General features: G+C 42.8%; 2 protein-coding genes, 1 long non-coding RNA gene and 1 other non-coding gene across 11 annotated transcripts; 2 read left to right on the forward strand and 2 right to left on the reverse strand.

Annotated features, from left to right (window-relative positions):
* Positions 1-8,642: 8,642 nt before the first annotated feature.
* LOC130285007 (multidrug resistance-associated protein 1-like) lies at positions 8,643-174,145 on the forward strand. 5 transcript variants are annotated; one of them, XM_056536050.1, is made up of 33 exons: positions 8,645-8,797; positions 13,744-13,973; positions 26,308-26,615; positions 43,113-43,289; positions 72,595-72,720; positions 73,800-73,937; positions 74,316-74,441; positions 74,810-74,871; positions 77,144-77,275; positions 82,488-82,715; positions 85,791-85,968; positions 86,643-86,804; positions 92,790-92,882; positions 95,301-95,504; positions 96,957-97,103; positions 97,180-97,267; positions 103,753-103,819; positions 105,315-105,441; positions 107,176-107,352; positions 107,549-107,716; positions 111,061-111,247; positions 119,516-119,576; positions 119,662-119,755; positions 130,655-130,862; positions 141,175-141,485; positions 143,334-143,533; positions 148,335-148,461; positions 148,686-148,787; positions 155,303-155,449; positions 155,924-156,082; positions 156,244-156,410; positions 168,683-168,877; positions 170,816-174,145. In XM_056536050.1, the coding sequence occupies exons 3-33, from the start codon at positions 26,574-26,576 to the stop codon at positions 170,922-170,924; spliced, it is 4,509 nt and encodes a 1,502-aa protein (XP_056392025.1). In that variant the 5' UTR covers positions 8,645-8,797; positions 13,744-13,973; positions 26,308-26,573; the 3' UTR covers positions 170,925-174,145. The 5 variants fall into 5 exon arrangements, with proteins under 5 accessions (XP_056392023.1, XP_056392025.1, XP_056392024.1 ...); XM_056536051.1 differs by having other exon boundaries at positions 8,657-8,793; XM_056536048.1 differs by lacking the exon at positions 13,744-13,973 and having other exon boundaries at positions 8,643-8,793.
* On the reverse strand, positions 72,687-94,973 carry LOC130285009 (uncharacterized). 4 transcript variants are annotated; one of them, XR_008847217.1, is made up of 4 exons: positions 94,711-94,973; positions 93,713-93,944; positions 90,378-90,462; positions 72,690-72,824 (listed from the first exon to the last, which is right to left on the reverse strand). It is a non-coding gene; the product is annotated as an uncharacterized LOC130285009 (long non-coding RNA). The 4 variants fall into 4 exon arrangements; XR_008847216.1 differs by lacking the exon at positions 72,690-72,824 and adding an exon at positions 85,117-85,913; XR_008847218.1 differs by lacking the exon at positions 72,690-72,824 and adding an exon at positions 89,874-90,274.
* A 31,526-nt stretch (positions 174,146-205,671) lies between the features above and the next one.
* NUBP1 (NUBP iron-sulfur cluster assembly factor 1, cytosolic) lies at positions 205,672-249,980 on the reverse strand. The gene is made up of 11 exons (XM_056536053.1): positions 249,880-249,980; positions 249,698-249,802; positions 237,104-237,237; positions 221,255-221,323; positions 219,344-219,376; positions 218,250-218,340; positions 217,852-218,006; positions 217,329-217,439; positions 211,731-211,833; positions 210,807-210,890; positions 205,672-205,826 (listed from the first exon to the last, which is right to left on the reverse strand). Exons 1-11 carry the CDS (start codon positions 249,908-249,910, stop codon positions 205,795-205,797), a joined length of 948 nt encoding a protein of 315 aa, XP_056392028.1. The 5' UTR covers positions 249,911-249,980; the 3' UTR covers positions 205,672-205,794.
* Positions 249,981-250,923: 943 nt separating this feature from the next.
* On the forward strand, positions 250,924-251,042 carry LOC130290138 (U5 spliceosomal RNA). The gene has a single exon (XR_008847515.1). It is a non-coding gene; the product is annotated as a U5 spliceosomal RNA (small nuclear RNA).
* The last annotated feature ends 37,316 nt before the right edge of the window (positions 251,043-288,358 follow it).

Consider the following 288,358-nt stretch of genomic DNA (forward strand, 5'->3'; position numbering starts at 1 on the left):
CCCTACAGGTGGTCTTTCCCGTTTGCCCTCCAGACACGCCGGGATGGACGCTCTGCTGTGCTGTACTCTCATGCTGACTTGCAGGGGTTCTGTGCCACCCTTGACCTCCAGACCCCGGCACTCTCCGACTGGGCACTAACCCCCCCCCCCCCCTTACCTTCTGTGTGGCAACCTGTCAGCCGTCGCAGAGCGGACCAGAATCATCCTGCCCTGACCCCTTCAGCTGACCCTCCCAGACCCCCCCCCCCCCCAAGCCTTTCACGCTGGACACCTTTCACGCTTAAAGCTCTTATTACACATTGCTCTGGCAGCCAAGACCCTCATTGCTAAGTTCTGGAAGTGGTCCCTCCCCCCGTCTCTAATAGCTAGGATACGCGAGATACGCTCCCTTGAGTTTTTAACGGCCTCTCTGAACAACACTGTCCCAAAGTTTCTGTCTACATGGGATCCCTGGGATAGGTTCTCTGACAGATGGCCTCCATGAACTACCCCCCTTATTCTTGACTCTCTCACTCTACTTCTTTCTTTTCCTTGTATCTCCTTGGTCTCTCCTTTCTTTTTTTTTTTAAACATATTTTTATTGATTTTCACAAGTACAAAGGAATATTTACCAGGACAATCCCCTGGGAAAATTACAAAAGTAGATATCTGGTGCAAAACCTTACACAACATTATAGCAAGGTTCGAAAAAGACTCCGAACAACCCCCTCCCCTATCCCAAGAAAAACCCCAAAACAACCCAATCCCCCTAATGGTAATTATTCGGTCCAATATGTGAGACATCCAGTAAAGGAAAATAAGGCGTGAGCCTATGATATAACAGTATCAGATATCAAGAGATAAGCGCAGCCTGGGTTCACCGGCACCTGACAGCCCTGGATCAGAAGAATGACCCTCCATCAAACAGTCTATAATTCTAACCTTCCCAAAGTCCCTGAAATAGAACGTGTGAGATACCACGATGTATCTCTAAACTGTTCCATCACCCTCCTAATTTCGTCATCTGTACAGAAGAAAGTCAAAAAAGACTTCCATTTCTAAAAAAAAAGGCCTTCGCCGATTTTTCTTTTGAGCGTCGGAGATCAGTGACATAAAAAAATAGGTATTTCTTCATTTGTAGAAAAATCTCCCCAATAGAAGGCAATGTGGGTTTCAGCCAATGCGCCAGAATACATCGTTAAGTTACTAAAATGAACATGTGTATCAAAAGGGTCAGGTCACTACCCTCCCGGAACACATGAAGAATCACCAGCGCCGGATCAACAGGCACTGAGATTCGTAATTTACTTCTCAGAATCTCAAAGAGCGACACCCACAGGGATTTGACAGCAGAACATCCCACCAGGCCATGCATTAAATCAGACCGATAGGTATGAAAATTTGGCAATTTTCAATATGGTCTGGACGATCGGGGGTCCTTGGGAAAGTGAACCCATACGTGGTGTGGTGCATGAGCTTAAACTGTGTTTCCCTCCAAACTTCATTAATGGCAGCCTTGCAAACCTTCGTCGAACCCTCTACTATGGGAAGTGCTAGGTCCCGCCTGTCTAACTTCTCCTCCCAATAACGAAACATGGACTGAAACGTTGTATCCTCCCCCCTCCTGTGTAAATGTCTATATAGTCCCGCCAGGGAGTGGAAACCTGTGTCTGATGTTATAAAAGGGTCAAATGAGTTGGGGGTGCTCTCTCTAGCAAGGTCCCTCAATCTAGGTTCCAGGAAGGCTTTTAATTGTAGGTATGGGAGAAAGTGTTCGGGGCCAAGAGAGTAGGCTGAGGATAATTCCTCAAAGGATAAGTATCTATTTTCCGTTGGGATCAACAAGTGCTGGACCTTCATAATACCAGCCTCTCTCCACACTCCGAACATGCTGTTGTCCCTACCCATGGGGAATTCAGCCATGGTCCATAGCGGCATATGCTTACTAAGTGAAAATGGCAATTGCATCAGCGAGCGACCCTTCTTCCACGCTGCCACTGTGTTCCTCACTATGCAAGAGCCCTTTATACCCTTAGGGATAGCACTTATTTTGGTATGTAATAAACCGGCCAATGACCATGGATGTACCAAATCCGATTCCAATGCAGTATTCGAGAACATTTCCCCACCCCTAAGCCAATCAATACAGTGTCTATAGAGGCAAGCCAGGTTGTAATGTTGTATATCAGGAAAGTTTAACCCTACTTTGTGTTTTGGGAGCATCAATTTCTGCAACGCTATAAGTGGTCTTTTATTATTCCACAAGAACTTCGTGAAGGCCGTTGTCAGGGTAGCAACGTCCGTCCTTTTCAAGAGCATGGGGATAGTCTGGAGAGGGTATAAGAGTTTTGAGAAACTGAGCATTTTCAATAAATGGCTACACGCCAAGAGGGGTAGTGGTAGACCTGCACTATTTTATGAATCAGCAGGGGGTAGTTAAGTGAGTAGATCGAAGTCTCTCCTTTCTTATCCTTGTCTCTCCTTATGTCTGTGGTTTGTCTTTTGTCCACCTCCCCTCCCCCCCCCCCCCCTCCTTGTCCATCCCTATTGCCTGCTGTACTATATCTCTTGGACTTATTTTGCCATATTTGCACTATGTATCTTTATTGTTCTGTGGGATTGCTATCCCCCATTGGCTGTTGGATTTAGTTTTTCCTACTTTTTGTGAAACTTTAATAAAAATTAACAGTTTGGAAAAAAAAATTTGGAATTTTTCACCAAGAAATGATGCTAGTATCGATTACATTTTACCACTAACATAGTAGAATATGTCACGAAAAAATCTCGGAATCAGAGTGAAAGGTAAAAGCATCCCAGAGTTATTAATGCTTTAAATGGGTACTCCCGTTGAAAACTCTTCTTTTTTTTTTTTAAATCAACTGGTGCCAGAAAGTTAAACAGATTTGTAAATTACTTCTATAAAAAAATCTTAATCCTTCCAGTACTTTTTAGGGGCTATATACTACAGAGGAAATGCTTTACTTTTTAGATTTCTCTGTCATGACCACAGTGCTCTCTGCTGACCTCTGCTGTCCATTTTAGGAACTGTCCAGAGCAGCATGTGTTTGCTATGGGGATTTTCTCCTTCTCTGGACAGTTCCTAAAATGGACAGCAGAGGTCAGCAGAGAGCACTGTGGTCATGACATCAGAGAAATCTAATAGTATATAGCCCCTAAAAAGTACTGGGAGGATTAAGATTTTTTGGAATAGAAGTAATTTACAAATCTGTTTAACTTTCTGGCACCAGTTTATTTAAAAAAAAAGTTTTCCATGGGAGTACCCCTTTGACCCCTTAAGGACGCAGGACGTAAATGTACGTCCTGGTGAGGTGGTACTTAAGGTACATTTACTTTTGTACTGCAGCACAGCATAACTGTCAGGATTACCTGACACTCAGCCTGTGCCATACAGCCTATGGTTGGACCTCAGATCAGCTGGCTTCCTGCTAACATGGCAACCAACAGGACCCAGCGATCGTATTGCATGGTCACTGCTAGGGAACAGGGGGAGCCCCCTGTCAATTCCATAGATGCCATGGAATCAGCAGCTGCAGCGGGATTCCGTCACAGCTGCTGAGGCTGGGATTATGCCAGTCTCGCATCGTGCTGTGCAGGATATTGCTAGGATGTATGCATACGTCCAGTTGTGCTGACTTGTCAGCAGCTGGTACATATGCAGGGGCGTAGCCATAGAGGTAGCAGTCGCACCGGGGCCCTGGTGCCTAAGGGGGCCCCAAAGCACATCTGCCCCATAAGAGACCAGTATTTTAATTGGCATATGGGGCCCTGTTGCAGAGTTTGCATCGGGGCCCAGAAGCAACAAGCTACGCCTCTGGACATATGCATAGGTCCTTGGGCGGAAAGGGTTTAATATGCCTTTGCATTCCTAAATTATGAGGGTTTATAGTTTGGTTGACAACAATGAGAATGAACTCATGTACAATCTGTGGGATGCTAGGCCATACCTATGCTCAGTGTCAACACTGCCCAGGAACAGGAGCACATTACGGTGTCCAGCAGCATGACCGATGCAGGGGGTCACTCTTCTCTACAGATAATGTATCAGGTCAGCATGTGGAACCCTCCACAGTCAAGAGTGGTGACTGTCCAGACTGGAAGACTATGCCACCTACCACTGCATATGATACTGTATAAAAGTCCCTAAATCTTACTAAACATTGTGGAACTGTAGGTTGTCAGCTAGGTCCAACCCTGTCTGGGAGACATGTACTATAAAATAGAGCAAGGTCTTTTGCTATACATGAAACTTACATTTTGCATCACTGGCAGATTTCTTGGCCATTCAAACAGTGTATGAATTGTTGACAGCACCAGCATGGCAACCTGTAGCGCTACAGAGGACTATAAGCACAGACAGCTAAAACATGTCCAATTGCCTACCTATAGAGTCCCTTCACAAGATCACCATTGCTGCTAGGCTACAGGAGCAGACCCTCACCAGGCAGGGGTAGCCATTTTCTCCAGGGCTCCTTGAGGTCGCTTAGCAGTTTTTCCAGCACAAAACTCTCGTCTTCATAGACTGGATTGGGACTGCATTAGTAGTACCAACGAGAGATGTAATTTTGGAAGTCAAGGTGAGTGGCACGCAGTTTAAACTGCACTGGCCCCCTTTCAGGCCTGGGTTGAATGCCTGACCTGTCAGTCTGCGCTGGAACAAGTGGTAAGTCTTTTTCAAAATGTTTTATTTTTGTACGGGAAAAGGGCTTGTTAACGTCTCTTTAATGAAAAAAAAAAACACTTTTTCATGAAAATAACAAAAAATGAACACTGGATACATCTTTAATATGGATACTCCTAGAAAGTTTCTGATAAAAGAAAAAAAAAAGTCACCAAAAAAAGGGGCATACATTATTTATTTTCTACATACTTACATCTAATTCGAACTAACAGCAAGCACATTTCAACTTTCTATCAATGGGATGATGCTTTGAAAGGTACTGTAGCTTAGAGTAAAGTTTAATATTCTAGCTATATTGCAGAAAACCCTACTGAATATATTGTTGCTAAATTCTGCTACCAATAATTTTTCCATTCAGCTTTGAGATTTTAAAGTGTTACTTTATAGTCATATCAAAACTTTTTAACAATGGGGATTAACTAATATGAATGAATAGGGATAAGTGCTCATTTGAATGCTGTTTCTCTCCATTGTCTCCACCATGATGTGTACCGGCTTCATAGACTTATTACAGTCCTTACACAGCAGAGAGAAATAGTTCTCACATGAGCCCTTCTTCCCATTATTTCTAGCAACCCCAACTGATGAAAGTTTTCTGACGTGACAATTACACTTAAGTTTTTTCCACTGTGGACCCTATTTGCAAACTAAAGACTATATAAACTCCAATAAAGCTGATGCCATAGCTTTCTTAGAAACACTTTGCCAGTCTAGGTCTTTGACTATTAAAGCATCATTATAATTTGAATACATTTTTGACATGTTATAAAGACATGTCAAACGTTAAGACAGCACCGAGTCACAGCTGGGTGAAGTGATAGCCTGGCCGTCTCTTAAAGGGGTACTCTGTCCCTAGACATCTTATCCCCTATCCAAAGGATAGGGGATAAGATGTCTGATTGCGGGGGTCCTGCTGCTGGGAACCCCCGCAATCTCTCCTGCAGCACCCCCTGTCATCTGGTGCATGGAGCGAACTTTGTTACGTGCCTGATCTCGGCCACGCCCCTTCGTGATATCACGGCCCGCCTCCTCAATTCAACTCTGGGAGGGGACTATAGACTTGCATTGAGGGGGCAGGGTGTGATGTCACAAGCCTCCGGCCCCTGCATCGCCAGTCATCAGGCACGGAGTGAAGTTCATCAGATGACAGGGGGTGCTGCAGAGAGATCGCAGGGGTCCACAAGGGCAGAGTACCCCTATAAATCTAATCCATTCACTGCCTAAGACTAGAGAAGTAAATAAAAAAAAATGTGAGCCGGTTAATGATGAGCATTGCAAAGAAAGCACTTCACAGGGTTATAACTTGCGATCACAGTGTGTGAGACACTGTGCAGTCTAAATTTTTAAATGTCTGCACAAAATGTCAAAAGTTTTTTAAAATAAAAAAGTGACTCTAGAGAGTAATGAGAAAACTATGTAACCATTGAGGAGAGTTATCAAAACCTGTGTAGAGGAAGAGTGGTGCAGTTACCCATAGCAACCAATCAGATCGCCGCTTTCATTTTTTAAAAGGTCTCTAAAAATTTAAAGAAGCAATCTGATTGGTTGCTATGGGGCAACAGGTCAACTTTTTTACTCTACGTACGTTTCAAAATATCTACTCCATGTCTTTCTTTTCTTATTCTTTCTAAAATGGTGTTTCCTTCTGCTTCATTGTCCTTAGAAAACATCAAAGGGTTTCTTTGTTGTCCTAAAGGAAATTGGTAGATAACTGTAAGTAGAAATACTGAGTTCCAATTTTGTGACACATATTTCCTGTAACATAAGTGAAGACATCTGTGTGTTTATACGCACAGTGAGGTGTAGTGTTTTAAATAAAAGTAAATGTTGTACACCGCTCAGCTCACCACCAGTGAATCCTACAGTAGTCAACATGCAAATGGTTCGATTAGGCTCTGGGGACGTCTAGCCCACAGGTGGTTAGTTACAACTCCATATCAATATGATACACTACTTTGATTGCATAATGCATAAATGCCAAAATATTAATGTGTACATACTGTTCAGCACTCATATTGGTTAACTTTTGCCATATGGAATTGTTACCAGATGTGTATGTTGCATTTATACAAGGAGGATCTATTCACAGGTATGGTAATACATATATGCACACACACGTGTTAACATTATTAGTGCCCCTAGGGTAAACGGAATAAATGACACCATACAGCGCATGGACTGTAGATTATGCTGATACATTGATTATGCAGATATCTAATGCAAGTATGCACTTTATATAATTAAAGGGGTACTCTGCACCCCTAGAAATCTTATCCCCTATCCAAAGGATAGGGGATAAGATGTCAGATCGCCGGGGTCCCGCTGCTGGGGACCCCCGGGATCTCGGCAGCAGCACCCACCTGTATGGCTTCCACCTCACACTGGCAACGCTGGAGGCTTCGGATCCCGACCACAATGGCGGACGAGCGTGATGTCACGACTCCCCCCGTGTGACGTCACGCCCAGCCCCCTCAATGCAAGTCTATGGGAGGGGGCATAACAGACCTCCCATAGACTTGCATTGAGGGGGCGGGATGTGACGTCACACGCGGCGGAGTCGTAACATCACGCTCGTCCGCCATTGTGGTCGGGATCCGAAGCCTCCAGCGTTGCCAGTGTGAGGTGGAAGCCATACAGGTGGGTGCTGCTGCTGAGATCCCGGGGGACCCCGGCCTTTCTATATTTGCGCAACATTTATCAAAAGGATGTGCGCAACCTTACACAAGAGTGTAAATTAGAGACGGAAAAGGGTATGTATAGCTCATTGGGGTATACTATTCCAAGGTTAAGTGGAATGGTCTAAATCCCAAAAAGACCTAGTAAAGTGAATAGGTATATATAATAAATGATATAAAACCAGTCCTCAAGGATAGGGAAATAAAGAGATGAAAAGGAGATAAAATGAGCGAGAAAAAGGTGATGTGGAGCCAAATAAATGTAAAATCAATAAGTTTAATGTCATAAAATAGATGCTGATTTTATATAATTTATTATATATATATATATATATATATATATATATATATATATACCTATTCAAGCGTGTAAATTAGACAGCGGTGTAAAGGGGTAGAACTGTGTCTACAATAGACAAATAATGAATCTCCCCCATTTAGCATATAAAACCCAGGAGAGCAGCACAACCACAAGAAGGAAACAAAGTAGATGGTGCCCGCTGTGTGGGAGCCTTGGTTGGATGATCCACTATTCTCACAGGAAACAGCAGAACACAAAAATTGGTGAAAAAATAGTGAAAATGTATTCCATCAATCCAGTGTTAGAAAAGGAACTCTGAATTGATGGAATACATTTTCACTATTTTTTCACCAATTTTTGTGTCCTGCTGTTTCCTGTGAGTGTGTATATATATATATATATATATATATATATATATATATATATATATATATATGTGTGTATATATATATATATATATATATATATATATATATATTTATTTATTGCAGGCTCAGGTCACTTTCACCTCATAAATGAACAATAGCTGAGCCTATAAAACTGTTTTCCAACCAGGGTGCGTCTAGCTGTTGCAAAACTACAACTCCCAGCTTGCCTCTGGCTTTCCGGACATGCTGGGAGTTGTAGTTTTGCAACAGCTAGTGGCACCCTGGTTGGAAAACAGTTTTATTGGCTCAGTTTTATAGGCTCAGCTATTGTTCCAACCAGGGTGCGTCTAGCTGTTGCAAAACTACAACTCCCAGCATGCCCGGACAGCCAAAGGCTGTCCGGGCACGCTGGGAGTTGTAGTTTTGCAACAGCTAGAGGCACCCTGCTTGGAAAACACTGTCCTATAACCTACACAGCCCGGCATACTGCTCCATACATGGGCTTCCCCTCCTTCATACCGGCCCATGTATAGAGCAGTACGGCGGGTCACGTGATGTGCGCCCTCCCTGTACAGTATGTGAAGTGTTGTTCTCGTCAGTCTCTCATGGAGGCTCCACCTCCTGCCGTGCAGTACAGTTCCCGCCCAGCCCACTACTTCCCCCGTCTTAGGTTTTCTGACCTGCTGATTTCTGCTGGCAGCGGCTCTATGAATTCTATAATTCTGTGGTGAATGCTGCCGCTGCCGGGATCCTGCCTGCACTGCGTATACTGTATGTATGTTCACTTCATTACTCTTCTATATTGTTGTTATACAGTGTGCAGGTGTATGTATGTCAGAATCTGTTCTATGGGTAATACTAATGAATGACAGATATCCGGAGCAGCATCCCAGCTCTGAGACACCTGCATGCAGATTAATATTAGTTATCTCACCTGTATACAACTTTACCTGTTAGTAAATGTCTCAGTACCTCGGTTACAAGTCACAAAGTACCGTATTTTTCGCCATATAAGACGCACCCAATTTTAAAGGTGCAAAATCTAGAAAAAAAAGATTCTGCACCCAACAGTGACCTTCAACCTGCGGACCTACAGATGTTGCAAAACTACAACTCCCAGCATGCCCGGACAGCCAATGGCTGTCCGGGCATGCTGGGAGTTGTAGTTTTGCAACATCTGGAGGTCCACAGGTTGAAGACCACTGGATAGGCGGTAATACTCATGTGTCCCCGCCGCTCCGGACCCGTCACCGCAGGTTGAAGACCACTGGATAGGCGGTAATACTCGTGTCCCCGCCGCTCCGGACCCTTCACCGCAGGTTGAAGACCACTGGATAGGCGGTAATACTCATGTGTCCCCGCCACTCCGGACCCGTCACCGCAGGTTGAAGACCACTGGATAGGCGGTAATACTCGTGTCCCCGCCGCTCCGGACCCGTCGCCGTGATTTCACCGCGGCGGTCCCGAACAGCCCAACTGAGCAGCCGGGTTAGTGTCCCTTTCCCTTCAGACGCGGCGATCAGCTTTGATCGCCACGTCTGAAGGGTTAAAGGGTACCTTTCATAAAAAAAACTTTTGATATATTATAGATTAATGTATGCAGGATAACTTTCCAATTGCATGTTATTAAAAAATATGCTTCTTTCTACTTCATTTTCCACTTTGTAAAAATGACCACTAGGGGTCTCCCTACCAGTCTTTTTTTTTTTTTTTTTTTATAGATTTCAGACTCATGCTGGAGTCCTAAATCTCAGACTGCAGCCGGGACACAGACAAACTCAGCACTGCTCCCTGCCAGGGAGTTTGTCTGTGTCCCGGCTGCAGTCTGAGATTTAGGACTCCAGCATGAGTCTGAAATCCATAAAAATGCACTGGTAGGGAGACACCTAGTGGTCATTTTTTCAAAGTGGAAAATTAAATAGAAAGAAGCATATTTTTTAATAACATGTTATTGGAAAGTTATTTTGCATACATTAATCTATAATATATCAAAAGTTTTTTTGATGAAAGGTACCCTTTAATACAGCGCATCACCGTGATCGGTGATGTCCTGTATTAGCCGCGGGCCCCGGCGGTTGATGGCCGCAGGGACCGCCGCGATAGCTGTGTATTCGCCATACAAAACGCACCAACTTTCTCCCCCCAGTTTTGGGGAAGAAAAAGTGCGTTTTATACGGCGAAAAATACGGTAACCATCATGTACCATTGGTGGCAAATGTTAAAGGACTTTTTTTTTTTTTAGGTTGGATTCAAGTGCGGCAGATTTAGTTGCAGAAACATTCTGCGACTGTCCCATTAATATAAATGCGAGTGTGTCTGCGGCATAGATTTCGGCAAGGTTAATTCCGATTCATTGGATAGTCGCAGAAATGTTTTACAACAAAATTAGCTGCATGTGAATCCATCTTTAGGATTAGGGTAGAGTCACATGTACAGTATCCTGTGCAGGATTTGATGCTGTGTTCAGTTATTTAGTTTACGTTGAAATCGGCAGCTTCGAATCCTGTGCATTAAATATGCGCAGGATACTGTACGTGTGAATACACCCTTAGGGTAGGGTCACGTGTGCCGTATTTTGCTGCATATTTTCTGCAGCTGATTTTGTCACCCATTGACTTCAAGGGGAAGCAAAATTAGCTGCAGGAAATGTGCAGCAGATACTGTACATGTGAACATACACTTATAGGTACCAAAGTAATGCTTCATCAGAAGAGTAGCTTGACGCTTCATGGGGCCCCGAGGCAAAATCTGCATCAGGGTCCCATATGCTCAATATTGTACTGCTCTCTTATGGGGCAGATGTGCTTTGGGGCCCCCTTAGGCACCAGTGCCCGGTGTGACTACTACCTCTGCTATGGCCCCTGAGTGTCATATAAGTGTAAAGTAATGCCTTCTATATCTCACAATGCCTATATGTTCTGCTGGGAACAGGAGCTTCTTCATGTGCCTCTCTGTGATTTACTGTCAGTTCAGGACACCGTGCCCTTCAGAATCACAAGATTTTTGTATAAACACAGTACAACCTAGGGCTGGGGATTAGTTCTAATGTCCGTTATATATCTTAGGCTGCATTCACAGCACGTTTATGCAATACAGTTCCTGTATCAGGTTTTTGATGATAAACGGATTCCTCAAAACCTGACTAAACTGTATCAAAACGTGTGTACAAATTTCAACCCATATACAGTTAAAAACCGTAAACGGTTTGCAAAATGATGTCCGGTTGCATCCGTTTTGTAAGAAGAAAAACCTATACTTAACTTTTCACTCCCTTTTGAATAAAGTTTCACTTGTTTGATTGCACAATTTTTTTCCTTGGAATTTCAAAGTCAAAAATCGTATGGTGAAAACCGGATGGAACCGTAAGCACATACAGTTCTGTACGGTTCCCATTGACTCCCATGTAAAAAAAATAAATAAAAAAGTACAGTGGTCCCTCAACATACGATGGTAATCCGTTCCAAATGGACCATCGTTTGTTGAAACCATCGCATGTTGAGGGATCCATGTAATGTGTAGGACAGTGGTCTACAACCTGCGGACCTCCAGATGTTGCAAAACTACAACACCCAGCATGCCCGGACAGGCATGCTGGTTGTTGTAGTTTTGCAACATCTGAAGGTCTGCAGGTTGAAGACCACTGTTAGAGGGTGTTGTACTCACCTGTCCTCGCCGCTCCGGACTGTCACCGCTGCCCGGGATGTCGCCGTTCATCGCTTTTCGCCTTGTCCCCGATGCTCCGGTAAGGCCTCTGCTTCTCCGGCATCCGCACGCTCCGTCGCCGCCATCACGTTGTTATGCACGCCGCTCCTATTGGATGATGGGACGGCGTGCGCAGCGACGTGATGGAGGGGAGCGCCGGCGATGCAGGGGATCCTGAAGCCGGAGCCCCGAGGACAGGTAAGAGACATCACCGGAGCTTACGCGGCACCATAAACGGCTGTACGGTGGCAGCTGAAGCAGTCTGCGCTGGCGGATAGCCGTTTATGCGATGGGCCCGACATGCAAAAGCATCGTATGTTGATGCTGCCTTCAACATGCGATGGCCTCTGAGAGGCCATCGCATGTTGAAATTATCATATGTCGGGGCCATCGTAGGTCGAGGGGTCACTGTATTCGGTTTAATACAGTTTTTCACCCGGACCAAAAAATGTGGTAGACTACAGTTTTGGGTACGGGAAAAAAACTGACAAAACCGTACAGGATGCAAAGCGGACATAACCTGATGCATCTTTTGGCATACTTGGCATACGGTTTTCAATACGGTTCCATGCGGTTTTCACATTGAAAACGTATACGGGAACTGTATTGCAAAAATGTGGTGTGAATGCACCCTTAGTCACAAACAAACTCATTGGAGGCCTTTTCCTGTCAGTAACAGCCGCATCGTGTGGGGGTCTGCATGGCCCGTTACCAGGGAGAGCCGAGGGCCCGCACAGGAGACCCTGGAGGGTCCCAGCAGTCAAACCCATGTGATCTAAAACTACGGATAGGGGATACGTTTTTTTGAATGACATATCTCCTTTAATAGGTGCATCTGCATGATGCCCCTACCCCTAAATGGTTATTGCCCTCCAACTAAAGTTTGGTTGTGCTAGAGGATGGGTAGCTGGTGGTTGCTGTAGCAAGTAAAGGTCTGTTCTACTAGAAGTGTTGATCTAATGACGCTGTCCAGATTCAGCAGACTAGTGCTGTTAGTTTACAGCATTCCCTATATAGGTCTTTCGGGTATATGTTAAAGGAGTTTTTCCATGAAGGGCACTGCTTACCTATCTATACAATAGTGATGAGTGTCTGATCAGTGGGGATTCAACAGCTGGGACCCCCAATCACAAAAACAGGGGTCCCATATAGAGATGGGAAGGCCTGTAGAAAAAAAAAACAGAAAAATTATAAAAAAAAAAAAAAAAGAATAAGGAATATGTTCTTTTATAATGATAAATAATCAGTTTAGAACATATTATTCAAACTATCCAACATTTAGACCTCCATGGAAGACATCTGAGAATCTTTGTAAGTTCTCCAGTCTCACTTGAAGACGAGCAGACATAATAAAGGAGTACTCCAGTTTAGTAACATTTGTAAGTGTCAGATCTCCTGACCGCAGGATAGGCGATGTGTAAGATCGCTGGGGGTCTGACTGCATGGATCCCCTGCGACCTCCTGTCGGGCTCCCTGGCTCTTCCCATGAAAGGAGCTGTGTCGAGCATAGCATGAAGTAGTGGCCAACACGCCCCTTCCATGCATCTCTATCTCCAGCTCTCTCATAGAGATTGATTGGGGTGGATGTGTCAGCCACCGCTTTGTACTGTGGTTAACACAGCTCCTATCTTGGGGAGAGCCAGGGCACCAGACAGGAGGTTGCAGGATGTCCAAGCAGTCAGAACCCCCCACGATCTTACACATCGCCTATCCTGCAGATAAGTGATATGTTTTACTAAGCTAGAGTACTCATTTAAAATACTGAGACTGCAAATTTTAAAGAAGAGCAATATGTCTACTGATATCTGTCTGTAGGAGTGCTGTGGGGTAAAAGATTACAGTTTAGTTTGGATGTTGCTGGGCTTCATCTTGTTGACATTACAGTTGTTGATTGTTTCTGTCCAATAGACCACAATCTATCTGATTGCTATTAAAGAGGTTGTCGGGTAGAATTTTTTATTTTACTGTCCCCAGCCTGCCTAATAAGGTAACAATAACTTTAACTCCTCTTCCTCATAGCCACGGTATCGGAGTGCCTGGTCATCGACCAGTGACTCTACTTTCTCCCAAGCTTCAGATTGTAGCGTCTACAGCCGGGAAAACTGACAGTGCCTCAGGCCAATCACTGGCCAAGGTGGGACATTGATATAACTTCTACAACTCCGTCTGGCTACGTGAAGCAGACTATCATCAGAGAACGGCCAGAGACAGGGCGTCCTGATCCTGGAACTAGGAAGAAGCGGAGGAAGGTAAGTTAAAGGTTTTTAATTATTAGGTAAATTAAAGTTAAATTATTAGGCAGGCTGGGGACAATAAGAACCTACATTCCACCACACAACCGCTTTAATATTCTACCCATCACAGATAATGTTTGCCTATTTTCTGAGTGTGCTGACTAGTAAGTTGGTTTAATTTTCTCCTTTCGGTAAAATGGTGAGATCAACATACAACATTGAAATGCTTTTAAATTTATTTATTTATCTAAGTTTTCCAAATATTTCCATTTGTTCTGGAATAAAACACCAGTGTTTTCATGGCTTCAAAATTTAATGCAATTTTACATCACTAGTCCAATATCTCTCCTTTTTGAATTAAGCAGTGGTCACAGGAAGCCACTAGCGGCAGAGGCGGAGCAGTGTTAAAGTCTGCGGCTATAGAGTACTGGTGGGTTGGGGAGAATTGCCTCTGATGTCGGTATCAGTTATATACATTACTACAATGCAAGAATACAGCTATTCAGGATGATTGTGGCATTGCAAAGTAGTAGTGTGTTGTCTCACTGGCGCAGCAGCATCATATTCCGTAAATATTGGCACCCCTGAAATTTTTCAAGAAAAGTATTTCTCACAGAAAAGGATTGCAGTAACACATGTTATGCTATACACATGTTTATTCCCTTTGTGTGTATTAGAACTAAACAAAAAAGAAGGAGAAAAAGCAAATTGGACATAATGTCACCAGACTCCAAAAATGGGCTGGACATAATTTTTGCATTCTGTGTCTGTGTGTGCCACACTAAGCATGGACAACATAAACAGGAGAAGAGAACTGTCTGAGGACTTGTAACCTTGAGATTGTTGATATTTTTCCACAATTTTGGTTCTCAAGTCCATCTCCTGAGATCTAGATTTGCCTTTGTCCACAGTGCGCAAAAGTTTGCAACCCATGGCACTGTAGCTAATCTCCCTGGGCATGGACTGAAGAGAAAAATTGATAAAAGGTGTGTCAAAGCAGGATAGACCTGATGGTGGGAAAGCAGCCCCAAACAAGTCCCAAAGATATTCAAGCTGTCCTGCAGGCTCAGGGAGCACCGGTGTCAGCGAGAACTATCCATCGACATTTAAATGAAATGAAACGCTATGGCAGGAGACCCAGTAGGACCCCACTGCTGACAGAGACATAAAAAAGCAAGACTACATTTTGCCAAAATGAACTTGAGTACGCCAAAATCCTTCTGGGAAAACGTCTTGCGGAAAGAGACCAAGATAGAGCTTTTTGGTAAAGCACAGCATTCTACTGTTTACCGAAAACAGAATGAACACAGTACCTACAGTGAAATATGGTGGAAGTTCAATGATGTTTTTTTTTTTGCTGCCTCTGGCACTGGGTGTCTTAAATGTTTGCAAGGCATCATGAAATCTGAGGATTACCAACGGATTTCGGGTGGCACTGTACAGCCCAGTGTCAGAAAGCTGGGTTTGTTTCCGCGATCTTGGGTCTTCCAGCAGGACAATGACCGCAAACCTACTTCAAAAAGCACCCAGAAATGGATGGCAACAAAGCGCTGGAGAGTTCTGCAGTGGGCAGCAATGAGTCCAGAATCCCATTGAACTCCTGTGGAGAGATCTTAAAATTGCTGTTGGGAAAAGGCGCCTTCCAATAAGAGAGACCTGGAGCAGATTGCAAAGGAAGAGTGATCCAACATTCCGCCTGAGAGGTGTAAGAAGGTTATTGATGGTTAAAGGAAGCGATTGATTTCAGTTATTTTTTCCAAAGGGTGTGCAACCAAATATTAAGTTAAGGGTGCCAATAATTTTGTCCAGACCATTTTTGGAGTTTGGTGTGACATTATGTACAATTTGCTTTTTTCTGCCTTTTTTGGTTTAGTTCCAATACACTTAAAGGGAATAAACATGTGTATAGCAAAACAGGTGCTACTGCAATCCTTTTCTGTGAGAAATACTTGAAAAATTTCAGGGGTGCCAACATTTACGGCCATGACTGTAAATAACAGTGTTCTCACAATGCTTCTGGGCAATGGCTGATGCTGTAAAAGTCCCAGTATAGCCCAGCCCTAGGGTACCTGAATAGTATTTGAATCCTCTATCCTGGTCCATTGCTCTAATAAATCCCATGACAAGGCTCACTGGATATAACCAATAAAGGTGTGGGTTGGGTGTCACCATAAATGAAAGCTATAATAACTGGTTAATATATAATATATTTTTAATATGATGGCTCATATAATCTGAGAATTATTGTGCTACTATTTATGTTGCAAGAATAATATATAATGCATCTGAAAAGTTCTCTGACCCTTTGGCTTTTTTCTCATTTTCTTGTGCATTGATTACAATCTGCACTTAGCACCCCATAATGACAAAACTAAAACAGAATTTTAGAAATGTATTTTTTTATTGAAAAAATGTTTTATTTTTTTTTGCATGTTCTTAAAGGGGTATTCCAGGAAAAAACTTTTTTATATATATCAACTGGCTCCAGAAAGTTAAACAGATTTGTAAATTACTTCTATAAAAAAATCTTAAACCTTGGGGGGGCGTGTCCTGCAGTGCATGGCGGCGGTCGCGTAATCCTTGTGCTCCGCTGCAGCCCAGGCCTTAAAGCGGCTACACAGCGCAGTTACAGAGGGTATTACCCCGGAATAAGTACCCACCGTTACCTAAACTGTCGGAGACCCGAATAATGACCCGGAGGCGAGGGAAAAAGAGCCCGCTGAAGCTCACTGCCTTCTTCCCGGCGGCGGAGGCCTCTCAAGATGGCGTGGCTCACCATGCGGCTCGGCGTCTCCGGCGACTGGAAGCGCATCGCCAGCTTCGTCCTCCTCCAAAGCGGGAAGTGAACATGGGAAGTCGCCGGTGCTCCCTCTGACTCTGCAGACTGGCTGGTCTCCCTCCGTACAGCGGACCCCGCAGGTACCACTCTCCCCTATCTCCCCAACGCCCCTGGGTTCTGGGAGTCAAGCTACTAAGAGCGCCGGGGGTCCCTCTGCTGCACCTCTCACTGAACACACCATGAGAGGGCTTCTCGCTGAACTACATACCTCCATACATGGCGACATCCAGGCTGCTGTGTCCAATATTCAGCATGAGATATCCTCCTTAGGCCACGCACTTCTCATATTGAAACTAAAATGGCGGCATTAACATCGTCCCACAACGAGGTTGTGGACCTCACTAACAGCCTGGAAGATGAGGTCTCCGCTCTCAGGCTAAAGATTGCTGACATGGAGCATAGATCCCACCGTAACAATTTAAGGGTGAGAGGAGTCCCGGAGACTATAAAAACAGAGGACCTTAACGGCTTTCTCACTGATTACTTTGCCCTACTGCTACCTCAGGCCTCTACATTGGATTTGCTTATGGACAGAGTTCATAGACTTCCAAAGCCCAAAGCCTTGCCTGTTTCTGTCCTCAGGGATGTGATCTTACGTTTGCACTTTTACCACATTAAAGAGCAATTGATGATGGCGGCACGCTCTGCACCCTCCCTTCCTGAGAGACACTCTGATTTGCAGTTATTTACTGATTTATCAGCAGCTACCTTAGCTAGACGCCGCGAATTCAGTACTGGAACCAAGGCTCTTAGAGACAAGGGGATTCCTTACAAGTGGGGATTCCCTGTCAGGCTCATTATCTCTAAGAATGGCACCAAGCATGTGGTCTCCTCCCCAGAGGCCTTTTTGCAGCTTTGTTCAGAGTCTGTGGACTCACCTGTGCAGCGATCCCCAACTATTTCCCGGTCTGCGAGGATAGAGGAAGAGTGGAATGTGGTCTCTCACCGCAAAAAGATCAAGCCGTAACTTTTCTGACTATATAGTCATTTGGCCTAACTGCAGCTAGTGGACCTTATTCAACCCCACACTAAGACTTACCACATGGTCTTTATTGCTCCCTACATATTTTTTTGTGCTCTTTGTTTTTGCATGTTCTCTGTTATTGTTGTCTGTCCTGTTGGTCCTCGTCTACTTGTCCTTTATGTTGCTTATATTTAGACTCTCCTACTCGGCAATACTGTCTGCGAAGGCGTATTTCCATGTCTACATATCTACACTTATTAAGGTACTTGTGTTACTGGTGTTACTAAGGATGTTCATGATACATATTTATGGCTATTAAGGTTGTGTCGCTGTTACGCCGAGCGCTCCGGGTCCCCGTTCCTCCCCGGAGCGCTCGCCTCATCTTCATTGTTGCAGCGCCCCGGTCAGATCCACTGACCGGGTGCGCTGCGGTCCCGCCTTCAGCCGGGATGCGATTCGCGATGCGGGTAGCGCCCGCTCGCGATGCGCACCCCGGTCCCCCTACCTGACTCGCTCCCCGTCTGTTCTGTCCCGGCGCGCGCGGCCCCGCTCCCTAGGGCGCGCGCGCGCCGGGTCTCTGCGATTTAAAGGGCCACTGCGCCGCTGATTGGCGCAGTGGTTCCAATTAGGGTAATCACCTGTGCACTTCCCTATATTACCTCACTTCCCTTGCACTCCCTGGCCGGATCTTGTTGCACTTGTGCCTAGTGAAAGCGTTCCCTTGTCTGTTCCTAGTCCGTGTTCCTGACCTCCTGCCGTTGCCCCTGACTACGATCCTTGCCGCCTGCCCCCGACCTTCTGCTACGTCCGACCTTGCTTCTGCCTACTCCCTTGTACCGCGCCTATCTTCAGCATCTTCAGCAGCCAGAGAGGTGAGCCGTTGCTAGTGGATACGACCTGGTCACTACCGCCGCAGCAAGACCATCCCGCTTTGCGGCGGGCTCTGGTGAAAACCTGTAGTGGCTTAGAACCGGTCCACTAGCGCGGTCCTCGCCATCCCTCTCTGGCACAGAGGATCCACTACCTGCCAGCCGGCATCGTGACAGTAGATCCGGCCATGGATCCCGCTGAAGTTCCTCTGCCAGTTGTCGCTGACCTCACCACGGTGGCCGCCCAGCAAGCCCGACAGATCGCCCTTCTAACCCGTCAGCTGTCGGAAATGTCCACCATTTCGCACCAACTTCAGTCGCAACTTCTCCAGCAATCTTCTCCTCCGCCAGCTCCTGCACCTCCTCCGCAGCGAGTGGCCACTCCTAGCCTCCGCCTGTCCTTGCCGGACAAATTTAATGGGGACTCTAAGTATTGCCGTGGCTTTCTTTCGCAATGTTCCCAGCACTTGGAGATGATGTCGGACCAGTTTCCTACTGAAAGGTCTAAGGTGGCTTTCGTGTTCTGCCTTCTGTCTGGAAAAGCCCTGTCATGGGCCGCACCGCTCTGGGACCGCAATGACCCCGTCACTGCCTCTGTACACTCCTTCTTCTCGGAAATTCGAAGTGTCTTTGAGGAACCTGCCCGAGCTTCTTCAGCCGAGATTGCCCTGCTGAACCTGGCCCAGGGTGTTTCTTCCGTTGGCGAGTACGCCATTCAGTTCCGTGCTCTTGCTTACGAGTTGTCCTGGAATAGTGAGATTCTCTGCGCGACCTTTAAAAAAGGCCTATCCAGCAACATTAAAGATGTTCTGGCCGCACGAGAGACTCCTGCTGACCTACATGAACTCATTCATCTAGCCACTCGCATTGACATGCGTTCTTCCGGATGGCGTCTGGAGCTCCGCCTGGATATGGACTTTGTTCGCACGAAGCGTTTTTTCTCTCCGGCTCCTCTCTCCTCTGGTCCTCTGCAATCTGTTCCTGTGCTTCCCGCCGCGGAGGCTATGCAAGTTGACCGGTCTTGCTTGACACCTCAAGAGAGGACACGACGCCGCATGGAGAATCTTTGCCTGTACTATGCCGGTACCGAACACTTCCTGAAGGATTGTCCTATCCGTCCTCCCCGCCTGGAAAGACGTACGCTGACTCCGCACAAAGGTGACACAGTTCTTGATGTCAACTCTGCTTCTCCACGCCTTACTGTGCCTGTGCGGATATCTGCCTCTACCTTCTCCTTCTCTACTATGCTCTTCTTGGATTCCGGATCTGCAGGAAAATTTTTTTTGGCCTCTCTCATCAACAGGTTCTACGTTCCTGTGACCAGTCTCGCCAGACCCCTCTACATCTATTGTTTTTTCAATAAAAGATTGGACTGTCTCGTACGTTTCCACACAGAACCCCTCCTATTGTGCATCGGACCTCATCACGGAAAAATTGAGTTTTTTTTCCTCAGGTTCTTTGGCCCCAAGAAGAGGGGGAGACCCAAGGGGGGGGGTACTGTTACGCCGAGCGCTCCGGGTCCCCGTTCCTCCCCGGAGCGCTCGCCTCATCTTCATTGTTGCAGCGCCCCGGTCAGATCCACTGACCGGGTGCGCTGCGGTCCCGCCTTCAGCCGGGATGCGATTCGCGATGCGGGTAGCGCCCGCTCGCGATGCGCACCCCGGTCCCCCTACCTGACTCGCTCCCCGTCTGTTCTGTCCCGGCGCGCGCGGCCCCGCTCCCTAGGGCGCGCGCGCGCCGGGTCTCTGCGATTTAAAGGGCCACTGCGCCGCTGATTGGCGCAGTGGTTCCAATTAGGGTAATCACCTGTGCACTTCCCTATATTACCTCACTTCCCTTGCACTCCCTGGCCGGATCTTGTTGCACTTGTGCCTAGTGAAAGCGTTCCCTTGTCTGTTCCTAGTCCGTGTTCCTGACCTCCTGCTGTTGCCCCTGACTACGATCCTTGCCGCCTGCCCCCGACCTTCTGCTACGTCCGACCTTGCTTCTGCCTACTCCCTTGTACCGCGCCTATCTTCAGCATCTTCAGCAGCCAGAGAGGTGAGCCGTTGCTAGTGGATACGACCTGGTCACTACCGCCGCAGCAAGACCATCCCGCTTTGCGGCGGGCTCTGGTGAAAACCTGTAGTGGCTTAGAACCGGTCCACTAGCGTGGTCCTCGCCATCCCTCTCTGGCACAGAGGATCCACTACCTGCCAGCCGGCATCGTGACAGTCGCTTAACGTGAATGGACTTAATTCTCCATACAAACGTTCATCGGTGTGGAGAGAGGCTAAACGCCTACATGCTGATCTTTTATGTATACAGGAGTCGCACTTAGTCGCCTGCGATGCAGATAGATTACAGAATAAACGATTCCCTCATATATATCAGGCACATGCTGTGCACAAGAAAGGTGGAGTAGCGATTGCATTTAAAAATACCTTGACACTTTCAGTTCAACATGCCGTGCTAGATGATAGAGGTCGATACATAATCTTGATATGTCTACTAAATAACGTTCAATACACTTTAGCTTCAGTTTATGCACCAAATGCTAAGCAGTGCACCTTTTTCAGGTCATTTTTGCGCAAACTAGATTCCTTGAAAAAGGGCCACTGTATGCCACTGGGGGACTTTAACATGACTATGTGGCCTAGTGTAGATTCCACTTCAGCCACCTCTCAAAAAGCGCTCACTGGATTTTTTAATTGTGTTTCCCAAAATGATTTCTATGATGTGTGGCGTATTTTCCATCCTACAGAACGAGACTTCACTTTCTTCTCACATGTGCACAAGACTTACACCCGTATAGACTATGCCCTTGTCTTGTGCTCTTTACTCCCATTAGTGTCTGAGGCTCAAATTATGCCTATAGAGTGGTCGGACTATTCCCCCATTAGTATAACTATTAGGCTTTCGTTTCCCGACCGACTTATGTGTGGAGGCTCAATCCTCTGATCCTACATGACCCTGAATACTCCGAGGCCACCAGATTAGCTGTGAATGCTTATTTCAGAGTTAATGACACAGGGAATGTTTCTGACCCCACACTCTGGTGTGCGTTTAAAGCGACCGTTAGAGGTCACTTTATTAGTCAAACTGCACATGATCGGATGGTTCGCCAGACTAAGACATTAGAACTACAGCAACAGCTAGCAGACTTGCACAGGTGCAATAAGGCCTCCTACTCTCCAGTGGTGGCTGAGGAAATCTCACTGATTAGTGCTAGATTACACTCCCTTTCCCTGCATAATTATGAGATGGCGTTGCGTAGGTTAAGAATGACATGGTACTGGCAGGGTAATAGATCCGGTTCCTTGCTGGCTAAGCAACTCAAAAAAAGCCAGGATAAGGGGAGAATTCCATTTCTTACTAAGGGTGATGGCTCTAGAGTTGCAGATCCGGAGGGAATCGCTAATTGATTTGCGGATTTCTGTAGTAAACTATACAACCTTAAGAACGACACTGATACTCCACAGCCTAACCGTACTGCTATTTCTACCTTTCTGTCCTCTGTGTCTCTCCCCTCTCTGTCTCAGGAGCAGGCCTCTGCCTTGTGTTCTCCTTTTACTTCTGATGAGATCCTTGATTGCATCCGCTCTCTCAAGTCCTCGAAGTCACCTGGTCCTGACGGCATCACTAATGAATTCTATAAGTGATTCGGCCCGTCAGTGGCCACTTTCTTAGCCAGAGCCTTCAACGATATTGTAGAAAGCGATTCACCTCCTGAGGAGATGTTGGAAGCTCTGGTTGTTACCATACCTAAACCGGGTAAGCCACTAGATATTACAGCGAATTATAGGCCAATATATCTTCTGAATAGTGATGTCAAATTGTATGCCCTGGCTCTTGCCGCTAGGTTGAATAGAGTGTTGCCGGAACTAATCCACAGGGACCAGGTCAGCTTCGTCAGGGGTTGACAGACAGTGGATGGTACGAGACGTTTCCTCGATATTATCACTGAAGCTCACTCTGGTCGGACGCCTTCTCTGCTCCTTTCCTTGGATGCGGAGAAGGCGTTCGATCGGGTACATTGTGAGTATCTGAGAAGTGTGCTGCGCAAATTCGGCTTTCCCCCACTCTTAGAGTCCGCGATAATGGCTCTTTATACTCGCCCATCGGCCAGAATTTATACCATGGGCGCTCTTTCTAATAGATTTTCCCTTAGCAATGGAACTAGGCAGGGGTGCCCCCTGTCCCCTCTCATCTTCACTTTAGTTATGGAGCCTTTTGCGCAGGCTATTCGAGCCTCCCCTGACATAGAGGGTGTTCGGATAGGGAATGCAGACCATAGAATCGGCTTGTTCGCCGATGACGTGGTTATCTGCCTCTCCAGTCCCCGAAGTTCCTTGGGCCCGGTGATGGAGATCATACACACCTTTGGCTTAGTTAGCTACTATAAAATTAACCCTACAAAGTCATGTATTCTACTGTTGCATATCCCCCCTGATGTGCAGAGATGGCTGCAATCTAGATTTCCCTTTAAATGGGTAGATGACCAGATTCCCTACTTGGGCATTGTTCTAACCGCATCGCCTGAAAAGACGATTGCTACTAATTTTGCTGTTCTGAAATCCCAACTGACTAAAGAAATTGATAACTACTCTTTGCTTCCGGTGTCCTGGGCTGGCCGTATTGCTGCTGCTAAGATGATGTTGCTTCCTAAGGCCCTGTATTTCTTTAGATGCCTGCCAGTGATCATACCTGCTTACTATCTTTCACAGCTACAAAAACTGTTCCTGAGATTCATTTGGGCGGGGAAGCATTCCAGGGTGAGTGCACATTTATTATACCGTCCGGTCCACAAGGGAGGTATGGGCGTTCCCAACCTTAAATTGTATTATCATGCAGTGCTACTTGACCAGATAAAAAAATGGTGGTGGCAAATTGAACCCCCACTGTGGGTAGACATAGAAGCTGCTATTCTCAATGTCTCCACTCTTCACAACTTTCTCTGGGCGCTACGCTTTAACCCTACTTTTGCTCCTTCCTCTATCTTTTCTACTATTGCGGCTGCTGTCAGGCTGTGGGGTAAATCGACACATGTCCGGAACCTGTGCCCTCCTAGAGTGAAAGATATCCCACTGACTGCTATAGGAGATTATCTCTCAGATATAGATTTTAGGCCCTGGACTGCTGCGGGTATTGTCAATGTAGCAATGATTAGTGATGTGAATGGCCTGCTGCCCTTCTCCAATATTGTACAACTGTTTTCGGTTCCACAAAGGGACTTCTATAAGTACCTCAGGCTTAGACATTTTCTTCAGTCTCTTGCCTGGGATGATTCATTGCCTTGCACTATATATGAGAAACATTTTCTGAACGATCAGTCCTTTGTGAGAGGCATTTCCCTGGCCTATGTGGCGTTGAATGAAGTGAAGGGTAGTGACACCTGTACGTTTATGTCCAGATGGGAGGAGGACTTGGCACAGAGTTTTTCGTCCGAGCAGTGGAGCTTTGTGTTCGATTTACATAAGAAACATTCTAAATGTACTAGTCATTTTGAAACTTCTAGGAACACTTCCCCAGTCTGTAGGCGCTGTAATTCTGAACAGGGTACTCTTCTCCATGTTTGGTGGACTTGTACTCTTATTAGGCCTCTCTGGTCTGAAATTAAAAGAATGTTGGACAAATTAATTGACTGCCCCTTTCCATGGGGACCAGAGAGTGCGCTTCTGTTCTTGTCCCGGGAAGTGGTGCCCCCATCCTTTATGATTCTAATATACCATATATTAACAGTGGTGCGGACCTCTATTGCTCGAAATTGGAGGTCAGCGGATGTGCCGAGTCTTCCTGCCATTATGGCAGAGGTCCATCGTAACTTTGTATTGGAGGGCCTGATAGCGAAAAGATGTGGAGCTTCTGATAGCCGTATTGCCCTGTTATCTAAATGGGCTGAAAGCTCGGGAAAGCACGGCTTTTCGAGACGTGGACTAACTACGTTCAAATTATACTTGTATTCTGATGCATGTATTAGGATTATGATTGTATTGGAGATGTCTTATTCCTTATTGCATGTTTTGATGAGGACCCTGTTGTTGTTCCTTTATGTTCGCTCCTATGTTGGGAGCTAGTGTGTACTGGTTTTGTACCATTTGGAAAAATCAATAAAGAAGGTTTAAAAAAAAATCTTAATCCTTTCAGTACTTATGAGCTTCTGAAGTTAAGGTTGTTCTTTTCTGTCTAAATCCTCTCTGATGACACCTGTCTCGGGAAACGCCCAGTTTAGAAGAGGTTTGCTATGGGGATTTGCTTCTAAACTGGGCGTTTCCCGAGACAGGTGTCATCAGAGAGGATTTAGACAGAAAATAACAACCTTAACTTCAGAAGCTCCTAAGTACTGAAAGGTATTTTAGGTATAAGATTTTTTAATATAAGTAATTTACAAATCTGTTTAACTTTCTGGAGCCAGTTGATATATAAAAAATTTTTTTTTCTGGAATACCCCTTTAAGTATTCAGACCCCTTTATAAGATACTTGAAATTTTGCTCTCTTGATCATTCCTTAGATGTTTCTACATCCTGATCGAGTCATTTGCGGTAAATTCATTTGATTGGACATGATTTTGAAAGAAATAATTAATTCTTACAAAGCATATCAGATCAGTAACCAAGCTGTAAGGTAGAAATAACTGCCTGTAGAGCTCAAAGACAGGATTGTGTGGAGCCACAGATGTGGAGAAGAGGGCAAAACAGATCTGCACTGAAAGTTCCCAGGAGCACATCGACTTCCATCATTCTTAAATGGAATAAGCCTGAAACAACCAGGACTCTTCCTAGAGCTGGCTGCTCCACTAAACAAAGTAATCAGTAAGGCTAGGTTCAGAATGCGGAAATTCCGCTTGCTAAAATATATAGTGTAGTGAATGGTTTTCCGTTCACAAATTCACACTTCGGAATTTGTGAAGCGGAATTTGTGAACGGAAAATTTGCTTGGAAATTTCCCCCTGAAGAATGGCGTTGCTCTTTCTTCAGGCAGAAATCCGCGCGGAACACATTGCAGTCTATTGGAGACTGCAGTGTCCTCGCGGTCTTAGCGCCGACTGATTCAGTCAGCGCTGGCCGCACTTGTAAATTTTCTGCCCGGAGATTCCGTATTATGAACCTAGCCTAAAAGCGGTAAAAATCCCCAAATCCAGGTGTACAAATTTGTGACATCATACTGAAGAAGACTGGAGGCTGTAATCGCTGCCAAAGGTTCTTCAACTAAGTACTGAGTAAAGGATCTGAATATTTTTGTTTTTTCTTTTTAATATATTTGCAAAAAGTGTAACATTCTGTCTTCACTTTCTTTTTATGGGGTATTGAGTGCAGGATGATGAAGGAAAAACTTGAATTTTGTTGACTTTAGCACAAGGCTGCAACATAACAAAATGTAAAAAAAGATCTGAATACTTTCCAAATGCACTGTAGTAAAGACTCTGATGTCATGTCAGGTTAAATGCAGATACAACAAATGGAGGTTGTACCAAATTACTTACTACTATTTTATTAATATAGTGGATGTACAAAGGAAAAAAGGGGAAAATGCAATGTAAGTATGAATCTAATTCTGTTGATTATGAGATTAGGCCGTCTGAATAATTGTATAGTTGAGTACAGTAAGGCATCCTTAGGGGTTTCATATCAACACATTTTACCCTCCTACATCTGGAACAGTGATTATTACAGTGAATAACTGCAAATCTTTTGCAGGGTTTGATTGGCATTGTCGGGCTGGTTAATGGAATTTCAAAGGAAGCTTTACAAATGGATTTGAACAATGAAAGGAAGATCTTGGAATGTTGGAAAGTCTGAAATAGATGGAGCGTTAATGACAATATCTCAGTTCACCAGAAAACGTTGGATTTCCTAGTCTGAAACTAGTTATTTGGTATCATGGCCAGTTCTCTCAGAGTTTGATCATTGTACCTTGTTGACTGTGGTCGTGTGGGTTGAGTGGCACCCTACCTCCTGCCACTATGAAGTGGATCTGCAAACTTGATGAGTCTGAGAGATTCTGGGTAAGTATTTTTTTTACATATAATTAGAGATGAGCGAATTTACAGTAAATTCGATTAGTCACGAACTTCTCGGCTCGGCAGTGGATGACTTATCCTACATAAATGAGTTCAGCTTTCAGGTGCTCCCGTGGGCTGGAAAAGGTGGATACAGTCCTAGGAGACTCTTTCCTAGGACTGTATCCACCTTTTCCAGCCCACCGGAGCACCTGAAAGCTGAACTAATTTATGCAGGATAAGCCATCAACTGCCGAGCCGAAAAGTTCGTGACAAATTGAATTTACTGTAAGTTCGCACATCTCTACATATAATATTTAATGCAAGAAATTCTTTAGTCTATAAATTCTATACAAGTATCTAGACATTAATACCATGTTCTTAAGAGGAGCAATGATTGTCTATAACTTCACTTAAAGTTCTACCTTTGCCAAATATTATCTGACAGAGCAGTTCTAAAATAGATTATTATTAGAACTATTAACTTTACTAGGGCCAATTACCTAACATATATTATTGCATTGAATTTGTTCATTGTGATACATTTGGCCATTGTGTAGATTGTGCTGACTGTCAGCAAGCACATTGATATATGTTCCCTCACCGATCTATACCGAGTTGTTGTTTTTTATGGGGGTATTCTGGAGTTCTTTCTTACTTGATTGTTTTGTGGTATTTACTATAACAAAGTTTTATATTGACATTAATTTAGTGTTTTTTGGGCAAGATACTATGGGTTTGTGTATAGAGTGGCTCTTTCCATAGCGGTTTTCAATGATTGATACAATATGAGTCCATTAATGTAGGTTGTTATGTTATAATACAGCAGAGTTTTATTAGGCTCCAAGCTATCACTATATAAAGGCAAACCCTGGTCATCACATCATCACAATGCCAGAGTAGGGAATCAAATAAAGGCCTCTACCTTTGCTGACACCTCGATAAACACTGATTGTGCTCAAGGGCTTGAAAGACTGAGATTTGTAGTTTCTCTGATCTCAGCAATTGCTGTTGGAGTACAGGTGTCAGTCAGTCATATGTCCAGTGCTGAATAGATTGCTCTTAGTTTATGGCTACCTGTATACAATCAAGAAATGCCATTTTGTAACAGGTTGTGGAAGACTGCAAAGTAAGTATAGCATTATATGTATTCCCCAAGCTATATTAGTTCTTATCATCAGTCAAAAGTTAAAACACCTGAATGCAACATTATTTTGTGAATATAAAATAATAAAAGTTATTTCTAAGGTGTAGCTTCACGATAAAGTTCACATAGATTGTGCATTGCTCTAGATTAAAAACAGCCTTGCTATTCTACTTTATTATGATGCATTAAAACTAGATTTAAAGGGGTACTCGGCTGAAAACATCTTATCCCCTATCCCAAGGATAGGGCATAAGATGTTAAATCGCAGATGCGATCTCCGGGCCAGCAGCGGCAGCATCTGGAACATGAAAGCTTGCAGCTTCTGCGTTTTTGACGTAACGCCACCCCCCCTCCATGTATGTCTATAGGAGGGACCGTGACGGCTAATGCATTGCCTTCACGCCTCCTCCCATAGACGTGAATGGAGAGGACGTAGCACCTGGCATCATCAGTCATCAGGCATGGCGCGAAGTTCGCGCCGTGCACCGAATGACAGGGGTGCTGCAGCGGAGATCTCAGGAGTCCCCAGCAGCGGCACCCCTGCAATCTTAAATCTTATCCCCTATCCTTTGGATAGGGGATAAAATGATTTCAGCAGAGTACCCCTTTCTGTCTGAGCACAGTGCTCTCTAGAGTAGCTGTCTAGAGTAGGAGAAAATCCCCATAGGAAACCTATCCTGCTCTGGACAGTTCCTAAAATGAACAGAGGTGTCAGCAGAGAGCACTGTGGTCAGACAGAAAGGCAATGCAAAAAGAAAATAACTTCCTCTTAAAAATACAGCAGCTGATAAGTACTGGAAGGGTCAATATTTTTAAATAGAAGTAATTTACAATTCTGTTTAAATTTCTGGCACCAGTTGATTAAATAAAAAGGGACTACCCCTTTAAAGGGAATCTGTCACCAGGATCCCATGTCCTTTCCCACCATTGGATAAACTTGATGGATATACACAGCATTTAGAAAAGTCTTTCACTTTTTTCACATTTAGTTATCTTGTGACCTTGGGCTAAAATCAACTAAATTCTAGTTATCTCCCTTTTATACCTCCTCAGGGTTTGATGGGTATGATGCAACAAGGTTTGCACACCTGGATTTGAAGATTTTCTGCCATTCTTCTCTGAAGATCCCCTCAAGCTCTGTCAGGTTGAAGGGGCTCCATCAGTGGTCAGCCATTTTCAGGTCTCTCCAGAGATGTTTAATTGGGTTTAAATTAGGGATCGACCGATATCGTTTTTTTAGTGCCGATAATCGGTGCCGATAGCTGATAACTTATACCGATATTCCGGTATAAGTTATCGGCTATTTAACCCCCTGCAACACCGCTGCAGATCATTGATTTAAAGCGGGCGCTTTAAATCAATAATCTGCAGTGGCTTTTGCGGGGCCATAGGCCGCCGCCGCCACCCGCTTCTCTCCCCTACCTGTCAGGGTGGTCCAGGCCATCCATCCTTCCTTCCTGTAGTGTCCGGGGGCATTCCGGGTGAGGAGTGAACCGGTCCGGGCTGTCCTTCTTCTCCGGCGGTCATCTTCTCCACTCCGGGCAGGCTCCGGCCTAGTACGCTGCATAGACGCCGCTGCGCTGTGATGCCCGTGCGCAGCGACGCACCTGACATCACGGCGTAGCGGCGTCTATGCAGTGTTCTAGGCCAGAGCCTGCCTGGAGTGAAAAAGATGACCGCCGGAGATGGACAGCCCGGACCGGTTCACTCTTCACCCGGAACGCCCCCGGACACTACAGGAAGGAAGGATGGATGACCCGGACCACCCCCATTACGGGTAAGTTTAATTTTTTTTATTGACTCGGAGGGTGTGGGAGGGGCCTGACCGGTATAGCGGTATGGGCAAAAATTCATACCGGTATACCGCCCAGCATCACGGTGGGGGGTGCGACGCGGTGGGTCGGGGGTGCGGTTCGGGGGGGTGGCGGTCGCGGTGCGGGGGGGCGGTGCATTATCGGCTTATCGGCAAGGTAATTGCCGATACCGATAATGCCCAAAATTGTGATTATCGGCCGATAATATCGGCCATACCGATACTCTGTCGATCCCTAGTTTAAATCAGTGCTCTGGCTCGGCCACTCAAGGACATTCAGGGAGTTGTCCCTAAGCCACTCCTGTATTGTCTTGGCTGTGGGCTTAGCATCATTGTCTTGTTGGAAGGTGACGCTTCAGCTCAGTCAGAGATCCAGACATTCTGGATTAAGTTTTAACCAGTTTTAATATTTTTTAAATATATCACTCAGTACCTAATCCTGACCATGTACATCAAATTTTTATGTGTCTAGTACCATTATTTTTTTATTACACTTTTAATTTAGCTTACTAGTCTGAATTCCTCCCAAAGGGAGGGGGCATGGCCTCACTGTGCAGGTCTCCGCCCACTCCCTCTGTATGCTATCTGCTCACATCTCCCCTAGTATTAGCAAAACTACAACTCCCAGCTTGTCCTCCAGCTGTGAGGCCTGTGCTCACAGCTGTCAATCAAGGTTGTGGGTCCATGACGCATGGACACAGCAAGACTAGTATGTGTCCAAGCAGGCAGGGGGGGGGCAGTTGTTTGACTGGCTTTCTCAGTATGAAATACTGAAAATTTTCTAATGAAAGCAATTGCTAAACTTATTGGTTTTGCATACTTTACAACATATCAAAAGTTTTTGTATCTGACAGTGCCCATTTAAGAACCAAGCCCATTTTAGCCTCAATGACTAGAGACAGTTTTAGTTTTTGCAAAAAAAAAAAAATGTTTATGCATCAAAATTAGTATGCTTAAAATTGTCCTCTTCTGACCCCTATAACTTTTTTATTTTTCCACATACAGTGATGCATGAGGGCTAATTTTTTGTGCTGTAGTCTTTAGTTTTTATCGGTACCATTTTTGTTTTGATGGGACTTTTTAATCGCTTTTTATAAAAAAAAAAATTTGATGGTATATGAAGCGACCAAAAATGTGCAATTTCAGGTTTTGGTATTTTTTTCCGTGTACACCATCGAACGTGCAATTTAATTAACATTATATTTGAATAGTTTGTACATTTACGCATGCGGCGATACCACATATGTTTATGCATATTTTTATTGACATTATTTTATTTAAAAAAAAATGGTAAATGGGCTGATTCAAACTTTTATTAGTAGAGGGGCTTATTCACATTTTATAAACTTTTTTTTTTTTTATACACTTTTTAATTTTTAGCCTTAGGGGGCTATTAATATGCAATCTTGCGATAGCATACAGTGTTCAGTGTTGTGCTTTCTCTCAGCATTGGTCACTGTTATCGGCGCTCTGCTGCTCTAGCCTGCAGAGACTGGCTGGAGAATCATAGCACTGATTGGACAGCAAGGAGGCAGGTAAGGGCCCTCCCGCCGTCCACTCAGCTGATCGGGACCTGTGATTTTGCTGCAGATATCCCGATCAGCTCCCTGAGCTAACCGGCAAATTAAATCCCGCATTTAGATGCCGTAATTGCAGTGTCTAAAGGGTTAATGCCGGGCATCTGCCCGTTCGGCGATATCCAGCATTAACTTAACCGTGGGTCCAGGCTGCCGGGACCCACTGGGTATGAAGCACGATCAGCTCGTAAGCGCTTTAAACTGCGGGAGTGGGACCAGGGTGTACAAGTACGCCCTTGGTCCTTAACCCTTTAACGGCATTGGATGTAAATGTACGTCATGGTGCGGTGGTTCTTAACGCACCATGACGTACATTTATGTCATGGACATGACCGCGAGCACCGAACCAGTGCTAGTGTCATGCGCAGCAGGTCCTGGCTGCTATCAGCAGTCGGGGACCCACCAGTAACGGCGGACATCAGCGAACGTGCCGATGTCCGCCTTTAACCCCTCAGATGCTGTGATCAATACATAGCACTGTAGCGCTGCCGCTGGGATCGGATCATCTGTAATGGCGGCCGGAGGTCCCCTCACCTTCTCCAGCCATCTCCTGGGGTCTTCTGCTCTGGTCTGAGATCGAGCAGACTAGAGCAGGAGATGACCAATAACACTGATCAGAGCTATGCCCTATGTATAGCACTGAACAGTATTAGCAATCAAATGATTGCAATACATTGTCCCATATGGGGATGTAAAAAGAGTAAAAAAAATAAAAATAAAGTTAAAAAATAAAGTTAAAAAAGATGTGAAAAATCCCCTCCCCAAATAAAAAGGTAAAACGTCTGTTTTTCTCATTTTACCCCTAAAAACCGTTAAAAAAATAAATAAACATATTTGGTATCGTCGTGTGCGTAAATGGCCGAACTATCAAAATATTATGTTAATTATCCCATATGGTGAACAACTTAACGTAAAAAAAAGTCCAAAATAGCTTTTTTGTCACATCATATTCCCAATTTTTTTTTTATAAAAAATGTATTTAAAGTTTTATATACGCAAATGTGGTATCAATAAAAAGTACAGATCACGGCGCAATACATGAGCCCTCATACCGCCGCTTATACCAAAAAAATGAAAAAGTTATAGGTCTTCAAAATAGAGGGATTTTAAACGTACTAATTTGGCTAAAAAGTTTGAGATTTTTTTTATGCAGTACAATAATAGAAAAGTATATAATTATGGGTATAATTTTATTCGTATTGACCCACAGAATAAAGAAAACATGTCATTTTTACCATAATGTGTACAGCGTGAAAACGAAACCTTTCAAAATTTGCAAAATTGTGGTTTTCTTTTCAATTTCTCCACACAAATAATATATTTTTGGTTGCGCCATACATTTTATGGTAAAATGAGTGATGTCAATACAAAGGACAACTGGTTGCGCAAAAAACAAGCCCTCATACTAGTCTGTCAATGAAAATATAAAAGAGTTATGATTTTTAGAAGGCGAGGAAGAAAAGACGAAATCGCAAAAATAAATTTAGCCTGATCCTTAACTTTTTAAGGATGCAGGGCGTACCTGTACGTCCTGCGCTCGATCCCGGAGGAAATTATTTTCTTTTGGAACTCAGAGTTCTCTGCTGACATCACGAGCACAGTGCTCTCTGCTGAAATCTCTGCCCATTTTAGGAACTGTCCAGAGCAGCATATGTGCTTCTACTCTGGACAGTTCTTAAAATCTGTTTTACCTTTCTGGCACCAGTTGATTTAAAAGAAAAAAAAAAGTTTTCCACCGGAGCACCCGGTTTCATCAGACCTGAGAATCTTTTTTTTTTTTTCCATACTTTTTCAGAGTCCTTTTGGTGCTTTTTTGCAATTTCCAAGCAGGCATAAATGTGTCTTTTACCAAGGAGAGGCTTCTTTTTGGCTGTTCTGCTATAAAAGCCAGATTGGTGGAGTGATGCAGTGGTGGTTGACCTTCTCGAAGTTTTACCTACCGGCACACAGAATTTTTGGAGCTCGTCCAGAGTGACCATTTGGTTCTTGGTCACCTTTCTTTCCAAGACGCTTTTCCCCGATTAGTTTGTTGGGGCAGCCGGCTCAAGGTTGTCCAAATGTCTTCCCTTTATAATTATCAAAGCAACTGTGCTCTAAGGAACTTTCAATATTTTTTGGTACTTCAGATCTGTGCCTCAAAAAATCCTGTCTCTGAGCTCTACATGCAATTCTTTCATCCTCATGGTTTGATTTTTTGTTCTGATATATATTTTCAGCTTTAAAGGGGATACTCCGGTGGAAGACTTTTTTTTTTTTTTTTTTTTTAATCATAGTTACATAGTTAGTACGGTCGAGAAAAGACATATGTCCATCAAGTTCAACCAGGGAATTGAAGGGTGGGGTGTGGCGCGATATTGGGGAAGGGATAGGGTTTTATATTTCTTCATAAGCATTAATGTTATTTTGTTTCAGGAATGTATCTAATCCTGTTTTAAAGCTGTAAATTTTTCCTGCTGTGACCAGTTCCTGAGGTAGACTGTTCCATAAGTTCACAGTTCTCATGGTAAAGAAGGCGTGTCGCCCCTTGAGACTAAACTTTTTCTTCTCCAGACGGAGGGAGTGCCCCCTCGTCCTTTGGGGAGGGTTTAACCTGGAACAGTTTTTCTCCATATTTTTTGTATGGGCCATTAATATACTTATATACATTTATCATATCTCCCCTTAAACGTCTCTTCTCAAGACTAAACAATTGTAACGCTCCTCATAGCTAAGATGTTCCATGCCCCATATTAGTTTAATCGCGCGTCTCTGCACCCTTTCCAGCTCCACAGTGTCCCTTTTATGGACTGGTGCCCAAAATTGAACAGCATATTACAGGTGAGGCCGTACCAATGCTTTATAAAGGGGGAGTATTAGGTCCCTGTCCCTCGAGTCCATGCCTCTTTTTATACATGACAATATCCTGCCGGCCTTGGAAGCAGCAGCCTGACATTGCATGCTATTCTGTAGTCTATCTACAAGTACACCCAGATCCTTCTCTACCAGTGACTCTGCCAGTTTAATCCCCACTAAGACATACGACGCATGCAGGTTATTAGTACCCAGAGGCATAACTTTACATTTATCCACATTGAACCTCATTTGCCAAGTGGATGCCCAGACACTTAGTCTATCCAAGTCATCTTGTAACCTATACACCTCCTCTATAGACTGTACCGTGCTACAAAGCTTGGTGTCATCTGCAAAGATAGAAACAGAGCTGTTAATGCCATCCTCTATATCATTGATAAATAAATTAAACAACAGCGGTCCCAGTACAGAACCTTGGGGTACACCACTAATTACCGGAGACCAATCAGAGTACGAATCATTGACCACCACTCTCTGGGTACGATCCATGAACCAGTGTTCAATCCAGTTACAAACTAAAATTTCCAAACCCAAAGACCTTACCTTACCTGTCAGACGTCTATGAGGGACAGTATCAAACGCTTTAGCAAAATCCAGAAACACTATATCCACAGCCATTCCTCTGTCAATGCTTCTACTCACCTCTTCATAATAGCAAGTTAGATTGGTTTGACTACTTCTATCCTTAGTAAACCCATGCTGGTTATCACTTATAATACAATTATCCCCTATGTATTCCTGTATGTAATCTCTTATAAGTCCTTCAAACAATTTACCCACAATGCACGTTAGACTTACCGGTCTATAGTTTCCTGGGGAAGACCTAGAGCCCTTTTTGAAGATTGGCACCACATTCGCCTTGCGCCAGTCCCTTGGCACAATACCAGACACCAGTGAATCTCTAAATATCATGAACAGGGGTACAGATATTACTGAACTTACCTCTCTAAGAACTCTTGGGTGTAGTCCATCCGGCCCTGGAGATTTGCTTACATTTACTTTACTTAAAGGGGTACTCCGGTGAAAAACTTTTTTTTTTTTTTAAATCAACTGGCGGCAGAAAGTTAAACATATTTGTAAATTACTTCTATTCAAAAATCTTAATCCTTCCAGTACTTATTAGCTGCTGAATGCTACAGAGGAAATTCCTATCTTTTTGGAACACTGATGACATCACGAGCACAGTGCTCTCTGCTGACATCTCTGTCCATTTTAGCAACAGTGCATAGCAGATGTAGGCTAAGGGCAGCATGGTGGCTCAGTGGTTAGCACTGCTGCCTTGCAGTGCTGGGGACTTGGGTTCAAATCCCACTAAGGACAACAATAAATAAAGCATTATTATTATTATAATAACGTCAGCAGAGGGAACTGTGCTCGTGATGTCATCAGAGAGCATTCCAAAAAGAAAAGAATTTCCTCTGCAGTATTCAGCAGCTAATAAGTACAGGAAGGATTAAGATTTTTTAATAGAAATAATTTACAAATATGTTTAACTTTCTGCCACCAGTTGATTTAAAAGAAAAAAGGTTTTCACCGGAGTACCCCTTTAAACTTACCTTGTACCATCTCTACATTAAGCCAGTTCAGTATATTACATGATGTGTTACCAGCACTGACCTGGCCAATGTCAGCTCCTCCTTCTTCTCTAGTATATACAGAACTAAAGAACCCATTCAGTAGCTCCGCCTTCTCTTTATTGCCTGTGACAACCTCCCCATTATCATTATTAAGGGGTCCTACATGCTCTGTCCTTGGTTTTTTTGCATTTATATATCTAAAAAAATATTTAGGATTAGTTTTGCTTTCTTTGGCCACCTGTCTCTCATTTTGAATTTTTGCTGTTTTTATTACATTTTTACAGATTTTATTAAGCTCTTTGTACTGTTTAAATGTTATAGCTGACCCATCAGATTTGTATTTTTTGAAGGCTATTTTTTTGTTGTTTATTGCTCTTTTAACATAATTTGTCAGCCATGTAGGATTTAGTTTTAATCGTTTATATTTGTTCCCCTTTGGTATATATTTAGCTGTATAGTTATTTAGAGTTGATTTAAAGATGTCCCATTTACCTTCTGTATCAGTATTTGAGAACACCTCCCCCCGGTCTATGTCCTGTAGTGCAGCTCTCAGCCCAGGGAAATTTGCCTTTTTAAAGTTATATGTTTTTGCCTTCCCCGCCTGTCTTTGTTTTCTACATTTTAAGTCAAAAGTAACTATATTGTGGTCGCTATTACCAAGGTTTTCCCGCACAGTTACATTACCAACCAGCTCTGCGTTGTTGGAAATGATCAGATCCAACAAGGCATCACTTCTTGTTGGGTCCTCCACAAACTGGCCCATAAAATTATCCTGCAATAAATTTAGGAATTGTCGCCCCTTTGTAGTTTTAGCCAACCCCGGACCTCATTCTACATTTGGATAGTTAAAATCTCCCATTATTACCACTGTACCTGCCCGGGCAGCCCTCTCTATTTGTTTATGCAGCCGACCTTCTATCTCTTCAGTGATATTAGGGGGTCTGTAGATTACACCAAGTATTATTTTTTCAGTATTTCCCTCCTTTTGTAATTCTACCCACAGTGATTCCACATCCTCAGAATCATCACACACTATGGCATCGTTCACACTGACTTTCATACCACTTCTTACATACAGACAGACTCCACCACCTTTTCTGTTCATTCTATCCTTGCGAAAAAATGTAAACCCCTGCAGATTAACAGCCCAGTCATGCGAGGAGTCCAGCCATGTCTCAGTGACCCCAACTATATCAATATGTTCCTCCAGTATCAAGGCCTCAAGCTCCCCAATTTTATTTGCTAGGCTTCTGGCATTTGTGAACATACACTTAACATTTCCATCCTTTATGTTATTAGGGTTAATGGGATTCAAGGGTGTAAGTTTTATTTTCCTATGAAGCCTATTCCTATTAACTATTCTAACCCCTCCCTCCGCTCCACCCCCAGGTACATTTATAATCAACTGGTGCCAGAAAGTTAAACAGATTTTTAAATTACTTCTATTAAAATTTTTGAACCCTTTCAGTACGTATTAGCTGCTGAATACTACAGAGGAAATTATTTTCTTTTTAGAACACAGAACTCTCTGCTGACATCATGACCACAGTGCTCTCTGCTAACACTTCTCATATCCATGGTAACTTATAGTTTTTCCTTTTTTAAGAAATTTGCAACAATTTTTTAAATTCAACATAACATAATGTGAAAAAGGGGAAAGGGTCTAAAAGCTTTTTGAATGTATTTTTTGTTTTGTACTTTCAACTAAACTGGCTATGTTGGCTAGGCTCCTTCTATATTAAGTAGGTATATTGTCAGCTACCTTGTATGGATGTTTTTGTAACATTTCTGGTAAATTTGATTGTTACAGTAACTTCAGGGAGTAGTTTCCCCTGGAGACATTATCCATTGTTGGCTATTCTGAATTTAACCAAAATTCTTAAGGAAATGTGTATTTGCTTACATAACTAACAAGTACAGTAAAATCAATGGCTTTTGCATATTGCAGTTAATTGTGGAAAAACAAGCATTGTGCTGCTCACCAACTTTAGAAAGTATTTCTCCATAAGAAAACCCCAGTTTAATATAAATCAAAATATATGGCTACATAATTTTTTAGCCATCTTATGCACTACAGCAAAAGCTAGAGCCCCAAAAATGTACAGTGGGGATCAAAAGTTTGAGCACCCCAGGTAAAACTTATTAATGTGCATAAAGAAGCCAAGGAAAGATGAAAAAAATCTCCAAAAGGCATCAAATTACAGATTAGACATTCTCATAATATGTCAACAAAAGTTAGATTTTATTTCCATCATTCAAAATAACAGAAAACAAAAAAATTGCATCTGCAAAAGTTTGGGCACCCTGCAGAGTTAATATCTTGTACCTCCCCCTTTGGCAAGTATCACAGCTTGTAAACACTTTTTGTAGCTAGCCAAGAGTCTTTTAATTCTTGTTTGAGGTATCTTTGCCAATTCTTCCTTACAAAAGTCTTCCAGTTCTTTGAGATTTCTGGGATGTCTGTCACGCACTGCTCTTTTTAGGTCTATCCATAGATTTTCAATTATGTTGAGGTAGGGAGATTGTGAAGGCCATGGCAAAACCTTCCGTTTACTTCTCTTGATGCAGGGATGTTAAAATCCTATTGCCCGACGCCCGAGACAAGTAGTTTTGGGCGCTGGGCAGGTGAATTTGTCATAGATTTAGCCCTGTATTGGGCAAGCAGGGACAGACCGACTTCCCCCTTATTTTTCTTTCATGCTGGTGTGAGGCGCAGGAGCCGATGCAAGTCTGCACCTCACACCGGCGCTCAGAGTGTATGGAGAGGGCGGCGGCACCCAGCTGATTTCAGTAGCCCCCCGCCCCGCCCCCAGGGGGGGGGGGGATGGAGCTGTGTGTGGGGGAGGAGCTGTGTACCGAGCTGTGTGCGGGAGATGGAGCTGTGTTCGTCCTCGCTCTCCCCCTGCTTCCTGTGTAATGTAGAGCGGGGGATGTGAAGCTCAGGTGAGGAGGCCGAGCATATGCAGGCGGCGGGAAGGGTGGTTGTATATGTATGTAATGTATAATTAGGGGGGGTGTATCAGCGGCGGGTGTATGTATGATGTGTGCATATGTATGGTGTGAGTGTATGTATGATGTCTGTGTATATATGATGTGTGTATGATGTCTGTGTATATATGATGTGTGTATGATGTCTGTGTATATATGATGTGTGTATGATGTCTGTGTGTGATGTGTGTATGATGTCTGTGTGTGATGTGTGTATGATGTCTGTGTATATATGATGTGTGTATGATGTCTGTGTATATATGATGTCTGTGTGTGTATGATGTCTGTGTATGATTGTGTATATATGATGTCTGTGTATATATGATGTCTGTGTGTGTATGATGTCTGTGTATGATTGTGTGTGTATGATGTCTGTGTATGATTGTGTATATATGATGTCTGTGTATGATGTCTGTGTATGATGTCTGTGTATGTAATGTATGATGGGGGGGGGCAGCGGCAGGTGTATGTATGATGTGTCCATATGTATGGTGTATATGTAGGATTTGAGTGTGTGTGTGATGTGTGTATGATGTCTGTGTGTGATGTGTGTATGATGTCTGTGTGTGTGTATGTAATGTATGATGGGGGGGCAGCGGCAGGTGTATGTATGTATGATGTGTATGTATGTAATGTATGATATAGGGGGCAGTGGCCTGTGTATGTATATGTGTATGCATATGGACTGACAAGTGCTGCTGCCACTTGTGCTAATTTTATAAAAATTTATTTTTAGTGGTTTGTGGCCACCTGCACTAAATTGCACCACTAGAATCCCGCCCCCTTAATACTCACCCGCCGACCAAGAGCCCCTCGGATGCACGCAAACACACCCGAACAAAAACTACAACTTCCAGCATGTTGCACCATAACCTAAACTGTAGAACTATAAAGTGCAACATGCTGGGAGTTGTTGTTTTGGTTCGGGTCAGCTGCAGAGCCATAGGCTGTATCAGGGCATGCTGGGTCTTGTAGTTACTAACTGCAATTCCCAGTATTCCTTGACACAGCCTATGGCTCTGTAGCTGACACAAACCAAAACTACAACTCCCAGCATGTTACACAATAACCTTAACTGTACTACTATACAGTGAAACATGCTGCAACACCCACACAACCATAGGCTGTATCAGGGCATGCTGGGTGTTGTAGTTATCTAGTAATTAAATGCAACTTCCAGCATTTTCTGACACATAAATTAGAGTAAATAAAATGCAGAACACCCCCCCCCCCCCAGTAACACAGTGTTGTTCAGTGGTTTCCAATCACAAGACTCCATATATAAGTCCCTATGAAGACTGAAAAATAGTGATTGAAATATTTTAAGAAGTGCGTATATATGTGAATAAGCCCCTTTCCTAATAAAAGTTCTGATAATAAATGGTTCCAATAAAAACTACAGATCACGGCACATAAGATTACCCTCATCCCTGTATATGGAAAAATTGGAGTTATAGGGGTCACATGGGGGGGGAGGGGCTTGCCTCGGGTGTAATAGGAGCTAGCTACAGCTCTCCCGCCGCTAATAGCCTGGCATGCTGCGATCACCGTGGCCGGCTATTAAACCATTAGATCACCGCTGTCTAAGTTGACAGCAGTGTCTAAAGGGATCTTATATCCATCCCTTGTGATCTAGTGGGGGGGATCGTACTATTTTGGTTGAAATTATTTCATCTACCAGGACAAGTGGATTTTCTTGAGGGACAAATAGATTGTGTTCCGCTTTAGTCCCTTGGACAAGTAGTTTTTTTTTTAATTTCCACACCCCTGTGATGTAATCCCCTGTGGATTTCATGGTGTGTTTAGGATCATTATCCATTTGTAGAAGCCATCCTCTCTTTAACTTCAGCTTTTTCACAGATGGCATCAAGTTATCATCCAAAATTTGCTTAAATTTTATTGAATCCATTTTTCCTTCTACTCGTGAGATGTTCCCTGTGCCACTGGCTGCAATACAACCCCAAAAGCATGATTAATCCACCCCCATGCTTAACAGTTGGACAGAGCTTCTTTTCGTAAAATTCTGTTCCCCTTCTTCTCCAAACGTACCTTTGCTTATTCCGACCAAAAAGTTAAATTTTAACCTCATCGGACCACAGAACTTGTTTCCAAAATGCATCAGGCTTGTCTATGTGTTCATTTGCAAAGTTCAAACGCTGATTTTTGTGGTGAGGACGTAGAAGAGGTTTTCTTCTGATGACTCTTCCATGAAGACCATATTTGTACAAGTATCTCTTTATAGTAGAATAGTGTACCACAACTCCAGTGTCTGCCAGATCTTTCTGGAGGGATTGTGCAGTCAAACGTGGGTTTTGAATTGTTTTTCTCACAATCCTGCGAGCTGTTCTGTCTGATATTTTTCTTGATCATCCAGATCTTGCTTTAACTTCCAATGTTCCTGATGACTGCCATTTCTTAATTACATTCCGAACAGAGGATACTGACATCTGAAAATGTTTTGCTATCTTCTTATAGCCTTCTCCAGCTTTGTGAGCGTCAACTATTTTCAGTTTCAGATTTCTAGACAACTGCTTAGAAGAACCCATGGTGCTGATTGTTGGGGCAAGGTCAGATGAGTCTGAGAATTTAAAACCTTTGAGATTGACATCACCTGGTCTTCCCAGATGATGATTGAGAACAATCCATGACACTGGCAGGACTCAGCTTTGCAAAGGGGGCAGTGCATGCTATAAATTCTTCAGGGTGCCCAAACTTTTGCAGACGCCATTTTTTTGTTTCTGTTTTTTTGAAAGTGTAAATGATGGAAATAAAATCTAACTTTTCTTTACATATTATAAGAATGTCTAATCTGTAACTTGATGCCTTTTGGAATTGTTTCCATCTTTCCTTGGCTTCTTTATGCACATTAAAGGGTACCTCTCATCAAAAAAACTTTTGATATATTATAGATTAATGTATGCAGAATAACTTTACAATTGCATGTTATTAAAAAATATGCTTCTTTCTATTTAATTTTTCACTTTGAAGAAATGACCACTAGGGGTCTCCCTACCAGTCCTGGCAGCAAGCATTTCAGACTCATGCTGGAGTCCTAAACACTAGGAGCTGCCAGTCTGCTTTGTTCACAAAGGAGAACACTCAGAGCTGCTAGCCTGCTTTGTTCACAGCCTGTTTGGCTGTGAACAAAGCAGGCTGGCAGCTCTGAGTGTTTAGGACTCCAGCATGAGTCAGAAATGCTTGCTGACAGGACTGATCGGGAAAAATACAATAGAAAGAAGCATATTTTTCATTAACATGCTATTGGAAAGTTATTCAACATTCATTAATCTAAAATATATCAAAAGTTTATTTGATGAGAGGTACCCTTTAATACAAATTTTTACCTGTGGGGCCCAAACTTTTGATCCCCACTGTATGCTATTAAACCATTTACATGCTAAAATACATCCCAAAAAAAGTCCCTGGTACTTTAATTTTGTGGCCATGATTTTATGGTCAGACAATTATTTGTGTGGGAATAAAGGGCCATTTTTGGGGTCATTGTTTTGGCCATAGAATTCCTGTTTTTATTCTTAAAAACATAGTTGGAACATTAAACCATAAAACAGAAGCAAGATAATGATGGAGCAGTAAGTGGAACAATCCTTCCCTGGATGCTATTTACCGTCTGTCATCACTATGGTAAATATTTAACTGATAAGTTATATTGTATATTTGTATATAATGGCCCTTATTTACTAAGAGTGTTGTGTAGGTTTCGTTGTGGGTTTTAATTCCCTACAATTTATTTTCCACGGTATTTACTAAGGTTTCCCTACAGTTTCCACTTTCCCTACATTTTGCTTTTTTTTTTTTACACATGCTCTGACCTGTAAGGTTTTCCTCAGCTGAAATCCACCACATTATTAGTGGAAACTTTAGTAAATATGTTGGGATTTTGTGAAAATGTCGGTAACATGCCCCTTTTTTGTGACTACGCCCCCTTTCCCCGACGGCCATGCCCCTTTTTCGGGTTTTCTTAGCAAAATGGAGAGTTAGTTGGGCTTTTTTCAATTTTAGGCGCACATTCAGGCGCAGACAGAATTTCAGGCGCAATGCGCCCGAAACTGGCGCACAACCCGACAAGACATGTCGGGTTTGCAATAGTAAATGAGGGCCAATATCTGCAGCAGGAGACGGTTATAAGTGCTGCTCTTGTATTCTGAGCCATTGCAGGCACTTTATGGAGGTTTTAAAGAGACTACCCCAGCGTTGGGAGCGGGCTGCAGGGTCATTATGTCACAGCCACAACCCTCATGACGTCACGCCACCCCCTCAATGCAAGTCTACGGGAGGGGGCGTGACGCCACCTCCCATAGACTTGCATTGAGGGGAGCGTGGCAGTGACGTCACAACCCACACCCATCGTTCTAAATGAACATCGGGTGCTCCACAGCAATCACGGGGGATAGGGGATAAGATGTCTAGGGGCGGAGTACCCCTTTAAACCATCAACCCTACAGAAACCTATGACAACACTAAATTACATTTATAAAAATTTTCTTTTTTATTTTGCTGTTTGGTTTAATAAACTATATGTTATTTTGGCAGGATCTAAACCAGACATGGCACACAGATAATCCCGACTTCTCATGGTGTTTCCATAATACCATTCTTTACTGGATACCCTGTTTTTACCTATTTGCCTGTTCACCATTTTACATCCTGTATCTAAGACGACATGGGCGAGGCTACATCATGTTGTCCCTGCTTAGCAAAGCAAAAACTGTAAGTATTCTATAATGTACCATTACTACATAGAGGCATGCCCTATTCATTATGCATTTTTGCATATAAGTATCAAAACTGACAAAATATGTGCAGCTAATACATTTATTAAAGGGGTATTCCAAGATATTTTTTTTATTTGACTATGCTGCAGGGCTGTAAAGTTGGTGTTGTTCATATTATAGTGTCTGTACCTGTGTGTGATGGTGGTCTTGAACTTCTTCTGTGATTTTTGCCCCAAAATAACTCGGGTCTCTGGTTGCAGTGCGGCTGAGACATTACATCACTAGTCAGGTTTGCAAAGGGAGCCTGTCCTGCTTTAATGGGTGGTGTGACCGCTGGGTGGGAGAGGGATCCTTTTGCAACAGCTGTAGGCACCCTGGTTAGAAAAAACTGCATGGCTTTGCTAGTGTTATGTGCAGGAGAGAGCACATAACAGAGGATCCTCACTGAAGAGGAGCCTCAAAAGGAGACAAGGGGACAAAGTCTGTGCCGAAACATGTGTTGGAGTAACATCATTCCTTCTCTTCCTCTGGCTTGTGCACCCTTGTTATTTAACTATTTAGATACTTTAGGCTTCCACGCTGTGTATCATCATATTTGGATGGAAAACCTTGGTTTACCTTTCAGGGACAGTGAGTATATACTTTTTTTTTTTTACATAGTAATTTGCAAAGCCAGTGCATCAGTACCTCTTATCACCACACATGCCAACTATAATATTGTACTGTAACTTATCCCCAAGCACAATGCAGTCTGTTTAGTCCAGTGCACATTTATCAGCACTATGGGATGGCATAGCTGTAAGGACAAAGTGCCGGTGCTGTATAAGGCCAGAACAGTGGAATAGAGAAAGAAAGGACTTGTATGTGTACTGCCTATGTGTATGTTTAAATTCTATCTCTGGTCATGCCCCTTGAAATGAAGAGAAGGAGAAATAGCTGTGCACCATGGAAGGGGCTCTCAGGGGCTCATTGGCAGCAGTGAGAACACTAAAATCACGTTATCATCACCTTGAAGGGTTAATCTCACAAAACCATGCATATAAAAAAATAAAAATAAAAAAAAAAAGTACGCTTTAAGTTTCAAATAGCTTACTTCATATTTTTTTGCAGTGGAAAAACCACCTTCTTATTTATGACCTTATAGGTTAACTATGAAAAATACCATCCCAGCGTTCTGTTATGTCAGTTGTTATCAGGGTGATCACCCACATGAAGTGCAGCCAGTTCATTCCTCTATTTAGTGGAAGTTTTTTGCAGATACACTATGGTAAGGATTTATCAAAACCTGTGCTGTGGAAGAGTAGAGCAGTTGCCTATAGCAATCAATCAGATCGCTTCTTTCATTTTTCAGAAGCCTTTTAACCGCTTAAGGAACCAGGGCGTACCTGTACATCCTGAGTCCGCACCCGTGGCTAATACTGCTCGGCACTGATCACGGTGCCACTCGCTATTAACCCTTTAGACGCGGCGTTCAAAGTTGATCGCCGCGTCTTAAGTGAAACTAAACTGCTGCCAGTTAGCTCTGGGGGGTATTCGTGACCGCCACGGTGAAATCGTGGCATCCCGAACAGCTGTAGGACACGAGGAGGGTCCCCTTACCTGCCTCCTGGTGTCCAATCCCCGAATGACTGCTCAGTGCCTGAGATCCAGGCATGAGCAGTCAAGCGGCAGAATCATTGATCAATGGTTTCCTATGAGAAACCATTGATCAATGTAAAAGATCAGTGTGTGTGCAGTGTTATAGCCCCATATGGGAGCTATAACACTGCAAAAAAAAGTGAATAAAGATAATTTAACCCCTTCCCTAATAAAAGTTCCTTTTCCCATTTAAAAAAAAATAACACTGTAAATAAAAATAAACATATGTGGTATCGTCGCGTGCGGAAATGTCAGAATTATAAAAATATATCATTAATAAATCCGCACGGTGAATGGCGTACACGCAAAAAATTCCAAAGTCCAAAATAGCGTATTTTTGGTCACTTTTTATATCATAAAAAAAAGAAAAAAATCTATAAGTCCGATCAATGCAAATATGGTACTGCTAAAAACTTCATATCACTGCGCAATAAACTAGCCTCATACCTCCCCATACTCGGAAAAATAAAAAAGTTATAGTGGGTCAGAAGATGACAATTTTAAACGTAGAAATTTTCCTGCATGTAGTTAGGATTTTTTTCAGAAGTACGACAAAATCAAACCTATATAAGTAGGGCATCATTTTAATCGTATGGGCCTACAGAATGAAGAAAAGGTGTCATTTTTACCGAAAAAATTTACTGTGTAAAAACGGAAGCCCCCTAAATTGCATCTTTTCTTCAATTTTGTCGCACAATGATTTTTTTTTCCATTTCACCGTAGATTTTTGGGTAAAATGACTGATGTCATTACAAAGTAGAATTGGTGGTGCAAAAAATAAGCCATCATATGGATTTTTTGTTGCAAAATTGAAAGAATTATGATTTTTTAAATGTAAGGAGGAGAAAACGAAAGTGCAACAACAGAAAATCCCCGGGTCCTTAAGGGGTTAAAAATTGAAAGAAGTGATCTCAATGGTTGTTATGGACAACTGGTCTACTTTTCCTCTGCACAGGTTTTGATAAATCTCCCAATATGTGTACCTTATTGTCACTGTGAGATACCACATTGGAGGAGATTTATCAAGACCTGTGCAAAGGAAAAGTTTAGCAGTTTCTCATAGTAACCAATCTGATTTTTTCTTTTATTTTTAGAGACATTTTTAACTGCTATGTGCTGTCGCTGCTCCAGGGGCTTCATGTTTCATATGGGACATACGCACTGTGGGCAGCTCTTTGCAGGGCACCCTGCCATATTTTCTCACAACATAAAAATTAACTATAAATAATTTTTTTTTTTAAAGAATATATATGTATTCCTTGGCCATCTTCTGGTGTGGTTTGGCATCCCCTTGAGGCCCACACTTGCTTGAGGTGTCCCTCTGGCTTCCCTAATCCTACCGTTATGGAGCATAGGCAAACCGCCGTGGTGGGTTGTTGCCTGATCTTCACGCTTCCTTGGAAACTGTTGGGGGATATATTCAAGCAGTCTGTCATACAATGTATGAGCCCTTTTTTGTTCCTGTGAGATGCTCAGGTTTCTTTTGAGATTCCGCATCTGTCAGGACTGACGGCCTACCATCCTCTGGGTGTTATTGGCATGTCATGCTCTATGATTCCCTTCTCCACAGGCTGCCGCATCCGCGGCTAGTGCTCTGGTTCCCCGGTAGGTCTCCATGGGAGTATTCCTGCGTGGCATGGATTGGTCATGATATCATTATGCCAGAAAGTAGTCTTGCATGTCACGGCTGCCGAGTCCATGGCTGGCACTCCAGTGCCCACTGCTGGTGTGAGGTGTCCGAAGGAGTGATCCGTTGTGTACTATGGACCCATGCCAGTAAGCCAGACAGTGGTCTGCATGGTTTCCTCTGCCGCCTGTCACACATCACACGGCTGATGTATGTGTGCCTGGATTTCGGGTACCTCACTACTCTGCAGGGTTTCCTCTGCCGCCTGTTTCTTCTCCAAGGACTGAAGTATCTGCGGCTGAAGTTTCGGGACCCCACTGCCAGTGCGAGGTGACCGCTGGAGTGCCCCATTGTCTATATGGACCCATACCAGTAAGCCAGACAGTGGTCTGCATAGTTTTCTCTGCCGCCTGTTACTTCTCCAAGGGCTGATGTATGTGCGGCTGGAGTTCCGGTATCTTACTACTGAGCAAGGTGTCTGATGGAGTGAACCGTTGTCTTCTATGGACCCATACCAGTAAGCCAGACAGTGATCTACATGGTCTCCTACATTGCCTATCACACGGTTGATATAGCTGCGTCTGGAGTTTCGGTACCTCATTACTGCGAGGTGCCCAACGGCATGACTTGCTGTCCACTATGCACCCAAACCAGTAAGCCAGACAATGGTCTGCATGGTTTCCTCTGCCGCTTGTCTCACATCACACGGCTGATGTATCTGCAGCTGGAGTTCCGGTAACTCACTTCTGTGCGACAGGTCCTATGGAGTTACCCGTTGTCCTCTCTGGTCCCATACTGGTAAGCCGGACAGCGGTCTGCATGGTTTCCTACACCGCTTGTCACACATCACATGGCTGATGCAGCTATGGCTGGACTTCCGGTACCTCACTACCATGTGAGGTGCCCATCGGAATGACTTGTTGTCTACTTTGGACCCGTACCAGTACGCCAGACAGTAGTCTGCATGGTTTCCTACACCGCCTTTCATCGGCTGATGTATCTGCGGCTGGAGTTCTGGTGCCCCACTGCCAGGCGCAGTATACGTAGAACTGACCAAACGTTTCCTGCGGACCCTATCGGATGACAGGGATGCATTCCACAGCTCCTCTGCCTTCCCCTATCTCTAAGGGGGGCGGGGTTTCTATCCATGTCTCCTGGTGGAGGTTCTGGAGAAGGTCCCTATAGATACATGGGATTCATGCTAGGGCTGGGCGGTATACCGGTTCATACCGAATATCAAAATTTTTGGCCTGCAGAATATGAATTTTTCCCATACTGCAATACCGTTTTGGCCCCTCCCCGTTGGGAATGAATTATCAGCCCAGCGCAGCGCTGTCCCCACATCAGGGAACTAATCATACGTGACCCGCCAGCACTGTTCTGCTCCCCCCTAATTATCAGCCCAGCGGGGTACTACTCACATATGTCACCCGAAAACACTGCCTTCATCCTCTTTTTTGGGGGCCGCCAGCGCTGGAACTCACTGTATGCCAGTGGTCTCCAACCTGCGGACCTCCAGATGTTGCAAAACTACAACTCCCAGCATGCCCGGACAGCCAACGGCTGTCCGGGCATGCTGGGAGTTGTAGTTTTGCAACAGCTGGAGGTCCGCAGGTTGAAGACCACTGCTGTACGCTGTATCCCTATGCCTGGGCTGCAAAAGATAAAGAAAATAAACTTTAACTTACCTACGTCGGCCTTACGCTGGGGATTGGAATGTCGGACAGCCGTCAGCCTATCACCGGCCGGAGCTATGTCCCGCCCCGGCCAGTGATAGGCTGAGCCCACTGTCATGTAAGAAGCCGGCTTCTTACATGACAGTGGGTTCAGCCTATCACTGGCCGGGGCGGGACATCGCTCTGGCCGGTGATAGGCTGACGGCTGTCCGACGTTCCAGTCCCCAGCGTAAGGCCGACGTAGGTAAGTTAAAGTTTATTTTCTTTATCTTTTGCAGCCCGGGCATAGGGATACAGCGTACAGCAGTGGTCTCTAACCTGCGGACCTCCAGCTGTTGCAAAACTACAACTCCCAGCCAACGGCTGTCCGGGCATGCTGGGTGTTGTAGTTTTGCAATATCTGGAGGTACGCAGGTTGGAGACCACTGGCGTACAGTGAGTTCCAGCGCGGGCGTCCCCCAACAAAGAGGAGGAGGGCAGTGTTTGCGGGTGACATATGTGAGTAGTACCCCGCTGGGCTGATAATTAATTGGGGGGGAGCAGAACAGCGCTGGCAGGTAACATGATTTTGGGGGGGGGGGGGAGCAGAAGAGTGCTCGCGGGTCACATGATTTGGGGTGGGGGTGAAAGAAATACTGTTATATACCGTGGAACCGCCATAAGTTACAAAAATACCGTGATACACATATTTGGTCATACCGCCCAGCTCTAATTCATGCCATTCAGACAGTCCTCGTCTGTTGGGTCTTCTACGCCACCAGGTCGCCCGTTGGATGAGCCGCACTCCAGTTCCCCGCTTTCTGTGGGAGGTTGCATGGAGTGACCCTGTGCACTCAGGAATTCTATTCCAGTCGGCCAGATGGTTTTCCGCATGGCCTACTACTATGTCGGGTCACCTGCCATACTCCTTCCACACCGTGGACGGTGGTTATGGTATAACCCACTGCCAAGGGGTAGTTCCGAGTGAGTCTCCTTGGGTGGCTCCATGGCCTTTCTACAATGCTCCACGTGCTGGTTTGTTCCCTATTTTACCAGATTCCTCTTGGCATGCCTGCTACTCTGTCTGAAGGCTGGGATCTCACTGCGCTGTATTTTTCCCGTATGCAGGACTTTTCTACCGGTAAGGTCAAACGGTGCCTGCATGTTTCCTGCTCCTCATACTTTTTTTTCTGCAGGCTCCAGGGACTTTCTCAGCCACAGCAGCATCCCTTTGTTCCTCTTCCTAAGGTTGCAATGTTGGTCTGCTGGAGGCATACCTCCCTTCCTGCAGGTCCCTTGGATGTCTGCGGTTTCTTTCCTGTCGGCTGTCTTGGTACCCCACTACTATCGTTAGGTACCCTTGTCTCTGTCCCTCCATATGATAAGGCTGCTCTGTCAGTGTAGAGCCCACCTTTCCTTCTGTCCGGTGTGGTGTGCCTCTGGGCTTCCTGGGATTTTGTTTTCGCAGTTCTGTTGAGCACTTCGGTTCTGGTATGGTGCCTGCTGGGGCGACACAGTCAATTCTGCCCCTCCCTATGCCTCCAGGTACCTCCGAGTTTTCAGTCCTGGGTGGCTCAGGCACCTACTCTGCTGCCTTAGTCATTGTCCAGACTGGCTCTCCATACGTTTTGTATCGTTGCCCAGCTCCAGTGTGCAGGATTCCTATCCCCCTGGGGACACGAGGTGGCTCCTCTATACAGCGATGGGTTGTTGCTGAAGCCTGGGGGCTACATTCTCCCAGTCTTGGTCCGTGGCTGTGGGGCAGCATTTCCCTGCTCCTACTGTACCTGGCGCACATGCCACTTCCCTTTCCACAGGGGGCACGGGTATCAGGGTGCTTGTCATGGTCAGTACTTGAGTTTCATCTTGGCCACCCTTGTTTTCCCTCCTCTAGGGGGACTATTTTTGTTGAGCTTTTTCTGACACCAAGATGATGCCATCTCTCTTCCCACTATATAGGTGGGGTATCTGGCTGGGCCCTTTTTTTTTTTTGCTGGGAGCGATCACCAGGGTCTTTTTTTTTTTTTAACTGTATAGGCTTTTGTGCTTCCTGCCACTTTTGCAGCCTGGCTCTTTTTTTGTTTTTGGTTATCTACTGCTGCTCCCGCAGCCTTGACTCTCTCCTCTGTTGGAGGAGTTTATGTTATCTCGTATGGCCGGCGACAGCTTGTCTAGCAACCGTCTGTTGTCCGGGTCCTGCCCTTCTCCTCCCTTCGCACAATCTCCTGGGAAGGGTGTGTTCTTCCTTCCCTTTTGTCATCATAATCTTCTGGAATGACTTTCCTGTGCCCAGACCCTGAGGGTCCTGGTTGGGTCCTCCTTTGTTTCCCCCTCTGTTCCCGCTCTGGCGGGATGTTTCTTCGGAGTGCTCTGGTCCACTTGGACCACTGGGATCCATGAACGGTTAGTCCATGGCTTGGTCTCTGTCCTAGGATGCTGTGGCGTGCCTTCCTTTCTGGCGGCTCTTTCGGTCCTTGGGCCTTGTTTATGGTTGAGGTCTCGGGCATGTGTAGTGATCCAGCCCAGGCTCCTCCACGATCCCTTTTGGCGGTGTGAGTGTTCTGTACTTCACTTCTTCACTTCTTCATTTTCCACAGGGAAGTTTGTCGTCCGGAGCGTTTTTCGCTGACGTCTGTTTTCCTTACTTTTCACGTATGAGTCTTCCAGGTGACTCAGGATCCTCCATTTCCCATGTCAGCCACTCCAGTGTTCTGGGATGTTCCCTTTCGGGGTGTTCCGCTTGTTCCTTGGCCGTTTGATTTGCGAGTTCGTCTTCCGGGTAAATCAAACCTCTCTAGTTTCCATGTCGGTCTCTCCGGTGCCCGGTACGCCCCTTTTCTGACCGCTCCTTTCTGCATTTGGGGTTCATTCCTCCCGAGTTTGAGGGTGTTCCAGTCATCCGGATTACACCAGCCCGGCTACTGTCGCCTTCCTGGTACTCATGGGGGGCCCCAGGGACAGGGATTTTTGAGTCTGCAGCTGTTTAGGTCTTTGTTCTCATGCACAAGACCTTTCTTGTGTCTCTTTATGGCCCGTGGATGGGGGATCTTCCGGGAGCCCAATTTCTGGGCCTAGTTTATCTCTGGCCTGGGGAGTGAGTTCAGTCTCGGGACTGATTCCTTTTCTCTGGTGGTTATTTTTCCCACCCTAGGGAACTGCTTTGGTACATCCCATCAGTAAGGTGTCCCCCAATGAAGAGTGACCAAGAAAAGGAGATTTTTTTTGTATTCACCGTAAAATCTCTTTCTCGTAGCCTTCATTGGGGTACACCGCACCCACCCATTTCTTCTCTTTTCGTCCGGATGATCCTATCCGGTTGTTGTTGTTTTTTTTATCCGGGATTCTTTTCTAGGGTCTTTCGGACATGTCCTTGGTTTGCTTCTCCTACTTCTTTGTGACAAAACTGGTTACCTCACTTCCAGTGGGCGGGTATATCCTGCCAGAGAGGAGCCAACTTTTTTTGTTCCTAGTGTCAGTGCCTCCTAGTGGCAAGAGCATATACCCATCAGTAAGGTGTCCCCCAATGAAGGTTACAAGGTTACGAGAAAGAGATTTTACGATGAGTACAAAAAAAATCTCCTTTTTGTGCTAAGTACTTGTGTCAGGAGAACTGACAGAGCAGGAAAGAGAATAGGAAAACCAACGAAGCATGCACTTTGTACAATTGGTGACACAACTCCTTTAAAGGGGTACTCCGCCCCTAGACATTTTACCCCTATCCAATTGCCAAATCCCCCACGATCAAATATCTTATCCCTCATCCTTTAGATAGGGGATAAGATGTCTGGGACAGATTATTGTGTATATATCCATAAGGCTTGCGTTAAAGCATATCACTATAAACATAAGAGGTGCATTACTGTATGTTGCTTGATCAGATGTTGCTGTGGTGAGCTGTGTTGTTGTGTGTTGCTGTGGTGAGCATATGATCACTTTACTGTAAAAGCTTCTTCCCTACCCATGTCTCCCTGACAGCTTGGGACATCTCTTCAAAGAGGCCACCACACAGTTTCTGGTATTTAGTAAATCTAGCTTTTGGTCAATGACCTGCTAGCTTTTTTTTTTATTTTTTTTTATTGCAGCCCTATATCTTTACAGTCATAAAGCAAAGCTCCATAAAACTGTTCAAACAATGTATTTACCAGGAACTGTCAAGGACAAAATTTCCTTCTTATAATGAAACATATATAACAACGGTCCAGCACCCAATAAAGAGTTACCTGTATGCTCGTTATTTTTATCTATTGTTGTAGTTTTTTTCTAGAAAGTGTAACACAATATAATATACTATTTAGAAGAGCAGTGAGTATAATGAACAACCTGGGAATAGAGGCTGAATTCTAACTCTCTGCTTCATGATATTGTACTCTCTTGGGCTCAGTCCACAAATAAGCCATGTTTACATGTTGCGTGCCAACAGCTGCAGGTCGTCCGTAGAGACCAGTTGTGATCTGAACACAGTTTCAGCAAGGGGAGCAACATGACACACACACTTACACCAAATACTCAGTCGATGCCATATTTGTAGTGGATTATAAACACTGTTATATACAGTTTTTAACCTAACCTCTAACTAAACCAGTTCAGCTGGATGGGGTAAGATGAGCCATGCAGGACACACATGACACTAATCTGAAGGAGCATCCTTAGTTGCTTCTGTGCGTAATGCATTCATACCTTTTGCTGGAGGTATACATTCCCAATTTAAACCTCCAATGGATGGCTTGGATGTATTCCACTGTATAGGCTTTTATAAAATAATTTGACGTTTTATTTTTTTGTAGTCACCTTCTGCATATGAAAGCAGTATGCTGAGCTTTCATGTATAGCTGAAAAATAGTACTCTGACAAAGGCCACAAGGACAGTCTTTTAGCCTTCAGTGGGTGAAATGAGCCCTGTTACACTTGAAGTATATAGTGGGAGCATATACACCAAATATAGGCCTCAAACACAGTGTGATTAAATGCAGTGACAACACTCTTCTGACTTGAATGGAGATTAGGAAATATTTATAAACACCTTAAAGGAAATCTGTCATCAGACTCACCCGCACTAAACCTGTTACACAGGCTTGTAGTGCGGATGATCCTGATTAAAACGCTTCTTACCTGGTTAAAAATGGTTCAGCGGTTCTTCAGATATCTTTATCTTTAGTTTTCTGTTATTCCCTGGCTTTGGAATCAGTGGGAGGTGTTATCATCTGGGACTCGGCCACACGTCATTCTAGCTGGGTGGAGCTGCCGCCCGGCTCATGAATATTCATGAACTTATCCTCGTGGTCTAACTCCTTTTTCTCGGTCTGGTGGGGAAGGCCGCGCATGCGCCTCGTTCCGTACACCCGGAAGCGGCGTTCTCCCCCCCGGCTTCACTCGAGCTGCGGCCCTATACAAGTAAGAAGACGGGCTGCATGAGTGAAAAGCCGGGGGTGGGAGGAAGGGAGGGACGGAGGGTGTTTTTATTCACAAACTGAAGGAACAAGCAGGTTATATATAGATATATTTGTGTGGATAACTTCATGAATATTCATGAGCCGGGCGGCAGCTGGAATGACGTATAGCCGAGTCCGAGATGATAAGACCTCCCACTGAGTCCCAAGCCAGGGAAAAGCAGAAAACTAAAAATATAGATATCTTAAGAAGCGCTGAACCATTTTTAACCAGGTAAGGAGCGTTTTAATCAGGATCACCCGCACTACAAGCCTGTGTAACAGGTTTAGTGCGGGTGATTCTGATGACAGATTTCCTTTAAGTCTTTGCAGTTTGGGAACTATATTTTATGAGGATTTTCCTAATCACAGCAAAACAGTAAAAAAGTATGAATACCCTGAAAACATATGATAAAACAATAAATAAGGCAAGCTCTTGTAAAAATACCCCAAGAGTACAGCATATTTATGTCTACTTTGTAGCTATCTTTAGTCCTTTTATCAATATATTTACCTAGTTTTGCAGCATTACTGATTGAATCACAGCATAACTGGGCAGTATCTTGTCAGAGGGGTTATCATGTTATTTAAAAAGTATTCACAGTTCTTTGGCTAGCTTATCAATAGGAGGGTCATTGGGAGTATGACTTTCTGCACCTCTATTGTTCAGCTTTTAAACTGGACTACTAGGCTCCAGTGGGCCCTGTGTATCCATCATTGTTTACACTGATTTCATTCCACAATACTGTCACATTTATAACAGCTGTGCACGGCATTACAACTTTGTCATATTTAACCCCTTGGGGACGGAGCCCATTATGACCCTAAGGACGGGAGCATTTTTTGCAAATCTGACCACTGTCACTTTAAGCATTAATAACTCTGGGATGCTTTTACTTATAAATTTGATTCCGAGATAGTTTTTTCGTGACATATTCTACTTTATGTTAGTGGTAAATTTTCGTTTAAAAGTGGTAACTTTCTTGGTGAAAAATTCAAAAAATTCATGAAAAATTTGAAAATTTAGCATTTTTCTAACTTTGAAGCTCTCTGCTTATAAGGAATATGGATATTCCAAATAAATTATATATTGATTCACATATACAATATGTCTACTTTATGTTTGCATCATAAAATTGATGAATTTTTACTTTTGGAAGATATCAGGGGGCTTCAAAGTTCAGCAGCAATTTTCCAATTTTTCGCAAAATTTTCAAAATCAGAATTTTTCAGGGACCAGTTCAGGTTTGAAGTGGATTTGAAGGGTCTTCTGGTTAGAAATACCCCATAAATGACCCCATTATAAAAACTGCACCCCTCAAAGTATTCAAAATGACATTCAGTAAGTGTGTTAACCCTTTAGGTGTTTCACAGGAATAGCAGCAAAGTGAAGGAGAAAATTCAAAATCTTCATTTTTTACACTCGCATGTTCTTGTAGACCCAATTTTTGAATTTTTGCAAGGGGTAAAAAGGAGAAAATTTTTACTTGTAATTGAAACCCAATTTCTCTCGAGTAAGCACATACCTCATATGTCTATGTTAATTGTTCGGCGGGCGCAGTAGAGGGCTCAGAAGGGAAGGAGCGTCAAATGGTTTTTGGGGGGCATGTCACCTTTAGGAAGCCCCTATGGTGCCAGAACAGCAAAAAAACACACATGGCATACCATTTTGGAAACTAGACCCCTCAGGGAACGTAACAAGGGGTAAAGTGAACCTTAATACCCCACAGGTGTTTCACGACTTTTGCATATGTAAAAAATGTTTTATTTTTTTTACCTAAAATGCTTGGTTTTCCAAAAATTTTACATTTTTAAAAAGTGTAATAGCAGAAAATACCCCCCAAAATTTGAAACCCAATTTCTCCCGATTCAGAAAACACCCCATATGGGGGTGAAAATTGCTCTGCTGGCGCACTACAGGTCTCAGAAGAGAAGGAGTCACATTTGGCTTTTTGAAAGCAAATTTTGCTCTGGGGGCATGCCGCATTTAGGAAGCCCCTATGGTGCCAGAACAGCAAAAAAAAAAAACACATGGCATACCATTTTGGAAACTAGACCCCTCGGGGAAAGTAACAAGGGGTAATGTGAATCTTAATACCCTACAGGTGTTTCACGACTTTTGCATATGTAAAAAAAAATTTTTATTTTTTACCTAATATGCTTGGTTTCCCAAAATTTTTACATTTTTAAAAAGGGTAATAGCAGGAAATACCCCCCAAAATTTGAAGCCCAATTTCTCCCGATTCAGAAAACACCCCATATGGGGGTGAAAAGTGCTCTGCTGGCGCACTACAGGTCTCAGAAGAGAAGGAGTCACATTTGGCTTTTTGAAAGCAAATTTTGCTCTGGGGGCATGCCGCATTTAGGAAGCCCCTATGGTGCCAGAACAGCAAAAAAAAAACTCATGGCATACCATTTTGGAAACTAGACCCCTCGGGGAACGTAACAAGGGATAATGTGAACCTTAATACCCTACAGGTGTTTCACGACTTTTGCATATGTGAACATTTTTTATTTTTTTTTACCTAAAATGCTTGGTTTCCCAAAATTTTTACATTTTTAAAAAGGGTAATAGCAGAAAACCCAGTAGACCCAGTTTTTGAAATAAAATCCTCTCAAAATTTGTAACCCAATTTCTCTCGAGTAAGGAAATACCTCATATGTGTATGTCAAGTGTTCGGCAGGCGCACTAGAGGGCTCAGAAGCGAAGGAGCAACAATGGGATTTAGGAGAGTGAGTTTTTCTGAAATGGTTTTTGGGGGGCATGTCCTATTTAGGAAGCCCCTATGGTGCCAGGACAGCAAAAAAAAAAACATTGCACACTATTATGGAAACGACACCCCTCAAGGAACGTAACAAGGGGTACGGTGAGCCTTAACACCCCACCGGTGTTTGACAACTTTTTGTTAAAGTCGGATGTGTAAATGAAAAAAAATTTTTTGCCACTAAAATGCAGTATTTTCCCCCAAATATTACTTTTTTACAAAGGGTAATAGGAAAAAATGCCCCCCAAAATTCGTAACCCAATTTCTTCTGAGTATGGAAATACCCCATGTTTGGATGTCAAGTGCACTGCGAGCGAACTACAATGCTCAGAAGAGAAGGAGCGCCATTGAGCTTTTAGAGAGATCATTTGTTTGGAATGGAAGTCGGGGGCCATGTGCATTTACAAAGCCCCCATGGTGCCAGAACAGTGGACGCCCCCACATGTGACCCCATTTTGGAAACTACACCCCTCACGGAATGTAATAAGTAGTACAGTGAGCATTTACACCCTACTGGCGTTTGACAGATCTTTGGAACAGTGGGCTGTGCAAACAAAAAAATAAAATTTTTCATTTTCACGGATCACTGTTCCAAAAATCTGTCAGACACTTGTGGGGCGTAAATGCTCACTGTACCCCTTATTACATTATGTGAGGGGTGTAGTTTCCAAAATGGGGTCACATGCGGGTATTTATTTTTTTGCGGCAGAACCGCTGTAAAATCAGCCACCCCTGTGCAAATCACCAATTTCGGCCTCAAATGTACATAGTGCGCTCTCACTCCTGAGCCTTGTTATGCGCCCGCAGAGCATTTTACGCCCACATATGGGGTATTTCCGTACTCAGGAGAAATTGCGTTACAAATTTTGGGGGTCTTTTTTTCCTTTTACCTCTTGTGAAAATAAAAAGTAAAGGGCAACACCAGCATGTTAGTGTAAAAAATTTTTTTTTACACTAACAGGCTGGTGTAGACCCCAACTTTTCCTTTTCATAAGGGGTAAAAGGAGAAAAAGCCCCCAAAATTATTAGTGCAATTTCTCCCGAGTACGGCGATACCTCATATGTGGCCCTAAACTGTTTCCTTGAAATATGACAGGGCTCCGAAGTGAGAGAGCGCCATGCGCATTTGAGGACTAAATTAGGGATTGCATAGGGGTATTCTATGCCAGTGATTCCCAAACAGGGTGCCTCCAGCTGTTGCCAAACTCCCAGCATGCCTGGACAGTCAGTGGCTGTCCGGAAATGCTGGGAGTTGTTTTTTTGCAACAGCTGGAGGCTCTGTTTTGGTAGCACTGCCGTACAATATGTTTTTCATTTTTATTTGGGGGGGGGGGGGGACAGTGTAAGGGGTGTATATGTAGTGTTTTACTCTTTATTATGTGTTAGTGTAGTGTAGTGTTTTTAGGGTACATTCACACTGGCGGGTCATGGTGAGTTTGCGGAGTTTGAGGAATTTGCGCTGCAGCGAAAAATTTGCCACAGCTCATACTTGAAGCAGGAAACTTGCTGTAAACCCGCCCGTGTGAATGTACCCTGTACGTTCACATGGGGGGGGGGCAACCTCCAGCTGTTTCAAAACTACAACTCCCAGCATGTACTGACAGACCGTGCATGCTGGGAGTTGTAGTTTTGCAACAGCTGGAGGCACACTGGTTGGAAAACCTTCAGTTTGGAAAATACTGAGTTAGGTAACAGAACCTAACTGAAGGTTTTCCAACCAGTGAGCCTCCAGCTGTTGCAAAATTACAACTCCCAGCATGCACGGTCTGTCAGTACATGCTGGGAGTTGTAGTTTTGCAACAGCTGGAGGCACACTGGTTGGAAAACCTTCAGTTAGGTTCTGTTACCTAACTCAGTATTTTCCAACCAGTGTGCCTCCAGCTGTTGCAAAACTACAATTCCCAGCATGTACTGATCACAGAAGGGCATACTGGGAGATGTAGTTATGCAACAGCTGGAGGTACGCAACTACAACTCCCAGCATGCCGAGACAGCTGTTTTCTGTGTGGGCATGCTGGAATTTGTAGTTTTGCAACATCTGGAGTGCTACAATTTAGAGACCACTGAACAGTGATCTCCAAACTGTGGACCTCCAGATGTTGCAAAACTACAACTCCCAGCATGCCCAGACAGCAAACAGCTTTGTGGGCATGCTAGGAGTTGTAGTTTTGCAAGATCTAGAGGGCAGTATAGAGATCACTGTGCAGTGGTCTCTAAACTGTAGACCTCCAGCTGTTGCAAAACTACAAATTCCAGCATGCCCACACAGCAAACAGCTGTCTGGGCTTGCTGGGAGTTGTAGTTTTGCAACATCTGGAGGGCTACAGTCTAGAGACCACTATAGTGGTCTCAGACTGTAGCCCTCTAGATGTTTCTAGGCAACTACTCACCGGCTTCCGTCGCATCCAGGGAGCCGTCCTCTTCTGCCGCACGCCGCCGCAGATCTCCGTCGCCGCCCGCCGATCGCCGTCGCTCCGCAGCCTCCGGAGGGGTAAGTGGACTCCGGTCTTAGACAGCCGCGATCCCCCTTCTATTCCGGGTCACCATAGACCCGTAATGACCCGGAATCGGCGCAAATCGCAAGTGTGAATTCACTTGCGATTTGCGCCGATCGCCGACATGGGGGGTTTTATGATATCAGCAGTCACCCCGGCCCGGTCCCCGCCCGGCGCGCGGCGGGGACCGAAATTCCCACGGGCGTATGGATACGCCCTTCGTCCTTAAGTACCAGGACGCAAGGACGTATGCATACGCCCTTCGTCCCCAACAAGTTAAAGGGGTACTTCGGTGGAAAACTTTTTTTTTTTTTTTAATTAACTGGTGCCAGAAAGTTAAACAGATTTGTAAATTACTTCTATTTAAAAATCTTAGTCCTTCCAGTACTTATTAGCAGCTGTATGCTACAGAGGAAATTATTTTCTTTTTGAATTTCTTTTTTGTCTTGTCCACAGTGCTCTCTGCTGACACTTTTTTATTATAAAAATACAAAACAATTCCAAAAACGAAAACACAAAACAAGCTTGACCAGCTACAACAGAAATGTAAAATAAAACAAAACCCTGCCTGATCGGCCAGCCCAGCTTTAATGAATTCTAAAATGTACCAAACTATACCTATACACCTAAGCAAACTATGAAATTCACACTCACACACACAATAAATAAAAAATAATAATAATTTAGCTCAACTTGGCTAATTAAATGAAATAAATAAACCAACATAAAATTCAGCACCACCTGGCTATAACTCAAAATCATCCATACTTGGGGGAAGAAAAAAAAAATTTAAACATTTTTTTGTACATACAAATACACACCGACATACTATAATATAATATAATAATAATACTACATTATAACAGCTGGTCCGACTGCCCTTTTCTTATGGCTAATGCTACATAATATAAAACAAAATACATAACACAATATACCAACAAATAAATAATATAAAACAATATACATAACACAGTATACATACAAATATAATAAATGTGCCTCGCAAAACTACATACTAAAACCCTAAAATAAATCCTACACTAAAACTGTGTCCTCTCCCACACCACCCCTACTGTACATGGGTCAGTCCATAACCATTCGTGCAGTTCTTAAGTCCAGTCCTTAACTGACCCATGTCAGGTCCCCTAAGAAACAAAACCCCACCACCCACAAATACACCCTCCTAGCACTCCACTATACGGCTCAGCCACAAGAGACCAGTGGGAGGGCCCGCGCCTCCACTCTCTTCTGGCTTTCACCAGAGAGGCTAGATCTGACAACCTCGTCTCCTGTAAAAAGAAAATATCGGCTTCAACACGGCCAAGAAAATCGAAGGCTGCGAATCTAGCCGTATCAGACTTTATACTGGCACAATTAATAGATGCCAGCGTCAGAGGGGTGAGTGCCGCCATCATGGGTGATTGAGTTAGACGGCCACACCTTTACTTCTGCTTCCCCTTCTTTTTCGCCCCCTCATACCCTGAAGAAGAGGAAAAGGCAGGACCACTTTTGGACCTTTTCTTAGACTCTTATTGGTCCATGTGGTCCCCGTCTCTGTCCAGCCCCAGTCTAGCCCTGCCCTCCGAGGAAGGTGCCTCCGCAGGACAGGGCCCAGTTCCCCCCAGAGGCTCTCTCACCCTAGGCACCCCACCCTCACCTTCCCCCTCCAAGGAGGGGGAGGAGATGGTATCGAGGACGAGGTACCGATTTGACAGGTCAATCAGAGGGGGGGGCAGTCAGGCTTCCGTTTTGGACCTGGTCCGAAGTACAAGGCTTAACAGAGGGCTCCGACCTCTTCTTTCTCCCTTTCCTTTTGCCCTTGTCTTTCTTTTTTGGCCTTTCCCCACTCTCCTCATCCACACTTTCATAGTGGGAGGAATCGGAAGGGTCGGCCATATTGCCTTCCTCTCTGCGCAGTCTCCTGATCTCCACATCCAGCATGTTCTCCCCAAGGGCTTCAGTGGTTACAGGGCCAGCTTCAAGAGCAGGGGCCGGAGCTACCCCAGTCACCTGGGCACTCTCCAGCTCCCTACTCCTCCTACGATTTTCCTCCCGCCTTAGTTTGGCGGGGCCCTTTTTCCTCGTCACTAGCCCTGTTATGCCCCCATCCTTGCTCGTACCCTCCCCAGCCGGGGCAACTTCACAGCTCTCCCCGGAAGGAGCGGCCGCAGCACGGGCGAAGGCGCTCGGACAACGGCTGAAAGGGTGCCCGAGGACACCTCACAGGTGGCACCGGATCTGTCTGCAGGATGCAGCCAGATGACCCACCCCACCACACAAAGCACAAACCTGTACAGTACAGGCTGTGCTAAAATGGGTGGGGCTACCGCACCTATGACAGACCTTAGGCTGCCCCTGGTAAAAGACCTGGATCCTGTCACGTCCAAGGAAGGCAGCTGACGGAATGTGGGCAACTGTACTACCTGAACGCTTGAGTTTGACGGAAAACGTCCAGGCCTCGGACCAGATCCTGTGCTCATCTAGATTTTTCTTGGGCATGTCCGTCACATCCCCATACCGTCCCAGCCAGGTCATGATGTCATAGCAGGAGAGTGACTCGTTACGAGTCAAAATGGTCACTTTCTTGACTGAGTTCTGATGGGAAATAGCCTTTACGGCAAAATCCCGCCAGCCGGGCTCATTCTTCTCCACTTTGTAGTTCGACCAGAAGAGTTCAAGACCCTCCGGTCGAACAAAACTGACGTCAAATTCGGACGAACCATAGGGGTGAATCAGGGCAAAGATGTCACTCGCCCTGAATTCCATCTGGAGGAGGAGCTCAACCACTTTAGCGCGAGGCGGGCACACATCCTTGCCCCTCCAAATCAGACGGACCACGTTCCTACGGTTATTGTCCTGCCCGGGTGTCGGGAGGGACCAGACCACCTCCCCATTCTGCTCTCGGAATGCCCCCAAACCGTGCCTCTCTATCCAGAAAGACAGGTTGACCTCACCTCTTCCCTTTACCTGGATTGACCTGTCGCCCCTACATAGAGCCTCCAGGAGGCGCTGCTGCAAGTGACCCCCGAGCCGGATGGAGAGGGGGACCCCCCGGCAGCGACATGAGCATAGCTTTTAGGAGCAGGCACTACCGGGGGGGCAGCCGAACCAGACTCAGACCCAGGACCACCATTCACACCACTACACCCACCAACATCCACACCACAATTCTCATCATCCATACCAGACTTTGTATTCATACCACTACTACTCCCACCATCATTCACCTCCACTAACACTCCCACATGCACTCTTCTCATTCACAACACTACCACACCCAGCATCCTCACATCCTACACTCGCGTCCTGCCTAATGTATCCTGGGCTGGCTGGGACTTGTAGTACTGCTGGTTTTAACAGAGTCTTTTTTGCTGGCTTAGCTGTTGCTGGGGTCGACACTGATGGCTCCTCCTCCATGGGCGATGTTACTGCCTGAGCCTGGGGCGGCCCCTCCGAGCGCACCCCAGCTCTTCCCACAACGCCATCACCATGTCTGCCCGACTGCACGGGCTCTGCAGCTGGCACTGGCGCTCGGACACTCCCCCCCCCCCCCCCCTCACAGGAGAGTGCCCCGCAGCACCCACAGACCGACCGTTTTCCGCTCCAAACGCCTGGATACTCCCCACCCTCACAGAGGAGTGCCCTGCAGCGCCGGTAATGTCCACGGCACTCGGGGGACCACCCCTCAAGCACACAGACATATCACTTATCTGGACACTCCCCCCTCCTCACAGGGAAGTGCCCCGCAGTGCCAGCAACACCCGGGGAACTGCTCCCCGAGCAAACAGTAGCACAGCTTGGCCCTGGTGCCTGGACATGCCCCCCCCACCACCCTGGGGCGGTCCCGCAGCACCAGGGCTGCCCACCTTAAGCCCAATAGGACTTGCTGGCTCTATAGCGTCCTCTGCCATCTTGGACGCCATGCTGTACCCCCCTTTCTGGCCCCGCTTCACCACAGAAACGGGGACTGGCAGCTTGGGGAGCCCAGCAATTTGAACCAACTTTACAGCTGGCTCAGACTGCTGGAAAGGACGAAACACAAAAGTCAGTCTCCTGAACCTTCTGCCTTTTCTTCCTTTTCTTTACCAGATCATCTTTACCGAGATCCTCACCAAAGGCAAAATCATCCATACGGGTAGGGGACTCCTGCTGTTTAATGGCTTGCAGCAAACCCCCAATGGCCAGCTCCTCCTCACCGCTCTCCTCTGTCTCCCCATCACTGGAGGGTAGCACCACCTGGGCAGGCTCAGGGTAGCTATTTTGGGGGGCTGGGGGCCACACACACTAGGGATGGCATCCATTTCACTTCCCACAGTCGACTCTCCGCCATCTTCCTCCCCTCCTTCTTTCTCCTCCTCACTGCTCTCCTGAGGGCGGCCTGCACCATATTTCCTTTCTTTGAATCTCTCCTCATTAATCAGTTTTTCTTTTAGGAATTCTGCCCCCTCAGAGATTTTTCTTTTGGCCTCTTCCACCTCTATCTTCAGAGCCCGCACATGGGCAGTGAACTTCTGCCTCTTACCTGTAGAGCCCTGGTCAGCCTGGTAGCGGGCAAATCTCAGGTCCTCTCTCAGGCTCCTCAGCTTCCTGCCCAACTCTTCGTACTCCGCCATCTTGGCTTGTATCCTTGAGCCATAGGTTGCCAATGACTCCCTTGGTCCCAGTGCCCCCCATTGCTGGGGTTCTGGGGTAGCAGAAGGACCGCTGGTCTTTGCTGTTGCCTTACGTCCCTCTGATCCGGTCGGGGGAGTGGGCACCCCATTTCTGCGGGCCCTGCTGGAACGCCTCACCCCGACCTTGGAACCGGCTGTAGATACTATCTTTCACCCTCTCGCCAGCCGGGAACAAGAGGTAGAAGCCCGAGACTCCCTTGGCTCCATGCACCCCTGGGAAGGGAACACTGCTTCTCTCTGTGTGGAAGTCTGGAGCTCAAAGGAGACACACCCGACAACTTCACACACTGAAACTCCTGTGTTCACAGGATGTGCTCTCTGCTGACACTCTTTTTTTTATTATAAAAGTACAAAACTTATACAAAAACACAAAACAAGCTTAACCAGCTATAACATCAATAAGAAATACACTGGTACCAAAACACAAAAACAAAACCCTGCCTAACCGGCCAGCCCAGCTTTACAAAAGCCTAAAATATGCCAACCCACCTAACTGAACCAAACAACACACTCACACACATACCAAAAATGAACATAAAAATAGCACAACTTGGCTTATCAAAATATGAAAATAAAATTTAGCACTACCTGGCTACAACTCAAAACCATCCATACTCGGGAAACACGACGCGAAAACAGAACAGAAAATATAACAAGCACACCGCTACAAATAAAATAAGATATAAAAGCATAACTTGGCTTAGCAATATAAACATAAAATTTTGCACTGCCTGGCTACAAAAAAAAAAACAAAAAAAAATTAATAACACATACACTATACCAAATAAACTGAAATAAATAAACCAAATAAACCACGTAACAACATAATAACTGGTCCGACTGCCATAACTACTGTAATGCTATAATATAAAAGAATATATATAAACAATGTACATACAAAATCACATGAACATAATAATATAGTATTTAACTAAAAATAAATATATACACTACAGAAAACCTACAAAAACAATAGAACACCCTACCAAAATCCCTACACTAAAACTGTACCCTCTCCCACACCACCCCTCTTGCACATGGGTCAGAGTCCATACCGTTCATACACAAAGTCCTGTCCCTAACTGACCCATGCCAGGTCCCCAAAAGAAAAGCAAAACACCACCACCCACAAATACGCCCTCCCCACCTAGCACTCCTCCCAACCAACTTACACACAAACTTATACATACTAACATATACACACTGAGCCAAAACCGTCTTAGGCCCAAGTTTGGTCACCTGTAAGCCCTTCTTACCATATCAGCTTAAAACAAAACAAAAAGCTAGCATGCACATGCATTAGCCCACCACCAGGGAGAAGGATGGCAGACTTGATACATGAAAATAATTTTAAACTCTTTCCCTAACTACAATTTTCCCTAATTATATCCCTCCATTAAAACTGCCCCTACTTTCACCCTATCACTATCCCTATAACACTGCCCCTAACCAAAATAAAAGTACTCTACCTAAAAGGTCTAGTACCTAGGGCACATTAAAAGAAAAACCTCTCCACAGGAGAGAAGCCCTACTGGTACCAAGACTGCCATACTCAAAAGACCTGATCTTCCCGAGGTCACCAGTGATATTCCTACAGACCTCCACCTCGGAGAGGATTTTCTGTTGGGTCGACACTAAACACCGTGCGTTCCACGTGTAGTACCTAACCACTAAGCTAACTAAGAATAAAGTGCCCCGGTCTCGGCCACCCAAGTTCCTAAATGCCCCATAAGCCCACTCTGGGTAGGTAAGGCCGGCAAGTTGACTCCAGCCGATGGAAGCACCCATCCGGTTGTAGACCCCTATATTAAAGGGACAATGAAGCAGGAAGTGGTCCATGCTTTCCAGCATCTCCCCACACTCTTCTCGGGGACATCCCCGATCATCAGAGTTCCAACACTTCAAATTGTCCCTCAGATATATATCTTCCACTGAAAGCAGCGCCAGGCCAAGTCCCAAAACTTCTGAGGGATCCTTTTCATGTTCAAAAGGTACAACCCCACCATCAGATCCCGACCTGGGCAGTCCCTGAGCGCCAGAGGCTTCTGGAAGTGGGTCAACAGAACCCGTTTGTTAAGGAACTGCCTTGACTGGGTCCTGATCTCCCACACTCCCAGACCCCACCGACGTATCGACTTCAAAGTCGGGGTAGCATAAGCCGGAAGATATCCATGGGGCATACGGAGGTCCTTCACTCGCCCTCCTCTCTCCCATTCCTGGAAGAAAGGCCGAAACCATTCCCTGCAGGAGAGTACCCACGGAGGAGCCCTCTCTTTCCAGAGGTTAGCGATGTTAGCTTTCAAGAAGGTGTTCGTAAAGGGTACGTAACCTCCCTCTTGACTAGGTTCATCCTGTTCCCCCATAACAGTTGGAAAAACAGGCTGTAGATCCTAGTATAGTAAGCCTCTGGCAAGATACACACGCTGCCCAGATAGATAAACAAGGGGAGCAGGTACGATTTGATCAGGTGTACCCTTTCCCTGAGGGTCATAGACCAACCCTTCCACTGGTCCACCTTCTGAGCGGCATCCTGGAGCTTACCATCCCAGTTTTTGGTGGGATAATCATCCTGGCCGAATGTGATGCCTAAGACTTTTGCTGATTCTTGGGGCCCTGGAAGGGTGTCCGGGAGATCAAACGTGGGATCCCCCCCTCCCAGCCAGAGACTCTCACACTTATCCCGGTTGATCTTAGACCCGGATGCCTCCAAGTAGCGGTCCACCTCTGACATCACCACATCGACCTCCTCTCTCTCGGAGACGAAAATAGTGACATCGTCAGCGTACGCCACCACTCTCTGGGTGACAGCCGGCTCTGCCAGACTTATCCTGACTCCCGCCAATGGTCCGCGACTCACCCTCCTAAGGAAGGGATAGATCGCGAACACATATAAGAGTGGGCTCAAAGGACAACCCTGACTGACTCTGGACCCCACCTCAAAAGAGCGGCCAGACCACCCGTTCACCAGCGGGAAACTCTCTGCCCCTGCATACAAGATCTTAAGCCAATTAACAAAACTACTCGGTAAGCCATATCTCAGGAGGACGGACCAGAGGTACTCGTAGTTCACCCGATCAAATGCTTTGGCCTGATCCAGAGGCAGCATGTACCCCTTCCAGAGACCTGCACTACTCTGCTCCACTGCCTCCCTGACACTAAGGACAGCACTGGAACAGAGCAGTGCTGAGCCCCCGAAAGGAACCGGGGTGCAAACTTCACCAACCGATTAAACAGTATCTTGGCCAGAAGCTTCCTGTCCCTATTGAGAAGAGCTATGGGCCTCCAATTCTCAATACGGCTGGGATCTTTACCCTTTGACAGAAGAATCAGGGCTGACCTCCTCATCGACTTCGGCAGAGTGCCCGAGGAGAGACACTCATTGAATACCTCAGTCAAGAGGGGAGCTAAAGACTCCTCAAAGGTCCTGTACCACTTGGATGTTAAGCCATCCGGACCTGGCGACTTCTTAGGGGCAAGCCCCTCGATCACCAGTCTCACTTTCTCTTCCCTGATCTCTTCTGCTAAAACGCCAAGAGAGGGGTCTACCCCTGGCTCAGGAATGGTTTCAGCCAGGAAACCCGACATCACATCCAGATCCTTCCTCCCCAAGAGGTGCGAGTAGAAGGATCTGATGACCTCCAAGATCCCTGATCTGGACCGATTCGGAGATCCTGTACTATCAATCAGTCCTGAAATGACTTTACTACTCACTGACATCTTGCAGTTTCTGTAAGGGTCGGGCGAGCGGTACTTCCCGTAATCCCTCTTAAAAACCAAAGATGCGTGCCTATCATACTGACACCTCATCAGCAAGGACTTCACTCTGGAGATATCCTCTCGGCTACCTCCAGTCGAGACGAGAAGTTCGAGTTTCCTTCTCAGACCCTGATACAGGCGATACCTGTTCAGGGACCTGAGGCTTGTACAAAGATCCAGTAAAGGTACCTGACTCTGAAGAAAATCCTCAAAGAACTGTCTTACCTCCGCTTCCTCCAGGAGGGACAAATTCAGCTTCCAATAACCTTTACCCTTTACATTCAGGGAAAACAAAATCATACAGTGATCGGAGAACTCCACCTCAACCACGGACACTGCGGAAGAGACGGCTTCCTCCTTTAAATAAAACCTATCTATCCTAGACCTGCGACTACCTTGATGATAGGTGAAGCACGTGTGGCCCGAGAGGCTCTGGATGTGGGCATCCTCTAGGCGAGCTTCTCTAGCTATGCTAATCAGTGCCACACTATCGCAAGTCAGCGGACCATTGGAGCCTCTCCTATCTTGGGACCTCGTGACATTATTGAAGTCCCCTCCAAAGATCACTTGCCGACTCGTAAAAAGAAAGGGCTTAATCCTCATAAAGAGATCTTTACGGCCCCGCTTAGTTTGTGGGGCGTAGATGTTAATGAGCCGGAGCTCCTGTCCCTTCATGAAGACATCTAAGATCAGGCACCTCCCCATTTCTAATTCCATAACCCGTCGGCATTCAAGAGGAGCGGTAAAAAGGACCGCTACCACCCCACTATACTGCTCAGCCGCAAGAGATCAGTGGGAGGGGCCATGCCTCCACTCTCTTCTGGCTTTTACCAGAGAGGCTAGATCTGACAACCTGGTCTCTTGTAAAAAGAAAATGTCGGCTTCAACACGGCCGAGAAAATCAAAGGCTGCAAATCTAGCCGTATCTGACTTTATGCTGGTACAATTAATAGATGCCAGCGTCAATGGGGTGAGTGCCGCCATACAGGGTGATTAAATTAGATGGCCACACCCTTTACTTTTGCTTCCCTTTCATTTTCGCCCCCTCAACCCCTGAAGAAGACGAGAGGGCAGGACCACACTTAGACCTTTTTTTGGACCACACTTAGACCTTTTTTTGGAGTGTAAAAAAGGAAAATTTTGAATTTTCTCCTTTACCTCGCTGCTATTCCTGTGAAACACCTAAAGGGTTAACACACTTTCTGAATGTCATTTTGAATAATTTGGGGGGTGCAGTTTTTATAATGGGGTCATTTATGGGGTATTTCTAATAAGAAGACCCCTCAAATCCACTTCAAAACTGAACTGGTCCCTGAAAAATTCCGATTTGGAAAATTTTGTGGAAAATTGCTGCTGAACTTTGAAGCCCTCTGATGTCTTCCAAAAGTAAAAACATGTCAACTTCATGATGCAAATATAAAGTAGACATATTGTATATGTGAATAAATATATAATTTATTTGCAATATCCATTTTCCTTACAAGCAGAGATTTTCAAAGTTAGAAAAATGCTACATTTTTTAAATTTTCATGAAATTTTGGGATTTTTCAAGTAACAATGAAAATTTACCACTAACATAAAGTAGAATATGTCACGAAAAAACTGTCTCATAATCATCGGTAAAAGCATCCCAGAGTTATTAAAGCATAAAGTGACAGTGGTCAGAATTGCAAAAAAGGGCTGAGTCCTTAAGGTGAAAAAGGGCTCAGTCCTTAAGTGGTTAAAGTCCCATGCAAATCAATGGGAAATGTATGTTCTCACATAACCTCTGTATGGCTGGAGATATTTCAATACCTGGTACACATATTACAGGTCGGGATATGAGGACGAGATAGGAGGACGGGATGGTCGGGATAGGAAGTCGAGATAGGAGGACGGGATAGGAGGTCGGAATAGGAGGACGGGATAGGTCATCGAGATAGGAGGTCGGGATAGGAGGTCGGGATAGGAGGTAGAGATAGGAGGACGGGATAGGAAGACGGGATAGGAGGAGGGGATAGGAGCACGGGATAGGAGGACTGGGTATGAGGACGGGATATGGGGTTGGGATATGACAACAATATATGGGGATGGGATATGAAGTCAAAAGCTTTGTTGATTTTCCTCCCCAACAAGGATGAGGAAGGAAAAACCGGGCAACGCCGGGTACTAGTTATATATAAAACTCAATGAACCTGATTTACTAAGAGTGTTGTGTAGTTTTCTTTTGTGGGTTTTAATTCCCTACAATTTTTTCCCCACAGTATTTACTAAGGTTTAACTACATTTTGCACTTTTCCCTATATTTTGCTTTTTTTACACCTGCACTGATCTGTCAGGTTTTACTCAGCTGAAATCCACCATATTTTCTGTGGAAACCTTAGTAAATATGCTGGGTTTTTGTGTGAAAATGACGGTGGCACACCCCTTTTAGGTGGTCACACCCACTTTCCCTGGCAGCCACGCCCCTTATTTGGGTTTTCTCAGTAAAATGGAGGGTTAGTCAGGTTTTTTTTCAATTCTGGCGCAAATTGTGGGGAAGACAGAATTCCTGACGCACAACCCGACCAAACATGTCGGGTTTACAATAGTAGATTAGGGCCAATGTGTGTATGTTCAGCATCACTTCCAAACGGCTAAAGATATTTTCATGAAACTTGGCACACGTTACTAATATATTAACTAAAAATATAGGATAGGTTAATTAACCTTTACCCATGCCTATTTGCGAGGGTCAGGTTTTTGTTTAAAGTCTCATACAAGTCTATGGGAAATATATCTTACTGCATAACCTCCACACGGCTGGAGATATTTCAATAATACTTGGTCACATATTTCTTATATGTCAAATAAAAATATAGGGTGGTTAAATTAACCCTAACCTACCCCCTTATGCGAAGGATGGGGTTTTTATTTCAAGTCCCATACAAGTTTTTGGAACTTCCAGTACCTTATGCCACAAGCTCCGCTCTGCACCGCCTGGTGAATGCATCAGTCCGGCTTGCAAGTCACACCCTCCATGCATGCCATGCCCCATCTCACAAAGCCACTCCCACACTTTATGCCACACCCCTTTTATTTTCTACCCTTTTTGTGCATCGGTCTGGCTTGCAAATCATGCCCACTCCCACAAAGCCACGTCCCCTTCTATTTTCAACTTACAATATCTTCATCCTTGGGTCCTATTCTATTTAATATATTCATTAATGACCTTGTAGAGAGGTTGAATAGTAAAGTAGCAATCTTTGCAGATGATACTAAACTCTGTAAAGTTGTCAACACAATAGAGGACAGAGAACTGTTACAAATAGATCTGGATAGGTTGGAGGTTTGGGCTGAGAAGTGGCAGATGAGGTTCTACACTGATAAATGTAAGGTTATGTACATGGGGAAGAAAAATCCGGGCTGGGATTATTTATTAAATGGGAGCACACTTGGGACGACTGATGTGGAAAAGAACTCAGGGGTCTTAGTTAACAGTAAATTTAGCTGTAGTGACCAGGGTCGGGCAGCTGCTGCCAAGGAAAATAAAATCATGTGGTGCATCAATAGGGGCATAGATGCCCACGACAAGGAAATAATTCTACTGCTGTACAAATCACTAGTCAGACCACACAAAGAATACTGTGTACAGTACTGGGCACCAGTGTACAAGAAAGATATAGTGGAGCTGGAGAGGATTCAAAGACGGGCAACCAGAGTAATACGGGGAATGGGAGGACTACAGTACCCAGAAAGATTATCAGAATTAAGGTTATTTAGTTAAGAAAAAAGAAGGCTTAGGGGCTTAACTATGTATAAATATACCAGGGGGCCATACAGAGATCTCTCCCATGATCTATTTATACCCAGGACTGTGTTCATAACAAGGGGGTATCCTCTACGTCTTGAGGAAAATAGGTTTCTACACCAGCACAGACGGGGGTTGTTTACTGTAAGAGCAGTGAGACTGTGGAATTCTCTGCTAGAGGAGGTGGTCATGGTGAACTCTGTAAAAGAGTTCAAAAGGGGTCTGGATGCATTTTTGGAGAATTATAACATCGCTGGTTATGTATACTAGATTTATAGGAAAAGAACGTATATCCAGGGATTTATTCTGACTGCCATATTTGGAGTCAGGAAGGAATTTTTACCTCTAGTATGAGGGTTTTTTGCCTTCCTCTGGATCAACTCAGTAGGGACTCATTAGTGATATAGGTTGAACTTGATGGAATCTGGTCTTTTTTCAACCTTATGAACTATGCTACTATGTTACTATCACAACTCAGCCCCACCTGAGGATGGGTTATAAGGATGGGATATGGGGACATGATATGAGAACAGGAGATGAGGACGTGATATAAGGTTGGGATATGAGGACTGGATATGAGGTCGAGAGATGAGGACGGGATATAAGGTCAGAATATGAGCAGGGGATATGTGTACAATATATGAGGATGGGATAAGAGGACAATATATGAGGACGGGATATGAGGTCAAAAGCTTCCTCCTTTATTGCTTTTCCTTCCCAACAAGGATTAGAAAGGAAAAACCAGGCAACGCCTTTATAGCTGGATGTCAATAAAAGTTTAAAAACATATGTTATGCTTAAGAACACTGAAATGGCAAACATTTTTTTCAGTCTTAAAACGTTTGACCAGGATTGTACGTATGTATGTATGTATGGTAGCATACCGCTGACTAGTTTTCTGACATACATTACAAGCATATGGTAGTTTTCTGATGTGACGTGGCCTAACTTATATCTCTTACAATTTAGCTCCTTATTCACACTAAAATAATTATGGAGATTTCACAGTAACCTCCATATATTAGCATTATTACATATTACACATAATTGTTCTGATTGTGCAGTATGCCTTATTTTTCCAGATATTTGATTTGGTAGAAGTGTTTAGCATTTTCTTTCCCATTTATATAGACATGTGTCTATGTATCTTATACTGTATCTGCTACTTCACTTTATGGCTTAATTGTAAAAGCTACATGATAAGCTCTAGTGACATGATATTACTTAACTAGATAAGACACCGGTAATAAACCTGCATGTCTAGGTACTGATTATTGTATTTAATGGATTTTACAGTAACGGCTTGATAACAACAAGGAAGCATTCCTTTGTTTAGGAAAAAATACATTTGTTCAACCATGTGTTGTGCAGTAGATGATAATGTCATACATCTGATCATTACAATACATTTTTGTCGTTATATATTACTCATGTTAGTCATTTTCTTTTCAGTGTGATAATTGATCCTGGAATTTGTCTTCTTTCTCTCGTTGCAGTGTCTTTCTGCTTTGTTGGCACTTGTGTGCTATACAGAACTTTTCTACACTGTGTGGAACATGACACACAGCATTGCTGAGCCGCCAGTTCTCCTCATTAGCCCACTCATAGTTGGAGCTGCTATGGTAATGGAAACATATGGCTTAATGAATAATCTGCACTCATTTGTGTTAAATGTCAACTTTAGTCATGACTTGCATTAACAGCGATGTCTGGTGCTTCTGAAGTCCTATGAAGAAAATGTAGAAAGAAGAAAAAAACTTCATACCCATTGATTTAGTGTTTCAAATGTTCCAGAATTCTGACGAAATTTTTACCAATAAAACTGACCTTGACCACATTTCTTATGAGTTTTAAAAATATAGTTTGCCTTGCCCAATAAGACTTGGCTTAGCGGGCTGTGGATTGCATGCAAATCCATGTACCATCAATTACACCAACACTGGTGTACCATTCTAGAGTAAAATAAGCCAACAAATGGACAGTCATAAGGTGCTTCAGACTTAACAAACAGCCTAAACCACTGTAATAAATCTGGCGCATTTTTAGACCTGAACAAAAATATTCTATTGAGCATGAATCCATCAGTGCTATGAAAATACTGACCATGAATCCAGCTCTATGATGACATTTCTAGAATATGTGCCAGATTTCAGACAATGCTTATTATCACCCTGCTCCTACCTAACGTGGCAACTACAATGTACACCAGTTTTTTTTGGGCTCAGTGTGCTCCAGAATTTGGGTGCATTTCCTGTAGTAAATCTGCACCCATTTTACAAAGAGGAATGAGGGAACATACCTGTTCAATACGTTTTATTTTATCAGTTGAAGAGTAGTGCTTCTTATTCAGAAGGAAAATAGATGCAACCTAGGCGATCCTCCGGCAAATGGAAAGTTTAAGTAAAATAACGGGGATGGACAATGGAAATAATAAACATTATTCACCACATGTTACAGTACAGAACGAACAGTGCCTTTTGAGGGGGAGGATCCCCTCTTTGTCAGGTCCTATCAGTTGTCTTATGTTGAATATCTTCACTACAAATGGAAAAAAAAGTTATCTTGCCCCCTAAAACTAGTCACCATTACCCATCCATCAGTGTAGTTTTGTTGTTTTTTTTTTTTTTTTTTAGTTTATGTCGGAATGGAAAAATGTTCAACCTGAAATTTATTAAAACATTGTTTTTTTTTACATTTTTAGCTCCTGGCCACATGTCTCATCCAATATGAGAGGATAAGAGGCGTACGATCATCAGCTCTCTTGTTGGTATTCTGGATCCTGACTTTAATATGTGCTGTCTTCCAGCTAAGAACCAAAATCACAATGGCCATTTCTCAGGTATGGATAAACAGCAGATCACTTATTTCAGAGTTGGACTAGAGATTGTTACAGGCTAAAGATTTCCAATCAGAATGGGTTTACAATCATGCTGGGAGTTGTAGTAGTAAGAAGAGAAGAAACTACTAAAGGGACGTGTTAAAAAAATATGCGAAAAATATGACCTTTCTGTTTTTTCTCCCTTCAGAAGGTTGTTATATTTGTAACACCCATGTTGGAGCACTTGCTTTGTGAAGTACAGATACATATATTGCAAATGCTTTGAAAATTAGAGAATGCAATGTATTATTAAGTTATTGTATCAGTTAATGTAAAAGAAAACCATGAATTGAATTAATATATTTTGACTCTTTAGTTGTTCTTTTTTCTGTTTCTAAGGGAGCAGAAATTAACAGACTTCGCTACACACTATTTATGATCTACTTCTTACTGGTCCTGTTCCAGTGCATTCTGTCATTTTTTAATGATCCCCCTCCTTTTTTCTCCAGTGTAAAAAATGACATGGTAAGTAGCTTTTTGTCTAGTTCGTTTCAATAATATGCTGAAAAAATATACCAATATGTATGCTTACCTGCTGAAAAGAGAGTGCTAGTGTTATGCATTTAATTTTTATACAACTGTCTAACTGTCTAAAAGTATACTGCTTAATATACATATTTATGGCAGTGACAGACTATTGCAGCTGTAAAGGCAGAGAGTTGTATACATCTGACCATATGTTTGGTTGGACTATTGCAAATGTCTACAAATTGTCTGTTCAGAATCATATTTTTTTTCCTGCTAAGACAACTTCCAATGTAAAAAACAGATGGAAATATAACTTCAGTATTTTGTTTGCATTGTGATTTGCACTGTGATTTCTTTTCCCTCAGAACCCTTGTCCTCTGTCAAGTGCTTCTTTCCTTTCTCAAGTCACGTTCAGTTGGTTTACAGAGTAAGTTACTCCAAAGGCATAATATTGTAGAGCCCTCCCCTATATATATATATATATATATATATATATATATGTAAAATACATAGTAATTGGCAGTGCTGAAAATTATGCATTATTAAAGGGGTTATCCAGGAATAGAAAAACAGAGCTTTCTTTCAAAAACAGCTCCAAGTGTGTCCCCAGGTTGTGTGGGGTATTACAACTTGGCTCCATTGACTTCAATGCAGCTGAGCTGCAGAACCACACTCAACCTAGAGACAGACGGGACCGTTTTTTTAAAAAGAAATTGACTCTGTTTTTCTATTCCTTTTAAGGGGTTTGCCAGGGGAACAGAAAAGGTCATATTTATTCTGCTCCCTGATGCTCGGTTTTGCCCTTTTCCTATTTCGGAAGTATACCTTCCAAAACAAGAGGGGGCAGGTGCCAGTCACGATCTTCCAGTGGCCAAAATGACACCTGTACACAATGATTTATAGCTGCAGGATGTTGCAGCGACATCCTACAGTTATTGGACTTCGTGCCCGCATGCCATGAACCTGACTGCCACCTTCTTCCGTCCTCTTCAGAAGCTATACTTTAGAGGCAGGCAAAGGGCTAAAGTAAGAACTGGGGAACAGAACAGGTAAGACTAGGGATGCACCGATATATCGGCGGCTGATACATATCGGTCGAAAATAGCTATTTTGGGGAAATGTCGAAACAACAAATAATTTGCCGATAATGACCCACCTCCCCTGCCCGCCCACAGCTCAAGTTACAAACACTGCCAGTGCCCACCAATCTGAAGCCCCCGCCACTTGCTGTCACTCTGCCAAGACCGCACTCAGACTGACCTTCTGTGCGAGCGGTGAAAATTCTCCCGTACAGTGCAGGTATAGATGGCCACATTGAAAATGAAGGAGGGAGTGGGGGGGGATCGGCACAGCTAAATACCTTCAGGCCCGCCCCGCACCTCTAATCCATTTATTTCCCGTGCTTACAATCAGCTCCCGGTGGTATAATCTTGCGGCCGGCAGCTGTCTTTTGACTTTATTCCAGCCTGGATGTCTGAGGAACTGCAGAGGTAACTCCGCTCCCCCACACCACTCCATTCCCAAGACCATCCCAACTCACCATCTCCTGCTGGCCGATCCGCTCCGGGGCCTCTGCAAGCTCCACTTCATGTAATACATACAATTATTTAAAAAAAAATTGAAATAGGAGGAAAAAAGAAGTCATTTTCGGTTTCGGACGGACATTTTTTTTTTTTTTTTCCGGTTTCATTTCGGTTCTGAAATTTCCATTTCGGTGCACCTCTAGGTAAGACCTTTTCTTCTCCCTGGACAATCCCTTCTGGTTTGGTTGTTGTGGTGGCCCAGTATGGGAGGTGTTACCCCGTGGTCCTGCTGTCCTGGCAGGCAGCCTCCTTCAGTTTCCCCAAGGCCCTTCACTTGTTTCCCCATTGTAAATATGTTTTACCATGTAAAGTGTTATAAAATATAATGTTGCTTTAAGAGTTATACCATGTGATATGTCATATGATTGTTACCCAGGAGGTACCAGTGACCAGGTGATCCCAAGAGTGACCTATGGGCTCCCTGCTAGTCTCCCCCATATAAGCCCTGGGTGGAGCTAGCTTTGCTCTTTTTGAGCTCTGCTCTTCTGCTAAGCTGAGGTCCAGTGCAGTCATACCTAGTGTGTTTGTCCAGAGTGTTGGAGACCTCAAAGTCAAGTCCTGCAGCCACCATCAAGTCAAGTAAGCTAAAGTCACAGCTTTATGAGTCAAGTTAAGTCAGTCCCTGTCATCTGTCAAGTCAGCATGGTCTGCATTCAATTGTCCAGTCCTACTACAAGTCCCAGAAAGCCCTTAAGGTCTCTGCGTCACTGGTCACCTACTTGGGCACTGGCTGAACTGTATAGACTTTACCAACTGTCTATCCTCAGTAAAGCTACCATTTTCCCTAACTTGGCATCAGTCTTTATTGCCCCCATGCCTAGCCCAGGATCATTCGGTATACCTTGGGGTGGTTATAGGCTAAACCACGCCCTGGCATCACGAATACAAGGGATTAATGCCATCTACCCCTAGGGTAACAACATCTGCCCTCATCACACCCCATTCTACTAATAAAATTAATCGTAGTGTTTTCTCCAGGAAGCTTGGATTGTACCTTTATCTCCTGAATGTAATAGCTGCTATTCATAGTGAAATACTGCAGTCACATGTGCTCACGGTTGCCAATGATTTAGTGTGTATCAATTCATTTGTTCTTATTGTTTATTTTCTTTTAAGAATAATGTTTAGGGGTTATAAACAACCATTAAAAGCAGATGATATTTGGTCCCTGAGAAAGTCAGACACAGCTGAAGACATTTTGTTAAAATTCTCTAAAGAAATTCAGAAAGAATGGCACAAAACTAAACCGTAAGTAATAACTGAAACTGAAATTTCTGTATTGGTACATTGAAATTAGCTTTTTCATTCCTTTGCCTAGAATCAGAAAAGATGTGTCTTGTAAAATCTGCAAGAATGCAAACTTTTTCAGCAGGCTTTCCATAACTCTTTCATGACAAGTGACTTAGACATGGTTGAAAAAATGAGAGAGCAGATGGCCCGATTACAGCAGAATATACATTAAATGCTTTTGCCTTTTTTGCTTCTTGTGTTAATGTATTTTCCCAGTTATTATTTTTTTATTATTCTACATAGCCTAGTGGGACATCTTTACTAATTGTCACACCAGTAAGTTTATTTTTGTGTTGCATGTGCTACATTCCGCAACACCGCTTTTTTATATGTTAGAAATAGTAGTAGTGGAATTGATAAATAGGAAACTTATCCTGAATACTATTTACTATTGTGCAAACTGGCTCATTTGCATTAATAAATATGCCTCATTGTCTATTACTATAGCTCTAAACATTGAGAGATATACTCATATATATTGAGAGATGTTGTCTTCCTTGCTTGATTTTAAATTAGGTTAGGTTGTCACAGTCATCAGCTAATACATTCATCAAAAACAAGTTAATCCCAATTTTATCTATTTGTCTTTAAATGGGCACTCTCATTAAAACTAATTTTTGCTATTGCACTCCTTATGGTAAATAAATAAGATTTCTAATATACTTTGGTTAAAAAAAATGAAGTTTTCTATGTTTTATTTGTGCTTAAAAAAGCTCAAGAGCACATTTTCCCCATCTTATACACAGACTTAGGACCGAGTGGCAGTTAAGTGTGAGAGGAGCTATGATTGGATGAGGCTGGACACACTCCCCTCAGCACTCCAGGCTGCACTTCCTGCGTTTGGACCTGTGTATAAGATGGGGGAAAATGTGCTCTTGAGCTTTTTTAAGCACAAATAAAACATAGTATATTAGAAATATTTTTTATTTACCATAAGGAGTGCAATAGCAAAAATGTATTTTAATGAGTTACCCTTTAACCCCTTAAGGACTCAGCCCAATTTTATTTTTACGTTTTCGTTTTTTCCTCCTCTCCTTCAAAAAATCATAACTCTTTTATATTTTCATCCACAGACTAGTATGAGGGCTTGTTTTTTGCGCAACCAGTTGTCCGTTGTAATGCCATCACTCACTTTACCATAAAATGTATGGCACAACCAAAACAATAATTTGTGTGGGGAAATTAAAAAGAAAACCGCAATTTTGCAAATTTTGGAAGGTTTCGTTTTCACGCCATACAATTTATGATAAAAATGACGTGTTCTTTATTCTTTGGGTCAATATGATTAAAATAATACCCATGATTACACACTTTTCTATTACTGTTGCGCGTTAAAAAAATCGCAAAATGTTTAACCAAATTAGTCCATTTAAAATCTCCCTAGTTTGAAGACCTATAACTTTTACATTTTTCTGTGTAAGCGGCGGTGTAAGGGCTAATTTTTTGCACCGTAATCTGTACTTTTTATTGATACCATATTTGCTTATATAAAACTTTTAATACATTTTTTATTAATTTATTTGGGAATAAAATGTTATAAAAAATAAAAAAAAGCAGCTATTTTGGACTTTTTTTTTTTTTTTTACATTCACGCCGTTCACCGTACAGTATCATTAACATTTTATTTTAATATTTGGGATATTTACACATGCGGCAATACCAAATATGTATATAAAATATATTTTTTACACTCTTTGGGGGTGAAATTGGGAAAATGGGACAATTTACTTTCTTATTGGGGGAGAAGGTTTTTCACATTTGTTTTTACTTTTTTTAAAACTTTTTTTACTTTTATTTTTACACTTGAATAGTCCCCATAGGGGGCTATTTATAGCAATCATTCGATTGCTAATACTGTTCAGTGCTATGTATAGGACATAGCACTGATCAGTATTATCGGTCATCTTCTGCTCTGGTCTGCTCGATCGCAGACCAGAGCAGAAGACCCGTGGAAAGCAGCGGAGCATGGTGAGGGGACCTCCGGCTGCCATCCTGGATGATCGGATCGCCGCGGCGGCGCTGCGGGCGATCCGATCATCCATTTTAGTGACCACGATGCTGCAGATGTCGTAATTTGTATTGATCACGGCATCTGAGGGGTTAATGTCGGACTTCTGCGCGATCGCGGATGTCCGCCATTTCCGGCGGGTCCCTGGCTGCTATCAGCAGCCGGGATCTGCCGCGTATGACCCGAGCATCGCTCCGATTCTCGCGGTTCTGTATAGGACGTAAATGTTAAGTACCAGCTCACCAGGACGTACATTTACGTCCGGCGTTGTTAAGGGGTTAAAAAACTATATAATACAAATGTCTGTAATAAAGTTTCAGATTGAGCTTTACAAGTTTCTTTTAGTAGAGTATTACATACATTTAAGGGAAGGGTGCCTGTTGACACTATTAGAGACCCATATTTCTGTCTGAGCTTCCAAAATATAGAAAAATGCTTCTTTTCTTTGATGCCAAGTTACATAGTTACATAGTTAGTACGGTCGAAAAAAGACATATGTCCATCAAGTTCAACCAGGGAATTAAGGGGTAGGGGTGTGGCGCGATATTGGGGAAGGGATGAGATTTTATATTTCTTCATAAGCATTAATCTTATTTTGTTCCAGGAATGTATCTAATCCTGTTTTAAAGCTGTTAATTGTTCCTGCTGTGACCAGTTCCTGAGGTAGACTGTTCCATAAGTTCACAGTTCTCATGGTAAAGAAGGCGTGTCGCCCCTTGAGACTAAACTTTTTCTTCTCCAGACGGAGGGAGTGCCCCCTCGTCCTTTGGGGGGGTTTAACCTGGAACAGTTTTTCTCCATATTTTTTGTATGGGCCATTAATATACTTATTAATTAGGTATCTCCTTGGCACCAGAAAATAAAAGTATTTTCTACATTATGGAAGCCCAGACAGGTATATCAAAGGTATCATGTGTCCTGACAGCACTTGAATTGCAGCTGATTCTCTTTAAGTGAAACAAGAATATTCATTTTGGGTTACAACAACGTGGCAGACCTGCAAGTCACTGTGACTTTATGTAATATTATAGACATCTGAGGGGTTTAGTTGGTTTGGGTTAAGAATTGTCTTGTCAACCCTTGAAAGAGAGGCTGTATTTTGCATTAGATGATTGTTATAGTTTTAACCCCTTAAGGACCAAGGACGTACCGGTACGTCCTTGGTCCTGCTCTCCTGATATAACGCGGGGTTACACAGTAACCCCGCGTCATATCACGGCGGGCCCGGCGTCTTAGTGAAGCCGGGACCCACCTCTAATAGCGCGCAGCGCCGATCGCGGCGCCACGCACTATTAACCCTTTAGCCGCGCGCTCAGAGCTGAGCCGCGCGGCTAAGAGCAAAACCGAAAGTGGCCGGCTAGCTCAGTCGGGCTGTTCGGGATAGCCGCGGCTAATCGCGGCATCCCGAACAGCTGACAGGACAGCCGGAGGGCCCCTACCTGCCTCCTCGCTGTCCGATCGCCGAATGACTGCTCAGTGCCTGAGATCCAGGCCTGAGCAGTCATGCGGCAGAATCGTTGATCACTGGTTTCTTATGAGAAACCAGTGATCAATGATGAAGATCAGTGTGTGCAGTGTTATAGGTCCCTATGGGAGCTATAACACTGCAAAAAAAAAGTGGAAAAAAAAAAGTGAATAAAGATCATTTAACTCCTATTAAAAGTTTGAATCACCCTCCTTTTCCAATAAAGAAAAAAACACAGTGTAAATAAAAAAAAAAAACTATATATATATATATATATATATATATATATATGGTATCACCGCGTGCGGAAATGTCCGAATTATAAAAATATATCATTAATTAAACCGCTCGGTCAATGGCGTGCGCGCAAAAAAATTCCAAAGTCCAAAATAGTGCATTTATAAGTCCTATCAATGCAAATATGGTACCGTTAAAAACTTCAGATCACGGCGCAAAAAATGAGCCCTCATACCGCCCCATACACGGAAAAATAAAAAAGTTATAGGGGTCAGAAGATGACAATTTTAAACGTATTAATTTTCCTGCATGTAGTTACGATTTTTTCCAGAAGTCCGACAAAATCAAACCTATATAAGTAGGGTATCATTTTAATCGTATGGACCTACAGAATGAAGATAATGTGTCATTTTTACCGAAAAATTTACTACGTAGAAACGGAAGCCCCCAAAAGTTACAAAACTGCGTTTTTTTTTCAATTTTGTCGCACAATGAAGTCATTACAAAGTAGAATTGGTGGCGCAAAAAATAAGCCATCATATGGATTTTTAGGTGCAAAATTGAAAGAGTTATGAATTTTTAAAGGCAAGGAGCAAAAAACGAAAAGGCAAAAACGGAAAAAACCCCGGTCCTTAAGGGGTTAAAGAACAAACATGTCGGGATGAGGGTTGCTATATTTTGACCTTTTATTATTTATCTTTTATCCATATTACTAAAAAATATAATTACATTGCTAAGTGCAGACTGTTTCCATCATTTCTGTTTAATGGAAGCAAAACAAACTATACTTTTAATTCTATTATGAAGACAGGCCTTCAGCCTGGCAAAGTGAATGCAACATCTTCATAGTTCTGGTGACACTGGTGTTGCCAGTTTTGTAATGGTAGCTTTTCTGATGTCCCCTTTATCTTATGTATAATATGCTGCAGCTGCCGTCATATACCTTATGATATCATTTTCTATTACATCTAATGAGTGCACAGGGGAATAAGGAAACAGAGAAAGATCCTTTCTTAGGTTAAGCACATCTAGGTAGTTGAGGTCACATAGTGTTTGTATTTATTAACTTGAATAACTAGAGTAGGTAAAGTGAAATTCTAACTCACCATATCTGATTTGTGCTTGAATACATAACATTATTTTCAGCGCTTAGGAGTTCCATCTCAGATATCTGGTTTCAACAGAAAGTTGCTGTAATCCACAGTGAGAACAAGTGGACCTGCCATGCTATTGGTATTATTACTGCCGTCTTGTGGCAGGGATGGTAATGAGGTGTTAGCAAAGAGACTAAACTAAAATATATGTATTTGTTATTGAACTTTACCATGGGCTTTCCTGTCCAAGGCTGCAGAAATCATAGATAAAGGACAGCAAAACACACGTTTTCATACTTTAAACAAGTGTGATTTTGCCTATTACATCTAAAGGATTATGTTTTTTTTTTTTTTGTATGATTACAGGTTAAAGGTTCACACAACAGTCTCTAATTCCAAGAAGGATACTGATATTCAGGTTTATGAAGAAGAACAGCATGAGACTGAAATTCTACTGAAAAACCCCAGCATGCAGATGAATAACCAGTCTCTCTTAAAGATCATCATTAATTCTTTTGGATACCACTACCTGCTTACTGCATTGTTAATGATTCTCTACACTGTGTTCCTCTTCATCAGTCCTTTGCTTATTAGGTACAGTCATAACTTAAATGAAGAAAACTTCAGGGCTCTTATGATTATACCTTTAAGTGGCTGTGACTTGTAGAGTATCTGTCATGATGATTTGCAGAATTGATGTTTTTGCTAGTAAGTGCATTGTTTGCAAATGTTTTTATAAGCTCAAAGTTACAAGGTTAGAGCTTTAAATGTGTCAGGTAATGTACAAGCCGTTCCATAAAGGAGAGGATTTCAAGAATGCAGAGTTGCATTCCTTTCCTTGGAAACTGTGAGAAAACCATGAAGCAATGTAAAAAAATATGTAGAATATTTTTGATAATAAGCAGACTTTTCATATTTCTTTAAGTATAAAACAAAATCCCTTAAAATATAAGAAAACAAATGATACTCGAGGTAAATCTAAATCTGACCTTGGTAGAATATTGTAACAGCAATTCTGACTCTTAAAGGGGCACTCCACTGGCCAGCGTTCGGAACTAAATGTTCTTAAAGGGGCACTCCACTGGCCAGCTGTAATCTAAAGCTAAATCCATTCAACAGTTTTACTACAACTTAATGCTAAGTAAAATCCACTGATTTACATTCATGCACTTTACTTATTTTTTTTTAATGAATTCTCTATTTTTATTTTTGTTTACATTTTGCAACAATATTTAAACATTTCTTAAAGGAGAACTCCGGGATAGCAAAACTGTACCCTAGCCTAAGGATAGGGTATAAGTGTCAGATCACTGGGACTCCCGCTATCTCCTGTACGGGGCCTCGGCTCTCCTCCTGATTGCAGCATTTCAACCACCGCACGAAGCAGTGGCCGACACACCCTCTCAATGCAGGTCTATGGGAGAGCCATAGATTTCCAAGTGCAGCGCTCGGACTCTCCCATAGAAATGCATTAAGGGGGCGTGTCGGCCGCCACTTTGTGCAGTGGTCGATACACCCCAGTCAGGAGGAGAGCCAGGGCCCCATACAAGAAATCGCAGAGGGTCCTCACGGTCGGATCCACCACAATCTGACACTTATCCCAGATCTTTAGGAAAGGGGATACGTTTTGCTATCCCGAAGTTCTCCACTGATTATATTTAATTCCACCTTACACACCTCATTCATTTCACTTTAGTTGAGGTCTCAGTCTCCATAGCTGCAGTCCTGTATTCATTCTTTGTTAAACAAAAGGACACACTTTCTATCTATATTTCTCCTTTCCCAAAGGAAAAAAATACAGAAAAGGATGCTGGGAAAACTAAACCACAAAAAAATATTAAATAACTTACATAATTTTATTTACAGTAGTACAATGAAAAAAAAATGAAAGTTTTCTTTTTCTCTTTTCTCTCTCCCTTCATCAAACCTTCCCCTCTCTGTTTCCTCCTTTCCCCTGAACCCCCCTCATTTTTACCATCTCCAAGGTTTGGCCTCTTACCCAACAACAACAACTCTTTAATTTCTCTGTTCGTTTAACCAGAAAGACTCCTACTTTTCACTTCAGGCTCCCTCTGTCTGCTCGACTCTCCCAAGTTCCCTAAAACAGAACATATAAGCTAATGCAGGGACCACTGGGTGTGAAGGGAGATCAAATTTTTTATTTATGCTTTTACTTTCTCTCTCTTCGTCTTAGTACATATCCTATTTTCTATTTGTATTGGGTACAGTTCACCTTTTTGGCCTACTTTGGGGTCTTCTTGGTGTTCTATCTCCTTTTTCATCAGTACTCCTTCCTTAAAGGGGTACCCCAGTGGAAAAGTGGAAAATATTTTTTAATCAATTGGTGTCAGAAAGTTAAACAGATTTGTAAATTACTTCTATTTCAAAATCTTAATTCTTCCTGTACTTATCAGCTGCTGTATGCTCCACAGGAAGTTCTTTTCTTTTTGAATTTCTTTTCAGTCTGACCACAGTGCTCTCTGCTGACACCTCTGTCCATGTCAGGAACTTTCCTGAGCAGAAGCAAATCCCCATAGCAAACCTCTGCTGCTCCGGGCAGTTCCTGACATAGACAGAGGGGTCAGCAGAGAGCACTGTGGTCAGGCAGAAAATAAATTAAAAAAGAAAAGAACTTCATCTGGAGCATACAGCTGCTGATAAGTACAGGAAGAATTAAGATTTTGAAATAGAAGTAATTTACAAATCTGTTTAACTTTCTGGCACCAATTGATTAAAAGGAAATTGTTTTCCACTGGAGTACCCCTTTAATTTAGGAAAGAAATGCCCATAAATAGTAGAAAGGAGGAGGGGAAGAAGAAAGAGATAAAAGAAAAAAAAACACCCCTGCCTTAATTCTTTTCCTATTTTCATCCGGAATTCCCATCTCCCCTCTTATTATTTACCCTGCATTTAATTTAAACCAAGACTATCAACCATCACAATACAATAATCCTCCATATCCCCCCTTACCCTTCCCTCAGAGCAGAAGGGGGGGGGGGGGGGGGGGGGGGGTGGACCCTCTATCAAACAACTACCCTCTTGCAATATCATTTATCTACACAGGCATCCCATATTTTGTGGATCTTATGGAGATTTCCAGTCTTTACAAAGTACCAATACTCAGCTTATGTCATCTTATATTAGACCATGTAATTCTTTCATAGAGGGATTTTTTTTTATTATTATTAACCTAATACTAATTTCTGATTCTAATTTCTTTGATTCTAGCTGTATTGATAAAAGATAGTGGTGAGAGTCTCTTTATAACAGTAGCCATACATACAGCCATATTAGATTCAGTGCCAGGAGATTGAACCTTTGGCTGACATTCTGGGAGACATTCTGCTTAGACGCCTTGTAAACATAATAAGATTACAAATACTTTATTAGGCATCAGGAACCTTATACTAAAATTATATGGAACCTGGTTATGTAAATGCATTGTCCCTAAAGCTTTAGAGTTGATGTACACTGTGTATGCTGAATCTATTTATTGAAGATGAAATTATAAGTAAGGGTGTAGTCTAACTTTAGTCTGATATGTTCATTATGTTTAATAGGCCAGAATGATTTATTACATTCTGTGAGATTAGGTTTTCAGTAATACAGTACAATTATTATGAATTGGTTCTAAAATAAACATAATTCATCTGGAAATATTTTCACCAGACTTCTGCTGGATCGTTTAAAGGATTCTTCGGTGCCAACTTGGCAAAGCTTTTTGATTGCCATACTCCTGCTCATTTGTCCTTGTTTTCAGTCCCTCTTCCTTCACCAACATGACTATCTGTGCTATGTTATTGGAATGAGACTTAGATCAGCAATAGTGGGCAGTGTCTATAAAAAGGTACAGTGTTTTATTTTATAATACATTTGGCAGATTTCCATTTCATATTAACTACCAATTGGCAGTTCATTCTTGTATGCGTACACTTAAGTTAACCGGTTCATAAAAAGTTTGTGTAGCTTTTTTTTTTTTTATAACTCATCTGCAAACCAATTTAAGATTAATCATGTAATTTCACCTTAAATGTATTTCTGATTAAGAAGCTAGGAATTATTTGCATGATTTATTGCAGAGCTTTTTCAATGCATACAGTTAATATCATATTGATTTGATATACCATAGATGACCAAATCTAAGAAGAGCAGTGCCCAGGTTTCTGGTTCTGTGTATATAGTTGGTGCCCATTCATGAGAGGTATGGAAACCTGCTAACTCTGCTGTTTCCACATCTCCGACACTTAAGTGGACATGCCGCCAAATCTTAGCACGGGATTAGAGATCAGACACTCCTTTCTTAAGATAGTCTTTGACTGCTCAGCTTTTCTATTTTAGCAAGCTCTGTTAAAATGAAAGCTGAGCTGTGATTGGTTACTTTGGGTAAAATCAGACAGTTTTGATTTCAGGCAGATTTATAATTTTGGGTTAATCTGGAAATATTTTCATTTCTTTAATCATGTATTTTATACTTTGGTTAATATAAAATGCATAATTATAATTTTTTGTTCCAAATAAAAGGCATTAGTCATATCCAATGCTGGACGAACGAATTCATCATCTGGAGAAATTGTAAATTTGATCTCTACGGATGTACAGAAGCTCATGGACTTGGCCACTTGCTTGAACTATCTTTGGTCGGCACCATTTACAATAATTTTTGCTATGTACTTCCTTTGGCAGGTCAGTGAATTCTTGTATATATTTTTTACAAATTAAAATACAGACTTATTTTAGTGTCTGTGTTGTCTTCACATCTTGCACTGCAGTACATTGCTGTTTTACTCTTGTTTTGGCCAAAGGTTATGATTTAGTGCTAAATGCCACCTCTGTATCTACTGTGCTTGTTTTTGAAGACTATAACAAATACTGTATACTTGCACTTAGCAAAAGGGGTATTCCTATCTCATAAAGTGATGAGATATCTCTAACATTTGCAATCGTTTTATGATCATGGGGGTGTAACCTCCGGAGAATGAAGGGGCTGCAGCCCTGGTGTAGTGCTGTGTCCCTTTCTATGTATTCCCTACACACTGATGCCCCACCATTCTGCTGTGTGCCCTTTATACTTAAATGGAGCCCGCTGCCATTCTCCTGCACAGAGGGTGAATGGAGGCATCGCTGTGCAGGTAAAAACAGTGAAAGGTATGCAGTGGTAAGTAAGTAATGCAGTGCCTTCATTCTTAAAATCAGTTGGGATCCAAAGGTCAGGTCATAAAGTGATGGCATATTCTATAGATATGCCATCACTGTATAATAAATAATACTTTAATATTTGTAGCAGTGCAGAAAAATTAGTTTGCAATAGCAGGGCAGAGCCTTGGAAAGAGTTAAAGGAGAGCTCCAGAATATAAAAATTGGCCCCCATACTGCCGGCAGTAAAAAAAAATAAAGATGTACATACCTTCCTCCGCTCCCCCAGGGCCTCCGGTAATCCACTCCGGCCTCCGCCGCGATCCTCTTCCTGGTTGCCGGTGGTCGGCGAGTCATACTGCACTCAGCCAATTACTGGCCGCAGTGAAGTCCCGACGATAGGCATTGCCTGCTTTTAAAAAAGTACCTTTTATTAGAATAAAATGTACCTGTCGTTAACAAAAACTTTTGATATAATGTAGATAATACTATTATACAGCATGTATATTTGTAATATACACTGATTGAAACATTTGTATATTTTGGGGTGAAAAAATGCTGTTCCTGCAGATATTGCCTGTGTGTCTCTATGAGGAGTCCAAATAAAGGAAGTGAGGGCAGGACAAGCAGGGCTCTGTGCAGGCTCCTTGCATGTAAATCATCCTGCTATGTCAGTCAGGAGCGTGTCAAAGAGCATCATTGCACAGAGCCCTGCTTGTCCTCAGTGTACAGAGCCCTGCTTGTTCTCACTGCACAGAGCCCTGCTTGTCCTCACTGCACAGAGCCCTGCTTGTCCTCAGTGTGCAGAGCCCTGCTTGTCCTCAGTGCGCAGAGCCCTGCTTGTCCTCAGTGCGCAGAGCCCTGTTTGTCCTCACTGTGCAGAGCCCTGCTTGTCCTCAGTGTGCAGAGCCCTGCTTGTCCTCAATGCGCAGAGACCTGCTTGTCCTCAGTGCGCAGAGCCCTGCTTGTCCTCAGTGCGCAGAGCCCTGCTTGTCCTCAGTCTGCAGAGCCCTGCTTGTCCTCAGTGTACAGAGCCCTGCTTGTCCACACTGTGCAGAGCCCTGCTTGTCCTCAGTGCGCAGAGCCCTGCTTGTCCTCAGTGCGCAGAGCCCTGCTTGTTCTAAGTTCACAGAGCCCTGCTTGTCCTCAGTGCGCAAAGCCCTGCTTGTCCTCAGTGCGCAGAGCCCTGCTTGTCCTCACTGCGCAGAGCCCTGCTTGTCCTCAGTGCGCAGAGCCCCGCTTGTCCTCAGTGCGCAGAGCCCCGCTTGTCCTCAGTGCGCAGAGCCCCGCTTGTCCTCACTGCGCAGAGCCCCGCTTATCCTCAGTGCGCAGAGCCCCGCTTATCCTCAGTGCGCAGAGCCCCGCTTGTCCTCAGTGCGCAGAGCCCCGCTTGTCCTCAGTGCGCAGAGCCCCGCTTGTCCTCAGTGCGCAGAGCCCTGCTTGTCATCAGTGCGCAGAGCCCTGCTTGTCCTCAGTACGCAGAGCCCTGCTTGTCCTCAGTACGCAGAGCCCTGCTTGACCTCAGTACGCAGAGCTCTGCTTGTCCTCAGTGCGCAGAGCCCTGCTTGTCCTCAGTGCGCAGAGCCCTGCTTGTCCTCAGTGCGCAGAGCCCTGCTTGTCCTCACTGCGCAGAGCCCTGCTTGTCCTCAGTCTGCAGAGCCCTGCTTGTCCTCACTGCGCAGAGCCCTGCTTGTCCTCACTGCGCAGAGCTCTGCTTGTCCTCAGTGTGCAGAGCCCTGCTTGTCCTCAGTGCGCAGAGCCCTGCTTGTCCTCAGTGCGCAGAGCCCTGCTTGTCCTCAGTGCGCAGAGCCCTGCTTGTCCTCAGTGCGCAGAGCCCTGATTGACCTCAGTACGCAGAGCCCTGCTTGTCCTCAGTACGCAGAGCCCTGCTTGTCCTCAGAACGCAGAGCCCTGCTTGTCCTCAGAACGCAGAGCCCTGCTTGTCCTCAGAACGCAGAGCCCTGCTTGTCCTCAGAACGCAGAGCCCTGCTTGTCCTCAGAACGCAGAGCCCTGCTTGTCCTCAGTGCGCAGAGCCCTGCTTGTCCTCAGTGTCCAGAGCCCTGCTTGTCCTCTGTCTACAGAGCCCTGCTTGTCCTCACTGCACAGAGCTCTGCTTGTCCTCAGTCTACAGAGCCCTGCTTGTCCTCAGTGCGCAGAGCCCTGCTTGTCCTCTGTGCGCAGAGCTCTGCTTGTCCTCTGTGCGCAGAGCTCTGCTTGTCCTCAGTACGCAGAGCTCTGCTTGTCCTCAGTACGCAGAGCCCTGATTGTCCTCAGTACGCAGAGCCCTGATTGTCCTCAGTACGCAGAGCCCTGATTGTCCTCAGTACGCAGAGCCCTGATTGTCCTCAGTACGCAGAGCCCTGATTGTCCTCAGTACGCAGAGCCCTGATTGTCCTCAGTACGCAGAGCCCTGATTGTCCTCAGTACGCAGAGCCCTGCTTGTCCTCAGTGTGCAGAGCCCTGCTTGTCCTCAGTGTGCAGAGCCCTGCTTGTCCTCAGTGCACAGAGCCCTGCTTGTCCACCAGGCATCCTGTATTTGGACTCCTCACAGCTACACACAGAAAATAGCTGTAGGGACAAAAATATACACATTTTTGAACGAATGTATGTTAAAAAGTATACATATAAGGGTATTATCTACATTATACAAAAAGTTTTTGTTAACGACAGTTACACTTTAATAATTAGATGACAACTGGTTGTCCTTCAGTCAGCTGTAGTTTTGGAGGATAATTTTCCTGCCACACCAAGGTAGGATGTTGAATGTTGACTTTAAAAGGGACCTCACTAAGGTTCATCTGATTTCTAAATGAAATGTCCATAATAACACTGTTCTGCTGATTCGAAACTTTGCTTGCAGTTTTAACCTGTAACTTATTTTTGTTACTTCACATGTTTGATGACCATCTCATTGCTCAGTGGTGGGGATAGGCTGTTCTCATTAGTCTTCATTTTGGATATTTTACTATTATAATAACCATCCACAGATAGACCACATGAGTCACTAGAGATTAAAGACCTTAAAAAAATAAAAATAAAATAAAACCATTGTATTCAAACTATATAACATTTAGACCTTCATGGAAGACATCTTAGAATCTTTGCAAGTTCTGTAGTCTTACCTGAAGACAGACAAATACTGGAATCCATTTCAAATACTGAGCAATGTTGAAAGAAGATTAATATGCATTTCTATCTCTAGGGGTGCTGCAGGGAAAATATTTCAGTTTAGTTTGGTTGTGGCTGGGCTCCATTTCAGTAGTTGATTTTTTCTGTTCTCTCAGATCAGCCTTAATTGACATTTATTGTTTTTGATTCCTATTAGTAACCCCTCCCCCCCCTCCATCACAGCAAATTTTTGCCTATGAGTCTAGTTGGCCAGTGAATTGTAATTTCTTTTTCTGCCATCAGTAAAATGCTGAGACCAACATCTAGCATTGAAAATATGGAACAAAAATGTTTAATGTGAATGTATCTATAGTGTTGTGTGTCTAAAAACAATAAAATAATAATCGTCAAGAAAAGCTTTAAAAACGGATGTTAAACGTCCGTTACAAAATCCCATTCAAGTCTATGGGATTTTTTTATTACCCGTTATAGCCCGTCATGAATAATGGACGTTAGTTGTGACGGAAGAAAAAACGGCACATGCAATAATTTTTCTTCCGTTACAAGAAACGGGTGAATTAACGGCCGTTATTTTTAACATTGAAGTCTATGACAAATGGATGAGCCTTTATGTCATCCGTTTGCACCTGTTTTATAATATCTATTATTACTTCTGAGCATGCTCAGAAGAGGTGTCATCAGCAGGCTCCTGCAGTGATTAGGGACTACTACTACTCCCATCATGGATCAGACTTGTTTCCATGATAGGAGTAGTAATTCCCTGGCTGCGGGAGTCTGCCGGTTGCTGGGGAGGCTACATTAGTGTTTGTACTACAACCACCATCATGGAACAGACTCTATTCCATGATGGGGGTTTTAGTACAGGGGCTAAGGGATTGATCGCACTGGGTCTCATTTTCATTCATAGCGCTGCCGGGGGCTTATGATAGCGCTGCGGGGGGAACATATATATGCGCTGCGGGGGGGGGGGGGGGAACATATATAAATGCGCTGCGGGGGACAAGATATATAGAAGCGCTGTGGGGGCCAGATATATTACCCCCCTCCCCAGTGATTCTATATATCTTTCCCCACCGCAGCGCTTCAATTTGAAAACCCCGCCGGGAGCCCTGAAGGGCTCCTCAGTACCGGCCATTCAGGGCTCCCGGCGGGGAATTTAAAAATGAAAGTAAATACATTGCACATCGCAGGGGAGTGGATCATGCCGCCCGCTCCCCTGTTTAGTAACTTCTAATCGCATCGGGTCTCAGAAATGAGACCAGGTGCGATCAATCCCTCAGTCGCTGTACTACAACCCCCATCATAGAACCGTCTGTTCCATGATGGGGGTTATAGCACAAACACTAATGTATCCTCCCCAGCCACCATCGGACTGCCGCAGCCGGGGAACTACTACTCCTATCTTGGAAACAAGTCTGTTGGAGTCTGTAGGCAGAGGTGTTAAAACGGCCGTACATGACGGATGTTATAACGGGTCTTAACGGATGATTATGCTCGTTATTTTGACAGACATTATTCAGCCGTTAGCACCCGTTATTTCATCCGTTATTATACATCCGTTTTTACACAAAGAAACGGATGTTTAATAACAGATGAATGCTCATAGTGTGAAAGGAGCCTAAGAAAGGAAGCACATACAAGAAGTTTTTAAATACAACCAAGGTTATATTGATGAAGTAGATTTTATAATAAGCTCTTCCCTTAAGTGTATAATGAAGCACAATAATATTAAACAATATTATGACAGCAAAAAAATTTCTGGAATGCAAGTAGCAGAACAGGTTGCACTTAGTTTTTTTTTTTTTTACATCCGGGTGTTGTTAGCTACTGACTTAAAGTGTGCATGAACTAATAAAATGTTCTCACGTCAGTAGTGCCTTTCAGTTATTATCTATTACCTGACAGAAAGAATTTAGTGAACAGTTGTTGAAGGCAAATACATATGGGCTACATATTTAGGGTGAGGCCAAACATGGGAAAATGTTTGCACTGCAGAATAAACAGCAATTTAGCAGTAAAATTCAGATGCAAAAAACAGTGCACAGGTAGCAGCTTCTCACATCCCTGGACACATTAGGTGGACATTCTTTGAGGAAGTGAAAAGAGTAGTAATATCTAGACACATGGGGGGAGATTTATCAAAACCTGTCCAGAGGAAAAACGGTTGAGTTGCCCATAGCAACCAATCAGATTGCTTCTTTTATTTTTAACAAGGCCTCTGCAAAATGAAAGAAGTGATCTGATTGGTTGCTATGGGCAACTGGGCAACTTTTCCTCTTGACAGATTTTGATAAATCCCCCCCCCCCCCCCCCCATGATCCTTTTGTAATTTTTTTCCAGTTGAACAAAAGCTTATAGCAATGTGTCAAACTCATTATCACTGACTGTTAATGTCTTCTTTTCAGACACTCGGTGTCGCTGTATTTGCAGGTGTTGGAGTATTTATTTTAAATCTTCCTTTTATGACTGTATTTGGAGCATTGATTAAAAAAATCCAGGTAGGCTTTCACTAATTTATTGTTTTGTTGACTTGCACTATGTAATTCAAGAGCATATTTTGTTACTTTTTACTCCTATTAACTTTAGTAAATGTTAGTTATGAGCAAAAGAATCTAAGGCCATTTTTACAGTACATTATTTTGTTCATTATTTTGCATTAGTAATTTTAAGCCCTAACCAGGCATGGAACCTACACAGAGAAAGTATAATGTAAAGATTTGCACGTCTTGGGCTGACTCTTAGTTTTCATTTACAACTACTGATGAAAAATACCACCATGTGTAATTCTTAAGGGCTGCCTGTCTGTAAATAAATATAAAGGTTGGCGCCTGTGTCATGTCTTCTGTGTAACACTCTTAGCGAATCACATTATGAAGTGCTTTACAAGATTTTCAGACTGATCTTTAGATAAAGGGTTACAGGGCAGTCTCCACATCATATATCATAGGTACAACAGTACTAACTGCTTTACTTGTATGTACACATTTTATGGAGTCTGGGTAAAAGTAGCCTTTATTAGACAGTGTCTGCATATCAATTCTCCTAATATAGAGAGAAAAAGGCAGATAGTGTGCAATACATAGTGGAATAGACTTGTGTTTACAGAAGTGATGCTAGGCAGTTGGATTACTATTCACACCTACTGTATTACACTGTTGAGATATTGTTGGTATTTACGGTACATTACATTTTGGTATTTTTTGTAAAAAAAATTATAAAAAAACAACAAAATAAAACAAAAAACTCATACATGGCATATGTTTTTTTTTTTTTTTTTTAAGTTGTCTGAAATAATGGAATATATTAATCAAGCTGGATTTGAACTCACTTTCTATAGTATAAAGGGTTTAAAGGGTAGGCTTGGATTTTTTGGCAAATCCCCTCCATCCACTGCTACTCCATCAATGCTGACATTACCGTGTTCCAGGTCAGGTCTCAGTTGATGATGTCATCAAATACACCATTCATGTGATGCTGGAGCCAATCACTGGTCTCAGTGGTCATATGCCAGGTTAATTCTTTGACTGCTGCTCCCTATAACAAGTCATGATTGTGAATTTCTGTGCCAAAAAAATAAATTCACAACAATTAACCTTACATGCACACATTATACAGGGATTCAGATTTTTTTTAATGTAAAACTTAATTGTAGGTTAAGATATGCTACAAAAGTCCAAAGCAACATAATTGTAAAATAAATCTGTTTTGGTGCCATCGAGTGTCCAACATATATAAAATTATTGTCACCAAAAAATAAACCACATGATATATATTAACGTCAATTAGGAATAACATTTATTGTTTAAAACCACAAACAAGAAATACAAAAAAAAATACAAAAATAGACATATATTCAGGTACGGCAATTGGCGCAAACAGAAAACACAGAGGGATGTCGCAAAAGTACATAGATGTAAGGTACAATATTATAAAGATATAGATGTAGGAACATACAGCATATTGAAAAGAGCAGTATAAATGCATAGAAAAAGGGGGAAAGGCTGATTACCTACAAGGTTTAATAAAAAAAAGGCAATGGAATGGACTGTGCACCTAATAGAGAGACATCTCACCTCCAGCCACAAACGCGCGTTTTCGCCCTGTGCTTCGTCAGGGGGCGTATGATTAGTAACAGACAGTAAGGGTATATATGGTCAAAGGTCACCAATCAGCTCCACAGTCATACTTGATGGACGTCCCATTCACTCAATCACAATCACACCTCATGTCTTATGGTTTAATAACCTTATTTGTAGCAGCTAAAATCATGCAGCTGCTTGCATGCTAAATCTCTAATTACAATGCCGGCGCTTGCACATCAGTTACCTGATTGTGGCCTCGTGAATGGTGTATAGGTGTGCCGCGCGATCGCCGCCATCTTTGTGTGGCCCAGGTTATATTATTTGTGCAGCACTTGCGCCACCATTGTTCTGTAGTTCTGTTATGTAAATCCAGCCTCCTATGTGCCAGCCGGAAGTGAAGTCACGTATTGAGGGCGAGGACTGCGATCATGTGACTGAAGCTGTCAATCAACAGCCGATCACGTGCCTCGCACGTCCCGGCCCTTCGGAAAGCCAGTCATGTGATCGGAAAAGCTTGGTGGTTACTAGGATACCAGGTAGGTGCGCAAACTCATTATAGTGTTAGCTCGTAGTGATAACATAAGTGTCAAAAGGAATGAAGAGTAAGTGAGAAGTGAAACAAAGCATTGTGTGATATAGGAATAACCACAGTGTATAGTGCAATGTAATGGTGACAAACTTACCCATCACCTGAATCATGCAAAATATATAGAATTATGCAGAATAAAATGAATCTAGGTAGAAAAAAAACATCTTACGGTTAATTGATGATTTGTTCACATCCATGTTGTCAGAGTAATTTTATGATGCTTTAATAACTCTTATGTATTTCAGGAGGAACAAATGAAACAGAAGGATGGTCGTATAAAGCTTATCTCTGAGATATTGCAAGGTATAAAGGTGCTGAAGCTATATGCCTGGGAAAATGCTTTCATGAAGAAAGTTATAAGCTTTAGGCTGCTTGAGTTGAAAGCAGTGAAAAAGAATGCGCTGTTGCTTTCCGGAGCACTGGCTCTGTTTGTGGCCTCCCCTTTTTGGGTAAGTATTGTAAGCTAGTTTGTATTTTATATTTGAATATCCATCAGCAGCCTATTCCATAGTTACAAAATAATGGTTTACTAAAATAATCATGTTATGAACTGACATTCATAGTGTAAATAAACATTACCCGTTTTTGGTAGATGAACCTAGTCTGTATTATTAGATAATATTTGATAATAAAGGGGTCAGGTCTAAGGCAATGCCTCTACAAGCTGCAGCCAGGGCATACACTGGGAGCATTGCTGCTAGGATCTATGCTCTGTTCTTTCTGGCACAATAAAAAGATGAAAAAAAGATAATTGATGTTTAATGTTCTGTTATCTAACTTGCCAAGAAACGTGGAGCATGCATTGTCAACCCTTTTGTTCACATAACAAAAATCAAAACATCACTTAGGCCCACATTGAGAATCTTAGCAAATAATAGCAAATTTCCATGGAGATAAATGCAATTTCCACCTAATTTCTGCTCTGTTTCTCATGGAGAATAATTAAGCTAGGACATTTCCCTTGCCTAATTCCGTAGTGGGAACATATCCTGATTTTCATGTTAATCATTGTAGAATGACAAGTTCTACAACATGCTTGTATACTTTGTGTTTAAATTTTTAACAGTTTCCATGACTGCTTGTTGGCACTGAATGTTGTGCTTCAGATATATATAGCACATTTCGGCCCTGTATCCGGTCACAAAACTGGATACGGGGCTGAAATGAGCCGACTGGAGTCACTGTTTGACTCAGGTCGGCTCATTAAAGTGAATGGATTTCAGGGACGGTCCGGCTGGGGTACGGGAGTGCCCTGTTTTCCCCTCTCCCAGCCGGATCGCGGCAACCGTAGGCTGCAATCGTGGTGTGAATGCAGCCTTAGGCAGATGCCTTAAAGAACAATATATTAATAGTTCTGCCATTGTTTTCTGGTGAAATAAACACTACAGCTTTTTTCACTTAAAGACATTATAAATGGTTATGTGTATTTTTTTTATGTATTAATATTGATTGTTTTTCTAACCATGTTTTTTCAACAAAATGTTTCACAGTAGTTAGAGAAACACAGATGAGGATGCTTGTGTACAAAATTTATAAAGGGGTTATCCCAAGATACAAAATTATAACCTTTCCATACTAAGGGTGATAAATAGCTGATCGTGGGGGTCCAACCACTGGGACTCCCACCAATTACAACATTAAAGGTCTTCTATGCCCCAAGTGAAAGAAGCGGCTGTGTGCATTCTCAGTTTCGCTCCATTAACTAACTAAAGATAGCTCTTCTGTGGATAAGTGATAACTTTTAATCTTGAAATAAACCTTTAAAGCCCAAAGTTAAGTGAAAATTAAACTTTTTGAAAACAAGCATTTTGATCTTAAGTAAAAAGTAATTGAAATTACATTCCAGTGCTGTTGATTGCCGAATTATTAACATGTTTTCCATGTTGTGATTGGATGACCAGGTTTCCCTAAGCATGTTTGGTGTGTTCTTGGCACTTGATGAAAAAAATGTTCTGGATGCTCAGAAAGCCTTTGTCACCATCATGTTACTTAATATTCTCAGGATCCCACTTCGTATGTTCCCAATGGCCATAACTCTTACTGTGCAGGTACTTATTACATATTAACAGAGTGTATGCCCATTAACTAAGACCTGCTCTTACATTACTTTTTTTTTATTTTTAGTCAACCGTATCTCTGAGACGCTTGGCAAAATTTTTCTCAGAAGAGGAGCTGGAACCTAATAACGTGCAGACATTAGACACTACTAGCAGTGCGTATTCTGACAAAAGTGTATTTTTCTACATCTTTACTTACTGTAGAGTTTGATTCAAATACATTTTCGTCTACTATCTATTTATTGTACTTTTTTATAATCCTACATTACACTACATCATTATACTATAGCAGGCCTGCACAACTTGTGGCAGTAGGTGGAGGCCAAAATTAAAAATAGGCTACACTTCTCAGGGCCACACACAGGTTTCTAGTGGGGCATTCCTATCTCAACACAAGTAGTTAAACTGTAGAGTACATCAATATAAATATTTATGCAAGTACATTCATTTAAAACATTCTTGCCTCCTTCTCCCTATATTCCCTCTTGCACTTGTATTCCCCTTATTTACAGCTTGTTGTAACCTCGACAAAGAGAATTATCAGGAGAAGGAGGGAAGTTTGCTTATTGAATCTAGTTGAAACAAAAAGGACATTTGCAAAAACTTTTAACTTGACGTGCCCTACATACAGGGTTGTTTTTACACATTGGTGGGCCAAGTGCAAAGTTACCATGAGTAGACTCCACAATTTTATTCAAATTTATTTGAAAATGACGTAGGCACAGAAGCACTCTATCACTTGTAGTGCAGTGTTTTGCAGTGTGTTATTACCCAGTAAAACATACTCGGATCAGTTATAGTAGTTAGCATTGTTTAAAAACATGTGTTTGAAAAAAAGTCCATGTTTTTACATAGGCCCTATGTGTAATAGCATTTCCAGTGGAAAATATTTTCTAATTTGAGTTGTTTTCTTTTGTTTTCTTCTCCATTTGGCCCAAACTGTCATGGAGATTTCTTCTAGCAGTGACTCTTCTCTGTAGAATTACCTGACAGATATCTCTGGCTCCTCACTATTCTAGCACCCTTAGCACCGCTATACAAACTCCCCATTTATAGGGCCCCAAATGGCAATTATTTCCCTTTTATTGCTTTGTGTCTACACACTACTTATGCCATCTCTTATTAAATAAAAGTTATTTGACCCTGTGCCACCATACAGTGGGTAGGTAGACACCTATATAGTATATAGACTCCCCATTAAGGAGCCAGGCAGGTAAAGCACCTATTATTGACACCTTTGCACCAATAGCACTCCTCCCTATTAGGTAGCTACTTCCTCCTCCTTTCCGCTCTAAGTTGATGTCCTGAGCCAAATTAGATAATACGTGCACGGAGAAAATAAGCTGACTCTGTCATTGGGTCAAACAGTTCTCTGATTTATTGTATAGTGCACACAAGATATATCCTTCAGTAGGGCGTATCACATCGTGTAGCCATTCTAATTGGTTAGCAGACTACTTTACGTAAGCATTGCATCATATTTTCTCTGTGCCAAAAGGGGATGGTCACACAGGGCGTGATACAGGATGTAACCTCCATTTTAGAAGAATGATCTTCATTTTATATCTATTATCCATAACACTCCCCCATTGGAGATCATTATTCATTCCCTATTCCTAACAAATCATCCAGTATACCCTTCACAATCCTCTTCTCCTGTGGTGGCAACGGCACATTCCTTAAGTATGTTCCCCTGGTCACATGATTTTGGTATACCAGAAGATTTACCTGTTCCCTACCTAAGTTTAAAGAACTGGAATTATAGGAAAGATGGTTGCAAACCCCACCTTCACCTGATCCCGGGCTTTAAACTTGTCGGGGACCCCCCTCGGGACTAGTATCGCATTTATCTATATATATATATACAGTCATGGCCATAAATGTTGGCGCCCCTGAAATTTTTCTAGAAAATGAAGTATTTCTCACAGAAAAGGATTGCAGTAACACATGTTTTGCTATACACATGTTTATTCCCTTTGTGTGTGTTGGAACTAAACCAAAAAAGGAAGGGAAAAAAAGCAAATTGGACATAATGTCACACCAAACTCCAAAAATCGGCTGGACAAAATTATTGGCACCCTTAACTCAATATTAAGTTGCACACTCTTTGGAAAAAATAACTGAAATCAGTCGCTTCCTATAACCATCAATAAGCTTCTTACACCTCTCAGCCGGAATGTTGGACGACTTCCTTTGCAAACTGCTCCAGGCCTCTCTTATTGGAAGGGCTCCTTTTCCCAACAACAATTTCAAGATCTCTCCACAGGTTTTCAATGGGATTTTGATCTGGACTTATTGCTGGCCACTGCAGAACTCTCCAGCGCTTTGTTGCCATCCATTTATGGGTGCTTTTTGATGTAGGTTTGGGGTCATTGTCCTGCTGGAAGACCCAAGATCACGGACGCAACCACAGCTTTCTGACACTGGCTTTCTGACAATCCTCAGATTTCATGATGCCTTGCTCACATTCAAGACACCCAGTGCCAGAGGCAGCAAAACAACCCAAAAGCATCATTGAGCCTCCACCATATTTCACTGTAGGTACCTTGTCCTTTTCTTTGTAGGCGTAGGCCTCATTCCGTTTTTGGCATACAGTAGAATGATGTGCTTTACCAAAAAGCTCTATCTTGGTCTCATCTGTCCACAAGACGTTTTTCCAGAAGGATTTTGGCTTACTCAAGTTCATTTTGGCTTAATGTAGTCTTGCTTTTTTATGTCTCTGTGTCAGCAGTGGGGTCCTCCTGCCATAGCATTTTATTTAAATGTTGACAGATAGTTCATGCTGACACTGATGCTCCCTGAGCCTGCAGGACAGCTTAAATATCTTTGTAACTTGTTTGGGGCTGCTCATCCACCATCCGGACTATCCTGCGTTGACACCTTTGGGTCGGTTGCAAACTTCTTGATAATGTTGCGCACTGTGGACAAAGGCAAATCTAGATGTCTGGAGAAGGACTTGTAACCTTGAGTGTTGATATTTCTCCACAATTTCGGTTCTCGAGTCCTCAGACGGTTCTCCTCTCCTCTATCTGTTGTCCATGCTTATTGTGGCACACACAGACACACAATGCAGAGACTTAGTGAACTTCTCTCCTTTTTATCTGCTTTCAGGTGTGATTTTTATATTGCCCACACCTGTTACTTGCCCCAGGTGAGTTTAAAGGAGCATCACTGAAACAATCTTATTTTTCCAAAATTTTGAAAGGGTGCCAATAACTTTGCCCAGCCCATTTTTGGAGTTTGGTGTGACATTACATCCAATTAGCTTTTTTCCCTCCTTTTTTGGTTTAGTTCCAATACACACAAAGGGAATAAACATGTGTATAGCAAAACATGTGTTACTGCAATTCTTTTCTGTGAGAAATACTTAATTTTCTAGAAGGGGGGGGGGGGGCAACATTTACGGCCAAGACTGTGTGTACATATATATATATACACACACACACACACACACACGTGTGTGTGTGTGGATTGGAAGAACCTAGAACTGACTCTTGGCCCACACATATAGTACACAGACCCCTTGTATATTGCGGTATCCTTAGGTCATGACCTTACATTCATCAAAATCCCAGATGGCCATGGAAGAGGAGGTATTTTTCCAGAACACATAGGGTGAGGACTGTACTATGGCTACCAGCTGTAACCCCAGTATCCACACATATAACATGGTGAATGTATTGTTTTGAAAACAGGCTACTCTTAAACTTCAATGAGATGCATGGATCCAGGTGGGCTTCCCTTCTAGCTTGACTGAGGTGGGCATGGTTAACAAAACCTGGTACCGACCATCATATCTGGGTTCAAGAGTGTTCCTGATGTGTTTCTTTGTCAAGACCCAGTCGACAGGCTTGAGGGAATAAGCCTTCGAAGAGGGTTCAGAATCTGGAAGGGAAACAAAGACTCGACCATGTATGTTAGACAGTTGTTTGTTAATTTCAGCAACATATTTGGCCATTGACATATATTTCAACAGTGAGGTGCCATGGTTGAGTCTGTTGGAGAATGGCTGAGATGTTATGAGGAGCCAGAACTGTAAGAGGGTCTCCAAGAACTATGTCAGAGGTGACATCCAGGAGGGAACTGGCTGCGTGCACAGCTCTAACACAAGAGGGGGCCGCTCGGGCAACAGGGTCCAGACGTTTGAAGTAGTATCCCAAAGGCCGATTGCGGCCTCCATGAGTTTGGGTGAGGATCCCAGTGACATGGCCTTGTCTTTCCATGGCATAGAGCCTGAGGGGAGGGCATAATTGGGAATGCCCAGTGCTGGTGCAGAGGAGATGGAAGGAGCGAACAGCATCTGTGGTGAGGAAGAAGGGTGTTCGAGGATCCCTGGGAATGCAGTCATACAATGGCTGCATGAGTAGTGAGGCATCCCGTATCCATCGACGACAGTAGGAATTGAGGCCCAAGAAAGTTTAAAGCTGGTGTGGAGTGTTCGATACCTGGATATCGGAGATGGCCTTACACCTTTAGTCCGTAAGGTGTTTTGCTCCTTGGCTGATGCAGTTGCCTAGGAAAACAAAGTTGGAGTTTCTGCTGCGATATCTTGCAACCGGAAAGTCATGAGTGAAGTAGTGGTGTTGAGGCAGGTCATCCACGTATTGTAGGACCTCCACGTGTTGGGCTTGCCATGGTTAAAGTACCGAGGCCATGGCCTTGCTGAAGGATGAAGGGCTATTTTGGGCCCCTTGTAGCATCACTGTCCAAGTGTATTGGCCTCCATCATGGGTAGAGGCAAACTCAAACTGTCTGTCTTTTTCCAGAGAGATTCGGAAGTAGGTCTTGGCCAAATCGAGCACAGTGGAGATAGGTGCAGTAGGAGGAATGCTTGCTAGCAAGGTATGAGGTTTGGGCATTATTAGGGTCCTATCAAAGTAACCTCATTTAATGCCCGTAAGTCTATTACATGGGGACATTGTCTGTATGATTGCTCCATTTTCAAGTAGAGACTTGATTAGAGTTGGCCGTAAGTTGTTGGACAGACAGCGGGTACTGTGGCTTGTACTTTTGGGTACTTGTGGCTACCCTAGAGGGTAGATGAAGCTGTGGCGATGTAACTGGGAGAGGGTGCGTAATAGAGTTGTGCTGAACAGTCCCCTCAAGCCCTCTACAAGGAAGCTGTATATCGGTAAGCCAGGAGTGAGGTATGGCCTGATCATGTAGAATGCTGCGGGCTGTACCAGTGTCTACCAGGAAGGGAAGTTCCCACCCTCCCACTGTGAGTGTTACTTGTGAGGTTGGGCCGGCAGGAGGAGTTTTTAGGGCCATTCACACAGTTTCCCTTCCTGTCACTGGCTTGCCGGCTTCCTGGCTTCCTATGCTGTTGTGGAGGGAGGTGTCTGTTTGTTGGACTAATCCTGTGCAGCTTTGTGGGCAGCCCATAGATGATGACAGCAGCAGTTCTCTTTATGTGGCAAGTTTTGCCGCACCCATAACAGCGTCTGGTGTGGAACGGATCCTCTGGACTTCCAGTCATGACTACCAGCACAGCTATCTTTTGCTTCTTAGTGGAGACTTCAAATCCCTTTGCTATCTGAACCAGGGCTTGCATATCTAGCATTTGGTGTTCAGGGCGGCAAGTGGTCAGGATTTATTACAGGGTAGAGAGAGTGGGTTTGGCCCTAGGGAGATTAAGGGACCAGCCTGGGTGTGTACAAGTGTGTAATATCCCTTCGGCTAGCCATAATATCCATAACACCTTAGGTAGGTAGTCCCCCCCTTAATTAGCAGACTTACACCCAATTAAGTAGATAGGTTAACTAACCCTCATTAAATAGAGGTTAGACTACCACCTGCCCAGATTAGGTAAATAGGCAAAACCCCTAAATAGCTAGGCAGACTTCTCCTATTATGTAATTAGAAAGACCCCCCTCCCCCCCCATCCTCCCAAGTAAATAGGTACATGGGCAGACTCCTCCCCTACCGCAATTAGGTAAATAAGCATACCCCCAAATAGGTAGCTAGTCCTTCCCCTTCCTCCAATAGTAGTGCTCCCTGTGCCAGAAAAACCCCTCAAAAACTATACTCCCCTGAAACCAATTAGCTTCCGGATCCTCCTCCTGTGGTGCAGCAGAGTGATTATGTCGTTACCAACTGCACCATGACACTGGACGAGGGAGCCAATAGACCTTCCTTAACATTGACAGTGGGGATATCATCCACTATCTCTTCCCTTCTGCACGGCCGCAGTGAAGCAATCCTGAATGGCGTGATGTCAAGAAAGGTCCTAGACTAGTTATTCTTAACATGATCGCAACTGCCAGGAATCCTTTTGTGGGCCGCATGTTTTGCCAGCCTGATATACATCAAGGGGGGGATTCATCAAAACTTGTGCAGAGGATAAGTTGACCAGTTGCTCATAGCAACCAATCAGATTGCTTCTTTCATTTTTGGAAAGGCCTCTGATAAATGAAAGAAGCGATCTGATTAGTTGTTATGGGCAAATGGTCAACTTTTCCTCTGCAGAGGTTTTGACGAATCTCCCCCAAACTCTATAATATAAAGTGATGCAGAAAAAATGGCCTGGTAACCAAATAAAGATACATAGCAAAAAAATGACATAATGTGTATTTTCTGAAAGGATAATAATTTGAAAATGAAGCTTAATGAAATTTAAAATGTTTTTTTTCTATTTAAGGGAACGACATTGTTGTATGTGATGGCACCTTTACCTGGAGTGCCACAAATGAACCATGCCTAAGGGGGTAAGAATGATAGATATTTTTGGCTTTGAATGGATGTTACCTGATCATGTTCAGTAACACAGAGAAAACTGTGTAAAAAGTCATCAATCCTTTAATCATGTTCTCTTATTAATTACTTCTGTATTTAAAGGGATATGTATTTTTTATGATGTAATAGACCCCTACTATCAGAAATTTATGACGTATCCTACAGATATACTCTAAACACCAGATGTCGAAATATTACTCTTAATGTGTTACTGTCATTTAGTAAAACATTTAATATGTCTTCCAGAAATGTCAAAAGCTTAGATTACACCAGGCTTCAGTCCTGAGACCCACTGCAGTTGTATTTTATAACCAAAAAAAGTGCACGACAGTGCACTTACTCCCTAGTCTGCTGCCCGGTCTGACTGATGTGCTTAATAGACTATGATGACCTGGCTGTCACCCAGCTATAACTCTAAGCCTGGTCAACATGACAAAAGTTTTAGTAAATGACAGTAAGACATTAAGAGCTATACTTCTAACTTTTAGGAAGCTTTGTAGTTGTCTTTTTGCTGTATATTTGTCACATAAATTGTCGTGGTGTTTTTGGGCAAAATTTGTGCAACTTTTTACAAAGTAATTTTTTACTTAAAGAACTTTAGTACACACAAAGCCCCCAGTTACACCATAAACATAAACCAGCCCAGGCCTGGCTTACAAAAACGGCTGTGGAGAGCATTAAAAAAAAAAAGCCACACATTTCTTGTGCAGTGGGTTAGAAAGTCGCAAAAAAAGTCACAGAGAAGGAAACATAGAAAGTTTTATTTCTTATTTTTTAAAGTTTTTTTTAGAAAAGAATACTAGCAGCATATTTATCACTTGCCCTGCACCCTTTAAAGGTGTACAAAAATAGTGTAGCTAAACCAACAAAGGTTAATTCTTACCCCCCCCCCCCCCCCAAGACTTTGTCACAACTATGTGTCTGTAATGTACAAGGAAGATGGTCATTGATTCAGAAAGTTACAGAAGCTCAGGGCAGGTGCACGGATTTTTGCCACCCTAGGCAAAAGCTAATTTTGCCACACCCTTGACTCCACCCATTGGCCCACCCTTTGACATGCCCAACCTTACTACCGGGATGACACATTTTAACAAGCCCCCTCCTCATGTAATTAGCTTTCTACTGGGGTGACACACTGTAACAAACCTCCTCCTGCTGCTGGCTGAGTGACTGGTATAACTTTCTTGCGGCAGGCAGAGCGGCGCCTCCCCCCCCCCATCAAAAGGACGCTCTAGGAGGCTGCCTATTTTGCCTATAGGAAGAGCCGGCCCTGCAAAGGATTTTACTGTTATTAGAGTAGATCATTAGACTATGTATGTTTACAGGGGGGATTAAGCATAGTTTATTTTCTAAAAGTACTAAACAGGCTTACACTGAGCCAACTGCAGGCTTTCCGTGAGGTCCCGCATAAAACACACATCATGCACTTCAATGAAATGTTTTTTTACAAGCTGTTTTATGTTGCAGCATTAATTTATCAATCCAGAAAGGATCCTTGGTGGCTGTTGTTGGGCAGGTTGGTTGTGGAAAAACCTCTCTTCTTTCTGCACTACTCGGAGAAATGGAGAAAGTTGAGGGGGAAGTCGCTCTAAAGGTACTGAAATATTTTCTTCTCTATGCACACTTTAACATGTTTGATCTTCCCGGTGATTGTCAGAATTAGATGACTCAGACATGGCCTCTCACAAGGACCATTTTCAAAATGTGTAAAATACATCATAAAAAAGAATAACGTTGGTATTTCTAAATTTATATTTTTATTTCATTATTTTATTTACATTATGATATGTGACATATACATGGTTGCCTGTCTCTAGCAGATAATCATGTACCGTATTTATCGGTGTATAACACGCACTGGTGTATAACACGTACCCCCATTTTAACAGGGAAATTTAAGTAAAAAAAATAAAATGTAAAATAAATGACTTGGACTAAATGGCACATCATCCCCCCAACTTCGTTTTCTTCTGCACCTCAGTTTGGTCCTGTCCCCTCCAGTGCCACATCATTCCTTCCCTTTTATCAGTCCCTGTGCCACATTTACCCCTCTCATCGCCACCCCCCCATGTCTCATCATCCCCCCATGTCTCATCATTTCCCCCTGTCATAGACCACCACTAGCCATACAGACATTAAGCATTTAGTGCCTCCCCCCACCATCATTTCTCCCTGTCTCATCATCCCCCCCATGATTCCCCCCTCATCATCCCCCCACCCTGTCTCATAATCCCCCCTCATTCCCCCCTCATCATTTCCCCCTGTCTCATCCCCCCCTCATCATTTCCCCCTGTCTCATCCCCCCATCATCCCCCCCTAATCATTTCCCCCTGTCTCATCCCCCCATCATGTTCCTCCTATGGCATCCAGTGATCTTCAACCTGCGGACCTCCAGATGTTGCAAAACTACAACTCCCGGCATGCTGGGAGTTGTAGTTTTGCAACATCTGGAGGTCCGCAGTTTGAAGACCACTCTTCCCCTTTCCTTACCTGGCTGCGCTTCAGCAGGTCAGGCGGCGGGTCTTGCGGGCTGCGGTCAGTGAAGCAGATGAGTGACGTCCTCTCCCGGCTTCTCTGTGCGGCATCAGGGATGTCACTTTTCTGCGGTGACTACAGGAAATGAAAAGTGACGTCAGTGATGTTGCGAAGAGAAGCCGGCAGAGGACGTCACTCATCTGCTTCACTGCCCGCAAGACCCGCTGCCTGACCTGACTTGCCGAAGTGCAGCCAGGTAGGGAAAATAAACCAAACTATAAAAAGCAGGGAAAAGGGGGAATGATGAGGGAGGGGAGGGGGTGAAAAGTAAAACTCACTTGTTTTCTCCCGCACTATCCACAGGTACTGGTGGATAGTGCGGGAGACGCTGATTAAAAGGTAGGGCAGATCCAGACAAGGTAGGGCTCATTTTAATCAGCGTCTCCCGCACTATCCACCAGTATCTGTGGATAGTGCGGGAGAAAACAATACGTTTCTGATTGCCGGGGGTCCCAGTGGTTGAATCCCCCGCGATCTCCTGCATGGCGCTTCGGATCTCCTCGTACACGGAATGGGGATCAGCACCTGCCCTCTGTGCATCTCTTAAGGAGAACCGAAGCACTTTGCTAGCGTATCTCCAGCTTTCTCATTGAGATGCATGGAGGGGGCTTGTCGCTTTGTGCAGTGGTTGACACAGCTCCTTGAATGGGGAGAGTAAGAGTGCCTGGCCGGAGATTACGGGAGGTCCCTTTGGATAGGGGATACATTTTCCTAAACTGGAGTACTCCTTTAAAGAAATGTACAAATCATAGAGGTAAAAGTCTTGTAATACTATATTTTTACTTTCTTCCAGGGTTCTGTAGCATTTGTTCCACAGCAAACTTGGATTCCAAACGCCACTTTTAAAGAGAATGTTCTTTTTGGAAGAATGTTGAACAAAGAATGGTATGATAATGTTATCCAATCTTGTGCACTACTACCTGACCTAAAAATTCTTTCTGGGGGAGAGAACACAGAAATTGGTGAAAAAGTGAGTATCCTTTAGGTGAACTAAAATATGTAAGAAAGTCTAAAATGTACTAAGACCCTAGATTTTAATATTACTTGTTTAGGCACAGGTTTCTATGTATTTTGTCACATCCTTGCAGTTGGTATGGTTGTTTAGGTTGCTGTTATCTGGAATATGGCTATTTTATTTTTATGTGATAATTTTTATTTGTTAAAAGGGTATAAACTTGTCTGGAGGACAGAAGCAACGAATAAGCATTGCTCGAGCAGTATACAGGAACTGTGATGTCTACTTGTTGGATGATCCCCTATCTGCAGTTGATGCCCATGTTGGACAACATTTATTTGAGCATGTCATTGGACCCAATGGTTTGCTTAAAGGAAAAGTAAGTTCAGTCACAAATTATATGTTCTGTACATTTAGGATTAGGCTGTGGGTATATGGTGACTTTTGTGTGTGACACGAAGATCACTATATCACATTGTACATAATATTAGTGGATGGTGTTGCACTGCAACATAGTGTTACTGCTGCAAATAATACATTTTGGTTGAATTTTTGGTTGCAAGTCCTCAATGCAAGTCACATGTGACTGAAATCTGCTTGCTACTTCTGTTTGATTTGACTATTTATCCTGAATTAAAATTGAAAATTTAATAAAGTGGAGCAACTTCAATTCGTAGGCAAATCACACAAATATTAGCCCTGATTTACTAATGTCAACCCAACTCTTTTTGTCGGGTTGTGCGACCAAATTTGTGTCGCATAGCCCATGCGGCACAAATTTGGTCACACAACCCGACAAAACATATAATCACTCCGAGTGTTTTTTAAACCCATCAAAATGGGCGTGGTTATCCCAAAAAGGGGCGTGTTCCCGACAAAAAAGAAAAAACACTCGGAGTATGATGAAAAACTCACAGGAAAATCTGTGAATTTTTCTTCACCAAAACCAGACAGCTCCGAGCTGTCGGGAAATTACTGAAAACCGAGTGAATCCTACCATCATCATGGAACAGGGTCTGTTTCATGTTGGGGGTAGTAGTACAAGGGCTGAGGGATTGATCGCATCGGGTCTCACTTTGAGACACGATCCGATCAAAAGTTATTAAGCAGGGGAGCGGGCGGCATGCTCCCTCCCCAGCGATGTATGATGTGTTTTACTTTCATTTTCAAATTCCCCGCCAGGATCCCTGAATGGCCAGTACTGAAGAGCCATTCAGGGATCCCGGCGGGGTTCTCAAATAGAAGAGCTGCTGTGGGGAAAGATATATAGAATCGCTGGGGTTTTTGTATATGTCTGGCTCCCCACAGCTTCTATATATCTTGCTCCCTGCTGCACTATATGTCTTGTCCTGGCGCAGCGCATGTGTAGATATATTTATATATATGCCCCCGCACAGCGCAATCATAAGCTCCCGGCAACACATGTAGATATATATATATATATATATATATATATATATATATATATATATGCTCCCGGTAGCGCATGAAGATATATATATGCCCCCCGCACAGCGCAATCATAAGCTCCTGGTAGCGCTATCATTCACAAGCATTCTATTAGCAGAGCATCTGGACAGGAAGCCGGCTGCCCGATGCTCTGCTTGTCAATCATAGCACTTCAGAAGCATATGTGTATAGATGTGCTGTGGGGACCAGATAACGCTATATGTCTGGTCCCCACAGCGCATTTATATACATATGCCTCAAGCGCTATGAATGACAAGTATTCTTTTAGCAGAGCATTGGGCAGCCGGTGTGCTCCGATACATGCGCTGCGGCAGGGGACAAGACATATAGCGCAGCAGGGGGCAAGATATATAGAAGTTGTGGGGAGCCAGACATATACAAAACCCCCAGCGATTCTATATATCTTTCCCCACCGCAGCTCTTCTATTTGAAAAAATATTAAAGTAAAAGTACACTGTATATGGCTGGGGAGGAGTATGCTGCCCGCTCCCCTGCTTAATAACTCTGTGATAAGGGCGACAGATAACTTCCCTGCGACAGAAAAAGAAATAGCGACAGGTGACAGATTAGTAAATCAGGGAGAAAAATACTCGGAGTAAACCTGAAATCACTCCAAGATAAACACTCCATTCTTAGTAAATCAGGGCTATTGTGTTTGCATGACTTAGATGTGATTTGCTGTTGTGTCATACATGTGACATTGTAGCCTGATCTGATGACCACAGGGAGCTTTAGTTTCTAGGATGATGGTGTCTTATTTCTTTGTGCATGGGAAATGAACAACAGCAATTTAAAGGGAACCTGTCAGGTCCATAAGCTCTATTGGCCCCTCCCAGTTTAGATGAAGGGCACAGCATTCGAACGCTGTGTTCATAAGCTTCCTCGGATGTTAAAAACAACTTAAATAGCCGCTGCTTATCGTCGGTTAAGTGGTCCCGGAGGAAGACCCGCTCCGCGTTTAGTCACGCTGCCTCTGTTCTGCTCCCAGCCTCTCTTGCTTGATTGACACTACAAGTGCCAGGAACTTAATGCAAAGCCCGGCACTTGGGAGTGTCAGTCAAGCAGGAGAGGTTGGGTGGAGTGTGGAAGCAGCATGACTAACCGCGCTGCGACTTTGCCTCCGGGGACTACTTACCTGGTGGTAAGCATCAGCTATTAAAGTTGTTCTTAACAACTTGTGGCATCCAAGGAAGCTTATGAGCACAGTGTCAAAACACTGTGTCCTTTATCTGAAAGATACTGGAAAGGGCCTATAGCATTTAGAGACCTGACAGGTTTCCTTTAAAAAACATGAGTGACCCTGTAATACTTGGCCGTCTTTCAGGGTTCTTTGACATGGGCTGATGGAAAGTAGCATAGAATTGGAAATTAACATGATCAGCACTCATTTACAGAACCTTTACAAGGCTTAAAACCTAAAAAACAAGCGACCTACATGTACATTTCTGTGCCCTGGTACTTAGCGCACAACAAAACCAACACGGTGATCCAAGCAAGATGGCTGCTGCATCTTGCTGATGTCTGCCATTAACATGAAAACCTAAATTACCTAAAGCATCAGAAATATATATTTTTTTTAAATATTGGTTTACTTAAAAACCTGATTTAAACAATAGGTCAGTTTTTGATGAAACATACTCTTTTATGAACATAAAAGGTTGTTCATAAAAGGGGCTTTCCAGGATAGGCCATCAATTGCTGATCGGTGTGGTGCTTACACCTGGCACCCCCACCCATCAGCTGTTTGAAGCCCCACACTAAACAATGAATGGGGCCAGAAGCCCTGCACCATTTTTTTGTATCGTGGTAGTGCTGGGTAACTGCAGCTCGGCCCCTATTAACTTCAAAGGTCCCAGTCCAAGTTGCCCGGCACCAACACTATATTATGAACAACACAAGGCTTCAGCCCTGGTCGTTGTATAGTGCAATGGACCAAGTAGCAAATTGGTGGGGGAAACGCGTGCCAGCAAAAAACAAACAAACACTTTAATCTTGTCTATTTTAAGCACCATTGTGTATTTTATGGGGTTGAGACATTAGCACATCATAAAGAATTGCATCTAAAGCAAGTATGTGCATTTTTAATAAAAAAAACTTGTTTCATTTCCTGCCACCAATTCTTTTTTCTATCACACTATAACAGAGGTTTATGTACTGTAAATACCTATAATTTCTTGAATATATTGTTAGACTACTGCTATTGACATGGCGTGTTTCTTGAATATTTATGAGTGACATTTCCCTGTATTCCAGACACGCATTCTTGTCACTCATGGAGTAAGTTTCCTCCCACAAGTGGAGAAGATAATAGTAATGTCTGACGGCCGAATCTCTGAGGTTGGCACATATTCTGAGCTTTTAGAAAACAATGGCGCCTTTGCAGATTTCCTTCAAACATATGCCCTGACAGCTCAACAAAAGGATGAGGCACACATAGAAAGTAAGCGTTTAGTACACATAATATGCTTTGGATATATGATAATAAATATACATAACTACTGAAATGAGTAATAAAATATGTGCAGAAGAATTTTCTCTGGTGTCTTATCCAAATGAGTTTAGGGCAGTGGTCCTCCAGCTGTTGTCAAACTCCCAGCATGTTTGGAGTTGTCTTTTTGCCACAGGTTGTGGACCACTGGAGGGAAGATGGTGCAGTCTGTGGACTGAATATATATTAATTCTTATTCTCCAATAGTTGTCCAGGCTGAAGGCCCTTTTGCACTGGGACTGATTATCGCATGAATGATTATCTATAATAATTAGCCCATGTAAAAGGGCCAGTGATCAACCGACGAAGGAGCAAACTCTCGTGTGAAGGCTCTGTAAACAACCACCAAACAGCAAGATTGAAGTTTGTTTTCTGTTGCCGTGTAAAAGACACCTTAGACATTTCTGCTTTTTCTATTATTTCTCACAGAAAAGGATTGCAATAACACATGTTTTGCTGTTCACATGTTTATTCCCTTTTTGTATATTGGAACTAAACCAAAAAGGGAGGAAATAAAGCAAATTGGACATAATGTCACACCAAACTCCAAAAATGGTCTGGACAAAATTATTGGCACCCTTTCAAAATTGTGGAAAAATAAGATTGTTTCAAGCATGTGATGCTCCTTTAAACTCACCACGGGCAAGTAGCAGGTGCGGGCAATATAAAAAGCAGACCTGAAAGCAGATAAAAAGGACAGAAGTTCACTTAGTCTTTGCATTGTGTGTCTGTGTGCCACACTAAGGCGGGGTTCAAATCACGTTTTATGCAATACGTATAATGCCGTATGAAATGTATTTCAATGAGCCTACCGGAGTGAAGCGGTTACTCCGGTCGGCTCATTTTTGTCCTGTATGTGGTTTTCCCACCGGACCTAAAACCATGGTGGACCTTATTGCATAAAACATGATGTAAGCATGGACAACAGAAAGAGAAGAAGAGAACTGTCTGAGCACTTGAGAACCAAAATTGTGGAATAATATCAACAATCTCATGGTTACAAGTCCATCTCCAGATATCTAGATTTGCCTTTGTCCACAGTGCGCAACATATAAGAAGTTTGCAGCCCATGGCACTGTAGCTAATCTCCCTGGGTGTGGACGGAAGAGAAAAATTTATGAAAGGTGTCAACGCAGGATAGTCCGGATGGTGGATAAGCAGCCCCAAACAAGTTCCAAAAATATTCAAGCTGTCCTGCAGGATCAGGGAGCATCAGGGTCAGTGCGAACTATCCGTCAACATTTAAATGAAATGCTATGGCAGTAGACCCAGGAGGACCCCACTGCTGACACAGAGACATAAAAATGCAAGACTACATTTTGCCAAAATGAACTTGAGTAAGCCAAAATCCTTCTGGGAAAATGTCTTGTGGACAGATGAGACCAAGATAGAGCTTTTTGGTAAAGCACATTATTCTACTGTTTACTGAAAACGGAATGAGGCCTAATAAGAAAAGAACACAGTACCTACAGTGAAATATGGTGGAGGTTCAATGAGGTTTTGGGGTTGTTTTGCTGCCTCTGGCACTGGGTGCCTTGAATGTGTGCAAGGCATCATGGAATCTGAGGATTTTGGGTCGTACTGTACAGCCCAGTGTCAGAAAGCTGGGTTTGCGTCCAAGATCTTGGGTCTTCCAGCAGAACAATGACCCCAAACATATGTCAGAAAGCACCCAGAAAAGGATGGCAACAAAGCGCTGGAGAGTTCTGCAGTGGGCAGCAATGAGTCCAGATCTAAATCCCATTGAACACCTGTGGAGAGATCATAAATTGCTTTTGGGAAAAGGCGACCTTCCAAAAAAAGAGACCTGGAGCAGTTTGCAAAGTAATAGTGGTCCAACATTCCGGCTGAGAGATGTAAGAAGCTTATTGATGGTTATAGGAAGCGTCTGATTTCAGTTATTTTTTCCAAAGGGTGTGCAACCAAATATTAAGTCAAGGGTGCTAATAATTTTGTCGAGCCCATTTTTGGAGTTTAGTGTGACATTATGTTCAATTAGCTTTTTTTCCTCCTTTTTATTTGTTTAGTTACAATACAAACAAAGGGAATAAACAGGTGTATAGCAAAACATGTATTACTGCAGTTCTTTTCTGTGAGAAATACTTAATTTTCTTGAAAGTTTTTAGGGGTGCCAACATTTACGGCCATGACTGTATGTGAAAAAGTTATTTGTTCACCAGCGCAGTGCAGCTGGCAATGTACTAATTGTGACAGAAATCAGAGCTTTACCTCAAGCGTTAATAGGGTATTCCAGGAATTTATTTTATTTGACTATGCTACAGGGGCTGTGAAGTTAGTGTAGTTCATAGTATAGTGTCTGTTCCTGTGTGTGACGGTTTTCTCACAATTCTTCTGTGATTTTCACCCCACTATTTATTTTTACCAGCATACAAAATGACTGTTGTCTCGGATTTTTCCCAGCTTGCAATGCGGCCGAGACCTGACTCACTAGTCAGCTGATGACAGGGAGCCTGTCTGCTTCAATGGGTGGAGGGATCAATCTGCAACTAATGCAACAGCTGTAGGCAGCCTGATTGAAATCCACAGGTCTTTTGTTTCAATGGGTGGGGTGGCTGATGTGTGAGAGGGAGGAAAATGGCACTGTGGGATTTGTAGTCAAAAAACATAAGTCAAACAGGAAATACAAGTTCACAAAAAGCTAGCCACAGTGTTATGGTAATCTCATGAAATAGCCATTTAGCCCCAAGACAAGCGCAGATCCTTCCTAAGCATGTCCATTACTGTCTGCCAGCCTGTGGATAACCCCTTTAAATTATAGAGACAACTGAGCTTTAAATCGTGCACAGCACCACTGCTGCTCACGGACTGCGTCTGCTCTGTTTAGAATGTGAGTGCACCATGATTTTTTCCTGTTAAGGAAAGCTAATCCATTCCAGAGCAGGGAGCAAATCATGAAAATTTTCTGCATTTGGCTGGGTTCACACACAGTATTTAGGTCAGTATTTTTAGTCCAAATCAGAAGTAGATTCACAGAAAAAGATGCAAAGCATTCTATTTTTGTTTTGCTCTTTGACTGATCCACTCCTGGTGTTGAGTAAAATACTAACCAAAGTACTATGTGTGAGCCCAGCCTACTATGCACATACACACAATACACTGCATTTAGTATTGTGCTTAAAGAGAATCTGCAGGTATCATGTTATAGAGCAGATTGAGCTTAGTGGACTGATACATAGTTATGTAAGAAAAGTTTCAGGATAATTTACCATTGATTCATATATAAATCTCTGCTTATTCTGGATCAAGAAGTCAAGTGGGCTGTCCTACTTAGTGATCGACAGCTATCTCTGTATTAGAGTGCATATAGAGAGCTGTCTATGACTAAGTAGGGCCGCCCACTTGACTACCTAGCTAAGAATAATGTGGTTTATATAAATAAATGACAAGTTATCCTGGAAATATTCCCATAAAACTATACATCAATCTACTCAATCTTTTCATGCTCTATATCAAAATGCATGCAGATTTGACTGTATTTTAACCCCTTCAGGACGGAGCCCATTTTGGCCTTAAGGACCGGAGCGTTTTTTGCACATCTGACCACTGTCACTTTAAACATTAATAACTCTGGAATGCTTTTAGTTATCATTCTGATTCCGAGATTGTTTTTCGTGACATATTCTACTTTAACATAGTGGTAAATTTTTGTCGATACTTGCATCCTTTCTTGGTGAAAAATCCGTAAATTTGATGAAAAATTAGAAAATTTAGCATTTTTCTAACTTTGAAGCTTTCTGCTTGTAAGGAAAATGGATATTACGAATAAATTTTTTTTTGGTTCACATATACAATATGTCTACTTTATGTTTGCATCATAAAATTGACGTGTTTTTACTTTTGGAAGACACCAGAGGGCTTCAACGGTCAGCAGCAATTTTCCGATTTTTCACAAAATTTTCAAACTCAGTATTTTTCAGGGACCAGTTCAGGTTTGAAGTGGATTTGAAGGGTCTTCATATTAGAAATACCCCATAAATGACCCCATTATAAAAACTACACCCCCCAAAGTATTCAAAATGACATTCAGTAAGTGTTTTAACCCTTTAGGTGTTTCACACGAATAGCAGCAAAGTGAAGGAGAAAATTCACAATCTTCATTTTTTACACTCACATGTTCTTGTAGACCCAATTTTTGAATTTTTACAAGGGGTAAAAGGACAAAATTTTTACTTGTATTTGTAGCCCAATTTCTCTCGAGTAAGCACATACCTCATATGTCTATGTAAAGTGTTCGGCGGGCGCAGTATAGCTCAGAAGGGAAGGAGCGACAAGGGGATTTTGGAGAGTACGTTTTTCTGAAATGGTTTTTGGGGGGCATGTTACCTTTAGGAAGCCCTTATGGTGCCAGAACAGCAAAAAAAAACCACATGGCATACCATTTTGGAAACTAGACCCCTCGGGGAATGTAACATGGGATAAAGTGAACCTTAATACCCCACAGGTGTTTCACGACTTTTGCAAATGTAAAAAAAAAATAAAAAATTTTACCTAAAATGCTTGTTTTCCCCAAAAATTTTTATTTTTAAAAAGGGTAATAGCAGAAAATACCCCTAAAAATTTGAAGCCCAATTTCTCCCGATTCAGAAAACACCCCATATGGGGGTGAAAAGTGCTCTGCTGGCGCACTACAGGTCTCAGAAGAGAAGGAGTCACATTTGGCTTTTTGAACGCAAATTTTGCTCTGGGGGCATGCCGCATTTAGGAAGCCCCTATGGTGCCAGGATAGCAAAAAAAACCCACATGGCATACCATTTTGGAAACTAGACCCCTCGGGGAACGTAACAAGGGGTTAAGTGAACCTTTATACCCCACAGGTGTTTAACGACTTTTGCATATGTAAAAAAATTTTTTTTTTTACCTAAAATGCTTGTTTTCCCAAAAATTTTACATTTTTAAAAAGGGTAAAAGCAGAAAATACCCCCCAAAATTTGTAACACAATTTCTCCCGAGTACGGCGATACCCCATATGTGACCCTAAACTGTTGCCTTGAAATACGACAGGGCTCCAAAGTGAGAGCGCCATGCGCATTTGAGGCCTAAATTAGGGATTGCATAGGGGTGGACATAGGGGTATTCTACGCCAGTGATTCCCAAACAGGGTGCCTCCAGCTGTTGCAAAACTCCCAGCATGCCTGGACAGTCAACGGCTGTCCGACAATACTGGGAGTTGTTTTGCAACAGCTGGAGGCTCCGTTCTGGAAACAGTGGCGTACCAGACGTTTTTCATTTTTATTGGGGAGGGGAGGGGGGCTGTGTAGGGGTATGTGTTTATGTAGTGTTTTTTACTTTTTATTTTATTTTGTGTTAGTGTAGTGTAGTGTTTTTAGGGTACAGTCGCACGGGCGGGGGTTCACAGTAGTTTCTCGCTGGCAATTTGAGCTGCAGCAGAAAGTTTGCGGCAGCTCAAATTTGCAGCCAGATACTTACTGTAATCCTCCGCCCATGTGAGTGTACCCTGTACGTTCACATTGGGGGGGGGGACATCCAGCTGTTGCATAACTACAACTCCCAGCATGCCCGTTGGCTGTCGGTGACTGCTGAGAGTTGCAGTTTTGCAACAACTGTAGGCACACTGGTTATGTATCACTGAGTTTGTGACCTAACTCAGTGTTTCACAACCAGTGTGCCTCCAGCTGTTGCAAAACTACAACTCCCAGCATGTACGGTGCATGGTGTACGGTGACTGCTGAGAGTTGTAGTTTGCAACAGCTGGAGGCACACCGGTCGTGAAACACTGAGTTAGGTAAAAAAAAACTCTGAGTTTCACAACCAGTGTGCCTTCAGCTGTTGCAAAACTACAACTCTCAGCAGTCACCGACAGCCAACGGGCATGCTGGGAGTTGTAGTTATGCAACCAGCAGATGCACCACTACAACTCCCAGCATGCACTTTAGCTGTTTGTGCAAGCTGGGGGGAGTTGTAGTTAGACAACAGCTGAAGGTACACTTTTCCATAGAAAGAATGTGCCTCCAGCTGTTGCAAAACCATAAGTCCCAGCATGCCCATAAGGGAATGCTGGGAGTTGTGGTGGTCTGCCTCCTGCTGTTGCATAACTACAGCTCCCAGCATGCCCTTTTTGCATGCTGGGAGCTGTTGCTAAGCAACAGCAGGAGGCTGTCACTCACCTCCAACGATCCAGACGCTGCAGGTCAGTCCCGCCGCCGCAGCTGCTCCTGGGGCCCCGATCCCAACAGGGGCGCCGGGGATCGGGGTCCCCAGCACCGGGGGTCGTCTTCCCGCACCCGCTCACGTCCTCCAGAAGAGGGGCGGAGCGGGTGCGGGAGTGACACCCGCAGCAGGCGCCCTGATTGGACGGCCGGTAATCCGGCCGACGAATCAGGGTGATCGTGAGGTGGCACCAGTGCCACCTCACCCCTGCAGGCTCTGGCTGTTCGGGTCCGTCAGAGACGGCCCCGAACAGCCAGTAATTCCGGGTCACCGGGTCACCGGAGACCCGATTGACCCGGAATCGCCGCAGATCGCTGGACTGAATTGTCCAGCGATCTGCGGCGATCGCCGACATGGGGGGGCATAATGACCCCCCTGGACGATATGCCGGGATGCCTGCTGAACGATTTCAGCAGGCATCCGGCTCCGGTCCCCAACCGGCTAGCGGTGGGGGCCGGAATTCCCACGGGCGTATGGATACGCCCTCGGTCCTTAAGGACTCGGGATTCAGGGCGTATCCATACGCCCTATGTCCTGAAGAGGTTAAAGGGGTTATCCAGGAAAAACTTTTTTTTTTATATAAACTGGCCCCAGAAAGTTAAACAGATTTGTAAATTACTTCTATTAAAAAATCTTAATCCTTCCAATTATTATCAGCTGCTGAAGTTGAGTTGTTCTTTTCTGTCTAAGTGCTCTCTGATGACACCTTTCTTGGGAACTATCCAGAGTAGAAGCAAATCCCCATAGCAAACCTCTTCTACTCTGTGAAGTTCCCGAGACAAGCAGAGATGTCAGCAGAGAGCACTGTTGCCAGACAGAAAAGAACAACTCAACTTCAGAAGCTAATAATTATTGGAAGATTAAGATTTTTTAATAGTAGTAGTTTACAAATCTGTTTATCTTTCTGGAGCCAGTTGATATAAAAAAAATCAATACAGATCACGGTATCTGTGGTAGTGAGGGCGTTTGAATGGATGATTGGTTTGCCCGCGGGGATCCGATCATCCAACATGGTGGCCGGAGGTCTCCTCACCTTCTCCGGCCGTCACCCCGGGTTCTTCTTCTTCTCTGGTCTGACAATGAGCAGACCAGAAAAGCAAATTGCTGATAATACTGATCAGTGCTATGCATAATACTGATCAGTGCTATGCAATCTAAGGATTGCTGTAAATAAGTGTAAAAAAAAAAAAAGTTTAAAAGTGGCCCCTTTTTCCCATTTTATCCCAAAAAGCTTTAGGAAAATTATTAATAAACATATCGCCGCATGCGTAAATGTCCAAAATATTAAAATATAATGTTAATTATCCCGTATGGTGAACACGGTAAACTTTCAGATTCCAAAAAAAAAAAGAAATAGTCATAAAAACTTACATATATATGCAAAAGTGGTACCAATAAAAACTACAGATCATGGCGCAAAAAATGAGTCCTCATACAGTTCCTTATGCGAATTTTTTTTTAAGTTATAGGTGGTCAAAAATGTTGTCAAAAAAGCAGTACAATAATAGAAAACATGGGTATTATTTTAATCGTATTGACCCACAGAATAAAGAAAACATGTCATTTTTACCGTAAAGTGTAAAAGCGAAACCTTATAAAATTTGCAGAATTGCGGTTTTCTTTTCAAGTTCCCCACACACAAATAATATTTTTTTCGTTGCGCCATACATTTTCTGGTAAAATGAGTGATGTCATTACAAAGAACAATTGGGCACACAAAAAACAAGCCCTCATATGGGTCTGTGGAAGGAAATATTAAAGAGTTATGGTTTTTAGAAGGCCATGAGGAAAAAACAAAAAATGCAAAAATAAAATTGGATATGTCCTTAAGGCTAAAATGGGCTGTGTTCTAAGGGGGTTAAATGTGACAGGTTCCTTTTAGCGAGCAGACCAACAAAGCTTTCATGGCTTTATTTATTATCCTAACAAGAGCTGACTCTGTTTTTTTGTTTATGTATTGAGCTTAATTATTATTATTTTAAACATAGCATTGGTATGTCTATAATGTGTCCATAATAATAATCTCTGCAGGCAAAGTGAAGGACAGTAAAGGAAAAGCCAGAGGGGACAAGATGACAAACAATCATATAAGGTAATATTTTTTATGAACTTTTTTTTCTATGCCATAATCCAGTGCTGTATTAACAGATACAATAATCTTGTTTTATAACTTGTAGGAAGGAAATTGCTTCTGATACAGCTGAGGAAACTACAGAGGGAGATGCAGATGCTGGGAAGCTTACAGAGGCTGATATTGCTCTCACAGGCAGGGTAAAGTATGCTGTATCATCAGGCCCAGACTGGCCTACCAGAATATCAGGAAATTTCCCGGTGGGCCGCCGGCCCTGGGGCTGCTTTGCAGGGCCGGATTAACGTAGGGGCTCCAGGCCCATACATAAAAATAGGCCGCCCGGCGCCCACGATAAATATGTCAACAGAAAAAGAGGGCCGGCCCTGCTTCTTACTTATGGTCCTGGGTGGTCAGTGTGGCTGCCTGGGAGAGGCACTTTGAACTCCGGCGTGGCGCGCTGCTGCGCTTAGACGTGAGGTCACATCACCGTGGGGGTGCAAAAGAAAGAAAAAAAGAAAGATGCCAAAAAGTGCACACCCAATCAGTAATACATATCAATACAAAAAAGTCTTTATTAGATACAAAAACACATAATGAATAAAGTAAGACAGAATGGACATTTAAAAACAATTAAAAATGCTCATCTTAGAGCAAAACCACAACATGGGAAGGGGCCATGAACCCCCTACCCAACCTGTCCTGCACAAATATCAAGTATAACGCTGCTACTCCAGGTTTGCACACTTAAGAGATACTAATACCCGACCAAATAATAAAAATGGCTACTCAAGTGAGTACACAATAATACAGTGAATAATCAAATTGGCAAACCACAGACGGAGGAGAAGCTGAATGCAGATGCAGGACAGGACAACCAGGACCCCACGCGTTACGTCACTCCATAGTGACTTCCTCAAGGGTGTGGGGGTGACATGACCTCGCGTCGGAGTTCATTGTGCCACCGATCAGTGCGCCCACCGCCCTGCTCTCTCTCTCGTACAGGCCCTGCTTGTCCTCAGGTACAAAACCCTGCTTGTTGTCAGTGCACATGGCCCTGCTTGTCCTCAGGTACAGAGCCCTGATTGTCCTCAGTGTACAGAGCCCTGATTGTCCTCAGGTACAGAGCCCTGCTTGTCCTTGGTGTACAGAGCCCTGCTTGTGCTCGGTGTACAGAGCCCTGCTTGTCCTCAGTGTACAGAGCCCTGCTTGTCCTCGGTATACAGAGCCCTGCTTGTCCTCTGTGTACACAGCCCTGCTTGTCCTCGGTGTACAGAGCCCTGCTTGTCCTCGGTGTACAGAGCCCTGCTTGTCCTCGGTGTACAGAGCCCTGCTTGTCCTCGGTGTACAGAGCCCTGCTTGTCCTCGGTGTACAGAGCCCTGCTTGTCCTCGGTGTACAGAGCCCTGCTTGTCCTCAGTCTACAGAGCCCTTCTTGTCCTCGGTGTGCAGAGCCCTGCTTGTCCTCGGTGTACAGAGCCCTGCTTGTCCTCAGTGTACAGAGCCCTGCTTGTCCTCGGTGTACAGAGCCCTGCTTGTCCTCGGTGTACAGAGCCCTGCTTGTCCTCGGTGTACAGAGCCCTGCTTGTCCTTGGTGTACAGAGCCCTGCTTGTCCTCGGTGTACAGAGCCCTGCTTGTCCTCGGTGTACAGAGGCCTGCTTGTCCTCGGTGTACAGAGGCCTGCTTGTCCTCGGTGTACAGAGCCCTTCTTCTCCTCGGTGTAAAGAGCCCTGCTTCTCCTCTGTGTACAGAGCCCTGCTTGTCCTCGGTGTACAGAGCCCTGCTTGTCCTCGGCGTACAGAGCACTGCTTGTGACTGCACCTAATGTGGGGAACTATACTGCACCTAATGTGGGGGAACTATACTGCAACTAATGTGGGGAACTGTACTGCACCTAATGTGGGGAACTGTACTGCACCTAATGTGGGGGAACTATACTGCACCTAATGTGGAGAACTATACTGCACCTAATGTGGGGGAACTATACTGCACCTAATGTGGGGAACTATACTGCACCTAATGTGGGGAAACTATACTGCACCTAATGTGGGGGAACTATACTGCACCTAATGGGGGGGGGACTATACTGCACCTAATGTGGGGGAACTATACTGCACCTAATGTGGGGGAACTATACTGCACCTAATGTGGGGGAACTATACTGCGCCTAATGTGGGGGAACTATACTGCACCTAATGTGGGGGAACTATACTGCACCTAATGTGGGGGAACTATACTGCACCTAATGTGGGGGAACTATACTGCACCTAATGTGGGGGAACTATACTGCACCTAATGTGGGTGACTATACTGCACCTAATGTGGGGGACTATACTGCACCTAATGTGGGGGAACTATACTGCACCTAATGTGGGGGAACTATACTGCCAACCTAATGTGGGGGAACTATACTGCCAACCTAATGTGAGGAACTATACTGCACCTAATGTGGGGGACTATACTGCACACAATGTGGGGGAACTATACTGCACCTAATGTGGGGAACTATATTGCACATAATGTGGGGGCTATACTGCACCTAAATGCTCTACTCTTCATGATTGCCCCACGTTTCCAAATTTTTTTGCTCTTTATATATGTCTTATCTATAAATAAGGCACTCTTCAAATATGCTTTAAAATGCATGATTTTACCTTTTATGAACAAGAAAATGACGACGTGCTGGTATAATGACGCAACACTATGGGGCTGGTATGTAATTTTTTCCAGGGCTGGTTTTCACACCCAGTCCGGCCCTGTGTATCATTGGATAAAAGTCTATGGACATTATCCTTATATTAAATAAAGTGAATTTTAATTTCCACAGATCCTTAGAATAGTTCCCAGTATGACTTTTGTTTCTGATAAGGATCCTTTATCTGAAGAAATTCAATTTAATGGGTGCTTTTTACATGAGAACAATTAATAAAGCTCAAGTACTCTGCAGTTTATTGGATGCTCCAGTTGATCATAGCAATTTAACTGAGTGCTATCAGATCTGTCTTCAGTGTAACCTCACTACCTGTTGGTGCAGACTGTTTTCGTGCGGATGACACTGATGGTTATGATAGTTACCTGCGTCCGATTCGTGACCCCGTTCGCCCATTCCTTGTCTGGGCAGCAGGCTTGGTGCACAGGCAGAGCTCCAGGAGCATGGTAACATCACGGCTGCAGCTTCCATGACATCAGCGCTCTTAGAGTTCCACCTGTGCACCAGGCCTGTCCCCCAAATAAGAAAGATAACAGGTGAAGGGGCCATGGATCTGGGATAGGTAAGTATCATTATCTTCAGTGTCTCCCACTTTATAAGCCTGTACCAACAGGTTAGTGCTGGTGACACTGATGACAGATTCCCATTAAAATTAATTTCCAACTAGAATATTCAAACATTCATATATTTAGTAAGTCAAAAGTTAAACTAATGGTAATTATGTCTGTTTTTCTTACAAAGCTATTGACATTTTCTCTTACAACAGGAAGTTCAGCCATATTTGTTATCTGTTTTTAATGACCTTTTTCTCAAAAACCTATAATTTGTCATTATTATTATTATTATTATTATTAATAATATTAATCATCATCATCATCATCCTAATAACAATCATAATAATGACCTTTATTTACTGTATATAGCACCAATATTATTCTGCAGTGATTATAATACAGAGGGTGCATGAACACACTAAATCAAATGCTATATAGTAACAGTGAGTGAGGGCCTTGGTCACAAGAACTTACAATCTATAAGGAAATGAGTTCTGTGTTCATACAAGTGTATTTTATGAGATCCAGTCTGTCTTTTTCTCCCATTAGCTCTTTTAAATAAGATACAGAAAGAGCAATGTCCGGTTTCATCTCATTGGACACACTAAAGAATCTGCACCCAGAAGTGTCAGGCAGTGTGAGTCATGGGAGTGTTATAGCTTTGCAGCTATTCAGTGTATATTTCTACTCTATTGGTCTCTTAGAGAGTTCTATCTTCAGAAGCATTCTTTGCATGGAGGAAATAGAGAAGAATGAGGAGGGCAGGGCTTTTTATATGGAATTTTTATTTATTTTTCTCTCATATGCATGAATGGTGTTTTCGTGTGTCTGGGAAATTTGGCAATGTACCAAAGTTGTCACGATGCCGGCTGGCAGGTAGTGGATCCTCTGTGCCAGAGAGGGATTGGCGTGGACCGTGCTAGAGGATCGGTTCTAAGTCACTACTGGTTTTCACCAGAGCCCGCCGCAAAGCGGGATGGTCTTGCTGCGGCGGTAGTGACCAGGTCGTATCCCCTAGCAACGGCTCAACCTCTCTGGCTGCTGAAGATAGGCGCGGTACAAGGGAGTAGACAGAAGCAAGGTCGGACGTAGCAGAAGGTCGGGGCAGGCAGCAAGGATCGTAGTCAGGGGCAACGGCAGGAGGTCTGGAACACAGGCTAGGAACACACAAGGAAACGCTTTCACTGGCACTAAGGCAACAAGATCCGGCGAGGGAGTGAAGGGGAAGTGAGGTGATATAGGGAAGTGCACAGGTGTAAACACTAATTGGAACCACTGCGCCAATCAGCGGCGCAGTGGCCCTTTAAATCGCAGAGACCCGGCGCGCGCGCGCCCTAGGGAGCGGGGCCGCGCGCGCCGGGACAGAACTGACGGAGAGCGAGTCAGGTACGGGAGCCGGGGTGCGCATCGCGAGCGGGCGCTACCCGCATCGCGAATCGCATCCCGGCCAGAGGCGGTATCGCAGCGCCCCGGGCCCGGAGCGCTGCAGTGAGAGGAGTGTAGCGAGCGCTCCGGGGAGGAGCGGGGACCCGGAGCGCTCGGCGTAACAGTACCCCCCCCCTTGGGTCTCCCCCTCTTCTTGGAGCCTGAGAACCTGAGGACCAGACTTTTGTCCAGGATATTGTCCTCAGGTTCCCAGGACCTCTCTTCAGGACCACAACCCTCCCAATCCACTAAAAAGAAGGTTTTCCCTCTGACCTTTTTAGATGCCAAAATTTCCTTGACGGAGAAGATGTCCGAGGAGCCGGAGACAGGAGTGGGGGGAACAGATTTGGGAGAGAAACGGTTAATGATAAGTGGTTTAAGAAGAGAAACATGAAAGGCATTAGGAATACGAAGAGAAGGAGGAAGAAGAAGTTTGTAAGAGACAGGATTAATCTGGCGCAAAATCTTGAAAGGACCAAGATAGCGTGGTCCCAACTTATAGCTAGGGACACGGAAGCGGACATATTTGGCGGAGAGCCATACCTTGTCTCCAGGGGAAAAAATGGGAGGAGCTCTTCTTTTCTTATCCGCGAATCTCTTCATGCGTGAAGAAGCCTGTAAGAGAGAATTTTGGGTCTCTCTCCATATGATGGAGAGATCACGAGAAATTTCATCTACAGCGGGCAGACCAGAGGGCAAGGGGGTAGGGAGGGGGGGAAGAGGGTGACGGCCGTACACCACGAAAAACGGGGATTTGGAGGAAGATTCAGAGATTCTGAAATTATACGAGAATTCGGCCCAAGGTAGAAGATCTGCCCAGTCATCCTGGCGGGAGGAAACAAAATGTCGTAAATAGTCACCCAAGATCTGGTTAATTCTTTCTACTTGTCCATTGGATTGAGGATGGTATGCAGAAGAAAAATTTAATTTAATCTTGAGTTGTTTACAGAGAGCCCTCCAGAATTTAGACACAAATTGGACGCCTCTATCCGAGACGATCTGCGTAGGCAAGCCGTGAAGACGAAAAATGTGTACAAAAAATTGTTTAGCCAACTGAGGCGCTGAAGGAAGACCAGGAAGAGGGATGAAATGTGCCATTTTGGAGAATCGATCAACGACCACCCAAATAACAGTGTTGCCATGGGATGGGGGTAAGTCAGTAATAAAATCCATACCAATCAGAGACCAAGGTTGTTCGGGAACAGGCAGAGGAAGAAGAAAACCAGCGGGCTTCTGGCGAGGAGTCTTATCCCGGGCACAGATAGTGCAGGCTCGCACAAAGTCCACCACATCAGTCTCTAGAGTCGGCCACCAATAGAAGCGAGAGATGAGTTGCACAGATTTCTTGATGCCCGCATGACCTGCGAGATGGGAGGAGTGACCCCATTTGAGGATTCCGAGGCGTTGGCGTGGAGAAACAAAGGTCTTTCCTGGTGGAGTTTGCCTGATGGAGGCTGGAGAAGTGGAAATCAGGCAGTCAGGAGGAATGATGTGTTGAGGAGAGAGTTCAATTTCAGAAGCATCTGAGGAACGAGAGAGAGCATCGGCCCTAATGTTCTTATCAGCAGGCCGAAAGTGAATTTCAAAATTAAATCGGGCAAAGAACAGAGACCACCTGGCCTGACGAGGATTCAGCCGTTGGGCAGACTCGAGGTATGAGAGGTTCTTGTGATCGGTGTAAATAATAACTGGAAATCTTGATCCCTCCAGCAGATGCCTCCATTCCTCAAGTGCTAATTTAATGGCTAGAAGCTCTCGATCCCCGATGGAGTAGTTCCTCTCCGCCGGAGAGAAGGTCCTAGAAAAAAACCCACAAGTAACAGCATGCCCGGAAGAGTTTTTTTGTAGAAGGACAGCTCCAGCTCCCACTGAGGAGGCATCAACCTCCAATAGGAAGGGTTTAGATGGGTCAGGTCTGGAGAGCACGGGAGCCGAAGAGAAGGCGGACTTGAGTCGTTTAAAGGCGTCTTCCGCTTGAGGAGGCCAAGACTTGGGATCGGCATTTTTTTTGGTTAAAGCCACAATAGGAGCCACAATGGTAGAAAAATGTGGAATAAATTGCCTGTAATAATTGGCGAACCCCAAAAAACGTTGGATGGCACGGAGTCCGGAGGGGCGTGGCCAATCTAAGACGGCAGAGAGTTTATCTGGATCCATTTGTAGTCCCTGGCCAGAGACCAAGTATCCTAGAAAAGGAAGAGATTGGCATTCAAACAGACATTTCTCAATTTTAGCATAGAGTTGATTGTCACGAAGTCTCTGAAGAACCATACGGACATGCTGGCGGTGTTCTTCTAGATTGGCCGAAAAAATTAGGATATCATCAAGATATACAACAACACAGGAGTATAACAGATCACGAAAAATTTCATTAACAAAGTCTTGGAAGACAGCAGGGGCGTTGCACAGGCCAAAGGGCATGACCAGATACTCAAAGTGTCCATCTCTGGTGTTAAATGCTGTTTTCCACTCATCCCCCTCTCTGATGCGGATGAGGTTATAGGCGCCTCTTAAGTCCAATTTAGTAAAGATGTGGGCACCTTGGAGGCGATCAAAGAGTTCAGAGATGAGGGGTAAGGGGTAGCGGTTCTTAACCGTGATTTTATTAAGTCCGCGGTAGTCAATGCAAGGACGTAGAGAGCCATCTTTTTTGGACACAAAGAAAAATCCGGCTCCGGCAGGAGAGGAGGATTTACGGATAAAGCCCTTTTTTAGATTCTCCTGGACGTATTCAGACATGGCAAGAGTCTCTGGGGCAGAGAGAGGATAAATTCTGCCCCGGGGTGGAGTAGTGCCCGGGAGGAGGTCGATAGGACAATCATAAGGCCTGTGAGGAGGTAGAGTCTCCGCTTGTTTTTTGCAGAAAACATCCGCGAAGTCCATATAGGCCTTAGGGAGACCGGTTACTGGAGGAAGCACAGAGTTACGGCAAGGGTTACTGGGAACCGGTTTTAGACAGTCCTTGGAACAAGAGGGCCCCCAACTCTTGATCTCCCCAGTGGACCAATCCAGGGTTGGGGAATGAAGTTGAAGCCAGGGAAGTCCAAGGAGAATTTCCGAGGTGCAATTGGGGAGGACCAAAAGTTCAATCCTCTCGTGATGAGATCCGATGCTCATTAGAAGGGGCTCCGTGCGGAAACGTATGGAACAGTCCAATCTTTCATTGTTTATACAATTGATGTAAAGGGGTCTGGTGAGACTGGTCACTGGGATGTTGAACCTGTTGACGAGAGAGGCCAAAATAAAATTTCCTGCAGATCCAGAGTCTAAGAAGGCCACAGAAGAGAAGGAGAAGGCAGAGGCAGACATCCGCACAGGCACAGTAAGACGTGGAGAAGCAGAGTGGACATCAAGGATTGTCTCACCTTTGTGCGGAGTCAGGGTACGTCTTTCCAGGCGGGGAGGGCGGATAGGACAATCCCTCAGGAAGTGTTCGGTACTAGCACAGTACAGGCAGAGGTTCTCCATGCGGCGTCGTGTCCTCTCTTGAGATGTCAGGCGAGACCGGTCGACCTGCATAGCCTCCACGGCGGGAGGCACAGGAACAGATTGCAGGGAACCAGAGGAGAGAGGAGCCGAGGAGAAGAAACGCCTCGTGCGAACAGAGTCCATATCTTGGCGGAGCTCCTGACGCCTTTCGGAAAAACGCATGTCAATGCGAGTGGCTAGGTGAATAAGTTCATGAAGATTAGCAGGCATTTCTCGTGCGGCCAGAACATCTTTAATGTTGCTGGATAGGCCTTTTTTAAAGGTCGCGCAGAGGGCCTCATTGTTCCAGGATAATTCAGAAGCAAGAGTACGGAATTGTACGGCATACTCGCCAACGGAAGAATTACCCTGGACCAGGTTCAACAGGGCAGTCTCAGCAGAAGAGGCTCGGGCAGGTTCCTCAAAGACACTTCGAATTTCCGAGAAGAAGGAGTGTACAGAGGCAGTGACGGGGTCATTGCGGTCCCAGAGCGGTGTGGCCCAAGCCAGGGCTTTTCCAGACAGCAGGCTGACTACGAAAGCCACCTTAGACCTTTCAGTGGGGAACTGGTCCGACATCATCTCCAAGTGTAATGAACATTGGGAAAGGAAGCCACGGCAAAGCTTAGAGTCCCCATCAAATTTATCCGGCAAGGATAGTCGTAGTCCAGAAGCGGCCACTCGCTGCGGAGGAGGTACAGGAGCTGGCGGAGGAGATGGTTGCTGGAGCTGTGGTAGTAACTGTTGTAGCATAACAGTCAGTTGAGACAGCTGTTGGCCTTGTTGCGCAATCTGTTGTGACTGCTGGGCGACCACCGTGGTGAGGTCAGCGACAACTGGCAGAGGAACTTCAGCGGGATCCATGGCCGGATCTACTGTCACGATGCCGGCTGGCAGGTAGTGGATCCTCTGTGCCAGAGAGGGATTGGCGTGGACCGTGCTAGAGGATCGGTTCTAAGTCACTACTGGTTTTCACCAGAGCCCGCCGCAAAGCGGGATGGTCTTGCTGCGGCGGTAGTGACCAGGTCGTATCCCCTAGCAACGGCTCAACCTCTCTGGCTGCTGAAGATAGGCGCGGTACAAGGGAGTAGACAGAAGCAAGGTCGGACGTAGCAGAAGGTCGGGGCAGGCAGCAAGGATCGTAGTCAGGGGCAACGGCAGGAGGTCTGGAACACAGGCTAGGAACACACAAGGAAACGCTTTCACTGGCACTAAGGCAACAAGATCCGGCGAGGGAGTGAAGGGGAAGTGAGGTGATATAGGGAAGTGCACAGGTGTAAACACTAATTGGAACCACTGCGCCAATCAGCGGCGCAGTGGCCCTTTAAATCGCAGAGACCCGGCGCGCGCGCGCCCTAGGGAGCGGGGCCGCGCGCGCCGGGACAGAACTGACGGAGAGCGAGTCAGGTACGGGAGCCGGGGTGCGCATCGCGAGCGGGCGCTACCCGCATCGCGAATCGCATCCCGGCCAGAGGCGGTATCGCAGCGCCCCGGGCCCGGAGCGCTGCAGTGAGAGGAGTGTAGCGAGCGCTCCGGGGAGGAGCGGGGACCCGGAGCGCTCGGCGTAACAAAAGTGCACAAAAGTTCTTAATTTATTTACCCTCTCTGTTAAAAGTGAATAATCAGAGCGTGAGAAGTTACCAAAAACAGGGCAAACTATTTCATAAATCTATTGGATTGTAAACAAATTAAAAATCACTGCCACTTTTTCAATAAATTAGCTGAAAGTGGTGGTGAACAGGGTAAAAGAAACATGTTTGGTGCATGACAATAATGAATTAAGTGAAATGTATTTTCCCATATTTTTTTCACCTAAATATACGCTAAACTCCAATAGTGCATGAGGCCCATAGTATGTGATTTCCTTACACGAGTTTGAGCTGTTTGCCATGGTTGCTGCTGCCTGAGTTGGCTTTGTCCACGGCACTTTTCAGATATGTGGAAGATAAGAAGTTGATGTTAGCGGCCAATGAAGGTATACCAGTGTTAGGAGGGTAGCTAATAGCAGGAGAAAGGAGAGAGACAAAGATGATTTAGTGATTCAGACTGAATTTTGTCAGACCAACAAAGTCAAATGAGATGTGTCAAGGCAATTCGAGAAAATAAAGTGGGTATGTGAGGTGTGCATGGAAGAGAGATGAAAATGGAGAGAAAGATTGATGTGGACACAATCCATTCTAGGGATGGTAGGTATGAAAGCAAACAATAGCTTGACAGCTACAATGAATGTGCATTGGGGATATTTTTGAGTAAAGGTAGAGAAACAATTAGCTATAGTAATGGAATTATTGACAAGTTTGTTTGAGTAGCTCACATAATCATACCTGTCACCTGCCCTATATTACTACCATACCATACTTCTGCTCTCATGCCACCCCTAGCATTTGTTTCTGATAGACTGAAATAGGAAAGTGATAGCACAGCAGTACATTCCTGGTTGAATATGGACACAGTTTAATATGTTTTCTCTGTGACTGGTTTTGTATAGTTCAGATTGCATGGTTTTGACACATGTAGCACAGGGCATGAGTAAGGTCAAGTGACTGTATATAAAATATATTGAGATTATAATACTAAGCATGCATTGCTAGTTGTCGAGTTATCTAGTTGTCTAAGTGCATAGCATTATTTTGTATAGCTGGGAAAGTTGGCAGTGTGAAAGTGTGACGATACAGGGCATTAGAAAGATATACCACCCACTTATGTAGTTTAGAACTACCGTATTAACATAAGATCTCCTAATTATAGTGATGTCAAAAAATTCTGTTTAAAGATATCAGCATATCACTCTGTATGTAAGAAATGCTTATATACAGACTGCTATAGATGTCCCTAGTTATGTAATAATTCATTTATATAGTTAGATATACATAATAAACTCATGAACTTCACTTATTCATGTCAATTTTCTTTGGTAATTTATGCTTGTGTCTGTGTTTTCTTAGGTTAAAATGTCAGTGTATTTGGAGTACTGCAAGATCATGGGAAAGTGGTATCTGCTCATGTGTGCTGTATTCTTCATCATTCAACAATTATCTGCTTTGGGACACAATTACTGGATCGGTTTATGGGCTGATGATCCCCCTGTGAATGGCACACAACAGAACACCAGCATGCGGCTAGCTGTATACAGCATTTTAGGCTTTGTGCAAGGTACAATATATAACAGTCCTCCTTTTTCTTCATAGTGTACTTTTTAAGCAAAGCACTGAAATCATATATAGGAATGCAGGTAAGTTGAGAAAAAGAAATATCCAAATATCCAGCCTGTCTATGTCAATAAAATTTCTTTATTGAAACCAGGAGTGTTGGGCATTTAAATTCGGGCTTGGACCCCGTTTCACAGGCACATTGCCCTGAACCTTCAGCCAGCAGGACAACAGTTATAATTGGATTTACATTGAACCAGGGGCGTAGGAACCCCCACAATTCGGGGGGGGGGGGGTTTGGATAGCATTGTAATTGGGTGTGACTTTGCAAAAGGTGGAGCCATAAAAGGGGAGGGACCAAAAGGGGGCGGAACCACTTAATTTTGCATGACAATACAGGCTCCTCATCACAGGTACCTTCAGGGAGGAGTGAATTCAAAAGATAGGGATTCGTCAGGACTGTGGGAGGTAGGCTGTGTGTGTGAGGTCAGGAGAAGGGGTTAGTGTAGTCACCATTAACACCTTGACGAAACATGGTGTATATGTATGCCATGGTAGCAGTCTGGGTGTATGAAGTGCACTTACTAGCTGAGTGCTCTCCATTTACTGCTAATGCCGCACATCAGTGATTATGTCCCTTCCCTAATAAAAGTGTAAACAAAAATAAACATATTTGGTATCGCCGAATGTGGAAATGTCCGAACTATTAAAATATGACATTAATGAAACTGCATGGTGAATGGTGTAAACTAAAAAAAAAAAAAAATACTAAGTCCAGAATTGCTGATTTCTGGTCATTTTATATACCAGAAAAAAAAAGTTTATCAAAAGTGATCAAAAAGTACAATCAAAACAAAAATGATACCGATAAAAACTACAGACCACGGAGCGAAAAATAAGTCCCATAAGTAAAAGTCTTATAGAAGAGGACAATTTTAAGCATCAAAACCAGTATACAAGGAGGAACAAAATACCATACATATTACCACCATACCATTACTGACCAAATCCTGAATACTGAGACCCATATTAACAATATCAGTATGCATGGAACAAATTATACCAGCACACAATTACTGGATAATACCACCATACTGAGTAAAAACCACTATAAACAGACTAACAATACCAATAATATCAGAATATATACAATACCAGGATCATATAATACTGCCTCATCAGGAACACACTTTACATCACACAGTGACTGACTAATGCATCATACTGTTACTGAATAAAACCACTGTATACAGACCTGTATCTTCCTGTACAGTGACTATAAAGAAGTAGATACCAGCTCTACACAGAATCAGTAGAAGACAGCACTGGATAAATCCATTGTCCCTGTAGTCATCCAGATAGCCAATCCGGATACCAAACATGCAAGAAAGTCCAAGACCACAGCACTAAAAATGGAAAAGAACTATCATTTATTGGTTCCTCAAAAAAAGCTTTTGGGGAACCAATAAACTACAGCTCTTTTGCACATATCAGTTTATAATTATTGGTGCTGTGGTCTTGGATTTTGTTGCAGGACCTGTATACCATATAAGTTGTTGTATCCAGGACCATATTAAGGTAGATACCAGCTGTACACAGGATCTGTATACCATATACTGTAAGTGATTATATTTACATCTAGGGACTCACAGGTAACATCATTTCTGATCAGCGATGTCCTCTTTCCTTTTCTTCTGCATCTGGATCAGACCGACATGTCAACTTCTTCTAGCCAAAAACCGTCTCTTAAGCATCTGCAGGAAAAACATGTTAGACTCTGCATTTTTCCAGTGCACTGCCCTCTCATAATAAGGATAGTAGGTCCCCCATTAAGTAGGCCTATCCCCACCACAGACCCCCCCCCAGTAGATAAATACATCAGAAATAAGGTAGGTTGTTAGCTAACTAGATAGGTAGGTAGGCAGGTAAGTAGGTAGCTAGCTACATGGGTAGGTTGCTAGCTACGTCGGTAGCTAAGTATGTTCATAGCTAGGATGGTTGTTAGATAGATAGGTCGGTAGGTAGGTGGATAGCTTGTTAGGTGTCTAGGTAGATTGTTAGCTAGCTAAGTAGATAGCCATACAGGTAGTTAGGATGCTAGGTAGGTAGCAAGGTTGGTTATTAGCAACATAGGTGGGTAGCTAGCTAGGTAGCCAGGTAGGCAACTAGCTAGGTAGGTTGTTAGCTAGCAACGTAGATAGCCAAGTAGTTAGGTTGCTAGATAGATGGATAGCTAGGTAGGTATTTAGGTTGCTAGATAGCCAGGTAGGTAGGCAGGCAGCATGCTACGTAGGTAGCCAGGTAGTTAGATAGCCTGGGCAGTAGGTAACCATGTAAGTAGGTTGTTAGCAAGCTTGGTAGGTAGGTATTAAAACTTATCAGGTTAAAATGTTGGGTCTCCCAGTACATTAATAATATAGACACTGATTTGAATAGGGACCTTCCATACGATAAAATATACCTTTTATTACGTTCCAATAAAATATCGATTTACACTACAAAATATACAGGCCGCCACCGGTCACCTATGGATTAGCACACATTTATCTTATTGCACTTGTGTATATGTAGTCTCTCAGGATAAACTCCATATAAAATGCAAAAACAAAAAGATATATACACAAAAAATTCCAACAGGAGGTATGGTCCAGGTTTATCTTCTGTTCTCAGTCAAATTTGAGTTTGTTACATGAATAAATTCCTTTATTTATCAATATGTTCTCATTTATGTCACTGTTCACATGTAACTCTGTTTATTCACTGTATCTGACTACATTTATTCTAGGGATGGTAACTAGCATTCACGTGTAGCAGTTAATTCTCCATGCCACTGTTCACACATATGTACGTTTTTTAGTTTGTGGATATTCTATTGCAAACAAACAATTACACTTTCCATAGTCACTGTGGCCAGTCCAATCTGTTAGCAGTCACCATGTTAGTTACCATTAAAGAACAATATAAATACTGGAATATCGGACCAACCACAGTGACTAAGGAGAGCATACTTGTTTGTTTGCAATAAAATATCTACGGACTAAAAGACTTGCATGTGTGTGAACAGTGACATGGAGAATTAACTGCTATATGTGAATGCTAGTTACTATCCCTAAAATGAATGTAGTAAGATACAGTGAGTAAACAGACTTACATGTGAACAGTGGCATAAATGAGAGCATATTGATACATAAAGGAATTTATGTGATGTAACAAAAAAAACCTCAGCTTTGACCGATAGTGAGAACAGAATAGAAGATAAAGCGGGACCATACCTCCTGTTGGAATTCTTTGTGTATATGTCTTGTGTGTTTTATACAATGTTTTTGAACTTTATATGGAGTTTATCCTGAGAGACTATTTATACTCAAGTGCAATATAATAAATGCGTGCTAAACCATAGGTGTATATTTTGTAGTGTAAGTCAATATTTAATTGGAACTTAATAAAAGGTATATTTTATCATATGGAAGGTCTCTATTTAAATCAGTGTCTATAAGATAGGTAGGTTGGTTTTTAGCTAGCTAGGTCAGTTGGTAGTTAGGTGGATAGGTAGTTGGTAGCTAGGTAGATAGTATGTAGGCAAAGTCAGATAGTTAGGTAGCTAGGTAGATAACCAAGTAGGTAGGTAGCTAGTTAAATAACCAGTTGAGTAGGTATCAAGGTAGGTAGCTAGGTTGCTACCCAGGTAGGTAGTTAGGTAAATAGCCAGGTAGCTTGTAGGTAGATAGGTAGCCAGTTAGGTAAGTAGCCAGGTAGTTTTAAATATATCCAGGTAAGTTGGAAGCTAGGTAGGTAGCCAGTATCAACTCTAAAGGATGCAACTGCACCACTTCTTATATGGGTCTCCCGTACTTAATAATTCAAAATAGAACACTTTGGGGACCTTAAAACTTCACTTTTATTATAAACTATTAAAATTATAGCACCTCCACAACATTCTATAAAAACTCTGAATGTGATGGCCGCCACCAGCTACCGCTCATACCCGCTTATTACTGGTCCTGCAATGCGGCTTTTGGTCACAATACACAGTGTTACCATTTTCACATAGACACACTAATATGCAATTACTTCTGTGAATGTTTATTACTGCTTTTTATTTTGCAGTCCAGTTATATGTAAGTTAATGTCCTTTGTATGTTTAGTTCACAAATAGAGCAACTGATTGAGTGCACTTCATACAATCATAGATGCATACGGGGAGATTTATCAAAACCTGTCCAGAGGAAAAGTTGCTGAGTTGCCTATAGCAACCAATCAGATCACTTCTTTCCTTTTAAACAAGGCCTCTGCAAAATGAAAGAAGCAATCTGATTGGTTGCTATGGGCAACTCAGCAACTTTTCCTCTGGACAGGTTTTGATAAATCTCCCCCATAGTCTCTAGTGTTATTCAAAGTGCATATATAATTGCACAAAATCCTGTGTATTACATCGGGTCCCTATATTAGCACCAGATAATGTATGCATTGTTCACTTTATTGCAAATGTCCCAACACTGCGCTATTGCACTAGTGCACGTCACTGGTCAACGTCAACGTGATCTCTGATGAATTGAAGTGGATGAAACACATAGGATCCCAAATACTTGAAACCAGCTACCACTACCTAGGAAACAGCGAAGTGCAATTACATAGTGTTATACAGGCTGCAGCCAATGCATAACAAAGGAAGCTGTGTATATATGTGGATTAGGAAATGGAGTGACGGGCACTAGTGCATTAACGCAGTGTTTGGACATTTGCAATAAAGTGAAAAGTGAATATATTACCTGGTGCTAATATAGGGACTCGATGTAATAGACAGGACTTTGTGCAATTATACAAGAAGGGTCCTGACATCAAGGCAAAGTTATGCAGCTTATGCTTATGTTTGTGTTTGCACAAAATGTGAAACAGTAACACCTAATTATATATGCACTTTGAATATCACTAGAGACTATGGCCGACATTTATCATAGTCTTTAGACTATGCGTCTAAAAAAGGTGCAAGCCGGGTTTATTTGCGCCTTTTGGTTTACACATTTCTATTGATTTTGAGTTGTAATACACTGATTTTGGCAAACACGTGATATGGAAGGGTTTTATGAACTGCGATTTTTTGTGAAAAGGCACAAAAAAGGCGCAAAGCCACTGAAAAGTCTCTAAAACTACACCAGCCCAGACTTAGCTTAGCTTTTTGGCATATGTGAAAAGAGAAATTCCAGAAAATGTGACCTACACAAAATGTATCAAATGCTCTGTGACCATTTAATAAATTTATACAAGGAGATAAAAAACGACAAGAGGTGCGCCCCTATTGAGGACCGTTTGGGTGGGTGATACCAAGTGGTAAGAAAGAGGGGTCCTTACCCTTAGGTGTTGCGCTTAGAGCACAACACCTACAGTAGCGTCTTGGAATGAATGGAAAGCCGGACAGCTGCCACGAGGAACTTCCCGGAGTGACGTCAGTCTCACCAGTAACGAAGCATCTGATGAAGACCCCTGTCGGAGTTTGAAACGCGTTGCTTTTAATGTCAAAATAAATGCATATACATCTATTCATGGACCAGCGCCGTTATTGAAGGGAACGAACACCTTTTCTACATTCCTATCCATTTAATAAATTTGGTGCTCCTACACATTACCAGCACACAAAAAAAAGGTGTAGCATAATGCTTCACTTACACATACAATGAGAAATGGCGGCCTAAGCATCTATGATTGTATGAAGTGCACTCCATCAGTTGCTCTATTTGTGAACTAAACATAGAAAGGACACTGGCCGCCATTAATCAATGTAGGTGTAAGTGAAGCATTTTTCTACACTTTTTTTTTTTGTGTGCTGTAATGTGTAGGAGCACCAAATTTATTAAATGGTCACAGAGCATTTGATAAATTTTGTGCAGGTCACATTTTCTTAAATTTCTCTCTTCACATACACCAAAAAGCTAAGTCTGGGCTGGTGTAGTTTTAGAGAATTTTCAGTGGCTTTGCGCCTTTTTTGTGCCTTTTCACAAAAAGTCGTAGCTCATAAAACCCTTCCATATCATGTCTATTGCCAAAATCTGTGGATTACAACTCCAAATCAGCAAAAATATGTAAACCAAAGGGCGCAAATAAACCCTGCTTGCGCCTTTTTTTTGCGCCCTTGTTAGACACAAAAAACAGTCCAAAGACTATAATAAATGTTGGCCATTAACTCACATATAATTGGACTGCAAAATAAAAAGCAGTAATAAACATTCACAGAAGTAATTACATAATAGTGTGTCTATGTGAAAATGGTCCAATAGAGTAAGTGTGAAATAACACTGTGTATTGTGACCAAAAGCCACATTGCAGGACCAGTAAAAAGCAGGTATGAGCGGTAGCTGGTGGCGGCCATCACATTCAGAGTTTTTATAGAATGTTGTGGAGGTGCTATAGTTTTAATAGTTAATAATAGAAGTGAAGTTTTAAGGTCCCCAAAGTGTTCTATTTTTGATTAGCAAAGCCACAAGCAAATTTGAAGGGTATATATAGTTAATTGTATTAAACTACCAAAGTGGTATAATGAATTATAAACCCAATAATAATATATGCACTAAAACAAACTGCCAATATATAGCATAATCCAAGAGAAACACTGGAGTCATTAATTAGAAAAATCATAAGAAATACTTAATACTGGAAAAAAATCACACGTCAATGTAGATTAAAAACATATATAAATATATAATATGTGCAGAGGAATCTAGCAGCAAGATAAGCAAGTAGGGTAAGCCCCAAATAGGATATATAATAAGGTGCAGTCAGGTAGTGACAAAAAAATATAATATACAATAGTTAATGCTGGCAACATGAATGATAGCAATACATAATTATAGAAGATGTCGCAACAATATCATACAAGTACCTAATAACGGGAACCAACAGTATAGTAATGTAAATAGTAATATCAGTTAATGGCAATAAATAATAATCCTGCACGTGCTATGAATAGTGATGTAGTGCATAATCACAAGCCCAAAATTACATAGTACATGTTCATAATGGCACGCTATATGGCACATGCAGGACAACAAATCATTACCCGTTACCAACAAGCGTGAAAAAAACAGGGGGCACCCACACTCCAACGTCCGTTTCGGCACACATGCCTTTTCCCTTCCCCACCCTAGAGCACACAAAAAAATGACATAAAACTCACTTAGTCCCACACAGCGATCTCCAGAAGAGCCGGGACGCGTTCTCTCTTCTCCACAGTGCAGGCGCTGATGATTGACGTCATCGGCGCCTGCGTCGGGGCAGAGGTCACGACCGTCTTTGAACTGTGTGCGCACGCAGTTCAAAAAGGCTCCGGCAGTGAGTGACCTGCTACAGATGCCTCCCTGGTTGAAATTGACGGGGAGCATATAATACAGCAAAGTAACTTGGGGGGGGGATTCCCCCATGATTCCACCCCCCCGGTTCCTACACCCATATATTGAATAAATGTAATGAAAAGCTGAGCCTTTTACAAAGCGCACCCAAGGCATTATGCTTGTCTTCGAACAGAGCAGCATAAAGGTGTGTGGGAACTATAGGTCATTTTCTACTGGGAATTCTGGGAAGAAGGATATGCTCTCATACAGATAGCACCCAACGCTCCCTTTACTCACTGGCACGTTACCACAGAGAAAGCAGGCAGAAGAATCACTACAGGGCATGCAGCGCAAGATTAAGCATTAGCTTCTGTAAATTGCTATCAGAATTGGTGACCTATAGGTTGCTTAGTACAAAGGAGACATTTGACCTTTTTTTCATCATTACAGACTGACTGGGCTGGAGAATCAGCAGGGGAATTTTGTAGACAACTATAACAGTGGTGTGTGTATGTGTGGGGCGGGGGGCTACATAGGATGTTAGAAGTGGCAACAAGTAATAAAGTCTCTGTTGTGCTTAAATGTGTTATGTATGAATTTAGAATTATATAATAATTTTGTTGGTGTGGCACTGCCAGAGTGTGATATAGCACTGTTTTTTTTGTCATTTCAATGCAGTTTTAACACCTTAAGGAACAAGGGCATACCGGTACACCCTTGGTCTTTGGTGCTTAAGGACAGAGGGCGTACCTGTACACCCTAGTCCTGTTACCGGTGTTTGAAGCATCAGTAGCTGAGCACGCTTCAAACCCAGCGCATAGCACAGATAACACTGATCAATGCTTTGCCAATTCATGCAATCGAAAGATTGCATGGTGTAGCCCCCTATGGGGACTATAAAATAAAAAATGAAGTAAAAAAAAAAAGTTAATAAAAGTGAATTAACCCCTTCCTAATAAAAGTTCAACCTCCCCCCCCCTTTCCCATTTTTAAAATAAAATAATGTAATAAAAAATAAAAATAATCATATGTGGTACCGCACGTGCGCAAATGTCTGAACATTAAAATATAAGGTTAGCTAAACTGCACAGTTGATGGCGTATACGTAAAAAAATACCAAAGTCCAAAATTGTGAATTTTGGGTCATTTCTACAGATGAACGAAATTACAGTGATTCGATTTGTCACAAACTTCTCGGCTCGGCAGTTGCTGATATTAGCCTGCATAAATTAGCTCAGCTTTCAGGTGCTCTCAGAGTGCTTTCAGACTCTCTCCTAGGACTGTATCCACCTTTTCCAGCCCACCGGAGCACCTGAAAGCTGAGCAAATTTATGCAGGCTAATATCAGCAACTGCCGAGCCGAGAATTTCGTGACAAATCGAATTACTGTAAGTTCGCTCATCTCTAGTCATTTCACATACCATAAAAAATTTATAAAAAGTGATCAAAAAGTCCCATCAAAATTAAAATGGTACTGATAAATACTACAGATCATGGCACAAAAAAACTGATCCCTCGTGTAGCCCTGTATGCGGAAAAATAAAAAAGTTATAGGGGTCAGAAGATGACAATTTTAAACATATATAACTTTATAATTTTTATAGTAGTAAAATAAAATAAAAACTACATATATTGGGTATCCTGGTAACCGCATGGACCTACAGAATAAAGATAAGGTGTCTTGAAACGGAAGCCCCAAAAATATTACAAAATTATTTTTTTCACCCCACAAATAATGTTTTTTTTTTATTTTTCTGCCGATTTTGGTATCAAATAAGTGATGTCATTACAAAGTACAGTTGGTGACACAAAAAACAAGCACTCATGTGGGTCTGTAGGTGCAAAATTGAAAGCGTCATGATTTTTAGAAGGGGAGAAGGAAAAAACGAAAATGCAAAAACAAAAATTGGCCTGGTCTTTAAGGCGAAAATGGGCTTTGTCCTTAAGGGGTTAATGCCATAGATGTGCTGGGTATATGGAACTTTTTTTTAATGCTTAGCAAATTAGTGCAGTCCCTTTATTCTGACATCCAAACCCACTGAGACTCCCACAACTTGCTAGATATCGCCAGAAGAAGTGCGTAGCTGAGCACTTCACTACCAGGCTCAGCAAGAGATGTTGTAATTCTTGTTGCAAGAGATGGGCTCCTAAGAATCACAATAGAGCCCGTCTCCTGCAAAAAGTCGGATTGAGCAGTGGGGCAGGGAGTAAAGTGCTCAGCCATGTGCTTCTCCTGGCTATAATTAGAGATTGGTGGGGGCCTGAGTCTGAGACCCCAACTGATCAAGACTTTTGACATGTCTGCGTAACATATCAAAAGTATTATTAAGTGACAACAATACTTTAAAGCTTGTTCAATGTCACATTCAGCTAGAATGGGGGGTAGAATATTGACTTATTGAGCTTTGTTTAGTAAGTTCACTCTTTCAGGAAGTCCCTTGTCTGTCTCTCATCTTAGGCCCCTTTCACACTATACATTCATCCGTTTTTAAAGATCCGATATATGTTCTGTTATGAAAACCCTGAAAATCGGCCATTAAACGGCATTTGTAAAAACCCCATAGACTATCATCCGTTTTAACCCGTCATAGCCCTTTATTAATAAAGGACATTATTTTGTGTTGGGAGAAAGTAATGGGAGAAATAGTGCATGCCCTATTTCTTCCGTCCTTTCTCCTGTCACAAAATAACATCCGTTATTAATAACGGGCTATGACGAGTTAAAACGTATAATGTAAAAATCCCATAGACCATAATGGAATTTTGTAACGCCCGTTTAATGGCCGATTTTGAGGGTTTTCTTAACGGAACATATAACGGATTTTTAAAAACGGATGAATGTATAGTGTGAAAGGGGCCTTATCGATGACATGGAGGGAATATGTCTGTCTTTTGCTAACCCACAAAATAAAAGCATCACCGAAGGGACAAAAACTTGACATAATGGTTGTTGTTAATACATTTTTAACTCATTTATTGTTTTCTATGCCACAGCTTTAGGTATCTTTATAGCATCTGCTACTATTATTGTTGGAGGTGTGTCAGTATCCCGGCAGCTTCACTCTAAACTCTTGTACAGCATCCTGAGGAGCCCATTGAGCTTTTTTGAACGAACCCCCAGTGGAAACTTGACTAACCGCTTTGCTAAGGAGATGGACACTATAGACAATATCATCCCTCAGATGTTAATGTTGATAATAATAATGACCCTGACTATATTGGAGATACTGCTGGTCATCGCAATAGCTACACCTCTTGCTGCCGTAGCCTTTGTACCCCTAGGAATACTCTATTTCTTCTTACAAGTAAGGAGCTCTTATATAGTCGACTGGGTTATTTTAGAGTTAAAATATTATTTTAGATGATTTTGTGTAAATTATCCACCATGATAATGTGTAATTGAATTAAAAAGTTTACACGAATAATCTTGTTTTTCAGTTCCAAACAGTCCACCATGTTACCAATTTTTATTTATACCAATTTACCAATTTATATACACACACACACACACACACACACATATATACACAGTCATGGCCGTCAATGGTGGCATTCCTGAATTTTTTCAAGAAAATGAAGTATTTCTCACAGAAAAAGATTGCAGTAACACATGTTTTGCTATACACATGTTTATTCCCTTTGTGTGGAAAAAAAGCAAATTGGACATAATGTCACACCAAACTCCAAAAATGGGCTGGACAAAATCATTGGCACGCTTTCAAAATTGTGGAAAAATAAGATTGTTTCAAGCATGTGATGCTTCTTTAAACTCACCTGGGGCAAGTAACAGGTGTGGGCAATATAAAAATCACACCTGAAAGCAGATAAAAAGGAGAGAAGTTCACTTAGTCTTTGCATTGTGTGTGAGCATGGACAACAGAAAGAGAACAGAACTGTCTGAGGACTTGAGAACCAAAATTGTGGAAAATATCAACAATCTCAAGGTTACAAGTCCATCTCCAGAGATCTAGATCTATCCGTCGACATTTAAATGAAATGAAACGCTATGGCAGGAGACCCAGGAGGACCCCACTGCTGACACAGAGACATAAAAAAGCAAGACTACATTTTGCCAAAATGAACTTGAGTAAGCTAAAATCCTTCTGGGAAAACGTCTTGTGGACAGATGAGACCAAGATAGAGCTTTTTGGTAAAGCACATCATTCTACTGTTTACCGAAAACGGAATGAGGCCTACAAAGAAAAGAACACAGCACTACAGTGAAATATGGTGGAGGTTCAATGATGTTTTGGGGTTGTTTTGCTGCCTCTGGCACTGGGTACCTTGAATGTGTACAAGTCATCATGAAATCTGAGGATTACCAACGGATTTTGGGTCACACTGTACAGCCCAGTGTCAGAAAGCTGGGTTTGCGTCCGAGACCTTGGGTCTTCCAGCAGGACAATGACCGAAACATACGTCAAAAAGCACCCAGAAATGAATGGCAACAAAGTGCTGGAGAGTTCTGAAGTGGCCAGCAATGAGTCCACAACTAAATCCCATTGAACACCCGTGGAGAGAGCTTAAAATTGCTGTTGGGAATAGAGAGACCTGGAGCAGTTTGCAAAGGAAGAGTGGGCCAATATTCCGACTGAGAGGGGTAAGAAGCTTATTGGTGGTTATAGGAAGCGACTGATTTCATAATTTCATTTCACCTTTTTTTCCAAAGGTTGTGCAACCAAATATTAAGTTAAGGGTGCCAATAATTTTGTCCAGCCCATTTTTGGAGTTTGGTGTGACATTATGTTGCTTTTTTTCCTCCCTTTTTTGGTTTAGTTCCAATACACACAAAGGGAATAAACATGTGTATAGCAAAACGTGTTACTGCAATCCTTTTCTGTGAGAAATACTTAATTTTCTTGAAAAATTTCAGGGTTGCCAACATTTACGGCCATGACTGGACATATATAACATTTTGTGAGAATTGTTTGTAGTCATGATTTGTACGCTATTTACACATTGTTTATAGTCCTTGGTAAAGTAGGTGAAATGACACAGTAGACATTGTGCAAGAGAACAACCCTGGAACTTAAATTTGAATGATAAAAAAACATTGTCACTATACTTAACATTATAAAATTAATTTTATGAATTTGTATTGCAAATACAAAATGTTTGCTTGAAGTTACTAACACAGCTTATCTTCATTCCAGAGATTTTATGTTGCCACTTCCAGACAGTTGAAACGTCTGGATGCAGTCAGTAAATCACCTCTGTACACTCACTTTAATGAAACGCTGCAAGGAGTAAATGTCATACGAGCCTTCAGAGAACAGGATCGGTTTATTCAAGACAACAATCTACGTCTAAACACTAATCAACAATTCTATTTCGCTAGCTTTGTTGCTAACAGGTAATAAAGTATAAAAGAAAATTTAAAGGTCATTATATAAAACTTTTGACATGTTGCCCACACATCTCAAAAGTCTTGATTACATTGGGTCTCACTCATGAGACCTGGTGCGATCACTAATTATCAGCCAGGGAATTGAGCAGCAGCAATCCGCTCACTCCCCAGCAGGACAGCAGATCTGATCTTTTTTCTGTAAAAGTCTGCAAAGAGACTTCTATTGTAACATAATGTATGTGTCCTTATTATAATTTGTTATTGCTGTGGGTGAACAGTTGTTTACCCTATATCTACCAGTCCAAGGTTACCCATTAACACACATACTTAACACATTCTTTTGGCTGAATGTTATTTCAGTACAGCTCTATGGAGAAAAAAATAAAGATATGTCAACATGTTATACATTGATTAAAAAGAAGATATGTGCAGCTCACAGCAGTAATGTGTGAGGTTAACTGGGATTTTCTCACACCCAGAGAGAAAGGAAAGGGAAAAAAATATATAAAAATAAAAAATATATAAAAATAGATTTCTCAGTCCTCAGCACACCAACCACTCATTTTGGATGTGCTTATTGGCTTACTCCAGGAAAAAATATAGAATTTTCAGACATTAACTTATGAAATTGACAGTTTAATCTAAAATATATCAAGCTAAAATATACAATTAAGCAACAGCCGCTGGGCCCTACGGCTGTGCATATAGTATAACACTGAACCCTAATGAGGGAATATATTAAAAATAATACCCTTATATCACACAATGGTAATACTAAATAGCCATATTCTGGGGAACAGAGAAAAATATTTGCATATCATCAAATGCCACAGTTTAGCATATATTGTCAGTCCTGAAATAAAAGTATATGCACAATCTCAAATGATGTACAAGTTCAAAACCTGTAAAAAGAAAGGGGACTAATGGATTGTGGCAATATGGTGGATTGCACTTGTGTCTCACCAGTCCTGTATATTAGTATATCGCCAGTAATGTCGGCATTAAGCTCCCTGCGAACATAAGATGCAGGCACAGCATGCCACTCACCCCACCACGTTAGTCCGGTTATCAGCGGTTTCCTGCTCTAACTGAAGGCGGTAGGAACGCACTGTGTGCGACCGCTCACTTCAGCAAGCTCCCGGTGGCGTGTGACGTGGATGGTCAGCTGACTGCTAGCCAGCTGATCGGGTCTGCTTGAGCACACTCCGCTGTATCTTTCAAAGTTGCTGTTCTATGTAGATGGTTCTTTCAAGCTCGCAGGTTTACCAATCTTTTTAAGTGGTTGTTTCTTGCGATCGCTTGCAAAGGCTTCAGCAGGCTTTGTATCAAGGATTGTACATTAATAAAATTTCCTCCAATACTTCAAATTCGGAAGTGTGAATAGGGTATAGGTAAAATAAATCAACCAAATGCGTTTCAGGGTGTATAGGTGAACATAAACCATTCAGTACCCCTTCCTCAGGGGGTACTAACATATACTGGAAAATGAAGGAGAAGTCCAGCACTGCAGTGAAGGCAGCTTTATTGAGTGAGAAGCACACAGTAAAAACACACTAGTCAGACATGTTTCAAGCGCGAACGCTCTTCCTTAGTGTGTTTTTACTGTGTGCTTCTCACTCAATAAAGCTGCCTTCACTGCAGTGCTGGACTTCTCCTTCATTTTCCAGTATCCAGGGTGCATAGCACGATACGGGAGGTGAGCTGGACTTTCTTTATTCTTTGCTGGGTACTAACATATACCACTGAGGAAGAGGTACTGAACAGTTTATGTTCTTGATTTTTAGGTGGCAGTGTCATTTAACCCACATACTGCCTCCTGCGCATAACACACAATGCCAAATACAGTACATGGGGGTATAATTGGTATTTATGTAATGCTTGATAGCAAAGCATTATGTTGTCACCATGGATTCAGAGTGTCTGGAAACAGTCTTGTGTGAATAGATAACACACTAATGTCTACATTTACACCTTCCTGTCACCGCCAGCCAAGTGTGACTATGTTCTCTAGGGTTAGACTCCCTTTTAAGTAAGCTGGAGTAGAAAAGAGAACACAAAGATGGATCCCTCCATGCAATATTTTAAAGAAGTATCATGGAAAAAAAGTTTTAGATAACGGGGGGGTCCGAGCGCTGGGGCACCTTACGATTTCCTGTTTGGAGCTCCGGCTCTCCTTCACAGCGGCGCATCACAACCCCCGCCCGAAGAGGGGGATGCCACACCCCCTCCATATAGCTCTATGGGAGAGCTGTTTGGCAATCTTCGGCTTGCACCGCTGTGAAGGAGAGCCGGGGCTAGGGCTGGGCGGTATGACCAAATATGTGTATCACGGTATTTTTGTAACTTATGGCGGTTCCACGGTATATATCGGTATTCCCCCCCAAATTAATTATTAGCCCATCACTGCGTTTTCCCCATCGGGGTACTACTCACGTCACCTGCAAGCGCTACCCTCCTTGTCCTCCTGTTTGTTGCGGGCCGCCGGCGCTGACACTCTATAGCTGTATCCCTATGCCCGGGCTGCAAAAGGTAAACAAAAATAAACTTTAACACATTATCCTACGTCGGTCTTACGCTCTTCCTGGGGACGTGAACGTCGGAGAGCCGTCAGCCTATCACCGGTCGCAGCGATGTTCCGCCTCGGCCAGTGATAGGCTGAGCCCACTGTCATGTAAGATGCCGGCTTCTTACATGACAGTGCGCTCAACCTATCACCGGCCGAGGCGGAACATCGCTGCGGCCGGTGATAGGCTGATGGCTGTCCGACGTTCCATTCCCTAGGAAGCGGGTCCGGAACGACGGGGAAGGTGAGTTAAAGTTTATTTTGTTTACCTTTTGCAGCCCGGGCATAGGGATACAGCTATAGAGTGTCAGCGCCGGCGGCCGCAACATACAGGAGGACAAGGAGGGCAGTGCTTGCGCGTGATATGTGAGTATTTACCCCGGTGGGGACAGCGCAGCGCTGGGCTGACAATTCATTCTTTCCCGAGGGGGAGGGGCCAAACCGGTATTGTGGTTTGGGGGAAAATTCATATCGTTCAGGACAAAAATATTGGTATTCGGTATGAACCAGCATACGCCCAGCCCTAGACGGGGCTCCAAACAGGAGATCGTGGGGGGGCCCAGCGCTCGGACCCCCTGCGATCTAAAACGGATACGTTTTTTTTTTTTACATGATACTGCTCCTTTAACCCCTTAAGGACGCAGCCCATTTGGGCCTTAAGGACGCTTAAGGAGACAATTAAATTTTTACGTTTTTGTTTTTTCCTCCTCGCCTTCAAAAAATTATAACTCTTTTATATTTTCATCCACAGACTAGTTATGAGGGCTTGTTTTTTGTGCGACCAGTTGTCCATTGTAAAAATACTAAAAAAAACAAAAAAATACTATTTGTGTGGTGCAATTAAAAAGAAAACCGCAATTTTGCTAATTTTGGAAGGTTTTGTTTTCACGCCGTACAATTTACAGTAAAAATGACATGTGTTCTTTATTCTTTGGGTCAAAACGATTAAAATGATACCCATGATAATATACTTTTCTATTACTGTTGCGCTTAAAAAAAATCGCAAACTTTTTAACCAAATTAGTATGTTTAAAATCCCCCTAACTTTTTAATTTTTCCGTCTAAGCGGCGGTATGAGGGCTCATTTTTTGCACCGTGATCTGTACTTTTTATTGATACCGTATTTGCTTATATAGAACTTTTAATCCACGGAGCCAGGTGAGGGGACCTCCGTCTGACGTGCTGGATGATCAGATCGCCGCGACAGCGCTGCGGGCGATCCGATCATCCATTTTAGTGACCGCGATGCTGCAGATGCCGTGATTTGTATTGATCACGGCATCAGAGGGGTTAATAGCGGACATCCGCGGGATCGCGGATGTCCGCCATTATGGGCGGGTCCCTGGCTGCCGGGACCTGCCGCGCATGATCTGGGCATCGCTCCGATGCTCGCGGTTATGCTTAGGACATAAATGTACGTCCTGGTGCGTTAAGTACCACCTCACCAGGAAGTACATTTATGGCGCTCGTCGTTAAGGGGTTAAATGTCATCAGCCACTATTTTCCCCGAGCTTGTACCTTGCTAAAGAATTGGAAAATAGCGTTAAATGACCTGTCTAATATGACTGAACTATAAGTAGTAAAAAATGCATGTAACCCAAAGCATTACCTATGGAGAGTAGCTTAAACGTAGATGCAACTGTTTAGTCTGAACACTTGGATCAGTGACTCTTACAAAGGGGTTACGCATCACACTTTTTGGACCAGGCTCAATCTAAGGCTTCTTCTGTGATCAGAGATCAGCAGGTTATAAGCGGTTGCCACACACCTCTAGCACGGTTTATCTCTGAAAGAAGAAAGTCTGCGTCGGCACTTCTGTTGGTGGTGGTGCACGTGGATAAGTCAAAACATAGTAAAACAATTATTCCCAGCACTCACCACAATTTTTTGCAAAAGTGGATTTTATTTCATATCCTTTAGTGAACCCTTCAGCGTTCCTAGGCAGTGGAATGCTGAAGGGCCGAAACGCATCCTGTTCACTCAAGGATATGAAATAAAATCCACTTTTGCATAGAATTGTGGTGAGTGCTGGGAATAATTCTTTTACTACCGTATGTCTCTGAAAGAAATGAGGATACTTAGCTAAACTCTTTGTAGTCTGATTTTTGTAAAAATATATATATTTTGTATGACTAAGTACTGTTGACTTTTGAATTGACATAAATAGATGCATTTCTTTCCCGTTCAATAAAATGTCTCAGCAGAATTTACATTATCTTATCACTAAATGTTCTTGTTTCCTAGGTGGCTGAGTGTGCGCTGTGATCTCCTCAGTAATTTCATAGTCTTTACAGTTGCTGTTGTGGGTGTACTTTTCAGGGAGCAAATTTCTCCTGGTCTAGTTGGCCTTGCTGTAGTGAACTCTCTGCGGGTAAGTACAAAATAATTTTAGTAATTTAATGCATATTAGATTATTGTAATAATGTGAATCTTAGCAGATTTTCTGACCATCTTACAGGCAACAGAAAGAGTTAGAAATAGGTATTAATAAAACAACAGCTTTAAGTCTTGTTACATTTCTGTTCGGGCAGCATAAACTAGGAAGAAAGGATTTCTAAATACTTGATAAGGTTAACAGAGAGATTTTTTTTTTAGTTGACAGGTGTTTTAAAAGAGGCAGTGCATACCGCTACAGACATGGAAACAAACTCAGTTTCTGTGGAGAGAGTGAAGGAGTATTGTGATGTGGAGCCTGAGGTAAGTACACTGTGGGAGATTTATTAAAACTTGTCCAGAGGAAAAGTTCCCCAGTTGCCCATAGCAACCAATCAGCTCGCGTCTTTCATTTTTAACAAGACCTCTGCAAAATGAAAGAAGCGATCGGATTGGTTGCTATGGGCAACTGGGCAACTTTTCCTTTGCACAAGTTTTGATAAATCTCCCCCACTATGTTTCAATGTTTCAGAGACGAGCTGAACTTAATAGAGCTCTTTCTAGTCTTATTTTTGAGTGACTGCTTACGTGTTTATGAACCCATTGTTATTAGCTCTATTCATCTCAGTTATACAGCATGTTTCAAAAAGAATGACATAATGTCAAACAGCTTTATTTGATAGGCCGCACTACGGGAGGATATATGAGAGGGAAACGATAATGTGGAGTCATTATGGGTAGAAATATATGGAGATAAAAATAAAAAATCCTCATAGGTGTTTGCTATAAGCCACCAAACATAATGGAAGAGGCAGAAGATCAATTATTGAGGCAAATAAACAAGGCAGCAAATCAAAATGATGTGATAATAAGGGGGACTTTAACTATCCTAATATAAATTGGGAGACTGAGCCCTGTGAATCTCAGAAAGGAAACAGGTTTCTGACTATAGCTAAAGACAATTATCTGTCCCAAATGGTGCAGTGCCCGACCAGAGGGGCTCCCTACTGGACTTAAACGGGTACTCCCGTGGAAAACTTTTTTTTTTTAAATCAACTGGTGCCAGAAAGTTAAACAGATTAAATTACTTCTATAAAAAATTCTTACTTCTAGTAAAAATCCAGTACTTTTTAGGGTCTGTATGCTATAGAGGAAATGGTTTTCTTTTTGGAACACAGAGCTCTCTGCTGACATCTCTGTCCATTATAGGAACTGTCCAGAGCATCTTATGTTTGCTATGGGGATTTTCTCTTGCTCTGGACAGTTCCTAAAATGGACAGAGATGTCAGCAGAGATCACTGTGGTCATGATGTCAGCAGAGAGCTCTGTGTTCCAAAAAGAAAACCATTTCCTCTGTAGTATTCAGCAGCTAATAAGTACTGGAAGGATTAAGATTTTTTAATAGAAGTAATTTACAAATCTGTTTAACTTTTTGGCACCAGTTAATTTAAAAAAAAAAAAAAGTTTTCCACAGTAGTACCTCTTTAATATTAACCAACAGACCTGACAGAGTAACTAATGTGCAAGTAGAAGGATACCTAGGAAATAGTGATCATAATATAATACATTATAACTTGTTCTTTAATAAGGGAATCTCTGGAGGTGCCACAAAAACAATGAACTTTAGGAAGGCAAAGTTCGATCCACTCAGAGAAGCCCTTAACAATATAAAATGGGATAATGTCCTCAAAAACAAGAATACTGACACTAAATGGGAGACTTTTAAAAATATCTTAAATTCTCACTGTAAGATGTATATACCTTATGGGAATAAAAGGGTCAGAAATAAAAGAAAACCAATATGGATGAACAAAAATGTTAAAGGGGCAATAAATGACAAAAATAATATGTAAAAACAGATAAAAAACACAAAAATAGAGACAGAAAGACTCATTGCCAAAGAGAGTAAAACTAACCCCAAAATGTTTAAAAAATTATGAGGAAGAAATTATAAACGGGGATCAGGAAAAAGTAAATATATAAAACAAATTATTCTCCACTGTATTGACCAAGGAAAATTAAATGCCAGGTGAAATACAGTGTGATAAGGTAAACTCCCCTTTACATGTCACCTGTCTAACCCAGGAAGAAGTACAGTGCCGCCTACAAAAAAATCAAAATAGACAAATCACTAGGTCCAGATGGCATTCCCCCCCGTGTTCTAAAGGAATTAAGTAATGTGATAGACAGACCCCTATTTTTAATATTCAGGGACTCTATAGTAACAGGGACTGTTCCCCAGGACTGGTGCATGGCAAATGTGGTACCAATATTTAAAAAGGGATCAAAAGGTGACCCCGGGAATTATAGATTATAGGCCTGTTAGTTTAATCTCCGTTGTATGTAAATCGTTTGAGGGTTTTCTAAGGGATGCAATTCTGGAGTATCTTAATAAAAATAAATGTATGACCTAATATCAGCATGGCTTTATGAGGCATCGGTCCTATCAAACTAACCTGATCAGCTTTTATGAGGAGGTGAGCTCCAGACTGGACCAGGGGCAATCGCTGGATGTCGTATATCTGGATTTTTCCAAAGCATTTGATACGGTGCTACATAAAAGGTTGGTGAGAAGGATGAGGCTGGGGGAGAATGTGTGTAAGTGGGTAAGTAACTCGCTCAATGATAGAAAACAGAGGGTGGTTATTAATGCTACTTATTCTGATTGGGTGACTGTTACTAGTGGGGTACCACAGGGGTCCTTCTTGGCTCCTGTTCTATTTAATATATTTATTAATGACCTTGTAGAGGGGTTGAATAGTAAAGTAGCAATCTTTGCAGATGATACTAAACTCTGTAAAGTGGTAAACACTATAGAGGACAGTGCACTGTTACAAATGGATTTGGATAGGTTGGAGGTTTGGGCTGGGAAGTGGCAGATAAGGTTCAACACTGATAAATGTAAGGTAATGCACATGGGGGAAAAAATCTAGGCTGGGATTATGTATTAAATGGGAGCTCACTTTGGACGACTGACATGGAAGCTACTGCTGCTGATATCCTGTTTCTCAGTCCATCTAGATCTTGAGCTAAAGGTGGAACAAAAACACATTCTTTAACATAACCCCATTAGAAAAAGTCACATGGTGCCATGTCCTATGATCTTGGGGGCCAAGAGTGTAAGGCATGGTCTTGAGGTTCCTGCGCAGCCTATTCAGAGTTGATGCAAATTGTTGTTGCGGTAACGCCACACGTTGTGTCACTGTGGCGGGGCTCCATCTAGCTATAAGATGAAGTTGTAAGAATCCTCATCAAGTAGTGGAAAGAGCCAGTTTTGCAGCATTTCAAGATAAGATGCTCCGTTCACTGTGAGTCCCTCTAAACAGTAGGGACCATAAATCTTGTGAGAAATCGCACAAAAGACATTCACTTTTGGGGAATCTCGTTCATGGTCTATGATTGCATGAGGATTCTGTAGCCTCCATATGTGCACATTATGGCGGTTAAATTTTACCGCTTGTAGGAAACATAGCTTTGTCACTAAAAATTAACTGGGGCAAAAAACTTCCATGTCACTTAACAAATCATTAATAAACTGTACATGTTTTCTTTTATCACCAACTCGAAGAGTTTGTAAAAGTTGTAATCTGTTTCAGTGCCAAACGTATGCATGCTTCGCTGAAACCACTCTCAAATTCTTTGCACATTTTCCTGAGAAGTGCGTGGTCGTCCTGGACTTTTCCCCTTGCACAAACATCCAGTCTCTTCAAACTAATGTGATAGCGGGGAATCAACACAGCGTGATATGCACGCTGAACTGCAATAACTGATTAATTCTTGCTAAACTATAGAACACAAAACTCCTTCTATTGAGCAGACGCCATGTTGTGACTGATTGACAATACATTCATGGTCAGCGCTTGGATTGACATCTGGCAGCAATTATCTAAAACTCTAGGTCATGCCCACTGCAGCATCACACCTGTAAGTTGCTGAATGTTTAAGGGTCATTCTTTTTGAAACACACTGTATTTACTTGGTCAGAGCAGATGTGGAAATCTTCCAGCATTACCTGCAAATCCCTCCTCAACCATCTTCTTTTGTGAGCTTTTGTGTGGTGTTGGTCTTACTCTGTCTAGGAACCTGCACAGGGAACAACTGCATACATGTGCAATTATTACCTGTGCAGGATGGGCTGCAGCCTATTGCAATACTGAATAATTCCATGCAGATAGCAGACAATAGGAATGAGCAAAGGGAACATTCATCCTATACATTTTAAAGTGTCTAATTGGAGCTGCAATTTTCTACCTCTGTCCCATTAAGGTTAAAAGAGTTAAACTGCAATACTAGTTACAGCTGCTACCAAATATGCACCACTGTCTGAACAATTACTAAACACTGCAGCATGTGCAAAAAAAAAACTCCTTTAAAGAAGGGGGAACATAAGGCTATCTCTTGCTGTATACCCATCATATATTGTACACTAGCTGAATACCTGGCGTTGCCCAGTTTTTCCTTCCTAATCCTTGTTGGGGAGGAAAATAAACAAAGGAGGAAGTTTTTGATTTCATATCCCGTCCTCATATATTGTTGTCATATCCCAACCCCATATCCCATCCTCCTATCACGACCTCCTATCCTGACCTCCTATCTCGACCTCCTATCTCGACCTCCTATCCCGTCCTCCTATCCCGTCCTCCTATCTCGACCTCCTATCCCGTCCTCCTATCCCGTCGTCCTATCTCGACCTATCCCGTCCTCCTATCTCGACCTCCTATCCCGTCCTCCTATCTCGACCTCCTATCCCGACCTCCTATCCCGTCCTCCTATCTCGACCTCCTATCCCCTTCTCCTATCCCGTCCTCCTAGCCCCTCCTCATATATCGACCTCCTATCCCGTCCTCATATCTCGGCCTCCTATCCCGACCTCGTCATCCTATCTTGTCCTCCTTTCCCATCCTCATATCTCGATCTCCTATCCCGACCTCCTATCCCGTCGTCCTATCTCAACCTCATATCCCGACCTCCTATCCCGACCCCTAATATGTGTACCAGGTATTGAAATATCTCCAGCCATACTGAAGTTATGTGGGAACATACATTTCCCATTGAATTGCATGGGACTTAAAACAAAAACCCCGACCCTAACAAATGGGGGTAGTTAAGGGTTAAATTAACTATCCTATATTTTAAGTGGACATATAAGTAACATGTGACCAAGTATTATCGAAATATCTCCAGCCGTTTGGAAGTTATGCAGTAACATATATTTCCCATAGACGTGTATGGGACTTTAAACAAAAACCCCGCCCCTGGCAAATGGGGGTTAGTAAGGGTTAAATTACCTATCCTATGTTTGTTGTTGACATATAAGTAACATGTGTGCCAAGTTTCATGTTAATATCTTCAGCCGTTTGGACGTGATGCTGGAACATACATACACACACATAGTATTTGCCATATAATATATACTGGATGGATGAATAGCTTAATTAGCCCCTTAATGCAGGTATAGTGTAAGCCAATGTATACTCCTAACAATAGAATATATACCAAGAGAAAAGATGGAGCTACTCAAAGAGTATAATAAATTACAATGTCTTTATTAAATTACAACATAGATAAAAGTCATTAAAAAGAAGGAAAACACGTGTTTCAGTCCAACGACCTTCGTCCGGGGGTCAAGGTCCAGACGAAGGTCGTTGGACCGAAACACGTGTTTGGATGGTGGCATCTTGGGACCATCTACCTCTCATTAATGTTATTGTGGTCTGTATTGCTGTTACAATTCCTTGTATTATCCTATATAGTATGCATTGTCTATATATGGTACTTTTTGCACTGTAACTTTAAGATCATACTGTATACTGGCCGGTCAATTATTAGTAACTTTGCACATGGCTCATTAAGTTTTGGCTACTGCACATGCACTTTACGCCATTTTATACTGCCCAGTACACGTATTTGTGACTCTGCATACTATGTACTTTCCCTCATGCACTTAGCTATCAGACCCATCATTGCATTTGCACTTTTTTACAATTTTTTTGTTGCTCTGTACATTATAGTCCCGGGTATGCTGCTTTTTTCTGATGTCCATTTTCCTCCTTTTTAATGACTTGTATCTATGTTGTAATCTAATAAAGACATTGTCATTTATTATACTCTTTGAGTAGCTCTGTCTTTTTCCTTGGTATATACACTGTCTGAAGAATGAATAGGACAAGAGTTCGTCGATGACCTGATATCAGTGACCTATATTAAACTAAAGATTAATGGCTTATGCTGTGTAGTTCTATTTTTTCATTCTGTGCTATCCCAACTCTGCAGTCTCTACTCACTTCCCAGAGAGCTTGGCTGGAATAGTGGTGGCTTCATCAAGCCAAGCCCCCTGAGTTGATGTAATGTATTGTTGATGTAATGTATTCCTGGAATACTCCTTTAAGGTAGGATCATGTGTGCTGTATTTTGCTGCACATTTTCTGCAGCTGATTTTGCTACTCATTAACTTCAATGGGTAGAAAAATATGCAGCACCAAATACGCAGCAAAATAAGGCACACATGACCCTACCCTAAAGATTGATTTTTTAAAACAAGAAAACTCCTTTTACAGTGTGACATGAACTGCAATACTTATAATCTTGAACATTGATACTAAGGCCAGTTCAAGAGACAAGCAGCTCTGTTATGTTAAACCGATATGAAAGCATTATAGGGATATATGCTGTTTTCAGTTTGGGTCATAAGACCCCTGGTCTGGCCATTGCTTGTGCCTGTTTTGAGCTTGCTTGACACTGGTGTAATAATGCGAGACCACAGTTTGTTTACTTTCACAATCAACTCAATTAGTTGTGATGATCTATTTAGATATGTCATACTTAAATTGTTTCCTTAGGCTCCATGGACATCAGAAAATGATTCAGCACTAACCGATTGGCCCCATGCTGGTAGAATAGAATTTCAGAATTATGGCTTAAGGTATAGAAAGGATTTAGAACTGGCATTAAAGAAAGTAACTGCAAGTTTCCAACCCGGAGAAAAGGTTTGTCTTTGTTCTGATACTCTAAGAGCATTGATAGAATTTCAATTTAAAAAAATGTCTCTAAAATTACCCAACATATATTAAATAACTCATGCGTTTTCCTTTGTAATCATCAAAAAAATTGGCACATTTTCTTTGCTGCCGTTTTTTTAATCCAATTATGGAAAATGCAAGCGCATAACAAAATACATTGGGAAATTTGAGTGTGGATATTTATTAAAACTCTTTGTGTCTGAATGTGGTTACAACCATATGAAAATGTTTATATTTAGATTGCACCAAAATGGTATGTATTTGCAGCATTTCTTTAATGCTGTAGTGATTATATTCATAACTGTGCATTTATGTTAACAAACCCTTACAGCTAGCAAGAAACATATGTTTTATAATTAATTATTGTTACAAAAACCGAAGCAAAAATTAAGACAAAAAGTTTTGTGACTTCTGTTTATAACACATGTATTATATGGACAGATTGGCATCGTAGGAAGAACTGGAGCTGGTAAATCATCTCTTACCTTAGGGTTGTTCAGAATTTTGGAGCCTGCGACTGGAGCAATACAGATAGATGGAATAGACATTTCAAAACTAGGCCTTCATGAACTGAGATCGAAGATAACAATCATCCCCCAGGTAAGGCCAACTAGTTATAAATTACACTATAAAAAAGAAAGTTTCTTATGCAGTTTTAAAATGCCTTTTTTTCTTTTTTAAGACAAAGAAACATTTTTTTAAGACGTATACAGTTGAATAATGCATTTCTGGAGCTAATATGCCTTTATTATTTTATGCAGGATCCGGTTTTGTTCTTTGGATCACTGAGAATGAATCTTGATCCATTTGATAATTATTCGGATGATGACATTTGGACTGCACTAGAACTGGCTCACTTAAAAAGCTTTGCTTCAGCCTTATCAGATGGCCTTAATCACACATGCTCTGAAGGAGGAGAAAATCTGAGGTATGGTTAAGAACATAAGTGTTTTTTTTTTATTGGTACGATGCGACCATTAAAATCTTTGTGCCCATTCTATGCTTTCCTGAGCATCAAATTGTATACTGTGTGCTCTGTTGGGGTGATCTACTCATGATGTAGTTTTTGCCTGTTCACTATTCTTTATCTAATATGTCACATAAAGTTGCCACTAACAACCAGTGAGATTCCAGCTTTCATTTTTCAGAGAACCTTTTTAAAAAGAAAGATGCAGTTGGATTGATGGAGGAATGCCTCCACTTCTCCTTTGCACCAGCTTTGATTTCTGTGCTTTGTTAAATGGGCACTGTCACCAACTTTATTTTTTGATATGTTGTAGTACTTATGTACTACAACATATCAGTAATATATTTTCATTATTTATTTTTTCATTTTGAGGGTGAATTTTACATATGAAAACCGGCCACTAGGGGTCACCCTCCTAGTGGCCGGCTGCAGCCTGGCGTGACTGAAAAAGGACTGATTATGGCCTGGCAATCAGTCCTTTGTCATTTAGGCTGCTTTCGCTCCCTGCCAGTCAATCAGACAGCCGGGAGCGAGCGCATTGGCTCCCTGGCCACTGGCTGGGAGGCCACTCCTCCCACACGTGTCGTTGCCGCCGCTGACCCTGCACGCCCGCTGCCGGTGTGAGGTGGTTTTTTGCACCCCCGTAGATCCATGCGTCCGCTCCTCCCCCAGCTCTCCGAACATTTCCGAAGCTAGACCTGGGGGAGGGCAGAGCAAGGCGAAGGAGAAAGTTCACGCACCCTCCCTCATCTCGGCTGGACGCAGATCTCTACGGCACGCCCCCTCCCTGAGGACGTAAATCTCCGGATCGTCAGTGCCATTTGTTCCCATTGCCTGTTTTGCCATTCTCGTGTATCCAGACCTTCCTGATATGTTTTTTGACTACGAACTTTGCCGCCTACCTTGACCTTCTGCTACGTTGACTACACTACAGCTTCATCCTACAGTGCCACGCCTTGCCCAGTTACCTGTGTGGTCGAGCCGTGTCGGGGTAGCGACCTGGGTGTCGCCTGTCGCAGCAAGCCCGTCATGCCTTAGACTCCACTCCCCGATACGGTCCGAGTCATCAGCCACACAGGTGGAGGATCCACTTCCAGCTTCGTGACAGCCTACATCCAGCTGCGTGACAGCAAGATCCGGCCATGGATCCAACTGGGGTTCCTCTGCCTGACAACCTGGATCTTGCTTCTATCGTGGCGCTCTAGTCCCAGCAGTTGGCCCTGCAGGCACAGCAGCTTAACCAACTGCCATGATGCAGCAGTTTCTATCTGCCCAGCAGCACCCGCCACAGCCTCCTCCAGCTCCAGTACAGCCTCCCGCAGCTGCAGTCTCCCCCGGAACCAAACTCCATTTGTCGCTTCCAGAGAAGTTTGAGGGGGATCCCAAGTCCTGTCGTGGTTTAGTGACGCAGTGCTCCATGCACATTGAACTTATGGCGGACCAGTTCTCCACGGAACGAGCAGGTAGCCTTGGTCATCAGTTTCCTGTCTAGTAGGGCCTTGGCCTGGGCAACTCAGTGATGCTATAACTACCAATCTCCAGGCATTCCTGATGGAATTTTGCACAGTCTTTGAAGAACCTGCCCGAGCTTCCTCTGCTGACATGGCTTTGCTGAGTCTTTTCCAGGGCAACTCCACTGTAGGCGAATATGCCATCTGGTTCCGGACCCTGGCGTTGGAGTTGTCTTGGAATAATGAAGCTCTCTGCGCTACTTTCAAGAGAGGACTATCAAGTCAAATTAAGGATGTCCTCACTGCCCGGGAATTGCCATCTAACCTGAATGAACTTTTAAAATTGGCATCCTGGATTGATATTTGTTTCTCTGAGCGATGAGAGGAACTGCGACAAGAAAGGGAATCTGCACGACCTAGGCGCTTTCCTCGTCTCTTCACACTCATCGTCTCCATCTCTGTCAAGTTTTACAGCGTCTCCGAGACAACCAACTCTATGCAAAACTTGAAAACTGTACTTTTGAAAAGACCAGTTCACCGTTTCTGGGGTACATTGTTACCAGTCAAGGACTTCAAATGGATCCTAACAAATTATCCGCTGTACTGGAGTGGCCTCAAACTTCTGGTCTGAAAGCAATTCAGTGCTTCTTTGGCTTTGCCAATTATTACCGGCAGTTTATTCCCCACTATTCCTCCTTGGTTGCCCCCATCGTGTCTCTTACCAAGAAAACAGCCAATATCAAGGCCTGGACTCCAGAGGCCGAGGAAGCCTTCAAGCACTTAAAGAGAAGCGATGTTCACACCGGACCGGTGTGAGCAAGACATAGGGATATTTCTCAGCACTGTCCACAGACCAAGGTAGGTTTAAAACTCTTTTATTAGACACATGTGACGCGTTTCAAGGACATCCCGTCCTTTTCTTCAGACATGTTAAACATAAGTAAAAGCAAGGTATTTATACTCTCATTCGGTCAAAACCGGGAACAGAAACGGAAGTGACCTCACAGTAAATTTACATAAAATGATGTCACTACATCGGTAAAAAAATATATATAACAAAATATATAATAAAAAATATAATGATGACAAAAATAATTAATACTGATGATAAAACAATAAATACCACTCCGAACTTATTATTGGGTAGTTTTTTTCTATAATTTCATTCAAACCTCTCGGCCATAACGTATTAAGTGAATAAATCCAGAATGATTCCCTGTTAATCAGCTTCTGAAAGCGGTCAGTTTGTTCCAAGGGGATACTTTCCAAGAGACAACGTTTCAGGCACCTATGGTCACTATGTGTAGAGCCATAGTGTGTCTTGACACACTGTGGAGGGCAAAATTATTTTTAATATTATACCTATGTTTATTTATGCGGGCACGTACAGTTTGTACCGTACTGCCCACATACTGTAGCCCACATTCACATGTGAGAAGATAAATAACAAAAGAATCAGAGCAATCCAATTTTTCTTTCAGAGTGACAGTTTCGCCCGTGGAAAAGGACGTTATGGAAACGCATGGTGGGGATGGAATCTATTCACAGCACATGCAGCATTTTTTACCGCAACGAAAAGTGCCGATAGTGGTATGTTTACTAGAACCCTGTTTATTAGTTTTATTTTTTAATTTGCTGGGGGCTAGATGGTTTTTAAAAGTTTTAGCCTGTCTGAAAGTTAAAAGGGGACGTTTGGGAAGAGTTGTTTTTAAAATAGGGTCCATCATAACTATTGGCCAATGTTTATTTAGTATACTCCTTATTTTATTTGTGCCATTATTAAAAGTGGTAATAAAATTTAGTTTCGATATATTATTTTCTTTTTGTTTCTCAGTATATTTAATTAAATCTGTCTTTTGTAGTATCTCTACTTTTTTGTAGGCGTAATTAAAAAATTTTTGGGGGTAATTTTTTTCCCTGAAACGTCTATATAAAACTTTCGATTGTTCTTTAAAATCATCCTGGAAGGTACAATTTTTTCGAATTCTTCGATACTGCCCATAAGGAATGTTTGTTAACCACTTAGAGTAATGGCAACTATCAAAGCCAAGGATGCTATTCACGTCCACTTTCTTAAAGTGTGTTTTCGTGCATATTTTTAAATCTGTATTTTTCACGTGTCCCCTTCCATAAAAAGAACAGATCATCTATAAATCTCCTAAAATATAAAATATTCCCATTAAAATACCAGGGGGATTGTGCGATGGACACACACTCGAACAAACCCATGTAAAGGTTTGCATAACTTGGTGCAAAGCGTGTTCCCATCGCACAGCCCCTTATCTGGCGATATACGACATTATTAAAAGAAAAAATTTTGTGATTTAAAATAAACTTAATGGAATCAAGTAAAAATAGCCCCTAATCCCTTCCAATTATTTTTGGATTAAAAATGACTATACCAGAAAACTTACCCTTGCGAGACACTTTTTCATCCAGAATAATAAATTCCCCAAAAACAATGATATTCAAAATAATGAAGACCTTAACATTAATGAGACCAATTCAGGGCTTAATTTTAAGCATGTTCCTGTAAAACCCAAGTCATCCTTGTATCCCTTAGTCTCTGTGGCAATTTTATGGAAACCTTTTATGCAATGGTCAGTGAGGATTTTCGTTAAATTAATGAAACTCCGTTTTCTAAAATAATTTTTTTCATAATTTAACTAAAAATGAAAAAACAGGTTTAAGTACATTAAAGAAAAATGACGAAATCATAATTAGACCTGCTGATAAAGGCGGAGGGACTGTGATTTTAGATAGAGATGACTACATACAGGAAGCCCTGAGAATTTGATCTGATTTAGAATATTACATGATTTTACCATCTGATCCCTCTGTGGAGTTTATTAAGGAATATAATAATTTAATAGAAAAAGCGAATTCCAATAATATTTTAAACAAAAAGGAAAAGGTTTTTTTTTACAAGTGAAACAATATTCTTTACCTGCATTTTATTATTTACCGAAGATCCATAAGGATACAAAAAAAATGCCGGGTCGCCCCATTATATTGGGCATGAATGCAATAACTTGTCACCTATCACATTATGTCGATTTGTTTTTACAAACTTATGTTTTAGAACTACTGGCATATTTAAAAGACTCCACACAACTTATTAATGAACTACTTTAAACACAGAAGGGGACTTTGCATTTTTAACCCTGGATGTCAGTGCTCTATACTCCAACATTCTTGAGGAAAAAGGTCTCAGTGCTATTAAATATTTTTTAGATAGTGATGAACTTTTATGTGACATCCAGTCCCAATTTTTACTTGATTCCATTGTTTATTTTAAATCACAACATTTTTTCTTTTAATAATGTCTTATATCGCCAGATAAGGGGCTGTGCGATGGGAACACGCTTTGCACCAAGTTATGCAAACCTTTACATGGGTTTGTTCGAGCGTGTGTCCATCGCACAATCCCCCTGGTATTTTAATGGGAATATTTTACATTTTAGGAGATTTATAGATGATCTGTTCTTTTTATGGAAGGGGACACGTGAAGAAGCTTTTAATTTTGTGGAATTTTTAAACAAGAATGACTGGGGGCTTCATTTTACCATGACTTTTTCTACTGATTTTATAGTTTTTCTTGATCTGGAAATTTTCAAAAATACAGATTTAAAAATATGCACGAAAACGCACTTTTTAGAAAGTGGACGTGAATAGCTTCCTTGGCTTTGATAGTTGCCATTACTCTAAGTGGTTAACAAACATTCCTTATGGGCAGTATCGAAGAATTTGAAAAAATTGTACCTTTCAGGATGATTTTAAAGAACAATCGAAAGTTTTCTATAGACTTTTCAGGGGAAAAAATTACCCCCCAAAATTTTTAAATAACGCCTACAAAAAAATAGAGATACTACAACAGACAGATTTAATTAAATATACTGAGAAACAAAAAGAAAATAATATATCAAAACTAAATTTTATTACCACTTTTAATAATGGCACAAATAAAATAAGGAGTATACTAAATAAACATTGGCCAATGGTTATGATGGACCCTATTTTAAAAACAACTGTTCCCAAACGTCCCCTTTTAACTTTCAGACCGGCTAAAACTTTAAAAAACCATCTAGCCCCCAGCAAATTAAAAAATAAAACTAATAAACAGGGTTCTAGTAAACATACCACTATCGGCACTTTTCGTTGCGGTAAAAAACGCTGCATGTGCTGTGAATGGATTCCATCCCCACCATGCGTTTCCATAACGTCCTTTTCCACGGGCGAAACTGTCACTCTGAAAGAAAAATTGGATTGCTCTGATTCTTTTGTCATTTATCTTCTCACATGTGAATGTGGGCTACAGTATGTGGGCCATATGGTACAAACTGTGCGTGCCCGCATAAATAAACATAGGCATAATATTAAAAATAATTTTGTCCTCCACAGTGTGTCAAGACACACTATGGCTCTACACAATAGTGACCATAGGTGCCTGAAACGTTGTCTCTTGGAAAGTATCCCCTTGGAACAAACTGACCGCTTTCAGAAGCTGATTAACAGGGAATCATTCTTGATTTATTCACTTAATACATTATGGCCGAGAGGTTTGAATGAAATTATAGAAAAAACAACCCAATAATAAGTTCGGAGTGGTATTTATTGTTTTATCATCAATATTAATTATTTTTGTCATCATTATATTTTTTATTATATATTTTGTTATATATTTTTTTCCGACATAGTGACGTCATTTTATGTAAATTTACTGTGAGGTCACTTCCGTTTCTGTTCCCGGTTTTGACCGAATGAGAGTATAAATACCATGCTTTTACTTATGTTTAAAGGGGTACTCCGCCCCTAGACATCTTATCCCCTATCCAAAGAATAGGGGATAAGATGTCAGACCGCCGGGGTCCCGCTGCTGGGGACCCCGGGGATCGCTGCTGCGGCACCCCGCTATCATTACTGAGCAGAGCGAGATCGCTCTGCCCGTAATGACGGGCAATACAGGGGCCGGAGCATCGTTACGTCACGGCTCCGCCCCTCGTGACGTCACGGTCCGCCGCCGTCAATACAAGTCTATGGGAAGGGGGCGTGGCGGTCGTCACGCCCCCTGCCATAGACTTGCATTAAGGGGACGGGCCGCGATGTCATGAGGGGCGGAGCCATGATGACACGCTGCTCCGGCCCCTGTATCGCCCGTCATTATGCACAGAGCGAACTCGCTCTGTGCAGTAATGATGGCGGGGTGCCGCAGCGGCGATCCCCGGGGTCCCCAGCAGCGGGACCGCGGCGATCTAACATCTTATCCCCTATCCTTTGGATAGGGGATAAGATGCCAGGGGCGGAGTACCCCTTTAACATGTCTGAAGAAAAGGACGGAACGTCCTTGAAACACGTCACATGTGTCTAATAAGAGTTTTAAACCTACCTTGGTCTGTGGACAGCGCTGAGAAATATCCCTATCTCTTGCTCACACCGCTCCGGTGTGAACATCGCTTCTCTGTATTTCCCACGCTGATGCCTGGGCGGGATAAGCTGCAGTCCACATTGGATCCACATCCAGTCCTCCGTAAGGAGATCACGCTTGTGAGTGTTGTGCCTTTCGTTTATCAACACCACTCCATCCGGTGAGTCCTTTCCTACATTTAGGGCTCATTGTGAAAGTTTGCTGATCCCACACATTGGAGCGCTCTTTTCTTTCTTTTCCTTTCAGGCACTTAAAGTCCACCTTCGCTTCTGCTCCGGTGTTGTCAAGACCGGATCCGGACAGGCGTTTACTTTGGAGGTGGATGCATCTTCAGTTGGTGAAGTAGCAGTCTTGACACAAAGATCTCCCAAGGGCAGGACTGTGATTTGCCGATTTCTCTCTAAGACTTTCTCTCCAGCGGAGAGAAATTATACTATAGGAGATCGTGAGCTCCTGGCTATTAAGTTGGCCTCCGAAGAATGGCAACATCTCTTAGAGGGCTCTGTGCATCCAATTACCATCTACACAGATCACAAGAATCTACTTTATATTTAGTCTGCTCAATGTCTCAACCCTCGTCAGGCTCGCTGGTTTCTTCTCCAGGTTTAACTTTTTTATTCATTTCCGTCCAGCAGAGAAGAATCTTCGAGCTAACGCTCTATCAAGATCTTCTGACGTACAAGACCTGGAATCACATCTTCAACATATTGTTCCTCCAGATCGTCTTATTTCCGCAGCACCAGTAAGTATTCAGCATCTGCCCCCTGGGAAGACTTATGTATCTCCTTGTCTGAGACCCCGAGTCTTGAAATGGGGTAATTCCTCTCTGTTGGTTGGTCATTCCGGTATCCGTAAATCCCAGCAACTAATATCCCGACAGTATTGGTGGCCCACTCTGAAACGGGATGGATGTCATAGACTTTGTTCGTTCCTGCCCAGTCTGTGCCCGGGACAAAACACCACGTGCCAAGCCAGCCGGTCTTCTACATCCTTTACCTGTTCCTGACTTGTCCTGGACTAACATTGCCATGGACTTTGTTATAGACCTTCCTTCTTCTGACGGCAATACGGTCATTTGGGTAGTTGTGGACCGATTTTCTAAAATGGCTCACTTGATGCCCTTGCCTGGTCTACCATCTGCTCCTCAACTCGCAAAACAGTTCCTTTCTCATATCTTCCATCTCCATGGACTACAGACACATGTTGTTTCTGACCGTGGAGTCCAGTTTGTTTCCAAATTCTGGAGGGCACCCTGCTCACATCTTCAAGTTAAACTGGATTTCTCCTCTACCTTTCATCCCCAATCTAATTGTCAAGTTGAGAGGGTGAATCAGGTCTTGGGAGATTACATTCGTCACTTTGTTTCTGCCTGCCAAGACGACTGGGCCGATCTACTACCTTGGGCAGAGTTTTCATACAACCATAAGGATACCGAATCCACAGGATCTTCACCTTTCTTAGTAATCTATGGACTCCATCCTCGTCCACCTTTGCCCTTGTCTTCTCCCTCCGATGTCCCCATGGTGGACGAACTTGTATGGAACTTCTCCTCCATCTGGAAGAAGACTTGTCTCTCCCTTCTTCGTGCCATGACTCGTATGAAGTTTCAAGCGGACAAGAAAAGGCGTCCTCCTCCCGAATACTAACACGGGGACAAGGTTTGGTAGTCATCTAAATATATCCGCTTCAAAGTAGCCTGTTACAAACTGGGTCCACGCTATTTGGGTCCTCACAAAGTCAAGAAATGCCTAAATCCAGTGGCGTATTCTCTTCATCTCCCTTCCTCCCTTTGGATCCCAAATTTTTTCATGTCTCCCTCTTGAAACCCGTCATCTAAAACCGCTTCTCAAAAAAGGATGTTCCACCTACTCCCATCTCGGGTACCTCGGATGTATATTTGGTCAAAGAAATTCTAGGCTCCAAATTCATCAGAGGAAAACGTTTCTTTCTAGTAGATTGGGAGGGGTTCGGACCGGAGGAGAGGTCTTGGGAACCACAGGATAACAACTTTGGATCTTCTCAAAAGGTTCTTGAGCCGTAAAAATAAGGGGAGACCAAAGGGGGGGGGGGTACTGTTACACACTGCACCCTGGCCGCAAGCATCGGCCGGGAGCGCAGTGTCCCCGACTGCTGTTGGGGCCGGGATTCGCATTGCGGGACGCGCCCGCATGCGAACCCTGGCCCATCACTCACCTATTCCCGCTCCTGCAGCTTCCTCCCTCTCTCAGCTCCGGTGCGCACGTCCCCGTCCCTTAGGGCACTCGCGCCGGAACTTTGAAATTTAAAGGGCCAGTACGCCCATAATTAGTAAATGCACCTGACAGCACATTATAAGTTGTTGCACCTCCCACACACCCCTGCCGGATCTTCAGTGCCATTTGCCTAAGAGAAAGCGTTCCCATTGCCTGTTTTGCCATTCCCGTGTATCCAGACCTTCCTGCTATGTTTTTTTGACTACGAACCTTTGCCGCCTGCCTTGACCTTGACGCTACGTTGACTATGCTACAGCTTCATCCTACGGTACCTCGCCTTGCCCAGTTACCTGTGTGGTCGAGCCGTGTTGGGGGTAACAACCTGGGTGTCGCCTGCTGCAGCACTAAAAACAACAAAGAACAAAGCGCTCCATGGTGTATAAAAAGAGTAACTAATCAGGCAACGTATGCACTGATAAAGAGGCTCACCTGGTAATGTTGTGTACCCACATACACAACAATGGTGAGCGCATATAGTGTCTGCAGCCAGCCGGCTGAGCAAGAGGTAATGTAAAGGCAGACTTCAGACAGAGGTGTTGGCTTTCAATTTTACTCATCCTTGCTTGTCCTGTGACCTGCGCCATTGAAAGCCGGCACCTCTGTCTCTGCCTTTACATTGCCTGCCGCAGCAAGCCCATCATGCCTTGCGGCGTGCTCTGGTGAAGACCAGCAGCACCTTAGACTCCGCTCCCCGATGCGGTCCAAGTCATCAGCCACAAAGGTGGAGGATCCACTTCCAGCTTTGTGACAACCTACATCCAGGTGCGTGAGTGCTATTATTGTAAATGTTATTGTAATAAACATTTTTCATTTAATGCTTTCTTCCCCCAGAGGCATTATTTAATTTTTTATATAGATCAATGTAATGCTATTGCCTTTTATTAAAGAGCACCTCTCATGAAATTTTTTAATTTCATAATCCTTCCAGTTCACTGCCCCCATCATGATAAACCACCCCCTGCCTTAATTTTGATTAGTTTTTCACCTTCATATTGTTCTGTATTCTCTGCCCAGTCTGTCAGATTCACAGACTGGGAAGGGACGTTACTCAGCAGGCGTGACATCATCTGAAGCCATACAGGGGAGAACTTCCTCCCTCACTCTGTTACACACAGCCCAGAGCAGTGCAGTGTGTGAGATGAGCTCTGATTGGCTAAGGCTGCACCCCCCCCCCCCCCAACTGCATTACTGCATTTCCTGATTTTGGACTTCTGCCCGGCCAGAGTGCTATAGCAAAAGTTAGTTTCAATGAGAGTGCCCATTTAATATATGAGATCAGCGCTCTATTGGTACAGTCTGTCATAGGCAGACTGTGTTAATTGTTGACTCACAGTATGCACCATGGCCTAGAAAAGGTTTCAGGCTGGCCTGAGAACTGATCGGCCAGTGATCTCTGATGTCCGTCATTACCAGCACTTCCAATAACTGTAGGCTGAACGTTAGATGGCTGGCTGTTATCTCTCTCAAAAGCTCCCCATACACATGCTCAGCTTAACATTTATGTTTTCTCAATGGGGAAAGGAAGGGTAAGCTTCAGCCAGACAGTTCTGGCCCTAACTTATCAACACCCCACCCCCACCACAAACAATAGTGTTGGGTGAAAATCCTACATAATCACAGAAATTGATGTGATCCAAGGTTGATACAAGGTGCCCAACCCCAAGTGCAGTTGTGCACCTACGTTGGAGTGGAGGACCCGCACCTATGGATCACAATGTGGTTTCACTGCTGTGGTTAATGTAAACAATGACATTAGCTATACCTCAAAACTGATGTAAAATTGAGACATTAGCCAGTATATCCTTATATGAAGGACACACTTGAGCCCGCATACCACGCCAAGGTTTCTCAAGTGATGCGGGTCCTATCAACTAACCTACCTGGCCAGATAAATAAAACCAGGAACCGATATACGGCAGCCATAGGCCTGACTTGCAGATTGCTCCTCAGTCACCTCCAGTATGAATCTAAGCACACATACAATGGGAGGGAGTAGACAAACTACAAGCCCCACCCCTGGTTGGTTCATTTGTAGCAGGCCTCACAGGTGAAACCCTAATGCTACCCAGCAAGATAAAAGGGTGCATTAGTATAAGCCTTAAGCAAAGACATGTCGGCTTATATTTGCATGAACATGGTTATAGCATGAAAACTCAACCCCAAGTGCAGTTGTGCACCTTTGCTGGGGCGGAGGTCCTGCTCTTGTGAACCGTTGCTAAGGGCGATCCCCAGCATAAATTTGCATACAATGGAGGATGCCTGCAAACGGTCACAAGTACCACAATAGCATCCTGACACCAGATAAATGTGTATGTGGATGTATTAAATATGACTAAACAATCACAGAAATTGATGTGATCCAAGGTTGATACAAGGTGCCCAACCCCAAGTGCAGTTGTGCACCTACATTGGAGTGGAGGACCCGCACCTATGGATCACAATGTGGTTTCACTGCTGTGGTTAATGTAAACAATGACATTAGCTATACCTCAAAACTGATGTAAAATTGAGACATTAGCCAGTATATCCTTATATGAAGGACACACTTGAGCCCGCATACCACGCCAAGGTTTCTCAAGTGATGCGGGTCCTATCAACTAACCGACCTGGCCAGATAAATAAAACCAGGAACCGATATACGGCAGCCTACATGCCCAAAACTTCTCTCCAACGACTTCATCTCTCTTTGGAAAATAAGGAAGCTGCAATACATCGTAGACAATCATCAAAACTTGACTTTAGTCTATGGTGTAAGGGCACTTTAATCCTACTCTCACCATACAGAAATAACATTTCTGATTAGTTAACTGGAATTGATAGGTTTATGTTGGAGCAAGGGGGTTGACAAGGTTGACTGTTGGCTGAACACTTTTGTACTGCTGAACAGCAGCCCATGGTCAGCTTTAAAGCTGATAATGCTGTACAGAAGTGCTAAGAAATGGAATGTAATCAAAAGAAATAATAATAAAGATAGCCATAGGCTACTAAATAAAACTGTAAAATCTTCCTTTGCACAAGTTGGCAGAGGTCAGCTGTGTGAAATTATGGAATGACAGAAGTCACTATGTTTATAATGTTAAAAGGTTACACTTTGTCATACTGTAGTGTTGGTCAGCGTCAGCTGGTATGCCTGGCAAGAGCCCTCCTGCGGAAAACAAAGATCCTGGTGCTAGATGAAGCCACTGCAGCTGTGGACCTGGAGACTGATGACCTTATACAGTCCACCATTAGAAAAGAATTTCAGGATTGTACTGTAATCACTATTGCACATCGACTCAATACAATCATGGATTATACACGGTAAGCCCTCATCCTTTTCTAATTTGCCATTACTTTTTCCTTTACATTTTAGGGCATTGGCACACAAGCTTTTCTTAGGCTAGTAACTTCTTGAAAAGATTATCATCAAATAATGTTTGAAGGTCACATTGAATCATGAGGTTTAAAAGGAAACAGATTTCATAACTTGTTGAGTTGCTGGCACCAAAATAAGGCTTTGTTTTCTATGTTGTTCTTCTTTTATTGCAGGTATGCATTGAGAGTATTTCCCAATGTATACCTCCATTGGAAGCCTGCAACATATACCACTGTGTAAGTATACAGTGGCATACATTGTGAATTAGCTTTCATTTTGTTTAAAGACTCCATTACATGGGGAGGGGGGGGCACTTTTTCGGACAAACAGGCTGATATTGCCCATGTGGTCAGCTGATGAACAAGCTTGTTCATTGGCTAATTACATTTGAGCAGGTATAAAAACCATTGTTCATCAGCCACACATTTCTCCACGTAATAGGGCATGTGCGGCCAACAATGAAAGTAAATGGCCTCAGAAATAATGCAATGATTGTTTGTGTGTTCTTGCTCAAATGATGCTCAAGCCGTATAATTGGATCTTAACCCCTTAAGGACACAGCCTGTTTTGGCCTCGTGGACAAATTTTATTTTTACTCATTTGTTTTTTTCCTTCTTGCTTTTTAAGAGATGTAAGGCTATGTTCACACCCCAGAATGTCCGCACGGAAAATCTCAATGCAGACAATCTACAAACTGCAGGTGGCGGCATATGCCAATTCACCGTCTCAGATGGCAGTGCATTCCGTGCGGAGTCCGCAGAAAGAATAGACTTGTTCATTAGTTCTGCAGACAGCGGAATCGGAATTTCCATGCCAGAGACATTTGGTGCGGAAATTACACTGTGTGCACACCGCAGCAGAATTCCATTGAATTTAATGGGACTCTGCTGCTGTGGAATTCCGCATTGGAATTCCGCACGGAAAATATGATATGTGAACATAGCCTAACGCTTTTATTTCTCCATCCACAGACCTCTATACTGTAAGCCACTTTTTTGCAGGAGCAATTGTACTTTGCAATAACATCTTTCATTTTGCAGTACAGTAAAACTGACATGTAATATTTATTCGGTTTGTCAACACGATTACAATGATGCCCATATTTACATAGCTTTTGTATTATGATTTCCCCAAAAAAATAAAAAAATAAAAATCTTACAAAATAAGTACTTATATTTGCCCTATTCTGACCTGGTCAATCATTCTCGCCCTTTGAGCACATACTGCTCATTTGCATATATGTATTACTTGGCTCACAAACAGAAGGTCACAAATCTAAATATTGTGTAGGTTTTCTTACCCCTACTTGATTACTCTGTGAGGCCATCTAACAGATTCCCTTTAAAATGTTAAATTATTTATAACTATTAGGGTTAGTTTAGTAAAAAAATAAAGCTTAGGGGTGACCTAATAACTATGTATTGATATATCAGAGATTTCTACCATGACCTATTAATACCCAGGACTGTATCTATAACAAGGGGCATCCTCTACAACTAAAGAAAAGAAGGTTTCTACACCAGCACAGACGGGGGTTCTTTACTGTAAGAGCAGTGAGACTGTGGAACTCTCTGCCAGAGAGTTCATAAGGGGCCTGAATACATTTATGGAGAGTAATTACATTACAGGTTATGTATACTAGTTTAATAGGGATAGAACGTTGATCCAGGGATTTATTCAGATGTCATATTGGAGTCTGTAAGGAATTTTCCCCATTATGGGGCACTTGGCATCAGCCTCATAAGGGCTTTTTTGCCTTCCTCTGGATCAGCACAGTAGACAAACAATAGGAATACAAGTTGAACTTTATAGACTCAGGTCTTTTTTCAACCTTATGAGCTATGTAATTTTGGATTATTTATACCTATGCTTTTCCTCCACAGGATTGTTGTCTTTGACAAAGGTGAAATTGTAGAAATTGACACTCCATCAAGATTACTGGAAAGTAAAGGACTGTTTTACTCCATGGCCAAAGATGCAAATATTATTTAGCTATGCCAGCAACGAGTTTGCAAATAACAATACAGTTGTCTTCTATATTTACTGTAGGGCAACTTCAGTATATGCCTAAAATGGAATGTACAAAGTCAGTGCCTTTGTGTTAGGCTATATTCATGTGTTTCCTATGCAAAATTTGATGTGTATTTTTCAAAGAATACAGTACACAAATCCAAAGCTGAAACTCATATTCTTGTCATGGATGTACCAGTGGGTTCACACATGAACCAACCCCAGTTGTCACTCAGAGGGCTTAATCTGTGGCTTTTCTGTGTGCAATCCAAGTGAATAATGAACATGCTTTAAATATACAAAATTAAACAATATTAAACAAAAGGGAAAAACCTCTTCCCAGTTTCATCTGCTGTTCCATGCATAGTTTAGCTTCTTGTGTTATAGCCTAACAGCAATTTCTTTTCAAAAATATATATGTACGGCTTATAGATCAGTATACCTTAATGACATATATGTATATTAAGATCATAGATGATAAAATAATAAAAGTGTGCACAGGCAGGAGTATATAAACCATGTACTAAATTCCTAGTTAATAGAAAAAACATATTTATAAAGTTATGATGTGTATTTCAGTCTGCCTAAAAGCTTTATCTTCTTTTTCTTCTATTTCTTTCTATAAGTCTTTCCTATAGCATCAAATAGAACCACCATCTTTTTTAACTATCAGCATTATATTGTACTGTATATTTAGTATATAACCAACTAAAACATATCATGAAAGATAAATTCTACTCAGTATAATCTATACAGTATGCAAGTTATTTGTCTCCCTAGGTAGCCTCAACACTAGGGCTACTACATTGCTACTCTTTGTTGTGCTACTGATTGATTTTACTATGGAGTGACAGCTGTTGTCCACAAGGTTGTATTACTTTGAAAGTTTAGACTGTAGCTTGATCATGGATACTTTGTTAGTGGAGCTACCACATGACTGAAAATTGCATAGGATAGAATCAATTTGTGTAACCTTTTATTGCACCAAAATTGCAATAGTCTGCAAATCTGGTTCAACTTAATTTTTCAGTGGAAGATATGATACACGCTACATGTCATGATTTACCACCCCATACCATAAAAAATGGTGCGACCATAGCCTAAGGGTTTGTTCACACGGGCGGAATTTCCATCAGCAGAATCCGCCAATGGAATTCTGCCTGAAATGAAAGCCCAATACACTTCTATGGGATTCTGCACTCCCATTGACACTTCGGAAATCCCACTATTTCACAAGCAGTATTTCCGAAGTGTCAACTGGAGGGATCCCATAGAAGTGTGTATTGGGCTTTAATTTCAGGAGGAATTCTGCCGTGTGAATAGACCCTTACCGTCTAGAACAAAGGCCCTAAGTCTCCCTCACTTGAAATGCATGTGATATCGGATACCTGGGTATAAAATAGCTGGGAGCAAAATGTTTTTGGTTAAGTATATAATGTGAGACAAAGGTGTAATGCATAGACATTACAGATATTAAAATGAAAGAAATGATTTGATTGGTTGCTATGGGCAGCTGGTCAACTTTTTCATGCCTGCGGTTGTCTTAGAAGAATGGAATAGACCAAAGCACCACTTCTTGCAAAAAATAATAAAACGGTATAGAGAGCTTCTATTATACACCAAGAAGACACAGGGGGAATATTCAAAGACTTGTGTAAAAAAAAAAAAAGTTGTGCTTACTTCTTTGAATATCCTCCCCCATAATGTGATAGCAGAACAATACTGCCTTCATCAAGCGCACTTGTATTGTTCAGCCGAAACGTCGTTTTTTTTTTCATGTAGCTTTTTTTTATTTTTAGCAAGAATTGGTGCTGTGTTCTATAAAATTTTTCTACAACATGTTCTGAGGCCAGAGGGTTGAGGCCTAACACTATGTGCATCATAAGGATAATGGGGATCCAATGAGTGAATAGAGGTGTTGCTGTTCCACACAGCTTTCTTTGGATATGGCTGGTTTTGGTGATCTGCAATACCACACACAACCTGTGGACAACTGTGGCTCTGTTGTTTAAAGAAATCAGCCATGTTCATATTATCCTGTACAACACCATTAAAGTGTACCAGTCATTTAAAAAAAATAAAATAAAATGTACATGTCACAGAGACATGTCACAAAGTTCTGATCGGTCAAGGTCTCAGTGCTGAAACCCCCACTGATCATTACAATGAGTGAGGAGAAATATGCAGTAGCACGCTTCAATCCCCGGCTTGCTGTGATCTCCATCCAGCTTCACTGGAAAGCCCCATAGACTTATAATGAGGCCAGCTAGTGAAGTTGGAGGAGATCGCTGCAAGCTGGGTAAATGTCCAGTCTTGCGAGTAGGTTAAAAGCGTGCAAGTCAAGCTTAGCCTAAATATTAGAGAGCTGATTATTTTGCAACCATTAAGTAAGTCCATTCATTCTTATCCCGTTTAGGGTAAGTTCCAACTTCTCCCCTTCACACTACATCCCTCCATGTATGAATTTATAGTATATGCAACAAATTAAAAAAAAGGGAAGTCAAAAATATTTATTAGTTTGTAGTATGTAGTACTTGTAGTAAGTAGCACTTTTAACCTTTTTGAACTTTTTCAAATTTCTCTCAGGAAAGAATGCATTGTACTGTGCAATATTTTATATTGTACATTATATTGTAAATAAAGCTTATTGAAACAAGCACTCTCTGGAAAAGTACACAAAGAACAAGCAAATGCTCATTTGTCAGCTGGTTGGGTTACTTTGACCCGTCAAAAAAAAAAAAAAATCACTGTCCATAGAATGGCTGTGTAATAGGGGATGTGCAGCTGATGGCTGACTGTAGCAAAGGGATGAATGATCTAGCAATCATTTTTGCGTCTCTTTCTGCCCAACACTCGAGTCGTGTAAAAGGGTCTAGGAGTCTAGGAGATCGCTGCTCGTTTACTGTGCCGGAACTCTTTTTTTCTCTGCTAAACTCCTGTAAAATTACCAGATCACCGTCAGACCCCATGCAACAACAGTAACCTTTTGCATCTAACCCATTTCAGTGTCCGTTCGGCTCAAGAAAAAAAAAAAAAAAAAAGAACTGAATAGACCCTGTACGGGTCGGATCGGATGCAAACGGCAGTGTTAACATAGCCTTATTGTTATTTTGGTATCGAATAGGTGGGCTTAATTTTAAGTGGTATATCTGTATTAAAGGGGTATTCCAGGCCAAAACTTTTTTTTATATATCAACTGGCTTCGGAATGTTAAACAGATTTGTAAATGACTTCTATTAAAAAATCTTAATCCTTCCAATAGTTATTAGCTTCTGAAGTTGAGTTGCTGTTTTCTGTCTAACTGCTTTCTGATGACTCACGTCCCAGGAGCTGTGCAGCTCCTATGGGGATATTTTCCCATCATGCACAGCTCCCGGGACGTGACATCATCATTGAGCAGATAGACAGAAAACTTCAGAAGCTAATAACTATTGGAAGGATTAAAAAAAATTTATGGAAGTAATTTACAAATCTGTTTAACTTTCCGGAGCCAATTGATATATAAAAAAAAGTTTTTGCCTGGAAAACCCCTTTAAGGGCACAACTGAACTGCATTCATGAAGTATCTGTACATACTGTCTTTTTTTATTCTGATTAAAAAGTTGTGTGCTTTTAAATTATCCGTTAAAATGTTAAATATCAGGTATGCTGTTATTTATGTTATTGCTCAATCTATAAAAGCAAAATGAAGTTTTATAAAATGCAAATACTTTTATACCTCTAAAATAGAATAATGTTCTATCATAACACATTCAACAACAACATAACATATCAACATGCAATATAGTCAAGTAAAATCATACACACTTCAAGGGCTGTGTTCAAGTACATAATAATGTCTGGGATGATGAATTTTAGGTTTAGTAATTTATAGATATTTTTAAAGTCTTGCTACATCATATCACTTGTAGACTGCTTTCTAAATTGTATTTCTACATTGACATTTGTACCAGTTTTGTTTAATGTATGTAAAAATGAATGTATTAACAGTTGGATATTATATGTTATATAGTTATGTCATAGATTGTCTAATCCTATAGAATTTACCTGAATATATGTAAACAAATAAAATATATTAATATATGTAAAATGTAACAAGGGTCATCTCTTCTTGGTTGAAATGTTATGATTTATGTGAGTAAGCTCAAATCAACATTATTTTACAAAAGGCACGTTTCAATTATATGTCAAGTATCTTTCTAAAAGATTTTTACAAAAGGTGTTCAGAGGCTATGTAATGATGCCCGTTCTTCTGGAATCCAATAGTAAAGGCAACAAAACCATTCACAATCATACCAGCCACTATGCGGATATTGCAACAGTGTGTGTGTGCTGAGTCCTGTCAACAGCTGAACTACCTACATGTGAGCACAAGAATCATGTGGACAGACAGGTGCATAGGTATATCATTTTTAGGGAAGAGTTGGTACAGAATCCACAGGCAGTGTGATGGTCTGGGAAATGTATTCCTTTGGTTGGGTCCTTCATATAGATGTTTCTTTGACACATACCCACTACTTACACATAGTTGAAGATCAAGCACGTCCCTTCATGTCAGTAGTATTTACTAGTATCAGTGGCTGCCTTCATCAGGCTATGGGTCCTGGCACACTTAAAAAATAGTTCAGGAATTGTTTGAGGAATATGATGCAAAATCATAGAATGTTGCATAGAATTTTGTAATACAATTTTTATTGGACTTACAGTATTTTGTAGAGACAGGCTTTCGGGAGTCCTCCCTTTTATCCAGTCAAAAGCGTTCAAGGTGTTGACTTTCAAGTATTCAAGTCCAATTAATGGAGACCTCACCTCATAACTTACAGGACTGTTAATGGTTTTTTTTGCCAGATAATAAAGCACAATTTTAAGAGGTCTTGTGGAGTTCAAGACTGATTGGATCAGAGATAACTTGATGGACCTCCACAATATTAGGTAGGTGGTTTTTATGTTAAGTATTCAACACTTTAAAACTAATATAAAAACATAGGCTGACATTTATCATTGTCTTTAGACAGCTTTTTGTGTCTAGAAAAGGCATAAAAAAGGCACAAGCAGGGTTTATTTGCGCATTTTGGTTTACACATTTCTACTGATTTGGAGTTGCAATCCACTGATTTTGGCAATACACATGATATGGAAGGGTTCTATGAACTGCGCCTTTTTGTGAAAAGGCGCAAAGCCACTGAAAAGTCTCTAAAACTACACCAGCCCCGACTTAGCTTAGCTTTTTGGTGTATGTGAAGAGTGAAATTTCAGAAAATGTGACCTGCACAAAATGTATCAAATGCTCTATGATCATTTAATAAATTCAGTGTTCCTTCACATTACCAGCACACAAAAGAAAAGGTGTAGAAAAATGCTTCACTTACACCTTCAATGATAAATGCCGGCCATAATCTCAGTAAGGTTTTTTTTTTTTTCAGTTTTGAACTTAATCTTTTTTGTTTTTCAAAGTTCAAGAATAAAAACAGACCAGTGGGAGACATTTTCAAAAACCTGTGTAATTTATGTTACAGTAGTATTAATTAATTTTTTTTATCACCACATTGTCATATTTCACCTGTGTTGCTTTGCAGATATGTTAGGATTCAGGATTGTGACACTTTTTTTTCCATTTCAAGCCAAAATCTAATGTGTGTACTGCTGTGTTTTTACAACAATTTTCCTGAAAAATCAAATTTACGGTGTTTATGCAAATCGCGGTAAAATGTGCCATTTTTTATATGATGTCAGTCATTTGTTTCAAAACGTGGTAAAATCATGCACTGTTTAGCAATAGTACCGCAAAGCCAAACATGCCTCCTGTTCAAAGTAAGGGTGCATTCACACCACGATTCTTACATACAGGCACCAGATCTGGCTGGGAGATGTGAAAACCGGCCGCTCACGTATCCCAGCCAGACCCTGCCACCATCATTCATTTGAATGAGCCAACTGGAGTCAGATAGTGACTCCGGTCGGCTCATTTTTGCCCCGTATCCGGTTTTGTGACCTGACTTAAAATCGTAGTATACTACAGTTTTATGTCTGGTCACCACACTATCTGACTCCGGTCGGCTCATTCAAAGGAATGAGATTGGGGCCTGGTCTGGCTGGGACACAGGAGTGCCCGATTTTCACATCTTCCAGCCGGATTCGGTCCCCGTATGTAAGAATCGTGGTGTGAATGCACCCTCAGCCACACCAGATGGTATGTTCAGACCCTATTTAAAAATAAATAAACATAGTTGAAAATACTTCAGTAGCATATTGCAATTGACTCCTGGACAAAGCCTGTTGGTAAAATGAGTCTGTGGTTTGGGGGTAACTGGGGTTAGGGGCTCCTGTGTTTTCTACTTTAAGGGCTCGTTGACACAAGCGGATTTCTTTTCAAACTCGCAGCAGATCTCTCCCGCTGTGAGTTTGAAAAGGGACGGGGTCTTCATGTGCTACCCGCAGCAGAATCTCCGCTGTTGAAATTCCGCTGCAGACCTCATTGAAGTCAATAGGGTCTGTGGCAGATTTTCAACAGCGGAGATTCCGCTGGCAAAAAATCTGCTGCCGGTAGCACACAGGGACCCTGCCCCTTTTCAAACTCCCAGCGAGAGATCTGCTGCGAGTTTGAAAAGAAATCTCGTGTGAACAAGCCCTTACTCTGCATGTATCCAGAGCAGGTGCAAGGATTTTTGCCACCTGCCCTTTGACACCCCACCTTACTACTGGGGTGACACACTGTAACAAACCCCCTCCTCATATAATCACCTTACTTCTGGGGTTACACAACAAACCTCCTCCTCATGTAATCCCCTTACTACTGGGGTAACGCACTGTAACAAACCCCCTCCTCATGAAATCACCTTGCTGGTGTGATGCACTGTAACAAACCTCCTCCTCATGTAATCAACTTACTACTGGAGTGACTGACTGTAACAAGCCTCCTCCTAATGTAATCACCTTACGTCAGGGGTGATGTGATGCACTTTTAAAAAAAGCTCCTCATGTAATACCTTAGTACAGGAGTGACAGACTGTAACAAACTTCCTCCTCCTGTAATTTCCTTACTACTGGGGTTACACATTGTAACAAACTTCCTTCTCATGTAATCTCCTTACTACTGGGGTGACATACTGTAACAAACCTCCTCATGTAATTTCTTTACTACAGGGATGACAAACTGTAACAAACCCCCTCCTTATGTTATCTTGTTGCTACTGTGGTGACACACTGTAACAAACCTTATATAATTACCTTACTGCTGGAGTAACATGCTACCTCAACTCCAGCTCAGCCCCACCTTCTCCACAGCACAATCACAGGTCCTTCAGCCACCATTTCTCCTAGCTCCACCCCCAACATATTAGTGGTCACATGATGGTGACATCATCACAGGTCCTATACCTCCAGCATCTAGAAGGCCTGTGGAGAAGGAGGCAGAGGGAGGGGGTAAGCATACTTCCTGCCATTGCTGTCAGGACCTGTGTGGAGACAATGTGCAGTAACATTTTTGTGAGGGCTCTAGGCGGCTGCCTATCTTGTCTATAGTTGGAGCCTGCCATGCCCAAGATATTTTCCTTCATTGGTTACTTTATACAATACACCCTGTTCCAAATTATTATGAAAATGATATTTTTCTTATTTACCTAAATAATTGATGTAAATAACAGTCAGCATAATTTTCATGTTATCAACTATTAAGAGTACAATTAAAATTTTATTGAACAAACCTCCTAATGATATTTTTTTTGCATATGCCCTGCATCCTGAATCCTTAAGGACGTAGGGCGTACAGGTACGCCCGTGGGAATTATGGTCCCCGCTGCTGGCCGTTCGGGGACCGGACCGAGATGCCTGCTGAAATCATTCAGCAGGCCATCCTGGCACATCGCCCAGGGGGGGCCTGAGCCGCAAATCGCCGATCAATTCAGACTGGTGATCTGCAGTGATTCTGACTCTCCGGTGACCCGGAAAATAGGAGTGAGGTGGCAGGGGTGGCACCCCTCCTATCCCTGCTATTGGTCGGTCAGAAGCGACCGACCAATAGCAGATCGGGGGCGGAATGGATAAAGTTCGATCCCCCCCGTTCTGCCCACCCACAGTAATCCGGGCAGAACGGGGGAACTGTCCTGCGACTGGCGCTCGGCGATGACATTCAACTCCCTGGTACATACTATGGAAGCCGGTGAGTAGTTGCCTAGCAACATCTGAAGGGGTACAGTTTGGAGACCACTATACAGTGGTCTTTAAACTGTAGCCCTCCACAGGGTACATTCACACGGGCAGGTTTACAGTTAGTTTGCTGCTTCTAGTTTGAGCTGCGTAATTTCGAATATATAGCAAATATATACGCAATATTCGCAATAAAAATTTGAAATGCAAATATTTGCGCCAACACTATTTCTCATATCAGGGTCAGCAGTTGAGTTGACATGTTTTTTTTTTTTTATAAATATTTTTATTTCTTTTAAATATAAAATTTACAAAAATACAGTATACGATTCGAATATGCATAACAACACCAGTCAAGAAGAAAAGGCCAAATAGCCATACTTATACTAGTCTGTATCTGAAAAAGTATACATATTCATTATTAGTACCCCCCCCCCCCCCCACCCCGCCTTCTTCTGGCCCCGAGAGAGAGAGAGGAGAAGCCGAGAAAAAAAAAAAAAATTTTAATTCAAATCTACCATATATTCCAAATCTTTCTACATTCTCTTTGACCCCGCTTGCTCCTTGTCCATCTAAACTCCTTGTCTTTCATGGTTTTTAGCCCCTCCTTCCATTCCTCTATCTGCAGTTCTTTAGGGGATATCCAGTTCCTTAGTATGATCAATCTAGCAAAGAACAGAGTCCGATGTAACAGACACTCGTATTTTCCCATATTACCAAAAACTCCTAGCAGTATAAACTCTATCGTACGAGGTATCTTCAGAGGAATTCTGGTTTCTACTCCTTTTATTACAGATTCCCAGAAAACCGATATTCTCACATGACCAAAAACTATGTAGATAATCCGCTTCATCCAAACCACATTTAACACATTGTGACGTAGTCTTCACCCCCCATCCTATATAAATGAAGCGCGGAGTAGTGGGTCCTGTGTAGTATCTTAAATTGTGTAATTTTATGTTCCATATTACGGGAAACCTTACTTATCTTTTGGGCCATAATGTCCCAATCATCTTCAGACACAGTACCCACTGTCCGAGACCATTTTTCTTTAATTCTATCAATCCCCCTTATTCCAATAACCTTATTTAATTTCTTATACATAATTGAAATTCCTTTTTTTTTTTAAAGTGCTCTATTTGGATTAGTGCTTCTATAAAGTTGTGTTTCTGTGTTACATATACCTCCTTGTCTATTGTGTTATGGACTGCATGGCTAACCTGCCAATAATACAGCCAATCATTATCATTAATATCATACACCCTTTTTATGTGATCAAATGAAAAAAGTTGTCCGTTATCGAATATTTGTTCCAGTCGTTTTATACCTTTACTATCCCAGAAAGTTGACTCACAATCAACCAATTCTTTAAATTTATTATTAGTCCATAAAGGTGTGAACCCAAAACTATTTTCTATATGTAATTCTTCTTTTAATCTTTCCCATACTTTTTTAAATTTGTGCAATAACAGCGTGTTATCTAAACCCTTCTCATCATACTCATCCAATTCCAACACTTCATATATGTTCTCCTTCTCCTTATCTGCTACAATCTTCTCCAGATATCTAGAATTCCTCCAGTTCACAATTCGTACCAACTGCGCAGCCAAATAGTAAACAGAAAAGTTGGGCATATCCAGTCCCCCCCTATCTCCGGGGGCCATAAAATATCTGTACTTCAAACGGACCCTTTTTCTTCCCCACAGCAATCTACCCAGTATTACTTCTATCTTCCGGAACCAACCCTTGCCAATCCACATTGGCGAGGCACTAAGGAAAAACAGGATCTGTGGAAGGACCACCATCTTTACTATCGCCATCCTTTCTGACATCGAGAAAGGCATTTTAATCCATACATCTACTCTCTTCCCTAGACTATTTAATAAGGGGCGTAAATTATTAGTCACAAATCTATCGTTGATGGCTGCTATTTTTACTTCCAAATAGGGGAAACATTCGCTTTTTTTTAACACAGATAATCTTCCCACCATCTCCCCCATGTCTTCATCTAAGGGGAGCATAGTAGATTTACTCCAATTTATCTCCAACCCGGATAAAGGGGCAAATATATCGAACAATTTCATAATCCGGTGTATTTTTTCTTGTGGATTAGTTACAAAAAGGAGGATATCATCTGCGAATAACAAGATCTTCTTTGCTTCTCCGTTTACTCCAAATCCCTCATAGAAATTATTATCTCTTATCCAAGCCGCTAGAGCTTCAATATAAATTAAAAATAAAGAGGGTGAGAGGGGGCAACCCTGTCTTGTTCCTCTACTAAGTTTAAATGGGTAGGAAGGAATTCCATCCACCACTCGCCTCCGGATTAGTATACAATAACTGAATATAACTCAGAAATCTCGGGCCCACCCCCACCCTCCTCAAAACTTCCCAAAGGTATCCCCACTCCACTCTGTCAAAGGCTTTAGTAGCATCCAATGACAGAATGGAGCGGGGGCCCCGGGATCCACTCTGGATTGCCTCATATACCTGGTGGATATTGTCGTGGACCGTTCTTCCTGCCCTGAATCCCCCCTGGTCTCTCCCCACCACTACCTCCACCACTTTATCTAGTCTCCTTGCCAATACCTTCCCTATTATCTTTATATCCGTATTGAGCAAGGAGATCGGGCGATATGAACCCAAATCCAAAGGATCTTTATCTTTTTTCCTAATAAGCCTGATATTAGCCTCACACATTGATTTAGGGAGAACGCCCCCCCTCCAGGATTCATTAATGATATCCAGCAGTTTTGGAAGCAGCAGGGTTGAGTAAATCCTATATATCTGAAATGGAATACCATCAGACCCAGGGGAAATATTCCCCTGAATTGATGCCAGTGCGTACTCCAATTCCTGGAGGGAAATTGGATCGTCCAAAGCATCCCTAGCATCCTCTGTTAAACTTGGAATATTAATTCCTCTCAGAAATTCCACTACTTCAGCCCTATTAATATTGCTACTTATATAGAGATGGGAGAAAAAGGAGCTAACCATTTGAGCTATTTCTTCTCTCTCTGTAGTTATACTACCATCCACCCTCCTCAGAGCGACAATACCACCTTCCTCACCTTGATTTTTAAGTAGTCTAGACAATGTCTTATTTGGTTTCCCTTTCTCAAAGAAGTTAAATTGCCCACTAAAGAATAGTTTGTTTTGTGCCTTTTTAAGTAGATATTCTTTAACTTTGTTTACTATTCAGCATTGATTCCTCCTGGGCAAATTCCTTTTTCTTTTTATTAATTCGCCCTATATATAGACCCCTCAAGAATGCCTTCATGGCATCCCATACTATCTGAGGACTCACAGAATTATAGTTAAATCTCCCAGAATGCTTCCATTTCCTGTCTAAACCAGTCCTGGTCTCCCACTAGTTCTATCCAGTAGGGGTTAAGCCGAAAGCCCAGCCTTTTCCCATCCGTTGCCTTGCCACCAATTTCCACCACCACTGGACAGTGGTCCGACAGGGTTTTGGCTCTATACTGCACTCTACTGGTCCAGATCATCGCATTCTTATCACAGAGACAGAGATCAATTCGGGAAGCAGTGTTATATGAAGTACTAAAGCATGAGTACTGTCTTACTCCTGGGTTTAATTTCCGCCACCCATCAACCCAATTCATCTCTCCACAGTACCTCGCTAATGCTGTTTCACTCCCCCCTACATTCCTACCTAATTTGTATCTGTCCATACTAGGGTCCATTACGTTATTCATATCCCCAACTATCCATAATGCCGCATATGTCTTCCTTTCGCTATAGCTCACGAGATCCCTCAGAACATCCACTCTAAAGGGAGGAGGAATATATACAAAGGCCAAGATAACAGCCCTACTTTCCCACATTCCATAAAGAAATACGTATCAACCATACCTATCTACTTTTGAGTCATTTATTTCGAGTGGCACCTTCCTATGAACATATACCGAGACTCCCGCCGAGTACGAAGAAAATCTGGAGTGGTATTCTTCCTTAGCCCACCTTCTTGGTAATATCTGCTCATCTCTTGACCTATGGGTCTCGACTAAGCATATGATAGCAGGAAGGTACCCCCGAACATAATCAAAAATTGCACACTTTTTAACTCTATCCGACATACCTCGCACATTCCAGGCTAACATCTTAAACACGGACATATTAATCTAAGAGAGGAAAAAAAAAAAAAAAAAAAGAAGGAAATCTCGCTCCCCCTTCCCCCCCCTCTCTCCCCCTCCCCGCACCGTCCCTCCCCCTTCCCGCTCCCCACCTCCCCCCACCCACCCCCCCTTCCTCCCTCCCAATAATGCACCGTATATCTACAATGCATTTCAATCCTAGTGACACCCCGCAGACCCCCACCCCACCCCTCAGACGCAGGATTATTACTCAACTAATACTTCTAACCCCTGGTGCCGCCGTAATATCCTATACTATATGCCTTCTTTATCCATCCAATCCGAGACCTCCTGTGAGGTTCCAAATATTATTACGTTTCCCTTATGCTCTACCCGGAGTCTCGTTGGAAACAAAAGGGAAAAGGGGACCCCCGAGTTCTTTAATCGCCTTTTTATCTCCCGAAAGGATGCCCTTTTCCTCTGGGTCTCCCAGGAGAAATCCGGATATACAAAAATATTCTGCCCATTATACTGTAGGTCCCTCATCTCTCTTGCCCTCCTAAGGATCGTGTCCCTATCCTGGGAGGTATAAAACTTAATTAGGATTGTCCTAGGGGGGTCCCCCGGAGGAGGTATCCGCCTTGGAACCCGAACATTGGGGTAAAGTGCCCCTCACCTATCACATCCTTCAGCCATCTACTGAGAAACTGGATAGCAGAGTCCCCCCCCCCTCCACCCCTTCAGGAAACCCCACCATCCTTATATTACAACGTCTAGATCTATCTTCAAGGTCTGTAAGCTTATCTTTGATGGATATCTTCTCCTGTTTTAAATCATTAACCTCCTCCTCCAGAACCTTAATCCTATTTTCTGTTTTAGGGACTACTTCCTCCAATCTGGAAATCCTATCTCTCATCTTAGTCATATCGTGTCTTCTCAGAGATACCACAGTAGATACCAAACCCAGTTGTTTATTTATTTCCTCAATTGCACAGTTAGATTTTTTTACCCCTCCCAAGATTTCCTCCAACATCTGAGTTCCCATAGGGGGCACCGTCTGCCTATCCTCAGTTTCTTCCACCTCCAGTACCGAGTACCTAGAACCGGTTTTACTAGGGGAGAGGTCCTTCTGGGTTCTAGTTTTAATACCCACAGCTGGAGACTTTCATATTTTATCCAGTTTACCCATAGCCCCCTTATCTTTTTGTGGCGAGCTACCCTCTGATCTTCTGGGGTTCACCTTGGGGGGCATTTCTCCTGCTTTGTTTTTTATATTTATGAGGTGTACGTACCACACCAGGGTGCCACCTATTATCTTAGCGACTTTATGCACCGTGGGCCCCACCCACTCAGTAATTTACATCCAATTATTTACAACATACAAGGGTGAGGATTCGTAGTCCCACACAGCTCTGGAGTACACTTTAAGCAGAGAATATCACAGTCTGATCTAGCAGTATCCAGCTACAGCATACTAATATAAAATAAAATCGTTAGCGTATTCACGCTCCCCCTGTCAGATATCCCCCCAGAGTCACTGAGCTTAGTGGGTCCAGGGAGAGGGTCCAATTCCATGGAAGAGGGGGTCTGCTAGGGCAAAGTTGTTCAATTTAGTCAATAAGTCCAGGTTACTCCTGTATTAGAGAGAGAGAGGGAGGAATAAGTCCTCTAGAGACATCAGTTTAGCAGTAGGACAGGCCGTAGATGCATCTGCATGGCCATAATTATACCGCCCATACTCCTCAGAGTCCATGCATATTTTCATTCTGAGCAAGGAATTTCCATAGTTAAGAGAAAAAGATGCCTAAAAGGAGGAGGGAGGGGGGCGCCAGTCCCACAACGCTCAGTAAATTCAGTTCCCCAAGTCCCCGGTTATCCATTAGGGCTTAGCCCACATAAGCAGGACAGGAGCATCCCTACCACTATAGTTAGGATTATTGTAACTCCCTTCCCATGTGTAGCAACCAAGTGACCCCCCCCATTAACCACCACATGGGGGAGAAGGGGGGGACCTGGTCATGTCCATTGCCACGGCTATCACTCACCAAGTCGCTAGAAAGAGTGGCCAGGCGGGGAGTCCGGCGTCCAGTATTCTCTATTCCACATGGGACCAGTGCTGGGGACTGCTGCTGTTCAAAATATTGCCGAAGTATTAATAGCGGGTTTCACCTATCAAAGGAAATCCGTGAGTAGATTTCATAGCAGTTTATCCCCATATTAGACTCCTCCATCCAGGGAAACTGTCTACTTAAGTGTCCTGCTCCCCAAAAAGAAGCAATAACTCACCAGCTCAGCGGCTATTAAGATAATTATCACATGTAGCCTCAGGTCTTTTTCTCAACTCCTCTTTACTTTCCACCAAAAAAAGGTTATCTGTTCCGGCCTGATCTAGTCCCGGAAAGGAGTAGCAGGACACCACACGTACCCCTCACCACCTCCACACCGCTACTCCGCTCTGTAAGACAGATGCCACCATATATGGGCTTCCGGAGCAGGCTCGAGACTCCTCTCTGTTACTGGCCGCGAAAGTCCACACCTCCCTCTCTCTCACCTCGTCTCCGGCGTCTCCCTCCACCGCACACGTGGGGGGGGAAGACCTCTGCCCCCCACCTCCGCCTCCCGTCCTGTCCAACAACGGGTCGCGCCATCCTCCTCTCACTCCTCCCTCCTCCTGCGGCTGAGTCCAGCGCCCCCAGCTCTCACAGGGCATCCAGGCTGGCAAGTAGTACTGGCGGCGTCACTTTGTGATTATCCCGGCATCCTGAGGTCGGCATCAGCTCCACGTCCGTCCCGAGGGCTCAGGGGGCGGGGCCGGAGCCCTGGAGCGCGCGGCCCTAGCTCATGCCGCCGTCACTTCCTCCCCACATGTTCTGTGGTGAGTTGGCATGTTTACTCCAGGGCTCGGTGACCAGCCCATCTGAGTATTGGGGCAAGCTGAAGCTAGTATTAGACCAGTGGTTGCCTGACAATAGTGATGTAGTTCTCCTACAGTATGTATATGATCTGTTGTGCAGACTAATCAAATTATCGTCATACTGTGTCTCTGTTTTAGCACTGAGCATCAACAGGAAATAAGGCTAGCAAGGATAAATAACAGTTTTGTAAGGATAAGGTTACCTTCCTAGAGGCATTGCATATTGCAGGGCGCTAAACATTTGATGGGTCAGAGGGTACAAGTTTTGAGGGCTGCTGTAAACGCCTGTAAACTAACAGCTATTATGTGGTTAATTACTGTAGAGGTTGAGTACCAAAGATTTCCACAACCCTGGGTTCTCCGTATGAGAAATCTTCCGCAACACCTTTGACTTTGACGGATGTTTACTGGCTGACACTACAAATACTGGATCAAGAAATCTCTCAAACCCCTGTCCCAGCCTTCTCAACTAAGAGCTGCCCTTTTTTCTATTCTGCTACAAGAGCAAAGGACATGCTACAGGGGGTCTTGACTCAATGCCAAGGGGCTAGATACAGACCCATCATGTATTTTTTTGTTTAAGGCTCTAGACCCTGTAATCAGGGGATAACTAGTATGTGTCAGTGCTGTAGGTCTGTACACTTTTGCTACAAAAAGGTAGGCAATATACAAGGTGGGCCATTTATATGGATACACCTTAATAAAATGGGAATGGTTGGTGATATTAACTTCCTGTTTGTGGCACATTAGTATATGTGAGTGGGGAAACTTTTCAAGATGTGTGGTGACCATGGAGGCCATTTTGAAGTCGGCCATTTTGAATCCAACTTTTGTTTTTTCAATAGGAAGAGGGTCATGTGACACATCAAACGTATTGGGAATTTCACAAGAAAAACAATGATGTGCTTGGTTTTAACATAGCTTTATTCTTTCATGAGTTATTTACAAGTTTCTGACCACTTATAAAATGTGTTCAATGTGCTGCTCATTGTGTTGGATTGTCAATGCAACCCAACCCAATTTTTATTTTATAGCAAATATATTCGCGAATTTGCGATAAAAATACAAAATGCTAATATTTGTGCCCAACACTATCAATAAATCCTGTAAAGAAAGCTCCCATACCTAGTACGAAGAGATCAGACCAGGAGAGTAACTTTACTGGCCAGGTTTTTGTAGAAGTGTGCACCACACTTAACATTACCAGGGTTTACACACCCAATTCCCATTTATAAACAAAATAGCCAAGATCATGGCAAACACAAGTAAGCCTTTGCCAGAATGTCTTCTGATTGCTCTTAATCCAGAAACGCTCCTTAATGCCCCTATGGTTTGTCATGTACAACATTTCTAGGGTCACACATCTGTACTGCAGTATAGTTTAACTGTTATTGTTACACTGACATCGCAGGCCACCGTAGCCGGCTACCTCTGAGGACATGATTTGGCCTCTGGTTGCTATAAGAAAACATTGAAATGCTACAATCGCATTGGTATACAATGGGTGACAGTGAAAGCCCCCTTCCCCTGTTAAACTTGTAGATGCAGCAGTCTCACTGTCTATGACAGGCAGCTCCTGCTTACAGAGTGTTTATTAACTCCTCGCTATGACATGTATACGGGTTAAAGACAAATTACTGAACTCAAATCCATCAATAGTAAGCCCAGCACCTCTTTGTGAATTTATGGTTTTGACAGTAGGTCATGCATATGCACATAAAGAGATATCAGTCAGTCCAAAGCCAAATATTGAGGATCCAAAATCGGAAGATGCAAACAGCAATAAATTTATTATAGGATCACCATTCAGCTATCCACTGGATGAGTAATAAGCATCTGACTGCTAGGGTCCCGTGTCCCCATCTAAATGGCGCACCAGCTCTATTCAAAGTCTATGGAATGGTCAGAGACAGTCAAGTGCTTCACTCAACTAGCTCAGTCCCATAGATGTTAAGTGATAAGCCTATCAGGCTGCATTTGTGGGAGGGCCGTTGGATATTTAACGCACATGCCCCTTTCCACAGGTGTGCGTATTGCGTTTGGCAGTGTTTCAGTTCTTGTGCCTTGCTGTTAGCTCCTACCTCCCCCCCCCCTAAGGAGTCAGGTAGAATTTTGGTTGCGGAGGTTAACAGAGTGGTAGCGAGTGTTCCTGGTCTGTGGTGGTAAGTGCCGGTGTCCGGTGATGTGATTTTCATTCATTCCGGGTAAATTAGTGTACTATGACGGCAACGTGATTAATACGGGGGGGCTTGGGTAAAGGGGCTGCAGTGCTACCGACGGGGCAGACGAGTTTTCGCTACAGCGGTGTTTGAATCGGGCACTGGCGGGCAGGTTCGGTCAGTGAATGTAGTGCATGCACTCCATTGATGCTTGCTGGACTTACCAGGTCATCGGCGCAAGCAGGGTCCTGGTGTGGACAGCATGGCCCCGGCTATATGTTCATCGGGTGATGCGGCTGCCTGCAGTACAGGGACACCATCACTAGGTGGCACTGCGCGTGCTGCATTGTATGACTGTGTAAGTTTTCGAGCATGTTTAAAGTGAAAAAAAAAAAAAACTTTAAAATTAAATTTAAATGTGTATGTAGGTGTAATGTTTATTATTTATACATGCATACATACACCTACATGCACATTTAAATTAAATTTTTACTTTTTTTTTATATGCATACAGGTGTACTTAATTACCTGTTGGGATATAAAAAAAAAAATATATATATATATATAATAGGTACATAATATGTATATACTAATAATAATAATAAAAAAAAAAGCGTTTCATATAGGTACGGATTCACCAGTACATATACATATGTGTATATAGATACTTATTATCTGTTACTAAAAGATAAAATTAAAAAAAAAACGAGAAACAGGTTTTAAGTTTCTTCGATGATAGCTTTCTTTTTTGTCTACAAGGTTGGTTGCTAGGAGGTTATGCACTAGTTATCTATCATTCATCTTATGTAACACATTAATACTTAAGATATTACCAAATGTCTGGGCACGTTTCCAGGTTCATCACATCGGTCAAACATTATTTAACTATGTCACACGAGTCTCGGTTATTCTAATTTAACTTGGAGGGCAGTCAGCAGAAGTTGACGGTAAGCAGAGGTTTTCTGTGTTACTTCAAAGTCATCCTGTTGGTAATGAGGCACTAATTCTGTCACGTGGACAGTCGGTTGTTGTAATAAACACGGACACTTATGCAAGCAAATGCATGTGCCGGGATCCGGACTGGTGTGCGGGGAGGACACGGGTAGTGGATCCTCTGTGCCAGAGAGGCGATGGCGTGGGCCGTACCAGGGGAACGGAATCTAAGGGATTACTGGTTTTCACCAGAGCCCGCCGCAAAGCGGGATGGACTTGCTGCGACAGGTAACTCCCAGGTCATTCCTCCCGATAGCGACTCAACCTCTCTGGCAGCTGAGACAGGCGCTGGACACAAGGACAAGGCAAGGCAAGGTCAGACGTAGCAGAAGGTCGAGGCAGGTGGGAACGGTTCGTAATCAGGGGCAACAGCAAGGGGTCTGGATACACGGGCAATAGGCTGACAATAAACGCTTTCACTGGCACAAGGCAACAAGATCCGGCGAGGACAGGAAGGGGAAGTGGGTTTTTAAGTGTTGGGAGTGATAGGAACTGATTGGGCCAGACACCAATTAATGGTGTACTGGCCCTTTAAATCTGAGAGACCCAGCGCGTGCGCCGGGACTGAGCAGACGGAGGACGGGGCAGGTGAGCAGAACGGGATGCGACCCGCGGGCAGGCACGTCCCGCCACACGGATCGCATCCCCGCCGGGGATCAGAGCAGCGCTCCCGGTCAGCGAGTCTGACAGGGGCGCTGTGAACAGGAGAAGAACACCGCAAGCGCTCCGGGGGAGGAGAGGGACCCGGAGCGCTCGGCATTACAGCACGACACATATGTGGTGATTTCACCATTCAGTCCGGACTCATCTTCAGGGGGGATTCACCACAGAGGATGGTTTGCTGACACGTTTTTCAGGACATCCTCATGATATTAGTCTTTGGTTAACAGTACACCTGACACGTTTCTCAGGGGTAGCCAAAGGCTCACTGTTGGTCACTGACTCGTAATCAGAGCAGCAGTTTATAACACATAGGCGATAATTTACCGTTATACCTGACTCGTCTTCAGGGGGAATTGGTGTTGCTGACACGTCTTCAGAGCATCAAGTCTTAGATTAAACTAGGCAATGGTTTGCCGTTATCCTGACATGTCTTCGGGGTGACCTTAGCCTGCGGCTGTTACTCACACTTCTTCAAAGCAGTTGCGCGCCTGCTACTTTCTTATTAGAGATGAGCGAACTTTTGAAAAATTCAATTCGGCCGATTTGCTTTGATCCGAATATATTCGCTGCAAATCTATATTAAAAACGGCAAATTCGGGACTACAGAGAGCCTCAATAGGGGCGTAGAACACTTTGCTTTGTTCTAAGACGCATATAAAGTGTGCTGGGGTAGTGAAATAATACTGTTATTCAGTATGACATGCAGATTACAGGCATCGCTTTTAGAATAACTGCCGCAGAGTGGCACAATGACAGAGCCTAAAGGTTGCATCTCTATGAGGAGACCATATAGTGGCTAAATGACACAGCGTGGAGGTGTTGGCAGCATGAGGAGACCATATAGTGGCTGAATGACACAGCGTGGAGGTGTTGGCAGCATGAGGAGACCATATAGTGGTTAAATGACACAGTGTAGAAGTGTTGGCAGCATGACGAGACCATATAGTGGGTAAATGACACAGCATGGAGGTGTTGGCAGCATGAGGAGACCATATAGTGGCTGAATGACATAGCTTGGATGTGGCTGAAGCATGAGGAGACCATATAGTTGCTGAATTACACAGCCTGGAGCTGGCAGCAGCATGAGTAGACACTAGTGCTTCACAATCCCTAATATTAAAAGATGAATTTTGAAATTTAAATTGAAGATTTATGGTAGCTTCTGCTACCATAAACTTTTTTAGGTCCAGGCTCAGGCCCAGCAGCATCAGTAAACCATATTTTGAATGAATGACACAGCCTGGAGGTGGCTGAAGCATGAGGAGACATTAAGGCCTCACAATCTCTAAGAATAAAAGATGAATTTTGAAATTTCCATTGAAGATGTATGGTACCTAGTGCTACCATAAACATATATAGGTAATGTCCTAGGCCCAGCAGCATCACTAAACCATGTAGTTGCTGAATGACACAGACTGGAGCTAACTGAGGCATCAGTAAACCATATATTGGATGAATGACACAGCCTGGAGGTGGCTGAAGCATCAGTAAAACATATATTGGATGAATGGCACAGCCTGGAGGTGGCTGGAGCATCAGTAAACCATATATTGGATGAATGGCACAGCCTGGAGGTGGCAAACTATGCTAGTTGTGGCTAGGTCCTGCTCCAAGTGTACCTGCTGCTGAGTTGCTTCACTATGCGGGTGAAGAAAGCGACTGTAGAACCAGGCTTCTGCTGATGGAGCTGGTACTGCTCCTCCCACCCCACCCCTCCCCTCCCCAGCAGCCATGGCAGTGGAAGGTGAGCACAGGGCCCCCCCCCTGGGGGACCTGCGAGAGGATGGGCGATGGTGCCGATAGGCAACGGCCAACTGACTAGATAGGATGCCTCTGTAGTAGGTCACTTTGTCCTCCCTCTCAGTGGGTGTAAAAAAGGCCCCTATTTTGTGGAGGTAGTGAGGGTCCAATAAGGAGGAGATCCAGAAGTTATCCCGCTGCTGAATGGTGACAATTCGGCTGTGACTACGCAGGCAAGTGAGCATGCATCGTGCCATTTGTGCAAGTGACTCGGAGGGACTCCCTGCCTCCATCTCCACTTCATACTGCTACGGTGTGTCTGAGTCCTCTATGTCGCCTTCCTCATAACCCTCTGGCTGCTCCTCCTCTCCTGTCAGATGACTAGAAAAACAATCCATATGGCGAAACCTAAACTGTGCCCCTCCTCCACCAGTTCAGCCCCCCACAGGGCTCATGTGGCTGTGAGATGTAGGCACCACGTCTCCAGTGCCCTGACCAGCCATCGTTTACAACATGTGTTGTAAGAAATGAAGCAGTGGAATGACGTACTTCATCCTGTAATCCTGGTGACTTACTAATAATGTGGCTTCCTCAAAGGGCCTGAGCAAACGGCAGGTGTCACGTATGAGCTGCCACTGATTCACATTGAAGTTACACAGGGGAGTACCCCTATCCGCTTGGATCATCAAGAAATCGGTGATGGCGTTTCTCTGTTCGTACAGTCGGTCCAACATATGTGGAGGGTGGAATTCCAAGGTTTAGCAACATCACAAATCAGACTATGTTGGGGGATACCGTTCTGAGGCTGCAGCTCAAGGAGGGTGTGCTTTGTGGTGTACGAGTGGCTGAAGTGCATGCAAAGTTTCCCATTGTTAGGATGTCTTGTCTTGCCACCATGCTGACTGCCAACCATGCTATCACCTTGCTGGCTCAGCTGCTGCCTCACGGGCAACCTGCAACTCTCTTCCCCTGAAGATGATAAAGCCCCTTCTGCACCAGGCTCCCAACTGCGATCGGCTTCATCATCATCATCAACAAGTGACTGCACGGCACTGATGTCCTCCTCAGGTTCCTCAACAGTGTCTGCTTAAGGACCCTGCTCCCTGGCAACACCGCCTCCCACGTTCCTCTCCTCATCACTACTTGCATGACTAGCGGAGAAAGTGGCGGATGTCTCCTCCACTGGCTGGGCAGTAGCTGCTGACTGTCCTCTATTAGATTTACTCAGTGAATAGTGGAGCTGAATCCACAGCATAAGATACATCTGTAGGGGAGAGAACAGCATAGGACAGAGGCAATGGGAGGACTGGGACTGCTCCCGGGCCATGCCAACTGAGGGTTGTGTCTGAGGAACCCACCGACTGTTGACTGGGGGTATCAGATGTCACTTGTGATGAAGATGTCACAGCTGATACTGGGAGCTCAGGCCTCATGCTGCAACTTCTCTGCCTGACATACTTAGTGCATATATTTGGGGAATACAATACGCTTCACTATACTTAAAACAGTATTTGTCTAGAACAGCAGCAGGTGTGTACTTTTGCCTGGACTTTCACAGTATCTAGACCCTTGACAGATTAACAGGTACAAAATAGTATACTACTTAGATGTAGGTATGTGGTATGCACTTATGAGAGCAGAAAAATGCGCTACAGTGCGCTCAATAAACGTATTGGAGTAAAACACCAGCCAGTGATTACTTCTGGTTATCCTTTCACAGTATGTAGGTCCTTGACAGATTAACAGGTACAAAATAGTACACTATTTAGATGTACGTATGTGGTATGCACTGATGAGGGCCGAAAAATGTGGTACAGTACGCATAAAAAAACGTATTTTAGTAAAACACCAGCCGGTGATTACTTTTACCTGGACTTTCACAGTATGTAGGCCCTTGACAGATTAACAGGTGCAAAATAGTACACTACTTAGATGTACATATGCGGTGTGCACTTATGTGGACAGAAAAATGCATTACATATTTTTACACAACACCAGCAGTACACAACAGTGCTGCAGCACAAAAAAGCTGTGAACTTAACCCAAAATTGCACTCTGTCAAAGACTATTAGGAATGGACTGCTAGCTATTATACAGTCTACAGACTAGTATAACCAGCAGATGATTTATTATTGAACAAAGACACAGAATTGCCCTAAAAAATTATTCCTGCCTCCTCTGCTAAGGTTTATGAAGTTGAGACAGCTTGATGAAATGTATGAGGCAACACACGGCTATCTGCCCCACTCTGTAATACAATGCTGTAGAAAGTGACTGGGAGGTTAATGGTTAGTGCAGTAAAAATCCTTTTCTGTGAAAAAAAACACTGCTCTCTGTCCACCAGAACGCTGATGTGACTAGGATGTGAAACGCTGCTGGAATGAGTTTTTCTGTGTAACACACACACAAACACACACAATCTCCTATCTCTCACACACACTCCTATCTCTATGCAGTGTAAAGAATATGACATGCCACAAAATGGCTGCTGAATATATAGGGCTGTGACATCACAGTGGTGACTGGCTGCATTCTGCATGTGATTCAGGGTCATCCCGCCTACTTCCTTTCCCGCCTTCCCAGCCCCATGTACTGACATGTGGATCTGCCATTTTAGATGCCCTGGAGCGTGGACCACAGTAAATGGAGTTTAATTAAGCGATTTGCAGGATAGAATCGCGGCAATATTCGCATTCGTTGCAAATTCGTTGCGACTCGCTCAGCTTGGATCGGCATGTTACTTGGTTAAGCCCGTTTGCTATACTAGGGTTTGATCACTTTCGGGTTTGCATAGGTTACTCAGCCTTTCAATCACAGTCCCTAGCAATACACTGTAATTACTATAGTTGTACGTTATGTCCATTCCGAATCGTTACGCTCTTCACATCCCTACATTATAGTACGCCATTGGTAGTTCGTACAGTCCTAGCTTGTTAATTGTTGTGGTTTCTTTAGTTTCTTCTAGGTGGAGCTGTGCAGTTTGCGCTCGTGGTTAGGTTGTCAGCAGGTCAGTAGTTTACTATTGGTTAGGTGGAGTTTATATTGGGTCTGTTCTTATGACTTGTTAATCTTTTCCCAGCACCCATTTCTGGAATGGACAGGTTGGGTCTTCTTCAAGATGTCACATGGATCGGACATTGAGGATTCACTGTCAGTTCCAGAAACTCTGGCCAGGAGTTCTGAACGGGGAGCTTCATCTTCTGATAGTTCTCCACATGCTACAGTCTTACTGTCGGTAATGTCCTGAGAGGAAATGAGCAAGGATGCTAGATTAATGTCCTTGCCATCTAGTATGTCGTTACTTAAAGCTGCCGGGATAAAGTGAATGGGAGATATCTTTGTTGGAATTGCCGGCCTACCTGACGTACTGGGTTGAGAAGGAGATGGCACTACTGCAGTTGCAGGTGCCACTGTGTCCAGAACTCCTCTGCAGAGCCTCCAATCTAGTCTGAACACTAGACAATGAGGCCATCATGGCGGTTATCATCGAATGAAGTTACGATATAGAGGCTTGACCCAACGCTTCTTCCTGACTACCTCCAGCTGGGGGCTCAGGCATCAATAACTTGAACAGTTCAGCCTTGCGGGCAGAAGCTGGAAAAGGGACTCCCCTTCTGCGCAACTCATCCATCAACTTAGGGATGGTCCATGTGCTTGGAAAAATGCATTTACAGATAGACTAGAAAGTTTCAATTTATATTATGACCCAATAATGCAGCCATGCAGCATATAAACATATTTAGTAATAATACCATATTCGATAAGACAAATATACACAAGAATAAAAATTATAAAATGATATATACATGCATGCAATACCTCATATGTGTGCATATATATACAAAAATATTGATTATACATATACATATGAATATATACATGCAAAAAATATATTATTTATATATTACTGAATCAATAAAGATCTGTAAAAAAGAGTATTAATTAAAATAAAAAAATATGTAAAAGGAAAAACGAAAAATTAGAAATGGAAAAAATAATAATAATCGTGAGACCAGAGAGAATGGTCGATATTTTCAGCGAGCATTCTCTATGGTCTCATTCAGATCATGCGGTGTTAAAGTTGAAAGTGTGAATATCCAATTTGATTCTCTATTGATTCGATATTGAAAGCGGTTGGATTTATTGACTGGAATCGATTCGAGAATCACTAAGGCTGCATTCACATCACGACTTCTCCATCCGACCTGAGTACACAATTTGTATAACTTAAAATCGTATGAAATCGTATATAAAGTCTGATCCATTGACCTCCATTAAAAAATCGGATCCATTACACACATCCGATTTGATCTGCATCCGATTTCACACGATTTTTGTTCGGGTCTGAAATCGGGGTTGACCACGATTTCAGACCTGAACAAAAATCGTGTGAAATCGGATGCGGATCAAATCGGATGTGTGTAATTGATCCGATTTTTTAATGGAGGTCAATGGATCAGACTTTATATACGATTTCATACGATTTTAAGTTATAAAAATCGTGTACTCAGGTCGGATGGAGAAATTGGAGAAATCGTGATGTGAATACAGTCTTAGTGTAAAGATGAGATGTCATTCTTGTGAACAATAGTAAAATGTGATACACTGTGCAGTGTGAATTGGTTCTTAATATTAGATCGATGTTTTAACATGCACCGCATGGTCTGAATGGTGCGTCCAACATATTGGAACTTGCAGCTACAAGAAAGGAGGTATATTGCATACTGGGTACTGCAATTTAAAACTTGGTTATTGGTGAAAGATTTTTTGGTATACGTAGAGAAAAAACTATAGTTTTTTTCTCTACGTCATGTCACAGCACAAACACCTACTTTTCCCGCATGGTGAACAACCGGGATTCGGAGTTATCATTGCAAACATTTTTTTTACTTATTTGGGGCTATCATATTTTGAAGATATTTCGATCTTTTGTAAGTAATACCCGGTTTAGTGGGGACCACATCCTTGAGGACAGGGTCGTTCAAAATAATGTGCCAATTACGTTTAAAAATATTGTGTATTTGTGAAGTTACTCGATTATAATTAGTTATAAAGTTATATTTAAATTGATTATTAGCTTTTTTATTTTTATCTTCAGTGACCAAATTAATTTGTTTTTTATTTTTTATTCGATTATATGCATGTGTTAACAGGGGGGCTGGATAGCCCTTTGACAAAAAATCGATTTTTAAGTAATAATGCTTGTGTGGAAAAATCTGAGTCCGTAGTGCAATTTTTACAGACTCTTAGGTATTGTCCGAAAGGAACCCCGTTGAGCCAACTGGGGTAATGAGCACTATTATAATTCAAGAAACAGTTTACATCTACTGATTTGAAATGCGTTTTGGTGCAAATTTGTCCAAGTTGGCTTGATTCGTGATTTCAAGATCTAAAAAACTAATGTTATTGAAAGCATAATTCAAAGTAAATTGTAACCCCCATTGGAATTTAAAGTAGGGGTTTACCGATATTGATTTTTTTAGGGCCGATACCTATAATCTGGGACCTTTCAGGCCAATAGCCGAAAACTTCTACAGATGTTCCAGTATAAGTTAACGGCTATTCTACGGGCGCTTTAAATCAATGAACTGCAGCGGCTTTTGCGGGGCCAGAGAACACCGCCGCCTGCTTCTCTCTCCCTGCCTGTCCTCCCTAGTCCAACCACCACCGCCGCTGCCCCATTGCTTCCCCCATCCCCGGTTTTATAATTACCTGTTCCCAGGGTCCGCGCTACTTCTGGCTCTGACGGCATCTTGAGCTGTCACTGTGCGCACTGACGGTGACGGTGCGCGCAGGATGCCGCAGGAGCCAGAAGTAGCGCGGACCCCGGGAACAGGTAATTATAAAACCGGGGATGGGGGAGGCAATGGGGCAGCGCCGGCGGTCTCTGGCTGGGGAGGCAGAGCGGGGGGCGGGACATTACCGGCATATCGGCCAGGTAATTGCCGATACCGATAATGTCCTAAATCGTGAATATCGGCCGATAATATCGGCCAACAGATAATCGGTTGATCCCTAATTTAAAGTGTAAACGAATTCATGAGCCTGTTCTTCCGTGCCATTCCATAGAAAGAAAAGGTCATCTATATATCTATGAAAATAAAATATGTAAGGTGAATAGATCAGAGACTGTGCTATGTGGAAGGCTTCGAATGCCCACATGAACAAATTAGCATTAGCGTAAAGAAGTATCATCACAAAGAAGGTCTTGAATAACCATCAGACCTAGGTCAGTATCAATGTTATAATACAATGAACATACGTCCAAAATAAGAAAGGAAAAAAAGAGGGGTAAATTTTCTGGAGTTTTGAAATAAGTTGTGAAGTGTCCTTGAGATAGGATGGTAGTAGCAAAACATAAGGTTGGAGAAATAAATCAACAAAATGTGATAAATTGGCAGTGAGAGATGAAATTCCTAAAATGATAGGGTGACCAGGGGTTTAACAGAACATTTACGCAGTTTTGGCAAATAATAAAAATGTGGAAGGGAAAAATGCTGAATAGTAAGAAATGATAATTCTTTTTTGTTAAAGGGGTATTGCAGGCAAAAACTTTTTTTTTATATATCAACTGGCTCCGGAAAGTTAAACAGATTTGTAAATTACTTCTATAAAAAAAAATCTTAATCCTTCCAATAGTTATTAGCTTCTGAAGTTGAGTTGTTGTTTTCTGTCTAACTGCTCTCTGATGACTCACGTCCCAGGAGCTGTGCAGTTCCTATGGGGATATTCTCCCATCATGCACAGCTCCCGGGACGTGACATCATCATTGAACAGTTAGACAGAAAACTTCAGAAGCTAATAACTATTGGAAGGATTAAGATTTTTTTAATAGAAGTAATTTACAAATCTGTTTAACTTTCCTGAGCCAGTTGATATATGTAAAAAAGGTTTTGCCTGGAATACCCCTTTAAATATACCTTTAGCTGAAGCATCATTAATGATACCGACATAGGTCTGATGGTAGTCAGACGAGGGATCTGAAGGGAGAACAACATAATATTTTTCATCTGATAGAATTCGCTGAAATTCAATTATATTGTCCCCACGGTTAAGAATGGCAACTTCTCTTCCCTTATCTGCTGGATGTATAATAATTTGTTCATTATTTTGTAAACTTTTTATAGCTTCTCGTTCTCTGGTGGTGAGATTATCACTTTTATGGAAATTAATACTGGCTTTATTAATGTTGCTAAATTCAGTCATGACTACTGTATAAAAGGTTTCTAAAAAATTCCCATGTGATGTTGAGGTAAAACCTCTTTTCTCATTTTACCACTCCATGTTTAAAAGGGGTCTGTAGCTGTGACTGTAATGTGATTGTTAGCTAATATTGAAAAATTTCTGGAGAGTGTTAGTTTTCTAATATATCTGTTTAAATCCAAGAAAAGTTGTAATAGATTTGGGTTAGACACCGGGCAGAATGATAATCCTTTTGAAATTAGATTTACTTCACTTTCAGAAAGGAGATAAGATGATAGGTTAAATAGTTTTATTTTGTCTTTTTGGATTGTTCCAGGTAGAGTTGATTGGATTCTGCGTGATTGTCCTCCTCTGCACCCTTTGTAAGATTTTTTCTTTTTAATGAAGATCTGTTCAGAGGGGTTTTGGTCAATGGTGGAAAGTAATGAGTGATGTGTTGGGGTAGTGAAGTGGAGGCATGGAGGTGTGAAGGATGAACCTAAGTCGATTCTGGTCGGTAATCTAAAAAAGAAATATCGGACACTGGAGAGGGACATAGCGTTAGGGAAGAATTGCATGATGTCTGAGAAGGAGTGATAGTGTTAGAAGTCGGAAAATCATGAATAGTGAATAGAGAAGAGTCAAGGGGTACGGTAGCAGACTTGGAAGGGATAACATTGTCAAGTGAGTGTGAGGTGACAATGTGGAATGTGAAGAGGTAAGAGGGGGTAATAGTGAACAAATCATATCATGATTAATCGGTAAATGAGAGATATCCTGATGAATGGGATATATGTTTGTGTCCTGGACAATAGCAGTAGATAACGGTGTGTGTAAATCTGACAGAGGAAACCATAGATGAAGTGGAAACCATCGGAATTATATTGTTAGTAGTATGAACCTGAACTGTGGTGATCTGCGGATGTGAGGTGTGAATATGTCTAGAGTGCTTGTGTTGGGTAGGTGCTGAAGTGTGTTACTAGATCGTGTAAGGGTGTCTGAATTAGTGCAAACTGAATTTTTGATGACTCTAATGTGTACAAAACTCCTGGTAGTAGGAGGAGTGAATCTACGTTTTGAGGGTACAGGTGTGGATGCACTGATATTGCTATCAGTGACGGTATCCGTATTATCGGAATTATGTGAATTTTTTAAATGTGGACTGTTTCTGGGCCATTTGTGAATTTGACCACATGCATAATCTTGATTGTCTTTCTGATATTTGGAGACTTTTTTGTTTTTAGTATCAATCTCCAACTTATGTAACCGATTAAAAATAACGCCATCCATTTTTTGTATTCTATAGTAGAGCTATATGTATCCAATGTACGTTTAATAACACTGGCTTGTTGCAGAGACGCTTGCTCGAGGCTAAGGTCCTCAAGAGCAAGGATGCTAAACTCAGTTGTAAGCTCAATATTCAGGAGTTTGTGAGAGCGTTCAGTAAGTTTAAAAAGGTTATCTGCTCGGTTAAGCCAGAACGCAGAGAAGAGTTGGATTTGTACCTCTTACAAATCACGGAATTCTCCTATAAGTAAGGTAGCACTCATTTTTATGATTATCAAAAAAGTTTCTCCTTTGTACCTGATTGGAGCGTAGTGGAAACTTTACTCTTCTGCAATCACTTAGTCGGTTCAAAATCTCCTGCGTGAACTCTCTGCCAGTCAATATCTCACACGGCAGCCTGGTGTGCAGGGCTCAGTCAATCAGTAGAAGCTCTAACCTGATGTCAGCACCTGCCCAGAAATTGGCTTCTGTGGCCAAGTTGGGGCGCCACGTCAGGTACCTCGGAAGGAGTCAGATTTGTAAAAATTACAATCAGTGTGCCTTCAACTATAGTAACTGTAGGCTTCTACATGTTTGCTTTCTGTGCTATAGAGCACACCCTAGCACGGTCTGCTCACAGAAAGGGCAGGCGTGACTAGGTGGGGTGCAGGTCCCTGCTCTAGTAAATTTTTTGTCAGGACACCCCGACCCTGGTTGGGTGCAGTGGTTGGTAGAAGGGTTCATTAATGGTTTTCATACAGGCTTGATTGCTTTACCACAGTGCACCTATGAATGCAATAACTTCTTGTCAGCGAATAATGATTCAAATACCATATCTGAGTTATTGCAAAGCGAATTAGAGAAGGGGTATATGATTGGCCCCTTCACGGTTCCTCCGTTTGACACTTGGAGAGTCAGCCCAGTGGGGGTAGCATGTGGCAAATTTTACAATAAAATGTGTTTGATTAAGATTTGTCAGAACCGTACTCGTCTGTAATACCCTGTATCAATTCACTCATCCCCTCCGAGGAATTCGCGATGCACTATACTTCTATCGATGAAGCCATTCAAATTATGATACAACTAGGTCCTTGCACATGGTTGACAAAGGTTGACATCATGGACGCTTTCAAGTTATTACCTATACGTCAGGATTTTTGGAGGTGGTATGGGGTTAAGGGGAACTGTTCCTATTGCTTTGCAACCAAATTAATGTTTGGTTTCAAGAGCAGTCCTTGGCTTTTCAACCACCTTTCTCAGGCTCTGCATTGGGCACTTGTCAGTGTCGTTGGTTGCTCACAGGTTATCCACTATCTAGACTACTTTCTGATCCTTGAGCTACATGATGAGGAGCCTGACGGGCTGTGGGAATTGTTGGGTCTGTTTGCTAAAGTGGGAGTGTCTACCCAAAAAAAAAAAAACAAAGTGCCCACCATACAGATGACTTTTAATGGCGTAGTATTGGACACAGTTTGCATGCAGGCCAGTTTGCCAGTTGAGAAGATAATCAGAATCAAAGAGACAACACACACATTTACTGTCACACAGGTCACTAGGAAGGTAGAGCTACAAAGCCTGCTTGGTTTGTTAGTCTTTGTCATGCGAATACCACCCCAGGGCAGGTCGTTTATCTCCCGATTATTGGTTTTACTGCATATGGTCCCTCACCAAGATAGTTGCATTTCTTTGGACGCAGATGCCATGGATGATCTAGTCTTGTGGGATAGGTATATTGCTGAGTGGAATGGGGTTTTGATGTTTGTCCCAACATCACGGAACTTTCACCTACCATATTCACAGAGGCTTCAGCCTCAGTGGGTTTTGGGGCCATCTATGGGTCTCACTGCTTTACAGGTCATTGGTCAACTGAGGTTCAGAGATTGGTAGGTTTTGATAGTACCTCAGCATTGTTCGAAGTTTATCCCATTGTAGCAGCTGCATGTGTTTGGGGGCACAATTGGGGTAGGCAGTGTTTTATTGTGATAACAAAGCTATGGTGGGGATTGTTAATAGAGGTAGATCCAAGAATGCTTGGGTCATGTGTTTCATCAGGAGATTAGTATTCTTGTCACTCCAGTATAATTTCAATTTTGTCTGCCGGCATATACCGGGGGTTTTGAATGTGGCAGCAGATGCCTTGTCTAGGGCTAACTTTCACCTCTTCTCTCAGGTCATGCCCCATGCGGATTCCGTCAGCACTCCGGTCCTGCCATTACACAATCTGATGATGGACTGAATTTCTATTCTCAAGTGGCCAGCAACATTATTAGAGACTCTCTGGCACTGAGCACTAGGAAAGCCTATGACACTGCATTTCACTCTCATACCACTTATCTTCGTCACTTCAATATTCCTTTTTCTTTTGACACTACTCTTATGTCGTTTATTGGGTTTTGCCACTCAGCTCTACATTTGTCACATAACACTATCAAAACATTTAGCTGGTTTATAACACTATCTTATTATCTTTCCAGGATAGACCATCAATTCTTTCAGTTCATGCTGTCAAATTGGCCCTTAGGGGAATTCAGGTACATGGTATCCCCAAAGCGCCGATTCGGAAACGTATCACAAGGGACATGTTCAGGTCCATGTTGGAGGCGTTAGACATGCAGCAGCTTGGTCACGTCCCCAGTTTAGTAATCAAAGCGGCCATGTACTTAGCTTTTTATGGATTCCTCAGGCTGGGGGAATTCTCCTGTGTTAATTCCAAGTCCAAGTCTTTGCTCAAATCTCCGTTAAGGTGGCGGGATAGTTTTTTCGAGCTTGGGGTCACCATCACAAAAACTTGCAGGTGGGGGGCCTCGGTAATATACTTTCCCTCACAGAATGCCTGATGTCTGGTGGCAGTATTACCTGAATTACTGTCAGTCTTGAGCGACAAAACTGACAATCACCCGTTGCTACTCTTCGATTCATCTGCACTAACCACGTCACAATTCGTTTCCCACATACGTTCATTGATCACCGCTTTGGGAGGTAATCCTCAGGAATTCTCAAGACACTATTTTCGCATTAGGGCAGCTTCTGAAGCGTCATGGCACAAGGTTCCTCTAACTAATTTTCCACCTGCCTAACTTCTGGATAATGTGCAATCTACTTATGTTCCAAATCCATACAGTGAAATGGACGGTGTTTTCAGATATTTGGATTGTGATTTTCAATAAAATTATTATTTTCCTGCATGGCTTTGTGTTTTTGCCCTCTAAAGGCGGACCCCCGGTCGTGTTTTTTTGGGCACAGTTCAACCGCTTTTATACTACAATGCTATGCATATGTGTTAATTGGTTTCCTTACACGGGCTACTGAGGAGGTCGAGTCTGCTGGTATAGGCAAGTCTTTTTCGGTTACATCTTAAGCCCTGACCACAAATGAAGTGGCATGCTCACCTGCCATTCCATTCAAGAGGGATTTGGGACCCCCAGCAATCAGACACTTATCACCTGTCCACTGGAAAAACCCTCTAAGCCTTATTCACACTTATTGAATAACACACCCAAGATACTACGCACTCTGTATCTTAACCCCTTAACAACGAAGGATGTATATTTATGTCCTCTGCCGGGTCCCGCGATATGCCGCGCGGTCACGCAGTGTCCCCGCGGCATATCAGGTCGGTCCCGGCAGCTATCAACGGCCGGGACCCGTGGCTAATACAGGACATCACCATTCGCGGTGATGCCCTGTATTAACCCTTCAGACGCGGCGATCAAAGCTGACCGCCGCGTCTGAAGTGAGTGACCCGGCTGCTTAGTTGGGCTGTTCGGGGTCGCCATGTTGAAATCGCGGCATCCCGAAGAGCATACAGGACACCGGGAGGGCCCTTACCTGCCTCCTCGGTGTCCGATCGACGAATGACTGCTCCGTGCCTGAGACCCAGGCAGGAGCAGTCAAGCGCCGATAACACTGATCACAGGCGTGTTAATACACACCAGTGATCAGCATGAGAGATCAGTGTGTGCAGTGTTATAGGTCCCTATGGTACCTATAACACTGCAAAAAAAAGTTAATAAAGGTCATTTAACCCCTTCCCTAATAAAAGTTTGAATCGCCCCCTTTTCAAATAAAAAAAATAAAACAGTGTAAATAAAAATAAACATATGTGGCATCGCCGCGTGCGTAAATGTCCGAACTATAAAAATATATCGTTAATTAAACCGCAGGGTCAATGGCGTACACGTAAAAAAAAGTCCAAAAAAAGCGTATTTTTGGTCACTTTTTATACCATTAAAAAAATGAATAAAAAGGGATCAAAAAGTCCGATAAAAACTTCAGATCACGGTGCAAAAAATGAGTCCTCATATCGCCCTGTACGTGGAAAAATAAAGTTATAGGGGTCAGAAGATGACATTTTTAAACGTATACATTTTCCTGCATGTAGTTATGATTTTTTCCAGAAGTGCGACAAAATCAAACCTATATAAGTAGGGTATCATTTTAACCGTATGGACCTACAGAATAATGATAAGGTGTAATTTTTACCGAAATATGCACTGCGTAGAAACTGAAGCCCCCAAAAGTTACAAAATGGCGTTTTTTCTTCGATTTTGTCGCAACATATTTTTTTTTTCCGTTTCGCCGTGGATTTTTGTGTAAAATGACTAATGTCTCTGCAAAGTAGAATTGGTGGTGCAAAAAATAAGCAATAATATGGATTTTTAGGTGGAAAATTAAAAGGGTTATGATTTTTTAAAAGGTAAGGAGGAAAAAACGAAAGTGCAAAAACTGAAAAACCCTGAGTCCTTAAGAGGTTAAATAAATAGAATTTTAGAATCCATAAAAAATAACAATATATGACCATGACAAACAGATTTTTCTTGTTTCCCCATGCCGAAATTTGCTGTTATTTCTCTGGGAGAACAGTAGTACTGGATTGTGCTAAAAATATCCAGAAAGAGACAATTGTTTAAAAGCAACCTGTCAGCTACAATTCATGTTTCAAACTGCTAACACTGTTAGATCGCTGTTAGGACAAGGAGACACATTGTACCTATTTAGCTATGTGTATTTCCATTTAATAGAACACTTTTATTCTCTGTTGCCAAATGTCAAAGAGGCACTCCGAAGCCCTTGAAGTGCTAAGGGTTTGAATGCCTCTTTGCTGCCCCTTCCATCCCCGCTTGAATCTACATCTACATGCCAAGCCCTGTTTCAATCTCTCATTGCTGTGCTGTGCATACAAATTGTGCCCAAGAGCAAGATTTGAGAACAGGATTTGGCTTCCAGCTGACTGTCAATCAAGCATGGGTACCTTCTGTCTCCTGGCCCTATCATCTATTTAACAGTGTTAGTAGTTTAATGGCCATCTTCCAGTATTCTCACACTGTTTTTCAGCTACTTTTTGTAGCCATAAAAAAATTGTCTGTTTTTGTAAAAAAGCTATTTTATACAAATTGATTAAAACATATCTCTCTATATCTATATATATATATTAACATTTTATGGATATTTTATTTAAAAGAACATGGTAATTTAGTGGCTGTTGAAATTATGGTCTTTAATTTACCTTCTGTGTGCACTTACACTTAATTTTCTTTTGATAACAATGGAACACATTATTAAAAGTAAATTAGTCCATTTTAACAGATTTTATTTTTCAACTGTGATAACACCATTTTATCACATTTATGGGCTTAGGAATTTCAGGAACTGGAATATTAGAAATCACTTGTTGATAAAGGAAATAGGTAATTTTGTCAGGGTCTCCGAGTGCAAAATTCTTGAATTTCTGTAAAAGATTTAAAAGAGAAACAATGTTAGGAAAACTCATGTACTAATTTTATATGGATGTTCTTCCCTGCAACTAGGTAGCCCTTTTGTTGCCAGAAAATAAGAACTCTTAACTTAATATGTCATTATAAATACTATAATAATAGTACTTCCTGAATGCTAGAGTGGCAAAGTAGGAGATACATCCTCATCTGTGTGCATCTTTCTGACTTAATCTCTTAAAGCACTTCCTATTGATTTATTTAAAGCTTGTTGACATGACAACAATCAACGAAACTATGTTGGGGAAGATTTATCAAAACCTGTGCAGAGGAAAAGTTGCCCATAGCAACTAAGCAAATTACCTCTTTCATTTTGCAGAGGCCTTGTTTAAAATGAAAGAAACAATCTGATTGGCTGCTATGGTCAACATTTCCTTTGCACAGGTTTTGATGAATCTCCCCCGTTATCTTGTAATTCCTCTTGCAATATATGTTGATCAAGCTTTGATGACCCTGGTGTCTAACTATAATGAGAAAGCCTTAGCCCAGTATACAAAAAAAAAAAAAAAAAACATTGAAAAAATCTGTCTTCCCCCTAAGGCAGTGGTTCTCAGCCTTTTTTGAGAGCCCATTCCCAAAAAATTGTACACCCATATTAGAGACATTTTTGGGTGAGGGTTGGGTGGGGCATTCGCAGTGGCAGTGATAGGACTCAGGAGGAGAGAAGCGGGTGGCTGCGGCGGTCTCTGGCAACGCAAAAGCCGCTGAAGTTCATTGATTTAAAGCGTCCACTTTAAATCAATGATCTGCAGCGGTGTCGGGGGGTGTGCAGGGAGCATTTACACACTACTGGCATTTGACAGATCTTTGGAACAGTGGGCTGTGCAAATTTAATCTGTCAGACACCTGTGGGGTGTAAATGCTCACTGTACCCCTATTACATTACCTGAGGGGTGTAGTTTCCAAAATGGGGTCACATGTGGGGGGGTCCACTGTTCTGGCACTATGGGGGTTTTGTAAACACACGTGGCCTTCAATTCCAGCCTAATTCTCTCCAAAAGCCCAATGGCGCTCCTTCTCTTCTGAGCATTGCAGTGCACCCGCAGAGCACTTTAAATACACATATGGGGTATTTCCATACTCAGAAGAAATGGGGTTACAAATTTTGGGAGGCTTTTTTCCTATTACCCCTTGTGAAAAAGTTGGGGTAACACAGGCATTTCAAGGGAGATTTATTTTTATTTTTTTCTTATCCAACTTTTACGAAGATTTGTCAAACATCTGGGGGGGGGGGGGGTTAAGGCTCACTATACCCCTTGTTACATTCCGTGAGGGGTGAAGTTTCCAAAATAGGGTCACGTGTGGGTATTTTTTCTTTTGTATTTATGTCAGAACCTCTGAAACCAGCAGCCACCCCTGTGCAAATCAATAATTTAGACCTCTTTTACGCCCACATATGGGGTATTTCCGTACTTGGGAGAAATTGTGTTACAAATTTTGGGGGTCTTTTTCTCCTTTTACCTCTTGTGAAAATGAAAAGTATGGGGCAACACCAGCATGTTAGTGCAAAAATTAGTTTTTTACACTAACATGCTGGTGTAGCCCCTAACTTTTTATTTTCATAAGGGGTAAAAGGAGAAAAGTCCCCCCAAAATGTGTAACACAATTTCTCCTGAGTACGGAAATACCCCATATGTGGCCCTAAACTGTTGCATTGAAATAGGACAGGGCTCTGAAGTGAGAGAGCGCCATGCGCATTTGAGGCCTAAATTAGGACTTTGCAATAGGGGCGGACCCGGATACAAGGATGGGGCTGGTCTCTACCAAAACCTATGGCAGGGTTTCCCAAACAGGGTGCCTCCAGCTGTTGCAAGTGTATGGCTGTCCAGCAATACTAGGAGTTGTTGTTTTGCAAAAGATGGAGGCTCTGTTTAGGAAACAGCCGTATGAGACGTTTTTCATTCTTATTGGGGGGGCGCGGAGACGTGTAATGGTGTGTATATGTAGTGTTTTACTTTTTATTACTTGTTAGTGTAGTGTTTTTAGGGTACATTCACACAGGCGGGGGTTCACAGTGAGTTTTCCGCTGGGAGTTTCAGCTGCGGCTGAAAATTTATTGCAGCTCAAACTTGTAGAAGGAAACCCACTGTGAACCCACCCGTGTGAATGTACCCTGTACATTCACATGGGAGGGGGGCGCTCCAAACCTTCAGTTGTGGCAAAACTACAACTCCCAGAATGCACTGACAGACCATACATGCTGAGAGTTTTTCAACAGCTATAGGCACACTGGTAGGGAACCACTGAGTTAAGAAACAGACTCTAGCTCAGTGATTCCAACCTGTGTACCTCCAGCTGTTGCAAAACTACAACTCCCAGCATGTACGGTCTGTCAGGGCATTATGGGAGTTGTAGTTTTGCAACAGCTGGGGGTTGGAATCACTGAGTTAGGAAACAGACTCTAGCTCAGTGTTTCCCAACCAGTGTGCCTACTGCTGTTGCAAAACTACAATTCCCAGCATGCCCAGACAGTCAGGGATGCTGGGTGGGTAGTTCTGCAATATCTGGCCCTTCAGATGTTGCAGAACTACAACTCCCAGCATGCCTGGACAGTCTGGGCATGCTAGGAGTTGTAGTAAGGAAACAACTGGGGAAGAACAGTTTTGAGACCGCTAAGAAGTGGTCTCCAAACTGTAGCCCTCCAGATGTTGAAAAACTACAACTCCAAACATAGCCAGACTGTCCAGGCATGCTGGGAGTTGTAGTTCTGCAACATATGAAGGGCCAGATATTGCAGAACTAGACACTCAGCATCCCTGACTGCCTGGGCATGCTGGGAATTGTAGTTTTGCAAAATCTGGAGGGCTACAGTTTGGAGACCACCGTATAGTGGTCTCCAAACTGTGCCACTTCAGATGTTGCAAAACTACAAGTCCCAGCATACCCCGACAGTCAGTGCATGCTGAAAGTTGTAGTTTTGCAACATCTGGAGGATCACAGTTTAGAGACTAAACTGTGGCCCTCCAGATGGTACAAAACTACCACTCGCAGCATGCTGGGAGTTGTAGTTTTGCAACTTTTAGAAGGCCGCAGTGAAGATCACCTACCGGCGATCTTCACTGCAGCCTCCTCCACCGCTGCACTTTCTGGCCACACTCCTCCTGCTGCCAACAATACCGCCGGTCCGGGTAAGCCAGACATGCTCCCCCCCTCGCCGCTCGCGTTCCTCCCCCCCTCTCTGCCCAGACTTCGATCGGTGGGCAGAGCGAGGGAAATGAACTCTAACCCCTCCCGCCCCCAACTGCCCTTGGCTCCGATCATTCTTATTTTCCGGGCGATCCGGTCACAAGTGACCCGATTTGCTCAGATCGCCGCAAATCGACATGCCTATGCATTGCCACGGGATGCCTGCTGATAGATATCAGAAGTCATCCCGGTCCGATCACCGCCTGGCGAGTGGCAGTGATCGGACCCTCTGCCCTTAAGTACCGGGACGCGAGGGTGTATCCATACGCCCTCCGTCCCCAACAGGTTAAGGACGCAGCCAATTTCATTTTTGCACTTTCCATTTTTCCTCCTCGCCTTCTAAAAATCATAACTCTTATTTTTCCATCCACAGACCCATGTGAGCTCTTTTTTTTTTTTTTGAGTCACCAATTTTACTTTGTAATGTCATCACTTATTTATTTTACCATAAAATGTCTGGTGCAAACAAAAAAAATGTTTTATTTATGTGGGAAAATTGAAAAGAAAACCACAACTTGGCAAATTTTTGAAGGTTTTGTTTTCACGCTGTACAATGACATGTTTTATTTATTTTGTGGGTCAATATGATTAAAAGGATTTCCACGTTATATGCCTTTTTATAATTGTATTGCTTTAAAAAAAATCTCAAACTATTTTAACAAAATTATTATGTTTGAAATTGCCCTATTTTGACCACCTATAACGTTCTCATTTTTCCGTACACGGGGTGGTATGAGGGCTCAATTTTTGCTCCCTGATCTGTAGTTTTTATCGGTATCACTTTTGCTTATATTTTTACTTTTTATACATTTTTTGGGGAATAAAATGTGACAAAAATGCAGCAATTTTTTTTTTTTTTTTTTTAACGTTTACGTCGTTCACCGTATGAGATAATTAACAATATATTTGGATATTTTCAGACTTTTACGCACACAGTGATACCAAATATTTTCATTAATAATTTTTTTTACTATGCTTTTGGGGAAAACGGTTGATCAAAATTTTTATTGGGGAGGGCATTTTTCACTTTTTTTTTTTTTTTTACACTTTAAATAGTTCCCGTAGGGACAGTCATTTGATTGTTAATAATGTTCAGTGCTATGCATAGGGCATAGCACTGATCAGTGTTATCAGCGATCTTCTGCACTGGTCTGCTTGATCTCAGACCAGAGCAGAAGACCCCAGGAGACGGCCGGAGACAGGTGAGGGGACCTCCGGCCTCCATACTGGATGATTGCATCCCCACGGCAGTGCTGCGGGCGATCCGATCATCCATTTAAAGTACCGCACTGCCACAGATGCTGTGATCTGTATTGAACATGGCATCTGAGGGTTTAATGGCGGACATCCACGCGATCACGGATGATAGCAGCCGGGACCTGCCGCGCATGACGCGAGCATCGGTCCGCTGCTTGCGGTCATGGCGGAGCGTAAATGTACATCATGGTGCGTTAAGTACCACTGCACCATGATGTACATTTATGTCCATTGTCCTTAAGGGGTTAAAGATCACTTTTCTGTGAAATTTTGGGTGAACTCCTCAAAGCAAATTGCCACAATGACTAATGTATGGCGGATGCAAATGCTGGCATACAAAATCTGGTTTCACTGAATTCTGGATAAAATATTCTTTATAAACACTGACATTAGTATAACTCACTTTCTACCCACATTTCCTGCCCAACAACATCTATGAATCATTGATTAAACCCACGTAAAGAAGAAAATAACTACAATGAATTAGTACATACTTTGTATTATTGTTCTGTAGGACATGGTTGCTGGAGAATCTGGAATTTCTGTAAAAAATGATTTGCCCGTGTCACAGCTCTTTCCTTTAAAGAAAGAAAAAAAAAGTCAATTTACTACTTATATCTGCTAGAAATAATTTTCTGTCTCAGACTCCATGGCGGCCATTGTAAAAATCTCAGTTTTAATAACCATCCTGCAAATTTCTCCTTCTGTTTTTCACTGAAGTTATTATAATCCATTGTAAGTAAAGTTGCCATAGGGCCAAGGAGGATTTAATGATGAAATTGGGATGTGAATGACTCCTGAAATGCATTATTGCGAATCTTATTTTACTTATTTTATTGTGTATCATGTTTTAAATCATCATCGTGAAGTCGTCTGAGCAACGTCCTCCACAGTGTCCTTTTTTCCTGTTCTCTCTGCACTTCATGGGTTCCTTGCCTCCTTTTTTATTTTCATTTCAATTTCTAGTTTCCAGGATACCTTTTACTATGTTCACAAGCAGAATTTGCGAGAGTCCCATTGTTTTTAATAGGATTCAGGTGCACCGTGCACATGGCCGACATTCTGATTCCATCTTCTGCAGAGAGAATTGGAATGCCAATTCATTTTGTGGAATCTGCTGGCAAATGCATTGTTGTCTATGGATTCCTTGCATTTATCGGGCGGACATTCCGTCATGTCAACATAGTCAGTTCAGAGCAATCTGAAGTTAATGGCTAAGGATCAAAACGTGGCAAGCTTTGTTTCCCGTGCCTGAAAATCTGTTTCATTCATCTGAAAGAGGTCATTTTGGTGGCAAGCACATGGATTTCAGATGAAAGGCAAAGTAGCAGTAACCTCTGCAACAAAATCAGCCACACAGAAATCCACCCAAAAGCTCATCGTATAATTGGCATTATATTCTTATTCTTCTAACATACCTATATTTGGGTCCAAAGGAACCCTGCCCAGCAGGGGAATGTTTAGATCACTGCACATTTTCTCTGCTCCCCCTGTTGTTGGAGGGAAAATCTGAGATTCATTCTGAAAGGAAAAAAAAATTAGAAATTAAAATATCATACTAAGCTCAAAACAGACACAAAGTCATCATGTAAAGTATGTACAACATCTAAGTATGCAAAGCATCTAAACACATTTCATGCTTAACATTAAGTATCAGACCTTTCCTAACAGACTAATTAAATATATCATCTATAGACCAATAATGGTATGTATAGATAATGGTTATCACAGTGATGTGATGATATACAGACGTGAGCAAAAGTGTTGGTACCCTTCTGTTAAAGACAGAAAAACCCACAATGCTCCCTAAAATAACTTAAAAACTGACAAGGGTAATAATGAATGCAAATTTACTGAAGATTAACTGATGAAAATTAGATATTACTTTGGAATTGTGGTTCAACCAGGGGCAGACTGACTGGCCATGGGCAGGGCCAGAACTAATATAAGGCAGCTGCCTTAGGTCGCCGGTGGTGGAAAAATCTAAATCCCAGCCACTGGCAGGGGATCAGGATCCGAGGCACCCCTCCCCTAAAAAGATAAAATGAGTACACTCAATACTGTACTGACTGTGTGAGGTATAGTGTAATCCTGGTGTGCCTGTAGTGCCATATTTGGTGTTTTGCCGTGGAATGTGTTACATGACTCAGCACTTTCCAGTGCTGGACTAAGACAGTGTGTCACGTGACCACAAATATGCTGTCTCAAACACCGTTTTCAATGTGAGTTCGTCTACCACAGCAAGAGGAGGTCTCTTGCTGTGATAGCCAAAGCGCTGCGGCTGGAATATTATTCGTGCTGCGGCTGTAATGTAATTGATTCCCCGCTATGGGGGACCATGCGCCCACTGGGGGATCTCAGCGCTGCGGTTGACATTACATTCAATCCCCGCTATAGGGACCGTGCACCTGCGGGTGTCATAAGCTGAGCAGCGGCTCACATCTCCTACAGATTCCCCCGGGGGCGCACAGTCCCCATAGTGAGGGAATCAGTTACATTACAGCCGCAGCCTGAATAACATTGCGTCTGCAGCACCTCTAGCTGTTTGAGACAGCATATTTGTGGTCATGTAACATGCGCACCCCCCCCCCCCCCCCCCCCAAGCAACCAATAATAAGGGGCGGGTGTCAGCAAATGGAGTTGTCTTAGTCCAGCACCCGACACTATTTGGCCCTAGTATACTGTTGTTTATTGGTCTGTGTAGTTTTTTTTCAACCCCTTTAATTTGCCTTGTTAATGCTGCTCTTACATGTAGTGCTAGCAGCCGCAGCTAGTGCTGCATTAATGAATGTAACTAGGGTTGCCACATTGAGCAGTGGCAAGTCCAGGTGCAAATGCTCAATCCTCAAATGCTAGTGGCTAGCTTTTAACCATTAATGCTCACAATTTCCTGATAATTGCGGCCAGCATCTGGATTTCAAGCGCCATCCCCAGGTGCCAGCTACAATACAGACAAGTTACAGGCTGGTAGCACAGCATGTGTGGGCAGAAAGAAAAGTAATCGTTATTTCAGCTTTGCCTAGAATCTTGAGTTCGATTTAAACCCGCCCCATGGCGGCAAAGAGGAAAAGAAAAACTTTATGACCCAGGGGATGTGCTGCACAGTTTATACATCTGCCTTACTGAATTCCAGCTCCTGGTCTTCCGAAGTCCTAATAGATTTTTTAGTAGCAGTACATTGGGGGGGGGGGGGGGTCTTTAGCAGGGCCGAATTTACAGCTTGTGCCATCCCAGACATTCAAACTAAATACACATCAGTACGGCGATTCCACATGCAGAATTTTTTTGATGCAGATCTGCCACTGCGTACATGCTAAAAGTAGATGTATGTAAATAGAGCCCATAAAAAGCACCGCCACAACAGAACTGACTCAAAATATCAACCATATTAGCACCAGTAATATAGTAGCATCATTACATGTAATATTGCTGCCATGTTATTTGGGAATTACGCTGCGTAACTTGCCAGCTTCGTCTGTTTTTACCATCCACAAATAGATACAATCCAAATGTTTCATTCAATCCATTAAAAGTATGGACAAGGGTGGCTGAGAAGCCAAAAACTGCTGAACAGACTGTTATAACTATTTTGTGTGACTTCCATTAAGTTTAATAGTAGTTGCAAAAAGAGCATAACACCACAAGCTACTCTGTTTATATAACTCCAATATGCCCATGAATGTCGAGATATATGCCTATAAATTAAGAATCGTTCGTAATTTTATTTTTAGGCCATATCACCTTGCCCTAGTTATGAGGCATCAAAAAAGTCACTTTATACTGTCATCTAAAAACATTTCTATTTTGCATAATTGAGCTATTGTGCAGTGTAAATAATGGCTGCTTTCATTCTGGTTGCCATGGTGCCATCTAGGGACATGCGTCTTCTTTCATTTATATTTTAAACATAACCACATCTACATGCTTACAAACCAACACAAAGGTAATAAAGTACGGAACTATATCGAGCAAAGACTGAAAATGTCTTTATACTGGACATATAATGTGACCCTGGATGTAACTATAGCAGTCAGAATGAAGGCATCCGATGTTTACATCCCTGATTGCATTTATATTATTCTTATTTTATGAAAATAAAGTAAATGTACATAAAGCATAAGGGAATATTGCAGAGCTAATTTACAGCATATAGAAAATTATATTGTAACAATTTATTAGTTATTCAACAGGAACCATTCAATAGGAAGTGTCCAAAAAGTAAAAAAAAAAAAATCTAGGTCACTAAAGATCAAATTAGGCCTTGTGCACAAAGAGGTTTTTGTTTCTAGCATATTCAGATGTGTTTTTTGAATCGTAATCTAAGTGAAAACCAATTTGTATCGCTTTAATAATAATCTGTGTTGTAGCGCACAATGTAAACTACGGCACAGATTATTTTTCTGACACGAATGACATACTCACACGAATTGAACAAAAAAAAGTGACATGGCGGACTCTGCATTGGATAGCCTGGAAGGTTAGCTACACCTTCTCCAAAACTGCACCTGAATCTGCATCAAATCCACAGCAGAAATCTGAATGTATGTCTTGGAAATTGGAATCATTAAGTTTTTCAATATCTGGTTAGAAGGTTCCTCAGATGTCTGCAGATAGAGCTGTCACCTTAAAGGGGTATTCCAGGAAAAAACTTTTTTTTTTATATATCAACTGGCTCCAGAAAGTTAAACAGATTTGTAAATTACTTCTATTAAAAAAATCTTAATCCTTCCAGTACTTATGGGCTTCTGAAGTTAAGGTTGTTCTTTTCTGTCAGAGTTCTCTGATGACATGTGTCTCAGGAAACGCCCAGTTTAGAAGAGGTTTGCTATGGGAATTTGCTTCTAAACTGGGCGTTTCCCAAGACACGTGTCATCAGAGAACTCTCAGACAGAAAAGAACAACCTTAACTTCAGAAGCTCATAAGTACTGGAAGGATTAAGATTTTTTAATAGAAGTAATTTACAAATCTGTTTAACTTTCTGGAGCCAGTTGATGTATGTGTGTATGTGTATATATATATATATATATATATATATTAAAAAAAAAGTTTTTTTCCTGGATAACCCCTTTAAGGTAAACTCCACATTCAATGGATTTGCAGTGAACAATAAATCTGTTCCAGATCATGCAATGCCTGGTGCTCACTTTGGCGCAGATTTGTCACTGTGGATTCAAACCACTGATTATCGGGGGTCGGCAGGCGACTGGTAAAATGACAATACAGCTTTTTCCATTAAGGACAACTGTTTACACCTCTGGTTCTGTAGGTAATCTGGAGCAACACTAGATTTCTGGCACATTAGATTGTGGATTTTCCCCATCTCATTTAAAACCAAAGGGGGAAATCTGCAACAAATCCATAATCCACAAATAAAATTGACATGCTGCAGTTTTTATAAGGAGGCTTTTGGCAGTTTTTAGCCCTTAAAACAGCAGATAACCTGCATGACTGAGAAAAATGTTGTTTGCTGTACTGGCAGCCACTATGGCAAATGTCTAGGAGGCGGGCTCATCAGGTTAGTAGCCCTCTGTATTGAGAGCTTCCCTGATGCCAAAGTGCTGGCAGACTCCCTTTAAAATCTGCACTATGGTTCAAATTCTTTGAAATCAGCTGAAATCCCTGCTATCTGCAGCAGATGATACCCAATCAAATCTTCAGGTTAAATCTGCAGCAAATCCATCATGTGTGGACTAACTTACAGTATAGATGTAGTTATTGTATAAAAGTTTCCCCAGAAGAGTAAAACTGAAAAGGACAATGCTGCAGCAGCTTGTACTGCACTACTAAAAGTACAGCGTTGGAAGGTATCGAACACCTGAAAACAACGAAGTGGCTGCACTGCTCGCATAATCACCATGGAAACAGCTGATCAGCATATAATACTGATCACATATCCAAGTATAAGCCATCAATTTTTAGCTCCTGGATAACCCCTAGGGAGTTGGACTAAAACTGTCCCACTCCCAGGTTACTATGGAACTTAAGTAATGGAAAATGTATTTACTCTGACTGGCATCTCTGTGATCTATCATTATAAATGACATACCGTATTTTTCGCCCTTTCGGCATATAAGAAAAAAAAGATTCTGAACCCAACAGTGATCTTCAACCTGTGGACCTCCAGATGTTGCAAAACTACAACTCCCAGCATGCCCGGACAGCCAACGGCTGTCCGGGCATGCTGGGAGTTGTAGCTTTGCAACATCTGGAGGTCCTCAGTTTGAAGACCACTGGATAGGAGCGAATACTCATGTGTCCCCGCCGCTCCGGACCCGTCACCGCTGCCCTGGATGTCGCTCCATCGCTGTCACCGCGTCCCCGTGGTGTCCCCAACGCTCCGGGCGTCTTCTTCCCCGGGATCCATGCTCTCCATCGCCGTCATCACGTCGCTCCTATTGGATGAGAGGGACGGCGTGCGCGACAACGTCGAAGAAGAGCGCCGCCATGCAGGGGTTCCCGGCACGGAGCAGACACTGAGGAGGCAGGTAAGGTCCCTCCCGGTGCCCTGTAAGCTGTTCGGGATGCCGCGATTTCACTGCGGCAGTCCCGAACAGCCCGACTGAGCAGCCGGGTTAGTGTCATTTACGCTTCAGACGCGGCGGTCAGCTTTGATCGCTGCGTCTGAAGGGTTAATACAGGGCATCACCGCGATCGGTGATGTCCTGTATTAGCCGCGGGTCCCCACAGTTGATGGCCGCAGGGACCACGGCGATCGGTGTGTATTCGCCGTATAAGACGCACCAACTTTTCCCCCCCAGTTTTGGAGAAGAAAAAGTGCGTCTTATACAGTGAAAAATACGGTAACTCACGTGACTGTTCTGACACTGTAAACCCTTTTACACTACACATTCACATATTAGGCAGTTCAAACTGACGTGTGCAACCACGGACTCCGATCGATTCTACACTACATGTTACTAACATGTAGTTACTGGATTATGGGTTGTAAACAGTGTGGCTAATGTAATACAATTTAAAACATATTAATATCTATAAAAAAATTGGGAACACGTACCTTACACTTTGGGCATATAAAACCACTCATGTTTTCTACTACTCCTATAATGGGCAATTTTACTTTGCGACAAAAATTGATTTCTTTTCGTACATCCTGCAGGGACACTTCCTAATAAAGTAAAGAAAATAAACATTATTAACTATTATTTATAGAAACAGAAATGCTGATTATAACTGAACTCATACTGTGCCAAGACTGCTACAAGATGCTTATGCATGAATATTAACAATTAGGCTAGGATTACATGGTGGAATTTGGTAGGGCAAACGTTTGCCTACTGGTCATCTTCTGGCCATCACAAAATACAATGGGAATGGACTTTTTGCAATCGTCTCAGAATCTCCCACAACCTTGTTACTAGAGGGAAATATTGAGGGTTTGTGGTAATATTGAGGGTTGTGGTAATACTGTGATTGTAGCAATAGTCACTGTGTAGCATTAGTGGTAAATACCATTACATATGTTTAAAGGATAATTACTAGTTAAATAGTGAGCAAACATGTGGAATATAAAGTCTCACCTGTGGGGTAGTGATGATTACAGCACCATCAATATGAGCCGCACTAAGGTACTGTATTACTGACAGATGCTCATCAGACGTACCCGGAGGGGTATCTACTATCAGGTAATCTACTTCTCCCCAGTCTACATCTCTTAAAAACTGCTTAATCATTCCTAGTGGATAATAAAGACAAGCTGTAAACCCATCAAACATTTTCAGAATTATTTTGCTCTATCACATGTATTTTATACCCAAAGAAGAAACTATATTTGTAGTGTAATGTACTGATACTAGTATTAAGAATACACAACATCTTAATACGTTTTACAATTTTGAACTAAGTAAAAGTGACAGACTGGTAGAGAGAGAGACGGGAGAGAGAGAGAGACTCCCCAACCTATGAATTCAATACAAACCATTTTTCTTGGGGCCCCTCCATATAACTGCATCATCTGGACTACCAAGCAAGAAGCCGACAGACATCACCGCCAGGTTGTCCTCCACATACTGAAAACAATGGGGAAAGAAAGCAGGGAGTTATTCCATTTACTAAGTGATGATGTTATTCCCCTAAAATAAAATATATCTAGAGAGAAATTATGTCATGTGTACTACAATGTTCTATAATTAATGTATAATGATTAATGTCAAAAGGAAAATGTGAGCCAAGATAAAATAATCAACATCCTAATCTGAATTATACCTTAAATGGGCACTGTCAGATACAAAAACTTTTGATATGTTGTAAAGGATGTATAACCAATAGGTTTTGCAATTGCTTTCTTTTGAAAATTTCCAGTATTTCGTACTTGAAAAAGCCAGTCAAACAACTGCCCCCTGCCTGCTTGGACACAAACTAGTCCTGCTGTGTCCATGCGTTATCACCTATGTCATGGACACACTTCCTTGATTGACAGCTGTGAGCGCAGGGCTCCTCCCACTATCAGCTTGTGTCCCGGTACTGTCAGTGAGGACAAGCTGGGAGTTGTAGTTGTACTAATGCTAGGGGAGATGTGAGCAGACAGCATACTGAGGGAGGGGGCGGAGACCTGCACAGTGAGGCCATGCCCCCTCCCTTTGAGAGGAATTCAGGCTAGTGAGCTAAATTAAAAGTGTAATAAAAAAAAATAAAGGTGCTAGACACAAAAATAAGATATACATGGTCAGGATTAGGTACTGAGTGATATATTGAAAAAAAAAATTTTGTTGGATCTGACAGGTACACTTTAAGTAATAAAAGTGGGATAAAATACTTCATGAGTAGAATAGAAAGGTCAAGAAATGTTCGATGCAAAATCTCACACACTCTTACTACAGCAATGTTTCAGCTTCTCAACAATAAATATGCATTGTAGCCACTAGGGGTCACTGTAGTGTTCTGGACCTGGCAGTTTACACACTTCTACTAATGAATCTATGCTTAAAAAAAAAAGTCACATAATACCAACAGTAATGATTTGGTCATACAGTGCAGGCATTCTGGGGTTCTTCAAATAAGACAGACACTTACAACAGGAGACCATCCTGAGCCACTCTGGTGAACCTAGGAAAGAAAAACAAAAAAAACAACAACATTCTTTTAGTGCGGTTCATGGCTATGAGAATTTTCTTTTAGTATAAATTAACATATATGGTTTCATATGTTTTAAGAAACCTGGTTCTCTTTCTTTACAGTTATAATAAATAAAAATAAATAGTCTTCCAAAGCAGAGCCGTCAGATAAATATGATGCCTTATGCAAGGGCAGCATATTACAGCTACAGGGGTGTAATCCTTGTATCGAAAACGTGACAAAAAAAAAAATTGTGCTGTTTGACTAATAGAAGGGATGAAAATAAAAAATAAAAAAATAAAAAAAAACAGAGCTGACTCATTGTTAACTATATACAACATAAACACAAGGCACATTAATACATTTTTTAAATGGGCACTATCAGATCCAGATTTTTATATGTTGTTACTAAAGATAATTATTGACCTTTTGTAATATAGTTGTTTAAAACATTTTTAATATTCAATACAGAAAATTGCTCCTAAAAATCCAACCACTAGGGGTCCCCATACCTAATGGGAAACTAATGAGTCCTGCAGCAGCATCAGGCTTGTCCATGAGTCATAGACAAGAGATGACTCATGGACAAGCAGCTGCATGAGCAGACACACCAATCACCTCCCACCACCACAAGGGAGGGACCCTGACCCACCCCTGACAGGATTTAAAACACTGAGCTAATGAAAAGAGGTATTTTTTTTAAAATAAATATAAGTGATAGAGGCATAAAAATGATGCATGGTCAAGATTAGGTACCATATTAAAAGGGGTACTCCGGAGGAAAACTTTTTTTTTTTTTTAAATCAACCGGTGCCAGAAAGTTAAACAGATTTGTAAATTACTTCTATAAAAAAAAAAAATCTTAATCCTTCCAGTACTTATTAGCTGCTGAATACTACAGAAATTATTTTCTTTTTGGAACGCAGAGCTCTCTGCTGACATGACCACAATGCTCTCTGCTGACATCTCTGTCCAGAGTAGGAGAAAAATCCCCATAGCAAACATATGCTGCTCTGGTCAGTTCCTAAAATGGACAGAGATGTCAGCAGAGAGCACTGTGTTCCAAAAAAAAAAAAATGAATTTCCTCTGTAGTATTCAGCAGCTAATAAGTACTGGAAGGATTAAGATTTTTTTTAAAAAAAAGTAATTTACAAATCTGTTTAACTTTCTGGCGCCAGTCGATTTAAAAGTTAAAGTACCCCTTTAACTTTATTTTTATTTTTTTAACTTTATTTTTTTGTGGGATCTGACAGGTCCACCAAAAAGGGGCATGCCCCCGACATTTTCACAAAGAACAAACATATTTACTAAGGTTTACACAGAAAACCATATGCATTGACTCTCCATTGAAAACCATATGCCAAAAGATGCATCAGGTTGTGTCCGTTTTGCATCCGGTACGGTTTTGTCAGTTTTATTCCCGTACCCAAAACCGTAGCCTACCACAGTTTTTGGTCCGGGTGAAAAACCGTATTGAAAAGTATACTTTTTTTTTTTTTAACACGAGAGTCTGTGTGAACCGTACGTGCGTACGGTTCCATACGGTTTTCGACTTTGAAATTTCAAGAAAAAAACTGCAATAAAACAAGTGAAACTTTATTCATAATGGAGTGAAAAGTTAAAAACCTATATTTTTTTTTCTTAAAAAACAGATGCAACCGGACATCATTTTTCAACCATATACAGATAAAATTTGTACACAGATTTTAATACAGTTTAGTCAGGTTTTGAGGAATCAATTTTTTTAAAATCAAAAACCTTATACGGAACTGTATTGCAAAAACGTGGTGTGAACCCAGCCTTATTTACACTAACTATCAAAATAAAATGTTGGGAGCTAGCGTAAAAGAGGGAACTCATGCAGTTACCTGTTCATCTTCTAGACCCATTATTTTTGGAATTGATGGACCACAGATATCCACATCAAGCAAAGCAATCTAAAAGGAAAAACAGAAACCTAAGTAAGAATTTGGATAATTTCATATAGGCATGCTGTATTTGAAGGTCTTCAAACCAAAGCTTGTGGATTGGCTCATCTGGCTTCTTTTGGCTACATGGGCTTTTGGTTTCATAGCATTTTCAAAAAGTCAGTGGAATCATTTCTGTTAACATCTAAGTAGCTGGAAGTCTACACAAACCGAATTCTTCTAACAGCTACAACTGTGTTCAGTCCATAGAAGCCTCAGAAGACTTCTTAGGTTATATAAGCTAAAAGCTATGGACACGCGTGAATGCATTTCTTTTTTATTATGGAACAAAAACCACTTTCTTCATGGCTCTTTCTTAAAAATTGTGTTCACTTTCCATTTTACAGACTTCTGTTATACATTACGCCCATCAGAGAAGTAATTGTCTGACTGGCTTCTTATCAACCTTTCTTTTCTCTCCAGAAGAAACACTTTAAAACTGATTTATGACGACATCAAAGTTGCCATTTTATCTGGTCATAAAGTAAATGTTAAGAAAGTTTACAAAATAATGAAAAGACTGATACTACCAGAAAAGGGATGATTAATTTAACTGAGAACAGGTAATTGTAAGAGGCTGTATGAGAACCTAAGAAACTGTTAATAAAGACCTACAGAGAAAATGTTTTTGTGCCATAATTACAAATCAAGAAAAAAATTAATTCAGGAGGTGGCTATAGCCTTTCACAGGCTTCAAGCAAATATCCTAAAACAGTGAGGAACTAGAACACACAATGGCCCTGATTTACTATTGTAAACCCAACATGTTTTTTGGGGTTGTGCGCCAGATATCCGGTGTGCAAAATAATTTGCGCCAGAATTGAAAAAAAACAGACCACCTCTCCATTTTATTGAGAAAACCCGAAAAAGGGGCATGGGCATTGGGAAAAAGGGGGCGTGGTTGCCGAAAAGAGGGCAAATCCCCGAGATTTTCAAAAAATCACAACATATTTACTAAGGTTTCCATAAAAATGTGGTGGATTTGAACTGAGGAAAACCCTACAGATCAGAGAATGAGTTAAAAAAAAAAAGCAAAATGTACGGAAAAGTGCAAAATGTAGGCAAACAGTAAATACCATGGAAAAATATCTGTTGGGTAAAAAATAAATAAATAAATAAATACAAAAGAAAACTACACTACACTCTTAGTAAATCCGGGCATTTATATTTTAAAGCTGCAACAATTTCACTATACACCAGAAAGCCATATGTAAAACCTTTGCTAATTGATCTGTTTTTGAGCAGCATTTGCCATCTACTCTGTAAGGTGATAATAGACTCTGCTCACCTTTTACACTATATGCAAAATAAGAGTGACGTGACGTTCAGAGATTTTTCCCCCCAATTTTTTTCTTCTTCTCCTGAACACAGTGTTATCTGACAAGTACTCAACTCTACTCCCTCTATTTGATACACACAACTAGAGGTAATAAAGCTAATGAACTAATGCTTGTCGAGGATTATGAAACGTGCATGGCAACTTACTACACTTTGATACCAGAATCTCTACCTTTAGTAGGGAGACAGACCAATCTTACTGCCGCCTGTCAGCAGATGCAGAGTGTTTCATGACAGGCTATGCCAGCCAGCTCTGTCATTACTTTCTGCCATCTTCACCCATAGTGTGGTCCAGGGAATTTCTATCAGAACCACTACAGTTTATGAAGAGATGAATTCTTCTAATAAATATAGCAGAAAACTGCTATAAAAATAAGTGCAGTTCTCTATGGCCATGTATGTTATGAGGACTGATCCAACTGTGCTATGGCAAAGCATTACTGGATATATGGCAAAAACCATGCGGCTGTGTGTAATACAAGTGAATAAAGACACCCTTACACTATGGCAAATATGATGAATTTCCACGAGTAAAATTCATCATAATCTTGGGAAATGGTACAATTAGCAAATAGCACTTTAATACATTGCATTACATGTAACAGTAAATGTCCTTTGTTGGATTAACACTTGTGGCATCAGCAATCATCAAACACAAGGACGCTCCAGCCAATGTTCACTGTGATCACAGCAGCTGCAGTTACATACAAGGGAGGAACGCTAAGCTAACCCAAGCCCGTATCAGCCTGAAATGTCATTAACAACTTTGATCCAGGCTATAAAGGGTCCATGTGCCAAAACACAGCTCTCCTTAAAAAGGAATTGCTTATATAATGGGGTTGATTTTAACATGTCTAAGCATCTGCCATGATACTTCATCCGTGGAGGATGAAAGGAGAGCATTTCCGTGGAACTCCTCATGAAAGCCATTAAAAAAGTTATTAGTTTGTCCTCAAACTACCCTGTGCTTACTAGAAACTTCATAAACACTACAAAATTGGGAGTGCTAGGATATCGCCTGAATGTGTTTTCAATTATCAAGCTCACAGAAGACGAACAGTTCATGTACTTTATAATCCAAACATATGCCTTTTAAAATCACGCGTGGCCAAATCACTGAGATCCCCCTCGATTTCATGCACAGGACCCAGACTCTCCCTGGGAATGGAGCGCATGCCCCCTTCACGTATCTCTATGGGAGAGGCGAATGCTGTATCTCCGGCTCTGCCACAGAGATACATGAAGAGGCGTGTCAGCAGTTGCTTTGTGCGGGGGTCAACACGCTCCGTTTCTGGGGAAAGCTAGGGTCCCATGCTGAACATGGTACCCCCCGCGATCTGAAACCTATCCCCTTTAGATAGTGGTAAGTTGGATAGATGTAAGTTGTCCTACATGATCATTCCCCTTTATGGTCTATACACACGTTCAGTATTCTCCACAGATTTGATGCGCAGGATTTTCTGCTTCAGATTTCAATGTAAACTAAATGACTGAACACAGCTTGAAATCCTGAGCATCAAACATGCGCAGAATACTGTACGTGTGAATAGACCCTTAAAGGAGTACTCCGAACGCTGGAGCCAGGAGCTCATGACGTCATAGCCCCGCTCCCTCCTGATGTCTGAGCCCCGCCCTCTCACAACGGCAAACTGTCCAAACGCTGAGCAGCGGTGTACCCCTTTAAAGGGACATACATCACGCAAAACCTTTGGATAGTTGTGCCACTGTGTTTTGGAAGAGAATAACTGTTTTTTTCTAATTCATGACAATCCCTTTATTTGTGATTTATTTAGTAACAATGTGCACATATTTAAAAAATTTTTTTTTCCTATTTTAGAATGTGGGAGTAAACCCATAAACTGGAGTATGACCATGTTTTTATAACATTATATGAATTATGGATTCCTCTAGGACCCATTCCATCAGTGCTAAACACAAACTGATATATTTATATCCATAGGGGTATAACATGACCAGTATCCCTATGGCACAATAGTACTACTTCATCAAGTTACTTCCTTGTGCGTTTTACTTCATTTATATCAGCTATATTCATCTTAGAGCTCCTACTTGGGATACTCTCCTTGTATCGGGTAGCAGACTTACCTCCGTATTGTGGGTACTCTCTGGCATTTTTTTTTTTTTTTACACATTTCTTACATATCTGTATATCCTAAGGTCATCCTTTCCTATCCCAACAGATACTTAGGGCACCCCAGTGAGACAGAGAGCCTCTTTTCCTCTTACCATAGGGTTTACAGGAACAGTATAGGATTAGGTTCAGGAGCGGGGACGCCCTTTTCAGGGAGTCAACTCCACCTAGGATTAGGCATAGTGTGAGGGTCAACCAGGGAGACTGTGAAGCAGTAGCCAACCACATCATATTGGCGATTACGACCACCAATAGTCCCGTCGGCCTCTTACCTCTACCTATACCCCACCTTTATTCAGGAGGTAGTATTTTTATTATCATTATTGTATTATTATTATTTTCCTTGTTACCTAGACCGGTCGAGCAATTGTATCTACAATACTTCATTTACAGTAATATGTGTTGGTACAATGTAGTGAAACAGGATGGAAAACGCACTCACCATAGGATAGCTGGGACACTAACTCTTCTTTATTACAGCATGCTCGTAAAAGACATACACCGGTTACGTGCGAGCCAGAGGAAGCGCCCTCGTGCGCGAAACTAGTTGCCGCACCATGCACGCCCCCTGCCTGTTTACCATCCACAGCTCCCTGTGTTTCTCCGTACCTGGTGTATGTCTTTTACGAGCATGCTGTAATAAAGAGTTCGTGTCCCAGCTATCCTATGGTGAGTGCGTTTTCCATCCTGTTTCACTACATTGTACTAACCTGCTATATACATTGGATTACCGCACCACTATCTGGGGACACGCTACACGTTCAGCCACCGGTACCTACGAGACTTGCCCACACCTGGACATTACTTTGTTGTCACACATTGCTAGCGGTGCCAGACAAACCTCTTTCTTCGTTTATAGTAATATGTGTTGGCCTAGACCCTGATTGGGGGTTCTGGTTGTGATTTACATATAGAGTGTTTTATCATGTTTTTATGTGTTTTTTTTTATGGTATAGGACCTGTTTTGGATCCTTTTTAAGAGATTCATTAAAGGTTAATTATTAGTGTTTTTTACGGTGATTTACTAAACACAAACTGCCCAATCTAATACCTATGTGGCCTGGTAGACATTTGGCTGAGGGACAAGCTTTTGTTTTAGCTGTTTTCTCCGATCTCCATCTCCGATATACTATAATGAAGGAGCTAGGAGGAGCATATTTTGGGATCAATCCACACAGCGTTGTTGGTCTACACCCTTTTAGTATCTATGCCAGGTTCACAAGGAACTAGAAGTTGTATTGGTGCTTTCAGGGAGAAACAAGTGAAATAAATATGCTGTAGGACATAAATGGAGAAAAATAGTCTACAGACATAATTGACAAAAGTAATTGCTATAGACTAATTCATTCCTAAAGAGGACTGCTATTAAAGATTCTTAAGAGATTTAGCAGAAAGGACAGATTAAGTAACACTCAGAAACTTCAAAGGAAATAATAGGCCTTGAAGAAGAACTGCACATCTTGTAAATTACAGGTATGACTTCATCTGCGCCATATGCTGATCATAAAGATTGATGGCCCTAATACCTTTCTCACAGGGATGAAGTGCTCTAGAAAAAATATGCAAAAATAGAAAGTTTTGGGAATAGCCCTAATGAGCAAATGACATCAATAGTAACAAAGGTCTACTCCAGTGGTCTTTAAACTGTGAACCTCCAGCTGTTGCAAAACTACAACTTCCGTTGAGCATGCTGAGAGTTGTAGTTTTGCAACATCTGGAGTTCAACAGTTTGAAGACCACTGGTCTACTCAAAACTAATAAAATCCTTACTTGCTTTGCTAATGAACTCACCTATTACCTATTAGAGGTAACTACACAGTAAGTCAGTGCTGGACCCTTAAAGGGAGTACCCACTGGAAAAATCAACTGATGCCGGAAAGTTAAACAGATTTGTAAATTACTTCTTTTAAAAAAATGTCAATTCTTCCAGTACTTATCAGCTGCTGTATGATCCACAGGAAGTTCTTCTCTTTTTGAATTTCCTTTCTGTCTGACCACAATGCTCTCTGCTGACACCTCTGTCCATTTTAGGAACTGTCCAAAGCAGGAGAGGTTTTCTATGGAAATTTGCTCCTACTCTGGACAGTCCCTAAAATGGACAGAGGTGTCAGCAGAGAGCACTGTGGTCAGGCAGAAAGGAAATTCAAAAAGAAAAGAACTTCCTGTGGATCATACAGCAGCTGATAAGTACTGGAAGGATTAAGATTTTTTTAATAGAAGTAATTTACAAATCTGTTTAATTTTCTGGCACCAGTTGATTTAAAAAAAAAATTTTTCCAGTGGAGTACCCCTTTAAATGGACACTGTCCGATTAAAAAAAAATTTTTTGTAGTGTTGTACCTCTTGGCAAAACATTAACCTTTCTAATATACTTAATTTTCTTATGAAGTTTTTAATATAAAACATGGTAAAAAAAATAAAAAAAAGGACCACTAGGGATCCCCATACTATCCAGAACATAATCCCATCTGGCTGCAGCATCGTCTTTGTCCCAGCTGAACCACAGGCATGGATAAAGTTCAGTAAGTGAGGGTGGGATTAGCACTCCTCTGTGCTCACTCCTGTCCTATCAGACTGCAGACTGAGAGGAAGGGGTTACAGTGCAGCCTGTAGAGATTGGATGAAAAGACTCAGAGCTCAGGGAGTAAATGGAGTCATGCAGAGTGAGGACATGTCCCCTCCAAAGCACAGAATGACAAACCAAGAGAACAAAAAAAAAAAAAAAGAATTTGAAAGAAATATAGGTGCTAGGCACATAGAAATAATTTTTTTGTGGGATATGACAGGTGCAGTTTAAAAGAGCCTTAACTGGGTACTGTCTGTCCCTAGACCTTTTATCCTCTATCTAAATGAAAGGGGATAAGGCGTCTGATCGTGGGGGGGGGGGGGGGGGGGGGTAGATCACAGGGCCGGCACTCCCACTTATGTTCAGGACAACGGCTTCGGGCGGCCGTAATCTCACTGTGGTCAGATATGGGATAATATGTCTGGGGGCGAAGTACCCCTTTAAATTTTCATTAGTAATTACAAGCCAGGATCTCCTCTAAAAGGAGGAGGACTGAAGCAAGCTTTATTTCTTGAGGAGAGCTATTTTGCATTTAATTTCCCAAGAAGCATTGCTTGGCTTATAAGACTCCTTCTGCCAGCTTGGCATTCGCCCTAAGGAGATATATTACTTCTCAGACCAATGCCATATACTGATGTAATGGAACACAGTGCTGAAGCTTTGGTAATAGTCACACAAGGGAAGGTCTGTATGGGAATGGTTAATACAGACAGTCAATGGAATGTGCTGCCAGTAAGTGCTCCCAACTCTGAAGGCCAAAAGTGAAATTTACTGATTATTGCCGTGGCTTCCCAGCCTCATTAAATCCCGTCACTCGCTGATAGAATGGAGAGACTAACATCTGTTCCAAATTACTGCTAATAACTTATATTCTAGATGGTACTGCACAGCCCAGAAGAGATTTGACTTGATTCAGAACTTGATGAATCCAACCCAAGCTTTCCAATACTACATTATTTAACAGAAACTATGACTATTTTATAAATGGTTGCTATGAACATTACTGGATATTCCGTTTTTTAGACTGATGTAATATCACTAGGAAATGCTTACAGGCCAAGAAAGTTTGGTTGTCCTATTGGTTTGTAACTAACAACAATCTGACCATAGAGGCTCATGCCAGAAGGAAAAGCCTGTCAACAAAAAAATAAATAAATAAGGGTGCTCCAGGTAAGTATATATAAAAATATAAAAGATCCAAAGCCACCACACTACCTGGATATGCTCCCTGTAAACGATCCTGCCTGATACGCATGGCTCTTGTGGTCTCTGTTGTCTTTTCTGACTGCTTGATAGTCTTTGCCATCCTTGCCTCCCTCTGCAGCATAATACTACAAAAGTCCCAGGAGTCACTGCAGGCCAGCTCCCTTTCCAAGAGCATCCCCCACCCTCCTGCTCTGCGAGCAGAGAGATACAGTGTGCGATTGGCTGCGGCTGTACACAACACCCAAGCCCTAAAAGGAAGAATGACTCAACAGTGAAGGCAGAAACCGCACAGTCTGTCTCTAAGGAGGGTGGGGGCAGCTTTCAGAGAGGGACTTGGACAGAGACCCTCTGAATGGCTGAAATACATTTTTTCTCACTCCCTACATTTATGGGACAACTGAAAAAGGGGAAAACTGCTCTACATAGCTAATAAATGACATTTAGACAATTAAATAGGTTAGTGAGATCTTAAAAATATGGCTTATGTTACTAAATGGGCTACATATAAGTCACAATTCACACAGTGTATATGTACAAGGAAAATGTTATCAATTAATACATGTATGTGGCTTACTCATGGATGCTATATGCTTGGATACCTATATATCTGTATTTTAGCTGTACAGTCAACTACACTTTTCAATACAACTGTAAAACATAAAAAAAAAATAAAAAAAATAAAAAAAAAAAAATATATATATATATATATATATATATATATATATATAACTTGTCCCGCTGTGTCTCCTGACCAATTAGATATTATTATAAAATATGTAAGATTAAGATGCACATTAGGTTTTTTGGAATATAGTTATTTCCAGTTTTTTTTAATTTTTATTATAATTATTTTCAAATATTAAAACATAAGCATGTCACAAAACAATCCCCATGCAGAGGAATTAAATGAATGAAACTGGAACTGGGAACAAATTATGGCAGAAGTCGGTGGGGGAGAAATAAAGACCCTTGCAAAGAGGTTTATAATAAAATAGCATAAAGCAAACGTCAAAAGGTGAGACAGAGGTAAATCGAGGAACAAGAAAATCATAAGACCGAGAGAAAGAGAGGAACAGAGGAGAGCGGAAGAAACAGTAAAAAAGTACTACATAGACAGACAACCAGAAACAACAGCCGAATGGATACCATAAAGAAAGCGGGGGGGGGGGGGGGGGGGGTGAAGGGGGTCTCCAACGTCAGGTTTCTTAATCTTTTTGGATCTTTATAAAATAAAAAGCCTTCCCATTTATTATAGTGAAATTGACATTCAGATCTCTTTTTTTCAATGCTGTTACTTGCTGGGACAAGATTGCTAACGTATCAGATCAATGAGCTACTTAAAGGGGTACTCCGGCGCTAAGACATCTTATCCCCTATCCAAAGGATAGGGGATAAGATGCCTGATCCCCTTGATTTTCCATGCCGCACCCCGTTAGAATCAGCCCCCGGAGCGTGCTTGCTCCGGGTCTGATTACTAGCGATCACAGGGACGGAGCATAGTGATGTCACGGCTCCGCCCCCTCAATGCAAGCCTATGGAGGGGACGTGAGCTGTCACGCCCCCTCTGTAGGCTTGCATTGAGGGGGCTGAGCGTGAAGTCACACGGGGGCGGAGCCAAGACGTCACTATGCTCCGTCCCTGTGATCGCTAGGAATCAGACCCGGAGCGAGCACGCTAGGGGGGCTGATTCTAACGGGGTGCGGCGTGGAAGATCACCGGCAGCAGGACCCCCGCGGTCCTTTGGATAGGGGATAATATGTCTTAGCGCCGGAGTACCTCTTTAAAGAGGTTTTACCAAACTCAAAACGTATGTATTTACAGAATAGGTGACAAGTGTCTGACCCCTCCCAGGAGAATAGGGTCCCCAGTTGAATGTGGTGGAGCATGCATGTTGTTGCTAGATTCAAACTCTATTGTATTAGATGAAGCACAGTCGAGCCTAAGACACTTATATTATTGTATTTGTTCTAGATATTATGCATTTTATATATTTGTATCAATTACCTTACCTTACCTTGGACTCATTACTCCTCAATGTACAATACATTGCTTTGCGACTTTGTCAAGTACATATGAGATGTATGTTGTGTGCCATTTTGCGTTGTTTGTTTTAAGTTTATTTGTATTAACCAGTACTTTAAAACTCTTAAAAACTACTGAACCTGAAGCATCAGTCAAGCTGCTTTAAACAGTGGAAACAGGACCCCTGTTCTTGTAACCAGTTAGTGTCGCACCAGTCAGAACACCCACCGATCAGACACTTCCTCAAGGAGCACACTTTATTACAACTCAATGATTCTCTGTAGTAGATTTTTTTTAGGCGTAAAAAAGTAGCACGTACTTGCGCACGTGCGCACGTGCGACTTTTCTATACATGCTGCGACTTTTAGATTTTTGCTTATTCCAAAGCACATTTCTGAAATCTCACGTAGTAATTTTTATTTTATTTTACTTTGCAGTGGTCATGTATTTATCAAATGGGATAATCGCTATTTATGAAGAAAAAAAGTTGCATCTCCATGTAACAGTCTCATATGTATTCCAGGTCCAACCTGGCTTCTGGCTTACAGACAGTGCATACGTCCGTAGAAAAGGACATTAACACCCACTTTAACAACTGTTCTTGTTCTGCATCATGAAATAAAGCTACTTCATTAATGTTAATTGTAGAAAACATTAATCATATGATAACTATAACTTTTAAGGTTGAAAATACACACTGCACACCTTATTAATTTTAGGACACGCACATGCTGGTGTACCCACTACATTTTTTAAATTAATGTTGTGTTAAAATATAATAAGGCACAAAATAATTGTGTAAGAATTTTTACAGACTACGTTAATAACCCAGAGGTGGCACTGAAATTTTTCCTTACAAAAAAAGAAACATCCATAGTAATACAGCTTCATGCACATATTGGGGTGGGTAACGTACCCAGTAGAGCTGGGCAGTATGACCAAAAATGTGTATCACGGTATTTTTGTAACTTATGATGGTTCCACGGTATATAACTGTATTTCTCCCCCCCCAAAATCATGTGACCCACGAGCGCTGTTCTGCTTACCCCCACCTCAATTAATTATCAGCCCAGCGCTACGTCGGAGAGCTGTCAGCCTATCACCGGCCGCAGAGCCGTCAGCCTATAACCGGTCGCAGCGATGTTCCGCCTCGGCCTGTGATAGGTTGAGCGCGCTGTCATGTAAGAAGCCGGCTTCTTACATGACAGTGCGCTCAACCTATTACCGGCCGAGGCGGAACAACGCTGCGGCTAGTGATAGGCTGACGGCTCTACGACGTTCCCGTCCCCAGGAAGCAGGTGAGGCCAGTACCGAAGGAGAGTTAAAAGTTTATTTTTTTTATCTTTTGCAGCCCGGGCATGGGGATACAGCGTACAGTACTGAGTTTCAGCACCGGCGGCCCGCAACAAACAGGAGGACGAGGAAGGCAGCGCTTGCGCATGACATGTGATTAGATCCTCGATGGGGACAGCGCAGCGCTGGGTTGATAATTCATTCATTTCCGATGGGGAGGGGCCCAACCAGTATTGCGGTATGGGAAACATTCATATCGTGCAGGACAAAAATGTTGGTATTCGTATGAACCGGTATATCACCCAGCACTAGTACAGAGACTTTTTTTTGTGGCTTCACTATTGTTTATGTGCCTGTTGGTGCGGTGCTGTCTTCCTTTCTGGCGTAAACTCCAGCCTCAGTGAAGAGATACAAGACTCCGCCCACCAGCATCACAAAATGCAGGCTCAAAATAAAACAAAAAAAGCCTCCAGAGTACGGATATTTATGGTGCGGCATAGTATGTATTTAATATTTTTTTATTTCTGAGGAGGGTGGATGGGTTGTTGCGGGATAGTTGGAGTGCAGCTATTTAGCGTCAGGCAGGCCAGTCAGGGTGTCACCCAATGCGGTACGTCCCCCTCCCCATCACTCTCTAACAACGAACTTTGGCTATTAACATAAGGGAAAACTTTTCTACTTTAAAAAATGCTTTTGTAAGCGGGTTTCCCGGGTTTTGCTTACGTGTGATATATTTATCAAGGTCGTTTGAAAAATGTCATATAAAAGCCATACGTTTGAAAAGAATGTTAAATCTCCTTCATAGTTGCTCATGGATTTCTTTTTCATAGAAAAAGAATAGATTTGCAGTGCGGCCACAATAATCCAGCAATTTCACCACGACTCATAGGCATCGCTATATGAAAACCCTTGTGGTTTCAGTAAGAGTTTTTTCCTGTAATTGTGTCATTTTATGGCTTCTCCATAGCTTAAATCAATATGTTATTAGCCTTATGGTGGCGACACGCTGGTTGGCTCACATTTGAAAAAACAAGCATTTGTTACTTTGTAGCCTAAATTCTGCTTTTCCAAACTATTGTTACAGGCAACTCAAGAAGAAATCATCTTAACCTTTCTATAAATCTGGCAAAGCTCCTCTGAACTTCCTGGACTATTCCTGCCAATTCTTCTACAGGAAGGGACTCCACCTTCCCACATAGAAAACAAAATCGTCAGAAAGAGAATGTTCAGTGTAAACAGCCAGGACTGAATCCTAGCTTAAATAATGTAGGACATGGACTGAGTAACTAAATTCCTCTACAGAGGTCTTCACACCTCTGGTCTGATGCAAAAAATACTGAAGAACCACTCTGGGAAGATTTTTCTGCATATATAGTGCTGCACGGACTAATATTTTACAATAATGTAGAGGTTCTTGTATATGCCTTGTGCTTACTTGTTTTACCTGATGTGGCAGGCATAGGCTTTCAGCCATATTAATTTTGATTTCCTCACTGAAATTATTTTCTGATGCTGCCGACATTATCCATAAATCCACTGGCTTCGCAAATAGAGCAGGTAGAGTCTCATACTACAGATGGACAGTATGTCCTGAAATCATGCCCCAATATAAGTGTAAGGATACTAGTTCAACATAATATGCTTAAACAAACATATAACCACTCAGTTTCCAGAGCATAAAGAAATCAGAGGAATAACACACTAAGTAGTCATAATTTATACCTGCAAGGGGAACCAACCACACCTGACGCGTGTTTCTACGGGTCAGGTTGGTGATCACATGACCCAAGTTACAAAAATGAAACACATGGATGCAGCTGTACTGGAATAAAACTGTAGGACGGACTATGGTGACTGTGCAAACCAACAAAAATCCATAAAGTGTTTCTTTAACCGTGTAAGTCTTGCTTAACAAACAATTATCAGAAAAAGGGTAGTCTGTACAGATCAGGAAGTTTCCGCTTAGTGTTCAGAACAAAATTGCAAGATTTCAGGATTTAGACAGTAAAATTAAAATTAGAAAATCAAAAAAATATGTTGTTTAAATGACAACACATTCCTTTTAAAGCCTTACTATCAGTATAAATTTTTTTGATCAGTCAGGGTCTCTAAGTGGAGTCTCTCACGGGTTGCAAGATATAGCTGGATGAAGTGTGCGGCAGTGGCGCACTTCACTCCTGGCTTGGCACTCAGCCGTCTGATTGTAGACGACAACTCAATCATAGTCTACGGGGCTATAGCCAAAAGTTAAGTGTGTTACTGCCGCACAGGACCAGTCAAAAGTTTCTTATAACGATAGTAATGCTTTAGTTCTCATAGCCCATCCAATAGTCCACACTCTATCGACAACAGCTTGTTGATGGCATTCAGCCTATTAAAACTTAAAAAAAAATTTTTTTTTAAATGAAGTAAAAATAAGGAAAAGGAGCAAACAAATATGAAACAAACATACCGTGTTTTTCGCCGTATAAGACGCACTTTTTCTTCCCCACAACTGGGGGAAAAAGTTGGTGCATCTTATACGGCGAATACACACCTATCGTGGCGGTCCCTGCGGCCATCAACGGCTGGGACCCGCGGGTAATACAGGACATCACCAATCATGGTGATGCCCTGTATTAACCCTTCAGACGCGGCGATCAATGCCGACTGCCGCGTCTGAAGGGAAAGTGACACTAACCCGGCTGCTCAGTCAGGCTGTTCGCGACCACCGCCGCGTCCCTAACAGCTTACAGGACACCGGGAGGGACCTTACCTGCCTCCTCGGTGTCTGCTCCGTGCCGGGATCCTCTGCATGGCTGGCGCTCTCCTTCGACGTCATCGCGTACGCCGTCCCGTCATCCAATAGGAGCAGCGTGCGTAGCGATGTGAGGACGGAGAGCTTGGATCCCGGGGAAGAAGACATCCGGAGCGTCTGGGACACCACGGGGATGCGGTGACAGCGATGGAGCGACATCCAGGGCAGCGGTGACGGGTCCGGAGCGGCAGGGACACGTGAGTATTACCTCCTATACCAGTGGTCTTCAACCTGCGGACCTCCAGATGTTGCAAAACTACAACCCGCAGCATGCCTAGGTAGCCAACGGCTGTCCGGGCATGCTGGGAGTTGTAGTTTTGCAACATCTGGAGGTCCGCAGGTTGAAGATCACTGTTGGGTTCAGAATCTTTTTTTTCTAGATTTTGCACCTTTAAAATTGGGTGCGTCTTATGTGCCGGTGCGTCCTATAGGGCGAAAAATACGGTACTTAATATTTAAATGTATTTCCTATAAAACAAGTATCCCCTTTATTTAGGCATTGGGCAGAGAAGTTTTCTGTTCTAGTGCTGTGAAGGCATGCTTTGCCAGCTATACCACTGTGTTGGGCAGAATATAAGTAAACCTCCTTGAGTGTACAATTCTCAGTCCTCCCTGAAGACTCAAGATATCTGGACACTTCCTAAATAAGTATATATCAATGACAAACAGGAAGATGCAACTATTTGCAGTGTAATCCCACAAGCCTACAAATTGGCAGCCATTTTGACTTTCCAAAAAGGTGGAAAGATGAAGTATGCAAGTATGACGCAGAGCAGAGTGTGTGCAAATGTCACACACAATGATATGATTGAGGATACTTACTGAAGAGAAAGGCAGACAATACAGCAGTGGGATGTTAATAATCCCAGGAAACAGGATGTGATCTAAGACACGTGTTTCCACTGTCACCATCTGTCTGCTGCTGAAAAAAAATTCAACAAAATGCTAAAATAGTCACATACTGGACGTAGGCCACAATACTGTCCAGATGGAAGCAGACAGTCCACAGAGAGATATGAACATGAATACCATCACTTAATTTGTTTTTATGTTTTGTGCAGATTGAAATGATCATATTAACATTTAAAGGAGAACTCCAGAATAGAAAAATTGTCCTCCATACTGCCGGCAGTAAAAAAAATAAATACATATATACCTTCCTTCGCTCCCCCGGTGCCTCCAGTAACCCACTCCGGTCTCTGCCGTGATCCTCTTCCCGGTTGCCGGTGGTCGGCGAGTCATACTGCAATCACCGGTCGCAGCAAAGTCCCGACATGGCCGGCGATAGGCTGAGCGGCAGTGTGACTTTTTCGGCACCTGGTGTGTCTTTTAAACTTTTATTAGAACTTTTTTTTTTTTTATACACTTTATTTGTTTACACTTTATTAGAATCATTAGATTCCTCATACAGATCAAGAGTTCTACGGAACTCTATTGATGTGTGCTCTGTGCTCCATTGATAGAGCCTAGTCCAGCCAGGCTCAATCAATGACAGAGCCATGGACACCAAGGAATCGGGGGCAATCCACCCCACTAGCCCACCAGGGAGCATTCACAGGTCCCTTTAGACGCCACTGTCAGCTTTGACAGCGGCGATTTAAAAGGGTTAATAGCCAGTTAATAGCCAGCCAAGGCGATCGACGCATGCTGGCTATTAGTGGCGGCCCCCAGTTACTGAAAACTGCTGGGGGCTGCAGAGTATGGAGCGGGCAGGAGTCCAGAGCCCGCTCCATACAGACTACTGAGCGCCGCAGCGAATGTCAGGCCCGGCCCTGCTTGCCCCGAAGCTGGGCTAAGGGGCGGAGATATTCACCTGCATGGCGTCTGGAACTGCATGTCCCAAGTGTCGGGAGATAGGAATTCCACATCCCTAAAAAGATTGATTCCAAAATATTTGGATTTTTTCTTACACCCCTACTGGATATGCAAAAGGATGACAAAACATTATAACTGGGGGTATGTTGTGCAAACAGATGAAAAACATGGTCATAGCAACAATAAGAAGGGTGAAATAAGCAGAAATTAAATAACAGGTATATACATCAAAAAGGTAAGTAGCCACAGTAGAGGAGAGAGTAAAACTATAAAGTCAGGCAGTTCGATTTAAAGACTAACCAGTGTATAATGAAAAGCTACACAACCTTGTAAGACACAACGACCCAGATGTATCAAAGTGTCGGAGACAAAAACTGGTGGGATTTGTCCATATCAACCAATCCCAGCTCAGTATTCAATTATAACAAGCTCCAGTAAAATGAAAGCTGAGCTGTGGTTGTTATGGGCAGGACCAGACCGTTTACCTGGGCATATGTATTTCAATTCCTACATTTAGAAGCTATGAGGAAGATATACAAATGGAGCTATCCAAATGTTTACCTGTTTGCCTTCATCTTCAGCCAAGCCATGAGCCAAATGTGCACTAAATGTGCTCTTTCCAACTCCTCCTTTTCCCGAGAGAACCAATATCTTGTGTTTCACTGAAGACATTTTTTCTTTGATTTCTTCTATTGCTAAAATGGAAAACAGTATATTATTATAGTCTATAGGTAGGCAAACCCTACAGTGTAGCAAGCAGGAATATACAGCCAGTGGTTAGCACTGTTGCCTTGAATCACTGGGATCCTTGGTTTAAATATAACATCTGCAATGAGTTTGTTTGTTCTCCCAATGTTTGCGTGGGTTTCCACCGGGTAATTATATATATATATAGAATTTATTTTTATTATCATATAGTGCATTTGGAAAGTCTTTAGATCATTATTATGTTGCGGCCTTGTGCTAAACAAAAAAAAAAAATTGAAGCTTTTCCCCTGCCAATCTGCACCTATTACCCCATATAATGAGAAAGTAAACAGAATGTATTATGCCTATTTATCGTATGAACATAAGTATTCAGACCCTTTGCTATGACACTTGAAATTTAGCTCTGGGGTGCTCTCATTTCTCTTGATCATCGCTGAGATGTTTCTACACTTTGATCGAAGTCATCTGTGGTAAATGCAATCCTTGAACAACAGTTTGAGGGTGCATATTGTTGTGCGAGATGTGTGCTAGTTGTCCGTTTGGAAGCCCAGATCCTGCATCTGGAGGGGCGACTGGCAACAATGAGAAGCATTAACAACATGGAGAGGAGTCTCGTGCTCACTGAGCAGGCACTCTCGGAAATAGAGGTGGGGGAGGACAGTGGGACGGAGTTGCAGGACAGTCAGGCAGTTAGCTGGGTTACAGTTAGAAAGAGGGGTAGGGGAAAAAGTGTCAGGGAGGCTAGTCCTGAACTGGCACACCCCAACAAGTTTGCCCGCTTGGCAGATGAGGGGGATGCCATTACAGAGCTAGCAGAACTGCAGCAGGATACCACCTCTGACCGCCAGGGGGGTGTCTGCTCCAGTAAGGAGGGAGGGAGGAGTACAGGGCAGGCCAGACAGGTACTAGTGGTGGGGGACTCAATTATTAGGGGGACAGACAGGGCAATCTGTCACAAAGATCGGGATCGCCGAACAGTGTGTTGTCTGCCTGGTGCACGAGTTTGGCACATCGCGGATCGGGTTGACAGGTTGTTGGGCGGGGCTGGAGAGGACCCAGCAGTCATGGTACATATTGGCACCAATGACAAAGTAAGAGGTAGGTGGAGTGTCCTTAAAAATGATTTCAGGGACTTAGGCCGCAAGCTTAAGGCAAGGACCTCCAAGGTAGTCTTTTCTGAAATACTACCAGTACCACAAGCCGCACCAGAGAGGCAGCGGGAGATCAGGGAGGTAAACAAGTGGCTCAGAAGCTGGTGTAGGAAGGAAGGGTTTGGGTTCATGGAGAACTGGGCTGACTTCGCTGTCGGTTACCGGCTCTACCGTAGGGACGGGCTGCACCTCAATGGGGAGGGTGCAGCTTTGCTTGGGGAGAAGATGGCTAGAAGGGTGGAGGAGTGTTTAAACTAGGGACTTGGGGGGAGGGAACCTACAGCAAAGAGGAGGAAGATAGTGTAGATAGAGAGGTGGGAATTATAAATGTACCTGGGGGTGGAGCGGAGGGAGGGGTTAGAATAGTTAATAGGAATAAGCTTCATAGGAAAATAAAACTTACACCCGTGAATCCCATTAACCCCAATAACATAAAGGATGGAAATGTAAAGTGTATGTTCACAAATGCCAGAAGCCTAGCAAATAAAATGGGGGAGCTTGAGGCCTTGATACTGGAGGAACACATTGATATAGTTGGGGTCACTGAGACATGGCTGGACTCCTCGCATGACTGGGCGGTTAATCTGCAGGGGTTTACATTGTTTCGCAAGGATAGAATGAACAGAAAAGGTGGTGGAGTCTGTCTGTATGTAAGAAGTGGTATGAAAGTCAGTGTGAACGATGCCATAGTGTGTGATGATTCTGAGGATGTGAAATCATTGTGGGTAGAATTACAAAAGGAGGGAAATACTGAAAAAATAGTATTTGGTGTAATCTACAGACCCCCTAATATCACTGAAGAGATAGAAGTTCGGCTGTATAAACAAATAGAGAGGGCCGCCCGAGCAGGTACAGAGGTAATAATGGGAGATTTTAACTATCCAGATATAGATTGGGGTCCGGGGTTGGCTAAAACTACAAAGGGGCGACAATTCCTAAATTTATTGCAGGATAATTTTATGGGCCAGTTTGTGGAGGACCCAACAAGAAGTGATGCCTTGTTGGATCTGATCATTTCCAACAACGCAGAGCTGGTTGGTAATGTAACTGTGCGGGAAAACCTTGGTAATAGCGACCACAATATAGTTACTTTTGACTTAAAATGTAGAAAACAAAGACAGGCGGGGAAGGCAAAAACATATAACTTTAAAAAGGCAAATTTCCCTGGGTTGAGGGCTGCACTACAGGACATAGACTGGGGGGAGGTGTTGTCAAATACTGATACAGAAGGTAAATGGGACATCTTTAAATCAACTCTAAATAACTATACAGCTAAATATATACCAAAGGGGAACAAATATAAACGAGTAAAACTAAATCCTACATGGCTGACACATGATGTTAAAAGAGCAATAAACAACAAAAAAATAGCCTTCAAAAAATACAAATCTGATGGGTCAGCGATAACATTTAAACAGTACAAGGAGCTTAATAAAATCTGTAAAAATGTAATAAAAACAGCAAAAATTCAAAATGAGAGACAGGTGGCCAAAGAAAGCAAAACTAATCCTAAATATTTTTTTAGATATATAAATGCAAAAAAACCAAGGACATAGCATGTAGGACCCCTTAATAATGATAATGGGGAGGTTGTCACAGGCGATCAAGAGAAGGCGGAGCTACTGAATGGGTTCTTTAGTTCTGTATACACTATGGAAGAAGGAGCTGACATTGGCCAGGTCAGTGCTGGTAACACATCATGTAATGTACTGAACTGGCTTAATGTAGAGATGGTACAAGGTAAGTTAAGTGATATAAATGTAAGCAAATCCCCAGGACCGGATGGACTACACCCAAGAGTTCTTAGAGAGGTAAGTTCAGTAATATCTGTACCCCTGTTCATGATATTTAGAGATTCTCTGGCGTCTGGTATTGTGCCAAGGGACTGGCGCAAGGCGAATGTGGTGCCAATCTTCAAAAAGGGCTCTAGGTCTTCCCCAGGAAACTATAGACCGGTAAGTATAACGTGCATTGTGGGTAAATTGTTTGAAGGACTTATAAGGGATTACATACAGGAATACATAGGGGATAATTGTATTATAAGTGATAACCAGCATGGGTTTACTAAGGATAGAAGTTGTCAAACCAATCTAATTTGCTTTTATGAAGAGGTGAGTAGAAGCCTTGACAGAGGAATGGCTGTGGATATAGTGTTTCTGGATTTTGCTAAAGCGTTTGATACTGTCCCTCATAGACGTCTGACAGGTAAGTTAAGGTCTTTGGGTTTGGAAATTTTAGTTTGTAACTGGATTGAACACTGGCTCATGGATCGTACCCAGAGAGTGGTGGTCAATGATTCGTACACTGATTGGTCCCCGGTTATTAGTGGTGTACCCCAAGGTTCAGTACTGGGACCGCTGTTTAATTTATTTATCAATGATATAGAGGATGGTATTAACAGCTCTGTTTCTATCTTTGCAGATGACACCAAGCTTTGTAGCACGGTACAGTCTATAGAGGATGTGCATAAGTTACAAGATGACTTGGATAGACTAAGTGTCTGGGCATCCACTTGGCAAATGAGGTTCAATGTGGATAAATGTAAAGTTATGCATCTGGGTACTAATAACATGCATGCATCGTATGTCTTAGGGGGGATTAAACTGTCAGAGTCACTGGTAGAGAAGGATCTGGGTGTACTTGTAGATCACAGACTACAGAATAGCATGCAATGTCAGGCTGCTGCTTCCAAAGCCAGCAGGATATTGTCATGTATAAAAAGAGGCATGGACTCAAGGGACAGGGACATAATACTCCCCCTTTATAAATCATTGGTACGGCCTTACCTGGAATATGCTGTTCAGTTTTGGGCACCTGTCCATAAAAGGGACACTGCGGAGTTGGAAAGGGTGCAGAGACGCGCGACTAAACTAATATGGGGCATGGAACATCTTAGCTATGAGGAGCGATTAAAGGAGTTACAATTGTTTAGTCTTGAGAAGAGACATTTAAGGGGGGATATGATAAACGTATATAAGTATATTAATGGCCCATACAAAAAATATGGAGAAAAACTGTTCCAGGTTAAACCCCCCCAAAGGACGAGGGGGCACTCCCACCGTCTGGAGAAGAAAAAGTTTAGTCTCAAGGGGCGACACGCCTTCTTTACCGTGAGGACTGTGAATTTATGGAACGGTCTACCTCAGGAACTGGTCACAGCAGGAACAATTAACAGCTTTAAAACAGGATTAGATACATTCCTAAAACAAAATAAGATTAATGCTTATGAAGAAATATAAAATCTCATCCCTTCCCCAATATCGCGCCACACCCCTACCCCTTAATTTCCTGGTTGAACTTGATGGACATATGTCTTTTTTCGACCGTACTAACTATGTAACTATGATTGGACATAGTTGGGAAAGACACAGCCTTGTCTATAAGATCTTATACTTGACAACGCATATCAGAACAAAAACCAAGCCATGAGGAGAAAGAACTGCCTAGAGAGTTCAGAGACAGGACTGCGTGGAGGCACAAGCGTGGAGAAGGGTACTAGAAATTTCTGCTGCATTGAAAGTTTGTGTAAATGGTTGAAACTTCCAGAAGGGCATCCATCGCAATAGTGTTCCACCAATCTGGGCATTATGGAGCAGTGAGCAGATCTGGAATTTGCAAACAAGCAGACTGAGAAACACAATTCTCTGGTCTGATGAAAACAGGATTAAAGGGGTACTCCGGTGGCAAAAAAATTTTTTTTATCAACTGGTGTCTGAAAGTTAAACAGATTTGTAAATTAAATGGAAAGATAACACCAGCGCTGAATAGATCCTGTACAAGCTGCCTAGATACAACAGGTGGATCTCGGCTAAGACCACCAAAAATGGAGCTGAATACAATATATATAAATGTGTATAGTAATAGAGGCTCACTTACTAAAATCCTGATGGGGGGTGTACTCAGAATCTCTGCCCAGAGGGAAGTTCTTGTCTCCACTTAAAAATCCCACATCCTTGACAGTATGGAGCTTGTCCCATTGTACTTGCAGTAGTTTTCAGAAGTCCGTGGTTCCAGTCAGCCTATTAGCCGGGAGATCTGCCCCGGCCGGTGGCGTCTCACCAGCTTGCTGTACTGTTGGTGGATTACTAAGTGCTGTGACCTAGCGCTGTGAGTGACGTCACTACTACAGGGAGAGCGCGAGGCTAAAAAGCATCTAACGCATTTCGGAAAGTAACTCTTTCCTTCAGAGATGGATTATCCTCTGATGAAGGAAAGCGTTACTTTCCGAAACGAGTTAGTTGCTTTTTTGCCTCGTGCTCTCCCTGTAGTAGTGAGGTCACTCGCAGCGCTAGGTCACAGCACTTTGTAATCCACCAACCGTACAGCAAGCCGGTGAGACGCCACCGGCCGGGGCAGATCTCCCGGCTAATAGGCTGACTGGAACCACGGACTTCTGAAAACTACTCCAAGCACAAAAAGAAAGTACAATGGGACAAGCTCCATACTATCAAGGACGTGGACTTACAGCTTTACAGGATTTTTAAGTGGAGAACTTGCCTCTGGGCAGAGATTCTGAGTACACCCCCCATCAGGATTTTAGTAAGTGAGCCTCTATTACTATTTGCAGATGTTATTATTAGAGCGCTGATACATATTTATATATTTTGTATACAGATTTGTAAATTACTTCTATTAAAATATCTTTATTCTTCCAGAATTAGCTGCTGTATGCTACAGAGTGTTCTTTTCTTTTTGAATTTATTTTCTGTCTGACTACATTGCTCTCTGTAAATCCCCATAGCAAACCTCTCTTGTCAAACTTTCTGGCACCAGTTGATGTAAAAAATAAAAATAAAAACAGGGGTGTGGAAATGTAAAAAAAAAAAAAACTACTTGTCCAAGGGACTAGAGCAGAACACAATCTACTTGTCCCTCAAGAAAATCCACTTGTCCTGGTAGATGAAATAATTTCAACCAAAATAGTACGATCCCCCCCACTAGACCACCAGGGATGGATATGAGATCCCTTTAGACACTACTGTCAACTTAGACAGCGGTGATCTAATGGTTTAATAGCCGGCCACGGTGATCGCAGCATGCCAGGCTATTAGCAGCGGGAGAGCTGTAGCTAGCTCCTATTACACCCCAGGCAAGCCCCCCCCCCCCCATCTGACCCCTATAACTCCAATTTTTCCATATACAGGGATGAGGGTAATCTTGTGTGGCATGATCTGTAGTTTTTATCGGAACCATTTATTTTCAGAACTTTTATTAGGAAAGGGGCTTATTCACATATATACGCACTTTTTAAAATATTTTAATCACTATTTTTCAGTCTTCATAGGGACTTATATATGGAGTCTTGTGATTGGAAACCACTGAACAACGCTGTTACTGGGGGGGGGGGTGTTCTGCATTTTATTTACTCTAATTTATGTGTGAGAAAATGCTGGAAGTTGCATTTAGTTACTAGATAACTACAACTCCAAGCATGCCCTGATACAGCCTATGGTTGTGTGGGTGTTGCAGCATGTTTCACTGTATAGTAGTACAGTTAAGGTTATTGTGTAACATGCTGGGAGTTGTAGTTTTGGTTTGTGTCAGCTGCAGAGCCATAGGCTGTGTCAAGGAATACTGGGAATTGCAGTTAGTAACTACAACACCCAGCATGCCCTGATGCAGCCTATGGCTCTGCAGCTGACCCGAACCAAAACTACAACTTCCAGCATGTTACACTTTATAGTTCTACAGTTTAGGTTATGGTGCAATATGCTGGAAGTTGTAGTTTTGGTTCGGGCGTGTTTGCGTGCATCTGTGGGGCTCTTGGTTGGCGGGTGAGTATGAAGGGTGGGATTCTGGGGGTGCACTATAGTGCGGGTAGCCAGAAGCCACTAAAAATAAATAAAATTAGATAGCACAACTGGCAGCAGCACTTGTCAGTCCGCCCCTGTACAAAACATACATGCATACACATATACATACACAGGCCACTGCCCCCTATATCATACATTACATACATACACACACATCATACATACACCCGCCGCTGCCCCCCCCCCCACATCATACATTACATACACACACACACACACACACACCACACACATCACACACATCACACACAGACAGACATCATACACACATCACACATACACCTTACATACACCCACCGCTGCCCCCCATCATACATTACATACACACACACACACATACACAGACATCATACATATACACACATCATACATACACCCGCCGCTGATACACCCCCCCTAATTATACATTACATACATATACAACCACTCTTCCTGCTGCCTGCATGCTCGGCCTCCTCACCTGAGCTTCACATCCCCCGCTCTACATTATACAAGAAGCATCCCCGCTCCTGCACCTCACACCGGCATTAAAGAAAAATAAGGGGGAAGTCGGTCTGTCCCTGCTTGCCCGATACAGGGCTAAATCTATAAAAACTGCTTGTCCCGGATGTCGAGCGATAGGATTTCCAGGGCTCATACCAGCCGGACCCAGGGCTCATACCAGACATCACCAATCACGTCCGTCATCAACCCTTTAGACGTGGCGAACAAAGTTGATCGCCGCGTCTGAAATGTAAAAAAATCATTCCCGGCAGCTCAGTCGGGCTGATTGAGACCACCGCGGTGGAACCGCAGTGTCCCTATCAGCTAGGACGCGTGAGGAGGGTCCCTACCTGCCTCCTCCAAAAACTATGTAGATAAAAATAAATATAAACATATGTGGTATTGTCGCGTGCGTAAATGTCAAAACGATATATATATATATATATATATTTATATTTATATTAGGGATGTAAGAAAAAATCGATTCGTGCGATTATCGCGATTTTTTGTTCCGCAATGCTGAATCGATTTTAAAATTCTGAGAATCGATTTTTTTTTATAAATTATTATAATTAACATTTACTGTATTTCACTCACTGAGTCACAGTCCTATTTGTCTGTCTTATTTTTTTTTATAACACTTAAACTCCTGACCACTAGTTGGCAGTGTACCTGTTATCAGCTCTGTCCCACTCGCAGGCTGCTACCGCGAGACTACAGACTCAGAACAAACAGGAAGGAGAACGTACGCACTCACAGGACAACTCTCGCGGGATCTTGTTCTTTCTCAGCTGCGACTCGCGATATATCGCGATATATCGAATCGCCACCCTGGTATCGCGATTTGAATCGCCAAATTATTGGCGACTCACACACTATATATATATATATATATATATATATATATATATATATATATATATATATGTAGGGAAAACAAAGAAGAAGCACCGTGATGCAGGATTCTAGATCCGTCTGGGTGCTCAGCTTCAGGGGCAGACCGACCCCCAACGTAATATCCTCAAAGAAGTAGAAGCGGCACTCCAAAGTCACATCAAATAGTGGTTTATTCACTCATCTGTGCAAGCGACGTTTTGGCTTATCAATAAAGCCTTTCTCAAGCATCATGCTTGAGAAAGGCTTTATTGATAAGCCGAAACATCGCTTGCACAGATGAGTGAATAAACCACTATTTGATGTGACTTTGGAGTGCCGCTTCTACTTCTTTGAGGATATATATATATATATATATATATATATATATATATTTAATTAAACCGCATGGTCAATGGAGTGCACGTAAAAAAAATTAACGTCCAAAATTGCGTATTTTTACTACCATAAAAAAAAAAGAATAAAAAGCGATCAAAAAGTCTGATCAAAACAAAAATGATACCAATAAAAACTTCAGATCAGGGCACAAAAAATTTGCCCTCATACATCCCCGTATGGGGAAAAATAAAAATAAAATTTATAGGGGTCAGAAGAGGAAATGTTTTAACATTTTCATTTTCGTGCATGTAGTTATGATTTTTTCCAGAAGTAAGACAAAATCAAACCTATATAAGTAGGGTATTATTTTAATCATATGGACCTACAGAATAAAGATAAGGTGTCATTTTTACCGAAAAATTTACTGCGTAGAAACGGAAGCCCCCAAAAAAAATGTTTTTATTTTTTTTATTTTCGCACACTGATATTTTTTTGTTTCACCATAGATTTTTTGGGTAAAATGACTGATGTCATTACAATGTAGAATTGGCGGAACAAAAAGAAAAGCCCTTATATGGGTCTGTAGGTGCAAAATTTTAAGGGTTATGATTTTTAAAAGGTGAGGAGGAAAAAATTAAATTGCAAAAAAAGAAAAACCCGAGTCCCCAAGGGGTTAAAGTTCTTGGCTTCAATTCTTGTCACGTCTGGAGGAAACTGTGCATTGTTCATCACCTGCCCAATACCATCCCTACAGTAAAGCATGGTGGGGAAAGCATTATGCTGTGGGGGTGATTTTCAGCAACTGGGACAGGGAGACTGGTCAGGGTTGAGGAAAAGCTGAACGAAGATACAAAGATATTCTTAATGAAAACCTCATCCAAAGTGCTCTGAACTGGGCTGAAGGTTTACTTCCCAATGAGACAATGGGGGAGATTTATCAAAACCTGTGTAGGGGAAGAGCGGTGCAGTTGCACAAAACAACCAATCAAAAAGCTTCTTTCATTATTAAAAAAAAAAAAAAAAAAAAAGGCCTTGAAAAAACGCGATCTGACTGATTTCTATGGGCAACTGCACCACTCTTCCTCTGCACAGGTTTGGATAAATCTCCCCCTATGACCCTTAGCCTATGAGTGCCTGAGGGACAACTCTGTTAATGCCCTTGAGTTGCTAGCCAAAGGCCTGACCTCAACTCAATCTATCTGAAAACGGCTGTCCACCCATGGTCCCCAACCAACCTGACAGAGCCAAAGAGGATCTGCAGAGAAAAATGGTTACAAAAAAATCCCCAAATCCAGGCGTGCAAACTTTGTAGGATCATACCCAAGAAGACTGGAGGCTGTAATTACTGCCAAAGGTGCCGAGTGAGTACTGAGTAAGGGTCTGAATATTTATGTCAATGCTAAATTTTTGTTGTTGTTTTTTTAATTAAAGGGGTACTCTGGGGAACTAAAACCATGACCCCATCCTTTCTACTCTCACCAACTTATTTATTTCTCTAAATATCATTCATTAGCTATGTACAGCAGTTTCCCTCTTTCAGCTGTCACTTACAGGCAGGGAGTTAGAGAAAGACGTCATTATCAGATCTACCTTGTTTTTATGCAAAGCCCTCACTGAGAGCAGCCCCCACCCTCCTGCAAGACAAACACCATGTGATTCACAGCCACAGGCTTTAGTGACATTGCGCCTGCTGGGGAACGCCCATTTTCTCCTGCCGGAAGCTCATACAATGTGAGCAAGGGGAAAGGTATGATACAGAGATTTTTAACCCCTTAAGGACACATGATGTACCGGTTCGTCATGTGTCCGCTCCTGATCTATAACGTGGGGCCACGGCGTGGCCCCGCGTCATAGCGGGTCGGGCCAGGCCTCTAACAACGGCCGGGACCCGTGGCGGTGCCGCGCGCTATTAACCCTTTAGACGCAGCGTTCAAAGTTGAACGCTGCGTCTAAAGTGAAAGCATGCCGGATACCTCAGTGGGCTGTTCGGGATAGCCGCAGCGAAATCGCGCCATCCTGAACAGCTTACAGGACAGCAGGAGGGTCCCTACCTGCCTCCTCGCTGTCCGATCGCCGAATGACTGCTCAGTGCCTGAGATCCAGGCATGAGCAGTCAAGCGGCAGAATCATCGATCAGTGGTTTCCTATGAAAAACCAGTGATCATTGTAATAGATCAGTGTGTGCAGTGTTATAGGTCCCTATGGGACCTATAACACTGCAAAAAAAAAATAAAGTGAAAAAAAGTGAATAAAGATCATTTAACCCCTCCCCTATTAAAAGTTTGAATCACCCCCCTTTTCCAATAAAAAAAAAAAAAAAACAGTGTAAATAAAAATAAACATATATGGTATCGCCGCATGCGGAAATTTCCGAATTATAAAAATATATCATTAATTAAACCGCTCGGTCAATGGCGTGCGCGCAAAAAAATTGTGCATTTTTGGTCACTTTTTATATCATGAAAAAATAAATAAAAAGCGATCAATAAGTCCTATCAATGCAAAAACGGTATCGTTAAAAACTTCAGATCACGGCGCAAAAAATTAGCCCTCATATACGGAAAAATAAAAAAATTATAGGGGTCAGAATATGACAATTTTTAATGTATTAATTTTCCTGCATGTAGTTATGATTTTTTCCAGAAGTCCGACAAAATCAAACCTATATAAGTAGGGTATCATTTTAATCGTATGGAACTACAAAATAAAGAGAAGGTGTCATTTTTACCGAAATATTTACTACGTAGAAACGGAAACCCCCAAAATTGAAAGTGAAAGTAAAGTGATCTTTACTATGGCAACCACTAGGAAGGCCAAACAGCAACTCCCAGCATGCCCAGACAGCCAAAGGCTGTCTGGGCATGCTGAGAGTTGTAGTTTTGCAACATCTGGAGGGTCACAGTTTGGAGACCACTGTTACAGTGGTGCCCAAACGGTAGACCTGCAGATGTTGCCAAACTACAATTCTCAGCATGCCTAGACTGCCCAGGCATGCTGGGAGTTGTAGTTCTGTAACATCTGTCCCTTCAGATTTAGCAATTTTCATGACATTTTTGAAAATTGCTGCTCTACTTTGAAGCCCTCTGATTTTTTCAAAAAGCAAAAATATGTCCATTTTATGATGCCAACATAAAGTGGACATATTGTATTTGGAAACAAAAATAAAATGTATTGGGAATATCAAAGTTAGAAAAATGCTAAATTTTCACAATTTTCATGAAATTTGAGGATTTTTCACCAAAAAAGGATGCAAGTAATGCTGAAAATTTACCACCAAAATAAAGTAGAATATGTCACGAAAAAACAATCTCGGAATCAGAATGATAACTAAAAGCATTCCAGAGTTATTAATGTTTAAAGTGACAGTGGTCAGATATGCAAAAAACGGCCGGGTCCTAAGGCATAAAATGGCCGGGTCCTTAAGGGGTTAATCACTTGTTGCTAACCTTTCTCCTCAACTACAACTCTTAGCATGACATGACAATCATAGCATGTCAGGGTATGATGGGAGTTCTAGTTTTTCAATAAAAATGGATACTGTATAAACTGAGATGTAACCCATCTCTCTCCTACACTACAACTCCCAGCATTCCATGACAGTCACATAAGGGTCTGCAGGGAGTCCTTGTTTTGCCATCGTAAATGATACTGGACACCACTGGTGTATCACATGATTCTCTCCTCCACTACAGCTCCCAGCATTCCATGACAGTCACATGATGTGAGGGTTCGCTGGGTGCTGTAGTTATGTAACAGCCCCAGACTGAAGATATTCCGGTATCGATTACCTGGGTCTGGCCCCGCCGCGGCCCCTGAGGCGCATGCTGCCTGGTTGGGACATCCCTGGCACGCCGAGCTCTTCCCCGCTTCACTGCTCTCTGTCCCAGGACAGTCTGTAATAGAAACACAATGACGTCACCCGCACCGAACCTACAGCCGGGCACAGCGCCCCCCGTCCAGCCTCACTCACGCTGCGGGGCGCTCTCCGGCACATCAGCCATGGAAACACGTGAGCAGCAAAACGCTTCCTACCAGCCACAGTAGTTGTTTACTTCCGGCATTTTTGCGTTCCAAGTCTCATTTCGGTTTTAGAATTTTTTTTCAAACAACTTTGTTGATAGATAACAAAAGAATCATCGACCTGTTTTATGGACGTTTCAATAAGTTATGTTACTTCTGAAAATTGATTTTCTTACCTTTGAATGGATAAATGATAGATGTCTTATTTGAATTACGTTAGTCCTCATTAACTTTCGTTCCTACCAGGATTTTCATTTTCTGACCCACTCTGGCAGTGTTTTCCAAACGGTGTGTCTCCAGCTGTTGGAAAACTACAACTCACAGCATTCCCGGACAGCCTTTTGCTAGCAGTTGTAGTTTTGCAACAGCTGGAGGCACACTGTTTGGAAAACACTGTTCTAAGGAGCAACCTGGTTTATATGGAAAGCTTCTCCATATTTCTCTAGTTTTATACAATACAATCCCCCTCTGTTCATGTATACATCCCAGCTATACGTTGGCACGCTATCGAAAAATGTATGCAGGCTTATACTGTGGCGTATAGCAGTGGGCCCCATTCACCTTAATGGCCCGAATGTAGTCAGGTAGTAACTGTGCTTGTGCCACTTCCCACATGTACACATTTATATAGTGGTAGTGTTTAGCACAGAAGACCACGCCAATTCCGAGTAAATAATCATATATATGTTGGAAATGGCCTGGACGTAGTCACTAGTTGACCACATTGAATGAGGCCTGTTGCGGTGCGCCACAATATATGTTGGCTTGCCTTTTATGAGGAGACAACGTCATATGGCTTGGATGAGCTGCAGTAACTCTTAGTAATAACAAGCCTTAGTTATTATACAGGTTTGGGAATAAAGGTTTTTCCCACCTCTTGGATGTTGTTACAATGGACTTTGGAGTTTTGCGGACACAAGAACTGGTAACTTTGCATTCAGCTGGATTTGAGCTTAAATGGGAACTGTCAGATTAAAAAACCTTTATATGTTGTACACTCTGGTTTCTCTTCATTCATTCTCGAATAAATCTTTCACCTTTTACTAAATATTTTATTAGAGAGGAACAATTATGAGTCTTATGTCTTTTTCTGATACCCGGCAAAAGCTGGGCAAAAAAAAACAAAACAACTTTTTATATGGGAAATACATTAACCTTTCTAATATACTTATAAATATACTTTTCATGGCTTATAAAAGAGACCACTAGGGTTCCGCATACCATCCAAAAGATAACCCTGTCAGGCTGCACCATCATCTTTGACCCAGCTGAAGCACAGGCTGGGACATAGTCCAATAAGTGAGGACTGGACTAGCACTCCTTAGTGCTCACTTCTGTCTATCAGACTCCTGTCTGAAAACAAAAAGGAAGGGGTTACAGATCATTCTGCAATGATTGGATGAGGAGGCACAGCACAGCAGACTCCGGGAGGAAGTGAATGCCTGGTGAGTGAGGGAGGGCATAGTACTTGCCTCAGATACGCAGGGGATGTCAGAATGAGTGAACAGCAGAACAGATGGCTTTGTGAGCTAAATATAGAAGCTAGACACATTAAAAAGACATGTACATTAAGGCATCTGCATGACCTAGTGAGTAACATATATATAAGCATTATTTTTTTCTGTGACGTGGCAAGGACACTTTAAATTAAAAGGGAGTGCTGTGGATATCTAGGTTTTTGCTATTGTTTATTGGGAATAGGATCACAGGTCTATTTTCTAGGGGGTGATATTTTGGCTTAATCCTTTTTTCCTGTGGTTAGCAAATTTAAAGTGTACCTGTCAGATCCCACCAAAATATGTTTCTCAGTGCCTAATCCTGACCATGTACATCTAATTTTATGCCTCTAACACCTATATTTATTGTAAAAATGTCTCTTTTCATCAGTTGACAGTTTTAGAAATCCTCTCAGGAAGGGGGCGTGTCCCTCCTTTGTGGTGGTGGGAAGGGATTGGTGTGGAGGGGAGGGGGCGTGTCCCTCCCTTGTGGTGGTGGGAGGTGATTGGTGGTTCTGCTAATACAGCTTTGTCCATAAGTCATCTCTTGTCCATGACTCATGGACAAGCCTGATGCTGCTGCTGCAGGACTGGTTAGTATCCCAGTAGGTATAGGGACCCCTATTGGTGGCATTTTCAGGAGCTGTTTTCTTTAATAAATATTTTAAAACTTCCAGCTTCCGATCCTTTGCACCTCCATTCAGTGCTCCTCTATATTGGGTATATGTGATTTTTCAGTTAACCTTAGTCTCCCTAAACAGTCTAAATTTCTATATTGAGGACCATGTCAAAAGTTTTGATTGGTTGAGGCCTGGGTGTTCAGATCCTAACTGATTGTTAGAACTAGCAGGGAAAAATGGATGGCTGAGCGCTGCTTCTCCCTGCCCTGCAAGTGACCCGAAACAATCTCATAAAGTTACATCATGAGTTTGCTTTGGTCACGTGGCACAGAGTCGGGGGAGGACACCCTTGTCGCCAAGCTCGTTCTAGCGATCGTTGGAGAGTCTGAACAAGAAAATGGGTCTGCTAATTTATACGGGTCCAGCAGAAGGGCCTAAATCATAATAGTGCTCCCAAGCATAAATAATAACAAAATAAGCCTAATTGATAGTGCAAAATAAGGCGGGGAGGGCCTAAAATATAACTTTTAATATGTCTATTAAAATGTTCTTACATTAAAAACCCAGTGTCAGTGTTAGAAAACTGAATCCCCATTGAACACCCAGATTCCCTAGGATATGTCAAAAGTTTTTTTTTGTTTTTTTTTTAACAGCCAGTGCCTTTTTAGAGAACGGAGTAAAATGCTGTACAACGCCTTTAAATGTGCCCTGAAATTTACGTTTCTACGGAGGTTCTCTGAAGCTGTAGTATGCATGAGCTGTAGGGGGCATGAGACCTTACTGTATATCCTCTTCTTGTCGTCGTTATGAAGTGATGCTCTGGACTTGATGAAGACATCACCATGTCAAGTTTTCCTCTAAATACACCACACCCACTATTCTGTGAAAAATAAAACACGCTTTTGGATTCCCTTTTTGCATTCCTATGCTGCACACTTGACGTTTCCATCCCATGTCATTTGATAGCTATTTTGATATTTTTCCTGGCAAGGTGGGAAGGATTGGTTTTCTGCTACATTTCTCTGAATGTGCCAAAAGACATGTGGAAATTATAAAGCATATTTTGGCTGTTGAACCAGCAGAGTTTAAGATGGCTGATTCATAATCCTGTGATGCATGTTTATTGAGATTTTTCTTCTTGCACTGTTTTGTATTAAACTTTCTCTCCCGACCTCAGGCCTCGTGCTGTCAAAACTATGTTAAAACAACAAGCAAAGGCTGCGCTGGATCTCCTTAGCATCCAATTATATAGCGCTTTCTAAACAGAGTTCACAAATGCTGAAGACGAGATTATTTTCCCTAGTAAACTCATTTCAAACAGACTCAATTCTATAAAATGTAAATATTTTGCCAAATCCCCTTTCTTTACTTTGGACTCCTAATTTAATCCTTTTTTTTGCTTTTGATGTACTAGAGATGTGTATTTCCTCATAGTATTGTTTACTAAGTGGATATACTGTATGTTTTTGAAGGGATTAACCACTAAAAACTATTTAAAGGGAATGTTCTTTTTTGGTACAAAATACTGTGCTGATTGATTTCTTAATATATTTTTATAGCAGTCGGAGCTCTGTTTTTCTCATTTGGACCCCTAAATCTACTACAGATCTACAGCCACCAGTAGAGGGAGTTTAGGATTTTACAGGAAACTATATACACTGCTCAAAAAAACATAAAGGAAACACTAAGATAACACATCTTAGATCTGAAGGAGTGAACTAATCGTAAGAAATACTTTCGTCTTTACATAGTTAAATGTGCTGACAACAAAATCACACAAAAATTATCAATGGAAATCAAATTTATTAACCCATGGAGGTCTGGATATGGAGTCACATTCAAAATCAAAGGGGAAAACCACACTACAGGCTGATCCAACTTTGATGTAATGTCCTTAAAACAAGTCAAAATGAGGCTCAGTAGTGTGTGTGGCCTCCACGTGCCTGTATGACCTCCCTACAATGCCTGGGCATGCTCCTGATGAGGGGGCAGATTTTCTCTTGAGGGATGTCCTCCCAGACCTGGACTAAAGCAACTTGGCGTTGGTGGATGGAGCGGAACATGATGTGCCAGATGTTCTCAATCGGATTTAGGTCTGGGGAATGGACAGGCCAGTCCATAGCATCAATGCCTTCCTCTTGCAGGAACTGCTGACACACTCCAGCCACATGAGGTCTAGTATTGTCTTGCATTAGGAGGAACCCAGGGCCAACTGTACCAGCATACGGTCTCACAAGGGGTCTGAGAATCTCATCTCGGTACCTAATGGCAGTCAGGCTACCTCTGGCAAGCACATGGAGGGTTGTGCGGCCCCCCAAAGGAATGCCACCCCACACCTTTACTGACCCACCACCATACTGGTCATGCTGGAGGATGTTGCAGGCCACAGAACGTTCTCCACAGCGTCTCCACACTCTGTCACGTGTGTCACATGTGCTCAGTGTGAACCTGCTTTCATCTGTGAAGAGCACAGAGCACCAGTGGCGAATTTGCCAATCTTGGTTGTTACGCCGAGCGCTCCGGGTCCCCGCTCCTCCCCGGAGCGCTCGCTACACTCTCGCTCCCGCAGCGCCCCGGTCAGATCCACTGACCGGGTGCGCTGCGATTCCGCCTCCAGCCGGGATGCGATTCGCGATGTGGGTGGCGCCCGCTCGCGATGCGAATCCCGGCTCCCGTACCTGACTCGCTCTCCGTCGGTCCTGTCCCGGCGCGCGCGGCCCCGCTCCCTAGGGCGCGCGTGCGCCGGGTCTCTGCGATTTAAAGGGCCACTGCGCCGCTGATTGGCGCAGTGGTTCTAATTAGTGTGTTCACCTGTGCACTCCCCATTTATACCTCACTTCCCCTGCACTCCCTCGCCGGATCTTGTTGCCATTGTGCCAGTGAAAGCGTTCCCTTGTGTGTTCCTAGCCTGTGTTCCAGACCTCCTGCCGTTGCCCCTGACTACGATCCTTGCTGCCTACCCCGACCTTCTGCTACGTCCGACCTTGCTTCTGTCTACTCCCTTGTACCGCGCCTATCTTCAGCAGTCAGAGAGGTTGAGCCGCTGCTAGTGGATACGACCTGGTCACTACCGCCGCAGCAAGACCATCCCGCTTTGCGGCGGGCTCTGGTGAATACCAGTAGTGACTTAGAACCGGTCCACTAGCACGGTCCACGCCAATCCCTCTCTGGCACAGAGGATCCACCTCCTGCCAGCCGGCATCGTGACAGTAGATCCGGCCATGGATCCCGCTGAAGTTCCTCTGCCAGTTGTCGCCGACCTCACCACGGTGGTCGCCCAGCAGTCACAACAGATAGCGCAACAAGGCCACCAGCTGTCTCAACTGACCGTGATGCTACAGCAGCTAATACCACAGCTTCAGCAATCATCTCCTCCGCCAGCTCCTGCACCTCCTCCGCAGCGAGTGGCCGCCTCTGGCCTACGACTATCCTTGCCGGATAAATTTGATGGGGACTCTAAGTTTTGCCGTGGCTTTCTTTCACAATGTTCCCTGCACTTGGAGATGATGTCGGACCAGTTTCCTACTGAAAGGTCTAAGGTGGCTTTCGTAGTCAGCCTTCTGTCTGGAAAAGCTCTGTCATGGGCCACACCGCTCTGGGACCGCAATGACCCCGTCACTGCCTCTGTACACTCCTTCTTCTCGGAAATTCGAAGTGTCTTTGAGGAACCTGCCCGAGCCTCTTCTGCTGAGACTGCCCTGCTGAACCTGGTCCAGGGTAATTCTTCCGTTGGCGAGTACGCCGTGCAATTCCGTACTCTTGCTTCAGAACTTTCCTGGAATAATGAGGCCCTCTGCGCGACCTTTAAAAAAGGCCTATCCAGCAACATTAAAGATGTTCTGGCCGCACGAGAAATTCCTGCTAACCTACATGAACTCATTCATCTAGCCACTCGCATTGACATGCGTTTTTCCGAAAGGCGTCAGGAGCTCCGCCAGGATATGGACTTTGTTCGCACGAGGCGTTTTTTCTCCCCGGCCCCTCTCTCCTCTGGTCCTCTGCAATCCGTTCCTGTGCCTCCCGCCGTGGAGGCTATGCAAGTTGACCGGTCTCGCCTGACACCTCAAGAGAGGACACGACGCCGCATGGAGAATCTCTGCCTGTACTGTGCCGGTACCGAACACTTCCTGAAGGATTGTCCTATCCGTCCTCCCCGCCTGGAAAGACGTACGCTGACTCCGCACAAAGGTGAAACAGTCCTTGATGTCAACTCTGCTTCTCCACGTCTTACTGTGCCTGTGCGGATATCTGCCTCTACCTTCTCCTTCTCCACTAAGGCCTTCTTGGACTCCGGATCTGCAGGAAACTTTATTTTGGCCTCTCTCATCAACAGGTTCAACATCCCAGTGACCAGTCTCGCCAGACCTCTCTACATCAATTGCGTTAACAATGAAAGATTGGACTGTGCCATGCGTTACCGCACGGAACCCCTCCTAATGTGCATCGGACCTCACCACGAAAAAATTTAGTTTTTGGTCCTCTCCAATTGCACTTCCGAAATTCTCCTTGGACTACCCTGGCTTCAACACCATTCCCCAACCCTGGATTGGTCCACAGGGGAGATCAAGAGTTGGGGTCCCTCTTGTTTCAAGGACTGCCTTAAACCGGTTACCAGTACTCCTTGCCGTGACCCTGTGGTTCCCCCTGTAACCGGTCTCCCTAAGGCCTATATGGACTTTGCGGATGTTTTTTGCAAAAAACAAGCTGAGACTCTACCTCCTCACAGGCCTTATGACTGTCCTATTGACCTCCTCCCGGGCACTACTCCACCCCGGGGCAGAATTTATCCTCTCTCTGCCCCAGAGACTCTTGCTATGTCTGAGTACATCCAGGAAAATTTAAAAAAGGGCTTTATCCGCAAATCCTCCTCTCCTGCCGGAGCCGGATTTTTCTTTGTGTCCAAAAAAGATGGCTCCCTACGTCCTTGCATTGACTACCGCGGTCTTAATAAAATCACGGTAAAGAACCGCTACCCTCTACCTCTCATCTCTGAACTCTTTGATCGCCTCCAAGGTGCCCACATCTTTACCAAACTGGACTTAAGAGGTGCTTATAATCTCATCCGCATCAGAGAGGGGGATGAATGGAAAACGGCATTTAACACTAGAGATGGACACTTTGAGTATCTGGTCATGCCCTTTGGCCTGTGCAACGCCCCTGCCGTCTTCCAAGACTTTGTTAATTAAATTTTTCGTGATCTCTTATATTCCTGTGTTGTTGTGTATCTGGACGATATCCTGATTTTTTCTGCCAACCTAGAAGAACACCGCCAGCATGTCCGCATGGTTCTTCAGAGACTTCGTGACAATCAACTTTATGCCAAAATGGAGAAATGTCTATTTGAATGTCAATCTCTTCCTTTCCTAGGATACTTGGTCTCTGGCCAGGGACTACAAATGGATCCAGACAAACTCTCTGCCGTCTTAGATTGGCCACGCCCCTCCAGACTCCGTGCTATCCAACGTTTTTTGGGGTTCGCCAATTATTACAGACAATTTATTCCACATTTTTCCACCATTGTGGCTCCTATCGTGGCTTTAACCAAAAAGAATGCCAATCCTAAGTCTTGGCCTCCTCAAGCGGAAGACGCCTTTAAACAGCTCAAGTCTGCCTTTTCTTCAGCTCCCGTGCTCTCCAGACCTGACCCATCTAAACCCTTCCTATTGGAGGTTGATGCCTCCTCAGTAGGAGCTGGAGCGGTCCTTCTACAAAAAAATTCTTCCGGGCATGCTGTTACTTGTGGGTTTTTTTCTAAGACCTTCTCTCCGGCGGAGAGGAACTACTCCATCGGGGATCGAGAGCTACTAGCCATTAAATTAGCACTTGAGGAATGGAGGCATCTGCTGGAGGGATCAAGATTTCCAGTGATTATTTACACCGATTACAAGAACCTCTCCTATCTCCAGTCTGCCCAACGGCTGAATCCTCGCCAGGCCAGGTGGTCTCTGTTCTTTGCCCGATTTAATTTTGAAATTCACTTTCGGCCTGCCGATAAGAACATTAGGGCCGATGCTCTCTCTCGTTCCTCGGATGCCTCGGAAGTAGAGCTCTCTCCACAACACATCATTCCTCCTGACTGCCTGATCTCCACTTCTCCAGCCTCCATCAGGCAAACTCCTCCAGGGAAGACCTTCGTCTCTCCACGCCAACGCCTCGGAATCCTCAAATGGGGTCACTCCTCCCATCTTGCAGGTCATGCGGGCATCAAGAAATCCGTGCAACTCATCTCTCGTTTCTATTGGTGGCCGACTCTGGAGACGGATGTTGTGGATTTTGTGCGAGCCTGCACTGTCTGTGCCCGGGATAAGACTCCTCGCCAGAAGCCCGCTGGTCTTCTTCATCCTCTGCCTGTTCCCGAACAGCCTTGGTCTTTGATTGGTATGGACTTTATTACAGACTTACCCTCATCCCGTGGCAACACTGTTGTTTGGGTGGTCGTTGATCGATTCTCCAAGATGGCACATTTCATCCCTCTTCCTGGTCTTCCTTCTGCGCCTCAGTTGGCAAAACAATTTTTTGTACACATTTTTCGTCTTCACGGGTTGCCCACGCAGATCGTCTCGGATAGAGGCGTCCAATTCGTGTCTAAATTCTGGAGGGCTCTCTGTAAACAACTCAAGATTAAATTAAACTTTTCTTCTGCTTATCATCCTCAATCCAATGGGCAAGTAGAAAGAATTAACCAGGTCCTGGGTGATTATTTACGGTATTTTGTTTCCTCCCGCCAGCATGACTGGGCAGATCTTCTACCATGGGCCGAATTCTCGTATAACTTCAAAGTTTCTGAATCTTCTTCCAAATCCCCATTTTTCGTGGTGTACGGCCGTCACCCTCTTCCCCCCCCTCCCTACTCCCTTGCCCTCTGGTGTACCCGCTGTGGATGAAATAACTCGTGATCTTTCCACCATATGGAAAGAGACCCAAAATTCTCTCTTACAGGCTTCATCACGCATGAAGAAGTTTGCTGATAAGAAAAGAAGAGCTCCCCCCATTTTTTCTCCCGGAGACAAGGTATGGCTCTCCGCTAAATATGTCCGCTTCCGTGTTCCCAGCTACAAATTGGGACCACGCTATCTTGGTCCTTTCAAAATTTTGTGCCAGATTAATCCTGTCTCTTATAAACTTCTTCTCCCTCCTTCTCTTCGTATTCCTAATGCCTTTCACGTTTCTCTTCTTAAACCACTCATCATCAACCGTTTCTCTCCTAAACTTATCTCTCCCACTCCTGTCTCCGGTTCTTCAGATATCTTTCCTGTAAAGGAGATACTGGCCTCCAAAAAGGTCAGAGGAAAAACCTTCTTTTTGGTTGACTGGGAGGGCTGTGGTCCTGAAGAGAGATCCTGGGAACCTGAGGACAATATCCTAGATAAAAATCTGGTCCTCAGGTTCTCAGGCTCCAAGAAGAGGGGGAGACCCAAGGGGGGGGGTACTGTTACGCCGAGCGCTCCGGGTCCCCGCTCCTCCCCGGAGCGCTCGCTACACTCTCGCTCCCGCAGCGCCCCGGTCAGATCCACTGACCGGGTGCGCTGCGATTCCGCCTCCAGCCGGGATGCGATTCGCGATGCGGGTGGCGCCCGCTCGTGATGCGCACCCCGGCTCCCGTACCTGACTCGCTCTCCGTCGGTCCTGTCCCGGCGCGCGCGGCCCCGCTCCCTAGGGCGCGCGCGCGCCGGGTCTCTGCGATTTAAAGGGCCACTGCGCCGCTGATTGGCGCAGTGGTTCTAATTAGTGTGTTCACCTGTGCACTCCCCATTTATACCTCACTTCCCCTGCACTCCCTCGCCGGATCTTGTTGCCATTGTGCCAGTGAAAGCGTTCCCTTGTGTGTTCCTAGCCTGTGTTCCAGACCTCCTGCCGTTGCCCCTGACTACGATCCTTGCTGCCTGCCCCGACCTTCTGCTACGTCCGACCTTGCTTCTGTCTACTCCCTTGTACCGCGCCTATCTTCAGCAGTCAGAGAGGTTGAGCCGCTGCTAGTGGATACGACCTGGTCACTACCGCCGCAGCAAGACCATCCCGCTTTGCGGCGGGCTCTGGTGAATACCAGTAGTGACTTAGAACCGGTCCACTAGCACGGTCCACGCCAATCCCTCTCTGGCACAGAGGATCCACCTCCTGCCAGCCGGCATCGTGACATTGGTGTTCTCTGGCAAGTGCCAAATGTCCTGCACGGTGTTAGGCTGCAAGCACAACCCCCACCTGTGGACGTTGGGCCCTCATACCACCCTCATGGAGTCTGTTTATTACCGTTTGAGTGGACACATGCATATTTGTGGCCATCTGGAGGTCATTTTGCAGGGTTCTGGCAGTGCTCCTCCTGCTTCTCCTTGCACAAAGGCAGAGGTAGCGCTCCTGCTGCTGGGCTGTTGCTCTCCTACGGCCTCCTCTACGTCATCTGATGTACTGACCTGTCTCCTGGTAGTGCCTCCATGCTCTGGACACTACGCTGACAGACACAGCAAACCTTTTTGCCACAGCTCGAATTGATGTGCCATCCTGGATGAGCTGCACTACCTGAGCCACTTGTTTGGGTTGTAGACTCCGTCTCATGCTACCACTAGAGTGAAAGCACCACCAGCATTCAAAAGTGACCAAAACATTAGCCAGGAAGCATAGGAACTGAGAAGTGGTCTGTGGTTACCACCTGCAGAACCACTCCTTTATTGGGGGTGTCTTGCTAATTGCCTATAATTTCCACCTGTTGTCTGTACCATTTTCACAACAGCATGTGAAATTGATTGTCAATCAGTGTTGCTTGCTGAGAGGACAGTGTGATTTCACAGAAGTGTGATTGACTTGGAGTTACATTATGTTGTTTAAGTGTTCCCTTTTATTTTTTTGAGCAATGTAATTGAATTGTAATAAAAAGTATGCAGTAATCTTCTGGGTCCACCTAGGGACAGCTTCGTGAAACTTTAATTTGATTATATTTGTAAAAAAAAAAAGGAGCACCAACCCTTTTTTATAAATAAAATATGCAGTATGATAAAGTATGCATTATGAAGACCCAGCTGGCCAAGACCCCACTAACTGGTTTTCTGTGGCTCTCCTTGCCTGCTCTATTAGCCTTAACTGCCCTCTCACCAGTGTCAGGTACTTTATGTGCGGTATATAAATCCTACCCGCCAAGATGTAGACTTTTTACTGGGGATAGCCCCCTGTTAGGAAAAAAGGGCTTCCTCTCCAGATAGAATGTCCGTTGCTTTTACAATGAGCATAGACATCCTTGTTCACTTGTTTCTTTATTATCCTATGGGGACCTAGGACCCTAGTCTTTCCCACAGGGTCTCATCGGCTAGAATACAATCCCATAAAGACCGATTGTGTCTTACCAGAGACTTGACTCCATTTGAGTTGCTCTGCACGGCTGTTAGTCTCCCTCCCCCCCATAAAGAAAGTGTCTCTGTACTATGACTTGTAGAAGTTTTCCAATAAACTACCTTCTAAATTTCTTTCTTGCTAGCTGTAAGAGGGACTTGGGATGTAACTTCAATGTTAAGGCTTGCGACAATTCTTATTTCTTATAAACATAATTATACATGTCAGACAAAATACAAGAAACCGCAACATTTTGACAAGGCGGTACAGGGTTCCAACAGTTCTACACAAAGCGTTTCTTCAGATTTTCATTTTGTGCTGGCAATGTGGTAAAGACGATATGGTGGAGCTGCTTGCTCATACAGGCATTCTGGAAAAAAAGTAGTGGATGTGGCACAGAAAATTACCAGGTTTAGCCAGCATTGTCCTGTCAAATTAAGGACTGTTGGCAAATATTCACATCAAAAAGCCAAATATATGTATTGGGATCTTTAACCTGTTAAGGACATAGGATGTTCTCTAACGTCCCCACTACCTGGGCTTTAATGCCCAAGGACGTTAGAGAACGTCCTGTTGTATTTCCGGTCTCTGCCGCTCGCCGGGCAGAGATCGGAACTGGATGCCTGCTGAAATCCTTCAGCAGGCATCCAGGGCAAACACCGAGGGGGGCCATGTAGGCCCCCCATGTCGGCGATCGCCGCAAATCGCAAGGGAAACCGCCCTTGCGATCTGCGGCGATACCGGGCTGATCGGGTCTCTGGGACCCGACCGCCCGGTAATTTCGCATGATCCCGGCTGTCACAGACAGCCAGGACCATGCTGAAGTATCGGAGCGAGGTGGCAAGCCTGCCACCTCCTCCGATCCCCTGCGATCCGTCGGTTAACTAACCGACCAATCGCAGGAGGGGGGGCGGTTACTTCCTCCCGTCCTGCCCGGCCCCTTGAAGTCCGGAGAAGACGGGAGGAAGACCGGAGGACGCGGCGGGGGACGGGGGAGTGCTGGGGACCAGCCCCGGTACTTACCTCGTCCCTGAAGACCCGGATCCCGGCGAGGAAGATGGCGGCGGCGGCGACAGGTGAGTTGATCTTCAGCCGCGGTCGGGCCCTTTACAGCAATGCACGTCGCCGTAAAGCGACATGCATTGCTGTATTGGGACCCTGTAAACTACAACTCCTAGCATGCCCAGACAGCCCTTGGCGTCTGGGCATGCTGGGAGTTGCAGTTTTGCAACATCTGGAGGTCCACAGTTTTTGGACCACTGTGCCCTTCCAGATGTTGCAAAACTACACATCCTCAGCATGCCCTTACTGTCCAGGCATGCTGGGAGTTGTAGTGCTGTAACATCTGGCCCTTCAGATGTTGCAGAACTACAACTCCCAGCATGCCTGGACAGTTTTGGCATACTGGGAGTTCTAGTTTTGCAACATCTGGAAGGGCACAGATTGGGAACCACTGTATTAGTGGTCTGCAAACTGTAGTCCTCCAGATGTTGCAAAACTACAACTCCCAGCATGCTGGGAGTTGTAGTTCGGCAACATCTGGCTCTAAAGATGTTGCCGAACTACTACTCCCAGCATGTCTGAGAATGCTGGGAGTTGTGGTTTTGCAACAACTGGAGGCACACTGGTTGGGAAACATTGTCTGTTTCCTAACTCAGTGTTTCCCAACCGTGTGCCTCCAGCTGTTGCAAAACTATAACTACCAGCATGCACTGATAGACTGTGCATGCTGGGAGTTGTAGTTTTGTAACAGCTGGAGGTCCCCCCCCCTGTGAATGTACAGGGTACATTCACATGGGCAGGGGGCTTACAGTGAGTATCAGGCTGCAAGTTTGCGATTGCGCAGCGGGAACTCGCTGTAATCCCCCGCCCATGTGACTGTACCCTAAAAACACTACACTACACTAACACAAAATAAAATAAAAAGTAAAAAACACTACATATACACATACCCCTACACAGCCCCCCTCCCCTCCCCAATAAAAATGAAAAACGTCCGGTACGCCACTGTTTCCAAAATGGAGCCTCCAGCTGTTGCAAAACAACAACTCCCAGTATTGCTGGACAGCCGTTGACTGTCCAAGCATGCTGGGAGTTTTGCAACAGCTGGAGGCACCCTGTTTGGGAATCACTGGCGTAGAATACCCCTATGTCCACCCCTATGCAAGTCCCTAATTCAGGCCTCAAATGCGAATGGCGCTCTCACTTTGGAGCCCTGTCGTATTTCAAGGCAACAGTTTAGGGTCACATATGGGGTATCGCCGTACTCGGGAGAAATTGTGTTACAAATTTTGGGGGGATTTTTCTCCTTTAACTCCTTATGAAAAGGTGAAGTTGGGGTCTACAACAGCGTGTTAGTGTAAAAAAATAAATTTTTTACACTAACACGCTGGTGTTGCCCTTTACTTTTCATTTTGACAAGAGGTAAAAGGGAAAAACGCCCCCCAAAATTTGTAATGCAATTTCTCCCGAGTACGGAGATACCCCATATGTGGGCGCAAACTTCTCTGGGGGCGCACAACAAGGCCCAGAAGGGAGAGTGCACCATGTACATTTGAGGTGATTTGCACAGGGGTGGCTGATTGTTACAGCGGTTTTGACAAACGCAAAAAAAAAAAAACCCCACATGTGACCCCATTTCGGAAACTACACCCCTCACGGAATATAGTGAGGGATGAAGTGAGAATTTACACCCCACAGGTGTCTGACAGATCTTTGGAAGAGTGGGCTGTGCAAATTAAAAATTTTGTACAGCCCACTGTTCCAAAGTTCTGACAGACACCAGTGGGGGGTAAATGCTCACTGTACACCTTGTTTCGTTCCTCAAGGGGTCTAGTTTCCAAAATGGTATGCCATGTGGGGGTTATTTTGCTGTCCTGGCACCATAGGGGCTTCCTAAATGCGACATGCCCCCCGAGCAAAATTTGCTCTCCAAAAGCCAAATATGACTCCTTCTCTTCTGAGCATTGTAGTTCGCCCGAAGTGCACTTCAGGTCCACTTATGGGGTACCTTCATACTCAGAAGAGATGGGGTTACAAATTTTGGGGGGTATTTTCTGCTATTAACCCTTGCAAAAATGTGAAATTTGGGGGGAAACACACATTTTAGTGAAAAAATATATATATTTTTTTACATATGCAAAAGTCGTGAAACCCCTGGTGGGTATTAAGGCTCACTTTATTCCTTGTTACGTTCCTCAAGGGGTCTAGTTTCCAAAATGGTATGCCATGTGAGGGTTTTTTGCTGTTGTGGCACCATAGGGGCTTCCTAAATGCAACATGCCCCCCGACCAAAATTTGCTCTCCAAAAGCCAAATATGACTCCTTCTCTTCTGAGCATTGTAGTTCGCCCGTAGTGCACTTCAGGTCCACTTATGGGGTACCTCCATACTCAGAAGAGATGGGGTTACAAATTTTGGGGGGTATTTTCTGCTATTAACCCTTGCAAAAATGTGAAATTTGGGGGGAAACACACATTTTAGTGAAAACATTTATTTTTTTTTTTTACATATGCAAAAGTCGTGAAACACCTGTGGGGTATTAAGGTTCACTTTACCCCTTGTTACGTTTCCCAAGGGGTCTAGTTTCCAAAATGGTATGCCATGTGGGGATTTTTTGCTGTTCTGGTACCATAGGGGCTTCCTAAATGCAACATGCCCCCCAAAAACCATTTCAGAAAAACGTACTCTCCAAAATTCCCTTGTCGCTCCTTTGCTTCTGAGCCCTCTACTGCGCCCGCCGAACACTTTACATAGACATATGAGGTATGTGCTTACTCGAGAGAAATTGGGCTACAAATATAAGTATACATTTTCTCTTTTTACCCCTTGTAAAAATTCAAAAATTGGGTCTGCAAGAACATGCGAGTGTAAAAAATTAAGATGGTGAATTTTCTCCTTCACTTTGCTGCTATTCCTGTGAAACACCTAAAGGGTTAAAACGCTGACTGAATGTCATTTTGAATACTTTGGGGGGTGCAGTTTTTATAATGGGGTCATTTGTGGGGTATTTCTAATATGAAGACCCTTCAAATCCACTTCAAACCTGAACTGGTCCCTGAAAAATAGTGAGTTTGAAAATTTTGTGAAAAATTGGAAAATTGCTGCTGAACTTTGAAGCCCTCTGGTGTCTTCCAAAAGTAAAAACTCATTAATTTTATGATGCAAACATAAAGTAGACATATTGTATTTGTGAATAAAATTTTTTTTTATTTGGAATATCCATTTTCCTTACAAGCAGAGAGCTTCAAAGTTCGAAAAATGCAAAATTTTAAATTTTTTCAGCAAATTTTGAAATTTTTCACTATGAAACGATGCAAGTATCGACAAAATTTTACCAATAACATAAAGTAGAATATGTCACGAAAAAACAATCTCGGAATCAGAATGATAGGTAAAAGCATTCCAGAGTTATTAATGTTTAAAGTGACAGTGGTCAGATGTTCAAAAAACGCTCCGGTCCTAAGGTGTAAAATGGCCTGGTCCTTAAGGGGTTAAATACTGTAACCATAGAGTAAATGTGGTCACACTGTGGAAAGTTTGTGAGGAACAAACATCTCCTATGCGTTATTACATAAAGAACTGTGTGTGTGTATCCTTATTTTAGTGTATGTTCATTTGTGTTATACCACTCCATTGAACATATGTGATGGATTGTAAGCCTGATGTTTTAATTGGCGCTCAATCAAGTGCAATTTTAACTAGGGATATATGTGAAATTATTAGATGTGAAGGGATTGTGCCAAGCAGAATTCTTTTTTCCATTGCTGGATGTTTACGCTTGAGCTGACATCTTTTAGTGCCCTGTCAATTCTTTTCATATATGCATTAGACACCTGTTGTTAGTGAGATTGTATTTTCGCTACTTACATGTGTGTAATATGTTATACTGTATTATGCTCCAACCTGTTTGTATGAAATCTGATGTGTATGTATTCACTTTTTTAACTCTTTCCCACTAGATGTCACTGTTGATGCGTAAGCAATGGAACTCCTTTATTGAAGGAGCTGTTACCAGGAAGTGAGTCAGTCTATGGCACAGTCTGCTATATTGAGGGAAAGCAAACTGGTCCAGATCATTAAAGGGGTACTCCGCCCCTTGACATATTATCCCCTATCCAAAGGATAGGGGATAAGATGTCAGATCGCCGGGGTCCCGCTGCTGGGGACCCCGGGGATCGCTGCTGCAGCACCCCGCTATCATTACTGCGCAGAGCGAGATCGCATTACTGGGCAATACAGGGGCTGGAGCATCGTTACATCACGGCTCCGCCCCTCGTGATGTCATGGCCCGTCAATACAAGTCTATGGGAGGGGGCGTGGTGGTCATCATGCCCCCTGCCATAGACTTGCATTAAGGGGACGGGCCGTGATGTCATGAGGGGCGGAGCCATGACATCACGCTGCTCTGGCCCCTGTATTGCCCGTCATTACGCACAGAGCGAACTCGCTCTGTGCAGTAATGATGGCGGGTGCCGCAGCGGCGATCCCCGGGGTCGCCAGTAGCAGGACCGCCATGATCGGGGCGAGTACCCCTTTAAGGAGTTCAAGAAGAAGGACATAGGGGTGTCATAGTTGAATCTGTAAAGAATACTGCCGCTGCAGAGGAATGCTGGTGATAAAATGGTAGCAGTACTGGTTGCTTCAACTCAGCCCCTGTGAGTTGTCCCTTAAATGAAATGGGAGGCTGAGAACTTGTGCCATTCTCTTTCTGAGCACTTTGTACATTTAGTTGTGATCTGGCAGGCCTGATACTCAGTGGTTCTGCCATGCATAGTCTGCAGGTGGGCAATCGAGCATTAGTGCATGCTCAGTAGGGGATGCAGATGTAGGTTAGGACTGCTACATTGAAATACTGTGCCAAGGAGCTATTGGAAAGGAAAAAATAGGTGTTTGCACAGATATGTGTTTTGGTGCCAACGGGGCTGAGTATGCATCATCCTCGTGTGGTGAGGTTGACATTTATGATTTGTTTATCTGTCTATCAGATGATAGTGAGCTTAAGGGCAGATGGGACCTTTTTTCTCAGCGGGTAATTTGTGGACTGGAGGCCAGGGTGTCTTGTTCTTTGTAAGACAGGGTGGGTTGAGGCTGAAATTGGCTCGTCCATCAAGAAAAAAGTTGATGGGCTGGAGGCTCAGCAAGTAGTGGCAAGGAATTGCAGACATGCTTTGGGAAGATCACATACAATCATGTAAGGAAAATGCCACTGGGGAGCATATTATGATTAAACAGTAAAATCCACAATTAAGATTACTGCCACTGGGATAGTCTTAATGAACGGAAGGGACAACATCTTGTTTTTTTTTTTTTGCTAAAGGAGCATTGCATTTTCAATCATAAAGAGAAGTGTAGGAAGTTCTATAGCTCCCAAGAAAAAAGTTAAAAATTCAAAACTTTATTTTGCATCATTTAAAGTGAAGAAATAAATTTAACTAAATTATAAGCTTTGAAACGCAACAAAAAAATGCTGACGCATTTTGAACCACACGGTTCTTAATCATGGCTTGTAACCCATCTACCATCTATGTCCCTACAGGCTAGGTTTCCACACAGGTTTTAAACCCCTTAAGGACCCTGGGTTTTTCCATTTGTGCACTTTTGTTTTTTCCTCCTTTCCTTTAAAAATCATAACTCTTTCAATTTTGCACCTAAAAATCCGTGGCTCCGCGTTATAGAACGGGAGTGGACTCATGACGTACCGGTACGTCATGGGTCCTTAAGAGGTTAATGGCATTTTTGGAAAACTCCCACAGCAGTTTTTGAGCTAAAACCCTAAAACCAGAAGTGTATTGAAAAGTAATGGGAAATATAAAGAAAGGACTTATCCACTTCTGACCTTGGCTCAAAAACCACAGTGGCAGTTTTCGCAAAAAACAAAACAAAAAAAAAAACACCAGAAAAAAAGCCTGTGTGAAAACTTAGCTTAAATCAGAAATACTGCAGGATCCCCGGGATCAGGAAAGCAGAAAACTGGGAAGACATTAAACCAGACAATTATGCTCGTAACACATCATATTGACACAGGAGTACAAGTAACATCAAAATATTTATTTAAGTGTATAGAGATTTATGTCAAGTAGTTCTGAATGAATGGTAAAACAGTGTGACATTTTTGGGTAATACAGGGAGGATACCAACTAATAGAATGAATAATATTAATGTATGCCAAATCGTTGCAGTAGTTGAGGCCCATCAGAGAGCATGGTATCCAGGTGTAATATCCAAAATGCCTCTCTTGTGAAGAAGCCATGGGACCAAACGCCTCTTCTGCGTGGTAGGTAGAAATGAGTCAATTTGTCTGACCATGTTAACTTGGCAAAGCCAGAAGCAAAAGTACTAGGATGAAATATATATATTAGTACTTAGAAAGCTAAAACCAATTAACATTCAGTTGTGAAATGTAAGTAGTAATATAATCATGATCATTCAGTGACAAGCCTTATTTGTTTTGGATAGACAGACCCTGTGAGAGGAAACACCCAATTCTACAAGTAACAGGTACATTACTGACACCAGAGGGCAGTATATATTCCTTTAACAAAATACACAGGATGCCAAGTAATAATAATTTCTTTATATAGCGCCTACAAGTATTCTCTTCTCAAGTACTGTTGGAAAAAAATGTAACACCAAAAAGAACTCAAAAATAACAATCCTGATTCTGGGATCCATTACATAGGGGGAGTTTATGTTGACTGACATTTCACACTCCAGTCTTACAGAAAGGAATGCTGGAGTAAGATGCTCTGAATCTATGAAAAGGCGTACACATCATACGTTTTTTCATGTAGAGAGTGGTGTCAGGACTTATGTCATACAGGACAAGCTGTATTATCACATGTATTTAGTTTTGGTTTTGTTTTCCTACTTTTAAATTGCTTTTCACCATTTTTTTCCCCCTAAAATATTTCTATTCTGTCTTCTACAGAATTGAATGAAAAAAATCATTTTTGCACATGTGGTGTCGGGGTGTGAGGTGCCGGGTAGATGCAGGGCAGATGTTATGGCCCAAGGGGCAGATGGTATTAACCCCTTCTTGTCGTGACACCAGGGCATGGTTTAGCCTTAACCACACCAAGGTAATACAGTACAGCTGATCCTGTGTTAGGCAGGAGCAATGAAGACACCAACACCAGATTAAGGATAACAGCAGATTTACTGAAGCAAGACAGGGGATATAGTCTTTACAGTACAGCCAAATATCCCAGGGAGGGGACCAGTGACACAGGGGGACCTCGCAGGCTTGCTGGGACTTGTAGTAGTTAGACTGACTTTATTGCAGGCCATGGTGACTACAGATGGACTTAACTTGACAGAGATGGTGACTGACCATAAGATGACTTCACTTACTGATGACCGACTTGTGGCTGCAGGACTTTAGGCTTGAGGCCTCCAATTCTCTGGACACTGACACTGGAACAACTTGACTAGACTTGAACTCAGCAGAAGTAGCAATGTGCTAAGAGAGAGACTGCAGCCCCTCCCCTTGTTATATAGGGGGGCTGTGCAAGGAGCCCATAGGTCACTTTAGGGGTCACCTAGTCACTGGAGCCCTCTGGGTAACAATGATGTGGTACAAACATTAAAGCAACAGTACATTAAATGAGGCAAAGCTATATACGTAATGGGGGTATGCTGCAGGGGAGCCCTGGGGACATGCAGGGACTCTGCCTGACAGGGCAGGAGGACAGTACGGTGCCACATCATGGCGTACTGGGACATCACACACACAGAAAAACATTCAGCTTTGCAGGTTTCTTAACTTATGTATAAGGGGGACACTGTCCTCAAGTCTGGTCTTAGGTATTTCTATATATGAATACATATATATAATCTCAGTCAGAATAATAGTGAAAAATATATTACATTTATAATCAATATACATTGATACACAGTCTGCAGGGCCCTTACATATATTGATTATCAATAAATATATTTTTCACTATTATTCTGACAGAGATTATATATACATATTAATATATAGAAATTCTTTACATATTTTGTACGTATTTTATTTGATTCAGGTTATATAGGAAATATAACCTTACCAACACCAGTACTTGTCTGGCAATATATATATTGTGTTTTTCCTTGTGTCTTGGTTATTTTCCAAACTGGTCAGGTAATGCCCACATGATACCAGTCGATGAACCCTTTGGGTATGGAGTGGACTTAGTTCTTGCAGGTATATGGCAGATGTGGGAAGAAGTTAAGGAGGTACAGTCAAAAAGTCAACTGCAAGCTGAGGTACAAGCTGCAAATTCAAATGAATGGCCATCCATATAATGCTACGACTGCACTGCAATTCTCAACCATGACAGGGGTCGCGTAGACAAAAACTGAAATATATCTTTAATGGGTCCTTCCCATTAGATTACCTAAGCCTCAACGCAGCATGATACACTCACAGTCACACAACTATTTTACTTTAACCTGAAAAAAAAGTCTGATGAGTGAAAACTTCCTAAACAAACAAAAAAATGCTCTTAACTTAATGCCACAAAAATAGTTTGTAGTGCATTTTAGTGCATTGTTTGTAGTGCATTTTATTTTTTACCTCTTGACTTTCAGATGATTTTAAAACGAGAGGTGAATGCTTTAGACTAAACATAGGCTACTTTTAGACATCCATTGAGATAACTATATAAAGTCATAAAAGTATTTAAAACTGGTGCAGAAGAACCTCCACATCATTCCAGAATAGAAGTGTCAGAATCCCTATGGTAATAATTGTAATAGTGCGGGCATAATTTAGATTTGGCAATCCAAAATAGGTCTACAAACAATGCAGACAAATAAAACAAGTACAATATGCTACTGCATGAAAGTTACTTGGGAGTGGTACATATAAATGCACTCACAAGGTGCAAGTGCACTCCTATAGACAAATCAACTTGTAAAGAAAAACTACATGTAAATAAGAAACTAGAAACCGCTTTAGCATGCCATAGCTGGGTGCCCGCCCATAGAACTATTTTACTGGCATAATTCTTTGTCAAAATTCTTTGACAACAGGGAATAACACCACATACGCCCAGGCGCCATTTGCGTATTTTTTATTTTTTTTTACTGTTCATTGACATCTTTTGGCTCAGTGGCAAAATTCTTAGCATGCTGAGACTATGGCATTTTTTTCAGTGAATCTTGGTGTTTTTATTTCCATAGACTTTTATGAGAAGAAAAAAAAAACGACAAGAAAATGCAATGTGGGTTTAACATAACGACAAAAGAGCAACAATTGTGGGAAAAACAAACACATTGGCCCTTATTTACAAAGAGTGGAGTGTAGGTTTCTTTGTGGGTTTTAATTTCCTACAATTTATTTTCCATGGTATTTACTAAGGTTTCCCTACATTTTCCACTTTCCCTACACTTTGCTTTTTTTACACATGCTCTGATTTTTAGGGTTTTCCTCAGCTCAAATCCACCACATTTTATGTGGAAACCTTAGTAAATATGTTTGCTTTTTGTGAAAATGTCGTGAACACACCCCTTTTTGGGGACCACGCCCCTTTTCCTGACTGCCACGCCCCTTTTCAGGTTTTCTTACCAAAGTGGAGAGTTAGTCGTGTTTTTTTCAATTCTGGTGCAAATTCTGGCGCAAAATCTGGCGCAGACAGAATTTCTGCCGCAATGCGACTGAATCTGGCACACAACCCGACAAAACATGTCAGGTTTGCAATAGTAAATGAGGGCCATTGTTTGGAAAACTTGGTGTTTTTGTCAAACAATGGCAACAAAATGCTATTTCTGCTTTATGGCATTTTTTGTATATGGCAGCGTTCATGCCAGCGAATCGTGCAAATCGCTTCATTCAACTCCATTTAGTGTGGTCAAGGCTCCAGGGCATATAAAATGGCGGATCCACATGTGAGGACATGGGGCAAGGAATCCTAGGAAGGAGGGAACAAGGGTCGGTGGGGTGACCCTGAATCAAATGCAGCATGCAGCTTATCAGCAGCCAGTCACCTCTGTGGTGTCACAGCCCTATATAATAGGCAGCCATCTTGCGGCCAGTCACACCAGCGTTCTATTACAGAGAGAGGGACAGATAGCAGTGTGTTGCACAGAAAAGAATTTTTACAGCAGCGATTCACCTCCCAGCCACATCAGCGTTCTATTGCAGAGAGAGAGAGGGACAGAAAGCAGTGTGTGTTGCACAGAAAAGCATTTTTACAGCAGCAAATTCTTCAGGCAGAGGTCGCAGCAGACTGTGGGCAAGTGGCAGCAGGAGTCACAGCGAGAGGCTTCCGGTATCAGCCAGCGGTCATGTCTCAACCAGCAACCCATCTGCTGTCATCGATTGTTTAATACGGTCATCCACTTCATCACAAGTGACATCTGACACCCCCAGTCAACAGTAGGTGGGTTCCTCAGACACAACCCTCAGTTGGCATGGCTCGGGAGCAGTCCCTGTCCTCCCATTGCCTCTGTTCTATGCTGTTCTCTCCCCCACAGAAGTATCTTATGCTGTGGGTTTAGCTCCACTATTTAGTGAGGACGATATACTAGAGGACAGTCAGCAGCTACTGCCCAGCCAAGAAGTGGAGGAGACATCAGCCGCTTCCTCCGCTAGGTGGGCAAGTAGTGATGAGGAGAGTGGAGTGGGAGGTGGCGTTGCGAGCGTTCAGGCTCCTGAAGCAAACACGTTGAGGAACCTGAGGAGGACATCAGTGAAATGCAGATACAACTCGATGATGATGAAGCCGATCGCTCTTGGGAGCTGGGTGCAGAAGGGGCTTCATCATCATCAGGGAAGAGGGTTGCAGGTTGCCCGTGAGGCAGCAGCTGAGCGAGCAAGGTGGTAGCATGGTTGGCAGTCAGCATGGGGGCAGAAGTGGAAATCTTGAGCCAAACATGCCAGGGGTAGACCACCTGCTTCGCGGCAGCCTACATTCCCTGGAGGTAGTGGAACAGGGGTTCCTGGATTCGGCGACAGTAGTAGTCAATCAGTGCATACTGTTAGTGGGAAAATCAGCTACTTGGTGGTGTGGCAGGTTTTCATCAAGCATCTGGAGGATGTTAACCTGGCCACATGCAAGATGTGCCGGCAGATGGTGAAGCGTGGCCAGCCCTGTGTTGGCACCACAGCCCTGTGTCAACATATGCAGCACCACCATAAAGCGGCCTGGGAGAACCGTGGCTCCGATATGGTGGTCCAGCATGCTGCATCACCCAGTGGCACGCCGCTCCCTGTTTCAACCAGCCAAGGCTCCACCACCTCAGCCGAAGGGAGCTGGGTGTCATACCCCTCTTCTGTCGCTCCAGATGCCCCTGCTCATCCTACTTCGAGTCAGTCATTCTGCCAGCAATCCATCGGCAAAGCCATGTCCTAGAGACAACAGTATGCGCCCACTCGTCCAACGGCGTAGAAACTGAATGTGCTCCTGTCTAAGTTGCTAGTGCTGCAGTCCCTCCCTTTTCATGTGGTGGACTCTGGACCTTTCAGAGAACTGATGCCTTGTGCCAAGCTGAGGTGGAGAGTCCCAAGCCGTCATTTCTTTGTAAAGAAGGCAGTACCAACCCTGCACAATTTTGTGGAAGAGAAGGTGGGCCAGTCCATGAGCCTGTCGTTGTGTACCAAAGTGCATGGCAGTGCCGATGTCTGGAGCTGTAAATATGGTCAGGGACAATACATGTCCATTACGGCCCACTGCGTAAATATGGTTCCTGCACAGCCACAACAGCAGCTTGGTTACAGCAACAGGTTACACCACTTCCGCCTCCACGCTCTCAAGCCGCCTCCACGCTCTCAGGCCACCTCCTCATCCTTTAACCTGTCTTCAGCCTCCACTACACAGACAAGTCTCAGTGCCCCTCCAGCATACCATGTGTGCAGGGCACGGCGGTATCACGTTGTTCTTCACATGGTTTGCCTTGGCAAATGGAGTCACACAGGGTAGGCACTGCTAAAAGTAATTAATCAAGAAATTGAATCATGGCTTACTCCACGAAAACTGGAAATGGGAACCATGGTGAGTGACACTGGGAAGAACATCTTGTCTGCGCTTCGACTAGGAAGCCTGAGACATGTACCCTGCCTTGCACACGTGTTCAATCTGGTTGTCAAGCAGTTCCAGAAATGTACCCCCCCATCTGCAAGACATCCTAACAATGGGAAGGAAACTTTGCATGCACTTCAGCCACTCATACACCGGAAGGCACACCCTCCTTGAGCTGCAACAACCGGACGGTATCCCCCAACATAGACTGATTTGCGACGTTTCCACACATTGGAATTCCACCCTCCATATGTTGGACTGACTATACAAACAGAGAAAAGCCATCACCGATTTCTTGATGATCTAAGTTGATAGGGGTACTCCCCTGTGTAACTTCAATGTCCACCAGTGGCAGCTCATACGTGACACCTGCTTCATTCCACTGCTTCATTTACTACAACACGTGTTGGAAACTATGGCTGGTAAGGGCATTGGAGATGTGGCGCCTACATCTCACGGCCACATGAGCCCTGTGGGGGCTGAACTGGAGGAGGAGGGGGAGGGGCACAATGGAGCACAGTTTAGGTTTTGCAAGATTAGTGTTTTTTCTAGTCGTCTGACAGGAGAGGAAGAGCAGGAGCAGCTAGAGGAGCTAGATGGTTATGAGGAAGGTGAAACAGAGGACCCAGACACATTGTGGCAGTATACTGTGGAGATGGAGGCAGGAAGTCCCTCCGAGTCACATGCGCAAATGGCACGATGCATACTCACTTGCTTGCGTAGTCAGTGCCGCATTGTCACTGTGGGGCCCTCTGCACTCACATTCCACGGCCATGGCTGCTGGGGAGGGAATGTGTCATTCAGCAACTTTATGGTCTCCTCATGCAGCCGCCAACTCCAGGCTTTGTTATTCAGCCACTATATGGTTTCCTCATGGTACCACCAACTCCAGGCTGTGTCATTCAGCCACTATATGGTCTGCTGTTGCTGCTGCCAACTCCAGGCTGTGTCATTCAGCCACTATTTGGTCCCCTCATGCTGCCGCCAACTCCAGGATGTGTCATTCAGCCACAATATGGTCTCCTCATGCTGCTGCCAACTCCAGGCTGTGTCACTCAGCCACTATATGGTCTACTCATGCTTCTGCCAACTCCACGCTGTGTCATTCAGCCACTATATGGTCTCCTCTTTTTGCCGCCACCTCCACGCTCTGTCATTCAGCCACTATGTGGTCTCCTCATGCTGCCGCCAACTCCAGGCTGTGTCATTCAGCCACTATATGGTCTGCTCTTGCTACCCCGCCCTCCACGCTGTGTCATTCAGGCACTATTTGGTCTCCTCATGCTTTCGCCACCTCCAGGCTGTGTCATTCAGCCACTATATGGTCTCCTCATACTGATGCCACCTCCAGACTCTGTCATTGTGCCGCTCTGCGACAGTGATTCTAATAGCGACGTCTCTAATCTTCATGTCATACTGAATAACAGTATTATTTCACTACCCCAGCACACTCCATATGTGTGTTAGAACAAGGCAAAGTGTTCTACACCCCGTTGAGGCTCCCTGTAGGCCAGAAATAGCTGTTTTTAATACAGATTCGCCGCAAATAAATCCGGACCAAACTAAATTTTTTCTGAAAATTCGACAAATCCTTCCAAATCGAATTTTTCTAAAATATGCTCATCTGTAATTATGGCCTTTTTATATTGTACAGAGTTGCCTGAGTTGTTAAACTGGATCACACTGTATGATTTCAGACTTTGGGAAGTGACAGATATACATTTTATGAAGAATGGAGCTGTCAACACTTTCACATAGAACACGCAAAGCACCACATATTTTATTCTTCAGAATCGGGCTACTGGGTGTGGTGCAGATTTTCTGTGTCTACAGGCTCCACATTATGATACTGTAGACCTGCACACTAAAAGTGAGACCTGTACAGTAAAAATTTAGCACCTTGAACAGCACATGTTAAAGCTATCTTACAATAATACATTTATAGTCAAAGCATAGATGGGTGAAGCATTTCCTATAATATACACCAAAGTGCTAATAGGCTATCTTTAGCTGACTGTCAAAACGGTCTACTTTTTATGTAAAAAATGTATAACACTACGCCTAAAAAGGGAAGGAAGAAGTAGTATAAATACAAATAAATTGGAAAATAATGTACAATGTTAAACAATAATATAATGTACAAAACAATAATGTAATGTACAACGTTCAATGTACATGGCTGCCCGGGAAGTTTCAATATATAGTGACATGTCACAATCGCTTTTTGTGTACAGGATTATCATAGGAGTTGAGCTCAGTTATATGTTAGCAAAAAAATAATTATAAATCGTAATAGTACAGAGATAAAGCATGAATCCCTAGATCAAATATGATCAAATCGCTTCCACTCTAGCCATTTGCGGGAATGTGGTGCTCCTTTTCCTAATCTGGTTGTTATCAGTGCAAAAGCATCCTTATTTGCCATACGTTTGCCAAGTATTTTTTATTTGTATAGTATTTGCCTTTTATTTCTGAACTGTGACAGGTGACTGTATTTTTCAAGGGGATCTTCAAACATATGCCTCACAGTATATTCTTATTTTTTTTTTTTTGTGGGAGACAATGGCAAATTTATGAAACTTTATATTGTTACATACCTTTGAGGCATATTATAGGCAGCATTTTTTATATGGGCATGCTAAACATAAATTGCATACTTTTTGTTAAATGGGTTATCCAGGTTTAGAAAAACATATCTGCTTTCTTCTAGAAACAGCACCCCCCTTGTTCCCAGTTTGTGTGTGGTATTTCAGCCCAGTTCCATTGAAGTTAATGAAGCCAAGTTGTAGAACGACACGACATGAGGACAGGTGTGGCACGGCAATGTTTTCCTAGTCCTGGCTACTCTCTTTAACCCTTTCATCAAAATAACCTTTCATGAAAATAATTTTTGATATATTATAGATTAATGTATGCAGAATAACTTTCCAATTGTATGTTATTAAAAAATATGCTTCTTTCTATTTAATTTTCCACTTTGAAAAAATGACCACTAGGGGTCTCCCTACCAGTCCTTTTTTATAGATTTCAGACTCATGCTGGAGTCCTAAATCTAAGACTGCAGCCGGAGCACAGACAAACTCAGCACTGCTCCCTGCCAAGGATGTTTGTCTGTGTCCCGACTGCAGTCTGAGATTTAGGACTCCAGCATGAGTCTGAAATCTATAAAAAAAGGACTGGTAGGGAGACCCCTAGTGGTCATTTTTTCAAAGTGGAAAATTTCATAGAAAGAAGCATATTTTTTAATAACATGCAATTGGAAAGTTATTCTGCATACATTAATCTATAATATATCAAAAGTTTTAAGGACCGGGCCATTTTTCATTTTTTGCACTTTCATTTTTTCCTGCTCAACTTCTAAAAATTATAACGCTTTCATTTTTAAACCTGCAGACTCATATGAGGGCTTTTTGTTTGCGCCACCAATTTAACTTTGTGATGATATCAATCATTTCTCCACATTTGTGGGGCAAAGTAAAATAAAAAAAAAAATGCCCTTTTGTAATTTCCGATTCTACACAGTGCAGTTTTCGGTAAAAATGACACCTTAGCTTTATTCTGTAGGTCCATACGGTTGCAAGGATACCTAATTTATAAGGGTTTTATTTTATTTCACTACTAAAAATATAACTACATGCACCAAAATTAGTTATGGAAATTTATCAACGGGTTTAGTCAGGTTTTCTTTACTATAATTGTTGCAAAATTGTCGCAACTGACTACGCGATTTTTCGTGCGACATTTTGACTGGAAAGTGAGAAAAGCAAGTTTTCCCAAAATTAACTACGTAGTAATAATTTTAAAATGGACTACGGGTAGTCAGGTATTTATTAACTGCGACAGTCGCAACTGCGCAAAAAAAAGTCGCAACAGGGTTAAAAATTTACTAAATTTACTCCAGCTCAAACATGGAGCAGAAAAAGCTACTACCAAAGTAAAAAAGGAAAAATTGCTTAGGTGAAAGAAAATTATCAACAGGCTGAAACCAGTTGATAAATAAGTCACACATAAGCAAAAAAAAAAGTAAGGAAAAAATAACAAAAAAAAAGAATACATAAGCAAACATTGATAAATGTCCCTCAGTATGTTTAACATTTTCATATTCTGACCCCCATAACTTTTAATTTTTCCATATACAGGCATGTATGAGGACTCATTTTTTGCACTGCAATCTGAAGTTTTTATCGGTACTATTTTTGTTTGGATGGAAATTTTTGATCACTTTTTATAAATCTTTTTAGGGTAAACAAAATGACCAAACATACGCAATTTTGGACTTTGGAATTTTTTTTACGTATACACCATTGAACGTGCATTTTAATTAATGTCACATTTTTATAGCTCGGACATTTATGCACGTGGCGATACCACATATGTTTATTTATGTTTACATATTTTATTTTTTAAATGAGAAAAGGGGGGTGATTCAAACTTTTATTAGGGAAAAGGTTAAATCAAATTTATTAATTTTTTTTATTTTAATTTTTTTTTACTATTTTTACATAATTTTTCAGGCCCCATAGGGGACTATTGCATGCAATCTTTTGATTGCATACACTGTTCAATGCTATGCCATAGCATAGCATTGATCTGTGTTATTGGCGATCTGCTGCTCCAGCCTGGATCTCAGGCATGGAGCAGCAGAGCGCCGATCGGACGGAGGCAGGTAGGGACCCTCCTCGTCCATTCAGCTGTTCAGGGTGCTGCGATTTTACCTCGGCGGTCCCGAACAGCCTTACTAAGCTTCCGTGAACTGTTTACTTTCGTTTTAGATGCAGCGATCAACTTTGATTGATGCCTCTAAGTGGTTAATGCCGGGCATCACCGAGATCGGTGATGTCTGGCATTAGCCACGGGTCCTGGACCACCCGGCTATCATGCAAGGTTAGCCCATGACCCCGTGTTATAGCACGAAAGCGGGGCCAGGGCATACAGGTACGCCCTTGGTTCTTAAGGTGTTAACAAAGCAGTAACACTCAGTAACAGTCAAAATAATGGTCTGGACACAATACAACCTTTCAAAGCAGTAGTAAATGATAAAGTATAAAAATTGGGGAAAATAGTGTAATAATTTTTATGGTTCTCTAGTCACAATGCCTACACCAATGCCTGTTTACATAAGAACTGTTCAATGCAAACCCTTCAATCATTGACAAAAGGCAACATCCACCCACACATCATGTCACTGTACTATTGTAAAGTACAGAACATAATGACTTTTTAGTTTCCCAGGCACAAGTGTCAGTTGGCAGGTTCGCTCTGTTTACTTAGCTGTGCCCAAGGTGGGTACGATTTAAAGAGAACCGATCATCACTTGTTTGGATTTTGCAAAACTTGTATTTTATCTCAGCACTGAGCAGTGTTATTGGTGCTGTGCTGCTCCAGGTTGCGGAGGCTAAAGACAGCAGAGTATCACTGTTTCGAACGGCGAGGAGGTAGGTAAGAGCCATCCTGATGTCCTCTCAGCTGATTGGGACATCGTGATTCTATCGTGATGGTCCAGCTGCCGGTTCATTATACTTTAATTTTAGATGCCGCGATCAACTTTGATTGTGGAGTCTAAAGGGTTAATGCCAGGCATTGACCCTGGGCCCTGGCTGCCGGTATCAGTCGGAACCCAACTGGTGTGAAGTGCACTCAGCTTGTAAGCATGGTTCAAACACTGGTAATGGGACCAGAGCATACATGTACACCATGTGTCCTTAAGTACCAGGACGCAAGGGTGTACCCATACGCCCTGTGTCCTGAACGGGTTAAAGTCACATGCAAGTCTATGGGAAATGTATATCCCAGCATAACTTCTGTAAGACTGGAGATATTTTGATAATATTTGGTACACAGGTTACTTATATGTCAAATAAAAATATAGGATAGTTAAATTAACCCTTACCTAACCCCTTATGTGAAAGATGGGGTTTTCGTTTAAAGTCCCATGCAAGTATATGGGACTTCCGGTACCTTACGCCACAAGCTCTGCTCTGCATCTTCTCGTGAGTGCTTCAGTCCGGCTTGCAAACCATACCCTCACTGCAGGCCTTGCTCCATCTCGCAAAGTCATGCCTACCCATAAAGCCACACCTCTTTTATTTTCTACGCTATGGTGCCACGGGGGTGCGATGTGAGGTGTATGGGGCAGATGTTGTAGTCCAGGGGCAGATGGTGTTAACCCCTAAATGTTTGTGACACCAGGGCGTGGTTTTACCGAGAGCCACCTGAGCGGTAGCACCACTAGTCCTAGTTAGGCAGGGCAAATAAGAGTCCAAGGCCAGGTCAGGGTTAACGGTAGCTTTACTAAGGTAGACAGATGGCACAGTCTTTACAGCTAGGCCAGGATCCCAGAGAGGTGACCAGTAACACAGGGGACCTCACAGCTTGCAGTGACTTTGACAGACTTTAGGACAGCCACACTGACTATAATAGACTTGACTTGACTGAAGATAGGGACAACAGACAGAGATGACTTGACTTACTGACTTGTGGCTGTAATTTAGGCTTGAGGCCTCCATATGTACTGGACACTGGCTCTGAGAAGTCTGGACAGGACTTGACCTCAGCAGAAAGTGAAACACAAGAGAAAAAGAGCCTTATAAAGGGGGGGCTGAGCAAGGAGCCCATAGGCTAGCTGCGGGTCATACTTTAAGATGTGACAATCATTATCATGTGATCATAATAAAAAGCCTTTACTCATAATATACAATTATACAGATTATAGGGGTACAATGCAGGTGAGCCCTGGTGATGTGCAGGGACTCAAGCTGATAGGACTGTGAGATACATATCCCATACTGCACTACCCATTTTGTGCATTGGTATGACTTTAAAGTCACACCCACTCCCACAAAGCCATGCTCCCTTCTATTTTCGGGTTGCAATATCTTCATCACAACTTAGCCCCACCTGAGGTAAGCATATGAGGATGAGATGTGAGTACAGGATATGGGGACGGGATATGATGTCAGGATATAAGGGCAGGATAAAAGGTTGGGATATGGGGTCAGGATATGAGGACAGGATATGAGGTCAGGATGCATGGATGGGATATGAGGACGAGATATAAGGATGGGATAAAAGGTCAGGATACGAGGACAGGATATCAGGTCAGCATATCAGGACGGGATATGAGGACAGAATATGAGGTCTGGATATGAGGACAAAATATTATTACAGGATATGAGGTTGGGATATAATGATGGGATATGAGGATGGGATATAAGGATGGGATAAAAGGTTGGGATATGAGGACAAAATATGAGGAGGGGATATGAGGTTGGGATATGAGGAGGGGATATGGGGTCAGCATATGAGTACGGGATATGAGGACAAAAGCTTCTTCCTTTGTTGATTTTCCTCCCCCACAAGGATTCAGTATGAAAAATCAGGCAACACCAGGTACTCAGCTAGTTAGGTTAATAAAGTTTTAAAAAGTGTTTAACAACATTTTTCTGAGTGACCCCACCATTCTAATCTCTCAGCCCTTTAGAAGGACTGTATGTCCTGCCCTCACTTGTAATATTTGTCAATAACCTATTGGGCCTACCACCTTCTTGAAGACTTTTCTAGCCTAGAAAAAGTTTATTTTGAGATTTATCATGTAGAAATCAATTTTATTAGTTTTCTTTTTGTTTGAGTTTTTTAAGATTCTCATTTGTAGGGGAACTAACTACACCCTGAGCCAAATATTCATGCTGGCTAACCAATTATATTTCACTTATTTTTAAGTTTCTTTTAAAATACATGATTTCTTTAAAGGGGTATTCTGGGATTTTTTTATGTGACTATGTTACAGGGGCTGTAAAGTTAGTGTAGTTCATAATATAGTGTCTATACCTGTGTTTCATAGTGAGCTCACAATTCTTCTGTGATTTTTGCCCCAATGTTTATTTTCAAAAGCATACAAAATAAATGTAAACTTCCCTGGTTTTCCCAGGTTGCAGTGTGGCCCAAAACATTACATCACTAGTCAGGGGATCAAAGGGAGCCTGTCTTTGCTTCAATGGGTGGAGTGACTGCTGGGTGGAAGGGAGATCATTCTGTAATGAATTGTAGTTTTGCAACAGTTGGAGGCAGAAAACACTGGTCTATTGCATTGAAGGGATCACAGCTGTGTTTCAATTGGTGGGGTGGTTGATGTGTGGGAGGGAGAAAAATGACCCCAAGACAAGCACAGATCCTTCTTAAAGCGTACCCGTCAGATCACTCAAAAAAACAAAACTATTATATGTTGTGCAGTATCTCATCCTGATAATGTACATGTACTTTGTATGTGTCTGTGACCTACATTTCTCTCAGAATTAGCTTTATTTCTGAAATACCTTAATTTTATCTACCAGAAGCAGGGGGGCGGGTACTCACTGTGATAACCCCTCCCCCTCCCTATCCTCAGTCCAGTGCTTCCCAACCAGGGTGCCTCCAGCTGTTGCAAAACTACAGCTCCCAGCATGCCCACACATCATTTGGCTGTGCAGGCATGCTGGGAGTCTTAGTTTTGAAACAGCATGAGGATATGATTGTAGTCCCCCTTTATTACACACACACACACACACACACACACACAGGCTTCATATATTCTTACACATACACATTAGAGAGACACACTGATATACACACATACACACACACACATATATATATATATATATATATATATATATATATATATATATATATCTACACACACACACATACACATACATACATGCTTGGACACTTACTTTTTCATCTGCAATGCATGTTTCTGCCTCTCTCATTGATGTCTGCTGTGTGAGATCCGGCAGCAGGCTTCCTGCCCCTCCCCTTCTCTTCACATGAGTCTCTGCAGTGTGTACAGCCCCTACCCCCTCCAAAACGTCCCGGAGTCCAGGATGAAGCAGTGTTTACAGAAGCACTGAATGCATTCCAGGAGGCAGAGGGGGCAGTTCTTTGACTGGCTTTTTCAGTATGAAATTTTCTAATGAAACCAATTGCAAAACCTATTGCTTTACAACATATCAAAAGTTTTTATATCTGACAGTGCCTATTTTAGCATGTTCATTACTGTCTGACAGGTACGTACTAAAATCACCCTTTGTTGGATAACCCCTTCAAAGAGTAATCCATGTAGAAAATCTTTAAGTACATCCCACACAAACCCCACCTCTGCTTTCCCTTTGTTGATATCCCAGAATTCCCTGATCTCCCGCTCTGCAACCTCATAATTAACCAACAAGGTAAGTCAATGAGGATGGATTTTGAAAAAAATCTTCTTACGTGGCCCTCTCCTATTATCTATCTCCAAGATCATGGCATATATAATACCGATAACATTATATGAATATTTATAATATACAATGTTTAAAATTCTTTGATATTTTTGTGTAAAAATATTGCTGTCTTTGCATCTATTGCTTGTTTGCTATAGATGGCTTTCCTCCTTATTTTTGACAAATTTAGCCAGACGAATTAGGACTTTTGGAAAAGAAAGGGAGGGGGGATAGATATAAGCCAGAATTTCCCAAATTTTATTTATAAATAAAGAAATACATATTGTAGGGATTTCATTCAGGGGTTAGCTCTGGGATCGTCCTTGCCACAGGACACGTTTCTTATCCATTCAGCAGGCAAATAACAATTCTTTATGCAAGTCTGGCTCTTCCCTAGCTTTATTAAATAGGTTGCAGGATAAACGAAAACATAGCACAGGAACAAACAAAATCCTAGGCAGTCTAGCCACTGACTACACATTAATCACTTCCCTCTCTATCCACTGGTAAGCTAGTCTCAACCAGCTTAAAACACAAGTTTCCTGCAACCTTTACTCACTGTTCACATACAGCATTGGCAGCCTCTTGGTGTGTGTACTTAGACCCCTTGTCTGTCCACCTCACTGGTGTGGGTCACTCACAGTGCCTGGCTGTGTGCTCCTCGCCAGGACCCCTGCCTCCCCACTTTACAGCCACCTTGCTGTTTTCTGGGGAGAGCCTGGACTATTCTGTTTCCTTTCCTTTCATACAGACTTCCACACTTCTGCTGGCCTCATTGATTAGGCACCTGGTGAGCATCTCTGCTAGCTCACCTAGGATAAAGGAATGGGAAAAACACCCTTTCATTGCCCTCAATCCTGCCTCACTGCTACAATATCTACCCCTGATATCACTAACTTTGCTGTCCAGAGAAAAATCTATTTTTCGATGGACAAATACGGAAACCACACATTTTGGCAAAACATAAATGAACCTTTAATCCTGACCAGATTCTTTGACAGTATCTAATTTATCTAGCATAAAGTTGATTTCCAATAGGCATACAATTGCAGGGAGGTAACAATTAATGTAGTCAAAAACTGCACAGAGTTTAGTTCTGTCACTTGGCTCATGAACATTCCAGGTAAGTGTACGTGTTATTTATGGACTAATACATAGAAGAGAAGAAGGAAGAAAAAACAAAAACAAAACATAAAAACTACCTTTCCTCACAATGTCTGGTGAATATTATTCGGTAGATTCTCTACTAGTTGCATACATGCCCCATTATCTCCTTTGCATCTCCGACGCAAATTTAGATATTTTTGTTCCATCCAATTATCTGCCTGCTCTGATGAGGAGACAAAATGTTACACTATTTTCATAAACTATCCTAACTTTTGGCTGGAAATAAAATAGAAAATTGGAAATCTGCCATAGCACATCTCTTTTTAAACTCTTTAAAAGATGCTCTGGTTTTCCCAAGAGAAATCTAGGAACACCTATTATAAGAGAGATCTTTGAGTTCTTTAGCCCTTTTTAGGATTGAATTTTTATTGGTACTGTGCTCTTTCTACTTCAAAAAGAGTGGACAGAAACTCAATTCCAAAAATGTTCCTTAATCCATTTTTAACCCCTTAAGGACCAGACCCCTTTTGGCCTTAAGTACCAGACCAATTTTATTTTTGCCTTTTCGTTTTTTCCTCCTCGCCTTCTAAAAATCATAACTCTCTTATACTTCCATCCACAGACCCATATGTTGTTTTTTGCGTCACCAATTGTACTTTGTAATTACATCACTTATTTTACCATAAAATGTACGGCGCAACCAAACAAATATTATTTATGTGGGAAAGTTGAAAAGAAACCCGCAATTTAGCAAATTTTGGAAGGTTTTGTTTTCACGCTGTACACTTTACGGTAAAAATGACATGTTTTCTTTATTCTGTGAGTCAATACAATTAAAGTGATACCCATGTCATATGCTTTTCTATAATTGTACTTCTTAAAAAAAAAAAAAACATTTTAACAAAATTAGTATGCTTGAAATTGCCCTATTTTGACCACCTATAACTTTCTAAATTTTCCGTATATGGGGCGATATGAGGGCTCATTTTTTGAGCCATGATCTGTAGTTTTTATCAGTACCACTTTTGCTTAGGTTTTACTTTTTATTAATTTTTTATACATTTTTGGGGAATAAAATGTGACAAAAAAACTGCAATTTTGGACTTTTTTTTTTTTTTTTTACGTTTACGCCGTTCACCATATTAATTACAGATAATTAACAATATATTTTAATAGTTCAGACTTTTACGCACGCGGCGATACCAAATATGTGTATTCATTTTTTTTACGCTTTTGGGGGTAAAATGGGGAAAACCAGACGTTTTACTTTTTATTGGGGGAGGGGATTTTTCTCATTTTTTTACTTTTTATTTTACATTTTTTTTTAACTTTTTTTTGTTTTTACACTTTTTATGTCCCCATAGGGGACTATTAATAGCAATTAGTTGATTGCTAATACTGTTCCATGCTATGTATAGGACATAGCACTGATCATTATTATCGGTGATCTTCTGCTCTGGTCTGCTCGATCTCAGACCAGAGCAGATGACCCCGGGAGACAGCCGGAGCCAGGTGAGGGGACCTCCAGCCTCCATGCTGGATGATCGGACGGATCCCCGCTGCAGCGCTGCGAGCGGTCCGATCATCCATTCAAAGTACCACGCTGCCGCAGATGCCGTGATCTGTATTGACTACGGCATCTGATGGGTTAATGGCGGACATCCGCGCGATCGCGGATGTCCGCCATTACCGGCAGGTCCCTGGCTGCTGATAGCAGCCGGGACCTGCTGGGCATGACGCGAGCACCACTCCGGTGCTCGCGATCACGGCGGCGCCTAAATGTATGTCATGGTGCGTTAAGTACCACATTACCATGACGTACATTTACGTCCATTGTTGTTAAGGGGTTAAAGAAAATCAATTGGTTCATCTACTTCAGCATTTTCAGGAAAACCCCAAAATCTAATATTTACACCTTCTATCCTATCTTCTAAATCCCAGAGCTTACGTTTGATGTACACACCTTTGGCTGCCATATCAGCAGAGTAGATTTTTTTTCTTCCATCTCAGAAACTCCCCCCCTCCCCCTTACTCTCTCATTTATTTTGGTTAAATCATATTTCATAATAATGATATCAAATAATACAGTTCCAACCTGCATTGTCAGATCAGTGATAGATTTATTATATTTCTGAACCTCAGCCAATGGCTCCCCAACAAGGATTCAGAACCTGTTGATTGGGCTTCCCTCAGTCCAGCAACTGACTCCACCTCCAGAATAAAATATTGTGAACCAGTCACAGAGATATTGCAAACATTGGGTGATTTATCCTTGCTATTTTTACTTTGGATGCTGCTGTCTCTGGACCAGAGTCTAAATATCCCCTAGGTTTTCACCCTTTATTCTGCGTGATGATGCAGAAGCTCGACTTTTGCTGCTGTAGCATACCAGGTCACTTTCCCAATAGTGGTCATAGTATAGGTAAAGGTTGGCCAAGGAGACCAGACAGCCGCAGTGCCAGGCATAGGGGACACAGGCAGAGGTGAGGCTGATGTTACAGGTTTGCAGCCTAGTAGAAATAGCAGAAGAGACAGCACAGTCCAGAATGGGTTAAATGATCAGTAGCAGAAAACAGCTTCAGTAGGTGGTCAGGAGAGTCATCCTGGGGAGGGTGAGCAGACAGAAGATGTAGCAGACCCAAAAATGCTCTGGAAGCCGCAGAATGATTAGCTGGTGAAATACAGGCACCAGTTCAGTGTTAACAATCTGGGTCATGCACAGAAAAGTGAGGTACACAAGGGTCAGGCAGAGGTAACATCAGGTAAAGAAGCACAGATAAGATACAGAATGGCATTTCAGGAATATGTACTGTACCTTCCCTATGCCAAAATCCAGAATATTGCTCAGTAACAGGTGACCAGGTGTAGCAGCCTCAAATAGGTAATGTCAGGCAGGAATAGGTGGAGAACACTTTTTATGTTTCACATCACTAAAATAGTAGACTGTCACCTAAGTAGCAAGCCGGACCTAAGAGATACAGGACCATTTATAGGGTGTTTGAAAAGAACATGGAAATTTGATCATTGAGCCTAATGTATTTGTAAAGTAATGTTCAACAAGATTGAAGTTAAGTGGAATTCTATAACATCGTTAAATGTACATGAAAATATGTTAACAATTATAAATAGGTAGCATGTGGGGTATCCCTTACAAAGAATGTGCAGATGAATTGCAAGCAGATGTTTGCACAAGGCCAAAACACATATTATGAATTGAAGTATTTCAAGACTGGCAAGTTCATTTAAAAAAATAATAGATATAGTTGAATTCAGCCTCATTGGTCTAAAATCTAAGGCGGTATTGGGTGATAAAATAATAATCTATAGGGGAGTACTGTCCATGACATACAGAGAAAACTTTGTATCAGATAGTGCCCAGTAGGAGAATTAGATATACCGTTCATCATCCTAGCTGTAAGTACTGAACTTCTCCATTAATCCCTTAAAGGGGTACTCCAGTGGAAAACGCTTTTAAAAAAAATAATCTGAAGTTTTTATCGGTACCATTTTTATATTGATCTGACTTTTTGATCGCTTTTTATTCATTTTTTCATGATATAAAAAGTGACCAAAAATACGCTATTTTGGACTTTGGAATTTTTATGCGCGTATGCCATTGACTGTGCGGGTTTAATTAATGATATAT

This window comes from Hyla sarda, chromosome 8 (genome assembly GCF_029499605.1).
Source record: "Hyla sarda isolate aHylSar1 chromosome 8, aHylSar1.hap1, whole genome shotgun sequence".
Lineage (NCBI taxonomy): Eukaryota > Metazoa > Chordata > Amphibia > Anura > Hylidae > Hyla > Hyla sarda.

Excerpts from the sequence above, each read along its gene's own strand:
- LOC130285007 (XM_056536048.1), top strand. The coding sequence starts at position 26,574 with ATGAAGTGGATCTGCAAACTTGATGAGTCTGAGAGATTCTGG. Across the intron at positions 105,442-107,175 it reads AGGGGGAAGTCGCTCTAAAG|GGTTCTGTAGCATTTGTTCC; the intron begins GTACTGAAATAT and ends ACTTTCTTCCAG. Across the intron at positions 107,353-107,548 it reads ACACAGAAATTGGTGAAAAA|GGTATAAACTTGTCTGGAGG; the intron begins GTGAGTATCCTT and ends ATTTGTTAAAAG.
- NUBP1 (XM_056536053.1), bottom strand. The coding sequence starts at position 249,910 with ATGGCTGATGTGCCGGAGAGCGCCCCGCAGC. Across the intron at positions 219,377-221,254 it reads TGGGTCTAGAAGATGAACAG|GTTCACCAGAGTGGCTCAGG; the intron begins GTAACTGCATGA and ends TTTCTTTCCTAG. Across the intron at positions 211,834-217,328 it reads TTATATGCCCAAAGTGTAAG|AATGAATCTCAGATTTTCCC; the intron begins GTACGTGTTCCC and ends TTTTCCTTTCAG.